This window comes from Pteronotus mesoamericanus, unplaced genomic scaffold (assembly GCF_021234165.1).
Source record: "Pteronotus mesoamericanus isolate MK-2021 breed Mesoamerican mustached bat unplaced genomic scaffold, CSHL_Meso_final scaffold_1066, whole genome shotgun sequence".
Classification (NCBI taxonomy): Eukaryota; Metazoa; Chordata; class Mammalia; order Chiroptera; family Mormoopidae; genus Pteronotus; species Pteronotus mesoamericanus.
The window spans coordinates 2808641-3063107 of record NW_026555299.1 but is presented as its reverse complement, the minus strand read 5'-3'; the positions used below and the strand labels follow the sequence as shown (position 1 = coordinate 3063107).

Genomic DNA, 254467 nt, shown 5'->3' with positions numbered 1-254467 from the left:
AAATGCATGGAGACATAAAGCAGATGAGTAGGTTGTTACCTGGAGGGAAGGTAAAGAAAAGGACAGGAGAAAACTTTTGAAGGATGGTGGATCTATTCTATCATTAAAGAAGTCATGGTTTCACAAGTGTATATGGCACTGGGAAAGCCAGTGTTCGTGCTGCCTGTCACCACCAGAGCCAATAAACAGAGACAGGGATTGATTCTCTGTGGGCGCTTTATCCAGATGGCTGGCGATCTGAGGAGATGGGGGGTTCTGTACCCTAACAGACCATCTTACTTTCCATTTCAAATTGACCCTTTTTATAAGGGGAAGAAAAGGGTAGGTAAGGGGTTTGGAATTTAAGGAAAAGATTAATCAGATAAAAATCTGCAGCATTCTTTCATCTGTTGGCCAGTGATTTCTATCTGTGTCCTAGGCGGCAGACGTCTCTCCCTGGTGTACAATGACTCAGCTACCATCCTGATCACTTGCTGTCCTCCTGGGGCACAAAGGCGGAACTGCTTTTGGACTCCTGGAGTCAGGGGGCGGGGCATACCTTCAGTTCCTGGAACAATAGCTTTTTACATGCATTAATTACTAAGCTTATTGACTCTTACCTAAAACTAGTCCCCTATCATAGGCATATGTGAAAGTCATTAAATTGTATGCTTTGTATATGTAAAGTTAATTTGTCAGTTTTACATCAATCAAGCTGCTAAAATAATCAGAAGACATTATGAGCTTTCTCCAAATACATATTTAAAATTTTGGGACATAAATAAATTCTTAGAAAAATAAAACTTAAAAATTGGCACAAGGAGAATACAATGCAAAATGGTATCCTCTAAAGTTGGGCATGTGGGTCCCACAAAAGAAACTGAATCCAAAGTTTCAGACTTTCCACAGTCGAGAACATCAGGCTCAGACAGCTTTATAGGCAAATTCTACCGAATAGTCAAGTTTCAGATCATTCCAATCCCACACAAAATACTCCAGAGACCAGAACAAAGAAGATAATCCCCAACTCATTTTTATGAGACTAGTAAAACCTTGATAGCCAAGCCAGACACAACATATTGGAAAGGGAAACTATCTCACTCGTGAGCAGAGAAAACTCTGGGCATCATGTTAGCAAACAGAATCTTCTAATGAATAAAAATGACAGCTCACCATGGCACATTCAGGTTATCCCAGGAATGCAAAGTCAGCTTGGCTTTGGGAAGTAGGTTGGTGTAATTCTCCACATCGGACAGGTTAAAGGACAGAGGGTATGTAACAATCTCAACAGATGCTGAAAAAGAGTGTAATAAACTTCAACATTCCTTCATGAAAAAGTCTTGAAAACCTAGGAAGAGAAGACTTTTGTTAGCCTAATAAGTAGTATTTTTTTAGAGCACACATTATAAAGCCTTAGAAATGGTTGAAAACTTTAAAATCAGATATAAGGCCAACATGTCACTTCCAGTTATTTTTGTTTTGAAGGATCCAGCCTGCACGGTAAGAAGAAAATAAGAATAAATAAAAAATTTTAAAGCTTAAAGGATATGAATATTGGAAAGAAAGAAAAAATAATAACTACTTGCAAATGATAGTGGACCACCCAAGGGATTCATGGATACAGTATTAGGATTAATAAAGAATTTAGTAAGGTTGCTGGATACAAAATCGACATAGAAAGATCCATTATGTTTCTATGTTCCAGCACAAACAATTAGAAAATGTAAATAATAAAAAATGATAGTGTTTACAGTAGTTGCCTCATTGGTAGAGTGTGCAGGCTAGTGCCTACCCCCCGCCCCCATCTTTATGTGACGACTAATGAGGTAGGTAAGTACTATCAAGGCCAAGGCGATTAAATTTGTACAAGCCAGTTCCTCCTGCTCCTCCCAAAGGCACTGGGTTAGGCACCTTCTGGGGACCACATGGAGAGACTCAGCTCACATCTTGGCCTCAAGAGCTACAAGAAGGCAGCCATGACCCTCACCCAAATATCTGTCATATCAGGCAGAAAATGACCAGTGCCACAGGAGACAAGGTACCATGGCACCAGAGGATGGAGAGAGGTGTTTTCCATCTGGAAACACTTTACTGAGGGCATCAGAAGTGGGCAGAATTTAGATACTCAGAGAAAAGCGAGAGAAGGAGAGAGCAATGTGGGCAGCGGCTAGAGCTGGGAACGTGGGGAGAGGGAGAGGGAGAGGGAGAGGGCTTCGTGTTGGCTGCAGCCAACTCCCGTGATCTGCCTCCTCCTCCTCCCTGTGCTTGCCCCCGAGCTCCGCCCAGCCCCGGTGGCTCACCCAGAGCCGGTGGCCCTCTGGCCTCTGAGCTGTAGAGAGCGGACTCCTGCCTGTGGAAGGGGATCTCTGCAATGTGTTTACTGCAGGGACCCCAGGTGGCCACGAGCCAGGCCTGAGTACTGACTGGGGACTTGGGAAGGAAGAGGGAAGAAGGCCTGGATGTTTGAACAGCTGGGCTGAATCAGGGGCTGCCATCCCTGTTGGCCTCTCCCCTCCCCTGCTTCCGGGCTCAGGCTCGGATGCCCCTTCCTACCTGGGGGTCTGCCTGTGGAGCAGTCAGTCGCTGGAGCTCTGTGGCGGGAGGGCATTTTATGCCCTGAGACAGCCAAATTCTTGGGGGAAGGTGTGTGCATGTGCTCCCGTGAGTGGGTTTGTGGGTAGGATGTGTGGGCACACAGGCAGAATTCTGCCATGGGGTTCCACAAATGCCTGGGCTGGAGACCCAGCCCCGACCAAACCCAGAGACCCGGAAATCGTCCCAAGTTACAGCTGACTTGGATTCGCGCAAAGGATAGCTTCTGAGCAAAGGACACAGGAGATACTGTGTTTCCTCAAGGAGGGCGGCCAGGGGGGTGGCACTCGGGCCTGGAGCTTGTGGGGGAGCCCCCAGCCCCAGATTCCAATCATCTTTCCCCCCAGGAACGCCAGCCTGAGTCCTTTGCGTGGCTGAACGGCCTTTTACAAGCCACGTCTCCTGGACCTAGTCCCGGCAGCTTTCTTTGCACAGTGCCAGTGCCATCTTGCTCGTCTTCAAGGAGTGTATCCTGAGGACCGGGCATCTGCATGGATGGCCACTCTGCAGCCACCTGCCAGTGAACATGTGCCCTGAGTTCTCTCCCGTGTGACCAGGCCTGGGAGGCACTGACCCCAAGAAGTTTTGTTCAGGTCGTCCGTGTTGCCCACACAAAACCCTTACTCTGAGCATCTCCTGCAGTGACCAGAGTGGCTTTTGCTGAGATACCTCAGATGACACGACATAAGACTCTCCAGGAAATCTCAGAGATGGTCCAGCAGATTCACTTAGACCCTCCCGGGCCTAGAACAAGCAGCGGCGGTGGGCAGTGCCGATTTGGGTGGGCAGGCTCTGAAGGAACCCATACTAAAGCTCAGATCCCAGCCACCCCTCTGCCCAGCTGTGTAACCTCCCTGAGCCTCAATTTTTCCATCTGTAAAAGAGACGTAGTGACTCCTGCCCTCGGGGTTATTGTGAAGATCAGTGAGAATCTTGGTGGTAGGCCCTGGCCTGAGAGCGGGGTTTCCCTGCCTCTGGGCAGATGGCATCCTTGACACTATCTTTCCAGGGCCTTCTAGCTCCATAGCGGCGAGCACCTGCGGTGTGGGCGGGGTGGCTGCAGGGCTGGGGGCAGGGCCTGCGGACCGGGCCTTTCTCCTCCCCTGGACCAAAGTGGGAGGAGGCACCACAGCAAGGAGCCAGCCTGGCTCTCTCCATGCACCTGCCAGAGGCGGCAAGATCTCTGGGAAAGAAAACTGCTTGGAGGCAGTGAAAGAAGAGAGGCAGGATGGCGTTTCCAGCTTAGGTCAAGTTTCTGGCTCCCCTGCCCCCCAAAAACTTAAAAACCGGGCTCTCCTCATTCTATTCCTGCTCTTCACCTTCCCTCCTGCAGACAGACATAATGGCAATGCTCTCTTGTGCCCACTCTGGGCAGGCCCTGGGCACATGAGGTTAAGCTAGGGGGTCCTGGTTCCTTCCTGCCCTCCCTGGGAAGGAGGCCACAGAGGCATGTCACTCTCATCAAGGGACTTGGAGCCTAAAGCCTGTGAGACGATGTCTCCTGCTTGGGACGCTGGGTGAGCAGTGCCAGGCAGGGACCCCTGGCGAAGCTCGGGTCTCTCCCGGGGGCCTTTAAGGCCTTGGAGTCTGTCGTCCTCTCTCCCCGGGAAGCTCTCATTTCTCCTCCCTCCTGCTGACCCAAGAGGGCCCTCCCGGCCAGCTCCTGGTGCTCACAACTTGCCCTGGCGCTTGCCTGTTGCCGGGCCAGTCATTCCTACATCAACATCAGACGGCACGGGGTACTGGCGAGAGCCACCCCACTGAGGTTTGGGCCTCAGCTTGGCCTCTATCCAGCTGTGCAACTTGCGACAAGTTCGTTAGCCTCTCTGAGCCTCAGTTATCTCATCCGCCAAACAGCCATGAAAATGTTAGCTTGTGAACTGAGAGCTAAGGTACAGAGCGAGCCTGACCCAGAAGAGCACTAAGGAAACAGGCCCCATTGTCATTGTCTCAGCTCTCATCCTGGGTGTTGTGGTCCCTGGGGTGCCTGAGGAGCACTGCATTGTGATCACTGAGGACAAGTGTCCTGGGCTGGCCGTGCTGTGGTCCAGGAGACGTTGGGCAGACTGCTGTTCACTTGGCTCATCTCCCAGCTTACGAGGGGCCTTGCAGATCCCCTCTCATGTGGCCGAGGTGCCTGTCCTGTTGGGCCAGCTGGGTGGAAGAGGGGACCTCAGAAGCCCACTCACTGCCACCCCATCCCCGCCCAGCCTGGTTGTCCAGGTGCAGTGCAGGGGACAGAGGAACGAACGGACTAATGTCACTGCATGCCTTCCATGGGCCAAACAAGCGTTTTATCACATGTCCCCCCATTAAACCTATGATGTAACTATTGTCACACCTATTTCACAAATGAAAACTAAGGCTCAGGGTGTTAGGCGAGGGCTCCTCGGCCTCACAGATGGCCCTGCCCTGCCGGTGGCAGAGCTCGGCTCTCGGCACAGCTGGCACCGCAGACCCTGCAGGCACTCGGGGCTCCTCTCCGAAGGGCGCTCCACGCGCAAGGACAGGCTGGGGCGAGTGGCACAGGCCTGGAGCCCGGCTTCAGCATGTCTCCTGTCCTGAAAGGGCCCCCTTACCGCCTGTGCCCCGGTTCCCTCTCGGTCCCTACAAAGTCAGGGCAGGGGCGTGGGCTGTCTCGACAGCTCTGGGTCCTGGGGGTCCCTCTGCTTGGCCAACCCTGGCCGTAGGCTTGCTCGCGGGGGAGCTGGGGGAAGCAGGCTCATCTCCCCGAGCCTCGTTTTCTGCCTGCCGATGGGGATAACAATGATGCTCACCCCTGAGGGCGGCGTGTAGTCAGTGAGATGGTGCCTGTCAAGTCTCAGCCCCCAGAGCAGGGATAGCACTTGTTACACGTTCGCTCATAGTATTTGATTCCCAGATTCTCTTCCTCCCTTCCCAGGTTTCTCTGTGGCCCGGACAGGGCTAGTCTAAGACAGGGAAGGCAAGGGAAGGAGGTGTTGGCAAAGTCGGATCGAACCTGAGCTCCCCAAGTTCAGGCAGTACCCACCCCACCCCTAGCCTCCCCAGAGACCAGACCCCTTCTGGCCTCTTTCCTGTGGGGAGGGAGAGACCAGGTCAGGAGGGGCTGGGCAAAAGGTGGATGCTCTTTGGAAATTACAGAGCTGATGTCCTGTTGGTCCTCCGCTTCCCAACAATGCGTCCATGCTCTGCTGTTGATAATTTTAATAGCACGCTGGTTATAAAACTGGTTTAACGACATTTATTGCTTGCCCATTGTGCATGTGCTGGTGTTGGGTTTTGTGTGTATCTGGGTGGGGGGACCATGGAGACTCAGAGAGTAGGTCCCTACCCTGCTTAAGGAGCTCAAAGGAAGGAGACAGGCACACAATCCTTTCACTCGACGTATCTTCAGGCAGGGCAGAGAATGTGATATGTGTAAAGGGGGTGTAAATAAAGTTTTGTGGGAACAAGGGAAATGATTAACCCTTGCTGAAGTTGATACAGGTGGGGGCAATCTCGGAAGACCTCCTGAGGGGGGCATTTTTGGAAATGCATGTTGGCCAGTGGATAGGATTTCTTCTGGTGGAGAAGATCAGGAGTTCTAGGCTGGGCAGAAGTGAGAGCGAACAGATCAGCCTTGAAGGGTGGGTTGTGTTTAGTAGAATAGAGGATTTATTGGAGGGGGGACATACAGTGAAACCAGAAAAGACATGGCACAACTGATTCCCGAAGTGGAGCCCAGGTGCACTCAGGTCTCCTTCCTGTGCCCATTCCTCCGTCATCACACGGGGATAAGTCACTTCTTCCTGACAGGACTGCTAGGAGGAAAAAGGAGAGAGGCCCCGGCTCCCTGTAAGTACCCATGAGAGCGGGGTCCTTCTAATGCTTCTTTTCTGTCTCCCTGCTTCCTAAGCACAGGCTCAGTTTCCACTGCAGACCCAGCAGAATTGGAGTTTGTTGTTGACTTAACACTCCCTGTAGTGAAAGCTCTGGAACGTGGGGTGCTGCGAGGTCCCGTCAACAAACATTTATTGAGATATCACGGTGTACAGCACACTGGCTCCCTGAGGACCGGCTGTGCCTGGTTCATTGAGAGTTCTCAGTAAGTGGATGGAGAGATGCAGGGATGGAAGGAGGGATGAAGGGAGATGGAGGCAGATGGCGGGGGGGAGTGTAGAGACGGCTGGTTGACTAGATGAAGGATGTAGGGGTGGTGGGAGGTAGAGGGAGAAGGGAGGGATGGAAGGAGGGAGGGGAGGATGAGGAGATGGGGAGAAGAATGGAGAGATAAATGGATGTATGAAGGGATGGTGGAATGGAAGGATGAAGAGATTGAAAGAATAGAGATGGATGGATGGATGAATGGATAGATGGACAGTGGGGTGGAGACATGGGTGAAAAGACAGAGGCCTGGTTATGCTCTAAGGAGCTCACCTTCACCTGTCCCTGAAGCTCCTGGCAGGGTGTATGTGTCTGATTTCTGGTTGATTTCAGGGTATGCATACTTGTTTAATTGAAAGCAATGCATGTGGACATTCTTTGGAAAGTTTTGGGGGTTCTGCAAATGGTAAAACATCCCATTTTAATTCCTCCCGGGTCAGGAGGGGAGATCCTTTGAGGAAGACAAAGAGAAGAGAGGCAGGGAGCTCTGCTGGGGGAAGAGGAGGAGGAGAGGCCAGTTCAATTGTCAGTGTAAACTCCCCGCCCTGGTGGCATATGGGGAACACATGCCCTCCTGCCTCCTGGCAGCAGAGAACCATGACACCAGGAACGCTGGCAGCCCAGGGCACAGAGCGTGCCCAGAGGGCACTGTTGGCAGTGGGCAGGAGGCCTGGAGCCGGGCTCTGGGGTTGGCCCTGAGGGACGGTGGGAAGTTGGGAATAGAGGGGTTCTGTGCTCCTGCCCCCAGGTCTCAAGGAACGGTCCCTCCTCCAGGTCTCCAGCAGGAGCCTGAGGGAAAAGGCCCCCACCTCCCCAGGCCCTCAGAGCCCATCTAGCTCTGAGAAATCAGCATGTGGAAGGAGCCCTGGACTTGGAGTTCACTCTGCCACTCACTCACTGTGGGACTTCAAACACGTGACTCCTTCTGGGCCTCAGTTCCCACATTGTTCCAAAAACCATCCTGTCCACTACAACTAGTCAGTGGTGAGGAGCTGTTACCAGCAGGGAAGAAAAATAAGCACCCTCACCTGGTGCCAGTTCTCGCAGTCTTGAAACTTGCAAAAGAGACACCAGGACCAGCTGAGACCTGCCAGCCAGCTCAGCAGTTTCTCCCTGCCCCGATCCCCAGCTCTGCGAGGTCCCTCCCCGCCAGCAGCTTGGGAGACAGGGGGAGCTGCAGACAGGCAGGGCCCAGCCGGGCTCTCTGGTTTCCTGGATCTGAGAGTTTGTGCTCATTTATTATTTAGCAAATATGTCTTAATCACTGACTAAGGGATGTGTAAAGCACCCCAGAGGGCGGGGTGGAAGTATGTGTCTGTGCGTGTATCTGTGTGGGTGGGGAGGGGGTTCTGGGAGGAATCGGGTAGGGCTCCTGTGCTCCAAAGGGCCTGCCTCCAGCAGGTGTTGCGGGGGAGAGGCTGGCGCATTCACGTCAACGGTGCTGGTAGATGCTCCTGCTATGCACCAGGCCGAGATGTTGCCACCCTGGACTCGTTTTTCTCCACAACACTTGTCAATACCTGACATTCTATATACTTTTCTTATTTTGTTTATTATCTTTATCCATTAGATGCTCCACGAGGACAGGGATTTTTCACTGCTTTTGTTCACTACAAATCCCCAGCATCCAGGATGGTGCCTGGCACAGAGGGGATGCTCCATGAAGGTTTGCTGAATGAATGAATGAATGAGTGACTGAATGAAAGAATGAATGAGCAAACAAATGTAGCACTTCAGCTTTGAACTTGAATACCCCCTAATGTCTCTGTAAAGAGCTGTGTCCTCAATGAAGGAGCGAGTGCAAGGGTTGGAGGTGAACCTTGCCCTGAAGAACGTCAGGGTCCAGGGGCCCGTCAGGAAGGCCTTCAGCTCCATCAAGGATGACAGAGGCCCACCTGGGCAGAGAAGCTGGGGGAGGGGTTCCCAGTCTCCAGGCAGGTTCCCAGACGTGGGAAGTGGCCGCCCTCTGGGCCATGGCCTGTCCTCAGAGTTCCCTCGCCCTGGACCTGGGTCCCAAATGGTGGGACAACATGGGAAGGCTGTGTGCCCTGTGCCCCTGGGCCTCCTTGTGCTTCTGTAGCCCCTGTGCTTCTGGCTGCCCAGCGCTTGCCTTGCCCCCATTCCCACAGACTGCCGTGCTGTGGGTCTTCCCGTTTTTTGAGGGCAGGGACCAGGGCTGACGGGTCATCACTTCGCCAGCCCCTAGCACAGAGTCCTGTCATAGGGACCCAGTGGATGTTGGAGGTGTGAGTGCAGGAGGAATAAGTGCCTCCCACCCCCACCCCCCACTAGAATGGCAGCCGCGCATCAGCCCCCTCGTCTGGGCTCACTGTCTGCCTCCTGCATCTTGGCCACTCACTCACTTGCTCGCTTGATGGGCAGCCTCCAGGAAGCTCTCAGAGACCCATCTGCGAGCACAGACCCTGCATCTCCTCCCGTCCCTTTTGCCTCCCCATCCCCAGGATTGCTCTCAGGCCCTCTCCCTTTACCTCCCATTAAAATAAACATTCATTTACCAGGATTTCCTCACGGTGCCTCCCCTTCCCAGGGCAGCCTCAACCCTGGCTTCCTGCCTCTGGGTTTCCTCTTAATTGTCCTTTTCCTTTTACTTGCTGGGGAGGGGGATAGGGGAGGGGGAGAAATACAGCTGGGCTAGCCCAGCTGTTTCCCCAGCCAGCAGCCTGGAGCTGCTTCGGAAACTAGGTGACAGCTAGCTCCCCCCACCCCCACCTCCCCCAGCGCCCCCCAGCCGGGTGAGGATTAAGTTAACAGGCTGCCAAATGTTCCTGGGCCCTGGGCCGCCTTCCTCCCTGCAGCCGGAGGGGTGGCGAGAACAGGAGAACAGGGGCATTTGGCCCAGTCCAGCGAGGGCTTGACACATTGCAGAGCAGGGATCCTTGGGATTCCTCCCAGCTGTGCCCCACCCCCATCCCTGCCCTCAATCTTGTTTCTGCTGCAGCTTCAGTCCCCAGTGCTGCTCTGCTGTGTGACCTGGGCAGACCTTCTAACATCTCTGGCCTCCCGTTTTACCTTCTGGAATTGGGGGGATAACAAGGCTGAGAGCATGTTGAATTTCCACCGCTGGTAAAGTCCCTTTGGACTCTGAGGTCCATCCATCAGTCCCTGCGTTCCTCACTGGTTCATTTAGCAAATGTTTTCTGGGCCTCAGAATGGGCCAGGCCAGGCGTTGGGGACACAGGGATGCACAAAGCACAGAAACACACACACGCATGAAGAGACAAAGAGGATTCAGCATGACCAGGGCTCCTGACAGAAGGGACGCAGTGGGCTGTGGGCCCAGAGCGGGGTGTCTGCTCCTGGTGTTGGGAGATCAGGGGAAACTGAAATCTGAGAGACAGGCAGCAGTAGCCAGTTGGAGAAAGTCCTCATCAGACCCCAACTGCCCTGCCCTGTGGGCAGAGCTGCTCACGCAGCTTCTCCCTGGAGGCCTGGGCTTTCCGGTCCTCGTCTTGCCTGATGAACTGCCCCTGTTACAACCATCCATCAGCTTCACTGGGGTCTTGAGGGCCCTGCTGCCTTGTATTAGTCAGGGTTCTCCAGAGAAACAGACCTAATAGGAGATAACTTTGTAAAAATAATATATATGTTTATTATAAAAATTAATTACAGAATATGGACCTGTAAAAATGTAAAAAAAAACCAAAACCACCTCAAATCCCATGACCCAGATGCACTGTTATCACCATCTGATCAATACAATTCCAGATGTTGCTTTATATACACATAAGGATAGAAGGATAATAGATAATAGAAAAGAATACAGCTGTGTACTAAAGTAATATGGGATAACAAAGATCCTATTTTAAAATAAAAAGCGCTGCACTTAATTTCACCTGACTTCAACAATAAAAGAATAATAATTCGGGGTGGGGGGAAGGAGGTGACCTAAGTAACTTTAAAACTCAGTTTTGACTGGATACGTGGAGCTGAGGAGGAAACACGGCACACAGGCCCTGTGGTCTCGTTAGTGTGTTTCTCGGGGGGCCAGCTTAGCCATCCTAAGAGTTAATACTCTACATGCATAATACTTTACATGTATACTAGGGCAGAACAATATAAGTATACACATTCTAGATTATTAGAGACAGATTTTTCCCTGACTAAGAAAGAAGTTACAAAGAGTAAGGGAGGAGGCTAGAATGAAGGCTGTAATGAAGGATCACAGCCAAAATGCCAGTATGAAATTGTTTATTAGAATATATACACAGGTAGATGCAAAAATAAATAGTTACATGTATATGTATGTATTTCCTAGTTCTGTCTGCTGAGAAGACCTAGAAACAGTGACACCCCAGGAACAACAAGCACACCAAGCGCCCAGGTTTTGATCTCTAAGTACCATTCTCCAACAAAAAACAAACAAACAAACAAAACCAGGACTCCCTGGGGAAATGGCCGATTCAAGGGCGGAGGGCTGAAACAGAGAAAATGTGAGTCTGGAGCCTTTTGTGCCAGAAAGTAAGAAAGTGCTGACAAAAGAAAAGGATGTCGAAGGAAACAGGAGGTGTACAACATCATAAGTTAGCAGGGAATTGCAAATTAAAACAACAAGGTGATATCACTACACACCTATTGGGTGGCTAAAGTCTTAAACACTGGCAACACCAAACTGACAGGCGGTAGAGCAGTGGGAACTCTCATTCATTGCTGGTGGGAATGCAAACATTGCAACCAGTTTGTAAGACAATTTGGCAGTTTCCTACCAAGTTAAAGATAGTCTTACCATAGGATCCAGCAGTTTGTGCTCTTAGACATTCACTCAATTTATTTGAAAACTACATCCATACAAACACCTGCACATAAATGTTATAGAAGCTTTATTCATACTTGCCAAAATGTGGAAACAACCAAGATGTTCCAATAGGTGAACAGGTAAGTGAATGGGTAAACAAACCATGGAATATTATTCAGCAACAAAAGGAAATGAATGACCAAGCCTGGAGGAGACATTCAGAAACTTTAAATACATGTTGCTTAGTCAAAGAAGCCAATCTGAAAAGGCTACGTACTATATGATTCCAATTATATGACATCCGGGGAGAGGCAAACGATGAAGACAATAAAAATATCAGCGGTGGCCAGGGCTTAGTTGGAGAAAGGGATGAATAGTTGGAGCACAGGGGATTTTTAGGGCAGTGAAACTTTTCTGTATGAAACAGTAATGATGGATACATGTCATTATACATTTGTCAAAGCCCGTAGAATATACAACACAAAGAGTAGAACTCTAATGTAAACTATTGTCTTTAGTTAATAGTAAATAATGTGTTGATATTGTCTTATCAGCTGTGACAAAGGTACCACACTAATGCAGGATGTTAATAATAAAAGAAACTGTGTGTTTGGGGGTGGTGACAGAGTATAGGGAACTCTCTGTACTTTCTGCTCAATTGTTCTGTAAACTTAAAACTGCTCTAAAATATGAAATTTATTAAGTGAGAGAGAGAGAGAGAGAGAGAGAGAGAGCGAGACTCGACCCAACCTGATACAGCTCCCAGTGGCCAAGGCTGGAATAATTTGAGCAATAAAATAGACCATAGAGTTCGTTATAACCCAAAGAATAAAATAAATATTCATAAGTCTGTATTGAAATAAACAAATAATTGACTAAACAAATAAATGAAGGAGAGGGGAAGAGTCTTCCTTACAGAAAACTCCCATAAAAAAATGTAGACGGAATGAGGCCAATAGAAAATCACCATGAGAACACGAGAGCAATGATCACGGCAGGCAAGATCCCCGAGGAATGTCCCCAGAGTGTCTCTCCTAAAATATTTATTAATTAATTACTGTGGTGGTTTTAATATATGTCCACACATTCTTTCATTCTGCTCTCTCTAGAAGTGAGAGGACAAACTGCTCTCCTGTTGAGTCAGGGCTGGACTCAGCAACTCAGTTCTGTCCAATAGGGTGGAAGGGGGAAAACGGCTTCTTGTCACAGAGAAACCTGGCAGACCCCACCTCAACCAAGTGCTCAAGGTCAATGTCACCAGTGGTAAGCCATGTTGATATCGTACGTGCCCTGATAGGATATGAGAAGGGCATTTTTACTTTGTGGGCATCCTTCTTCAGAGTCTATGTATAGTCTCAGTCTAGTCATGAGAAAATACCAGAGAAACTCAACTTGAGGGACAATCTACAAAATACCTGACCAGGACTCCTCAAAAGTATCCAGGTCATAAAAGACAAGGAAAGACTGAGAAACTGTCACAGATTAGAGGGGACTAAGGAAACCTGGCAACTAAATGTTACGTGCTATCCTGGATTAGATCATGAAACAGAAAAAGATTAATGGGATGACTGGTGAAATCTTAATATAGCTAATAGTATTCTACCAATGTTAGTGTTTTAGTTTAGGCAAATGTGGCATGGTTATGTAAGATGTTGACCTCAGGAGACATTAGGGAATGGGTACATGGGGAACATTTTGCAACTTTTTTGTAAATCTAAAATTACTTCTAAATAAAAACCTTAAATATGAATTGGTAAATTGATGTCCTTGCCAGTGTGGCTCAGTTGGTTGGGCGTCATCCTGCAAGGCACAAGGTCACCAGTTTGGTTCCCAGTAGGGGCACATGCCTGTGTTGTGGTTCAGTCCCCTGTCGGCCTGTATTTGAGAGGGAGCCTATTGGTGTTTCTGTCTTACATGGATGTTTCTACTTCTCTTTCTTCCTACCTTCCTCTCTCTCTATAATTAGATAAGTAAAATCTTAAAAAGTAAATAAAGTGGTAAACTGAAGGAGAAGAAATTGCTTAATTTTAGATAAAAATGGTTTTTTTTGTTTTTTACCACAATTGATAATAGTTTCCATCAGTCCCTTTAAAACTAAGAAACATAATTGTGTAAAATATTAATTAGGAGATTGGAATAATTGTTATTTTTAAAATGATGTATTCCAAGTATATCCCAAATATCTTATATTTTCTGTGAAAAATGAGAAAATTAACACATTTACATTTCTTGCTCCCATCTTGCCTCCGTCTTCCAATTCTTGTTAGTCATATTATTATTTTATTGTTGATGTTTACAACATTTGTATTGTGTTCTACACTTTTAAGAGAATTTTATTTCTTTACTAAAATGGATTAGTTGTTTATCACCAATATGTTTACCCTGGCTTCTCCATTCTGAACTCTGTATTTTGATAAATCCCTTTGTTGACGAGAGTTCCTTGCCCAATAGTTTGCGTGTTTCAAAAAGAGACTAAGAGGCACTCATTCCCTAAATTCCTGGATGCTTGGGAATTTCTGTGGCCTTTCTGTTTGAAGGAAACATACCTGGGTTTAAATTCCTTGGGTCACAATTTCTATCTCTCAGGACCTTCTAGGTGTTGCCCACTGACCGTGGCACAGCACAATTGGGAGAGCTGTGTGCAGCCAGCCTGCTTTCCCCGTTCATGTGACTCTAGGCTTTTGTCTGGATGCACATACGATTCTGTCTTTATCTTCAAAGTTCAGTATCTCTGTTAGCATATTACACTTGATGTTGATGGTCCTGAATCAGTTTTGTATCTCCACATTCAAATCTTTATTTGGGGAAAGTTTTTTTTCCCCATTACGTGTAAATATTTTTCATCATTGTTCCATTTGTTTTATTTAGTTGTTATGTCTTTGGTCTATCTTCCACATCATTTAGTCTTTCCTGTAACTCTTTGTTATGGGCTGAGTTGTGACCCCCAAAAAGCTCTATTGAAGTCCACACCTCAGAATGTGACTTTATTGAGAGATAGGATTGTTTTGCAGGTGAAATTAGTTAAGGTGAGGTTCTACTGGATTAAAATGGGCTCTGTGTCCTTCTAAGAAGAAGAGAGACACAGAAACACAGAAGAATGGCCCGCGAGGGTGAAGACAGACATTGGAGTGTTGCAGCTGCACACCGAGGACAACCAGCCCTCCCCAGAAGCTCAGAGTGCGCAGGGGAACAGGCTCTCCCTGGGAGCCTCAGAGGGCGCTCACGCTGCCAACACCTGGATTTCAGACTTCTGGTCTCCAGAACTGTAAGAGGATAAAATTCTGTTGTGTTCAACCACTCAGTGTGTGGTATCTTGTTACAGCATCCCTAGGAAACTAATACGCTATATTTATGTGTTTGTTTTATGAAAATTAATAAGGGAAACCTCAACTAAAATTGGAGCTGGGAAGGCCTGTAGAGGAAGCTCCCACGCCCTACCACTCCGCGTCAATCACACTAAAGGAATACATTAGTAGTGACCCCAGCAGGAAGAGGTATACTTGGCACTCCCAAACTGGAGGTGCAGCTACTTACTACTGCAACAGGAGGAAGAGTTTTCTCTTGCCCAGCAACAAGCCCAGCCTATCGAAACTCTGCAGCTCAGCCGATGAGAAGCCATCATCACCTGACCTCTTACTTTCCTCCAATGAACTTCCATTTTCCTCTGGTTGATTACTTCCTGGTCCCACCTTTCTTTCTGCAAAAGCTTTCTGTTGTGTCTACCCCTCAGAGTACCTCTTCTGAGCGCTAAGTGAGATGCTGCCCAACTGTGACTTGTTTAATGAAGCCAATTAGATCTTCAAATGGACTCAGTTAAGTTTTATTAACAGTTAGTTCCTTTCCATTTATTTTGGTGAGTTTTTCTCCAGGTGTTTGCTATGCACCTTTCTCTGTTTTGTGTCTCTATTTATTGAGTTTTTCTTCTTTTCAATGTGTCTTTTCATTTCTAAATGTCTTTATTTGTCGCTTTCATTTCTTTTGTGAGCACTGCCAATTCTCTCCTGTCTGTTAGTTTGCAAGTGTCTTTAAGGGACACTTGACATCTCCTAGCTCATCCAGAGAGGTCAGGCTGCCTGCAGTCTCTGAGTCCGCAGAGAGCTGTGTGCTTGAACTTGCCCTCCGATTTTGTTTGTTTAATAATTCCTCTTGTGATGTAAGTTCTTTTGTCTTTTACTCACGTTTCTCACCTTCATTTCCTCTTTTTTCCTTTGTGTGTTTTCAGTTCCATGATGTTCCTTTGTGATTATCATTCATCTTGGAAAAGGCCAGCCATTTCTTGAAAGCTGAAGTTGAAAGGCACAGAGTAGGTAATCTTGGGTCAGGGGCGGGACGGGAGTGGGGGGGGGGGCGCGGGAGTGATTAGGGTTTGTGCTCTCCAACGGTCTTACTAAATCCTTCATTTTCTACCTCGCCATCCCTTGCGCCCCCACCCCAGTTTCAGCCCTAAGGCCTAAGGTTTCCCAGATGCTCTCCAAACACCTCTAGGCTGCAGGGCTCCACTGTGGGAATGTGCAGTTTCTCTACCTCATCTAACCATCTCCCCAGAGCTGGCAGCTGTTGGGTGCTGGGCAGGGAGCTAGCGAGTCAGCAAGCTCCCGCCCCACCCCTGCACTGCTCTGTGGCATTGAACTGGGTCTGGTCGGAGATGAGCCTGATGCCTCTGTGGCCTAAACTTGGCCCAGATTCTCTCATCCACTGGGCAAGCCTCTCGAATGTGCTTTCTGGAGGGATACCCAGTTCCTCCTCAGGGCTTTGTCTCCTCTCTTAGTCAAGGTCCTATTTTATAGCATTTAGCAGGTATATTTTCTAGTTTAATAGAAGATGGAGGTCTTGCTCTTTTTTTTTTCCTCTCTCTTCCAGATTCATTATTTTCAGCGGGCTTTGGTTTCAAGGAGCAAAGTAAATAGGACTTTAATCTGCCATTTAAAATTCCTGACTTCATGGAAAACCCTTGGCTCCTAGGATCTGAAATATATGCCTAATTTTCCTCCTGTCTTGCAGACGACCCCTTGGCCTCCCTTACTCTATCTTTCTCTGTCAGGTCATGAAATGTAGACAGAATGGAGGTGACTTGCTGAAGGCCACACAGATGAGAAGGGGAGGAACCAGGATTCTGACCCCAGGCACTGTGGCTCCACCCCTAAGAAGGGGAGTTTTGGGGCAAGAGTTACTTTCCACTGGGTGCTGCCTCACCTACAGATCCCAAGCAGCCGCTGTGCCATCCGTGCTCACTTCTCAGGCCAGAGCCCCAGAAATAATAACCAGGGGCTTGTGCGGTGGAGAGGGGCTTGTCCCAATCCTTCCCTCAGCCTCAGGGCCTGGGGGGAAGGGGTCTGTCTGCCTCCAGGAATCCCGGATATGGACTCACCTGGGGTATTACAGGGTTTGCTGTGAAACGAATATCTCTGTTTCCCAAAATAAACAAGCCCTTGGGAAAATGTCCCCAGCCCGGATCCCTCTCAGAGGTGTCAGGGAGTCCTGACCTTTCTATCTGGTGTCAGCACTCAGCCAAGGAGGCGAACTGGGGCCCAGCGGCAGTGAGGGTGGGAACAAACCCCAGAGCCTGGGACCTGCATCTGAGCCCGACTCTGCTGTTGGTGGCTATGGGGCACCCTGGCAACCTCTGCCCTCTCGTGCCTCTGTGTCTCCCTTTGTCCAATGGGTGGGGTGGCCTGAAGGATCCCTGGGTTTCTGCCAATGTAGATCCTCCAGGATTCCGGGCCCCCCTCCCAGGGCTGCCTGGGGGCTCACCCTGCTCCCCATTCCCACTGTAACCCAGCTTGAGCAGCTGGGCGGGGATTATTCCCAGGCTTCGGCAGGGTGTTTCTGAGAAGGGCCTTCAGGACCTAAGGCCAGGGCCCACTGGGCATTTGTTTCCGACACCCCTGGGTCACCGGGACTGTTCATTCTTCCTCGCTAGTGGAAGAGACTCAGGGCTTCTCTTCCCCAAGGAGTAACTTTAGGGTCAGTGAACTGGGAGCTGCAAAGACTCTGAGGGAGCCTCTTCAGCCCAGGGTGCATTTCTGGCCCAGCACTTGGTCCTTCGGAGGCTCCAAAGGCAGCCTCTGCTTACTCCAGGGACAGACCTCGGCTTGGTCTTAGGGGCAGCCAGTGGGAGGCTAAGTTGAGGCTTGGGCTGTGGGCAAAGTCTTGGGCGACAAGCAGACCTTGAGTCTTATCTCCAGTCACTAAAATCTTTTGATCTTTTTGGCACTCTCTTGCCTCCCTTCTTCTATCCTTACTGATGAAAGGGGAGGATAGCTTTTCATCCATTCATCCCTCCATCCATTCCTCACCTGTTCATTCAGCCATCCCTCCGCTACTCTGTACATCCCTCACTCAAAAAGCCATAGGTTTAACAGTAACAGCAACAATACCATGAACAATAATGGCCACTATTTATTGAAGCAAACTGTGTCAGGGGCTGTGTTAATCCCTTTTTTTTTTTTTTTTTGCATTATCTCCTTTACCTCTCCCTATCATGGACCCTTCTCACGGAGCATTTGGTTTTTTTATAATAAAGGCAAAAATAATAATAATCTATCTCTTTCTAGTGGGTCTCATGTTACAGTTGGGGAACTGAGATAAATAATCACTGAAATACTTCCCTGCGGATACAAATCTGAAGAAGATACTGTTTCTCTAGCTTCCTGTGCTCACCATGGAGTGAAGGAGACTGATCTTTGAAAATACAGGATATCCTGCCCCGGCTGGTGTGGCTCAGTGGATTGACTGTCAGCCTGTGAACCAAAGAGTTGCCATTCCCAGTCGGGGCACATGCCTGGGTTGCAGGCCAGGTCCCCGGGCAGTGGGTGGGGTGGCGCATGAAAAGCAACCACATATTGATGTTTCTCTCCCTCTCTTTCTCCCTCCCTTTCCCTCTCTCTAAAAATAAATAAATAAAATCTTTTAAAAAATAAAAAATACAGGGTATCCTTGAAGTCTAGAGGCATAGGTAATATGTGTTTATTTCACAGACCGAAGATGTCCTTGACAGCATTATATATCTATATCTGTACAGTAGAAATGCAAAGTACTAGATGCTCCAACAGGACTTAAATAAATGTCTGCACAGGCACGGCAAGAGGAGAAGGGTATGGGGAGGGGAGAGGGAGAGTGGGAGGGCTTCACGGCAGAGGCAATGTCTGACTTGAGGATGGTGTCGCTGGGCAGAGAATGGCTTTGCAAGTAGAAGGCACATCAAGTGTCAGGGCATGGAAGCATGAATTGAGAAGACCTGGAGGCTTTTAGTGTTTGGAGCTGAGGAATCATGTGGGAACCTGGACGGTATGAGGTTTTCAAGAGAGGCCACCCTAAGCGGCGGGGTCGGTAGAATGACATGGTCTCAGAAATAAATGCCCCAGTGCTGCATGGCTGACATGCTATGTTTTTGAAAGTCTATTCATTATTATCCTATTTTATGCTATTAAGTGTATATATGTTTATAGAAAAAAAAAACTGGGGAGATATTCTAGAATCTCAGCAATGGAGGCTTCTGGGTGGTGGAGTTTGGGATGGTTTTTATTTTCCTCTCTGTACTTTCCTCATCATGACCGTGGTGGAAGGGACCTGGGCTGGTGGTCACGACACCTGGCTTGTGGTCTCCTTTTGGCCCCTGACTTGCTAGAGACCTCAGGCAAGTCTCCTCCCCCTCTGGCTCTCTGCCCCCTCATATGTAGAACGAAAACTGTCCCAGTGCACTTCAAGATCCTGTCTGGACTGGCTGCTGTCAGATTGGGGGACTGGAAACGTGTTCTTGGAGATCCTTGCATCCTATGAAATTTTTCAGAAAGTATTTGCCTGCTTTCATTTTACTGAGACATGCTAAGAAATGAGCTTATACACATAACATACTAAGAATGTCTGGTACACAGCAAACCCCCCTTAGAGGTGAGCTGTCTTCAGGAAGGAAAGTGCTGTTGCCATTTACCGAGACAACGCCTGTTTTCCGCGGCGCTCATTTACAACGAAAAGACATTTTCCTAGACTAACGCCTTGGTTTCTCAGATCAGGACCTCAGAATTCCCCACGACACATTTTCCCTCATAAAAGGGGGTTACACGTGAGTCAGGTTTGAATAAGAAACACAGGTTCGGAGGCCCCTGAAGAACAGGGAATGCGGGCTCTGGATACCCCTCACCTCTGCTTTCACAGCTTCCCTTCGGCCGGGTGACTTGCTTTTTCCCGAGGTTGGCAGAGCCCTTGGAAACACACGTACCTTTCCGAGGAAAATGAGTCCCTGGAGAGGTCTCCCGGCCCACAGGCTCACTCCAGCACCTGTGTTCTGTAACGTAGCCCTAATTGAAATCACATTAACATTATGATTCCATTACGGGGAACAAGAGGCTGGCTGCAGGAACGCGCCCCATGAGGCCTAATCAGCTGGACTGGATCATTTATAAAGGGCTGTGCATCTGCTTGGAGCTCAGTGTTAAGTAAGGCAGACAGGGGCCTATTCATTATTAACAAGGCTTTATGCGTTTGGCCAGGCAAGAGCGCAAAGCTGGCCGCAAGGGGCGTCTGACAAAGAAGCATTAAAGTGGAACTGCAACCCACCCCCTGACCCCGTCTTGCCCATTGGTAGAACCTGAAATGCCTTCATTCCGCTGGTGGTGACTCCTATTCCCAAAGTCTTGCCTGTGGCAACCCCTCCTACTGATGGGAGTGGTTTAGTAATTTGCCTGAGGTCCCAAAACTAGTGGTAGAGTCAGGATTTGAACCCAGGCAAGTTACACAGTCCATGCCTTGGCAGTTCCCTCCTCTCCTGGGTTGTGCCCTTGACGACTCATGGTTCCAGCAACTTCAGATCCTTGAGGCCGTGATGTAAAGGAAGTGGCTCTGGAAGTCACGGGGAAAAATCAGAACATGTGGTTGGAGGATCGGCTTTGCCATTCATTTATTTCATTCACTGTGCTAAGTGCCAGTCCTGTGCCAGGCCCTATGTTCGGTGCCACAGCTGGAAAAGTAAACGAGAGCTAGTCCCTGCTCCAGAGGAACTCAGAACTACTCGGACGTTCCCCAATCTCTGTGGGAACCCTGTGTACGCAGCGCTGTGTACACGTGATCTTCTTGTCCTTAACTACAGCAAATGGATCCTTAATTATAATGTAATATGTAAGAACTAACAATGGAGATTAATAAACTGTAAGTATTACACTATAATATATAAGTATATAAGACTAAATACTAAATTAATTAAACATGATTGGAGGCAGTATTATTTGTTATTTAGGATCACGGACTCTGGAATCCAACAGACCTCATTCTAATCCTGGATTTGTTGCCTAACTGTTGTGTTGACCCTGCTTATGTAAGTCCCCCTCTGCACCCACCCCTGCCTGTTCCTTCTGCCTTAACTTGTCCTGGGTGTGGGGGGTGAGGTGGAAAGACAAGTAATATTGACATCTTGTAAAAACAAGTGTTGTCTAGTCAGCAAGCATGGCCTGGAGCTGGGAAAGAAAGTGGTGGTCAGTAGAGGGTGGTGACTAAGAGTATAAGTTATGAAGGTTCTGGAAGATTCTGAAGAATGGACCTGGTCCCAAGTCATGGCTCTGTTCTAATGACTGTGTAACCCTGGGCAAGTAACTCTATATTAAGACCCTTAGTTTCCACACCTGTAAAATGGGACAACAGTAACACTTACCTTACAAAGATATCGTGAGGATTAAATGAGATGATGGATGTAAAGCACAGAGCACATGATCTCAGACACAGTAAGGGTTAAAAAAAAATCCCACTTCAACTGTCATTCGTTTTAGAGTATATGCCAGGGTGACAAGGGTGTACTTGGATTTCTACCAGCTGTATGACCTTAGGCAAGTTTTATGATCCATTAGAGCTGGTGAAACGGAAGTGGTAAAGCCAATCCTATAGAATTGAGATGCAATAGCAGATGTGGACATGTTTTGTAAATGGTACCACCATACACGAATGTGAAGTTCTCTTTATTGAGTGCTGATTGTATACCAGACCACACCTCAGATATGGGGCCTGGGGGCAGGCAGGGTCTCCGGTTCTTTGGGGGCGCCCAGTGGGCTGGGGGAGGCATTGTAGCGACTCAGACTGTCCTGTGTGTAGTGTGGGGGGTGAAAACTAGGAAATGCAGGCTCTTGGAGGGGAGAGAGGGTGCCTACTCCTCCTGCCCACAGCATTTTGGAGGCAGTCTATTTACTGGGCATGAGCACAACCTCCTGTGTGTCTTTTTATTCATCCTCCATTTTACCTTGTGTGTGTGTGTGTCTGTGTGCGTGCGCGCACGCATGTGCATGCGTAAACCTTTAACTCCTCTCTTAGCAAATTTCAATTATACAATGTAGTATGATCAACTATAGTCACCACATTTTACATTAGATCCTCCGGCCTTACTTACCATGTAACTGAAAGTTAATACCCTTTTACCAACCTCTCTCTATATCCTACCCCACAGCCCCCAGTAACAACCTTTCTACTCTGTTTCTGTGAGTTTTTGATTCCAAATGTAAGCGGTACCATGCAGCACTTACCTTTGTCTGGCTTATTTCACTTAGCAAAATGCCCTCCAGGTTTATCCATATTGTCACAAATGACAGGATTTCCTTCTCTTTTAAGACTGAATAATATTCCATTGTGATATAACATTTTTTGATCCCTTCATCCATCAATGCACACTTGGATTATTTCTGTATCCTGCTACCATGAATACTGCTGCAATGAATCTGAGAGTGGAGATACCTCTTTGAGATAATGGTTTCATTTCCTTTGGTTGTAAACCCAGAAGGCAAATTGCTAGGTCTATTCTTAACTTTTTGAGAAATGTCCATACGGTTTCCTGTAGTGGCTGCACCAATTTACAGCCCCACCAACAGTGTATAAGTGTTCTCTTTCCTTCACATTCTCGCCAGTATTTGTTATGTCTTGTCTTTTTGATAAAGGGCATCTGAACAGCTGTGAGGTGGTACCTCATTATGGTTCTGATTTGCATTTCCCTGATGAGTACTGATGTTAATCACGTGCCTTCTCTCCACATTCAAGAAGGACAATTTGTTTCCCTTACCTCCAAGGTGCTGAGGACCCTGATCTTGTCAAAGGAATAATTTTTCTTTTTAAGCAAAACCACCCTTTATTATGAGCTCTTTCTACTGTAAGGTCCTAAATCCATTACATGCAACCATAACAGCTATGCTGGGAGGAACGTTACGGATGGAGAAACTGAGGCTCAGAGAGGTGAGATGACTCGTCCCATGGCCTGTGCGTGGAGGCTGTCTGATGCCAAGGCCCCGGCTCATATTCACCAGGCTGAACCGACCAGGCCCCCTCCCCACTCCAAGGAAACATTTCATGACCATGAGAGGCATCTTCCTGCGGCATTTCTTACTCTGATAGTAAGAGAGGAAGGACTGGGATTGGTAGGGGTCCAGCTTACATACTCCCCTCCCCAGTCCAGACCCTACCCTGTAGTAGTAACTTTGGGTTATTTAATCTTTCATTTCATGGAAGATTATCTTCTCATGAAGTAACAACAATAACAACAACAGCTACCATCCACCTGGCGCGTACTGTAGGTCTGACACCATGCGTGCATCATCTCTCCCGACCCTCACGTTTACCTCGCAGGAGGGGGACAGTGAATGTGCATATCTTACAGGTGAGAAAACAAGCTTGGAGAGGCTGAGTGGAGCTAGACTGTGAATCCAGGCCGCCTTCCCCTAGAACTTCAGCTCAGTTTCCCTTAACGTTCACTGAACACTTCTGCAATTACTATGCGTGCCCCAAACTGCACATACTCAGTCCCACTGAATCCTCAAAACATCCCTGCAAAGTAGGTACTACCAACGAGACTCTGCAAAATTAAAGGATTTGCCCAGAAATATGGAATTCAAATGGCAGAGCTGGAGCTTGGACACACTCTTTCTGAGGCCCAAACCATGCTCTCCACCTCTCTTGCCTGAATAGGACAGGCTCCTGGTGACCTTTCTCACGCTGGGCTGGAGAGGAGGGGCTCCTGGGGACAAGGCAAAAGCAGCTCCCCAGGAAAGCCAGAGGCAGGACCTCCTTTCAAAGTGACCCAAAGGGACCAGTGGTCTCTACTGAACTGCTCCTTATTAAAAATAGAGCCCATGAGCCGGCCTGGCTGCCCAGCGGTGGATCTGAGATCAGAAATCATTTCCAGCAAGCCTGGGTCTTTTAAGTTATTTATCCATCTGCATTTTTCATCATTTGCCATTGATTTGCAAGGGCCCTTCCTGAGAGCCCTTCTGGTGCCCGCCTGGCAGGGAGCTAGATGCTCGCCTCCCTCCCCGCTGGGGTTCTCCCCTTTTCCTGTAAGGCAGCCCAGCGCCAGTTGCCCGCTCAGTGGCCTCCCAGCCTGGAGCCTCCATTACCAGAACTGCCTGGGCAGAGGGGCTGTTGTCCCCCTCCTCCCTCCCCACACCTCCCACAATGTGAGGGCTGCGGAAGTTCTGGGACAAGGGGGTCCGAATGCGAATGTGATTCCTACCCTCCTCTCTCACACACGCCTCCTGTCCTGGCAGGTCCACCTCTAAGGATCGCTTCCCCCAGGCTGCCTCATTCTCTTGATTGTGGTGGGCCTTAGGTAACGAGAGACCTGGCAGGAGACCAGATGTCCATGGAGGCTTTGGCTGCATTCCTCTCCAATGACAGCCCCAGTGGGTGGCCCCTGTCCCACACCCCAGTCCTTGCTGGGCTCTCTCCTCTGATGCCTTCAGGCCTCGGGAGCAATGGCTTCCTGCAGCTGCTGGTCCGTGGGTGCCTCAGCACCCAGTGTTAGTTCCCTTTGCCCTGACAACACCTTTATAAAGTCCCTTCATTAAGGCCTCCTCAAAGTCTTAGCTGATATGATTCTTTCCTCCCAGGATCCTGAGTGTAATCCACAGGAACTCCTGGTTCCATGAAACGCAAATCATGGATAGAAATGAAAGCTCTCAGGGTAAGGCTGCCAGGAACCCAGGAGAGGCTCACGTTTGTTCCTGATTAGAGGAATAAACCTTGCACCTTAGGTGGAATGCCATTTTCCTTCTCTTTCTCTTTCTCTTTCTCTCTGATGGATAAACAGAGAGCCTCTATTTTATCTAAACTCTTGACAGCTTCTTAGTCTCAAAAGGTCTGAAGCTGGGTTCGTGCCTCCTGGATGTAAGAGGCAGAGCCCCTGATGGGAGAGAGGGTTGGGGTCACAAAACTCCTCACTGGGGTTGTAGCTTTCCCTGTCTCTGGCCAGGGTATAACTTTAGGCAGCTCTACCACAGACTTCATGGGGTACCTCATTTGGCATGCTTTGTCTGCAAGTGATAGAAAGACCAGTGAAAACAGCTTGGATAGTGAGAAGTGTGTCTCACCTAACAAGATGTCTAGAATGAGTACTGCTGAATTGGCAAATGCAGCAGCTCAAAGGAAGTAGGATTCTCAGTTGGCTTTTCGGCTATCTTCTTGGCTTCTCCTTCATGGTTACAGGATGGCTGCCACAGTTGTAGTTATCACAGCAAGATGTAAAGCAGGAAGGCAAGAGACCCTGGTCAGATAGGTCAGCTACTGTAACAAGACCCAAAATAACAATGGATTAAACAAGATAGAATGGGCTGTCCCTTTACAGCCCAAGGCTAGTTCAGGGTTTACATGGCAATCCAGAAGTATTGGGGACAAAGCTTCTCTATTGTGTTGCTCTTATCTGCAAGGATGGAGATGGTTCATCATTTTGTAAGTAGCCTAGTCATCAGGAAGGAAGAATAGTGGGAGGAGAGGACATGCCCTTCCTCTTACACATACAGCCATAGAAGTTGCTCATGTCTTTTATATCATTGGTTATAACTTGGCAACATGGCCATACCTAGCTGCAAGGGAAGCTGGGCAATGAAGTCTTTGGCTGGATATCCATCTGCACAGCTAAAAACTGTCCCTACATGGAAAAAGGGTAAAACAGATACCTAGGACCACAAGATATCTCTTCACAGACCCTCTCTCACGTCCCCTTTCTGCAACAAGGAAAACCTTTGCGGACACCATCTATTATCACTGTCAGACTCTCCATTACGTCTCTCTGGCCAAGGTTCATGCCAGGCCAGTTCCCTGGCTGCAGGGAAGTCTGACTGGGATGCAGAAAGAACAAGAATGTCTGTTGACTAATCAACTCAAATTGTCTACCAAATGACCCAGCTAAAACCTTGGAAAGCAGCTTTATTCTTGTATTCTTTTTCCTCCTCCTTCTTTCTCAACTCTTGTTCTTCTTGTGGCCAACAGCAGAAACTGGATCTGCTTAGCCAGACCAACATAAAAAAGGCCACATAGGAAGTGCTCAAACCTTGTTTTTATTATTTTACATAACATCATTTGAAGGGAGAGTTCTATGGCTAAAGGAATTTGAAATGACTGAGCTATTAGAAGAGAGAGTCCAGGAGTCTGAAACCCTTGTGCCAACTGGAAAACAGGCCCCTTTTACCTCATGCCTGGGGACAGAGCCCCATGTCAGGGCATGTGACTGGGGGGTGGGTCAGCCTGGTTTCCAGCCCATACCTTGAGTTGGATGCCCTGAGATGCATTCCCTGCTCATCTTTCCGGGCTTTGGTTTCCTATTTGACTGGGTGGAAGTCACACAGTATCCCACTCATTTCTCAGGGTGGTTGTGACTGTTGACGCAGCAGTGATCACATCAGGGGTTTGAACTGGCTCGCTCCTTGTGAGGAGGAGATGGAATTGCGACAATGGCGAGGTGACCAGCTGGGAGTCATGGGTGATGGGAGAGCGGGGGCTGGGGAAGGGGCAAGCAGGAGCCCTGGGAAGATCAGCTGGGAAAAGCTCTTCCTGACCCCAGGGAGCGGGGGCGGGGGGGGTTCATATGCCAGCCTCCACCAGGCCTCACCCCAGGGCTGGCCGGCCTGCATCGATTGACTGGGCCCCAAGAGCCCCACCTGCCGGGTCTTTTAGACGCAGCCTTTGACCTCTCATCTTTATCCGGGCTCCCAGAGAAAAGAGGCGCAGGGAAGGGAAGCAGGGATGTAAAGACTCTTCACCTTCACCAGCTTCAGGGCAGCTTCCGTCCGCCCCCTCTGCGATGTCGTGGAGAGCCCTCCTTCCCTCCTTTACAAGCTGCAGCTTCAGAAGCTGGACATTGCCACCTGGGCACTTTGGAGCTCTCTCTGGGTAGGTGCCTTTGGCAGCCTAGTGAAGGATTTTTCAAACATGCCTGATCCTAAGAATCACCTCAGGTACTTGTCAAAAATACAGCTTCCAGAGCCTTACTTCCCTTGCATTCTGATTTAGTGAATCGAGGTGGGAATCTGCATTTATCAGCGCCTCAAACTATGTGATGGACGCTGAAGTTGGAGAGTCACATAGCCATAGAGATTAAGGGGGTGGGTCATGGATCCCTTCTGACCTGGGTTAGATGCTGTGTGACCTTGGGCCAATGACCTGACCTCTCTGGTTCCATCTGAGACACAATGGGGATGACACAGTCTCTACCTAAGAGGATCCTTGTGAAGCATGAGACCAAGCTGGGAAAGCTGGTGAGTGGGTGAGCTTCAGCAGATTGATGTATTTATTATTTTTGTTATTACTAGTAGTATCATAACTAGCCCCTGCCTGCACACTAGCACATTGTGTTGCTTAAGTAAAAGAGGCAGGGGTATATAGGGCACCTGTACCAGCTTCTAGTCCCTCATTTTGTCCCCTCCCAGGGCCTCAGATGAGAGCTCAGCCCTGTCAGCCCTTAAGGCCTGTTAATGTCATTAGCTCTCCGGCCACAACCCCGTCCTGCCACACTCAACACCTCCCCTCCCCCGAGCCCCATCAGGCAGCCCGCCTGTTTCTGCCATCAGTGCTGCCCCGCACGCTGCCCCCTTTGGGGTGGGAGGAGTCAGTTCCGCTTCAGGTGGTGAGTGGAGAGCTGCCGCAGGCCCCTGGCCCCGGGCTGGGGCGGGGAGAAAGGGCCGGGGCAGAAAGGAGGGGGTGAGTCGGGGCTCCCTCTTTGGGTACAGGGCCAGCCACTGAGTCCCAAACTCTCGCCTGAGCTGTGTGGAGGTTGTGAGGAGGTTGCCTGAGTGGGGAACAAGGTAGGGGGATATGAGAAGTCCCCCATAAGCCTCCTGAAGGAGTGGGGTCCCCCATCCAGAGACTAGATGTCTTTGAGGCTCCCTGCACGTGCCTGCAAAGGAGTCTCCGGCTGCTCTCTCACTTCTGATAGGATTCCTGAAACCGGGAGAAGGATGGCTGAGTGCGTCCTGACCCTGATGCTGGGACCTGTTCAGCCTCCCTGGCCTCGGCTTCCTCGTCTGTAAAATGGGGTCACAGAGCCTCCCGGCCAATTCCTGTAAGGATGAATGACAACACTGTACGATGGCAGACAGTAGGCACTCTGCTCATGTGGTGCCTCCTCTTCATACTTGCACCATGCAAACCACATGAATGGAAAACAAACACGAAATGGACTCATCGCCCCTCCACCGACTAATAGCCTCCTTTTCCTTGACCCTTTGGTCCTTGTCCCTACTAGGATATAATGCTTACAGAATGCCATTTTGTCTAGAACCAGTGTTGCAGCCCAGACTTTTTTTTCCTACTTAATCTCATAAAATCATAAAATGTTTTCTATCCAACCACCTTATTTCATGTATTTCATTCAACTCAATAAAAACTCTTTGTGCATGAGGTCCTGGGTTACCATCTTTAAGAACCTTGACTCGTTAAACTTGATAACTTCTTAGGAGGTGAGTACCTTTATTGTTCCCATTTTAAGGTGAGAAAAGCAGGAGCAAAAGAATTAAAGAGATTGCCCAAGGCTCCCATAGTGGATGGTGGAGGGGGAACTCGAACCCAGAACCTGGGACTGACTGAGGCCAAAGCCTTGGTCTCAGCCTCCCACCCTGCCCTCATCAGAGCAGGCGTGGTTCCCTCCCCCAACTCGGGACCTCTCAGTGCTTTAAAGAGCTTTAAGACTTGATTTTTAAAAGCTACATGTTTTGCCTTTGAGATAGTCCTGATCTCTCCATGGCTCTAAGTTCATAGCTGGGCTGATTTTTGTCGTTGTGGTTGGTACCATTATGACTTTAATGATTCAGAACTGCCCCCAAGGTCTGGATCTCTTCCCTGTGTTGGGGATAGGCCCTTGAGTTCAGAATTTCCATGGCAGGTGAAAGATCAGTATGAGGTGAACTCTCTGCTCCCACCCTGCCCCAGTCCTGTGGAAGTCACGAGCCCTCTCCTGGGAGAGCAGAGAAAAGGGGAATCAGAACTCTCACGAGTCCATAAACCACGCTTCCTGCCATGCTGTTAGGATGAAGACAAGGCAGAGGGCACAGAGGCTTGCTCATCTGAGTCCTCAGGCTCCCCTCCTCCTACAGGACAGGGGCCAAGAACATGAGCAGAGCCTGGCTGCCTGGGTTCAAATCCCAGCTTTGCCACTTGCTAGCTATGTGACCTCAAGCAAGTCATTTAGCCTTGCCATGCCTTAGTCTCCCCATCTGTAAAATAAAGATTATAGCAGAGCTTCTCCCACAAAATTATCGCAAGGATTGGGTTCACGGCCAGTAAGACCTTAGTGCTCTATTAGTGTTTGCCACGACTCGTGGTGTGGTCCAAGGACATTGCCTGCTGAAGCTGAACAGCCCTTGGGTCGGCTGTCTCCGTTCAGGAGCAGAGGCTCCGCACGTCTGACTGAGAAGAGCTGCTACGGGTCCATGTGCTTCGCAGAAGTCCTCGGGCCGCCTGGAGGCTGCTCTGGCTTCGACGACATCTCACCATCCATCCCTGTTTCTGGCTCTGGATCCGACCTTGACCAAAGCCCAGGGAGTTGGGCCGCCCACTTCCTTAATGTGAGGCTCTGATTTTCTTTCCCGTTCCCTGTCACCAGCAGCACAGTGGTAAAAAGATGCCTGATTCGGACTCAAGGAGTGGCCTCAGGGCAGACTTCCCAAGGCGCCTGTTGGTCTTTCCTTTCCACATGCGGAGTTTAAGCACCCATGACAGAGAGCTCCTCCTGATTCTGACCCCCATGCGCTTCCCTTTCACCTCACTCACAGCCCTCCCCAGACTGTGCTCGCTGGAAAGACCAGATTGCCACATCTTGCTTTTCTTGTCTCTATACCTCTTCTTATTCTTGGAACTCCCTTCTACTTTTGTGCATTTGACCCAGTGCCTGCTCGTCCTTCCAGACGTGCTCAGCTCAGGTATCGCCTCCTTCTGCAAACCTCGCCTCAATTCTACTGAGAAGAGATAGGTCCCAGATAGGCTCAGGATTCTGTTGATTGCCAGTGACAGAAATACAGACCAAACCGAATGAAGCAGTAAAGAGAATCTTTGCTCATGGGAATGTCGGTATGGCACGGCACGTAGGAAGTGTCAACATGTAAGTCTTCAGGCATGGCTGGATCCAAGGGTCATAATTGTGTTCTTTGCACTCTCTTCTCGCCATGTGTCACTTCTGTTTTCCTCTGGGTCGGGGAGTATTACCCTGAGGCTGGAGAGCCTCTGCCAGTTTTAGGTGGACCCCTTTTGCAGCTTCCCTTTTCTGAGTTAGGTTACAGAGTTTTTGGTTGGTTTGTTTCCCTGTGTTAGACCTTGGGTCACAGAATTAGATTAATCATCATCCTTCTTGCATGACACCCTCTTGTTCATAATTGGTTTTCCTAAAATAAACACTCAAGACCTGATCACCCCACAGAAACATCAGAACATTTACCAAAACTTGCATCTATCTGCTGGCTCCTCCCTTGTTCCTCCTGTCAGCCTTCTCCTCTGAGGAAGCAACATTCCTCAACTCTTGCTCAGGTCACATGATCATCTCTAAACCCTTCACCGTGGCCTGGGGGACAGAATGCGCTGATAGGCCAGATCTGGATCATGTGACCACACCTGGGCTTTAGGAACTGAGGGCAGAGCGAGCCCCACGCAATGCATGGACAGAGTGAGGGATGATGGGTGGTTTCCTAAAGATGAACCAAGGGAACCGATGCCACCGGATGCCGCAGACCCTGACACCTTTGGGAATCCAGCCCCCATTCCGCCATGCGTTAGCTGAGTCCTCCTGGGCCGAGCCCTCAGCTTTTCTCTGGCTCAGCTTCCTCATCTGTACTTGCTGCTTCTTAAGGCTGTTGTGGGGATTGAACAAGTTCCCTGTGAAGTGCTTTGAATAATATCAAGATATGGGGAAGGGCTTCATAAGCGTTAGCTGGGACTAAAACTGCTTGGTTATTAGCTTTCGCCTTTTACAGTTAATTCTAGTTACAGTACTAAAATAGAATGTCAGTGCTCTTGGACCTCACCAATATAAAAATAAAATCACTCAGCCAGCACACATTAGGGAATAGTCACTAATTTCCTCACTTTTCACGGAGGGTCATCAGTAGATATTGCCTACCACAGAGAAATGAAGAAAAACAGAAGGCAAACTTGGGATGTTTGGGAAAATAGAGAATTCTCTTTTTTAAAATCCTTTTTAACCATGTATTCCTTCCATGAGAAGAAAAAAAATTAACAACAAAATGTAAAGCCAAATAAAGAAAGATGTATCCACAAAATGAATAGCAGTCGCTCTGCATGTGCCACCTTGGAAATGGTTCTCAACACGTTATTTAGTACAGAACAAATCATAGCATAAGAGAGTCGATACGGTTTGGATTTGTAAGGGAAAAAAATGAGTGGATTGGGTATTCACGTGTGGAGAAGGGCACATGCTGAATTATTGGCAGTACCAGCTTACCGCTGGTTAGTAAGAAAGAATACATGGAAAAGAGAATCCACATTCCTATACCAGTTGGAGTTCTTTCGACAGCAAGTATTCCCTGTAAAGAGGAAATATGTAAATGAAATAAATTTGAAGCTCATGTGATGATTTTTATTCCCAGCAGGAAGGAGGGACCCAGAAGCATGGTCCCCACCTTTCCCCTCACTTCTGACCAGGCCTGGGGGGGACGGACTTCCCACCCACATCCTGGGACTGTTGCAAAGGCCCCAGAAGGTGGGACAGTGGCCCTGATCCAACGCCGGCAGGGCCTTCCAACCCAGGTGGCCTCTGCTCAGGGGCCCCAAAGGGAGGGCTAAAGTTAGCCTGACCAGTTTCCTGACCCAGCAAAGAGCTGGCTGCTGGGATCAAGGAAGCTTTGCGCTTAGCTGCCCCACAGAAGGTTCTGGAACTGGAAGCAGATAGGCTCGGGCTGGCCCCAACAGGAGGTCACCTGCGGGTGGTTATATAGGGGCCATGTGAGGATGGTAGTGTGAGGGGAACAGGGGAGCCTCCTCTCCCATGTCTCCAGACATTCCCTCATTCACCCATCAAGTGCGCATTAAGCCCCTAACGATAATGTCTGAGGTCTTACAACTCCACCAGTGTTCTGCAACACTGGTTCTCAACCCAACCCTCTCCCACCTTTTTTTTTTTTTAATTAAAAATATGTAATATCCTCTTTAATACTCTGGAATGAACCCATTTATTTTACAGACGGGGAGACTAAGGCATGGCAAGGCTGAATAACTTTCCCACACACATAATTTTTTAAAATATCCACACAAAATGCCCCAACTGTGATATAAGGGAGCACTAAAAAGAACCTCGTGTAAAATAAAATCTTTCTGTACACGTATGTGCTCAGGCCCAGCTGCTCCAGGAGACATAATGAAGTTGTCGGGAGCATGTGGCCGCTGCGGAACCATCATGAAGGTGACAGCTACAGACACAGAAAAACACGGGGCGCCGAGTGGAGACCAACAGCGTCACCATTCAGAATTGTATGCAACTCTTGGCATGTCCTGAATGAAACTAAATATAGACTTCTCTTGCTTTTGTCTTTAGTTCCATCCCTGGAAAATTCAGTGTATATCCAAACTGTGCAAAAATGCTGTATATTTATACAGAGAGCTGAGTTAAGGTCTAGACTCATAATTATAAACATCTCTTCTTCCCTACATGATGTCCAACAGGACACAGGAGAGTCATGCGGATAATGGGTCAATCCTCACTGGTCAATACTGTCCCACGCTTTGTCATCACCTGCCTTCCTCAGCCCACTGCTTGCTAGCAAAAAGTGGTGCTCCCCACCTGCCCCTGGCTTAGTGACAAAATGTCCCCGTCTGTTTCCAAAACACCCCTGGGTGCAGCGCCACCCAGTTAAATACATTATTTAATCATCTCAACAAGCCGACATAATAGGCACTAATATTATCCCCATTTTACAGATGAGGAAACGAAACTGAGAGCACCTAGGTAGGAGTGGCTGAGCCACGACCCTCTCCTGAGGTTATTTCAAGTCCACCCAGTTGGCTACACTGCCTTGCCTCCTGTCCATTAGTCCTGGGCTGGTATCAGGGACCCAAATACGAAAAAGGCCTCCCACCTGCGGAGAGCAACACCGAGACCCCTCCTGACACAGCATGGTGAGAACACAGAGAGAGAAGTGTGTAAAGTGCTGTGGACATGCAACAGACAGGCCATCGCAGGTAATGAAGGTGGAGGAGCAATGGGGAACAGCATTCTGGGTAGGAGGAACAGAATGAGGAAAGGCATAGAGGACAGGGGAGCATAATACGCTTTTTGCAAGAAGCAGAGTGGTGGCAGGGACATAGGCCAGGGCAAGCAGACGTGATGTCATGGGGAAGCATACGGGAGGCCCAGGGAGATGATGTGGTTTCAGTAGAGTAGGCAATGGGGAGCCATGGGAGGTCTTAGAGCAGGGCAGCCACATGAGAGTGTTTGTTGTAGAACAATCCCTAGGAGCAGGGAAGATATGAACTGGAGCGGGGGGATCAGTGAGGAGGTGTCTCAACAGTCCAGGCTGGGGATGGAACTGGGAACTCGAGGACAGAACCATTTCAGAGGCAGAATTCTCAGCCCAGTGGTAGAGGGGCAGTGGGGCCCGGTGAGCAGCAACGTCTGGTGACTTGGGTAAGCAGGTCAAAGCCAGAGGAGAAACAAGTTCAAGCTGAACCACAGCCTCAACCGGGATGCCTTGATTCCGACCTCTTTCTCCCCACAGCAGCTCTCCAGCTGCCACTCCCTCTGCCCTGAACAGCCTCCTCGGTTTTCACGTGGCCGGGGCTGTTGCATGTCTCCCCTTGAGAGAGGCGGCCCGACCACCCTGTCTGGAGCAGCCATCCCTGCTATTCGTTCCTGTTCTCGTGCTCTGCTAGTTCCCCCGGTAACATGAGTCCTAGTTGGTAATCGTTACTGTTGTTGACCTCCTTGTCTTCCGTTCCCCATGAGAGCGCGAGGATCTTCTGTATCTCCAGGACCTAGCAATGTGCCTGGCGTGTAGTAGGTGCTTGAAAATGTTTGTTGAATGAATAAATGAGATCCAGATGTCCACCACGGGAGAAATACCCAGGAACACTCAGACATATCCCTGCTGCCGGAGAGCCACCATTTGGACTCTGTCCTTTGATGTCACTCCTGCTCTCTCCTCACCTCAGGATCCTCCACTAGGAACGGTGTATCAGTCTCTTAGTGGAAGCCTGGGGTGGGTGGGGCTGGGGGGTCTCTGTGGACCTTTCCCTCACTTGCTGCAAGAGGACAGTGGGAGGAGCTCCCTCCATCCCTGCTGTGTGTGTTGTGGGGCGGGGAGGGGGAGCCTGGAGTCAGGAGCCTGGGTATTTCCTGGAAACCAGAGGCAGGATGCCAGAAGCCCGCTTTCCCAAGCAGTTCCCAGGCGCAGGGGAATGAGCATTAGACCTGCGCTCGGCAGGCCTGAGGTGCACCTGCTGTCCAGCCGCTGCGCTGCTCAAGGTCCTGCTGCCCAGCTGGCTTCCCTTTTCCTGCCCACAGAGCTCATGAAAGTATTGTCTGCCTTAATAATAAAAGCGAACCACCTTCAGTCATGCCGTGACTTCCATTGTCCCCTTTAATTCTCACACCAATCCTGGGAGATGAGCACCAGCACCAGCTCTATTTCACAGATTGGGAAACTGAGGCTGAGGGCGGTGGTGACTCACCCAAGGATGCAGACTAGGCAGAGGTAAATCACACGCTCTTACTCAGGCAGCGACACGCATAGTCATCACCATCCCAGCCTCGTGTTCGGGCATCGCGTGCCTAGGTGCCTCACATATCTAGACATGGCAGCCTGGCAGAGGGAGCTGGCCAGGCAGGGATCCTGGGGCCCTGAGCAATGCTCCCTACTCTGGAGCCTCTGAGAGCCTTGCCCCCACTCTTACAAGCACTCACGGGAGGGCCTGCCTTTTTCTCCCTATCTCCTTGGGCAGGAAACTCAGCCAGGAGAGAGATAAGGAGAAAAGAAAGGAGGGGGGAGGCCTCTGTGGAGCCAGGGCTGCTACCTCCCACGCTTAAGGGAGAAGAATAGAAGGAAATGGTCAGAGAGAGGCAAGTGTCTGTGTTGGTGGTAGAGGGCGCAGGGGCTTACTGGCTATAAATAACCCTACCTCCAGGGCTCCCAGGAGAGGGACGGAAGGCTGCGAGTGGGGGGCAGTTGTTGCTAGTGTCAGCCTGGGCTTCAGATCAAAGGGCCAACAGAGGGTAATGGCATGACCCGGGACACTCCCCCTTGCCTCCTGCCCGAGGTAGCGGCTCTGACCTTATAGGCGGCCAGGCAGGCTGTACATTCTTACATCTCTCCTGCATTCCTGGACCCGCCCATCTTCCTACCCACTCATTCAGTCATTCCCCCCGCCATTCATTCACCCCTTCCCATCTATCCATCCGCCCACCCTGCCTCCCTCCCTGCCTCGGAGCCTTCCCATTGCGAGTCCTTCTCTCTACAACACTCTCCCTTTCTACTTCACCTTGCTAACTTGTCCTTTAGGAGCTGATTCTCTTGACCTTTTCCTTATGGTGGCAAGACGGCTGTCACACTTCCAGCCTTAGGTTGTTGAAGAAGGCAGGGAAGGCGGGGGTTGGGTATGATTTGGTGAGCCAACCAACGGTGTCTGTCATATGACATTGACTAGCCAGAAAATGACTAGAAAACTCTGGAATGCCTTTTATTTTTATTCCATCCTCCTCTTGTAAAAATCATCTAAGAGCTACCAAGTCCTGTCTATTTTAACTCCATAAAATCCTGCCTGTCTATTCCCTGCCTGTCATCCATTTTGTGTGGCCTTTGTCAGGAGTAGGCCACACAGTAGCCCCCTGAATGGTCTGTCGGGTTCCTGTCAGTTCCGCGTCATCGAGCAAAGGCCACTGAGCCATCCTGCCATGGCAAGAACTGATCTAGGCCCCTGGGATAGTCTCATGAACAAAACAAACAAGGCTTGCTCTCATGGAACTTATATTCTCAGGAGAAGAGAAGCAATAAACAATAAGCATAACAAACGAGGACATTATCCAGATGTGGGACAGTGGTTATACTACCTAAAAACAGAGATCAGGATTAGGGACATCAGGGGTCATGGTACGATTTTAAGTTGAGTGGTTGTTATGGGTTGAATTGTGTCTCCTTAAAAGTTTTCATTTGTTGAAGTCAGCGTCCCCTGATACCTGAGGATGTGGCTTTGCTGTAATGTGCTTAGTCAAAATGAGGTCATACTGATAGGGTGGGTCCCTACTGGGTCCTTGTAAATCAGAGGAAAATTTGAACACAGACATATGTTCAGGGAGAACATCATGTGAAGAAGAAGGCAGGAATCTCCAAGTCGAGGATTACCAAAGATTGCCAGTGTACCAGCAGAAGCTAGAGGAGAGCATGGAACAGATTCTCCCTGCAGCCCTCAGAAGGGACCAGCCCTGGACTCCTGGCCTCTAGAACTGAGACAATAAAGCTTTGTTGTTTAAACCACCAGGTGTGCATCACTTTGTTATGGCAGCCTAGAAAACTAACACCAGAATCGGGTAGGCCTCACCGAGGAGATGGCTTTGAAGGAAGATGTGAAAGCAATGAGGGTACCTGGGGGAAGAGCACCGCAGGCAGAAGGGACAGCCCGTGCAAAGGCCTTGTGGCAAGTACTTGCCTAAAGTGTTTGAATGAAAGCTAAGAGGCCAGTGTGCAGTAAGTGTAGGGTGCAGAGTTGTTGGAGAGGAAATGAAAGAGGTGAGGGGCGAAAGGGCGGATCATGTAGGCACTCAGGCCATTGTGTATAGACTTTCGCTGTTACCCAGCGTGCTGTGGAGCCTTCACGGAGTTTTGAGCTAAACTACAGCATGACCTGCCTTGCATTTTAATGGGATCACTCTGGCTGCTGTGCAAGAAGAGACTTGGGGAGGGGGAGGTAATGGGAGAGGAAAGCAGAAAGTCAGGGACCATTACAATAGCCCGGGATGGTGGTAGTGGAGATGGGGAGAAGGGATTGGATTCCAGGCACATTCTGGAAGTTCAGCTAACAGGATTTCCTGACAGATCAGATGTAGGAGGTGAAAGAGATGAGTCAAGCATGACGTCAGGGTTTTTGGCCTGAGCAACGGGGAGGACGAAGTTGCCATCAACTGGAGAGAGAAGGTTGTGGATCTTCCTGCTTCTTACAGGTTTTAGGAGAAGGCGGGGAGGGTCAAGAGTTCAGTTCTGGACATGTTAACTTTACAAGTTCAAACCTCTGTTCATCTTCCGAACAGCTGTCAGAGTGATAGTTCTTTGAAATGCAAACAAACAAATGATTGAAAAAACAAGCAAAAACCCTAGTTGGCTAAGTCATGAAGTCCCAACTCTTGAGCATGGGTAGGAGGGTCTTTAATAAAACCTGCCCGGGGGTGGGCTGGGCAGAGGAGGGCGAAGGGGGTAAAACTGGGACCACTGTAGTATAACAATAAAACATTTTTAAAAAATCTGCCCGAACACATCTTTCCAGTTCTTTTTCTTCAACCCCTTCTATGTTCCCTTATGCCTCCAGCCTCCAGGGAGCCTCTCACAATTTGTTCATTCATTCATTCATTTATCAACTCAGCATTTGTTTAGCATTCGCTCTGCTGGACATTGAATCAAGCGTCAGGGCTACAGCCCTCATGGAGCTCACTGCTGGCTGCACGAGAATGGCAGTGTTCTCCCCCGCCCTCGTACCTTCGCACCAGCCCTGTCATTTGCCTCAAATCCCAGTCACTCTGTGTCTCCTATCCCCCTATTCATCTTCTACGGCCCAGTCATTACCCTCTCCCCCAGAGCACCGTTTCGATGGCCTAGACTCAGGGAGGTTGGCAGTTCAACCTCTGTCCATATCATCTGTGGGGGCTTCTCAAAGGCAGAGCCCTGTCTTTATTCAGCCCTTTTTCTCCAAATGTTTGAACAAATAAGTACTTGAATGATTGAATGGATGCTAACAAGGATTCAGCAGCTTCGTCTTGGTCTGACCCATACTTGGCTAATGGTGTCCTGGTCACAAACCCAGCTGAGATTAGTTGGCCACAGGTTTAACATCTCTTTTCAAAGGAACTACCAGCAATGTCGTTTTGATAACTGTGCGGCCTCTGAGAGAACGGTGGTGGGTTCTCCAGGCTGAAGTCGTTGGCGAGGAGGAGAGAATTGCTGAGGAGGAGCACAGGAGCCAGACAGGTGTTTCTGGTCCCAGTTAGTCCAAGCCACTAGTGCCAGCCATCCCCTGAGGCCTCCGAGGAGGCCGAGGTAACCATGGCAACGAGGCACTGGAGCCAGGAGTGGAATGGAGCCAGGCCCACAGAGAGGCCTGCAGGTCAGGCTGGGCTCCAGGGCCTCACTATGTGTGTTGGGTGGAGGGACAGGAAGAGATAAGGGGCTACCCAGGGACCAGCGGGCGAACTGGCTGTGGGAAAGGGGGGATGGATAAGGCACAGATTCAGGGTCCTGAGCTGATTAACTGTCCTGGTGCTTCATACAGCACAGGATTCTCTGGACCCCAGCCTCATTCTCTGAGAATGAGGAAAGAAAGGCAAAGTGAGAGTGTGGTGGAGAAAGACACTCGTAAAAGAGAGGCAGAGATGCAGGCCGGGCGGGGGGTGGGGGAGGGAGAGTCGGGGGTCTCTGTAAAGTGCTGACAGAAGACAGAAAAACAATGACACAGAGTCTGAGAGACACACAGAGATGGATGGAGAGGCAAAGGGAAAGCGCTAACACGAGATGTGTAATGAAAAAAAAGGTAAAAGAGATAAAGGGAGAAATAGATACAAAAAGCAAGGAGGCAGGAGACAAACAGGGGCAGAGAGTGAGAATCAATCAGAGGGGAGCACGGCGAGCACGTAGGGGAAAGAGAGGCCAGAGGAGAAGAGACAGACAGACAGAGAAAACAAGAATGGCCAAAGAAAGGGAGAGTCAGGAATAGACAGGCCAGCAGGAAAGGGAGGAAATGGAGGCTTGAAACGTGATCAGGTCAGAGGCAGAGGGGCCAGCGAAGAAGCCCCCAGCCCAGCCCCACGCCGGACTTGAGAGACCCCTGCCAGGGGATGGACCCGGGGACAACCCTCGTCTGCCCCAGGAAAGGTCACCGGGACTCTGTCCCTTGCCTTCCCAGGACAGCAGCTAGGCAGGGTGCCCCCAGGCCCAGGTGCCCATGGGCTGTTCAAAGAGACCCCAGGGAGCAGCTGCGGTGGCTGCAGGAGCAGCAGCAGGTTGGCTGCTGAAAATCTCCCCCGTGGCGGCGGCACCCCCAGGGTCCCCCATATGCCCTGTGCATATGTTTAGCAACCTGCCTCCAGACTAGGAGCTGTGTTTACACCCAGGGCGGATGACAGCCTATTGTTGCCGAAAGAAAGCTGGCAATGTTTTACATTTCAAGGTGGTGTGTTGCCACTTTTCAGGTTGGGATTCCCAGGCAACCTGCAGTCCCTGCTTAATGGAAAAATAAAAGCTACTGTTTTGCCTCCAAGAAATAAATTCTTCACAGATGATGGTGGGACTTAATATACTTTTATTTCCCCTGAAGACAAATGAGAACTATAGAACCCAGTATCTGTTTTTGCTTTGACTGCCAGAACGCTCAGAGCTAAATTGCAATGATTAATGCACTTATAACCAGGTTCTAAACAGAGGATTTTGAACTTGGAGTCCATGGATTCCAAAAACTTTCTAGAGCCCCTGAGGTTGTATGCAAAATTACTGTCTTAGCTTGGGCTGCTAAAACAAAATGCCATAGACTAGGTAGCTTAAACAACAGACATTTACTTCTCACAGTTCTGAAGGCTGGAAAGCACAAGAGCAAGGGGCCAGCAGATTCAGTGCCTGGTGAGGGTCCTCTTTCTGGTTTGCAAAAGGCTGCTTTCTTGCTATATCCTCACATGATGAAGAGAGAAAGACCTGATGTCTCCTCTTCTTACAAGGGCACTAATCTCATTGCGAGGGCTTCACCCTCATGACCTCATCTAAACCTAATCACTTCCCAAAGCCCCACCTCCTAATACCATCACATTGGAGGTTAGGGCTTCAATAAAATTTTTTTGGGGAGGGGAGAACACTCAATCCACAACAATTACCTGTATGAATATTTTTTGGGGGGAGGGGATCATCAGCTTTCTGAAGGTTCTCAAAAATATTCATTACCTTTAAAATGTTTAAAAAAAAAAACAATAACAGACAGTCTGGATTAAATTTACAATATTCTGTTTGTTGGGTCACACCATATTCAATAATCCCCTTTTGTAGAATCTGTTGGTGGTCCCCCAGTGTTCCTGTCCTCTTCCTCTACAGTAACGCAACTGTAGGTATGCACATGGCAGTCCACGTGGACTCTGTTTCCCAACCTTTTCTGCACCTGGACATGGACACTGAGCAAGTGCTGACCAAAAGCCTGAGAGTGGAAGTCATGATGCTAAACCTTGGCCATGCCTTAAGACACTGGGTGGACCTATTTTACATTCTCCTCCCCCTTTCCACTGGCTAGAACCTGGAAATGCCAGGAGTCTATTTTTAAACAACTGTGACTTCAGTGGAAAAGCAACTAGAAGGAACGTAGCAATCTTGGAGCTTTTATGTGAAAGAGAAATACATTTCTATGGTATGTCACTGTATTTGAGGGTCTCTTTGTTACAGCAGCTGAGGTTTCATGCCATCAAATGGCCATCCTTGAGTTCCCGCAGCAAAATCACACATTTGGAACCTTAGTCACCTACTTCCTGGGGATAGTACCATCACGTGAAGGGGTCCCTGCCCCCATTATGACCACCCAGAGGACCTCTGCCCGCAGCTGGACTTGCAAGTCTTGTAGCCCTCCAGCTCTTCCAGCTCTTCCTTTCCCCAGGCATAGTCAGGCACAGCCCACTTGGCCCTCATTCATGTTCCCAGCCTTCTGAGTACCTGGCTTTTCTGGGCTCTGCCCAGTGTCATGGTTGAGGATAGAGCTTTGGGCTCAATGTGCCTCTGGCCAAATCCTGACTCTGTTCTGCGTGGACTTCGTGACCTCAAGAAATACATTTGACCCCTCTGAGCCACAGTCTCCTCATCTTTCAATGGAAGATGATTAATAATACGCACAACACAGAACTGTTGTGAGGATGCCATGAGCAACTATATATGAAGCTCAGAGAGCCCGCGTTAACACCAGTCATTGTTACCACTCTGGTCACTTTACAGCCAGGCCATATACTTGATAGACAGCTGTCCTCCATGGAGCCCCCTCCTCTGACTTCCTCACCCTAAGTGCCCAGGAGCCTCTTTCCCCTAAAAGCCAGTCCACACTCCTTGAATTCTCTAATGCTGCAAAACAAATCACTCCCACAGTTAGCGGCATAAAACAACATCTCACACACAGTTCTCTGGGTCAGTAATTCATGATGTTTGGCTAGGTTGTTTTGGTTTGGAGCGCCTTCTGAATTTGTAGTCAAGATATCAGCTGCAGCTACTGTCATCTTAAGGCTTGACCGAGGCTGGAGGATCTGTTCCAAGATGGCACGCCGACACGGCTGTTGGCTGGAGGCCTCAGTTCCTCACCATGGGGCCCTCTTATCATGGCAGCTAGTTTCCCCAGAGCAAGGAGAGAGGGAGAAAGAGAGAGAACTGGGGTGCTTTCCGTGATCCAGTCCCATAACTCACACACTCTCTTCTGCCACAAGCAAGGTGGAAGATGGAAAGAGATGATATAAAGCAGTGGACGGGGGACAGATCAGGTAGGGCCTGGTGGATCACTGGTAGAACTTCAGCTTTTTCCTTAAGAAGCAATAAGGACAAATGCAGGCCTACCCTTTGATCACCATTCTACTGGGTTCTCAGAGGTCTGTGTCATCGGGGCTGCTCAGTGAGGATCTCCTAGTAGAGGTAAAGGCCCCTCTGGATTGACAGAGAGAAAGGGCCTGGACCACAGTCTCTGGCAAGCCACAGGGCGGCCACGTGTGGAGAGGCAGGGTCCACTGAGCCCTAAGCCCAGGTGCTCCCTGTGCCCCTGGACCACCAGCATTATCTTTGCCCTTCAATTTCTGAGCCTAACAGCAAAAGCTCCCTCCCAGACTTGGGGTTGGCTGAGTCTGCTGTGCATGACTCAGCCAGTGACTCCCTAGGAAACTTTCTTTTAAGAGTAAGAGTACATTACTAAGAATGACACAGGACGATCCAGGCATGAGCAGGTTCCTGAGTGGGGGGTGGGGAGGTAGGGATGGCTAACAGGCAGAGGGACAGAGAACGCAGAGAAGAGAAAGGTGTTTATGGAGATGTAGAAGGTCTGAGCTGAGCAAGGCTCACCTCATCGGACCCAGAGCACTCAGAAAGGACAGAGCCTTGTCCAGGCCATCAGCATGCTACCAGCATAGTTGAAACAAAATCTTCACCTACTGATGTCCAGTGTCTCCCGGTGCTGGGTGTACTCAGAGCTCTTAGGGCTCACCTGTTCCCTTGAGTTCTCATTATTTAATTTTTGGGGACAGTGGTTCTAAGGAACAGGCTGTGGAAAATGGGACACAGATAGTTCAGTGTGCTTTTATCTCTAATAAAGTGTTATTGCTGTCCTTGGCCGGGCCCCTTCTAGGAGGGGTGAAACGTCACCCACTATTCTTATAGGTGGGCCTTGGGGGTCTTTCCTTGTCTTGGAAAGTGTGGAGGGACCGGGGCCACTTCTGTATTCACTGGGCCTCCTTGTATTCAGTAAATCCCGAAGGAGACAGCCTTCCCCGTGGCTTGTGAGTGCCATAAACGCAGGGGCCACATCGGTTGGGTTGACTGTGCTATGCCTAGTGCTTGCCTAGCATAGTTGCTGGCACACAGGCGCTACTTGAAAGTATTGGCAGATGAGCAAAACTTCTGATTTGAGGAATTATGCCCCAGAATGTACACTGTGTCTCTGATAACAGGAACTCCACAACACAGATAATCAGAACAAGATCTTGTTGGCTGGGAAAGATATGCTATTTGATATTTTTCCCTTTCGAGGATTTAATCACCTAATTCTGTTTTGCTAAAGCTAATATTTATTGATTATTTGATTCATTTCTTTAGTCACTAGATACGTAGTGAGCCCCTACCAGTTGCTAGGTGCTGTGAATTCAATCCTGGACAAGGCTCTCCCAAAGAGCCTGGTTCATGCACAGAGTCATAGGCTACTGAGATTTTTTTTTTTTATTTTTTTTAATGTTGCACAGTCCTCTGAGTGGATCCAAGGTCCTATAGCAAAGGCCCGCTTCTTAAAAAAATGGAGCCACTAAGCAAACATTCTTGGGGAGCTTTATGGAGTTAAGCTGTTTATGCTGGGGAAGCATTTCTAAAAATGGCACATGGGGCCTTTTATCCACCTTCTAATTGGCTTCTGCTCTAGTGTAACTGGGGAATAAATAAGGCATAAGCCTGCCTTTAGGTTTATTAGAGGTTTACATATTTGGAATAAAAAGCAAGGAACCAGGAAGGCAGACGTAGAGATGAAAAACCTGGGAAGAAGAGACGCTGGAAGGAGGGAAGCAGACAGCTGGACACAGGGGCCTTGGCCCAGGCCCTGCTGCCGGTCCGTGGATGAACTTGGCTGCTTCCTTACCCACTGTGATCCGGAAGGTTCCTCACCTGCGAGGAAAGTCAGTTGGGAAAATCCCTTTGGATAAGTGAGTTACTCCCCTCTCCCTCTCTGCGGGGAGGCCTTATTCCCTGCCTACCTTCACAAGCTCCCACACGTCCCCCGGTCAGAATGCTAGGCGGAGGCCAGCAGCATCGCTGAGAAAAACAAGAAGTCATAGGAAAGCTCATCCCTGTCCAATGCTTGTTAACAGAAAAATAAGATACGCTCCATATTTTTTTGGTGGAAGGGTCCTGAGGGTCACTTCACATATTGGCACAAGAACTGGCTGTTCCCATTAAATGAGTCAGTCAAAGTGTGCAATTAATTTGAGTAACTGAATCAGCCTCAGTCTGAAAAACAAAACGATGCTTTTAAGCAGTGTGGATGTGTACCAATACACACACATATACACAGCACAGACATGTACCACCACACACTCACACCCTTACAAGCACAGGCATGCAAACACACAAGTATAGACATACATACGTACACATAAGCATGAGCATGTATCATGCACACACACACACAAGCACTGACATGCACCCTTACAGACACACACACATACACATATACACATAAGCACAGACACGTGTGCACTGAAGCAGAGGAACAGTCAGTCATCACAGTCCCTTCCACCTCCAAGGCCTTGTGAGCTCTGGGATGGGAACTAGAATCCCGGAGCACGCGGTAGGGCGTACAGCTGTTTGCTGTTCTCGTTTAGCAGATGGAGAGGCTCACACAACAGGATAGTGCTACCAGAGGCAGCAAGATAAAGCGGTCAAGGACTCAGGTCCAGGAGCCAACTGCCCGAGTTTGAATCCCAGCTCCGCCACTTAGCTGTGCAACATTTGTCAGGTTACTTAGCCATTCTGGACTTTAGTGTTCCCATCTGTGACATGGGGGTAATGACGGCAGTAAATATTCAGAAAGCCCTTAGAAGAGCACCCGGAACACAGCAAGTGCTCTCTGATAGTACTTAAGCAAGGGATCCCGCTTCTAAGGAGCAGGGGAAGGCTCTGGGCTCCTGCTGTTTCTGCACAGAGCGCATCTGTCAATGAGAACCTGAGTAGGGTCCTTTCCTTTGAGCCTGGATGTGTATGTTTGGAATAGGGAGGCTAAGTGCGGGAGTGAAGGGAGAAAGGGTGTCCTAGAGCCCTAGGGCTGCCATAACAAAGTACCATAGACCCGGTGGCTTAAAAGGACAGACCGTTCTTGTCTCATGGTTCTGAAGGCTTGCAGTGTATAATCAAGGTGTCGGCAGGGTCACGCTCCTTCTGAGACTCTGGAATCTTTCCTTGTCTCTTGCTAGCTTCTGATGGTGGCCAAAATCCTTGGCCAAAATCCAAAGCCAAAATCACATTCTTGGCCTTGTAGCTGCATGAGTCCAACCTCTGCCTCCATCGTCACATGGCTTTCTCTTTGTGTGTCTTCTTGTCTTCTCTCTTGTCTGTCTCTGTATCTGAACTTCTTTTCTGAGTAAGGATACCAGCCATATTGGATTAGGGCCCACCCTAATGAACTCATCTTAAATTGATCACCTACAGAGGCACTATTTCCAAATAAGGTCCCATTCACATTTAGTGGGACCATCATTTTTGGGGGAAGCACAATTAAATCCATAACAGTGGGAGAGGGAAGGAAGGTGGTAGGAGGAACAAAGAAAAGGTTGAAGAGAGCCAGGGAGTAGAAGCCAGCCTGTGCTGCCTGGGTGCCAGGAGCCGGGCCTGGGTTGACAGACAGTCCTGGCGCTGTGACAGCAGGTGCAGATCTGTCCTGGAGCCTGGAGATGGCCCAGTATGGATCCAGGTTCCTTAGTCCTGTTCTCTGCAGCCAACTGGCACCCCAGACCAAGAAACAGACATCAAGTTCAATGATCAGGAGGAAGACTAGCATTCTTGTCACCATACCCAATACACCCCAGTGGCTTGAGAACCCTGCACGACTCCTTGGGGGTCACTGAGCTTCAAAGCAGGGACCCCTTCCTGGCTAGAGGGAGCCTGTAGACCAGTCACTGCCTCAAAAGTCACAGCATTGCAGTCAGAACACCTGGAGTTCTTTCTCGCTCTGCTCCCTGTCCTGCCCAATGAGCCACTCTGCCTCTTTGAGTGACTCACTTTACTCATCTACAAAATGGAGACAAAGCTAATAACCACAGTGTTATTGGGAAGAACTTTCCAAGCAGCGTGAGTCAAGATAGAGAACTTGGGCTCTGGAACTTGACTGCCTGAGTGTCAATTCCAACTCCGTCACTCACCAGCCGAGTGAGCAAGGACAGGCAACTTAAACTCTCTGAGCCTCAGTTTCCCCCTCTGTAAAAATGGGACAGTAATAGACCCTTCCTTACAGGATTGTTGAGAGGAATAAATAGAGGCACATTGTTTAGTGAAGTGCTGGAATTTAGTACAAGCTCAAAGTTCTTGGCCGTGGCCTTTGTAGCTTCACGTCCCTCCACGCACACAGTAAGCTGTCAATGCTTCGTGTATCAGGGAGACTTTGTCTGCAGGAAAAGTAGGTGCAGCTGTCTTAAATACTTACTGTGTGCTTCTTGTAAGCACTTTACCTGGGTTATTTCAGTTCACCATCCCAAACCCCAAGAGGTAGTTACTGTCTCCATTTTGCAGAGGAGGGAACTGAGCTGCAGGGAGGTTAAGCGATGAGCTCAGGATCACAGCGGGCTGAGGTTTCAGCCCAGGTCTAATCTGCTCCAGACGAAAGCTGCGACATTCTGATGTTACCCGGAAATTGATCTTAATCACCATTACTCTCACAGCCTGATTGTTAGCAACTCAGATGACAGGTGACCTCTGCTCAGGGTCAGAAGAGCCCTTGGCCATGAACCCACTTCTTGGGCTTTCTGGGGCAACTCCTGGCTGTTGCCTGAGGCCCCTGCTTGACCAATACTGTGTTTCCACCTTTTCAGTTCTTTCCCATTGAGAGCTGTTTGCATCAGAGTGCAGAAAGCCAGGGACAGATGAGGATCCGGGGCTGAGAGCAAAGGTGTGCAGACTAATAGCTAACAGAGGAGAGCTTTTACCCGAGAGCAACTGAGGATCGCAGGGCAGAAAATGAGGCGGGAGTTTTGGTCAAAAGAACAAGGATATGGGGGAAGCAGGACCCAAACTCCCCTAAACTCTGAAGTCGATGTGCTGGCAGAGCTTGGGTAAGTAGCCCTGCCCACTCCCAGCTTAACCTCAGTGATTTCATCTGTAAAATGGGAGAGCTGTTGTACAAGATGGGCCTTAAATTTAAAATCAACTGATGGCATTAATTGTTCCCCATCAATCATTCGAGTAAGGGCCAGGACGCCGCACATTCTTTTCTTACCCAGGTACAAAGCGAGTTCCTGGTCCCCAGTGGTGCCTTCATAAATATTTGTGGCGTGACTGAGTTGTACCGGGGGAAGCCTGAGTTTCAAACCTGTAACGTCAGCAGCCCTCCATAGATGATACAGGGGATTTAAACAAAGACTGACATTTGTTATACCCCTTCTGATAAGACAAAAGCCACTGTCTCAGGCTCTCTTTCTCAGAGCTGGCTAGACCCCCAAGCATGACTGACCCTAATTGTTTTATGAGTCTTTACCCTCAGGGCTAGAAAATTACTGGAAGTGCCCTGAAGGTGCAGAGGCTCCGGGAACTTGCAAAACTGGACACACCAGACCCCAGACATCAGACCACCAATAAACACCCAAAGATGACAACGGAACAAGTTGCAGCCCAACTGAAACATCCCGCTGTGCAACCAGCCCGTTGCCGATAAAAGCTCACAGCCGCGGCCCCTCAGGGTCGGTGCTGGTGCCCGTCTCCCCGCCTGGCCCTTTCCCTCCCTTGGGAAACTAAAATAAAACCTTTCCTCTCTGCACTTTCTTTTAACACCGGTTCTGGCCCCCAAAGCCCTTTTGCAGGCATCACCTCTCTCAATGTTTACAAGCGCCCTTAGGGTAGCGGTTCCCATCTCCTTTTACAGAAGGGGAGAGAGGCTGAGAGAAGTTAGGCCACGTGGTCACAGAGCCAGAATGTTCAACGCCAGGATGGCCCAGGACTCCTGACCTCTTTCTTCCCTGCCCACCCATCTCTTCCTCTCTCCTGAGCATGTGGTCCTACTGGAAGTGAAAACGGAAATGTTTGAGCCTCAGTTTTTTATTTGCTGAGTGACTTTAGGCAGGTCTCTCTGAGCTGCTCTTTCCGTGAAACACGCTTCCCAGCCATCCCTACCTAGCAGAGTTGTTGGGAGGTTTAAGTGAGCTGCTGCTTTGAAGGCCTTCTCACGGTGCCTGGCATATGCAATACCGCTGAAGGTTCAGAGCCTAAAGCACAGAGAGGTGAAGTCATCCCCACAGCCACTCAGCTGGTAAACAAAGGAGCCGGGCTTAGAATGGACGTTTGTCTAACCCGACAACCCGAGCTTCTACCTACATAAGCTCTTCATGAATGGTAGTTTTTAGTATTGTATAATTTACTGAAATACAGAAAATAAAGGTGCTTGATGAAGTTTATCTGGCAGCATCTATTCCCCAGGGACTCTGCTTTCTGGAAAGCCAGGCTACAAGCACCCAGCGGAAGCGGGGCGCTGGGCCCCTCCCAGCATAGCCACCCAGAACCTACCTCTCCTCCTTCAGAGGGTCGGGGAGGGAGGGAGCACCATCCCTCCGTTCCAGCTGCCAGCCAGCAGCATTCCTGGGGAGGGGGAGGGGGACCTTGGCAGGCAGGCCCTTGGGCCGTTTGCTAAAAGCATGCAGAGAGGCTGGCCTGGCCTGTAAGTATCTCTTCGGAGGGAAAAAAAAGAGAGAATGAGGGGGGAATGCCTGCAACTGGTTCAGCCCTTGGAGGGTCAAGACCATATTCTTCAGACCCCCCAAGATGGTTTTAGGATTTGCACATTTATTTTTATGACGATCATTGCAAAGACAAATTCAATCACGCTCAGTTGTAATTTTAATGAAACGTCATTGATGGAGGGACATGATTGCAAATTACATATAAAAAGAGGTAATTCAGAAAAAAATCAGGGAGGCAATGATTAAACATTTAAAATGCAGACTGCCTTGCAAAAGTTAGGTTGTAAGGTCACGATGCCTCTTGGGGAAAAGATCTGGCCCGTCTAGCGTCATGCAACCGTCCGTTCCTGGATCGGGTTCACCTTTATTGAGCATTTACTGTGTGCCAGGGACTGTGCTGAAAGCTTTCTGGGAGATGCTCACAGCCACCCAGTGCCAGAGGTGTAGTTATGCCCCCTATTGTAGATATGCATCGACCAAGGATCAGAGGGTTTGGGTGGCTGGATCAAGGTAGCACATTTAGGAAGGGGCCCCCGACTCTCCTCCCCATTCTGAGTCTGGAGACTCAGAGATGAAGAAGACAGGGCTCACATCCTTGAGAAGCTCACATAAACTTATAAATGATAGAAGCAAGAGGTCATCCTTTCCAGTGACTTTACATTCTTTTTAGGCAAAGGGCACTTTCTTGAAATCACCTGTGAGGCACCATCATACAAAACAGATGAAAAGGTAACCCACGTCTGGCTAAAGCTGGGAGGGACGTTTCCCTCCCTCTCCTCCGTCCTTGGGTGCCTGGAAGCAGGGAATGCCAGCCCAGCTTGAAACCAAATGTCTCATTTCACGGATGGCGCCACTGAGGCCCAGAGAGGGAAGGGAACTGCCAAGGTTGCCAGGACAGGAATGCTGGCCCGTGGACCCCTGGTGGGCGGCTCTTGGCTCTGCATTAGCACCCCCAGGATGCCAGTGTGTGGGTGCTCACGACTGGACTGTCCTGGGGCACAGCACCTGGGCTGCTCAGCACTGGCCACCCCCTGGCAAGTTTGGGGCTTTCAGGCCAATTCAAAGTTTCTTCCAGGTGCCCGAAAAAACAGAGTCTAAGAACCCCTTGGAAGAAAAGGGAGAATTTCTAAAGGAACCATTTCTACCAGACCCCCAAACACCAGGAGAGCTGAAAGGCCCGTGGCCTGGGAGTCACAAGTCCTCAGGTTGATGTCCAGCTCTCTGACTATGACTAGGATCCAGTCTGTACTCCTTCCTCAGTTTCTTTACCTGTAAAATGAGGTGATTGGATTACAATGAACTGTCCAGAAGGCTCATTCCAGAATGGGCAGATGACGGGGGGGCGGGGGCTGGCGCAGCTGGAAACTTGCGGGCCAGGCCACTTCCAGAGTTATGACAACCTAGACTCCAACCAGTCAGCCGTGCGGCCTTGGCTCCCTCCAGAGGCCTACTGACCCTGTTCATGCCCCTGTTCGCTTTCCCAGGCCCTCCCCTCCTCATCCCCTCTCCTCAGTTTCCCAACAGGTCACAACCTTGGTTCCTTTCTTGCTTTTATCAGTGAATAGCAAAAGAGATCCTAGAGGCCATTTGTCCGTGCTTCTCATTGTACAGGTGGAGGCACAGGCCAGAGAAGGGGATGTGACTTCCCCAAGATCACCCTGCATGAGGGAGGCCTGCTCTCTGCAACAGGCATCAGCTTCTCTTGTCCAGGACTAAATTCTTACAGTCCCTAACTTTTGACAAACAGGACTTTTTGCCTAATACACTTAGAGTCATGTTTCCCAATTGTAGGATGTCAGCAGTCTTCAAGGAGACCTCAGGTCATGCATCCATGGTCCTTCAGAACCCTGGCTGATCTCCCCAGGAGTTGGGGGTGGCGCGTCCCTTTCCAGTTCTCTTGCAATCCTTTTGATCACTGTGTGGGAGTCTCGGCTTGTGGCCGTGTCTTTAACACCCTTCTCGCTCTCCGCTAACCTTACTTTTCAGTAGAGAGTGAGCCCCAGCTTAGCACCATCCTTAGGCAGTCGCCTCTTGTTGGAATTTTTTAAAAAGTGTTGTTAGATAGACGTTGTTAGAATTTAATAACACTTTTATTTTCATTGTATTCATTTTTATGGTTACCTTCTATTTATAGTAATGTGATGCTGGTTTTCCATTTATGGGAATGATATAACATTTCTTTGTAAAAACAAGCACATTTAAGTAAAACAATAACACTACAAGAGGTGATTTAAAGAAAGCTGTTAAGCAAATGCTTCTATCTGGCGTGCAGATATGGCCAGAAGCTCGATGGTGGCCAGGGAATGGCTGAGGTCTGGGGAACTCGGACTTGGAACAGGAGCTATATTCCCAGCTGGATGTCTGGGATGTCCGATTGGCCTGTTGGGTCCTCGTCTCCCCCTACTTCCTCCTGCATGTTTCTACCAATCCCCCGACACGCAGAAACTCCATCCCTCCCTCCTGTTGTCTCTGGTCTCCACCTCCCAGGCCCCAGCACCCTCCTGTAAGCTCATGCTATTTTCCTCTTTAAATTTATGTGGCGCCTTGTGTCCAAGGAGGCCCACACAGATAGCCTCTTCCAACAGCATTCCACAAACGCAGGGCCTGTGGGGTTTCTCAGCTCAAAGGGTCAGCCTCTCCCCCAACCCTGTTTTGGCAGCTGAACGGTTGAGTGCAGAGCCTGAGGCCCCTTAGTGTTTTCCCTGTCCTTGTGTTACAGAACTCGCAGTATTAGAGATTTCTTCCCCTTGGGTGAAGCATTGCTCACTCTGGGTCCCTTTAAAAACTGCGGATCCCTTTTTTTGTTTTCTCCCAGCTACATCTCCACTATGTTAGCCCCTCCTCAATTTACCCAGTGACTCAGTAAAATGGCCGAAAGGACTAGACATCCTCGAAGTGGGCAAAGAAAGACAGCAACTTCCTGCCCCTTGAAACTCTGCTCTGTGGCCTGACATCACCAACATTCATATCCAAGACTGGAATAGGTTCAATTCCTATCAGTCACTCACTTCTTAGTGCTAATCAGTTGACCAAGGGCCCTCCTGCAGAGGCTGTGTGTGCCTGAACGTCTAGGGCCACCAAACGCTGGGTAAGAAAGCTTCAGAGAAGGGACTCAAAAAAAAAAAAAAAAAAAAAAAAAAGGTGCTGCCCGGGGAAGAGGAGCAGACAACATGAGCCCTTCTCATCTGGGGTTTAGTAAACACTTTCACTCTGGCTGCCTGCTTTGATCTGCTTGCTTACCCATTTTGTCTGAGGCAAGTGGAGAGGGTAGCTGCTTTACAGAGGAGGTTCAGAGGTTAAATGTCTCGGTGAAGTCATGTGTCAGGGGCCGCGGAGGGGGTGTGAGGCTGTGGCAGAAGTACAAAGATGAAAAGATAGCCCTGAGATTGGAGACACAGATCCGGCCTCTAGCAATCCAGTCCTGAGCATCTGGGCTGGGGTCAGGCCCCTCCCTGCTGCACCCCTCCAGTGGCCTCTGCTGTCTGCCGCAATCTAATAGCAGCCCGGGGAGGGTGGGTATGCTTGGCTTTAGGCAGGTATTCCCAGGGCATCGGGAAGCCAAGCAGGAAGATCCGGATGGAGGGGCCACCCCCGCCACCCCCCGCAGCCCTGCAGTCGGCCCAGGAGGCAGCGTAAAGTTTCCCTGGAATAAGTACTCCAGAGGTCCAGCGTGCCACGCTGCCCACTTCCCCAACGGAAGTGGGCCCATAAGCAGAAGGGGTAGGCAGGCAGGGGGCGAAGGAAGAGGAGGACAGACGTTGGCCCCAGTGCGCCCCAGAGAAAGGCATAGATGCTGAACTGAAGGCAGAGACCAAGGCAGGGAGGAGGCGAGGGGCAGCCCGCGGGAGCAGACATGCCTTCAAGGCGGCCGCCAAGGCAGCAGCGGCGGCGGCGACTGGAGACTGAAGGGGAGGAGGTTTGGGGAGGGGAGGGAGCAAGGGAGAGAGGGAGGGACGGAGCGGTGGTTGGGAGGTGGGGCCGGCGGGCGGGCGGACGGCTGCAGCTGCCGCCGGCATCTCCGGGGCTCCAGGCTGCGGGGCGGACGCAGCGTGGAGCGATCCACACCGGAGCCGCGCGAGGCCGCCCGAGCCCCGGCCCCGAGCCCCGGCCCTGAGCCCCGAGCCCCGAGCCCCGAGCCCCGAGCGAGCGCAGCTGCCGCCTTGCGCCAGCGGGTCGCGGACACGCCGCCGCCAGGAAGGCAGCAGGCGCCCAGCAAGTTGCGAGCGCGCCGATCTGCCCGGGGAAAGTTTCCCCCGCGGCTGGGAGTTGGCGCGGGGTCCGGCCGCTGCAGCTGAAAAGGTAGGGCGTTCCGCACCTTCTTTTTACTCAGTGCGTCCCGCCGCTGCGCCCAGAGACTTAGAGACTCCACGCGCGTTGCCCCGGGGAGACTGTGGGGCTCGGTGGGTGGGGTGGGTTTGGAATTAGGAGAATCCCACGACGGTCTCGGGGAAGCCCTAGAACCAAGTTTTACTTAAACTGGCTTGCGGAGGGGGCAGGGGAGACGTGCTCGCCTCCAATCCTGCTCCGAATCCTCCGAAGGCTGGGGCTTCCCCGCGGACAGGTGCAGCGCCGGTCGGCTCTGAGAGCTCTGGGTGGGTGAGTGGGGGGCGCCAGGAGAATGGCGGAAGGTGGCAGGTGTGGTTACAAGGTGGGGGTCTCGGCGAGTGCTGCGCCCTGAGGGAGGGTGTGTGCACCCCGCCACTCCTTGCGGGGGGTGGGGCAGGTGGGGATTTGGGATTAGGAGCGAAAATCCGGGCTGGGCGGATTTCTGGGCCCAGCCGGGGTACTGAGGGTTTGCCGCCTTCGGGGTCCCTGGCAGCGGGGCGGGGCGGGGCTCCACCCTTTTCTACAGGGGCCCCTGGATCCCCTACACCGTGTGTGCGGTTTGGGAAAGCAGAGATTCTGTGGGGTGCTCGGTGGATCCGAAGCTCGGTTATGTCCAGATTGAGGGGGTGTAGTGGGAGTCCGCTTGGAGGGCTGGCGGGCTCGGGTGGGTTCACGCCGGTTTTGGGGCCGGGCTGGATTGAGCTGAGTTGGATCCCGCCAGGGGGCGCCCTTCTCTGGCCCTTTCACCCACGGCACGGCGAGTCCTGGTTCCTTCGAGACAAACGTACCGACGTCCAGGACAGACAACCCCACACCCTCCAGCACACGGGGGGCCCCGCCCAGAGGAGCACCCTGCCGCGCAGCCGGACTCGGGGAGAGGGTCGAGTGTGAGGCCGGGGTGCCTCAGTTGTAACTGCACCGTGTGCTGGGAAGCTCGGCTGTCTGGGGGTGGTTTTCCTTAGAGAAGGGGATGGTTGGCAGGGTGTCGTGGTGAATAAAAAGTCCCCGCTGGAAAAATAAAAAGGAGACAGACTGTACACTAACAACAAATTCGTGTGGAGAAAATGAATGAGAGAATTAACTTTTTGAGGTTTCTTTGGAGAGAGAAACCCGAACCCCTAAATGCACCCTCTCTGAAGAAGTTGTACCTTTGTTCCCTGAGTCTGGCCAGGCCCCTACCTGCTTGTGGGTGGGTGAGGGTCCTCTGGCATATCCTGTCTCTGCCTATCCACACTCCCCCGGGTCACAGACAAAGGGGGCGGCACAGGGCGGAAAGATGGGGGACCTTAAAGACTTGAGCGAGCAGTCGAGACCCAAGTGGTCATTTCTCAGGAGTCCGGAAGAGACCCCTGTCGCCCAGTCTGTGGTCTACAGGCCACATTCATCTGGTCATTTGCCAGTTATTGGTGGAAACCTGTTATGTGTGCTCTTGTCCTATCTCAGGGACCCTGTGTGTTGAGTCTGTGTGTCCCTGCTGAGGCCTTGGGAAGCAAAGTGGCTGCTGGCATCTGTGAAGAGTGTCTGCTTTGTCATGTGAGGGGCTGTTCTACATTGAAGGGACACTGAAGGGACTGTGGCCTCGTCTTCCTCTCTAATTCCCTCCCTCCTCCCTGCATCCCGAGTTAGTACGAACGGACAAATCAAAGATGGTGGGAGCTTTCAGCTTTCTCTTGGCTTGAAACTGTGCACATTGGGCAGCCTCCCTCCTGTGTCCCCTGCATCCCCTGCACAGGCGATGGAAATGGGGAGGGGGAAGCGGACTGAATGAGAGTTGAGGTTCGTGCTTTCCATGTAGCCCACCCAATGTTTTTGTCGGATGCTAGCAACATGCTGTAGGACAGACGGGCCATAAAGAAAGATCAGCGCGATTTTTATTTTGAGTAGAAGGAGAGGAGAAGCAGAGAGACAGAGGAAAGGGTGGAGGGGCCCTGTCTCTGGATGTGTCTTCAAGACATTCTGTGGGGCCAGAAAACAAAAGGGTTGGTTTTTTTCCCCCGTTTTGTTTTGTTTTTAGTGACTCTTGTTTTTCTGAGGAGGGAAGCCTGCCTGGAACAGCCAGCCCTGCCCTTGGAACCTGGATGCGAGTACAGGGTCCCAGAGGGCTGGCCACTGCTGCGTTCCACCCCGTTCTCTCTGCACTGCCCCCCTTCCCACGTGCCCTGAGGAGGAGAGGGAACTGAGACCCCAGGGCTGCTGACATCCCCGTTTGGACTTAGCATATCACTGCTCTGGGGCAAACTCCGAGATCTCTGATTCAGGAAAGTGTCAAGTCTTGGTCACTCTGTGTCCTTGTTGCCCTGTCCCCAAATACATTCAAATGCCTGATCCTTGACAGTATCTTTACGCAACCTGTGGTTGAAATGGCAGTGCATCATCCAAAGTTCCAGGGCACTTTCTAGCAGCAGTTAGGACACCTTGGATTGATCTAAAAAGTACCTCCCTGCCCTATAAAATACTCCATGTGAGCCTGGAAATAGCTCCGTGAGTTACTGAATGAGAGGTTTTGGTGGTCTGAGGGGTGGGTTGGAGGACAGGGTGCTCCAGGGGGTATCAATCAGAGCAAGAGTTTATGGCAGGGATTTGTAGAAGGGGTCAGGAAGGGAGGAAACATATTCAGGTGTTGATCCCGAAGAGGTGGCATATTCAGAAGCCACCTCTTCGGGATCAACAGTGTGACCTTGGGTAAGTCACTTCCCCACTCATTCTTGAACCTGCTTTCCCAGCCTGTGAAATGAGGGTGCTGGCCCAGGAGGTCTGAGAGGGCTTGGAATTTAAAGTCAGACAAGTCTAACCTTTTAGGGTGCTAGGCAGCCCTGCTGTGCCTCCAGGCCAGTGGCGGGTACCTCTCCAGCCTGTCTTGCCCCGCCCTGCCCCGCCCTACACTGCAAAGTGAACCAGGCTCCCGGCCTCTCTCAGTTTTCGGTAGAGGGGCTCCTGCGGCGCCTGCTGGGAGCCCCGTACCTATCGGAGGGCTCACCGGCTGCTTTTCCCCGATGCTTGTCAGGCGCTCACTCTCTCCTCTTCCTTGGTAGTAGTAGTGAATGTTGGTGGCTGGCCTGTCCCTTTTAGGGACCCCTCTTTCCAGAGAGCTGCTCTTCTGGCCTATTTCATCAGCCGCTGAGAAGAAAATCAGGAACATTTGTTCATGCTCAGCTGGGACACAGCAAAGGGAGGGGCCTTGGAAACCAGCACTTTGGCAACCCCCCTTCCCCCCAGGAGCAGATGATGGGTTGAGCGGGTATTTCTGCAACCTGATGCCATTGAGCAAACCTGCCAGCTTGGGCTCCTCCTGCCGCACAGGCTGGCACCTTGGACCCGCATCAGCACTCTGATCAAGGGAGGGGGAGCAGATAATGAAAACACTTATTAAAATAAGAGAGGGTGAGATGATGAGCCCCCGGTGTTTGCAACTGGCAGAGCAGGTCTTTGATCTTGGCTCTTATCTTAAGGTCCAACGCTTACCCCTTGTCTGCACCTCAGACTGCTGCTTTAATTAGCGGCTCAAACAACTTGGAGATGAGCAGAAACATGTTCGCTGTTGTGTGTGTGTGTGTAAACCCTGAGAGGCAACAGGATGGAGTGGAAAGGACACCGAACCAGGAGTTAGGAAGACTTGGGTCCTAGCCCTAATTCTGTTACCAACGGAGCTGGGCGACCTCGAGTGAGTCACCGCGCCTCTCGGAGCTTCGGTTTCCCTATTTCCGTAGAGGTGGCACTGCGTGGTGGTCAGGCTGCCTGCGTTTGAATGTTGGCTTTCTCCTAGTTATAAGGTCTGCAACCCTAGGCTACTCAACCTCTCGTTTCTCAGTTTCCTGATGTGTAAAGTGGGACTAATAATACCTCATCAGATTGTGCTGAGTAGGCAGTGAGGTGAATCGTATAAAACACTTAGCACAGTGTCTGGCACATGGTAAGTGCTCAGTAGATAGTCATTATCATTGTCATTATTATTATTATTACTGGGAAATGGGGGATTGGCTTTGATCCTTTCCAGCTCTGATGTTCTGGGGCACAGCGTGTGTGTGTATGTGTGTGTGCGCGCTTTGGGGAAGACAGGGGTACATAAAGTAAATTGCTTTTGTTTTCTTCTTTTCTTCCCCTGCTTCCCTGAGGACTTCTGAGTTAAAATCTTGTGAGTATTCTCACGATAGCCCTATCCTCGTGGCAGGAAGCCCAATTTGACGTCACTGAAAATATCCCAGTTTCTGGCACTTGAGGGATGATATTTCATCAGCTCGTATTTGCCCATCCTTTCTCTTCCACCCTTTGTCTCCCACCCTGAACCAGAGTACGAAGACCATATGTGCAGATAATGAATTTAAGCTGATACACAGCCCCCAGATTTACCCAAATAAAAGGCCGTCCTCCTGGAAGACACTTTGGACTTGAAAATATCCTGGCTCCTCTGCTATGTTGCATTATGTCTGGCCGGTCCTGCGTCTCTCTGTGTTCTGACCCGGGGTCTGTTGCAGGGACGTGGGCTGGGCCAGGTCTGCAGTCTGAGGTTCCGGGCTCTGTGTCCTGACTGGGGCGGCCGCCCCTGGCTGTGCCTCTGCCTGGGCCCCCTCCAGCAGGCCTGGCGCTCTGGGCTATCTCAGGGCTGGTCTTCATGGTGACAGCCGCTCGGAGAGGGCGCAGCGTCCGCCAGCAGCTGGATAACGCTTTCTCTCACCTCCACCCTCAAGGTCGGTTCAGAGATTGTCCCCATTTTACAGATGAGAAAGTACGGCTCAGAAAAATCAAGAGAGTAAGCAGTGAGGCTGGGATGTGCTCCTAGGCTGATCTGATTCCCCATCCTGTGCTCTGAAGCACTATGTAATCTTTCCTCTTGTATCAAAACCTCGTGTGAGCCCCAAAGCCCCAGGGAAGATATCCCTGAGATTCAAACAGGCCCTGTTCTTCCTGCTTTTGATCATCTTCCAGGCTCAGAACACTTTACAAGATTCCCTTTTTTCATCCTGCATTGATTGCTGAGCCATCCTGGGGACAATGAGGGCTAGGAGGGTTTTTTGGCAAGACCACTTACAGGAGGGGAATGATCTTATTAAGCAACAAAAGGTTATAATTTAAAGAGAGTGTGTGTTGGAGTCACAGACCTGCATTTGAATCTTATTTCTGCCACTTTCTGGTTATAAGGCTTTGGTTTCCTTATCTGTGCAAATCAGAATAATAGTAACAATGATCCTGTTAAGCTAAGTAACACGAGCTGCCACAGCCCATGACCCCAAACTCTCAGGGCCTTAGCGCTGCCGGTTCCATTCTTGCTGCCATTATTCATCCAGCATGGATCTCTGCTCCACATGGTTACTCAGGGACCCAGGCTGATAGCCACTCCTCCGTCTTTGTAGCTGCACCTTCTGGATCATGTGGCATCTACGGTTACCGCAGAAGGGGAAGAGAGACATGGAAAAGGTACACTTTAACACTGAACTGCTTCATCCAGGAGGTGACACACATCACCTCAGCTCCGGTACATTGGTCAGAACTGTCACCTGGCCCCCAACCAGCTGTAAGGGAGGCTGAGAGTGTAAGGAGACCAGTGGATATTTGCGGAGCACTAACTCCCTGCATTTACGTTTCCTGAATAGAATATTAATTGAGATGATATGCTTAAAGTTTCTAGCATAGACATGGTACATAGTCCTTAAAACATGGAAACTTCTGCCCTGGACCAGTGTGGCTCCGTTGGTTGGGTGTCATCCTGCAAAGGGAAAGGTCACCGGTTCGATTCCTGTCCGGGCACCTGCCTGGGTTGCAGGTTTGGTCCCTGGTCGGGGCACATACAAGAGGCAACTGATCAATGATTTTCTCACATCTGTTTTTCTCCCTCTCCTCCCTTCTGTCCCCTGATTCTAAAAATAAATAAATAAAAATGGAAGCCTCCCTTCCCTAATAATCCCTGATATGTGTCGCTCTTTATAGATCACATACTGCTACAATGAAATGGTCTTTGGGTACATGGGCAGATGATATAGTACCTGTAATACACGGGAGGGAGGGGGTGCTCAGAGAGGTCAAGGGACTGGCATGTGAATGAATACACAGCAAGGGCGCTGAGCCGAGCCCTGACCTTTCACCCATTGCTTCTATGGCCTTCTTTGGCTTAGTGAAATTTGCTGCTCGGAGAACTTCCTCCAGAACCCCCCTTTGCACCTGTCTTCGCCGCCCCTACCCCAATGGTGTGGAGCTTCCATATTCATCTTCGGTGTGTGCAGGGGGCAGGAGGAGAAAGGGCTGGGAAGCGGGGGCTGCAGGAACTCTCTGGAAGCTGGGGGAGAAGCCATAGGCATTGGGGTTCCACATGCACTGCTTTGGGAACTGCTGTACATTGAAGCGTTGGGGTCCCTCCCTAATGACACACAAAGTTACCTGTGTTACCTGTCCCATGATGCAGCCCTGTGCTGGCCCTTGTGGGGTTGGGCAGGGAGGGAGCGGGGACCTGATGAGGCTCTCCAGCCCTGTTTTTCTGTGGACAGTACTATGGCGAGACCTAGTTTGAATCCTGACTTTTCTACTTAGCAGTTGTTTGTCTCTTTGAGCCTCACTGTTCTCCTCTGCAAAATGGGAAGAATATGGGAAAGCTGTAAAGCTAATCAGGTGACTGGCACATAGTAGGTATCAGCATGTGTACCTATCTTTCTTCTCCCTCTTGTGTAAGAAAGAAGACACGCTTTTGGCCAGGGGCCAGTGCCGAGGGGGAGGCTAGAAGCAGCCCAGCACACCCACCCGTGTAACGTCGGACGGGGAGGCACTGGGCTCCCATCCCCCGTGGCTTTGCGCTGAGCTCTCATGTTGAATTAATAAGGCATCTATTTGAAATGGGAGAAGAATTTGGAGTTCTGGCCCTTGGATTTAGGCCCATCTTTTCATGTCTAATTACCGCTGTGGGCTCGGGGCCTGGGGGTGCTGCTGAGAGCGGGCCCCTCCCGTGCTGCTGCCTCTTGGGCTGGGACAGATGGCAGCGCACTTGCTGCCGGCCAAGTGCACCTCGGCCTCCTGGGGGAGCAGCCCCATCGCCACGTGGTGCGTGACATTTAGGGCTCCCCCCAGCAGGGCAGGCCCGGGGTGCTCATCGACTGTGGGTTCTTAGCGCCCAGGGGAATGAGGTCCTTCTCCAGCCAAAACATAAAGACCTCCAGAATAAGGGAGATGAGCTGTCCCCCTGGAAGGACCCCACAGGAATAGCTGGTGGGCTGGAAACCAGAGTGGAAAGGTCTTCTAGGAGAGGATGGTTCTAATGTGACCCACTACCCCCCGGGTATGGTGGACGCTTGTTCCTGGGGACACTGCAGAGGGGGACCTTCCATTGCAGCTGCTACCGAGATGCTAGGGAGGCACTGTTGACACATGGCTTTTTCGAGAATCACTGGAAGGCATACGAACCAATTGAGCTTGTAAGTTGGCCACCACCACAAGGTCCCTGAAACACACTTTGTTCACTCCTGCCCCCAGCCCTCAGCTTCCGCAGCCCTCCCACCGGAAACACACAGGGTAGGGCTTTGGACCTGCCTGGTGCCCCAGGAGGTGGTGTATTGGTTTCCTAGAGCTGCTGTAACAAAGTGCCACAAACTGGGTACTTAACACAACACACATTTATTCTCTCACAGTTCTGGAGGCTAGAAGTCCAAAATAATGTGCTGGCAAGGCTCGAAGGGAAGGTCTTTCCTTGTTCCTCCTTAGCTTGCGGTAGCTATTGGCAGCACTTGGTGTCCCTTGGCTTGTGGACACACCCATCTCTTCCTCTCTCATCACCTGGTATCCCCCTGTGTTTGTCTTTCCTCTTATGAGGACATCAGTCATACTGGACGAGGGCCTAATGATCTCCTCTTTAGTTGATTACATCAGCAAAGACCCTATATCAAATGAGGTCATATTCACAGATACCAGGGGTTAGAACTTGAGCATATCTTTCTAGGGTTCACAATTCAACTCATAACTCAAGATGGGTAGTATTATTGCCCCATTTTACAACCAAGAAAACCACCCCAAACAGGTTGAGTAATTTGCTCAAGTTCCTGTAATTATACAAGTGGTAAATGATTGGTCAGTTAATCCCTGTTCATTTCAGTTTTCTTATCCATAAAGTAGTGATTTATACCCACCTCATGACCTAGCTGTAAGCATGAAAGAAGGTAAATGTCTGCATTCAAAACGGTTTGCCCACAGCTAAACATTTGTCAGCTGCTGTTGTCTGTTGCCTGGAGAGGTGCTGCGTGTTCAGTCTGGGCTCAGGAAACTGCAACGGATATGAATTGTAACCAATCAAAGGTAAAAATGTTTTCTAGAAATAATGATTTGTAACGACTGCATGAAAGGACCATTTACATTCTTTCAACAGGTCTTTCTGGGGCTGCCTGCTATTTCCATCTCCTCTCAAGTTGAGAGTCTCTGGTTGAAATGAATTGTTCTCGCTTGCTGTTTATCCTGGGTTCACCTTTAGCCCTGGAAATCACTGTGACTTTTGCAAGTCGGGCTTCCCTCTCTAGGGGCAGCTGCGTCTGGGCATCTCTGCATGAGGAGGGGGGCTAGGAGGGAACACAGATGGCTCCCCACTTCACAGCCCACAAGCCCGGGGCCCAGGAGGGTTTGAGGGTTCAGGAGCGGAGGCAGAGGGTTCAGACATGCAGCCTCATCTCCGTGCAGCGAAAGCAGAAGAGGCCCCACGCTGCTGAGGATTAAGAGTGGGGCTTCTGAGCATAACAGCCTGGGTTCAAATCCTGGTTCAGCCATGTTTCTTGACCTTTGATGAGTTACTTCTCTGTGCCACCATTTTATCTCACAGAGTTTTATGAAGATAAAATAAGCTTCAAATGCATAAATGTTTCTCTTAGGATTGAATGCTGCACTTCACAACGATTTGATGAATGTTAGACTTATTCTTCTTATTTTATTTATTATCTGTTTTCCTCAATGGAATGAGGGCAGAGACCTGTCTGTTTTGTTTTCCATGGAATCTGCAGGGTGTAGCTCAGTGCCTGTGGTGGAATAGGTGCTCACTTTGTACATGCTGAATGAATGAGTGAATGAATGATTGAATTCTTATTAATAGCTTCTTTGAAATCGCATCCTTCCTTGCTATGTACCAAAGTCTCTTCCCCTTATCTGGGGATACCACTGGGAACTAACCCAGTGGGGAGCCCTAGGGCACCATATAAACTCAGGGAAGGTACTTACATGTGGGAGTGGGGACAGCGCAGGCCTCCCCATGAAGCGAGGTACAAATAGAAGCTTGGAGGATGAGGAGAGGCTGGGGAGGGGAGCCTGGAGGGTCGTGGTCACACAGGAAACAGGCTGTGCGGGGGTCCGGTGAGGAGAGCCGCATTCGCGGTGTGGGGGGTTTTCCCACGACGTACGTGGGAATGGATGGGCACCGCCAGCAGAGGCACTGCCCCACGCTCTGACACGCGGCAGGAAGGCCAGTCCTTCTCCAGGGTTACTACCTAACGGGTGTACCTCACTCGAGGCAGCCCAGATCTATGAAATGCCAGCTGGACGAGAGGGTGCTCATTCAACCTGCAGACAAATGAACTCTCAGTTTCCTGGTGCTCCCTTCCGCCTTAAAAATAAAATTCGGTGTACTGAAGTTCAACTTACACACTCAGTTAGGGAAAACATCCGTTCTGTAACGTGATCATGTTAGCCGCCTGGCAGGAAACCCTTCAGTGGATCCTCTCTTGTGTTCAGAAGCCTTTCCTGAAGCCTCTGCCCCTTCCCATCCAAGCCCGCTCCAGCCCACCTGCCACTTTGCTTCCTTCTCTTGTCCCCAGCCCACACAGGACCACTCTCTATGCTCTCCCCAACATTTCCTGCAATGCTTTTTCCTCCCTCTTTACCTACTTGACTCTTCATCCTTTGGATCCCAGTCCCTGCATCAGCTCCTCCGGGAGGTCCTCCTTGTCTCCTGAGTGGGCCAAATTCCCACCTGTTGACTCCGATTGCTCCATCATCCCCTCCTTCATGGGTGATTATTGACTCGTCTGTGTGATTATTTAATATCCATCTCCTCCACTGTAGCGTAAGTCCCAGAGGGCAGCGATCCTGTCTGTCTTTGCTCATCCCTGTCTCCCAGGTACCTGGCAGGTTCTTAGGAGGCGCCTCTCTTCATTTTCTCCTTTGCAGCCCCGTCCTTTCTGTTCCAAGTTGTTTTGGGTAATAAGCATGGCTACACGTATTGGTCGCTTGCAGTGTGCCACGTGCTCACAAATCTGCCTTAACCAATAGCATGGCTTACAGCCCCAGCTCTACCACCCATCCGCTCCACAGCTTTGGACAAGTCACTCCACCTCTCTGTGCCTCCTTTTCTCATCCATAAAAGGGGACTAGGAATAATGCCAAATTTATTGAGTTGTGAGGATTAAGTAAATGAATCCATGTTAAGTGTATTTTCTTACAGTTTTGGAGGTTAGAAGTTCATGATCAAGGCGCTAGCAGGTCTGGTTTCTCCTGAGGTCTCTCTCCTCAGCCAGCACATGGCTGTTTTCTTGTTGTGTCTGCACGCGTTTGTTCTGTGCACGCTCATCCCTGGTGTCTCCTGGGTGTCTAGATCATCTCTTCTTATAAGACCATCGGTTAGATTAGATTTGGGCCCCCCCTAAAGCCTTATTTTAACTTAATTACCCCTTTAAAGGCCCTATCCCCAAATAGAGTTACATTTCAGAAGTAGTGGGTTAGGGCTTTCACATATGAATTTTGGGGGAAACACAATTCACCCTATGATGCCTTCTAGTTGAGGAAACTGGGGCACAGAGAGGTTAAGCCACTTGCCTAAGGTCACACAGCTGGTGGGCAGATACAAATGCAGGTGATCTGAGCCCCAGAGCCGTTCTCAAGCATTAGATGGTCTGTTTCCCCGGCTCGCTCCTTTGTGGGAAGCCAGGGTCTTCCCCAGTGGAGCCAGTTCGTGTCTTAGCCAGAGTTGGCAGTTAATCAGGATCCAGAGGTCTCCGGGGCCTCTCATGTGGCCCCTTTCCCCCTCCCAGCCCTTAACCTATTTCCCCTTTGCCCCAGAACACTTGCTGGCAGCGCTTGCGGCTGTGGCATGTACCCCGAGATAACTCACGGATGACAGTCCTAATCTTGCCCACGAACTAGCTCGCTTTTATTGTTATTTTCACATTGCTCTCGTGTATCAATAGTCTTTGGAAACAAATGACATCATCCTGTTTATAACATTCTGTTTTTAGTAGTGGCAACAAACTGCTTTTTTTTTTTTTCCTAGATGGGAAATAGGCTAATCCCTTGTTCAGCGGCAGCTACCAAACCTTTGAGGGAACGGGGACCTACCTCCCTGCGCGGCGCGGCGGAGACAGAGGCCACAGTGGGGTGGAAAGGACGTGACAGGATCCCGGGAAGTGAGGGAGGTTACTGATCCCGGAGTTTTCTCCCGCCATAGTGGGCATTTATTTGATTTTCCAGTTCTCAGAAGTTCTTTGAAAAGAATCATGTTTTACTGGTGAAAGGCTTAGGAAGAAAATAATCAGAAAATATGGAAGCAGAACAAAAGCGTATTCAGTGGAAACGAACTCTCCGTCTTCACCCAGTCTCCTTGCCCAGAGACAAACAGCGGTACCAGCTTCCTGTCTCTCTTGAGCTGTTCTCTCAGTAGATGAGCCCACTGTGTAGATAGCGCCCTTCCTTTTATATACCTGGTGATGCTCCATCCCTTCTACTCTGTATCTTGCAAGTTTTCACTTGCTCTGCATTCACACATACACTTCTGTCGTTTTAGTTGCCTGTCTCCAAAAGCAGACTGTGAACAAGGATTTGCATGCAAATAGTTTACACGTGAGGTTGGTCCCAGAGAGGCGAGTGGGCTGGGAGGGGAGGAAAGCCAGCCAAAGGTGCACTAATGAACTGCCCACCTCTGTGGGCAGCCGGGGTTCCTTCTCTCCCACTGGGGGCCCTCCCAGTCATTTGTGGAGTTCACCTCAGGGTTGTCCCAGGGAGTGGTCACCAACTAACTTCCTTCTTTCAGGAGCCTAGGGTTGCTCCTGGGGACAGCGGCATCTGGTTACTTCCAGCCTGCCTTCAGGCAAAGAGACGGAAGCGGGGCTTGAATAGGGGCTACCAGAGTGAAGAGAACTCTTTCTTGAGGCTGTTTGGGGCCTCCAGGGTGGACCATGGGGCGTAGGAGAGGCACAGCTCACTTATCTCTTGCTTAGCACTTCCTTTGGTGATAGATGCCTAGTGTTCCTGCATGGATAGCTATGATGCTTTGTCCGATTCCCCAGCGATGGACTGGAATGCCTTCTCGCACTTGCCTCTTTCCCGATGCTCCACAACCTGTGGCGACCATGTGTGTGCAGTGGCTGGCTGGGTCAATGGCCATCTCCTCTCTCCCACAGTTGCTTGGCCCTCTCCGGCCTCTTTCTGTCCCTGCCCACCCCTGCTTGGTCCTCACAGATGTCACTTGGACCCTTTCGTTTCGTGGGATCCAGGTGCCTTGGCCAGGTGGGGCCTGTGAAAGAACCTTGGGACCCTTTGCAGAGAACTTACGAGAGGGAGGCCAGCAGGTCATGACAGAGGGTGATTCCCACCTTCCTCCTGGGTCGCCTGTTGGCAGATCAAAGGCCTTTCTGTTGTTGTTTTGTTTTCCTTCCCAGTGGCTTCTTGCTGAGGAGGCAGGCTGCCGGGCCAAGGCAAACAGAGCAACCTCCGAGGCCGAGGCCGCGGCCTGCCTGCAGTGCAAGGCTGGGCGAGGTGGCCGCCCGAGTCGGGTGCGCAGGGGCCACAGCTCGGGCCGCGGGTGGGAGAGTGCCTTCCCTTCCCTCCTTTGAGCCAAGAGGCCAGATGGGAACAGTGGGTGCCAACCTCAGAGCCTGATGGGCCCCACAAGGCCTGGAAATGTGGTAAAACCATGGAATTGGAGGAGTTGGGGTGGAGGTGCCAAGAGAGCTGGATTGCAGCCTAGACCCATCCTGTGAATCACTGTCCCCATTGTTCCCCAGCTGATGAGGTGGGAAGAGCACTGGACTGGGAGTCCAGAAAGTCAGAATTTAGAGCCTAGTTCTCTTTGGCTCAAATTAGCTCTCGTTTCTGCTGTGGATTTCTGACTTCTCATCTACACGCTGGGGAGTGAGGCTGCTTGTTCTCTGGGTCTCCTTCTGACTCTGGAATTGCTCCTTAGAGTCTTGACCAGGAACTATGACCAAAAAGCTTTGAATTCCCTGGCGCAGAGTGCTTAGGAAGGCTGAGGAAGCCAAGGCCTGGTTGTTGATGGAAATGGGGGTGCTGTTTAAATAAATTAAGAGCAAAGGAGGAAAATCCATCAGCATTATTTTCAATAGCTGGAATGATACGCATAACATTTCCTCCCTTTCATTTGATAATTTTTCCTTCTTGAAGTAGTTTGAAGAAAGAAAGTGTCCGATGATTTGATGCACAACGAGCTCAAATAAAAATATTCTTTTAAAAAGGTAGTTGGTTGCTATGTAATTGAATTTAAATAATAGGCAATTTTTGTTTCTAAGTAGCCTGACCAGTATTCAAACACTATTCTAACTAGTTGAGAGGTATTCATATGTTTGTGTGAGAGAGTAAAGAAGAAAAGATCTCACTGATAAGAGTCTTTTTGGCAAAACAATAATAATGATAATATATTAAAGTCGTGTGCATAAATTCATGTGTGCTAGTGGGAAATGTATGGAATTAAAATTGAATGCTCTTCTAAAAGGAAGAGATCCAAAGGCGTCTGTAGAGGCCAAATGGCATTTGAATGGGGCTAAGTGAGGATTCTGGTTTCTGAGTCTCACAGACCTGAGTTCAAATTCTGGGTATGCCCCTCACCAGCTGCATAACATTTGGCACATTTTTTATCCTGAGCCTCAGTTTCCGCGTTTGGTAAAAGGGACAGCAAAGGCTGGATCAAGGGTCTGTCCTTGTGCTGGGCATGGAATAATGTACCCTGTTGGTTCTTTTCCAATCCCTTTCTCTCCAGAACACAGCAGACTTTCCACGTGTGTGCTAGACCCATAGGCACTACCTAATTTGATGCCCAATAATCCGATTGTAGTGAGATTTTTTTTTTAAGATTTTATTTATTTATTTTTAGAGGGGAAGGGAGGAAGAAAGAGAGGGAGAGAAACCTCAATGTGTGGTTGCCTCTCACATGCCCCCTACTGGGGACCTGGCCTGCAACCTAGGCATGTGTCCTGACTGGGACTCGAACCAGTAATCCCTGGATTCATAGGCCAGCACTCAGTCCACTGAGCCACACCAGCCAAGGCTGTGGTGAGATTTTTAATCCCCATTTTGTGGAAGGGAAACCTGCTTTGATGAGATTATGGAATTCCGTATATCACCCAGTTGGTGGAGGGGCATATGTGAAGCTGGAAGGGTTTGCCTGAACCACAGAAAGGCCTGGACTTTTCCATCCTCAGGGCTTTTTGCTTCTGAGCCCTGTTGAATGCAGAAAGGGGCTCCTGGTGTTGCTTGGTGTAGGCATTCATTCATTCTTTTTTCTTCCATGTGTACTAGACTTTGCCTGAAAATTTCAGGCCGAGGGTGGTGCACCCAGATAACCATCCAGCCCAACCTTGCATACGGAGATTTTTCTGGGTTTTAAAGCCCCTGAGCATATCCAGGCTGGGCCCTCTTGCCCACTCCTCTCGTCTCCCAAGCTTCTCCCTAGTCTCAGGCCTCCTCAGAGGACACAGAGAGTTTCTTTCTCTTGGTCTCCCCTAGAGGTACCCCTTGGGTGGGTGACTCAGGTGGCCCCCGAGGACAGGGCCTGTCCAGCACCTGGCTAACCCACTTCTCCTGTCATAGAAATTCTCCTTCTGCCAGAGGCCCTTTTTTCCTGGCCCTGGCAGGGCACCTGGCCTCTGCTGCTGCCTGGTGCCCCAGGACTAAACTATGCCTTGGTAGTGGTGATTCCCTAGAAGACATTGTTCTTCGGAGCCCTCCCGTGGGGAGTGGCAGGTGATCTTAGCTCTCTTGTATTCTTGTCTCTTCTGCCAATTAACAAGGGGCTGCGAACAGAGTTAGCACTTTTTCCCCCAAAAAGAATTCAGGAGCTGGTGATGTGTGTATGCGTGTACACAGGTGCGCTGGTATGGGTTCTGCCTGCCTTAAGGTGTCACCAAGGGCTGTGTCTGAAATAAGTGTCGTGTTGAAGGCCACGGATGATTGTATCTATGGGGTGAGGAGCAACAGAGTCAGGTAAAGGCCCATCCTGGCCAGTTCAGTGGGTAATGGGAAGGGAGGATGTAGTGGTTAGAGCTGGGGCCTGGGGTCAGGCCTCGCGGGTGGGTTCTGGCCCTGCCACTTTCTGGCGTATATAACCTCGGACTGGTTAAATCTTCATGCTTCCATTTCCTTCTCTGTGGAACCAGACTGCAGCCGTGCAAGTTGGTGGGAGCCCGAGGTTACTCGGTGCGTGTGGAGGGCTGAGGGCAGCGCCGGAGAGTCCTCTGCGGGGCAGTGTGTGTGCCTCACCAAGAACAAATAGCATGTCCGCGGAAGTTGGGGGAGAAAGGTAAACTAGACCTTGTGGGAAGATGTGCGCAGGAGTTAGGAAGACCCCACGTTTTGAGTTGCACTTGGTTCTTTTTTCTGTTACATCGGTTCCGCCACCTCTAGGAGTAGCCAGAAGTCCCCCAAAGACGGCAGCCATGTTTGGACTCCTGCCTTCCCTTCTGGAAGTGGAGGGGTGTGCTGGGTGCCTTCTTCCATCACGGTGGCAGCCCCAAAGCTCCACAGAATAAAGAGAGTTTGGAGGTGAAGATAAAGCAGTAATGAGAGAGGAAATGCCCTTGTAATACTCTGAGGACCCAATCTTGGGCACATTTTGTTCAAGACGGCCTCAAAGGGCAGATTTGCAGATGTTAGGGGGCTTTTTGTTTGTTTGTTTGTTTGTTTGTTTTAATTTCTAGCATCAGTGAGGGTCGAAGAACAACAAGGAGCCATCTGGCCTGGTTGAAAGGAGAACATGAGATTGCTTAGTTTTCATTTGCAGCAAAATGTACTGGGAGTTTTTTTGCAAATGTTAATAAAGACGGAAAGCTGTAAGACGCGAGAGGCCTCCTGGGTTACTGCTGGAAACACCTTTCCCCCGTTGGAACCCCTCCCTGGGTTTGTGTGTATCATCACTTCGGAAAAGGGCAATTTGCAGAGATGTCAGATCACCAATCTCAGCTGCATTAGGGATAAATCTCTGACTTATAGCCAGGGATCAGCGTGAGAACGCTGTCTTGCCTGCTCTTGGCTGCAGCCAAGAATCCCAGCCTGCAGCCAGCTTGGGCGCTGTCTCCACTCTTTACTACTTAGCGGGGAGGAAGTGAAACAAATGTGATAGATTTGAGATGAATTAGGTAACCATCATATTCCTGCCTTTTCCATTGGTTCCTAATTGGTTGTGAGGGTTCTCATGGGAGAGAAAGAGACCTGGATTCGAAATGGGGAGGTAGGTTCAAGTTCCAGCTTTGCTGTAGCCTTGCTGTGTGACCCTAGGTAAGGCACTGTCCCTCTCTGGGCTTGTTCACTATCTATAAAACTCCCTTGTGGTAAGAATGGAGTGAGGATGAGCAGCAGCTTCCCCCTTTAAGTCAGGTGTGCCTCTCTCCCATTCTGCCTCAGGATCTTTGTTGGTATTTGCATTTGGAACTCAAGACAAAGCGCTGCCCTCTGGGGCTGCCAACCTGCATCAAAGGGAAGGGCTTTGAAGGTGAGTTAGAAAGTGGGTTAGAAAGGCTTTGCAGGTGAGTTAGAAGGGTGTCCTGGTCATGCTAGGGTTCAATCCTGACTCTGCCTAAACTTACTATCTTGGTGACTTTGGGTGAGTTATTTAGTCTCCCTGACTAAACTCCCTGGCAGCATGCCTGATGCTATGGACGCTTGGCAGAGCACAGCTGGCCTGGTGGTGCCCCTCATGCCCACTGGAGGGGTGACTCACTGGTTACTGCGGTACAGCCACCTGGACGCAGTGCTCCTTTTGCTGATGTTGGGGTGGGAATGGAAGTTCTCCGGGGCTCTGGCAGTGCCCTCCTCCCTGGCCCACCTTGTGCACCAGAGCTTGGCTTGCATGGGAGGGCATGGCGTTCCTTTGGCCTCTCAGGACCAGGCGCCAGGCGGGGTGGTGACTGCAGCTCCCAGCAGCTAATCCTGCTGGTCAGGGCACCAGGCACTCCCACACAGGTGGGCATCTGCTTTGCCTTGTGGGGCAGTGGACGCTTGGGAACATGCTGTGTTGCCTCCCGGCTCCTTGGTACCTTCCTTTTCCATTCTGTTCACAGCCCGGAACAGCCCTGTCTCAAAGAGATGGTTCTCAGGCACATGGTGTTTCCACAAGAAGCTTGCTGGTTGGATCTTTGCTGCCTTGCAGGCTTCCTTATCCCAGAAACCACTTGGGTGGGGAGGTGCAAGGACCAAGTGATTTCCTCTCTCCATGCCTCAGTAGTCTTATCTGGAAAATGGGCATTAATCATACCTGGCTCACTGCTGCTGCTGCTCAAGAATCCGAAATATGATTGTGAATATTACTGTTGCTATTGTTACTGGTTATGAGAGACCACCTAGGGGGCCGTTTGAGGTTGACTTTGGTGTAAAGGATGTGGTTTGAAATGGCCTCTTTGTCTTAAAACAATCTGTTTTGATTTATTCAACTGTGGGAATTTGAAAATGGCCCAACTGTTTTTTCTCCCCTTGCTCGCTCTCTCTCCGGCCCTTGGATTTCCTCTCACTCATTCATTGACTCGCTCCCACTTACATCCCTCTTGCTCACTTATCCACCCTCGTGTTTATTCACACTCATCTTCTCACTCAATTTAAGTGCAGGTGGAACTTCAAATGGCCCAAATGTTTTTCCTTCTACCTCAGAGGCCTACGGTCTGTCTTAAATACCTCCACTCAGATGTGTATGCGGTTGGATTCATACTCCAACTCCGCTTCCTCTTTCCATCTCGTCTACCCTGCTCCCACCCCCGCAGAGCCCGAGGGCAGGAGACCTGCGTCTCACTCTGCCTCTTTTACTGACCTGCTCCAGGGCTATGTGACATGGGCCAAATCACTCAGCCTCTCTGGGCCTCAGTTTCCTCCTTTCCAACAGAGGCCAAGCTATCAGTTTACATTTAGAGAGAAGATCACTTTCTTACGCAGGACCTCAGGTGCTCAAGATAAGTTCCTTCCTGCGTCTTATATTCCCTGACTCTGCAAATGAGTGGATCTGATCTAATTAAGCAGACTGTGTGCCAACCTGAAATTACTTTTTAACCTTTCCTGGTACTGAAGAGACATCATTTTATTTTGAGCTAGAAATTAACGTGAGGTCAGGATAATACGGAAAGTTCAAGAGGATGATTCACTCTTGACTTTAGAGAGACACAACATCAGTCTGAGCTGGGCTTATCCCTCTTCCTCCCGCTGTCCCCGGCAGAGGTGACTAGGGAAGCTGGGGCAGCGGTCAGTTTGCCACTGCCAGTGGGGGAGGGCGGGCGGACCTCAGCACAGAGACCCTTATGTTTCCTGTCCCAAATCCACCAAAAGGGTTCATTCCGTTTGTGTCTCCCTCTCACCCTGTCCCGAGGCAGAGAAGCTAGAATTTATTCAGAACACAGCACGTGGGAACACACGGTCCTGTGGACTCCTTGCAGTGACCTACAGGTTAGGTGCTGCTCTCATTCCCGTTTTAGGGGTGGTGATACTGGGACAGGATGAGGCTGAGCGTGTCACACAGTGTATCAGTGACAGAGCTGGGTCTGCAGCTGAGTGGTGGCTTGGGCTAGAGCTAAGCTTCTGACCACCAAATCAGCCTGTCTGCCCCAAGTGGCCCAGCGATGCCGAGACGGAGTGCAGAGAAACAGGATTTGGTGGGTGCCTGAGTTTTACCCCTGCTCTGCTACAAACTCATCACGCACCTTGGGTGAGCGAGTCCCTTACCTTCCCTGGGCCTCTGTAACCTGTGGTGAAATGGAGGAGAGGGGCCAGCGATCCCCAAGCCCCTTCCAGCATGGTGTCGTGTGGTTTTCCGGAGTGTTGGATTTTAGGCAGCGATTAAGAATCAGGCTGCTAGGGTTAAATCCTGCCTTAGGAGCTGTGCGGCCTTGGGCAGGTGACCCAAGCCCTCTGATGCTCAGGTTCTCTATCTGCAAAACGGAGAGACGAACACCTATCACGTGAGGCTGCTGTGTGGACTGAGAGGCAAAGTACGTTACCTGTTACCCAGGACGATGTAGGGGCTCCAGTGAGTGCCAGCTCTTACTGATCCACCTTGGAAGACCCTCTTGCGAGGGATGGGAGCTTGCCAGCTGCCAAGGAGAGCCCATCCCAGAGTTAGAGCGCACTGTGCATGAGTTGCCATGGTGCCTTTGGATAAAAACCATTTGGCCATTAGAGTGCCTTGGGATTTCCCAACCAAGGTACCATCTTGGACATTCCAAAAACAGAAGTGAAAAGGACCGGAGCGATTTAGTCCCATGGCATTCAACTTACCTGGAGCCATAGAAGTCAAAGAAAGTTCAACATGGAACAGCCAATATGAAATATAACGGAGCTTCCACGTTGAAGCAGGATGGGGAGCTTCCCCTCCCTGCCTCCCCCCCACTTTGGCACCCCCTGCAGAGCCCACGGGGAACCCATTTTCAGCATCACAGGCCAAGAAGTGATAGATAATGAAACTGAGATCCCAAAAGGGGCAGAAACTCACCTAAGAATCAGAAGCAGGCACGTTTGCCAAAATCATTTTCATTAGCAGCATCATTTTCCATTTTTACAAGAGGGCTCTCCTGTGTTTCTTTTGACCATGGATCTTAATCACCTGGAGACGTGTCTTTCAATATTGACACTTACTTAGGGGCTGACATTTCTGAATTATTCTCTCTCCTGCCTCCTCACAGCCATAGGTAAAGGCTGGATGGATATTTATTGTTCAATCAAGGAAAATGGAGCTTTTTATTTAGGAGCATTTGAAACACAGTATTTACCCAAGTAATTCTGCCTGAATCTGCAAGTGTTTGGAGACCTAGGAAAGTGTATTTGACCAAAAAAATAAATTGTGACCGGAATGAACCCACGCATGGGGGGGTTTGTAGGGGCCCTCTCTCAAGAGCCTGATTTAAATGAAGCATCTCTCCCCACTTCCCACATTCCTCATCCTGCAGCTCCCCATTTGGGTTTTCAGATCACATGGTATTCCTCCCTCCAAACCTAATTTCTGCCCAGATTTAGCCCACGGTAACCTGCCACATGAAGTGCTTTAGCGATAATCAATAGGCGTGGGTCGCTGGTGAAGGCTCCACGCCTGCTGCATATAAAATACCCTGGTGGCCAAAGCAAGATTGATGCTGGCAAAGCATCCGGAGTGTCAGAGCACCGTCGGTCCCCCTGCCCATTGGGAAGGCAAGGCGCTGTGCCCCAGAGAGGCTTGCTAGCTTGCCCAAGGTCACGCAGTGATTTAGAGGCAGAGCCCTTGGCCTCTCGTGCTCCTAGGCTGGGGCCCTTTCAGACACACCAAACCCTGTCTTTGCTGAAGCCAGTCTGCCCTTTGCTTTAATGATCTAGGTAATAAACCAGCTCTGCAGTGCCTGTGTGGGCAAAGAGAGACATGGAGTGAACTATTAATTCGAGGCTGGCTTTTAGAGTGCATAAACAGGTTTAGCTAGCAGCAGGTGGGGAAGTGTTCTGAGACATTTGCCCAGCACCCTTGTGCCCACGTCCCAATGTGATGGGAGGTTCAAGAATGGAGAAGACCCAGTCCCCGCCTACAAAGTGTGGAAGACACACATGTGAATTCAATTCAAGGCTGGCGAGGCCTGGGCTTGGCGTCCCAGCACGCCGTGTGCTTTGGGAGTGGGTGGGAACAAGGCCTTCTCCAGGCCTGACCCTGGCAGCCCAGCAGATGTGTTTATTTCTTCCTTTTCTTCGTGGGAGGCCAGCGTCTGGCTGGGTGGTTAAGCAGGCAGCCTCGGGGCAGGGCAGCCTGGGGTACAGATTCCCTTCTTACTGCTCAGACCCATGATCTGAGGCTAACTCCTCGTGCTTCTATTTCCTCTGCGGTACAATGGAGACAGCAGTAGTACATTTTCCCGTGGGGTGGCGATGAGACCTCAGTGCGGTAATCCACAGAAAGTGCTTAGCGCCCTGTTCCACAGACAGGATTAGTAAGCAGTTTGCATTAACTAATAATTTAGGGAATTTTTGATGGGGGTGTTTAGATCGAAGGGGATGATTCTCCATTAAAAAAATATTTATCACTTTTTCCCCCAATTATAAAAGGCACATGTGTATGTACGCCAGCTACCAAAAGACACCCATTGGTAACATTTCGCTATATTTCTTTCTAGTTTTTGCTCCCCCCGTGCATTGCGTGTGTGTAATTGGGCATGTACTGTCAAAGTATCACTTTCAAAAAATTGTGAATCCTATGGAGTCTCATCTAAATGTAAAAGGAACATGGGTCAAAGATCGATTTAGCTCATTAGTGTGGGAACCAGCAGGCTGGTAAAGCTGGTTCTCAGGGGAACTGGAGAAACGGTGGTTACGTGGGGAGCGGAGAAAGAACACTGCGGCGGATGGCTGGATGGGGTGCAAGGCAGGCTAATGCCGTCTAGGCAATAAAATCTTAACCTTTGCGGTCCTCTTTGCTACAAGACCGACAGATTCACAGGTAACTTCACTAGGGTTAAAGTTCACATTCTTCTAGAATCCCCTAGATAATTCAGGGCGGGCCTGCTAAACAGTGGTCCAACGTGGTGCACAAAAGACAGGCCTCCCCTTGCCTGATTTTCAGATTTGGGTCGTTTTTCTCAACGCTATCTATATACGCTTTCTGCTCATACACTGGAAAACATGGCACACCTCCCCTTCTACATTTGATATTACATCACATTCATTTTCAAAAGAAAGTTTTGAAGGAGGACCCAGGATTCCCCAAACTGGTGTGACCTGGTCATAAACCTACCTTGACTGAGGTCCCCCCTCCTCTCCTTGGGGTCCCAGGGCAGCCGCACTTGTTTCTGTCACTACTATGTTTATTTTGTAATTGTCAGTTTCCCTGTCTCTCTGTCTAGACTGAGTTTCTTGAAATCAGGGATTTGTTGAGCTGAATTGTTTCCCAGATCCTTCTCTCCCAAGCACCTGATATAATATATAAACACCAAGCACTTTGGAGATGCTTGCTGAGTGAGTGACCGTGGGTGTTAAGAGGAATGGCCTTTGTTAGTTACAAAAGGTGAACCTTGCTGTGAGGAACTAGCAGGCTCCTCCCCTGTGTCCTTCCGTTGAGTTAAAGACACTCCCGACCCCCACGCAGCATCATTTAATGGTGTTTGGAGGGCCCTACATGCATACTCAGTCTAGAAAACCCATCTTGCCTCTTCTCTGTAGGACTCTTAAGACGGAGCTCTCTCAGTTCCTGACTTTTTTTCCTAATCAAGGTCTTAAAGGGGTAAAACTCCTTGGCCACCTCCAGCTGGGGAAGGAGAAGTAGGGCTGGAAGGATTAATTGCTTCACTAGGAATTTTAAAGCTCTCTTGTTCCACGGGTTGGGAAAACCCATCAAAATGCTAATGCCCCTGCGGTCCTACCTCCTGCAGAAGCTTTTCTGCATTAGAATATATTTACATGGACTTGGGGGGGCAGGGCTGGAGAATTACAAAGAATTGGGGTGCCCTTTCCCGTTCCACCACAACCCCGTGGGTTGTAAAGTCTGAATGAATAGCCCCAGGTTGAGGAGGAAAGCCGTGGCTGGCCTGAGGCTTGGCTGTGTCCCTCAGCTCTGGGTGTGAGTTCTCTCCTTTCAGCTCCCTTGCTAGCTGCGGGGTGGCCGGTGCGGAAACATCTCGATTACTATTATGTGGCTTTTTAAGACAGTCATGTGTCACTTAACGACAGGGATACGTTCTGAGAAATGCGTTGTTCGGTGATTTTTGTCATTGTGTGAACATCATAAAGCCCACATACACACACTTACACGGTACAGCCCGCTACACGCCCAGGGAAGGAGGTGTAGCCTACTGCTTCTAGACTGTGAGCCTGTTCAGCATGTGACTGTGCTGAATATTGTAGCCAGTTATAACACAATGTTAGGTGCTTGTCTATCTAAATATAGAAAAGATAGTCAAAATATGATATAAAAGATAACATGATATTACCTGGCTAGGACACTTGCTATGAACGAAGCTTGCAGGGCAGGGCGTGCTCTGTGGGAGCCAGCGAGGGAGCGGTGAGTGGTTGTGAAGGCCTGGGGCATTGCTGCCCACCGCTGCCGACTTCGTAAATGCAGTACACCTAGGCTACAGTCAATTTAGAAAACAACACGGAATTCCATCAAGCATGAGAGAGAGTGATGTGATCAAGAGAAGCGGTAAACACAAGATGTGTGAGGCTGCTGCCAGTGGAACAGGGCACACTGCTTTACAGCAAGCTTTTTGTTTTTAATAAATAGAAGCGTACACTCTAAAATGATGATAAGTATGAGGGGGGACCCTCCCGCCCCAAATACCAGTTATCTTCTGGAGGGTGGGCCCCCGGTAGTACAGGCTTTCTACCCTGGGTGAGTGTTCTAGGATCCCATCTGTATCAGTGTACCCGCTGGTGTTGTTGGGAGAGGCAGCGTTCAGCTTCAGTGAATTTTTTTTGAAAACTCTTTCAACACGTTTGCCCATTTCATGATGCGTGATTTATGAGCACCTGCCCACACCGTGCTGAGTATTCAGCAGTTCTTGACCAAAAACGCCATGACCCCCGTGCCCTACACTCCCTGTGAAACCGGAAAAGTTGGCATTCGTGCTGCCTGTCACCACCAGAACCAATAAGCAGAGACAGGGACTGAACCTTGATGGGCGCTTTGTTCAGATGGCCGGCGATCTGAGAAGACTGGCGGGTTCTAGACCCTAACAGACCGTCTTTCATTTCCTTTCAAGCCAGCCTTTTTATAAGGAGGAAGCGTAGGTAAGGGATTTGGGATTCAGGATAGGGGTTAATCAGGTAAAAACTGCAGTCCGGCAATTTCCCTAACATCCTTCATCCATTGGCCAGTGATTCCCCATCTGGGCCCTGGATCCTGTGTCCTGGGTGGTTTTCTTTATTTGTGTCCTGGGGGGCGGGATTTTCTCCCTGGAACACAATGGCTCGGATCCCACATCGATTGCTTACGGTCTCTTCGGCAGCACAAATGTCGAATTGCTTGTGGTCTCCTGGAGTGGGGTGGTGGCGGGGAGTGAGGGGACGTGCCTTCAGCTCCTGAAACAATAGCTTTTTACATGCATTAACTAGTAAGCTTATTAATAACTATCACCTAAAACTAAAATTTGCCAACACTTGAGTGTTTCCAACACTTGGGTGTTTCCCCCATCACCTAGTCACCCAGTCTTGCCCCAAGCAACTTCTTTCGGTTTCCCCGGATGAAGAAAGTTCTCGAAGGGGGAACCATCTTGCTGCTGTGGAAGAGGTGAAACAAAATACAGAAGCACCAAAAGGCATCAAAATCAAAAAATTCAAAAACCGTTTTGAGCAGTGGGAAGAAAGTGTCAATAGACGTATTGCATCAAATGGAGAGTACTTTGAGGGAAACTGAAGTTTAAACACGTAAGAATAAATATACAATTTTTTATAAATAAACTCCATTTTGGGGGGATTCCCCCCTCGTAGTATAGCAAATACACGACCTAGTAACATAGCCGTCTGTTATCGTGATCAAGTATTACGCACTACACATCGTTGTACATGCTATGCTTTTGTACGACTGACAGCGCAGTAAGTGTGTTACACCAGCAGCACCACGAACACGTGGGGAGTGCGTTCTGCTACGGCTTTACGACAAGTCCAACAGCGATGACCTCAGTAGCAGACGCTCTGATGGCTACTACTAGTGACCTCACTAGGTGATAGCAGTTTTTCTGTTCCATTATAATCTTATGGGACCAACATTGTATGTATGTGGTTTGTTGTTGACCAAGAAATATTGTAGGCAGTGCATGATTGTCCTGCTTCTCTCAGAGGTGGGGGACTCTTGGAAATGCGTCCCTGCGTCTGTAAGGCCGCACAGTGGATCCATGCTGAGTTCAAGATCTGATACACATGGAGGCAGAATTAGTATCTAAGTCAACTCCAGCACCAAGACAGCCTCTGCTTTTCCTGAACCAGGCACCGGAAGCACTGGTTCTTCTCGTAACCTTTGAACCCCAGGTATCTCTGTGCAACAGCCCAGTGGCCTGAGAACCTCTCAGGTTCATCCTTGGGAGGATGAACCTATGGGTTGGCCCAAGGCAGGCTGGGCACAGGTGAAGTGGCTCTGAGGGCTTTGGCTAAAAACAGAATCCTGGCTTCTGGTCGTCAGCCTGATTCCGCTCTGTGACTGGGGATGAGCTACCTGACCTCTGTGACATCGGGCTCCCCCTTCGCTAGAGAGCAGGACACTGGCCCCCTGCTAGAAGAGTTATGTCTTCATGTCTTTTATTTGTTCATTTAGATGACACTGTGGAGGAGGGGGGGCGGGCAGGTCCAGCTCCGCCTTCAGGGACAGGCCCCATAAACCATCAGGTTTCTAGGTGTACTGGGCACCCCTTCCTTCCTTGCAGAGGGAGTGAGCCTTACTTAGCAGACGTTGTGGATAGAGTCACTTGTGTTTCTGTTCCCTTTCTCCACCAACAATGCACCACCATTATTTAGTTACTTAAAAATGCGGCCACTCCCTTTCCTCTTCTGCAAAATGGGAAGGGTGGTAATACTTCCCTTGCAGTGTGGGAGGGAAGAAGAGTGAAGGTCAAGTGTTACCGTGAGCTCCAGGGATGCAGAAGATGGATAGCCCTTATCTTTACCTCTTTCAGGTGACAGGAAGGCGCTTCCAGACAGGACAGAACAGGAGCCAATGCAAGGCAGTGCCCAGTGGTGACAGGCTCCCAGAGGCTGCCCATTGTCCTTCCGGCTCAGCCAAGCATCTTGGCGGTGTCTGTCTCACACGGGTGCTACTGAGGAGGGCACGAGACACCCTGGGTAGCATGTGCTGCCTGCAGAAAAGCCCCAGACCTAACGGGGGGCGGGGAGATGATTACTAATGACAGTTGCACTGGGAATAAACAGCTTCATGTGTTAACTTACGGGGGTGGTCCGTCCCCTCCCCTCTGGCCCTTTCGCCCTCCCCAGGCCACCAAGAGCTAATGGGCTCTGCTTGGGAGTTCCTTGCCTACTGATTCCTTTCCCTTCCTGGCTGTGCCAACACCCACTGGGCTCTGCCCAATTAAATGCGGAGGAGGGGGCAGCTCTCCCTTTATGGAGGAAAAATAAATCCCAATCTTTCTGAGGGTGTCATGGCTCCCATCTCAGCCCCACAGTGACCCCCAGGCACAATTAGCAGGCCCATTCAGGGGCTCATTATGGGGCTGAGTGACAGTGTGGGATGGTGCTGGGGAGACAGTCTCTCCAAGCAGATAAGTGCGGGTGGAGAGAAGATGCAGAGAAGGGATGTGGCTTCATTAAGAGCTGTCCTGGGGATAGTTGAGATGCAGGACCCAGCAGGAACTCCTCCTGAACGCCTTGGCTCCTCTCCCTCTCCCCCACCCACATACCAGCCCCCTGCGTTGCTAATTTAAAACAAAGCAAAACAAAGCCCTGGCTTTGCTTTGGAGCCCTGGACTGCAGAGCTTTTATCTGTCAACAAGCCCGGCATCAGCTGGCAGTGCCTCAGCCTGGATCCTGTGGCTGGGCACTGGTGTGGGGGCAGGGCATGCCACCTCCACGGTCACACTGAGGATGCTGCCCTTCTTGGGGGCATGAGACCAGAGAGTCCTTGTGATCACAGGACTCAGAAGGATGACAATTCCACCTGGGAGCCAGGAAGAGATGTAGAATGGCTAGAGTGGAGAGGAAGAGAGAGGGGGGGTTGTCGAGGAGCTACTCAGGAAAAGGCTCATCATTGGGCTGATCACCTCTCTTCATCCTTTCCTTGCTGCCTCTTCCAGGAAGCCTTCCCAGCTCTCCTCCTCCTCTGAAATCCTACTGACTTGGGATCTAGGCTATCAAGAGACTCTAAACCAGTGGTCTTCAGTGTTATCTGGAAACAATGTATAAAATATCAGAAAGTCCAGCTGTTGTGACTGAAGTGTTAGCATATGTCTGGGGTGTAGACCCCCATCTGTTCTTTGTGTGGGTCCCTGAGGGAGGGAGGGAAGGATCTGAGAACTACAACTTGGAACCACTAATCATGGCCACTACCATTGTTACAGAAAGTAGCAAGCAGATTCCATTCTACATAATTGCTCCTTCCTCTATTTATTGACTGGTTATTTTGTGCCAGGTACTGTGGAAACCACTTACAATTGGTTAGCTCATCTAGTCCCCATCTCAGGCCAGCAAGGTAGGTCTGGAACTGTCCACACTTTGCAGGTGAGTTCAATGTGACTGTGGGGTCTGTGTATATTGCGAGGACCTGAAGGAGATCCTGGAAAGATGCGCAACCAGGGACAAGATAACAAAAGTCCACACGTGTAGGCAAAGGGAGACCAGGGAACCCAGTGAAGCAGGAGAGAGACATGGTACCCCACATTTATGGGCTGTCTTACAGCAAAGGAGAGAGCAGGGTTGGGGGAACAGAGGCGCCCGGCTGGCTGACCAGCCAGGAGACTGTTTACCACAAGGAGACGAGCAATGGTGAGGCTGATCGCAGGCGGGATGGGCAGGGGCCGTGGCTTCGGAGAGTCAGGGATGGGACGACCTGAGAGACCGGAATGGAAGGGAAATAATGACTGGGAAAATCGGGGAGAGTCTTTGATGTGGGTGTCGGTTACACAGGGGTGCTCTGTTTGTGGAAATTCAGTAGGCTGTATACTCATGGTGTTTGCACCGCTGTGTATATATGTTCTATTTTAATTTAAAAGTAGAGTAGGGAACATGAGGGTAGACATTGAAGTCTCTCATCTGGGCCTCGGCCAGGACACCGAAGTGGTTCTCAGAATTTTTCTTATAACTTGAGAGCTGGTTTTCCTTACATAGTGCAGATTTGCTTTGTTTGGAAGAAGAGGAGGAAAAAGATCTGAGTTTTGAGCTGGACTTTTAAAGAATCAGAGGACTTGGCCAATAGTCATCACACTCACTGCCATTGATGAAGTTCTTATTATGTTTCACAGAGTGTAAGTCACACTTTATTTTTTAATATCTTAATGTTTCTAAAAGCAGGATGCATCATACAAAAAGTGACCTGTCGTAATTAATTAACTGGCAGTGTTTTCTTTCTTAGAAGTTCATAAAACATAATCCGGAGTCTTAGATTCAAGAAATAGTATATCCTGTGGCAGGCTCCCGGCTAAGTCCTGTGTACACACATTCCTCAGGTAATCCTCAGAACATCTTATCAGCTGTTGTCAGCTCTGTTTCCCAGAAGGTCACAGAACTGGTTAGGGGTGGACTGGGCATTTCAGCCTGTGCCACTTCAAACCTGGGGGATCCTAATACAAAGCAAGACTGAGTCTGGGACCTGGAGAGTGGTAGCCTCTCCTTCCGAGAGCCCAAGACAAACCAGGTCAACACCGAACACCTCGCCCAGCGCACCACCATACATGGCTACCTCTTGTCACCCGGCACCAGTACCCCTCTTGGCCTTAAACCCTGGGATTCTTTTCTCCCTCCCCAGGGGGCTCTGGGTCCAACGTCTGTAGTGACTTCCCTCCTCCACGAAGATGAGGGGGCTGGAATGAGATCTCAGGGAAAAGGGGGAAGAAATTCCAAGCCCAGCTGGTTTCTTTCACACAAAGCAGATTTGCTTAAATGGGAATTAGGATTAGTGGTGGATTTTGCCCCTCCTGGCAGACTGGTAATAAACTAATCTCCTCTCAGGCTGCAGGAAGGCAGGATTTCTCTGAAGACGGCAGACAGCTTCGGGCTCGGGAGTGCAGAGCCTGGAAAGTAATTTTGTTATTGACGGGCCTACCTGCACCACCTGACATGCAGCCCCCAGCTCCTTCCCCGTGTGGCTGCGGCCTTTAATTTCGTTAATCTGTGACATTCACCCAGGCTGCGTGGCTGACAGGCGTGCTTGACATTAATACATGTTCCTTGAGGTCCCCAGAGCTCATAAAAGCTCATTATCAGTTCTGAGCCTATAAATGTAGTTGCCGGCCCAGGTGGGCCCAAGTTCCTCAGAGATGCCCCCCGGGCAGTGGAGCAGCGGCCATCTGCAGAGCCACGAAATCAACTCCCTTTGTCCAGGGGACTTGTCCTCCCAGGCCAGTGGGAGGTGACCAGAAAAGCCCTTCAGTGGACAGAAGCTTGGATTCCAATTTGCATCCTGGAAGAGGGGCTCCTGCTCCCCTGCTGTGTGAGGGGAAGCACCCCAGCATTTTGGGAGGGCAGCCTGTCCGCGTCTGTTCAGAGGTGGAGCGTGCAGAGCCTCCGCCAAGCCGTTCACTTCCAGGCTTTGGAATTGCATGGGCGTTTCGACACAGGCCTGTGGGGGTCATTGCAAGGGCGGAATGGCAGGAGACAGAAATGCCCCCCATAGCCATGGTGAGGAGGAAAGTGAAGCAAGGTCCACACCTACTGCGGGGCGCTGTGCAGCTGTGAAAAAGGCGCAGGAGGTCTGTGTAGTCTCTCAGTCACGGGCAGTCGTGACACCTCTGATGCGTGGTGGTGGAGATCACCTGTGGGAAGAGCCCATTCGTATAAAGTCACACAGTCTGCCCGTGGGCTTATGTAGGCACATGTTCACACGTATGTGATTGCATAGGATGAGATCTAGAAGATCATGTGCAAAGTCTTTGCGTGGTTCTATCTGTTAAATAGGATGCACGGGTAAGGAAGAGCTTTCCAATTGTAGTTAATGAAAATTGAATGAGAAATATATGTGAATTATCCAGCTATGTAATATGAAAAATAGAGACATTTATTGAAGAAAATACAAGGTACAAGAAGCATTATACATAGGACAATGGCACCTGAGTCCCCTTCCAGGTAGACACCTTGGGACCTCACACAGTTTTCCCAGCGTCTCTTCCATTGTTCAAAACACTTTGTAAAATCCTTTGTTGGAATCGCCATCAACTACCTTGTATTTTCCTGAATCTCATCAATGGTCTGAAATCTCTTCCCTTTCAAAGGTGATTTTAGTTTTGGGGAAAGCCAGAAGTCTCAGGTCGCCAAATCGGAGCTGTAGCGGGGCTAAGTTCAATGTTCTCCGGTGTTCTGCTTGTTGCAGGACGTGGACCACTTTCAACACAGATGCTCGACCATCTGTCGAATGTTTGTGCCACACTTTTTTTGGTGCTGCACGCATTGCATTGTCCCTGAAAGCCTCTGAATCATCCACAGAGGAATGTTTAAGCTTAAAACAAAATGATGCAGATTCATTGCTCTGCTTGCTCAGTCATTTTGAATGTGACAGCCACATAGTACAACAAGCTCACTCAAAGGTGTCTACCACTCCCACTGACTAGTACAGTGAAGGCGTCATTGTTCACTCATGCGCAATCCAGTCCACTCTCCTTGGCTGTCAGGTTACGTCGATATGGTGCAAACTGTTCTCTTTATATTGACAATGGCTGGAGTTTTTCTGGACAAACCTCTTTTATATGTGTGTGTGTGTATACACGTATGTATATATACATAGGTGTGGGATATATATACACATATACATGTGCATATATTATATATATCTTATAAATAACATATAACATATATTTTCACTCTATACATATATATAATGAATTCCTTTGATTAGCCTTAGTCTGGCCCCCAATGCATGGGGTCTCCCAGGCTGACACCACCTGGGTGCACGTGGTGGAGAGAGAGGTACTGTCCTTCGGCCAAGCCCTGTTCCCCATCAGTTGGCAGGGAGCTCTGAGAACGCCTCCTGTGAGTGTGGTGCACTGATGCTGGATCAGTCCAGCAGACCTTGAACTCATTGCTCTCCTGCTTGCACCTCTCCCCTGGGGAGATGGCACTCGCACCAGGGGTGGCTTCCCGGGGACCTGAGTTCCAGTCCTGGTTCTGTCCCTTTTCAGCAGCATGACTCTGGACAAGGTATTTAATTCCTCCTGAGTTCACGGTCCTCATCCCCGAAGTGGGGATACTTTCTCATGGCACTGGGAAGGGTGTCAGGGTTATCACTGCAGTCATTTGAGGCAGCCTGAGACTTGGTCAGGGCTTCCACTGTGCAGCCCGCTCACCGTGGCAGAAGGAGTTGGGGCGGGGGGATCTGGGAACTTGGCCCTCCCCTGTCTGCTGTAAGTTTTGCTTTTGTTTCTCAGCCGTACATGTGAATAACCTGTTCCCCAGGGACTGGCCTAAGCCTTGGCAGGCAGGTACGTGGCAGGGACATGGTGAATTTGATCCTTTTCCTGTGACCTGGGGACTCAGAATGACAGAGAGGGAGCGGGGGAGAGGTTGGACTCTGGCCGTGGCATTCTGGGGCTGCGTTGTTTTTTTCACCACCAAAGATGCCTCCTCTTATTTCTTGTCTCTTCATGGATACCACCAGATCTTCAAAGTTTTGTTCTGCCTAAAGAGCCTGCGTTCATTAGGCAACAATTAATTCTCTTTCCCATTTTCAAAATTACTCAGAAAGCCTTTCTACCGCCTAAGGAAAATGGAGTCCCACGCCAAGTTGATAATATTCTAGCTCGAAGCAAAGAAACTGATGTGATGTTGTGATCAGCATGCTTGATGTCATCACATAGACATTGCACAGGCTCCTGGGCTGACTTTAGAAAACTAAAACTACGTCCTAATCCTTAGGCACTGGGGACGCCGTCCTGGGAGCGTGGGTGGGGCTGGGTGCTTAGTTGTGTCTTTTTGGCCATGGTGGCCCTGTCTGGGGACCGGACCTGCCGAGGTGGTAGGAAGGAGCAGACCCCTCAGGGAGTGGGTGCACGTCTAGACTGAGCTGGCCCCTGGAAACCCCACGCCCCACTAACCCATGCCTTCTTGATATTTATTTCTCTCTCTCCTCCCTTTAGAGTATCTCCTGAAGTCACCATCAGAAAGAGCCCTCAAGAGAATCTGGACACCACTGAAAGGAGAATATACCAGTTGAAAGAGGTATGATTTTGGCACTATGATGGAGTGGCATCTCAACTTGTTCACATAAGAGGGTCTGACCTCCTTCCTCTCCATTCCCTGCCCTCCCAATCCGCCCTTTCTGAGCAAGTGAACTCTCAGCTCTAGCTGGGAATGCAGGGCAGGTGAAGGGCGGCTTTACTCCTGTCCCCGCCCCCAGATGTTTATTCAGGGACAGAGAGCAACCGTGAGGTGCAGGGAGAGAAGGGCTGATCCTCTAGTGGGGTCTCACAAGGCTGGTCGCTCGCTGCCCCTTGGAGGCAGGTCAAGGTTGCTCTTGAGTCCATCCAGGAAGTGAGGGGTGAAGGGATTGGAGGGAGTGAGCCCTTGGGGGAAAACAGAGATCCTGGGGGCTCGTGGAGGGCCTGGCCTCTGTGAGGACCCCTCCCATGCCTCCCCTCCCCCATGGCCACCAGGGTTTTGGGATTGGGGGGAGGAACTACCTTCCTGAAGTGATTCATCCACCTTCTTGTCTCAAGGTGGTTTTGGATAAAGTTCACGTCCCATGATGCAATTAGCGAATGGAAGGGCCCTGGTCAACCTCTGGGGCTCTGGGAGCCTCCTGGGCTGCCCTCGATCCCAGGACGTGTGCAGGTCTGGAGGCCTCATGGAAGGCGCCTCAATGAGGAGCCAGGACATATGTGTCCTGGCCCAGCCCATGCCACCCTTGTGCCGCACGCGTCCTTGTCAGCCATTTTTCTCATTAGGCCTCGTTTTGTTATCTGTAAAGTGGGGCAGCGGTGATTTGAATCTGTTTGAACCCTCATGTCTTCTGTTTCCGAGGTTGCAAGACCCGGGCTGAACTAGAAGGGACAGGCACGGTGGGAGTGCGGGGAGGCGGAGGCGGGGGCGGAGTGGGGGCTCAGCGCAGGCGGTGGAGAGGACATGGAGAGCTCTGAGGCGGCCTGACTGCCAGTCTCGGGCAAAGGATGACTGAGACCCTCAGTGGAACAGCTGTGGGGTCTGAGGTGCCAGTGAAGCTGGGTGGAGGCCCAGCTAATCGGAAAAGGCAGATTAACCAGTGTCGGGGGCTTCTGCATGCCAGGCGCAGTGCGAAGCACACTCCCTGTGTCACCTTGTTTGGTCCTGTCAATGGCCACATGGCCTTGGCACTATTATCGACACCATCTTAGAAAGGAGAGAAGCCGGGCCTTAGAGACGTTCATGACTTACCCAAGGTCTCCCAGCAGTGAGTATCATGACTGAGATTTGCAGCCCTTGCCTGAACGACCCTACACTTGTAATGTATTTTGCTTGCAAGCTCTGTGACTTGAGGCTTAAATTAAAAAAAAAAAATTTTTTTTAAATCTAGAATTTTTTTTAAGCTTTGGGCTTTTTATCAAATATCGGTGAGTCTTGGCTGTCTGATCTCTAAAATGGGAGCATACCAGCGACCCGTGGGGTTGTTTCGGGGAGAAGATGAGACGCAGAAAGCACCCCACACTGTTCTTTCCTACACACCCCCTGCACCTGCCTTCCTGCCCCTAGGGCTGCTGAGAGGGTGGCTGGGGGTCGGGGGTGAACGCACCGGAAAGCACTGCACCAGCGGCCTGATTGCTCTTGCAGTCTTGGCTGCCCCTGGTGCCCGTGGTCGGGAAGCACTCGGCCACTGTGCTAGTCACCGATCTGAGAGCGCCCTGGTCTCCCAGCTCATCCTCTCACTTCCAGACTGTGCCACTGGCTGGCCAGGGTTTTTCCAGGTGGAATCTAAGGCAGGGAGGTCAGCTTCCAGAGACAGATGAAGCAGGGCCAGGCCAAGTGGATAGTGGCAGAGGAGTGGCAAGGCCTGGGACCTGCGGGGGCTTTCTCTCCTCCTCTATTGCACCTGTGCTCTGTAGTTCCTGCACTCGGCCACTGGCCAGCCCGGGCCATAATCTTAATTATAAGCCTCCTGGCAGTTGCCACACTGATCCCCACAGGAAGCTATTGCCTTATCACAGAGCCTGGATCTCGCATAGTTTTCGTAATCAGGAGAAAGCTCTGAAGTGAGTCGGAAAAAGCTTAACTTCCCCAGGACCTTTCTGCTATGGATGTTTCTCTAATCAGGAAGCCATGAGCCTGCGTGAACAAAGGGAAAGAATCTCTTTAAGGACAGAAAAAAGAAGCAAGTGTGCTGTTGTTCCTGGGTTACCTTTAGGAGGGTTGCCGAGGGACCAAAGTGATTTAGCCTTGTCCCTCTTGTTAGCCAGGAAGCAGATCAATGTCGTAGAGTCACAGGAAAAAAAAAGCAAAGACGACCATATGGCCACAGGCAGGCAGGCAGCACAGTTGTGGGAACCGGTGGCTGGGGTTTGGCAGCCAGACTGGTGAGGCCGAGTCCCAGCTCTGCCTTCCCAGTAGCTGTTTGACTCTCTGTCAGGTGCATGATTTCATCTCTCAGAGCCTCAGTTTTTGACAGCAGAATGTACCTCACTGGGTGGCTGTGAGGGCGAGGGAAAGCCAGCAGGCATATCTGTTTGCTTTGAATGATGGCAGTCTCCTGGAATAATGTGGCCTCCCAAGGTGACCCCCTTGAAGAGGCCCAGGCTCTTGAGATGTGAGAACTGGGTGTTTGTGAGTAAACAGTGGGGTTACCTTGGAGACACATACCTCCTTCCATGCCTGGTCTACGAAAGGCTGAGGTTGGTGCCTGGGTTGTGTCAGCTCTCTGTCCTGACACCCTTGGGGTGTGGGGCCACCTTGGGTATGAACAGTTCTTCCTGAGCTTTTACCCCATGGTTTGCACTTGACCGTGATGATCTTTACTGGATCCTCTCTGTAGACAATAGCTGATCTTCTCCACAACTCAAGAGGCAGGTATTCATAACATTTTTATGGGTAAAGACAACTGGGATTCAGAGAAGTTATAAATTACTCTAGGCTTCACCACTAAGAAAGAGCAAGTTTAGGACACAAACACAGGGCTGCTGCCCTAACGATGGTGGTGTTTGCCATAGCACCTTACAGCGCGCATAGTGCTATGGAGGCACCCTGTGTGCACCCAGAGTTGCAGCCCACAGCACAACAGTGGCTTCCTATGGTGCCAATGACAGCACCTGCACTGTGGTTCCCCATGATGTCCATGAGGCACCCATAGGCTCAACATCACCCCATGGCACTCATGGTAGTGCCCCAAGTGTCCACAGATATCCTGCATGCCCACAGTGACATTTCACAGTGCCCATGGCGGCACTCTTCCCATGTTCTCCAGCCAGCCTTGCATGGACTTTGGAGCCCAGGCAGAAAGGTAAGTCCGCAGTATCTTTATCTCCCAGCCAGCCTCTGCAACAGGCTGAGCCAGGAAGTGTAGGCAATATCTAGGAAGCATTGGGATCTTCCTCCAGTTGAGATCTGAACAGCGGGATCTTATTTTAGGTCACTGATCCAGTTCGGGTTAATTTTTCTAGTATATGGTGTGAGGTAGGGGTCCAGCTTTTTTTTTTCCTTTGGCATGTGGTTATCCAGTTGTCTCAGCGCCATTTGTTGAAGGGACTATTCCTTCCCCCATTGACTAGTCTTGGCGCCCTTGTTGAAAATCAGTTGGCCATGGGAATACAGGTTTGTTTCTGGATTCCCAATTCCATTCCATCGGTCAATAATAAATCTTTATACCAGGACCATGTTGTGTAATGTTTGGAGGAACATTAGTATATTTTAAAGGTCCCCAGGTGATTCCAAAGTTGAGCACTAGAGATTTTTAGAGGAGGATGAGTGACTCTTAGGGTGGCCAGTTAAGAGCCTGCTGGATTGACCCAGGGCAGGGCAGGTGGAGGAGATGCAGCCCTGAAGCAAAGCTGCAATCATGATGGTGATGCCATTATGGAGATGAGAGAGGTGAGTGAGGGAGCTGTCCTGATCCTCCCTGATTCCAGGAAGACCTTGGGGATGCCAAAGGTGAGAACAGAGGCCAGTGGTCCAAGTCAGCTTGATTAAACTCCTACCCACACCCAGTATGGTTTGAAGGAAGACCTGGGTCCCAGTCATAGCCCTGCTTCAGTGTGTGACCTGGGCAGATTGCTCCACCTCCCTTAGCACCCTCATTGTCTCTGTAAGGTGGATCAGTGTTCTCTGCTGCTCGTGCAAAAGGTTGGGTGAGGGTCAAATGGGTCAGCTCTACAAAGGCTGAAGGGCTCAAAGGCAACTGAATACCTAGTAGACTCCCCAGCCCAAAGTTCTTGCTAGGTGGTTGTCAGTACCAGCCTAACCGCCTCCTGGGACATGGGGCTCATGGCCTCCCTTGCAGCCTGCGCCACCTTGGGCTGGCTTGAGCTGGCTTGGGCAGGCTCTGCTAGGTCAGGGTGTCTCCTTGTGTTGAACTGACATCTATTTTCTTGTACCCTCCATCTTCTTGCCCCAAATCTGCCATGTGGGGCTGCATCACCCCTTTTCTTCCAGGCTGTTCTCCACGCTCTCCACTCTGCACCTTCCCATCTGCTGGCTGAGAGGTGCGGTCGCCCCCATCCCCCTCTGAGGATGCAGGAGGGAGAGCATAGCTTTGGCATTCAATGAATGTCAGGGCTTTTTGTAGCTAGTTATGAGCCTGGGTGATCACTCAGTTTACTATCCCATTAGGTGACGAGGGTCCTGGTAATTGTAGGTTCGTGGTCAAGACTGAGATGGTGGATGTCAGGCGTGTTGTCTACTGCCTGGGAAGGAGTCAACGTTCCAGAAAATGGTGGATACAATTGCTGTTGTCATCTGAACATCACCCTTCAATTTTCTCTGATTCTGACTGGCAGGGCACAAGCCCTGAGAGGAAGCCCAGGAAGGGGCCGTGGCCCCAGGCCCCATCTGCCTTCCTGGCTTTCCCCTCTCTCTGTCGGGGACATGTATGCCAGCGGACAGGATGACAGGTCCTCACTACCCTGGTTTCCTGCTCACTCAGCCCAACTTCTGCCAGAACATTCTGGCCTCAGGCCAGATGCACGTCCACATGTGACTCATGACAGCTCCCTGGTGCTTTTCTCCCTTCTTTGATACTTTCCATCCCCAAGCTTCTCCTTTTCTTTATCAAGTTGTTTTAAATTTATCCCAGGGCCACTTACCCAGCGGCCTTTATAGGAGGCTAAGTCAGTGGAGGGTCTGCCTCGGAGATGCCCCGTCTCCTGGCACGGCTGGCGGCTGCGAGAGCAAGGCCAGGGGACCCTGTGCTGTGTGCAGTGACCGCTCCTTGCATCATGGAGAGATAATAACTTTTCATTTTCCTCATCTAAACAATGAGCAAATTATTGCTTTTGTGTTTATGCAGCAAAAATGAGCAGAAAGTCCCCTTAAGAGACTTTATTATTGTTTTTTTTAATAATGGCATATATCCACATTGTAAGTCACAGCTGAACTTCCTTCCAAGCAGCCGGGGAGGGCAGAGAGGGAGGGATAGGAGCCCCATTTGCGGATATCACATCAGCACTGGAGAAGGGAACTGACTTGCTCAAGGCCATACAGCTATGCAGTGGGAGATGGGCCTCATCTGTGAGCCTTCTGGACTGGCGGTCACTTTGCCCACCCAGCTGCTGCGTTTTAATGTATAAAAGTGTAAAATAATATACATTAATTAATAGCCCTGAAATAAAGGAGAAAGTCCACATCCACAGGCAGTGCTGCTTAGTTAGCTGTGGTAGCATGTTACCGACCCAGAGCTGCTGGCGTGAGAAGAAATGATCAGTGCCGATCCCCGGGCTTGGGGGTTTGCCAAGGCGTCTCCCTTTCTGGGACCCTGGTAGAGCCGTGTTATGAAAGAAAGACACGGTGGGATTGGGGAAGGAGATTGGGCTCTACACTCGGACAGCTTTTTTAAATTTTTTAATCGACTTATTTTATAGAGCAGTTTTAGACTCATAGCACAATTGAGAGGGAAATGCAGTCATCATATTCTCCCCACCCCCGCGCACATAGGGCCAACCCCACTATTAACATCCACACCGCAGTGGTACATATATTGCAACAGTGAACCTAGACTGACACATCATTATCACCCAAAGCCCATCGTTTACATTATGGCTCACTGTTGGTGGTGTGCCTTCTGTGGGCTTGACAAATGTAGAATGACATGTATCCACCATTAGAGTATCATACGGAATAGCTTCACTGCCCTAAAAATCCTGTGTTCTGCCAATTTATTCTTCCCTCCCTCCTAAGCCCTGGCAACCACTGATCTTTTTACTGCCTTCATAGTTTTGCCTTTTCCAGAATGTCATAGAGTTGGAGTAATGCAATATGTAGCCTTTTGAGATGGCTTCTTTCACTGAGTAATATACATTTAAGTTTCCTCCACATCTTTTCATGACTTAATAACTCTTTTTCCAATTTTTTTTATTGCAGTGAAATATACATAACAAAATTTACTGTCTTAACCTTTTTTAAGTGTCCAGTTCAGTTCAATGTGAATAAACTATATTCACGTTGTTGTGCAACTATCACCACTATTCATCACTAGAACTCTTTTTATCTTGTAAAACCAAAACTCTACACCCATTAAACAATAACTTCCTGTTCTCCTCTTTTCCTAGCTCCTGGCAACCATCAATATACTTTCTGTCTCTATGATTTTTATTACTCTAAGTACCTTATATAAGTGGAATCATACAGTATTTTGTGTTTGATGACTGATTTATTTTGCTTAGCATAATATCCTCAAGGTGCAACCATGCTGTAGCATATGTGAGAATTCCCTTTTTTTTTTTTTAAAGGCTGTGTAACATTCCTGTGTATATATAAACTACATTTTGCTTTTCCATTCATCGTCAATGGACTCTTGGGTTGCTTCATGGTTTAGCTATTGTGAAGAATGCTGCTAAGCTCATTTCTTTTAAACACTGAATAATATTCCATTGTCTAAATGTATTGTACTATAGTTTATTTATCCATTCACCTCCTGAAGGGCATCTGGGCTGCTTCCAAGTTTTGGCAATTATGAATAAAGTTGCTATAAATATCTGTGTGCTGGAGCTTTTTGTGTGGCCATAAGTTTTCAACACATTTGGGTAAATACCAAGAAGCGCGATTGCTGGGTCATATGGTAAAATTATGCCTAATTTTATGAGAAACTGCCAATCTGTCTTCCAGAGGGGCTGCACCATTTTGCCTTCCCACCAGCAATGAATGAGAGTTCCCACTGCTCCACAACCTGTCCAGCATTTAGTGTTGTCTGTGTTTGGGATTTTGGCCATCCAAATAGCTATGGTATCATTATTGTTTTAATTTGCAATTTCCTAATGACACATGATTTTGAGCACATTCTTATATGCTTATTTTCCATCTGTGTATCTTTGGTCAGTTGTCTGTTTAGGTCTTTGGTCATTTTTTAAATAAGTTGTTCATTTATTTATGAGTTTTATGAATTCTTTGTATATTTTGGATAACAGTTCTTTATCTATATATCTTTTGCAAGTATTTCTCCTCTTAACAGTGTCTTTCACAGAGCAGAATTTTAAAACATTTTAATGAAGTTCAGCTTATCAATTATTTTTTTAATGGATTGTGCCTTTGGTGTTGTATCTAAAAAGTTATTGCCATACCAAAAGTCATCTAGATTTTTCTTCTCTGTTGTCTTCCAGGAGTTTGAGAGTTTCGCATTTTACATTTAGGTTTGTGATCCATTTTGAGTTGATAACTGTGAGGTTTGAAAGATCTGAGTCTAAATTCACCCTTTTGCATGTGAATTTTCAGTGGTTCCAGCACAGTTTGTTGAAAAGACTACCCCTTCAGTTTTGTATTACCTTTGCTCCTCTGTCAAAGGTCAGGCGACTCTATGTGTGAAGGTTTTTCTCTGGGCTCTGTTGTGTTTCATTGATCTGTGTAACTATTTTTCACTAGCACCTCACCGCCTTGATTACTGCCGCTTTATAGTAGGTCTTGAAGTCAGGTAGTGACCGTCCTCCAGCTTTGTTCGTCTTCGATATTGTGTTGGCTATTCTGGGTCTTTTGCCTCTCCACATAAGTTTTAGAATTAGTTTGTCGGTATCCCCAAAACAACTTGCTGGGATTTTGATTGAGATTTCATTGAATCTGTAGAACTCATGGGGAAAAACTGACATCTTGACAATATTGAGTCTTCCTATCCCCATGAACATGGAATATCTGCAATTATTTAGTTCTTCTGTAATGTTTTTCATCATAGTTGTGGCTTTCCTCATATAGATCTTATGTATAGTGTGTTACACTTATACCTAAGTATTTTATTTCTTTTGGTGCTAATGGCAATAGCAATTGTGTTTTAAATTCAAATTTCACTTGTTCATTGCTGGTACATAGGGAAACAATAGATTTTTGTATATTAACATTGTATTCTGCAACCTTGCTTTGTTATAAATGTCTATTCATTCCATGAGTTTTTTGTCATTTCTTTCAGATTTTCTAAAGAGATAATCAGGTCATCTGTGAATAAAGAAATTTTTATTTCTTCCTTCCCAATTTATAAAGATAAAACCCTGTTTAAAAAAATAAAAACTTCCTCCTCAATCTGTAATAATTTAAAAAAAAAACTTGGTCTTACTGTTGTGGCTAGGACTCCCAGGACAATGTCGAAAAGCAGAGGTGAGAGGGACGTCCTTGCCTTGTTTCTGATCTTAATGGGAGCGCGTCTAGTTTCCCACCACAAGTATGAAGCCACCTGTATGTTCTTTGCAGATGCTCTTTATCAAGTGGAGGAAATTCCCCTCTATTCCTAGTTTGCCAAGTTGTTAAAATCATGAATGGACGCCGGATTTTGCCAAATGCTTTTTCTGCATCTATTGATAGGATCATGTGATTTTTCTTCATTAGCCTGTTGATGTGATGGGTTACCTTGACTGATTTTTAAATGTTAAACCAGTCTTGGATACCTGGGATAAATTCCTTGGCTCTCGTCTATAGTTCTTTTTATATATTGTTGGATTTGATTTGCTGTTATTTTGTTGAGGATTTTTGTATCTATGTTAATGAGAGATATTGGTCTGTAGTTTTCTTTGTTTGGTATTAGGGTAATGCTGACCTCATAGAATGAGTTATTAAATATTCTTTCTGCTCATGTCTTCTGGAAGAGATATTAGAGAACAGGTATAATTTCTTACTTAGGTGTTTGGTAGAATTCACCAGTAAACCTAAAGGGGCCTGATGCTTTCTGTTTTGAAAGGTTATTAATTACTGATTCAATTTATTTAATAGATACAGTCCTATTCGGATTGTCTGTTTCTTCTTGTGTGAGTTTTGGAAGATTTTGTTTTTCAAGGAATTGATCTATTTTATCTAAGTTAATAATTTATGAGCATAGAATTATTCAGAGTATTCTTTTATTATCTTTTTAATGTTCATGGCAACTATAGTCATGTTCCTTCTTTCATTTCTAATATTTAGTATCTCGTGTCTTCGCTAGCTCTCGCTCTCTCTCTTTACTGAGCATGGTTAGAGGCTTTCTCTATCCATGAAAAGATTGATTTCATCCATCTTTTCAGAGAACTAGCTTTAGGTTTTATTGATTTTCTCTATTGATTCCCTATCCTTTGAAGCCTGTGTTGTAACCATGGATCTGTCACTAAGGAAATGAGAGATCTTGAGGGATAAATCCCTTTCATTCTCTGAGTCTCAGTTTCCATGTCTACAGGAAGGGTGGTGATAATGATACCTGGCCCAAAGTTAGTTGGAGGGCAGGTGTAAAATATGAGTCCACATTCATTGATTTAATATATATTTGTTGACCCCTACTATGTATCAGGTACTGCTCTGCATGCTGGGAATATCAGAGTGAACAAGACAACCAAGTCCCTGTCCTCGTGGAGCTTGTCTTCTAACTGGGGAGGCAGAGACCAAACAAACCAAATGCCAAGTAGTGTTAGGTGCAGGATGGGACAGGGCGTGTGTGACCAGGGGCGTTACTATGTTGGATAGAGGGCACTTGGAAGGCCTTGCTGATCAGATGTCACCCGAGCAGAGACCTGAAGGCAGTGAGGAGCGAGCCTTGACTTCACCTGAGAGAAGAGCCTTCCTGGTGGAGGGAACAGCAGGAGGTAGGACTGTTAGGTGGGCAGGTAGCTGGTGTGTCGAAGTACCAGCCAGGAGACCTGGGTGCTAGGGCGAAGGTGGTGTAGAAGGAGAGGAGACCCAAAGGGAGCTGGCGGCCAGGCTGAAGACTTTATATTTTGATTCTACGTGTAATGGGAAGTCAGTGAGCAAGGACGAAGCAGGATCAAATTTACATTTTACCAAGATCATGCTGGCTGTTGTACGGAGGACAGACTGTACGGGACGGGGAGACTAGAGTGGAGACTCATGTTAGAATCCAGGCAAGAGGTGAGGTGCTTTGGAAGGACAGGAAGGCAGCAGAGGTGCTGAGGAGCCAAAATGTTCCGCATTTATTTTGGAAGTATTGCTGACAGATCCGCAGATGTGTTGGATGGCATGGGAGAGAAAGAACGGAGTCAAGGATGACCATGAGTTTGTGCCTGAAACAGAGGAGCCTGGGTGGGCTAGGCTTTGGTGCAGGGTGAGGGGAACACGCTGAACTGCATTTGGGGGCATTTTAAGTTGAGACATTTATTAACCGCCCCCATGGAGGTGGCAAGAACATGGATGGAGATACGAACCTGGAGTTCCAGTGTGAGGTCAGGGCTGGAGAGAGAGAAATCTGGGAGCCATCAGCTAACAGCATTGCAAACCTGAGACCTCAGTGAGATCCCCGAGCGAGTGAGCATAGATGGAGAAGATGATGGGGAACTGCGGGACCTTGGAGTCCTGTGGAAGGTGCCCACTGGAGGCTATCTGGGGCTACCCGGAGGGCGGCCCATCCAGGTCACCGGGGCAAACAGACGTTATTTCCGCAGTGCTCTGGGAGCTATTGAACTGCATGGAATGAGGAAGAGAATCCAGCTGCAAGAGCAAGCCCTAGGCTTTGCGCCCACCCCAAAGGGGAGCACTGTTCAGCTGCTGGTGCCTGGCATAAAACAGGACAGGTGCGCAGGGCACACCTAGGCATCCGACACCTGGGGAAGACGGTTTCTATATACCTCCTCAACTCAGCAAATTATTTCCAGTAATAATAATGACATAAAATTGATGCCAGTGTTGGCCAGAAAAGAAACACAGACAGCAAACTTTTCTTTTTAGTGAACTTCATAATATAACCATGCCACTCGACAAGCAAACACTACTGCACATAAAAGTGAGGGGTGGAAGTAACGGTTTATACTTTTTAATTATAGTCGTGGATATTTTGGGAAGAAAAAAGTTCCAAAAGATTGAACCCCACAAGGTTTGGAGCATGACTTGAGCAGAGGTGGCCGCAGTGGCAGGAATCCAGTTTCTGTTTCCTGCTCTTACGACCACTGAGCTGTGATGGCTTCGTTCAGGCCTCCTGTTAAGTGCGGGGATACCTAGTGGCGTTGGGGCTGGAGATGTGAACCGGGTGCAGAGAGAACTCCAGTGATTCTGAATCCTTACTCTCGAGATGGAGACAAACGTGTGTAGCAGAATGAGCTCGCGTTGGGGTCTGGCTGTGTAAGTGGGTGTTCTTGGAACTAACTGCCATGTAAACTCGATGTTTATTAAAGGTTAAGCAATAACAATGTATTCACTTGAAGCTAACATATACTTTATTAAAACTCACCAGTGACTACAGCAATTATTAAGAACTTAGAGCAACAAAAGGTTTTTTTAAAAGGCAGAGTATTTTATCACTGATATTGTTTGGAACTGTCAGCCTTTTGTGGGGTTTTTGGTTTGTTTTTTAGTTCTCTGCAGACAGTTCATCCCCTGCGGCCTACAGATTGCTCCCACTGCCCCACCCTTGGCAGGCCAGCAAGGGGGTGTTTCCAAGAGGGTTGTTGCTGGGGGAGGCGGCGGAAGGCGCCCCGAAGACCCTGAGGAGAGACCCTGTGGCTAGTCCTGCAGTGTGACCAGGTAGCCCCCGGGGGGACAGGGGCAGAAGGGCCTTCTAGGAGTCCTGCCTGTGCTCAGGCGGAGGCAGCACACAGCCTGGAGTCCCAGGGGACCCTGAGTTGGTAGGCACTTGGCTGCAGTGCCTGACAGCTCCAGTTATGAGTGCCATCTGTGCCCAGTGTCTAGCATTATGGAGAGTCGGGCACTGAAAGCTTCATCCTCAGGGGGACAACTGGCCCCGCTGGACATGAAGCTGTGCCTGTCCTGGGGTCACATCCAGCCCTGCTCAAGGGGGTGCCACCCTCCCTCCTCTCCCCTTCCCTTTCCCTTTCAGACAGGCAGTCCTTGGAGGTGGCTGTGCTAATGCGGGGCGGGGGGGGAACCCTCATAAATACCAGGAGATAAGGATCCAGGGGTTTTGATTTTTATTCCTGCCCAGACTCCCCGGAGAGCCTTTTCGGTAGGAAATGCCCCTTTGGAGCTGAGATTTTCTCCCAGACTTCAAAGACAGGGTTCTTAGGAACACATTTGTTTAAACTGAACTTGAACCAAGAGGCAGGCATGTCCCCCAGGAGCAGGATGGTGCAGAGCAGGAGCGGGTAGAGTCTGCTTTCTGTCTTGGGGGAAGCTCCCAGGCCTGTTCCGTGTCCTGCAGTGCGTCCTCTTGCTGGGCACTGGCTCTCAGTAAATGCAGAGGACTGGGGACCAGGGGACCTGAGGCCAGGGACTGGGCTTTGTGCTGCCCACTGTCCCAGAAACACCCAGGCCTGTGACCACAGAGGCCGCCCGAGGCACGAGAGGCAGCAAGGAGACCCAGCGTGACAGGGAGTTCCTCCAGCCTGGGAAGGCCCGCGACCCTCAGAGGTCACCTTCCACTTGGAATTTCCCAGCTCATGGCATTTGTACTGACAAGTCCTTTCTTACTCTTTCTCCATCCCTTCCTCCCTCTCCCTCCATTCTCCCTCCCTTCCTTATTTCCTGAGTATCCATTGCGATGCCGAGATTAAAATTTCCCAGTCCTCGACTTCAGTGAGCTCAGCATCTGATAGAACAACCCGATTCACTCAAAGATAAGAAAAGTTGAGAGCTTTGTGTACATGTGTGCGTGTGTACGCTGTGATTGTTAAGACAATAAAACAGCATTACAGAGCTCGGGAAATGGAGGAAGACGAAATCATCAGCCCCCCTCTCAGGACGGGAGGCCTGCTCGTTTCCTGCTTTTGTTCCCTCTCAGGTGCACGTTCACCCGAGTTGCCTCTAGAAAGTTGGAGTGGTTTGACATCCTGCTTTTCTCCGCTCCCCGCCCTGGCTGTGTCACAGCGGCGTGCCGGCTGGGCCAGGGGACCTGCAGCTCATCTCCGCTCTCAGGTGCATGCCTCCTGGAAATGACCCTACAGGCCGCCTAGCTCAGCTGGAACTTTGAACACACAATAAGTAATTTTTTTGCGTCTGTCTCATGCCATATCGGTCCCATGTACTATTTGGGGCATACACTAAAAAAGTATTTGTTGTTGATTTGAAATTTAAACCTAACTGAGCATCCAGTATTTTATTTGACAATTCAGTGTCCGGAGTGTTTATCTGCGTGTGTATAGTCAACGCTGCCGGTATTTTTAGTGACAGAGAAAACTGTCTGACCGATATGTTTTCTTTCCCGTTCTGTGGGGAACACTCTCTGCAACCTGAACCTCTCCTTTCCCTTGATCGTGCCTCCCTGACCTCCACGGCTCTGTGGCTCAGCACTCTCGGAGGTCATGGGGCCGGCTCCTATCGTCGCTTCTAAGCTCACCTCTTCCCCAGCCTCTTTCTGGGAGCTTCCAATGACTGCAAGTATTGGGTTTGCTCCCTGTGGGGGGAGAAGGGGGCGGTGGGAGGTATGAAGTAGCACTCCCTCTTGGGCCCCTCAAGCTGCTTTCTCCAGAGCCCATGAGCACCCTTGGCCGATGGGTCTAAGCGGGGTGCCCTCAGGTCAGAGGGAGCAAAGCTTTGAGGGCATTGGTCCGGGCTGCAAACCCGCAGAGGCTTTCTGCCCCCCCGCCCCCAACACCTTTCTTTCCATCAGTGAACTTACTTTTCATTCTAAGACAGCTTCAGGGTAATAAAAATATAAATCTAAGTGGCAGACAGTAAAAAAAAAAAAAACGGTGATTGACTGGAGACTGGGAAGATAGCGTTGCCTTGTGGTTAAGTGGATTTTCTGTTTAACTGAGGGTTAAGTAGGAGACTCGTTTTGATTCAACCTCTGTTGCTGCAAATCTTTCTAAAATGTATTAGCCTGCTCCCTGGTTTTCCTGAGTGCACCATAATGACCGTAATTGAATCTCTTTGCTGGCGGAGCCTCCTGTGGTGCGTCGGGCGCACTGTTGGAAATGTCAGCCCTCTAGGTGCAGCCAGTTCTCAGGCTTTAGAGCCTGCAGCACAGGCTGTGTGCTTTGCAGTGGTCCTTCGTATTCGCTGCCATCTCCTCATTTCTTCCCAATTCCTCTGGGCTGGGGCTCAGGAAGGAACCATTTTACAGATGTGGAAACTGAGGTCCAGCTGGTGAAGGACTTGCCCCAAGTCGCTCCCTGACCGGTACAGGAGCTGGGCCTGAAGCCGGCAGAGGTGGCGGTGGTGGGCTGGCCCAGATTCCAGTCCTGGCTCTCCCCTGTTGGCTGGAAGACCATTAAGCTCTTTGAGCCTTGGTTTCTTCATCTGTGAATTGGGCATCATGACCTTTCCTTGCAGTGCTGTGCTGATTTTAAGTGAGGTAATGATGTGTGTGGGCTGCCTATAGTGAAAAGAAAAATGGCACACACAGACTCCCCCCAACAAAATCAAGCACACCCTGGTCCTGGGGCCCTGCACCTCTGCGCTTTCCTGCCTTCCCTCCTCCGTACGCTGGTGGTTTTGCATGCAGGCCCCGGATCCAGAATGTCTGGGTTTGAATCCTGGCTCTGTCCCCAACTCCCCGCGCAGCTACATTTCTGGGTCTCAGTTTTCCCATCTATATCATGGGGATGATAATAGTAATGTGCCTCCCGGGATGCCGTGAGGAATAAAAGCAAGAGAGCTCGTCATGGGGCAAGTGTTTGGCAAGGGCTTGCCCCTGTCATCCCAGGACGTGGTTAACCAGGGTTTCCTGGGTGCAGTTCGTACCCTGAGCGTGTGAGCAGGATTGGGCTCAGAGCCTGAGCTCCCTTCCGGTGCCCCAGGGTTTGCACGGTCAGTCTGCAGAGAGAGAAAGACAGCCCCTCTCTTGAGCCTGCTTCTTGCCACTGCCTGGCTGAGGTTGACCCTTCCTAGGGAACTCAGGGAAGGACACCGAGAGGATCCATGGGCCCTGGTCACTGAATGCAAGACTTCTACCCTGACAGAGTCCCCTGCCCAGGGGACGTTGGCCTCAAATAGCCTCTCTGTCTGGGACTGTCTTTGCTCCCTCTCTGTATGGCAAGCGTTTCTAGCGTTTTATGAAGGCATTTGTTTTTTTCCCTATCAGGGGATCTGCTTGGAGCACCAAGGCCTATCTGTGTGTGACCTCTGGACCTTCTAGTGGGTGGTTGTGGTGGGGGAGGGAGGCAGTTTGCCAAGCCAAACCCTGGCCAGCAAGGCCACCTGCCTGGCCTCTGGGCTGCCAGGTCAGCTACTCCTGGGGCCTTGCAGACAGATCTGCTTCAGCTCTGACTTCTTCCAAGCCACCTCCTTGCTCTCCAGGTGACCCGCTTCCAGGCACTCTGGGACTCTTGTGGGTAGGGGGTAGTTACAGCTAAATAAATAGTCACCCAGGCATTTTAGGACAGAAACAGCAGCCTGTGTGCAAAGCCCCAGGGTAGGCTGGTTTATTTATGCCTTTCTTTTTAATGGGAAGGCTGAGAGAATATTTGTGAATATTTACAGGCAAATTACTTCAGGGAGGAAATGAATTCATTCTCTCTCGCTGTTAACAGATCACACTGTGGTTCCTGCCGCCTCTCCCACATCCCACTCTTTTCTTTCTTGCAACTCCTTGAAGTCTACACCAGCTACAGAAGGAGCGGTTGGGTAGAGGTGTCAGTATAATGCACTATGCATTTATTGAGCACCTACTGAATTCCAAGGCCTGGTTCAGGCCCTGGGGATACCAGACCACATCTGCTATCATGGGTCTCCCATTGAAGGGACGTGTGGACGAAGAAGAGCATCACTCTGTTGGAGGAACCCGTTGCTCGGTCTGAGGCCCCAGGTCCTGCTGAGCTAAGGGATGAACGGGCCTGGCCACTGTGGACCTTGTGAAGGCTTCAGGCAGAGGGAGTCTGTCCTGGGGGCCTGCCCCTGAATTGACGGCTGGGTCCTTCTCAGCAGGAGATGCTTCCATTGGCTCTCTTTCCTTCTAGCTTTGCATGTGCCTCCTCCCGTCTCCTCCCCACCCCCACGTTCCCCGGTGGTGGCTGTGTCCTCAATTTACCCCAGGTCATGTGAAGTGAGACCAGCCCTTTACCCTAGGGATTTTGAAATGCGCCCAGGGAGAGAGTCGCCATTTCAGAACTGTCTAGAGCCTCCTCAGACCTGGCTGTCCTCAGATGCCAATAAAAAGCACTGGACCCTTTTTGGCTCCATGGGGGCCCCTCCTTGACTTGCTACAGGAAGGAAGATCTGATCCGCTGGGTCAGATCCAGGGGAGGCCTAATCGAGGGGAGCAACCTTCCAAGGCTGCGGACCTTTGGGATCAGGGCCGTGGCTGACATTTGTCACCCTGAGAGCCGATGGAGCGCACCATTGGGGTCTTTTTAGATACAGACTGCCTTCAATGGCTCCTAATGCACATGCACTTGTTGCACACCATGACTTCACGCTCTCCTTGCACAAGCCTATATCCACATACCTGTGTATACCTGTGCACACCTATGCACATGGCTGCACATACCTACTCACACTCCTGCACACACAGCCCTGCTCCCACATCACCCACACATCGTTCCCTATGCAGACTCCGCCACTCCAAACACACGTCATGTCTACTCCCCCCTACCCCCGTTTCTCTGCCCCCCCTTCCCCCTTTCTCATGCTGCAACTTGATTTTGTATGATCTTGTTTCTCAGCTCAGGATCTACAGAACTCTGGATTATCAGATGCTGAGCCCATCAGGGCTTTGGGAAGAGTGAGAAGATTGAGTCAGGGAGAGATCCTGGACCCAGTGCAAATACCCTCTGAGGCTGTGTGCATTCCCTGACGCCTCCTGTATCATACATTCATTCGTGCATTCGTGCACTCATTCATTCATTCCAGCACATGTCGATAGCAGCGACCCAGGCCGTATCATGGCCGGTGCCCTAATGGAGCTTACCTCCTCACTACAGTCCACCTACTTCCTCATTTTCTTCATGGTTCGCAGTTTGTTAAGGAGAAAATGACATTGGACCTTATACTTTTTTGGAACTAGAAGCTCTGGAATCCGGTTTCTGCCACTTGCTAGCTGTGTGACCTTGGACATGTCATATCATTCCCTGAGCCTCAGTTTTTCTCATCTGTAAAATGGGGGTCATGGTGCCTCTCTCCCAGAAGAGCTCTGGGCCCTGTGGAAAGCACCTATGATCACCTACGTGGGGACTTCTGTCTGTCAACTAAGCCCTCCTAAAAGCACAGGCAAGATGGGGTGAAATAAACTGCCTACGACCTGCCAGCTTTCTGGGGCCAGAACAAGGTGGGGACATTGGTAAATAACGCATTTCTAAGTACTGGTGGGTCTTCGAAACTGTCTGTGGAATACCTACTTTTGAGCCATGGTTTCTTTTTTTCTGTCTCTTTAAGAGAAAGCAATTGAGAAAGGACTTGCTTATCACACATATTAAGGAAATAGGATGCTCTAGAGGTTTCTACAAAGGGCAAGAGGAATAGCCAGAAACTGGTGGCTGAGTTATCAAGTGGCTGCACTGGAGGGCACCGGGCCAGTCTTGTCATCTGTAGAGTAGAGATAGTGAATGAAGCCTGCTGAAGGCTTGGGAAGCCCCCTGGCGTCTGCATGCTGGGCCTTGCTGGAGGGCATCTCCCCATCCCCAGATCCCACTGAGTGGCCCTTCCGCTTCTCACCTGGTCCCCACCCTGTGGAGGGGGGTGCGTGTTTCTTGGGGCAGAGCCAGATGTTGGACCTGCCAAAAGCCTGGGGGACCAAGAGATGGCTGAGTGGCTGTTCTTTTTTTTTCTTTAATTGGTCATTGGAAAATGTGATGGCTAACTTCCAGAGACGCCTCTCTCTCACACACACATACACACGTACACACGACTGTTTGTTAGCTCCTTGAGGGTTGGGACACTATCCTCTCTGCATTTGTTGCTCCGAAGGCTGTAATACGACACAGTAGCATCAACAGATCTTTGTTGGATGATGAATGAATGGAACCTTCCAGTAGTGTGCTCGTGCTTCTGTCTGTCTACCACTTCTCTGGGCGTGTTTGGTACACAGGACTGAGAGCCTTTTAAAATATGGAGGTACATTTTATATACAGAACTCAAGTGTTCTGCACATTTTGACTGGTATACACTCATGGAATCCACACTCCCAGCCAGATAGAGAGTTTTCCATCAGCCCAGAAAGTTCCCATGTGCCCCTCCCAGTCAGTCCTTCTTCATTCTCCAGGGACAACCACTGATCTGCTTTCTGTCACTGTGGATGAGCTTTGCCTCTTCTAGAACATCCCGCAAATGGAATCCTACAGTTGCATTCTCATGTCTGGCTTCCTTTACTCGGTTTAATTTTCCTGAGATTCATCCATGTTGTTGCCTATATAGGTAGCTCACTACTTCTTTTTTTCTTTTCTTCTTCTTTTTTTTTTTTTTGCTGCATAGTATTCCATCGTATTTATAAAAATAATTTGACCATCCATTCACCCTTTGATGGACATTTGGTTGTTTCTAATATGGGGCTACTATATAATCAAGCTACTATGAACATTTGTGTACAAGTCTTTGTGTGAACACATGCTTTCTTTTCTCTTGGGGAAATACCTTGGAGTAAAATGAATGCACCATAGGTTAGGTGTATGTTTAACTTTCAAGAAATGGCTGAGCTGTTTTCTAAGATGGTTATAGCATTTCACACCTCCACCAGCTGTGTATGAGAATTCCACTTCTTCCACAACCTGGTTGACACTTGGTATGGTAGCTTTTTAATCTTCCAAATTCTATCATTGTGTAACATTAACTCATTGTGGTTTTATTTTGTATTTTCCTATTTGGCTAGTGAAGTTGAACTTATTTTTATAGGCTTATTGTCATTTTGAATATCTTCATTTGTGAAATATCCTCTCACATCTTTTGCCCTTTTTTAAAAAAAAATGGATTGTCTATCCTTTTATTATTGAGTTAAAGGATTCTTTAATTTCTGGAAGAAAACATAGGAGAATATCTTCACAACCTTGTAGTAGGCAAAGATCTTTTTAGGTGGGCCATTAAAAATAGTAACCATAAAAGTAAAATGTGAATCATTGGACCTCATCAAAATTTAAAACTTCAGCTCATCAAAGGCACTATTAAGAAAATGAATACAAAGCCTCGGACTGGAATAAGAAAATCACAACACGCGTATCCAGACTATACCACAACATTTCCTGAGGACCTGCCAACGCCAGGCACTTGCCCGACCTGAGGAGGTCCTTCAGATCCCGCTTCCACTGCAGCCAGAGCGCTCTCTGTGGAACAGCCATCTGATCGTGGCCAGCCCCGTCTAGGATACATCCCTTCATACTCCATGTGGCCTCAAGGCTCTGCCTGGCCCCTTACTCTCTGCCACTGTACGTAGCCGCCTTTTCTCTGTCCCCAAGGCTCTCAGCTCTTTCCCCCGGAGTTTCCTTCACACAGGCTGTTCCTATAGACCCCTTTTCCTGGCTGTTACTCAACCATCTCACCTTACCCTTCTGTGTGCCTGGCTGAGGCACACGCACGCGGGAAACTTCCCTGGATACCAGAGGTATAGCTTGTCCCTGTGGTGTGGGCTTTGGTGCGCCGGAAGGGGTCCAGGCCCAGCCTGCATGGTTGGCTCAGGAAGAGAGGCTGAGGTATAATTTAAAGCCCATCCTTTGACTCGGTGCTGGCGCTCACCAGCTGGTGTGGACAGTGGTCATAGTGCTGGGTCCCAGTGGCCCCTCCTGGGCGAGATGTCCCCCTTTTAGCTTCTGGGTATGGGAGGGGCTGGGGAGGCGGTGGGAAGACGCTGGAGCCCAGAGCAACAGTAATTACCAACCAGTACCAACCAGCACAGGGCAGAGTTTGTCCTGGTGTGTATGATGGGCTCTTGGCCCTACGTCAGCTTTCTCTTTCTGGCTCACGGCCTTGCTTTTACCCCATTTTTCTCTAAAGCCTTTTTATTCTCGTCCTTACGACAGTCACATCAACCCATTACCTCTCCGGCAAGATTGCACATTATGAGAATGTGTTCAGGCATTAATGGCCCAGCTCTGCCCCTTAGACCTGTTGAAAACCTTGCTGCAAACTCTCCGGGGACCCTGTGAATCACTTCTCATGTCTGTCTCAGTGTAATGAGGTGCTATGACAATATTCTTTGTCCACTTTCCGTCCCTGTCCCTGGACCGCAGACTCTGTGAAGGCAGTCGCCACTTCTGCCGTGCCTACCGTCGCGTCCGTCCCTGGCACCCAGGGCTGGGCCTGACCCACAAGAATTCCCTAATGAATACGTGACCAATTAGTGAGTTAACGAACAGCCACCTGGCAAGACAGACAACTCGAGGACATGCTCCCATTTTCCCAATTGGGAAACTGAGGCTTCCTGGGATTCAGCGGCTTATTCAGGGTCTCACAGCTGGTAAGAGGCAGAGTTGTGAATGAACAGCAGATCTGGTTTCTAGCTTTTTCTGCCCTAGGACAGCTGCCATCCTTCCTTCTAAGTTTAAAGCCAATAATGTGAGTAGTGAATGCCATAAAAATGTGGAGTGCTGTATAAATAAAAGGTATCATTAAAAATATCTATGGTGAGTTTAATCATCCCTAACCATGGTAATGAGACAAAGCATTATTCTTCATACGGGCAAGGCTAGTGCTAAAATCCAGATGTTTCCTAGGGGCTTGATAAATTTCACGTGTGAATGCTTCTGTTAAACGGGGATGGTTGCAAAACATATTTATAAAATAAATGTAGGGAATGAATTATAACAATGCACTGAGCACATGAGCACCCACCACCGAAAGCCAGAAACACCAAACGCCCTGTGTGCCCTGCCTGAGCCTGTCTTTTCCCATCCTAGGTTTTCCATTTATCCTCCTCCTGCTTCTTTTTTTATGGTTTTTCCACATCCGTTACTTTAATATTTCCTCCTCACATATATATTCATCCAGCAAATGCTTGTAGAGCTTTACTGCCGGGGGTGGAGTTGCCGAGCTCCCAGCCCCAGCCCTGCAGCCCTGCAGCTGTTACAAGGGAAGGAAGATAGAGATTTTGTTTTCTTCCGCACCCCCCTCCCACGAAATTCTCCTGGTGGGATGTGCACCCCGCCCTCCACCAACTCCTGGAGCCAATTTTCCCCCTCAAGTGCCTCGTTTGCGTTTTGGCCCCCACCGCAGCCCACTGTGAGTTTTTCCACAAAATAGTTGTGGCTTTGGCAAGGTGGTTGATACCATTAATAGTGTTCGCTTTGTCTGGAGGTCTGTCCCCGCCTGTTTCTCTCTGTGTGCCTTGGGGCATTGGCCGGACCTGGCAAAGCAGAAGCTGGCTCTAGGGGCCTCTGACCCTTGCCGCCTGCCCAACAGGGGTGCCAGGGCAGCTGTGGCACTTGGATGGCTGCCATCAGGGGGCAGGGGTGGCAGGCAGAGGCCTGGTGGCAGAGGCTTGTGAACACTGGCTATTTAATATTTGCATGACCTTGGGCAAGCCACTTAACTCCTCATATTACCCGTCTGCAGGGTGTGTGCAACAATAGTGCCCGTTGATCCGTGGCTTTGAGGATTAGGCACGCAAAGCCCAGGAAGCGCTCAGCGCTGTGGGAGGGCCCTGCCTAGTTTGCTCTGTTCCGGTGAGACGAGGGCACTAGTGGATGCCGCCCACAGGCCTTCACAGTGTGCGAGTTTGGGGTCTGTAGACCTTCGCACACCCACCGTGCTTCTGTGTTACGTCCCCATGTGACAGATGAGCAGGTTGAGGCTCAGAGAGGATGGAATTTGCTTGTGGCTCCCCCCCCCTGGTAAACGGCGGAGTAGCCTGGTGCCTCCTCTCTGTTCCAGGGGCTGCTCACCGCAGCCCTCCTCACAGGGAGGGGCTCGTGAGCTCGGGGGCTGGGGCGGTGGGATAGGCGGGCAGGGAAAGAGGCTCTGTGGCCCTGTGCTTGGAGGCCGAGGCCAGCGTTGGGTGAAATGCAATGGTATCCTCAGAGTCTCTTCCTGCTGGTGTTTTGGAATCTGTAACTCCTGGGGACAATGGTTAGGGCCCTCCTTCCTGGCCCCCTGGTGGGTGGAAGCTACTGCGGGGTCTGCTGTGGTGTCAGGCCTGAGGTCACTTCCCCTTAACCTGCACTTATATTTTTAACCCTTGCCCTGTTTCCCTCCATCACTGTTTGGGGCAATCTTAAGAATGCAAACCTTTTTTACTGTTGGCCAGAGCAGGGCCTATTTAGGAAGGTGTATCTGCCGCTTTTTTTGGAGGGCCGGGGGGCCATATGGGGAGGGTCTGACAAAGATAGAATGGATTCTGAAGCTAAATGAATTAGGGCAAAAAATTTAACTCTTAGAAAATGACATAAACAACCATTTTTGAGTGCTTCCTATGTGTTAAGTTAATAGGACCTGCATTGACTCAGTTCTCACATCAACCCTACAATGTGTGTGCTTTCAGGATTCCCATTTTGCAGATAAGGAAACTGAGGCTCGGAAAGCAGAGTTTTAGCTCTCACACTGTTCGTGAGGAACACAGGTAGGATCCAAAGCCGACCCTGTTCAATTTTAGAACCAGGAATTCTATCCCCTTTCCTACCTGCGGCCATGGATCGTGAAGGGCTGGCAAAATCCACACAGCAGGACTCCTGTGGCAACCCTCTGTGCTGGCTCTGGACGTCCATTCTCACCTTCTTAGGACAGGAAGGCGCGGTGAGGGAGGCAGTAGCCTAGAGGGTAGAAGCCAGGCTGCCTGTCTTTCTTAGTTTCCCTGTGCCTCAGTTTTCTCATCTGTAAAGTGGAATTAATAACTTGCTCTCTTCTGAGAGTTAAAGGGTATAAAACATTTAGCACCTGGCCAGGCCCTGAGCGAACACTGACTAGACATTGGCAGGTGTGAACATAACCTGTGTGCAGACAAATCCAGGGATCAAGCTGGCCCACCCTCCAGCGGGTTTGGAACACTTACAAGCTGATTGCTCATTGCCCATTCTTCGCTGAGGCTACTCTCTGGAGCCCTCAGGAGTCTCCCAGGCTCACCTAACTCATTACCACGCTGCACGTCTGCCTTAAAGCCCCTGATGGTAGCACAAAAGCAGGCTGTGGACCTACTAGGAGCCTGGCCCAAGCCCAGGTCCATTTCACCGACTCTCTCTGGCGGAGCAGTTACCTTTAATTATCCTCATTTGCAAATGAAGAAAATGTTGAGAAGCCGGAGTGTGTAAATAGGAGCTGGGCCGTGGGGGTTGTTTTCCTTTTCTTACCTCTTCTCTGTAAACAGTTGGCAGGTAGCCGCTCTTGGGAGGGGGGCAGGGGCAGCCGGCATCCCAGGACCCCTGCCCCCGAGACAGCTGCGACTATTAGCATGTGTGCGCAACTTCAGCAGCTCCTGTAACAGCGCTGTTCCCTGGAACTTTCTGTGAGGACTGAAAGGTTCTGTGAGTGCAACAGAGGGACTACCATTTTAATTGTTTCATTTTTGTTTATTTAAATAGCCACCTGTGATTAGTGGCTGCTCTGGTACAAGGTGTAGGTAGGAGGAGAGGTTTCCTGCAAAGGAGTGTGTTTTACAAGAGCTGGTAGCACCTTGCTGGTGGGTTTGTTTCTCTTCTCATACCTGGAGAAAAGCTGACCAGGATTAAGGAGGTCACGTGTCCGAGTTGATCTGACACTAATTCACTGCCTACCACTCCAAGGAGAGGAGAGGGCCAAGTGAAAGAAGAAATCCACACGTCTGGCTACCATCACCTTTCTGCCAACAAGGCTGTGCAGGGCACCTGGGCACGGCCTATGGAGCAAACCACTAGAGCAGTGCAATCATGCCTGGTGGAAGGCTCCCCCCGCTCCAGCTTCCTGTTAAAGCCATGCCTGGCCTCCAGAAAGGGACAAGAACAGCAAAGGAAGAAAGACGTGCCAACTTTCCCTGTGCTGCAACCTTACAGTAACACCTCATGTCAGTCGCTGCTTTTCATTCACCCTGGGAGAAGAGCGTTGCATGAATTCATCAATGACTTCTTTTCACAGTTTACGAATGTTTACGCAAGACAGAGCTGGGATCATCAGCGCAGCTGAGCTTCTCACTTCCCAACAGAAATAAGTCACAAGCGGAGGGTATTTAACAACAAGCCAATGCCAAATCTTGTAGGGCCCTTCCTCCCTTTAAGCAACAGCAGGATTAAATCGCTCAATTCGGAGCATTTTGGAAGGAATATAGCTCTATTTATGTTTATTTCTGCTAAAAAAAAAAAAATAGCTTTCCACAATTTGTCTATTCCTTTGTGAACTTGCTGTGTGGCCTAAGACAAGTTACTTAACCCCTCTGAGCCTCAGCCTCCTACCTGACAAAGGTGGGCAGTGATACCTTGCAGGGGGCTTGTAGGAACCCAGTGGGACAAAACACAGGGCCGGCCTTGGCAAGCAGCAAAGCTCCGTCAGTCCTTCAGAGTGGCTGTGATTGGCTGAGGGAGGCGTCTCTTGAGGAGATTTCAAGCTCGGTGATGCTGATCCAGGAGAAAGCCAGGGGGTGACTGAGCGCCATAAACCCGCAATTGGGGTATGTGTGCAATGGAAAGAACAAAGCGCCCCAGATCAGTAGGAAATGAGTCTTTATTTTTCATAGTCTGTCAGCAGGATGCCGCAAGCATTGGAAAAGGAAGAACGGTATTAGTTCATGTTGAAAATGTAGTCCTGCCCACCTCCTCCCTGTTCTTATCTATGTGGGGCTGTGCATGGTGCTGGGAGCTGGAAGACCCTTCCGGAGCCCTCACCCTGCCCTGGTTCTCCTCTATGAGTGCTTTGCGGACCCCCGTGGGGTGCTGGCTCATACCGTGGAGAGCAGCATCTCACAGCGTTTCTGGGCTGTTAGAAGCACACCCATCATGTGGGTGTCCTCATCCTGTCCCTACATTCAAGATCTCAGGCATCGTGGACTCGTATCCCTTGCTTGGTCACGTGGGCAGCAACTTTACTGCTGGGCTCTCCGTGGCCAGGGAGGAGTCTGGCTGGTGCGTACGTGTATGTTCATGTGTACGTTTGCTCTGGGCTGTAGGAGAGCAAAAAGGGAGATGGGACGGCACATGTCCACGGAAACCTAGAATCTGGTCAAACAGAGCTAGACACCCCAAAAAAGGACACTTGTATTCCCTCTCTGAGGCTCCATGTCCTCATCTCTAAAGAGGGATGGCTAGTAGCCAATTCACAGGGTAGGGAACTGGTTAGTGAAGGCGCAGGGGTACCATGGGTGCCAAAGAAACAGTAGCCACGACAGGATGACCTCCTGATGGTTCCAAAGTCAGCTTCCTATGGTGGCCCCTTTAGGAAGTGGCACTTTTGTGTCTGAGGCAGGAGTTTTCCTTCTGTCAGGGTCCCCCCATGTTTGAGTGGTGTTTCGTGCAGGATCTCTTCTGAGATCCTTCTCCAGGCCCTCAGAAAATGAAGGCCACCCCGGGTCCCGTGGCAGGTCACCCAGCCGCCTGGAGTCCGAAGCCTGGTGTGAGCAGCAGTCTTGTGAATGGTGAGATTCCCTGTGAGCTCTTGCCTGAGGCGGCTCTCTCCCTTCCCTTTTCCCTTTTACCACTGGAGCATTTGACAAGGATGGCAGCTGCACCAGCGGAGAAGGACCCCTGGGCTTGGTCTAACCCCTGGAGTTGCCCTGCCATGGCCAACTCCAGCCCAGGTCTGGGGTGTGAGCAATGGGACCGATCTCATTTGTCCCCTGCTCCTCCCATTTTTGTGTGGAAAGAGGAGGTCTGCCTGAAATGCACCTGCAATAATTTTTATTTAACTTTTTGAACTAATTGGCTTACATGTTTTATTAATAATGGACATGTTGGGTCCCCTAAAAAGGTTGGAGTGCTCCTATCTGGACCCCCAGTGCAGGGAGGCCGGAAGCCCTGGCAGTAATTAAGGAGCTGGAGGGGGCATCTTCCCCGTCTGAATAACTGCTGCCCCGCCTCCCTGTGGGCACTCAGGGTGCTCAGAGGCAACCCAGTCCCCTCTTCTGTGAACCCTCTTCCCCTCCTGGTCTGCACTGCATCCCCAGACACAGGAGAGCCGGTCACAAGGTCTGGGCATCGGCTTTGGAGAGAGGACAGGCTCCGGGAGCACTGTGCAGGGTGTGGCGCTGCCGGAGGGGTTCATCGTCACGGCCATCAGTCAGGCCCCCTGGCTCAGGGCACCCTTTGTCCTCAGCTGTGCAGCCTCGGGCAAGTCATGTACCCAGTGAGCTTCATTCAGTCTGTAGTAGCACATGTATCAATGGACTGTTTCTCAGCTATCAATGAGGGACAGGCATTTTATTCATTCATTCAAAAAGATTTATTGAGCGCAAAGGTTTTTCCTTGTGGACCTTACACTCTTATGGGGGAGACAGACAACTAAACATATAGTTAGTGCAAATTGATTTGTATCTTATGTAAATATTATATATTTAATTGTATGCATATAGTTAAATACACATTTATTAGCTCATGTGTAATATAAATAGCTATATATTTAAGGCAGTGAGAAAGTCAGTGGGTAGTGACAGGGGAAGCTGATAGAGAGGCCGGGGTGACATTTCAGCACAGACTTGAGGAAGTGAGGGAGCAAGCCCAGAGCGTCTGTGACAAAGAGCTTCAGGCAGAGGGAAGGGCAGGCATCAGGGCTCAGCACTGCGGCGGCCGGTGAACCCCCGGCCTCGAGTGGAGTGATGGCGGTGCCAGGGGCGGCAGGGGGGGGGCGCATGGAAGGAGGTGGGGCGGCCGTGAGGGGCCCTTACGGAGGGGTTGCAGGCCTTGCGAGCACTGTGGGGCTTGTCTTGCCGACGCTTGGCACGGAGTCGGTGCTACCTAAGTGCTTTCACTCGCTCACTCGGTGCTCCTTAGCCCTTCCCCAGTGTCAGCCCTGAGTGGGGCTTGCCGATGCGGAGACGGAGACACAGTGCCTGTCCTGGGAGGCTCACCGCGGGCTCTGGCCACCAAGCATGGCTCCCCTATGCCGGGGCTTTGGTGCGGCTGTGGGGGGGTGATGTAGAAACGCTGGGCTCACGGTGCTCCTCTGCGCCCTCTCAGTGGTGGCTGAGGACCAAGGAGGCTTCCCAGACAAGGTGATGCCTCAGCTGCTCTGGGCAGATGAGTGGACCTCTGCAGGGGAAGGAGGCGCCAAGCAGGGTGCACGGATGAATGGAAGGTGACAAGGCCTGGAGGTCTGAGAGCGCATAGCTCTGGGGCAGGGGGGCCTTTCAATGTGGTCGAGAGTGTTGGGTTTGCCGAGGGGACTTGGAAGCCATGATAGCAAGGCCGGGTATGGGAACAGCCACTGTGTGACCCTAAGTCAGGCTGTCCCAGGAGTAGAGCCTGAGAGGAGGTTTCTGTGCAAGCAATTGGTTAGGGATCTGCTCCTAGGGGCCTGGTGAGGGAGTGGGGAAGACAGGGGGGGAAGGGGATCCCCAGGCACAGTCCTGCGGACGGCGGATGCAACTTGACCCCCCAGGGGAGCCCAGAGCTTGTCCTCAACCCAGCTTTCCTCCGGTGCTCACACCTACCAGTCGTTGGCTCAGGGCCCCTGGCAGGGAGGTGGTGGCTGTGAGCACTTCCAGCTCTGCTGGGAGGCAGAGCAGTTCCAGGGGCTCAGCCAGCTGTTGAAGAGTCACAGGAGCAGGTGTTAGGAGCAAACGCACAGGAGGCAGATGCGTGCCGCATCTGTGGGGAGATGGGAGATGGCTAAGTTGTGGTGACTCACCATCCCGGTTTGCCTGGGACCAAGGGGTTTCCTGGGGTGTGGGATTTTGAGTACTGAACCTGGGACAATAGGTCACCTGGGGCACCAGCAGGGGCTCACTGCAGTGACCTTACCTCCTCGAGTCCTAGTTTTCCTCTTCTGTAAAATGGAGATTGAAATAGTGCCAGTTACGTGGGGGTGTAGGTGGATTCATCACAAATAACCCAAGCAGAGCCATTGCTCAGACTTGAAGACACTTGAAGAATGTTCTCTAAGCCGTCCCATCACTTGCTGGGCACAAAAGATGAGAGCCGGCATTTCCAAAGCCAGGGGTTTTCCCATTTCTTTACCTCCCACCACACTATGCCCTCCCACCCCCTCCTCAACCATTTGACAACTGCCCGTGGACTGAGGCCCCAGAGAGGAGGAGGCTGTGTCTTTAAGTGTTCCGAACAGCACTGAAATGTTATGACAGTGCATCTCACAAGGGATGCAGTTTCCACGGCAACCCCACACTAAGATAAGCAAGCCGCCTGTATTTTTTTCTGAAAGGTTCAGGAACAGAGGGGGGAATTAGGCGATCTGTCAGTGGGTGGGACTTGAAAGCAAGCGCCACGTCCATTAATCCTTGAGCTCTGATTGCATTATCCGGGAATGAACGTGCACCATTAGAGGAGGGAGAAGCAGGGCCCCTTCCCCCTGCACCCCATCTTCTGGGCTCATGGCAAGAGGAGGAAAGAGAAGGAGCCATAGTTAACTTTTGTTGGAGAAATTCTGGTCTCTACCAGTCCTACCCTCATGAAGGGTTTCCTAGTACCTGGGGAGTTAAAGCCCAACAGCTGGGGGGTGTGTGTGTGTGTGTGTGTGTGTGTGTGTGTGTGTGTGTGTGTGTGTGTGTAGAGCTCAGGAGCTCAGGATAGGGCTTAGTATTAAAAGTGGCTAGGTTATTGGACAAGCTGTTAACCTGTTGAAGTCTCAGTTTCTTCATCTGTAAAATGGGATATTAACAATAGTACCTGTTTCATGGGGTAGGTGTGAGGATTTAATGAGAAGATGAATGTATGCTCAGTACAATGACTGGAACACAGTAGGTGCTTAAGAAATGGAAGTTATTATCATTTATTATTATTAACGGAATCAGTGGGGGGAAATGGTGACACTTTGGTTGAGGCATGAATGAGAGGTCATAAGTAGCTTTGGGCAGAAATTGGCATTATCTAAGCACACACGCCTAAGAGCTGCTGCCATATCTGCTGTTGGGATGCTCCCGGGGTCTTCCCATCACATGTCAAGTCAGAGTCAAACTCCTCACCGTGGGCAGGCTCCTGCCAGCCTCACCTTCATCAGTTTCCCCCTGCTTCCTCTACCATGGGCAGGCTCCAGCCACGCCAGCCTCCCTGGGGTCCTTCAACAGCCCGGCCAGCGCCAGCGACCAGCTTCACACAGGCTGCTTCTCTGCTGAGACCACTCTTCCTCGCTGGTCTCCTCCAGTGAGAAGTGTTAGACATCGTCCAGCTGATGCTTTGCCTGGTCCCCTAGTCTTGACATTTATGATGCCTGCCCGAGAGCCATTCTGCTGGGGTTCAAATCCCGTGTCCCACTGCCCACCCTAATAAACGTGGACCTGGTGATTCTCTGGACCTCAGCTTCATTATCTGTAAAATAGGTTTAATGAGAATCCTGCCGCTACTCATTGGTTCAAAATGCCAAGCAGCAGAGCAGTGGTACAGCAGGAGACTAAGTAGGAGGCTTCTGCGATAACCCCAGCGGGCCATGGTGGTGGGCACAGGTGTGAGGGTCAGACAGGCGCCGAACTTCCAGTAGGTTTACACCCAGCAACTGTCACCCCCTTACTCCTGCCACTTGTGGTTGTCTAGGTCCCTGGGGCCTGAGACCCTGTTTTGTGCTATCGGAGCAGAATCAGTCTTTACCTTCTAGGATATGATTAGTTTCCAGGTGGTTTGGGGCCTTAGGAGGTGTAGCTGTGGGATGCACCTATTAGGGAGACACATGGGGTCACCTCCATGCCCTGAGCCCCATGCAGACTTGCTCCAAGTGCCTTCGGTGACTCTGGCATGATCTGGGACCAGCTGAATGTAGAGTCGTAGCCCGCAGACACGGCTTCTCTGCCCACCTGCACTGCCCACCGCAAACCGCAAGGCTGTGCGCTGCTGCATATGCACCCGGAAGTCCTTTTGAGTGCCCCCTAACTCCTTGCAGTCGCTTCTCTCGCCCTTGCTGCATCACAGCTGCGTCTCACTCGTTTGTCTCAGTGTCCAGGAGACCCTTTGCCCACGGCCATCAGCTTTTACAGTACAGCCGGCTGAGAACTCCCAGGAGGCCAAGGGGGAGGAGAACATGGAGGCGCCTGGTTCCTGCTAACTTATTTTGACAACTCTAATGTCATTTTAAATGATTTATGCTCACTCTTCAGAGTTCATTGGCAGAGGACCCAGAGGTATGTTTTATGCCATGGAGGAGGCATGGAATAAGAGTTGTTTTCAGCTTTTACGTTTTTTTGCTGATTTGCAGGAAATGGATGTTAAGGTCCTCTGCCACCCCATGGGTTCCTTCCCCATCACCAAAGACGTGGTGTATCTTCACACCACGGAGACAGTAAACAAGAACCCGGCGCTCAGGGCCAGGTGGGTGGGCCGAGCCAGTGTCCCTGTTTCAGGCTGGGCCTGTCCTGTGTGACTTTTATTGCCGGCCCCTCTGGGGTGTGTTCTGCTTACCGTGTCCACAGCAGAATCCGAATGTCAGGGAAGGCAAAATGCTGGTGATGACTCTTTCTCCTCTACTCCCTGCCGTGTGTGTGTGCACAGGGAAATAATGACCAGAAAGAACAGGGACAGCCTCAGTCACTCAGGAACCAGCAAACCCCAGACCTGCTGTTCCCAGGCAAGGACGAGCTCACCCACCCTTCCTCTGTCTGCCCCGTGCGCTCTTGCCCTGGCCGGCAGATTAAAGCAATAACAGGGCATGTGTTAACGTGCATATTCCTGGGTCTGCAAGCATTTTCTCAACCCAACAGCCACTCTTGAGACAATGGCTTGGAGGGTGTGGTCAGGACCGGGCAGGGCAATAGCTGGTGGGCTTCTTATGTTATTGATTTTGAGGGTGCCAAGAAATCCCCCGTCCCCAAGTTGTATCCTCATCTCTTGCAGGTGTCACTGGACCTGAAATTCTACTACTGGATGAGCATTGCTCATGGTATTCTTTCCAGCGTGGGTATTCTGGGAGCTGTTGCTCATTAAAGCCATGAGGAAGTCCCTACTAATGACCACTCATGTCTGATTTCTCACCACCACCTAGCAGGGCAGACAGAGCAAGGCTCACTCTGCCCATTTCACAGATGAGAACCAGAGGCTCCAAGGAGCTGACTGCTTCCAAGGCACAGGACCAGTGAGTTCACAAGCTAGACTGTGGGCCGTTGAGCCTCCGCTGTACCTGAGGAGGGTGGCGGGTTCAGGAATACGGGAGGAGGGGCCGAGGAGCGAGGGGAAGGGCTTCTCGTTTTGGCAGATTAGAAGGTCTATTCATTCCTGCATTCCTCAAAGCCTAACAATGGTGGACTGGTTCTGGAGTAAAAGACTTCTTGGTAACCCCCTGTTTTATGGACTGGCTGTGTGACCTTAGCTAAAATTAGGGGGATGAAACCACCTCTCAGGGTTGACACAGAGGGTTTTAAAGTTACCTCCTGTGTGTAAAAGTGCCTAGCGCAGCGCCTGGCACAATACGTGGTCTCAGCTACAACTTTCCGAGTGGGGCAGACTCCTGGCCGTTTGCCCAGGACCTGGAGCCTGGGCCCAGGGATCATGCTCAGTGATTACAACCCAGTGACTGCCTCCACCATTCTCTCCCGAGCGTTCTCCTTCCCTCATCCTTTCAGCACATACTTTCAGAACATCAAGTACGGATGGGCACAATTCCATGTACTGCGACTAGAACACCCTGCCCGCATGGAGCTTCTTACCTTCCAGGGCAAGGAGAGAGAAAAGAAATGAGGAAACACAGGAAATGTAAAACTTTCCATTGGAGGTCTTGCTGTGAAGGAAACAGGCAGGGAACTGTGGTGGCGACCGGCTGGGATGAGAGGAGTGGCCTGAAGGGGGTGGTCAGGGAGGCCTCGTGGAAGCGGAGGACAGACTCCTAACGGCTGTGCGAAGCCCCTGAGGAAGAGCACTGCAGGCAGAGGAACCAGCATGTGCAAAGGCCCAAGGGAGAGAGGCGCAAGGAACCCAGCATGTGGAGGGTAGTGAGGGGCAAGGTGAATTGTGTGCAGGTGGTGTGGTGAGGAAGGATTGTGGGGGCCTTGCAAGACAGAGCAAAGGGTTTGGTTTTAGTTTAGTGCGAGAGGAAGCAGTTAGGCAGTTTTAGCAAAGGGAGCAGAATGACCTCATTGACCTAATCTGTGGAGAAGTCTGGGGGGCAAGAGTGGAAGCAGGAGATCAGCGAGCAGGGAACGGCCATCGCATCCAGGCCGGAGGTGACGGGGACCGGCCCAGGGCAATAGCAGTGAGAGACGCTACGCAGTGGTTGGATTTGGGATGTATTTTAGGGCAGATCCAGTAGAACTTACTGATGGGTATGACGGGTGATGGACAAGAGGGATGACGAATGACTAATGGAGTTTGGGCCTAAACATCTGGGAGAAGAGTCCTCCCGTTACAAAAGTGGAGGAAGAGTAGGCACACCTGTAATGTCTCCCTGAAGAGACGGAAAGATCCTTAAGGACTGTGTCTCTGCCAGAGTCGTCATTTTATCGCTTGCATGCTTAGGGCAGAGCCTGACACGACGAGGTTCTCAGGGATGGTGTGCGGCGCGCTTGGGTTCATGAGAGGGGGAAGGGCTCCAGAAGACATGGAAGTGTGAGTCATTGAAGGGAAGAATTCATAATACTCCCCTGCCTGAGGTGGGCTAGCATCCAGCCTTCCCCTAACTGGGTTACGTAGAACAGAAACCCTTGGCTCGAAAAGACTGTACAGCAGAGAGCTTGGGAACCGATATGTGTTCTGCCTCCCTTTCTGGAGATGCAAGATACATATTGGGTCCCCAAAAAGGCTCTGATAAGCTTCACACAAAAGATCCTGTTTAATTTGGGTTAAGCCAGTATTTCCCAGGTTCCGGGGATTTATTTATCTATTTATTTTTTTAAAGTTTTTAATTTTCCTGCTGGTCCTCTTATTAACATCTGAACACACTTCCAGATAGGCTCTTCAAGCCACCAGCCCCCCTAGCTGCTCAGTTGCTGGCTGTCACTGAAGAGGGTCAGAGGGGCAGAGTGCCCTCCCACACTTAGCTCTGGGGAAATCTCTCTCTGTGGTTCAGGATTATTCTGAAGACAGTGCCATTATTAGCATCATAATGACAGCCAGCCCTTACTCAGCCCCCCCCGCCCCCCCACCCCGTGCTGGGCCAGGCTCTGTTGTAAGCAGTGTCCATGCATCTTTCACTGAAAGCTCCTAGCAGCCCTGGGACGTGGGCACTGTCATCACCATCGTCACTTTACAGATAAGGAAGGCAAGACTCGGAAGCATTAGATGGCTTGCCCAAGTCACACAGCTGGGAAGTAGCAGAGCCAGGATGTAGTCACATGAAGGTTCCAGAGGACCCGCCCCACCCCCAGCCTAACCACTACTCTGTCCTGCTAGGGGCCAGGGACCCTCCCCCATCTGTCTGGGACTCTGGCCCAGCCACACTGGGGCCCCCAGTTTGGGGTCTGCATTGTTAGCTTGCGTCTGGACTCCCCTGGGCAGCACCTCCCATCACCCCCGCCCTGCCCCAGCCATCCTGGAGCCGATGCTGAGCATCTCAGAAGCGCGTGGAATTGGAGAGTTTTAAACAGGAAACTGGTATAATTTTGGTCAGGAGCTCAGGCAAGAGGGAGAAGCTCTGCCAGGCACAGCCACATCCAAAAGAAATAGAGAGGGAGGGTTTAGGGTTTCAAGTTGTGCATTTAAGGGATATTAAGGCAAATAAAGGACTTTTATTCGACCCTGTCCAGGCTTGGCCATCTCCTGCTTTCCTAGTCTACCATGTCCCTCCCTACTGAATGGAATGGGACGGGGTCCACCAGGGGAACCCAGTGGAGTGCAGCCCCACCCCCTGCCCTGGCCTTTATGACTTGGCATTTGAGCCCCCTCCGCCCCCTCTCCCAGGCTCTGCCCCAACCAGTGTGTCCCCCGCCTCACCCTTCCCTTGGTTTTTGTTCTTGTGGGAGCTCCCCCGAGACTGGGCCACTGTCGGGGGCAGCCGGTGCAGAGAAGACACAATGGAACCCTTGTGAGGCTGTAGACCCCTCCTGCCCCTCCCCAGGGTCCCTGTGGAACATTCCTCAGCCTTGCCCAAGACCTCCCTGAACCTTGTCCCCTGGAAAACCAGACTAAACTGGTCTGGCGGGGAGAAGGATTTTCTTGGTCCCAGGAGCCTGTCCCCTACCCCCACTCCACTGCCCCTGCACATGCGCGCCCACGATCCATCCAAACAACAGTGTCAGCCTCGGACTTAGTGGTTTTACTAGATATCAGCTCATTCTTCCCTCAGGTTTCCCCAACCCATATTCAATTCATTTTGATTCCACAAACATCTGTTAGCCCTTCAAGTGTGAGAGAACAACAATGAACAAGCAATGGCTTCCGGGTGGGGAGGGGGCATTGTGGCGTGGGAAGCAATTAGTGGCCATCGCTGCCAGGCACGTTGTCAGGAGTAGCATCTGTTGAGTGTTTATTAAGTGCTGGCTATGATCTCTGTGATCACAACCACCCCCTGAGGCAGCTGCTAGTATTCTTGCAGGAGGAGAAACTGAGGCAGGAGGCGTGACGCTCCTTGCTCGTGGTTACAGTCAACAAGTGGCAGAGTCAGGATCTGAACCCAGGCAGGCTGCTTTCAGGGCCGCCCACTGCATTTATCAGAATGCTTAATTACCCATCTTCACCACCAGAACAGCCTCTCCCCAGGGCGCATGCTTTAGGGAGCATGAAGCACTTTCCACGCAGCGTGACCACGCAGGTATTAGAGCTCACGGATTCTGCAGATCTGTGACCTTCTCTTTTGACTCAATTGAATCTCACGTAAGCCCGCAGTTCAGCATCACCGCAATGTGCATGCTGTAAATGAGAGCCCAGTTATTGCAGTAGATCGGGGACTGGTCCAGACAAGCCACTATGTCTGTGAGAACTGGCCACCCAATCCCGGGCTTTTCCTGTCTGACCCATGGGTTTGTATTTGTACAGCGTTGGGAACCTTTGCTCAGAGTACATTTGAGACATCTCCTCCGGACGCCTCTTGCTGGGCTGACCTGCAGGGCCCTGGGTGACACCTGTCTGCAGAAGTTTCTGGTCTCCCCACCTGAGCCAGATATCTCCCAGCCCCCTTGTGGTCCCCCCTTCTCTGAGAGGGGGGCTGCCCAGGAGTGGGTGGGAGTGGGCAGGGACTTCTCGGGCAGTTTGTCAGATCATAAATCAGGGCTAATTGCAGAGCTTCCCCTCCCCATAGAGACGCAGTGTCTGCCCGGAAGGCTGTCTCCTGGGAACAGAGACTTCGGGAAGGCCACAATGGCTGTCTGCCACGCAGGGACCCCTCCCTGGCTGCAGGCTGCCCGGGCCTGACCTACAGCCCCAGGCCGCACAGCCAGTCTAGGGCGGTGCCAGAACCAAACCTCGGCTCCTCTGCCCAGCAGCCTGCTGCTTTTTAAACTACACTTGCTTATTCGTTTATTTTAAAATAGCATCAGAATAAGAATGGCAGGACAGCTGCAGCTGAGGGATTGGTACCTGGGGCTTCATTGTGGCATCCTGTTTACTTGTGTGTATGTTAGAAAATTCCCAGAATCATCAGTTGAAGCCATAAACTAAATTTTACCTTCCCTGAACGAAAGTATTAAAATTCTTCTCCACTGTGGGCCCCTGTTGCTTCCTCCACAGAACTGAGGATAACTCACAATTTTGTAAAGATTGGTCTGTTGACGTCTGTCTCAGTGGAGCAAACTCCTGCACCCGTTCTGGTGGCTCAGCTCTGTTGCCTGGTGTATCTGTCTCTGCTCACGCAGAGCGGGCACATAGAAGGCCCCCAGGAAAAGACTGTGCAATAGTGTGTGTGTAGCATCTGGGAAACCTCATCAGCTCTGGGAAGTTGTGGGGCCCAGTGGCAGCAAATGAACAATACCTGCAGGAGTCAGGCACCTCAGGGCAGTGGTTAAGAGTGTGGAAGACAGAGGAAACCATCTAGTTTGAAACCCACCTCCAGTTTCCCCTGCTCAAAGCCCCAATTTCTTACCTGTGAAATGGTAATCATGACAGTTCCGATATCAGCCCATGTCATCCATGCAGGTGTGCCTGGCACATGCCGAGTACTGCTTCTGTGCAGGTGGGTGGTCGTCTTGCTCTATTCAGGTCCCCCAACTACCCACCCAGTGGCCTGGGAGCATCGGTTAATCTCCCTGGACCTTTCCAGCTGCCTTCACGAAGCAGGGCTGTCGGTGCCTTATTTATCTAATGGAAGGAGGAGGCTACCTCTGTGGGTCTTGGGCTTTGGAGAAGCCCTGCTTTCCTCTGCACAGGTTTTATTTCTGGCTTGGATCTGGCTGCAAAGACCCCCCTGTGTTTCCCAAAGTCCCCAGTCCCAGGTCCACCCCTCATCTCTGCGAATAAAGGAGACATTCAGCTCAAGTAGTCCCTGGCCAGGGCAGGAAAGAGGTGCAGGGTGTTGAGTGATCATAGGTTCTGAGCAGGGAATGCCTCCTGAAGATGCGTGCCAGGGGCCACCAGTGCCTGGGACATCTGCTTTGCCCGCTACCTCAGGCACTGGAGTCCAGATTGGAGGCTCGCTCGGTCTCTTTCTGCCACGCGACTTGGGGCCATGCTCACACACCCTGAGAGCTGTTTGGCCCTCTGCAGACCTGATGTGATATGTTTCACGGGTGCAAGGGCCAGCTCTGTGCCAGGGGACAAGGCCCGGGATGCTCTTTTTAGAACTGTGCTCGTTCTAAGCTTGCCAGGGCACGGCGGGCTGCAGAGAACCTGGGGGACCTTCTCTGGTGGCAGCGGGGCTTGCCGAGGGTGCACAGAGCCCTTATGGGCAGTGTCTTGTTCATGAGGACATCTTAGTGCTCACGAGAGATGAGCTCCTATCTTCATTCCTGTTTGATGCCTGAGGAAACTGAGGTACATGAAGATGGAGTCACTGCCCAGGTTACACAGCTACAAAGAGGTAAAATGGGATTGTAACCCAGGCCAGGTGGCCATCTCTAGACTTGAAAAACTTAATGATAATTCATTCTTAGCACCCAGTCAAGTGTTGGACAAAGACAAATCCCCACCGTCCCTTTTCTACTTAAACTCCCTCATCAGGAAGGGGTAGAGCCCCTCCCCAGGTGTAGAAGGCAATAGAGGCGTGTCTGGGAGCCCTGGTGTGGGGCAGACCCCCGGGCATCTTTCCATGAGAGGGAGCAGCAAACACTGTCTCTCTCTCTCAGAGGTGTGTTCAGGGACCCAGAGAGGCAAAGCTGGATGTGGCTGGGTGGGTAGGGAGACAAAGCAGAGGGGTCAGGGTGGGGGCTGCGGGCCTTTGAAGAGTTTGGATTTTATTCTAAGTGCAATTAGAAGCCTTCCAAGGGTTTTAAGCAGAGGAGCTCCGGGTTCTGATTTGCATTTTAAGTAAATCTCTGGCTGCTGCGTGGAGAACGGATTACCAGAGTCGAAGCAGGGGCTGAGAGACCAGCGGCGTAGCGACGGGAGTCCGGGCTGCCCCCCAGGAAGGGCGATGTGGTGTGGGCAGCACACGCGCGCGCGCGCGCGCACGCACGCACGCACACGTCCTTCTGGACTCAAGAACCCAGGGGAGAGGTGGGTGGGGCCTGCAGGTGGGGGGACCCCGGCATCTAGCTGGGAGAGAGAGAACCTCAGTTTGTCCAGACTGGTCCCAAAAATAGTGAGAGAGAAGAGGAAATGGTGAAAGAAAATTATGTGGAGGACTTTACTAGGGAAAGCCTCCCCTGAGTCTCCTCAAACCCGGTGATTTCATTATTGCTGCTGTTCATATTATTTCTAATGTCATTATTTAAACATTAATCAAAAATAAGTAAACAGTATTTTAAATGTTATTACTTTAACATTGGGCTGCGTGGTAAACTGGCAGCCCCCCCCGCCCCCGCCCCCGCCTTGATGGAAGGGGATAGTGGTGGATGGAGGCAGTGTGTGGGGAGAGGACTGTGGAGGTAATTTTGTTCACCTCCCATCAATCCAATACTTGATGTTTTCGAGGCCCTACCAGGCATTAAGAGGTATTCACTCGTCTATATGGCCCTGTTTCTGCCCCCTAGGAGTTTAGCCTCCTAAGAAAATAAAGGGAGTAAGTGCGGACTGGAACACAGAGCAGGGTACGAATAGTGCGAGGAGCAAAATCCACAGAGGGAGTTAAGGCTTCTTAGAGGACAAAGGTGAGGGAGGGGGTGGAGAAAGGCTTTGTTGAGGTGGCCTTAAAGGCCTGGGGCTGGAAGGGGGGCGTTCCAGGTGGTGGGGCAGCATTTGCCAATGCTTTTCTTGGGGAAGCACGGGAGTATATTTTCATCGAAGAAGGAGAAATCCCTTTTGGTTGTATTTCTGGAACCATGTAGAGGAGTAGTGGAATATCGAGTTTGAAAGGTAGTTTGGAGCCGGATTCGAAAAGTTCTTGAATGCTGAATTCAGACTTAATTATTCAATTAAGTCGTGGAGGAGTCTTTAAAGACTTTGGATCAGGCCAGTGGTCTAGGGATGTTGCTCTGAGAGGTGTGTACAGGACGGGCTGAAGAGGTGAGAAGCTAGAACAACTCGTCCGCCGCAGTGGTCCGAGCAGGGGAGATGCAGGCCTGACGTGGGGCGGCGTCACTGGGGTGGAGATAAGGGGGCAGAGGCAGGAGGCCATGGGAGGCTCCACAGGACTTGGAATGAGGAGGATGGGGCGAGAGCAGAAACGATGATGTCTCTGCGATTTTGAGCTGCGGTGCCTGAGATTATTGGGGCTGCTACGAAAAAGGATGGGAATTCAGAGGATTTGGAAAAGAGCTAGTGGAGGGGCCAGAGAGATGATGAATGAACTCAGCTTTGGGCAAAGAACTTATGATTCTTACCACCTCACACTCTGTACATCAGTCCCCTGCCAGCAGTGTTCTCTCAGCACCAGAGGGACTTTCGACCGGCACTTATTAAACCTGGAGAATGAGAATCGAATGTTGTCAGCCCAGAGCCTGCCTGCCTGGTCTTTATCAGATTACATTGTTACTCGTCTTTATTTCTGCTGCTTTGACTCTTTCTGCTTCTAGATGTTGAATTCACTTAGGGCTACAAGCAGGGGCCATATCAGTTCTTTTTTACTTCTGTAGACCCAGAGCACAGTACAGGTGCCTGGCAATTGAAGAGTCCAGTAAGTTTTTGTGGATGGAAGAGAGGGAGCAAGGAAGTGAAGGGCGTAGGAGGAAGGAAAAGAGGGAGGGAGCGGGGAGGAAGGGAGGAAGGGAGGGGAGGCCTTATTCATCTCAGTTCAGCACTGAGCCTAGCCCTCGGAAGCCCGTTAACTAATATTTGTGGACCAGTGTGCAATGGATGAATGATTCTTTGCAGGCTAAGCTTTCAAAGCTCCCTTCTGGTAGTTGTCATGCTTGCAGTGGTATGTTTATCTTTAAGGTCTGGATCTAAATTTTTCTTTCAAGTACAAAGGCATTTACAATCCCCAGCCTAAAACAACAAGTGGACTGCATTTCTGAGGAGGACGGGTGGGCCGGGAGAAGATAGAGGAGAAAGCATGAGAACCTTTCTGCTCTCCGCCCCCCGCCCCCCTTATGATTTCTGGGATGGAGGTTAGAGCTACACAAACAGTGTGGGGTTGTAAGTGGGGTGATCCACGAGCCCAGCCCCCAGCAGCACCGGGGGAGGACTCAGGGAGAAAGCAGTTTATGGGGAACTATTAGAGCTTCTCCTGGTCAGCTGCGTTTAACAGTGAAGCTGCGACCATCCTTGGGGGTTGTTGGAAGTACTTGTCTGACTGACGTCTTGGAAGTGTGAGTGGTTCCTCCTGATCTTGGCAGACTGAGGCAGCCCCGAAATGTCCACCCTGAAGAAACCGTGCTGGTCACCACTTCTCATAAAGGTCGCTCTGTCCGGGGCCTGGGTGGGGCTTCCTGGCAGAACAAAAGCCAGCTCTAATGGGGGCCACAGATGTGCGCATCTGCCCCCAAGCCAGTGAGAACATGCAGACACCTTGCTAATGACAGGTGGCATTTGTGACCAATTTCACAGCTCTTTGTGTGGCACAGGGGTGGGGGCGAAGTTGCTTCCATGGAGGCAAATATCATCTCAGGGATTTTCTTCAATATTCAAGTGAAATTAGGGACGGTTTCGGGGGTGGGGGGTAGGGTCAGGGAGGCCTGCCTTGAGTTCTGGCTGCTGGTTTCTAGAAGTGACTTTTTCTCAGGGTGAAATCAAGACCCCGGCTGTGCGGCCTGAGTCTAGTCCTAGTTATGAGATGAACTAGTTGCAGGACCTCACCTTAGCGGCCTGGTTTCTCTGGGTCTCCCATACTTGTCTTCTTTATTAGAGTCCAAGGGTGGCTGTGACAAACGATCACAAACCGAGTGGCTCAAAACAAAAGAAATGTAATCTCTCGTTTCTGGAAGCTGGAAGTATGAAACCCAGTGCCAGCAAGGGCCACGCGCACCCCTCCCCGCCTCCTCCAGCTCCCAGGGGCTGTTGGCAGCCCTTGCGGCTCCTTGGTCACTCACTGCAGCCTCCGCCTCCGTCTTCACACGGCCGCCTTCCTTCAGAGTGTCGGTCTTTCTGTGTGTGCTCTTCCTTCCATGTGTCTGCTTTTCTGTGGGGCCTCTCCTCTTACAAGGATACAATCATTGGATTTAGTGTCCTCTCTAAACCAGTATAACCTCATCCTAACTATATCTGCAAAGACTCTCTTTCCACATCAGGCCATGTTTTGAGGTCGCGATGGACATGAAACTTGGGGTGGAGGCACTATTCAATCCACTTACCTTGCGCCTTTAAAATGTCATTGTACTTTATGAAGTTCAACATAATGTAGTTCATAAACAAGTATCAGTGCCCGTGGGGTACAGTATGTTGGCTGCAGCCTCCTTCATCACAAGCCCACAGTCGGCTGAACTTGTGCTAGGCCTGTTTGGGGTGCGGGTCCAAGGAGCCAGGGTTTTCCCCTAGAAATGTAGCTGCTTAACTGCAAGGTCTGAGGTGTCTGCATTGACAGCCTCAACCTTGCTCGGCCATCGAAAGAAAATCGTCCAAGGTCTCCTTTTTCTGTCACATCCTTCGCTCTAAAAATCTAACTTGTCTTGGGACTGGAAGAACACTTTCTGATTCCACAAAGTCGCAATCCAACACTTTTTGGAACATTGGCCGAATAACCAAGGATGTTTTGGCAGATCCAAATCAAACAGAACTTTGGGAGGCCCGTTCCTTCACCACTTCCTGTGCGGGGAGGAAGTGTATCAGCAATCAGTGGCCTGTGGCGCGTCCGAGGGTTTTAGCTGGAACTCCCGGGAACCAGGACACTTCTCATTTATATTGTTATGTAGTTACTTGAGTGAGTATTTGATAATGTATATGTAACACATCAAACCTTCCTAGTGATGGTTTCCTAGATAACATCACTTAAGACAAGGTTAAGTTTAAAAACTGAGCAGGTTTTAAGTCATTTGAAAGCACAGGATTCAGTGAAGAATAGTACGGGGTCGGGGGTGGGTCAGGTAATGTGAATGAAGGTGGCATGCAGTGGCTGTGAAGGGGGCAAGCGTGATGAGGGGGTTGTGGTTGCGGACTCTGGTTGCACGGGTTCTGGAGTCTGGCCATTTGTACGTGGGTTTGAATCTCGGCTGCATTGCTTACCGGCCTGGGAACCTCAGTCAGGTCAGTCGGGGCCTTGGAGCATCAGTCTCCCCTTCTGTAAAGTGGGGGTGATGGGAGCGTCTGTGGACAGAGGGGGTCATTCCTGTGGAGTGTGGAGTTCTGGGCACAGAGGGAGAATTGATATAGGCTGAATGTGGCTGTCAAAATGGAGATGGTTCCCGTGGGATCCAACCTGGAAGACAGACCCAGACTCCAGCTTCCCCTCAGAAGGGGGCCCTGTGGGGCTGGCTGGGTTTCAGGGCTCTGAGCTGGAGGGGTCCCCTCGAGTGCTTGAGCCTGGGGAATATCCTGGGAAGCAGCCTCCTGCAAGTTTGAGGCTGGAATGGGGCTAGGAGGAGAGACTGTTTTAGTAGTTCAGGAGGCTTTGGTGTTTTGTTGTTATTGTTGTCGTTGGTTAGTTTTTAAGCCCTTACCATGTGCCAGGTGCTTCCCTTGAGTTACTGCTCCTGCAACAACCCCGTGCGAAAAGTGGTATTATTCCTATTTCACAGATGAGGCCATTGAGGCTCAGAGGAGTGAAGGAACTTAACCAAACTGAAAGAGGTGGAGGGAGGATTAGAAACCTCCACAGTCTTGCTCCATCCAGCGCCTTGCTGCTACCACCCGAGGACTGGTGTCCCTGAACCTGGATCCAGGGAGCAGCTGTAACGATGGACAGACCTGATGCAGGGAAGGAGACAGGAATGGATCAGAAAACCCCGCATCTTTATACGTAGGGGAGGGTCCCCTAGGTAAAGGCATCCCACAAGCTTACACTCTTCACCTGTCTTTCTAGAAAGGAGACACCAGGGTTCATCACCTGATCTTTGACTTTCACATTTTCTTGGCAGCCTAGGAGCCAGTAACATTGTCCAAAGGCACCCTCTAGAGACCACGGGGTGGCGTTGGGGGTGGGCGGGTGAAGGATGCAATCTCATGGGATTAAAAAGCAATTTGAACATGAAATTACTCCCCGGGGCCTGGCAGCTACACAGGGAGAGGGATATAATTGGACATTTCTTGGAAATTGATATCTGCATTTCCCAATGGACCTGGGTTTGTGGACAGTCTTCTGGGTTATGTTTCCCTCACCGTGGTTAGTGGTGACTACTGATTGCCCGTATTCATGCACGGCTCACATTTCTACACGGACTTTCTCTTGACAACAGCCCTGAGTTATTTTGGCATTTGAATCTGTTGAGGTTCACACTACGTGCCTTGCTTGAACTTTGTGCCTTAACTTCTTCCCATGCCTGAACACTGCACAGGCAGAGGCTGCGGTCATAACAAGGGCTGGCGCTGGCCATATATCAATGGCCATGTGTCAGGCCCTGCTGAGCCCTTCATGTGTCCTCAATTATCTCAGCACAGCCCTTTGAGGCAGGTACAGTTAACCTCACTTTACAAATGAACAGAGAGGTTAGGTGACTTGCCCAAGGTCACCCAGCTCGGCTAGGCCAGACGCAGGATTAGAACCAGAGTCTGCCTTCTTAACAAACACTGTGCCCCACTGAGTTGCCTGTGAGTTCCTCTGACACACAACCCAGCACACCCTGAGCAGACATCTATCACTGAGTTTATAATGCTTGAGAGTACTCGTTTATTTTCGTATTTATCTCCACTGCGAGTTCTTTGAAGCTGAGGCATGGGCTTATTCAGTTCTTCCCCAGGACCCAGCAGGGCACTTGGCACATGGAGAATGTTCAATAATGTTGTTTTTGTAACAAAAGGATTTGAATTTGAAGTTCACTTTCAGGGAAATTTACACCAGTGGGTGCCAAGAAGTCAGGAAGAAGCCATTTGCAAAGCAAAAAGCGCTGGTCGTGAGATGAGCTAATGCAAAGGCGGGTCTGCGAATCGGGAGGGGGTTGGAGGGGGTTGGCGCTGGGTGTTTACGTTGAGATGGGCCACACCGCACAGGGTAGCCAGCTCTCCGGAGTGACGGTAACTAGTATGGCAACGTGGCCGTGTGGTTAGGGCAGCCTGGGCTTGAAACCGGGTTCTGCTCTTGATTTTCTATAAACCTCAGCTTCTTCTTCAGTAAAATGGGTTTGTTGTGAGGATTAAACGAGATAGACAGTGAAAAGGGCTCAGAGCAGGAACTCGACCCTCAGTAAATGTTAGCTTAATACATCTCACACTTTCAAAATCTTTTTCCCAAATAGCACCTGCTGGCCCCTCACAGCCTGGCGAGGCCCCGTTCTGTACAGGAGGAAACCGAGGCAGCGAGAACACACAAGTGATCGCTCAGGCCCCAGGGTCAGACGTGGAGAGAGCGAGAGCAGAGCCAGGACTGACTGGCTCACGGGCGCTCTGCCCGCATCACCCTGCTGCCTTTGGATGGCAGAAAGCTTGGCCTTCCCTTAAAAAAAAGAAAAAAGTATTGATGTGAAATCCATGTAATATAAAATCAGTAATTTTGAGTGAACAATTCAGTGGCCTTCAGTTCATTCATGATGTTGCACAGCCGCTTCTCGAGTTCTGAAACATTTTCATCCTTCCGAAGTGAAACCCTCACCCGGGAAGCAGTTTCTCCACGTTCTCCGCTTCCTCCAGTGCCCCTGCGTTCCTTTCTCGATGGGTTTGCCTATTCTGGATATTGCACACAAGTGGCATCATGCAATCTGTAGCCTCTCATACCTGGCTTCTTTTATTCAGCATAATGTTTTAGGGGTTCATTCATGCTGTGGAATGAATCAGCACTCTATTCCTGTTTACGGCTGAATAGCATGCCACCGTATGGATATATCATGATTGGTTTCTCCATCCATCTGTGGATGGACATTTGGGTTGTTTCCATCCTTTGGTTACTGCGAAGAATACTGCTGTGAGCATGTGTGTACATTTACTTGTTTGGGTACCTATTTTCCAATTTTCGGGGTATATATCACTTTTCTTACATTTTAAAGAATAGACAGATGCATCGTTTTTAAATGTTACTAAATCAGCAGGTATTTATTATTAAAGAACTTGTTTAATATCTCTCTCATACCCCAAAACAACAGACTTCTGGTTCTACAAATGTAGTTTAAGTATCTGGACTTCCCTTGTGTGCGCACGCACACGCAAGCTCACACATGTGCCTGCACCTTCTCACTCTGCAGCCACCGCTTGTCGACTGGTGGCTGTCCAACTGAGAGATCGTGTCTCTGTTGATGTGTATTGACATAATCTGATGTTCGGGGTTTTTAACTGCCTCCATTAGGCACTCAGCACCGTTCGAGGGATGTGAGAAAAGAGACAGGGAGAGAAAGGCACATTCTGCAATTAGCCTTGGAAATAGAATCAGAACTACAAGCAGTTAGCCTTCCAGTGATAAACTCCTTGCTGTCATGTGCCATGTTTTATGTCTTTTTGAAAACACTTTCTTTAGCTCCAAGTGTAAAATGTGGGACTCTGCAAATATTTGTTCAGTGAGTTAATCGCAGCACTATTTCGATGTGTTGACAAGCTCCTCAATGGAGACGGCTGCTGTGGGTGAAATAAGGAACCCCCCAAAGGAGAGTAAAGGGCTAGCTCACTTCCCAGGATGACAACTGTCACAGTTAACCCCGTGAAAGGGCAAGGCCAGCAACACCATGTCTGGCCATGGGCCGGTTTCTGCGTGCTGCCCTGGAGGAAATTCCACGCTCAGTGATTAATCAAAACAGGCCTCTTGGATCTTTACCAGGTGGGTGTTCAGACTGGGGTGGGCTTACCCGGGCTAAGAGCATGGACTTTGCAGATCTATAGACCTGGGCTCAAACTCCAGCCTGGCTACTTCCTGGCTGTGTGACCTTGGACAAATGACTTAACCTCTCTGGGCCCCCGTTCCCTCATGAGGCTTCAGGAATCATGAAATGAGCTCGAGCTTGTCATGAGCTCAGCGAGGTGCCCGGAGTGCATCAGGGGCTTAGTTCTGTGATTGCTGTTATTGTGTCCTTCCTTCCTTCCTCCAGGAGATGGACATTTTCTGTTTCTGACATACACACCTACACACACAGCACGCAAAAGGGCACAAATTGTTTATTTTGCTCCGTGAGAGAGAGAAACCCTCGTGTGTGTGTGAGTTAATTACTAAGTGACAGAGCACAGCCGTGACTCTCTATGTGACACGCCAGCGCTAGGCCTGCCCTGTAGACGCCCCACGTACCCTTCACCAGCGGGAGTTGCTGGCCCTCTCTGCTCAGCGCCCCAACTCCCACGGCAGAGCCTCCCAGGCTCTCCTCCTCCAAGGCTCAGATTTTCCCCAGTCCTGCCAAGTCCTCTCCTGGCCTCAGCAGCCCAGCGCTTCCTTTTTCTGCAAGACAAGAGTTCACCCAAGCTGCTTTTAGAGAAAGGACCCCAAGCAGAGAGAGGCCAGCTGAACACCTCTGGGCGGGGACGTGGCCTCGTGTCTGGCCACGACTCGGGGACAGACACAAAGGAAGAGGCTGCACGTAGAGCAGATGCAACCTCGATCCCGGTTTGGCCACCATGACTCCTGTGGGATCATGGGCAACTGACAGGACCTCTCTGAACCTCAGTTTCCACAGGGCAAAGTGGGTATCATAGCACAGGCTTGCATTTGCGGGTTGGGATAATGGACTGAAGTGCCTGGCACCACCCCAGTGTGCAGCGCCCGGCGTCTGTGGGCACAGCGCGAGTAAGTTGGAGACAGGCTTACGTTTCCCAGGTTCAGGACAGGTTGCCAAAGGGCTCTTGAAATTTCCACTTAGCAGGTGCTGCTGGGAGAAAGAGCTCTAAGAACTGGCTTGGCGCCTTCCTTTGCTGTGTGACCTTGAATAAGACACCAGGTCTTGCTGAATGAGACTAAAACGAGTGGTATGACCACTCCCAGCAGCAGAGCCCCAGGTGCATGTGTAGCAAATACACCTCAAGGGTGGTTATTTTATTTTATTGTGTTTTGTGTGCATAAAACATGGCTCTGAGAGGCCTAGGAAGGAGTGTGTGTCCAGAGGACAGTGGCTACTGGCAGACCATCACACCGGGTCAAAATGAGCAGGACAGAGCCCTCCTGGGCCCTCCGGATCCATCGGCCCAGCTCTGAATGCCCGGGAGGCAAGCACACCCAGTCCTGGGGGAAAGTCGGAGCAACTCCCCTGAGATGGGAAGAGAGGAGTCAAGGGCACCGAGACCCTGGGAAAGCGGCCCTTGGAGATCGAGCCTTCAGAGGTTGTCAAACTTTATAAAACTGCAAAACCACTTTTTCAGAGGAAGCCCCAAATAGGAAACAGACAAAAGCAAAGAAGGAGTCCTTAGGCGGTTTAATTCTTCATTGTGTGGTGGAAAATGCCTCATTGTTTGTGGCATGTCAGCAGAGCTCCAGGGTGGAGGGTCCCAGACTTCATTTCCTTTACCAATAAAATTAAAAAAAAAAAAAAAAATCAGGACTGACATCTGCATCTGGTTGACAACCTCTTCCTGTTGCAGAATAAGGACGTTAAGAAAAAGACAGCTACCATCTCCAGCACCACTCTTGCAACAAAGAAAGAAAATTTGTCCCCTCCTCGCCTGAAATAGGAAGGACAGGGCTTTGTGTGGGGGTGATCAGCTTCCTGAAAACTCTGCCTCCTCTTGAGTTCGCTCATTTGCTTATGTAAAACCTACAGCAGACAAGCAGCAGGCGGGAACCCCTTCCAGAGGGTTTCCGCCGCACTTATCCCAGTGCCTCAGTTTACCGATGTGGGAACTGAGGCCCTGAAAACAAGACGCTCGTTCATTGAATGACACTTGGGGAAGGGCCTGCTCTGGTGCCATGCACCGTGCCCGTGGTTATCCTGGGGCTTCGGAGAGAAATTCTGTCCAGGAGGACTGGATCCTCCAGGGATCACTCCTCCATAGCTCACTGAGCCGCTGTAGTAGACCAGCTGGACGGAAAAGCAACTGTGAACAGGGCCTACAAGATAGAGCCCAAAGGGGGTTAAAACCTGATGGGGCAGACAGATAAAAGAAAAATGAAAGAAAGCAGCTAAGTCCGATGATTTTACAGAGTGAGAGTGATACAAAGATGTACAACAGGATAACACGGGAGAGCGACAGTGAGGCATGGTCCGGCGTCCCTCTGAGGAAGTGATATCTGAGTGAGGACAGGAACCATCAGAAGAGCCTGGCCATGCAAAGGACTGGCAGAAGAACATTCCAAATAGAGGACATGGCAAGAGCCAGGGCTTTGAGGTGGAAACGGGGGTAGTGGGTGTAGTGTGAGGGAGCTGCACCAGGAAGGTTCCAGAGGGGCAGCTGGTGGTGGTAGGAGGGGAGATGGGAGGGGCGAGAGCAGGCACAGCGGCTTGATCTGCTGACCCTCGGGGAGAAAGCCCAGGTCTGGGGTGCTCAGCGGGCAGGCAGCTGTGGCTCCCAGAGGCCTCACCCTGGAGGTCTGCCCCCCTGGACTCCAGCCTGTGCCATGGGACGGGCCCTCCCGCGGGGCTCCTGGCCTGACACGTGATCCGGACACCGGGCTGGGTGAACTGAGGCCTGAGAGCATCCTTTCCATCATCATCTCAGTGACTTCTCAACCCATCTCTGGTTTGTCATCCAGGGACCAAAATGAACCTGTCCCCATTCCCAGAAGGTGACTGAGATGAAAGGGGCCAGAGGTTTCATTCTGCAGCACAACTGCTGGCCTGCCCTCGGCCGGGGCTGCTGGACTGGGGCGCCCTCTCAGTGAGGGCGGGCGTCTAGGGGCCTGCCCAGTGGAGGTGGCACCTCCTGCTCTCGGGGGGAGGTATGTAAAGGGGAGTCCAGGTGTTTGTGGACTGAGCGTCTACTTGATGCCCCGAGGATGCCGTGGTGATAAATACATGCGTTAGATAAACCCAGGTCGTGGGGTGGAGCTACTTCAGATCGAGTGGTCAGGGGAGGCTTCTTTTGAGGAGGGGCAGTTGAGAGGCGAGCCGGAGAGCCCACCAGCCATGGGACATTAGGAGGCAGAGGGGCCAACAGGGGAACAACACTGCAGGTTCCAGGGCATAAGGAAGGCTGGGCGGCTGGAGCAGAGAACACTGGGGAGGGAGGATACAGCGGAAAATGGAGGGTCTTGCCGAACTGCACAAGTCAGGGCCTAAGGACACAGGGAAGACCAGTCTCTTCCTCTCCCCAAGGAGGTCCAGAAAACAAAATCCACATCAGTGTAACAAAAGCTGGGGAAGTAAAGAAAGCACCAGAATCTAGACACCTGAGTTACTGCCGTGCCTTCCTGTGTGACCAAGTCTACTGCCCACTCTGGGCTTCTCTGTAAAACAAGACTGGGAAGTCTAGACCAGGAAGATAAGTAAGTTTTCCCATTAGCGCCAGTTCAGACCAGTGACAGTGGCTGCCAGTGCACTGCGCTGAAAGGATGCTGAAGTCCTTTGTGGGCTGATATCATCAAAGAATGCTGAAAGCGATTAGCGATGTCTGCCACGGGGAGAATCAAAAGGCAGTGGCACATGTGCCCCTCATTTGCCATTCCTGGATCACGTGACTGAAGACCACGTTGGACATGTTAGTGCTTCTGTCTGTCTTCAACATCCGTACTTTCCCTTCTGATTCATCAGAATGGAGTGCTGTGTGCACCGCTGGCACAGACTAACGTCAGAGCATAATGATACATGTTACACTGCCTCAGAGCTTACGCCAGGCGCCGGTGCTCATGACCCATGAGGCCCTCGTAGTAACTGTGGGGGTGGGGCTTTAAGTCTTTCCTGCACTCCGGGCGTTGAGGCCCAGAGAACTTATTTCTGGCCATGCAGCCAGCCAGGGGCAGAGCCGGAACCGGAGCCCACCTCACTAAAAACACCACACTCTTCCTGCTGTGACAGCTGCCTTCTCAGGGGAGGTGAGGACCCTGCCCTGCCAGAGAATCACTGGGGACTGAGCGAGAGTCGGCGCTGACTTCTCCTGCCCCTTCCTGCTCCCCTGGAGCCTGCCGTCTCCAGTGAATTCTGCCTCCTGCTCCAAGTGCATGTGGATTTACTGCCAGGATGTGGATCCCAAGCGTCCCGCTGTCCAGGTGCAGGAGGTAGGCTGTCCCAGCAAGAGCCTGGCAGCCCTCCCTTCTGACTGCTATTTGCTTCCCCCATTTCAGCTCAGTCTGTCCCTGCAAGGAAGCGTGAGAGGTCGGTAAAGCAGAGTGCCCAGGCCCAGGTGAGGGAGACCTTTAGGGCAGGGGATCTGTGGTGGGCTGGGCTCCGGTGCAGTGCCCTGGTTAGTGGCCCAGGCAGTTTGATGGGGCTACCCTAGTGAAGGCCCCCTCTTGGGGGAGTGTGAGACCTGAGGGGCAGTTGATGGGGCCTGCTTAGCCCCTGGTGAGCATGCTCATTTGGTGGGTTAGAGCAGTTGCTGAGGGCATGCCCTAGGGGGTGTCTTGGGTTTCAGCCCTGACTTTGCTGCCTGCCAGCATTGTGAGCTCGAGCAGGTCATTTAGTCTGCCTTTCTCATAGTAAAATGGGATATATATTATCACCAAAATAATGGCACATAGCAAAAGACCCCAAATCTCTGTGACTTTAAGCAACATTTATCTTCATGTTCAGGGACTGTGGGCTGGGCTGGTCTGGACTCCAGATGCGATTGGGTTGGAGTCTGCTCCATGGGGACCTTGTCCTTCTTGAACCAGCAGCTGCCAGGGCCTAGGTTCATCTCTGTGCATTTATGCTGGGACAGTGTCTGCTGAGACATGTTCTTCTCACAGCAGTTGACCAGAGCACTCGAGGGCCCTCCTAGGGACATGCAAGAACATCCATACCTTTGCTCTGACATCTCATTGGTCAAAGCCAGCCTTATGGTCGGGCCCAAGGTCAAGGGGTGGGTGGTCACTGGCCATGTGAGGTCATGGCAAGGGTATGGAGGAGTAATTCTATTACAGGGAGGGAAGGCTTGGGACCTAACTCAAAGCTGCCACTGCAGTGCAGAAGGACTCCTATAGCAACCACTGCTCACACTCACAGAGCAATTACCCTGTGCCAGGTGCAATGAAAGTGCATCGGGTGCGACCCCTGTGAGGTGGCCATTCCCCACCCGACTCCACATATGAGAAGCGAGGCCCTGGAAGCTGAAGCTTCACCAGGCCACTTGACCGTGGGTCCAAACCCTTAGCCGCTGTGGTGCAGGCACTTACCCAGTGTGCTTTTGCTTACACACAGCCTGACAGTGGCCCCCAGAGGTACCTGCACTTATTCTTACTTTGTAGGTGGGATGTCTAAGGCCAGAGAGGAGAGTCCCACAGCTAAGCTCACACATCCAGGAAGCTGGCAGGCCTGTCCGCAGACCTCTGATCCTTTCCGTGCTGAGGGCTAAGATCTGTTCTTTTTGGCCTCAAACATTTATCAGGCTAGAAGGGCAGGGAGCATCAGCCTGCAAGTCAGGATGTCCATTTTTTGCCTCTGTTAGGTGGTGATGTGGGCAAGCCCTCGCTGTTTAACTTGGCCCCTGAAGAACTGACAGTGAATGACAGGAAAGCCCATTTCCTCCGGAGCCATGCCAGTGCCACCCTGCCCTTGCAGAGGACGCTATTTCTATACATCCTTCCCTCCTGGACCCTGACCCTGACCTTCCGCTGCCCCCGGCTCTGAGGCCAGGGAGAGCTGGGGCCCCAAGGCCAGAGGATTTCCTGGCTCAGCCCCACCAGCTGGTCAGAGAGCACTCAGCAGGGCCCTCCCTCACTCCAGCTCCTTGCCTGGGCTCTCAGTGTCCCGCTGATCCAGACAGGCTTTGGTGAGGCGTGGCTGGCCCAGTGTCCCATGTTTGTCTCTCTGCTCCTCTCCTCAAAAGCAAGAGGGGAGGCCAGCGCAGGCTTCACTCCTGGCAGAGCTCTTCCCTTTGGCCCTCCCCTCTCCCCGCCTTACCTGCCTCCCACCAATCCCCCAGGGCTCGGAAACACAGTGAAACACAGCAGCCAGCGTCTGCTTCTTATCCTTGCAGGGGGAGGGAGGAGAAATGAAGTTATTTATTGACCTTCTTTCACATGCCAGGCACCATAGAGCAATAGTTATTATATTGATATTATATATAGGTCAAATCATAGCTATAATGTCATATATTTTATAATGTGTCCTGGAATGACCTATAATATCACTAGAAGAACCCCCTGGCTGGGGCTCAAGAGACCTCAGCCTGAGTCTTGGCCCTGTTGCTAAAAGCACATGGCCTGATTTGCCTGGGCCTCAGTCTCCCCATTTGCTAGGCGATCTCTTGCACCACTCCCAAGCCCGGCCTTCCAGAGTCAGGCCCGATAGGCCCCTCTTAAATAAACTCTGTTTGCCTTCACGTGTCTGAACAGGGAAAATCTTCTTAGACTGAGGTTTCATGGATTGTGTAGAATAGTCACTGGTATCTAAGCCATTGATATTTCTGAACCCCCTTCCTTCCCTGTTGGCTTAAGACAGGCGCTTGAGTGTGTTGGGCCCGTCTTGCCAGTGGCAGGAGTCTGGACAAGATAACCCTTCGTCTTCCTTCAGGCTCCTGTTATGCGCTTTTGTGTAGGAATTTGCACCCTGAGGAGCTTCTTAGTGCTAATTAAGGACAGAAGAGGAGCCGGTAATTATAAGGATGGGGTTGGGGTATCCTCACTTCTGTGGGGTGGGGGTGGGGACTGCAGAGACTGTTATATTTAATGCCAACCACAGGGGCCCAGGAAACCTGACTCAGTGTGTGTGTGTGTGTGTGTGTGTGTGTGTGTGTGGCTTTCAAACTGCTAATTGTCGGGGTAAAAATATTTTCACACAGTTTGCTCTCCAGGAGAGTGTTGTTACTGAGCACACTGGCAGCCTCCTTGAAGTCAACCGGCCACAGTCAACATGGAAATCCTAATTAATAGACATTCATGCTGCTCTTGGGCATGGCAGCGGAAGTAATTATCATGATTTAATTGACTTTTCTCCCCTCTGTTATGCACTCCGCTTTTTCCATTTTCTTGATCTGGGAAGGGGTTTTTTTGGGTTTTTTTTAAACCTCTTTTTTTTTTTTTCACTTTTATACAGACTGTCTCTCATGCCAGTGCTCTATTTATCAAATCCTATTACAGTAAATATTGTGACAGCACAAATCCCTATATTACAGAGACATCTAGAGCCTGAGCCAATGGCTTGTTTATTGGGAGCGTATTGGTTTTGTAAAGGTGCAGTCAGACCAGTGAAGGGTCTGACAAGGAGGCAGGGAATTGATTTTCCCAGAGGTTCTGGATTCGGCAAGCTCCTTCAGACTACAGGGGACAGAGGGCTACCTGCGCTAGTGCCACTCATGGGCCATTTCTGTCAAGATACACTCAGGGCTCAAGGAAACCCAAGGGACAAAAAAATGGGGACACCTCTGAGCTCCTAGAGCCAGAAAACCATCAGAAGAAATCTGTCTGTGGTCAGGCTCTCCCAGGATGGCTTATTGCTCTCTCGGCTTTGACTGGCGTGTTCCACTCATTTATCTTGACCTTAACCATCTGCTAAGTGGACGCTGAGACCTCATAGGTGTCAGTTCAGTTCCCCATGCCAACTGGCCAGGCCCTCTGAGCCTCCCTGTTGCAAGTCTGAATGTCTTCCACCCCAGACCATACCTTACACTCTAAAGGTCAAAGAGTTGGCTGCCCTGAACACAGAAGTCCTCTGTGGATCAATCATTCAGCTGTGATCAGTAGGCTGGGGATCATGTGGTCCATTGTCCACTCCTCAGGAGCTGTGGACAAAGCCTTTTGTAGGTAGATGAGACTGTGGGAAGTAGCAACATAGCCCTGGAGAGCTGGACTGCTTGGGTTCAAATCCTGGTTCAGCCACTTACTTGCTCTGCATCCTTGGGCAAATTACTTAAAACTTCTGCCTCTTGATAGTCTCATCTATAAGATGATAGCACCTACTTCATAGGGTTATGAAAGATAAATGACTTCAATCTTGTGACACACCAGATAAGCACTCAATAATATGTTAACTTACTAGTTTGGCCAAGTGGACCTGTGAGGCCACTTGCGATGTCTGATAAGCAAGTAAGAATATCCTAGAGTTACAGACAATGAGGACGCAAGGAGCCGGAGGAGTCACCTAGCTTAACCCTCTCATTGTACACAAGGGGAAACTGAAGGACAGAGAGGGGATGGAGCCTTTTTTAAGGTCAAATGGCTTTGACTAATATGATATTGGACTATTTCGCATGCAGCTAAGCTTAAGACCAAGGCATCCCTTAGGTCCCATTGGGGATTATTGAGTGAGAGCAGTTGGCTTTGAATTAGACATTACAGATAATAAAATAAGGTAGAAGAGAAGATGAACTTGGGATTCTTATTTCTTTTCTTTGTCCCCATATGGGAATTCTGAGTTAGGTTCATAGTGAGGTTTTAACCTTTTAAAGTACATCATCTTCATTGATCATCCTTTCCAGACGATTCCTGTCTGTTGAGTCAGTGAGCAAGATGTCACCAATCAGCTTATTTATTTTATTTTTTCCTCTTTTTTTAAATCGTATTTTTTCTCCATTGCTTGTCAGCTGTTATTTTAGATACTTAGCTTCTCTGAGCCTCAGTTTCCTTCTCAGGGGTAGGGGTTGTTTCTTCTTTACCTCCTCTTCCTCTCCTAGAACGTTGTCTGGCACACTGTAGATGTCCACAGAAATTTCTAGAAATGAGCTGAATGATCCCACGAGATAGTAGCGAGGGTCAGAAGGAGTCAGTTGCATTGACAGGCTATGTGGACAGCTGGGCTCCTGAAAGGTGAGGCCATTAGATACAGGAGCTGAAGTTCCGAGAAGATACTCCAAACCGTGACTGTATTGGAGAAAGGATGACCTTTGCTGGGTCTGTTTCTTACGTTGTTTGCAGAGGGAGGCCATACTGGAGGGGGCTGAGAAGTGAGTGGAAGCTGTAGAAATGGCAGAGACAGGTGCAGAAAACTCCTTTGAGAAGCCTGGCTGAGGAAGGCAGGAGAGACAGGGTCCCTGCTGTGTACAGGGGAGGCAGTGAAGTGATGAAGACAGAGAACATTTACATGTTGATGAGGCGGGGCCAGGTAGAGGAGGTGCTCAGTAAATGTGTCCTGAATTCAACCAACTGCTATCTGAGCTCTCAGCGTTGCCAGGATCTTTCCTAGCATTCTCAAGGATGGTTGTGGATGAGGCAGTTGGTAATAATTGAGAGCCCAAGGCCAGTGTATTGGTCAAGGCAGTACCATGTGCTGTAAGAGCTAAATTCTGGACCTCAGTGGCTTAACACAATGCAAATGTATTTCTCACTCAGCAACAGTTCAGTGAAAGTGGGGGCAGCTTTCTACACCCCTAGTTCCTTCCCTCTTCAATATGTGGCTTCTAAGGTCACCATGGAAGGAGAAAGAAAAAGTAGATAGAGCTCATCCACTATCTCATCACATTGGCCTCGAGGAACTCACATCACTCCCACTCGCATTGGTGGAAACATATCACATGGTTACATATGTGCAAAGGAGGCTGGGAAATGTAGTTCCTGGCTGGGCAGCCCCTTCCCAGCCTCAACTCTTCACTCTGGAAGGGGAGGGAGCATGAGTGCTAGGGGGGCAGCCAACCTCCTCTGCACTGGAATTACAACCCCTTTCAGTAGCAGAGGAGCACTTCCCAGCAGCTTGAGGAGACACATGTCAGACCCCAAATGAAGATGGAGACCCTGCTCCTGAGTGCTATGGAGAGAGAAGTCATTCACCTGAGCTGCCATTTTCCCAGATGCATAATATCAAGTCTTGCTGGACCAAGTTTAGAAGATTAAAAGAGCAGGGTTGGCACGAGCAGGTGGAGCTGAGTTTGAGCACTCGCTCTTTCACCCACTAGCTGTACGACATTGGGCAGCTTTCTGATCTTCCTGAGTCTTTGTTAAAGCTCTCCCTGAGTTGCCGTGAAGATCAGTTTAGTAAATGTGAGCTGTTGCCTTTAGGATCTGCATGGGCTCTCCTTTGATTACATCATCAGAAATGAAAGGTCTTGACTCTGGTTTAAGACCAAGATGAGTAGAGTTGATACTGCTGCAAGATATTTTGTCTTCCGCACTTCACATCACTCTCGGAGACAGACAAGCTCATTTGAGTCAAATAGCAGGAGGAGGGAGAGGAAGAGAGGGAGAAAGAAGCTGCCCACTTGGAGTTGGGTTTTTCTGTCCCATTCCCACAGGGAGACAGGATCCGTGGGGCTTATTTCTCCTAAGAACAGATACCGGAGCTCTGCTCTGTGGCAGAGCTGCCGTGAATCAGGTAAAGCGCAGGGCTTGGTACTGGCCACCCACCCCCCAGCACCTGCGCTCACAGACCCTTGCTGGTTTTGCTTTGGGTTTTTTTTATTGTGCTGTTAATGTTGAGATAATTATTCCACTTCAGGAGAGTCCTCCCTCATTGTTAAGACCTGCCTCGCAGTCACAGTTGGGGCTTGGGAGCGCAGGCCTTTGAGTTGGAGTCTGCCAAGTTCGCAGAAGTCTCCTGGCTCCAGGGGCTTCTGCATCTCTCCTCCCAGGCTTTCCCACTCTGCTGGGGAGGGGTGGGCTGATGCCTCTTGTTCCACGCCCCTCCTAACTGACATTGTTTAGCATTCCAAGTTGCTGGTCCTGGGCACTTATTTAGCATGGTAATTTGTTGCTTTCCCTCTCTTTGGGGGCCTCTGATTACCAGTCGTCTGGGTTGGGGGCAGGGAGAAGGGATGTGGTGGCCTCAAAGTCTCTCAGGAAATGAAGCTCTGAGGGGGAGGGTACCTGGGAAAGATCTGAAAGGAATGTTTCCCCAGGAGAGGAATGGCTATCCTGCTCTACCTTGCATCTTGGGGCATTTAGGGCCACTCTGTGACCTGCAAACAAAGCTGGGCCCTTGGCCTGGGGCTCTGGGAAGCCAGGCTGGACAATGGGAGGAAGGAGAAAGCATGGAGATAAAGTCCAGGGCCCAGGGCCCAGGGGTCTGTGCCCGGGATTCCTGAGGCCGGCTCCTCAAACCCCAGCCCGGAGGAGGCTGCAGTATAAACATGGGCTGGGTTTCCTGCACTCACAGGGCCTGTGCCCGTTTTTTTTTATTGTGCTGTTATTGTTGAGATAATTATTCCGTTTCAGGAGAGGCTTGTGCAAGGACAGACATGTCTGATGCTTCCACAGGGACACTGCTATCATCCATTCATTCATGCCACAGACATTTATTGGCTTTGCTTTGTTTGGTGCGGGGAATATACAAAAACTTCCGCCCACCCTGCTTTTCAACAAACTCTTCTCTAGTCCTGGACACAGATACCAAATTGATTCCCACAGTTCAGTGTGACCAGAAAAACAGTAGTAGTAGCGTGTGCAAGGTTTAGAAGCGGAGTTAAGGATGGAGAGATTGACTGCCTTTTGGGGATTGGTCAGGGCCCAGGGCTGGGAGGCCAGATGTGTTCTAGATGCCCCCTGAATATCAAAAGTGGGCAAAGAGTTCCCTGTGTTTTTCTTAAAAAAAAAAAAAATCTCTATTGACTCATAAGCAAAGGACTCATAGAAAGCCATCGGCCGAGGTGGGGGCAGGGGGACTGTCATTTATCCAGCACCTTCCAGGTGCTAGAGACTGTTGTTTCTAGATTTTACAGATTATCCCAGTGGTCCTTTGATCCTCAGGACAGCCTACGAGGTAGGGCTGACTTTTATCCCCATTTTACCGAGGAGGGGACTGAGGCCCATCCTGGTTAAGAAACAGGCCCCGTTCACATCACTGGGAAGTGGGCAGCTGGGTGGGAGCCCAGGTCTGCGTGCCTACCGTGCTCTCGTGCTTCTCCTTGGGCCCCGCCGCCTTTTGTAACCCTTGCCCTCCTTGGGTCCGGCCCTGCTGCGGGCGCTCAGGCACCAGGCTGAACCCCTCCCAGAACAAGTCAGGCCTTGCCTGACTTGATGTGTTCAAGTGGAATCCCCTCCTGTGGGGGGCCTCCTGACGGATTTGAGCGCAGGAGAGGACGCAGGGTCTGGCTGTCTTGTTTAAGGCCTCTGGATCAGCAGTGGAGCCTGACAGACAGGTGTCAGGGAGGGTGGTCTGATTCTCCACATCGCCTGGGGCCCATGTGCTTTTACAAAGTGGTTTCATGGAGTCTCCGACTTCCCCAGTTTACACAACAGAGAGCCCGCTGGGCTTTTTTTTTCTATTAGTATGTTAAGCTGGGTACTTGTTCGCACATCTTGTAGCACATGGCACTTGGGGCTAGGGAGCCTCGGAAACTCACGAGTGTGCCCTCGCTCTGCCTCCCTGGCTCCGGGGTCTTGCACTAGGGGCTTCACTCCTTCTCAGCCTCCATGTCCATCCTTAGCAGAACAAGGATAAAGTCTACCTTAACGGGCCACCAAAGACGGTGTGGGATAGGGGCTAGAAAACCCTTTTTGCACCACAAAATTAGGAAGATAAAGTAGAAAAAAGGGCTTTCCTGGAACAGGGAGAGCCGAAACACAGTTTGTATCCGCCAGTTCATGAGCAGGCATTTTCAGGTTGTCCACGCATGCACTGCCTGTGGCATCACCTGTGTTAGCCTCCAAGCGTGCGGTGTGCGGGCCCCTGTGCCAAGGGCTTCACATTGTCACACCTGCTCTCACAGTCTACAGGTGAGGAAACTGCACAGGGTGATTAAGCAACTTGTCCAAGGCCACACAGCTAGTAGGCTGTAGAGCCAGGATTTGAAACCCCAAAGCCAGGGTTCTTCATGCCACACATCTGCCCCTTCCTGTTTGTGTGGGCTGTCGCTAGACACGTGCAGGTGTTTTCATCCTGAGCGGAGCCTGAAGTGGCCATAGTGCAAGGAATTGCTCTGGGAGTTTAAGGGAAAGGGCCTGGTTTTATTCTCTGGATAATGTCACTTGTCCTGCATGCATTTTTTCCCGCTCCCTAACCTTTAGGCACGGTGCCCAGCTGGCCAGAGCCTTACCTGGTTGGGAGGTTCTCTTTGCCACAGGTGAGGATGCTTGGATTCTTGGGTGCCTCCCATTGTGGCTGGGCCCGGAGCCTTTAGTTGTCAGGGGCCCTGCCTGGGTGACTGGCCCCTCTGGGCTGGGCTGGAGCCATGAGTGGAGCCAGCCAGCTCTGCCACTATAGTCCTGTCCCGGGTCTCTGCTCACACGTAATGTTTCCAGCGGGCTTCATGGTTTCCCAGACTGGCTCCTATAATCTGACCTCGGGTCCATCCTGGGACCCCCAGGCTCGGGGGCTGCTTTTTCAGGTTCCTGATTGCCCATAACACATAATAGGCATCCCAGTGTGGGAAGCCCAGAGATAGACCAAGACCATTGCCAAAAGATCTGAGGGCTCAGGGGGGGCCTCATCCTTGGAGGCCTCATGTCTTGAATGGCTTCTGATGACAAACTCATGTTGGGGGTCAGAGGTGGGACAGAACTGGAGACAGAAGGAAGGCTTGGTACCTGAGAACCAGCCCTGAGCTCTGCCCTGAGACTGAAGCCATGTGACTCTGGAAGTCCCTTACCTCCCCCTGAGCCTCAGTCTCCTCATCGTGAAATGGAGAGATGGGTGGGACAATTGAATTAGCTCTACCGTATTTTGCCTTGTATAATACGCTTCTGTGTATCCTGCGCCCCCACGTTTTTGGCCCAAACTTTCAGGGAAAAAAATCTTTCGTTGTAATTCAAGTTTTTACTTCTTTATATTTAGATACTTGTTTTTTTGTATTATAAAGGAAATTTAGCATTTATTTTTTAACATACTATGGTACAAGAAATTTTATGTGACAATTATAAAACACAAGAACTGATACGAGGTATTTCAGGTACTGCCCATGTATAATTCACATCCTTATCTTTCCCTCAAAAATTTAGGCAAAAAAAGTGTGCATTATACATGGCAAAATACAGGTAAATGTCTCTGCCTTCTTTGCTTTGAATCCCTAGGGGGTCGAGGAATGGGGCTCCTTGAAGAAAAGTAACAGGGGAAGAACTGAGGCAAAGACAGGAAACAGCAAGGAATAAGAATTGATGATGCATCAGTTTACTCTGCTGTCTGTCCCCGCCTCTGTCACCTGGCTATTATGCCAGCATCTAGAAAGAATGGGTTCCTGGTAGCCTGGCTCTCTTCCATCCCATCCTGGACCCTCCCCTCAGCTTGTGTCCCACTCCATTCTGTCCCAATTTCTGCACCTCCTTCCTAGGTCATCGCTTCCCCTTCTTCCTCGCCGCCCCTGCCCGCCTTGAGTCTTGACTCTGCATGTCTGTGCTGGAACAAAGGAGCAGGTTCAGCTTTGCCATCTTTGTTCATCTTTATCACTCTCTCAGCCTGAACTCAGGCTAAAATTATCCACCTTTCAAAACACAGTCTATTTGACTGCGTTCGGTTTAGAATATCACCCAAGAGACCCTTTCCCACGTTTTGAAGCACTACAAGGGGTAACTTTCAGGTTAGGAGACTCCCGTGTGTGCTTGAGAGAGGGTACATGAGGTACACCTTGAAACAGGTGCACAAGAAAAGGACAGAGTGCAATCCTACCAAAGAAGACAACAAAGAGGTGGGAGTCTCACGATCGCCTGCCATGGGCTGCCCAGGGGGGCCTTTGGCAATTCTCCCGATTTCTTGGGGACCCAGGTTCCACAGCTGTCAAGGTATGAGGATGTTCTCAAAGCAGTCGCAGGGCTGATGTCTTCGTGGGTACATCCACAATGCCATGCTGAGGCGGGGCCCGGGAAAGCCTGGCTAAATTCAGTAGACAAACATGAGTTCACTTCCCTAGGGGAAGGATCCCTGAATTTCTGGGAAACTACAGACCCGCATACCCAATGTCTAGGTTTCCCACCGTCTCCTTACTGACTTCTCAGCTTCCCACCCCCTCCATCCAGTTCCCTTTCCGCAGCCTGGCCACAGTGAACGGAGCCTCAATTTACCTGGGTCCAAAGCCATTACCAGGGAGCCCTCCTCAGCTCTCTCCTTCACCCCCACCCCCGCATCCAGCCGCCACCGGGTCCTGTTCTGTCTGCCTCCTGAATAGCTCTGAATCCACCCCTTCTCCCTGTAACCGCCCCCATGGAAGCCACCATGATCTCCTACTTGGACAACTGGTCTCCCCAGCTCCTCCCAGGCCCCTCCCACGAACCCAGTCTCTCTAGGCCATTTTTTAAGGTATGTTTATATTTTGATCTATAGGGTTTTTTTTTGAGCAGTTTCACATTTACAAAAAATTTGATTGGAAAGCACTGAATACCCAAATAACTTCTCTGCTAGCACACCCAATTTCCCCGATTATTTACATCTTCTATTATTGTGGAACATTTATTACAATTGATGCGCCAGTACTGATACATTATTACTAATTAAAGTTATTAGTTTACTTTAGGTTTCACTCTTTGTGTCCTTCATTCTGTGGGTTTTGAAAATGTAAACTGACTATGTCCATTATTACTGTTTAGTACCGAATAGTTTCACTGGCCTGAAAAGACCCTGTGCTCTGCCTGTTCACCCCTCCCGTACCCTCTGACCCTTTGTAGCCATTGCTCTCTTTACTGTCTCCATCATTTTGCCTTTTCCAGAATGTTGTATAGTTGGAGTTATATAGGATGTAGTCTTTTCTGACTGGTTTCTTTGACTAAGCAACATGCACTTAAGCTTCCTGCCTATCTCTTTGTGGCTTGATAATTCATTTCTTTTTATGGCTGAATAACATTCCATTGTGTGAACGACCAGTTTGTTTATTCTATCTGTGTGTTGTGTTGGAGAATATCTTGGTTGATTCTAGTTTTTTGGTAATAATGATCATGAAGAAGCTGCTATAGATGTTCATGTGCAGGTTTTTGTGTAGACACAAGTTTTTGACTCATTTAGGTAAATACCAAGGAACATGATTGCTGGATCATACAGTAAGAGTATATTTAGTTTTGATTGCTGGGTCATACAGTAAGAGTATATTTAGTTTTGTAAGAACCGACAAACTGTCTCCAAAGTGATTGCATTTCTACCCTCAATGAATGAGAGTCCCTATAGCTCCACATCCTTGCCAGCATTTGGTATTACCGGTTTTTTGGATTTTGATTAAGTTTGAAATTTTTGGATTTTAATAGGTTTGCCGCAGCATCTTATTGCTGTTTTTACAGCCCAGACATTTTGAAAAAGGAGGTTTGGATTAACCATACCTCTCCCAGCATTCTGTGCTCCCGCTGCTCTTAGGAAAAAAATCCCCACTCCCTGATGGTCCGCCTCTGCCCCTCGCCAGGTCGCATCGCCCCCCTTCCCCTTGCCCTCCCTGCACCATCCTCAGCAGCCTCATTTCAGCTCCAAGGACAGTGCCAGCCCTGACTTGCCCTGGGGCCACCCACAGGCTGACCCCTCTGCTTAGAGCCCTGTTCAGCCCTCTCGGCACCCGGCAGCTCCCTCTCATTCTTCAGCGTTCAGCTCAGATACGCCTCCTTTTTCTTTTCCCTCATTCTACAGAATTTATCGCTTTCATGGCATGTATTTCAAACTGGATTCATAGAGGCATTTGCCGGGTTATGTATTTAAAATAGCCTGTGAGCGCCATGGGGGCAGGGGCCATGTCAGTTTCTTCATCCTCACATCCCTGTGTGTGGCGCTGCACCTGGATCAAGGCGTTTCGCAGTATGTATTTGCCCATTAGAGAATGAATGGTTGGGTCAGTTTAGCTGGACAGGAAAGGGAAGGAAGAATATTTACGGAGTGTCAATTAGGTACCAGCTATAGTCTGGCCACATGCATGTTCGTTATCTTCTTTGATTTTAGGAGGGGAGATCGTCTGTACAGGTGAGAAAACTAAGGAACAGGGGGCTTAGAGCGGAGATCACTCAGATTCCTACAGGGGCCAGGCAGCTAACACAAATAAGGGAGCAGGTTAAGTGACACACAAAAGAATCTGCAGCCCAGGCTTGATGATAACGAGCGTTTATGCAAGACTTTATTGCCTGGGAGACATCAGGGGGTGGTGGGAACCGTGGTAAACTGTAATACATATCTCACCTAAAGGGAAAAGCCACTTTCAGCTCTAGTATTTTCATATCTTCTGAAATTAAAAAAAAAAAAGAAGTTGAAAACTCAGGTTTTTAAAAGTGATATTTCCTAATAGTTAAATATTGCCAACTCACTCACAATTTTAAAAGGAATTTAAAATGTCACTGTGCTGTTGCTGTGTCAGGCCACCAGTCGCTGGCTTCAACCCTGACTTAGAGGACGGAAAGCAGAAAAGCGGGGGAGGTCTTGTGAGAATCCCCATCTGTCCCGCCCCGTCAGACCTGCTGGAAGGCTGTCTCCTACCTTTCTGCTGATGAAAAGATAATGTGCGCTCAGGGCTCTGGACTCACACAGAAGATGTGGTCCAAAGGAAAGATGTCAGGACTTCGTGGTGCACCAGAGTTAACAAGTATTGTTACATCTCTTTATCCCTTGTTTTCAAGGTCCTTGACCCGAGACGTGGCTTTGAAACAAGCAGGCCCACCGATTCAGACTTGGACCTCATTATGCTTATTTACATATCCCATCAACCACTTCTTGGTCCTGTTGGAAAAGTGTGGGTAGTCAGAGGGTCTGGGTCATTCATTTCCTCACCCACTCATTCACAAATGTACATTGAGGTCCACTGCGCACTGGGTAATGTTCTCTGAGCTGGGGAAACGGTGATTAAAGTCTCTGTCCTCATTGGGCTTGACTTCAGGGAGTGCCTGGAGGGGTGGGGAGCTGCCTATACTTTCTGGTCCGGGAAGTCTTCTTGGAGGAAGTGGCATTTGAGCGGAGACCAGAATGAAATGAGGGAGTGAGCTGAATGAAGATTGAGGATAAGAGATTCTAAGCAGAGAGGAGCCAGACAACCTGCGGTGGAGGAGCTTGGGGTGTTCAAGGCCATTGATCCAAGAGGGCAGCGGAGGAGGAAAGTGGAAAGAAACAGCCGCTCTCCATCCTGAGGTTGGTGGATGCCAGCCACCCCGCAGGGAGGCAGAGCCAGGATCAGAGACGCCAACCTGTGGAGCAGAGAAGGTGCTCGCACCTCTGGCCTAAATGTGGACACTGGGTTTAATACACGCCTCACCTGGGCCTTGATTCTTTTCCTTCTTAAAATTGACCCTCTGGGTCTGCAATCTGGGGACATGCAGAGTAATAGACACTGCCCCTACCCCCCGCCATTCCTAATCATCGGCAATTAAGTGCTCACTCCCATCTAGAAGTGGAGGCTGCTTTGCCGGGACCCCACCCAGGGAGAGCCCACCGGTAAATAACAGGCAGGTAGGCAAGGCTTCCCTTTGAAAAGGGATTTATGGCGGCAGCCAGGAGGTCATTAATTACTGCTGCCCCCCCTGCCCAGCCGCGTGCAGCCCAGGGATCAGCTATGTTTCTGAGGCTTAGCCCAGGCAGGAACCCCGAGATTGCCAGGAGCAAAGGGGGGGGCTTTTTATAACTCTTTTCTCTCCCTGCCAAAAGACCCTGGGAAGGCGGGGGTATCGGGACACTGAACATTAGCTCCTTCCCTGCCTGTACATCAGGCTCCAGGGGTTTCTTCTCCAGGGAGGGAAGCAGCAGCCCCGGAGGAGGTCCAGCAGTTGGGGTTCAAATCACACCGTGTGTGTCTGGATTGGCAAATAATGACTCCTTTTTTTTTTTCTGCTCTGATGAAACCCAAAGCCCCACAAGGAGTTTTCACCCATCGTCCTTCACTACATGCACCTCTCCAGTGCTCTTTCCTCCCTTTCCTCATGTCTCCAAGGAGTTGAGAGTCAATGGAGAGGTCAGGCATGCAAGCTTGGTGTCAGGCGGGTGAGGGTTCAAATCCCACGTAGCTGCTTACTCATTCTGTAACTGGGGCATGTTGCTGAACTTCTCTGGCCTCAGTTTCCTCATCTAAAAAATGGGAATAATCACAGCACTCACTTCCATCTCTTCCCCTTCCATGGGGCCTCCTTGTATTTCTCTCTGTCTCCCCTGCACATCTTCTCCCAGATCCAAAGCCCTCTGCAGTCTTCTCCTCCCACCCAGCCTGCCTCCCTCTCTGTGCTCCTCTCGCCCCATTCCCTGGAGTCTCATCCCAAGGCGTCTCTCTCTGCCAACTCTTCATCACCACCACCACCTACCTGCCTTCTCTCTGCCCCCTTCATCTTGCCTAATTGCTTCCTGGAGCCCGGGCTGGCACCCCCAGAGAACAAGCATGCAATAGGAAGTCGAGTGGTGGGGGTGGGGGACGGTAACAAAGTGGTGGGAGCGGGGGAGATGTTTAGGGGCTATTTGGGGCTCAGGGCATGTTGGCTGGAGGGCAGGGTGAGCCAGTGACTGCCTGTGTAGGGAGGCCAACGTGAGCATGATTTGTTGATTTCTGGGGCCTGGAGCTGACTCCTGTCCTCCCAGGGACCCTCCCTGTCCTGTGTGCATGCTTGCTCCCAGGTGCCAACTCACTGGGTGGCCGTTCTCAGCCCCTGTAGAGCAGTGACTGGAGCGCACAGCCAGGGCCTCTCCAGCGTGCACGGCCACCCCGGGTGAACCTGGCCTTTGCTCTCTCCACAGGACGCAAAGGTGCTACCTTCTCCACGTCCTTCACAGGGAGAAAACCCGGAGCTACTTGAGGCTCAGTTTACCCATCTATAAAATGGGGCTGGTAATGATGGAGAAGTCACTTCTGAGATCTTAGGGAGACTGCTTACAGAGGGTGTCCCGCAGTCCCTGGCACACGGGAGGGCTCCTAAGGACTCGCCAGTGCTGTGACCTGGAAGTGAGGGTGGGGGAGGCAGACTTGAGTATCCTTGGCCATTTCCCCTGGGCAGGCGTCTCTCTCCTGCTTTAGGCAGAGTTGGTATTATAATAGGTAGATGTCCTAAGACATCAAAAGATGAAGCAACATTTGCACAGGGCTTTGGAAGGAATAAAATCCTTTTCATAGGTGATCTCCCTCAATGCTCCTAACAGCCCTGGGGGGAGCAAATTACCCATCTCATTTTGCATGGGAGAAGACTGAAGTTCAAAGACGCGAAACGACCATGCCCCTGAGGGCAGCCAGCTGTGAGTGGGGTGGAGCAGGCTTCCAGGCCAGGGCGGGCTGGCTCCAGAAGGTGCTCTTTCCGCTGCTTGGCCGCCTCCCGAGGGGCAGGCACAGACTTCGATGGGCAAAGCCACCTCGGGCTCTGTTTCAGTTTCAACATCAGCGCAGCAACATGCTGCTTGACAGTGTGCAGAGCATACCATGTTGATTATCCTGCTTGCTCATGACACAGCTTGCAGTTCGGGCAGGAGACTGTAGCCCCACTGTGCAGATGAGAAAAGCAGAGCCCGGAGAAGTGGGTCCAGGCAGCATGACCGTCTTTCTGCAGATGGAGTGATGAGGCCAGGAGTGGCCGACTGATTTTTACTAAGTCAGAGAGGAAGAGTGAGCAGGACAAGGGGCCTCCCGAGGCAAGCCAGGTGACAAGAAAGTGAAGAAAATGGCTAAAACGAGCACAAGCGCCCCGAATTCCAGCATTAGGGCGCGGGAATCATTCTCTAGGGCTGGTAGGCCTTAGAGACGGTTTGATCCAAACTGTTCTCTAGTCTAGTAATTTTTTAGAATCCTATTTAGGAATGACATATATATATAGTAAAGAGCATCCATCTCTAGTGCACAGAGCAGTGATTTTTTTATATACTGAGTAACCACCATCCAGATCAAAATATAGAACATTCCCGTTCCCGTCCACCAGCCCAGAAGGCTCTGTGCCCCAGCCCAGTCAATATTCTCCTTTCCCCCATCCCCCGCCACCCCCGCTGACTGTTCTGGCTTCTGTCGCCATCAAGCTGTTCTCGTATTTTGAGCTTCATATCAATGGAATCATGCAGCATGAACTCCCCCAAGGCTGGCTTCTTTAGCTCAATAATAATGATTTTATGACCCATTCATGTTGTTGCGTATAGCAGTAGTCTGTTCTTTTTTATTGCTGGGTAATATTCCATGGTTTGAATATGTGTGACAATTTACCATCCTTCGATGGCTGGACGTTGGGTTGTTTCCCATTTTGGGTGCTTATGAATGAAGCTGCAGCGCACATCCTGTTTCCTGTCCTTTCATGGGCATATGCAGGCATTGCTCTTGAGAGTGTAACTGGGACTGGAAATGCCCAGCTGCCACAGTGTAAGGCAAAGGTTTAGCTTTAGTAGACACTAAACACATCCGATGGAATGGTTGTGCCAATTGGTCGGTCTGGACAGTTGTGCGTGAAAGTTCTAGTTGCTCTGGCTGCTAACTCATACTTGGTATCATCCGTCTGTTCAGTTTTTGTCAACTGTTGGCTCTGTAGTGATGCTCTATTGTGGTTTTCATTTGCATTTCCCTGGTGAGTGATGATGCTGAGCACCTTTTCATGTGTTTATTGGCTATTCAGAGTCTTCTTTTGGGAAGTGTCCCCTTTTGGCACAGTTTCAAACTCCGTTGATTTTTTTGTTTTCTTACTGATTTGTAGTTCTTTTTACATACTGGATTTGAGTCTTTTGTCATTCATCGATATTGCAAATACTTTTCCCAGTCTATCGTTTGCTTTTTCACTTGTTTTAATTATGGCCAAGGATAGATAGTTTGGAAGGAAAGAGAATGACCATTTCTCAAGAGCTTCCTCATGCTGGGCCTGGTGCTTGTCATGTGTGACTACCTCCTTGCCTAATGCTCACTGCCCCTCAGTGCGTTGGGCCCCGTCTCTCCACACCCCCTCACCACCTGATGATAAGGGATTTAAGGACCTCACCCAAGATCTCAAAGTTGGCAAGCAGGTGGGCTGGGTGTTTCTAGTCCCAATGCTCCCTCTTCTGCTTTGAGTGTCAGTGGGAGAGGAGGTTCCCGGTCTCCTGCTCCCTGCCCCCTTAGCCACCATCAACAGCCCCAGAGGCGCATGATCAGGGAAGCTTCCGTCTCTTTGCCTTCCCTGGAGTGAGAGCTTCCTAATTATCTGCCTTGTTTTGTTTGAAGTGAATTTCTTGGCGTCATCAACTACATTCCATTGCCGACTCAGAAGAGCTTCCAAAAGTATATTGAAAAGGTTGGCACTGTCTGGTGTTTGGGATTCTTCTTAATGCCAATACCTTGCATGTATATAATTCCTTTGATTTATAGAGTGCTTTCCTGATGGTTGTCTTACTGCATATTCATTAGCTTAAGTCAGTGAAGTAAGCAGGGCAACAATTATTAGAGGGATCATGTCCTATAGATTTTTACCAAGTCTGACCCAGTACTGGGCAGTGGAACGCAATCGAATGAGTCCTGTGCTTAGGTATTTGAACTTCAGTAAGACTTATGTCCGAGTTCAATGTCCAATGGAAGGGTGCAGTAATAGAGATTCATTTGCCATTCAGTGAGTTTTTACTACATGGCAGGCACCATGATCAGTGGACATTGCAGAGAACAAACCAGAAAACCAGACACAGCCCCCATGGAACTGGCAGAGATGGAGAAATTGCAGTGGGAGCATAGCATGTTGCCCCGGGAGAGGTGGGAAGCTTCACATAGGAGGCAATGTGTGAACTGGGTCTTGAAGAATGAATAGGAGCTCATTAGGCAGAGAAGAGCAGGGTATGGCATTCCAAACCAGAGAACCGCATGGACCAAAGCCCAACTCTGGGACTTACCCAAGGCCACCTGTCCAGGAAACGGGTGCGTCTTCTGCTCCTCATCCCTGTGTTCTTCCACCCTCTGTGCTGCCTCACTTGACGCTCCCCAGGGCGCACCGACCATGGAGAAATGAGTGCAGCCTGTGGCATTTCCACCCAGTGGCTAAGCCATCACCGACGCCAGACCCAGGGGCAGTTGGCCAAGGCTGCACTGGCTGTTCTGGGTATGTCTTGTCTAACAACCGGAGTCCATTATCAGCTTAGTCTGTGACTGTCGCAGACTCCTACTGGCCTTCCTGGGCCTCAGCTACTGCATCTGTGCAGCGGGAATGTTAATAACAATAATAGTTGCATTGACGGAACCCTTACTTTGTGCCAGGCACTGTGCCCAGCGCTTCGCACATAGCATCTCCTTTAATCTCCACAACAGCCCTGTGAGGGGTGGGTCTCCTTTTTATCCCACTTTGCAGATGGCAAAACTGAGGCTCCGAGGGGTTACACAACTTGTCCAGCGTTTCACAGAGTCAAGAAGTGGCAGAATCCAAATCACTTCCAGCTCTGAAGCTGTTGGTCTTCCTGTTCATACCTCTGTCCCCGCCCCCAACATACATCTCAGGTGTTCAATGGGTATCTGCTTCCTGAACGTCCATGTCCCTGGGATTTGGGGGTAGGTCTGTGACTTCACAATGGAGAGCACATGGCTGGGGCCCATCTACCGAGAGGCCAGAACTTCTGATTTTTCCGGACCTGCGGAATCTGGCAGTGGAGGTGCGTCATACAGCAAAATACCACAACTCAGCGGGGGCTTGGCTGGTCCAAGGAGCCCCAGACAGTCCACAGAAGCAGTCGGCCCTGGGTGTGCGTGGGCTTACACCGCTGAGGGGAAATGGAGTTGCATTTACTATAAACTGTGAACCAAGGCAAGCTTCCTGCCCAGCAGGACAACAGGTAGGAAGGTGCCCCCTTGTCAGGGGATTTTGTCTCCGCTTCCATTCTGCAAGCATTTGAGGAGCTCTGCTGGGAGCCGGCCTGTGCCGGGCAAGCAGAGCGGAGTCAGCGGGTCCCAGCCCTGGCCCGTTAACAACCACCATTAATTGAGCGCTTACTGCATGCCGAGCACAGAGCTCTGCAGACATGGATATCATTTAACCCTCAGAAGGATGCTGCGAGTGTGGTTACTCCCTCAGGCTGGGGGGCAGAGGAAAGCCCTGTGCAGAGCCGACTCTGGCCTGAGGCAGAGGGGGAGCTCACTGTGTGTGTGCAGGGGAGTGGGCGCAGGGCTGTGGGCTCCGAGGTGGAGAGAACACTGAGGAGATCAAGGGACAGGGTAGCTTTTAACCAAGGCTCTTGAAGAGGGCTAGGGTTGTTACAGAAGAAGTGGGGAGAGTAGGCCTTCTCAGCGGAGACATCAGCAGAGGCAAAGGCTTAGAGATGGGAAGGCGCAGAGCAGGCAACAGAGGACAGTGACCGAGGGCACGCCCTGCAGTCAGCAAGGCCGAGGGCGAATCTGGGCTCCCTCCTTTACGCGTGCTTCGCCCCTCAGTGAGCTACATGGCCGCCCTGCCAGCTCCTCTGCGCTTTTTTTAAAATATGAAGGTGAAATGCACATAATGTTAACTTAGCCATTTTAAAGTGGACACTGCAATGGCATTTAGTGCATTCACAGTGTTGCACAATCACCACTTCTATCTAATTCCAGGACATTTTTATTGCCTTATAGAATACCTTATACCTGTTAAGATCCCGCAGCCCTAGCCTCTGGCAACTGCTACTTTGCTTTCTGTCTGTATCAGTGTACCTATTCTAGAGAGTTCATATGAGTGGAATTATACAATATGTGGCCTTCTGTATCTGGCTTCTTTGACTTAGCATCATGTTGTACAGAGTCACTCCTGTTACAGTATGTATTACCGTGTTGTGCATTGTTGTGCGTTCCTTTTTCTGGTTGAGTAATATTCCATTGTATGGATCCCTCACATTTCTCTGTCTACCCATTCAAAGGCAGATGGGCATTTGGTCTCTATCCACCTTTTGGCTTCTGTGAATAGTGCTGCTGTGATTCTGCGTGTGCAGTAATCTGTCGAGTCCCAGTCTCCAGTTATTTGGGGTCTGTGCCTAGGGGTGGAATTGCAGGGGGTCCTATGGCAGTGCTATATAGAACTTGTTGAGGGTCCATCACTTCTTTGAACCTCAGTTTCTACATTTGTAGAATGGGTAACAACAATAGCTACCTCATGCGGGGTGGATGGGAAAGGGTTCAAGGATTAAGTGAAGTGTAATGCCCAGGGTAGCGAAGGCTCCAGGGACTTTAGGGAGAGGCTGGTTGAACTGATGGTTGTAGGAAGGAAAGATGAGGGGACAGGGGCCCCCGTGCCTGGCTGGACTCAGCTCTGCCCCTGAGCAGCGCTGCTTTCTGTAAGGCATGGGGCAGAGGGAGCAGGAGGCTGGTGCCCTGAGAACTGGGCCACCTTCCTGCATTTGGATCCAATGAGACCGGCTCCCCGGCCCCACTGGGCAGCCCTTCCCCTCAGTGAAGCCCCCAGCGACTGCCATTGTAGTTGTCCCCATTTGCTGCTTGCCCCTCTCTCTGTCCACCTGTAGGAGCCTACCAGGGAGCTGTTCAGGCTTGGCAAGCAGCAGGGGTTCCGAAACCAAATTAACAGGTAAAAATTCGCATTCTCTGCCTGGTACTCACCTGGCTGAGCTGCAAAGTCTGTGACTAACAGGACTTGGGAGGTGCAGAGGAGCCTGCATCGGTGCGGGGAGAGCCCCAGGCTTCTGATGTGGGCACAGGCCGGAATGGCACCGGGGGGCAGTCAGTGGCGAATCCCGCCGCCGTTCTTTCAAGTTCGCCTTCCCCGGTCTGTGGTCTGAGCCCCCTGGCCCAGGAGTTGCAGGGGGTGGCAGAGAGGGACAGCTAGCTTTGTCCAAGGATGACCCTAACAGCTGAGCTTCCCCCAGCCCTGTCTCTGCGGCTGTATTCAGGTCCCCTTTGGTAGCGGGAGGCAGGTGCTGGAGCCCAGTGGTCCGGCAGAACTGAGCTCCCATCAAGTGTGACCTTGCAGGAGTTGCCGGAACCTTGGGCAAATTATAATCTCTCTGCGCCTCAGCTTCCTCATCTATAAAAAGGGAGATAATAAACCTCTTGGCTGGGTTTTTATTGATACTCAGTGAGGTCAAGAGGGAAAGCGAGTTGTCATAAGCTCTTAATATTAGGTGGGGGGATGGCCATGGTCATGGTTTTGGTCAGTCCAAGCCTGAGGTTTGACTCCTGCTGTGCATTGAGGCTCGTGATGCCAGGACCCGTGTCTGTCTCCTTTACGAGCCCCCTGTGTCTTTGGTCGGGTCTCCTAATGGCAGAACCTGAGCTGAGATGGTTGTACAAGTGAAATACTGAGCAACCATGGAGTCCAAGGACAGCCTTGCCTCAGCCAGATCCCACAATTAGCTCTGAAGCGCGAAGGGCTTCGTGGAGTTTGTGCCCAGCATATTCTGTCAGGGCTACAGCTATCCTTGGGGTGGGGACAGGGGTATGTGGCCTCCCAGGCATCTCTGGAAGGCAAGGCTCCAAATAGCCAGGAGCCAGCGGTCCCCCCAGAGAAGGTGCAGGTGGAGCCTTGAGCAGCCAGCATCGCTGAGGTTGGGGGAGGGGAGCGCCATCCAGGAAAGGGGGGCAGCGTGCAGCGCCTGTATGCCCCCGCTAATCCCTTACTTCAGAATCAAGAAGAAAACACCGAGTGCGACCCATGATAGACCTAGGTGTGAAGTCCTTTTCTGCCACGTACTGGAATCATTGGCTCCCAGGGTCTCCATTTAACAATCCCTCCCGCATAGGGTCCATGTGAAGATGCGTGAGATGCGCCGTGGACAGTAGCTCCATTGGGCCTGGCACACAGTTGGCCCGCAGCACCTGTTGGGTGGGTGGAGTCAGGCTTCCTGCTCCCACCATCTGCATCTGTGTGGAGACCATCCCAGGACGCGGTCTCTCCTGTCTGGCCTGACCCTGGTGAGCTCCTTCCCTCTCGCAGGTGGGAGATGGATTGTGTGATCCCAAACAGCCCCTGTCCCCAGGGCTGAGACTGAGGAGAAGGCCAATGTCCTTGGCTCCCTTCTTCCAGGAATGAGAAACAGCCAGAGCCGTTAGCACTGGGGTCAGCAAAGGCTTGGGATTTCCCCACAGGTGTCTGTCCCAAGTGACTGACTTATTCCCATTGTTACTTTGTTAGGTTACATGAATACAGTCTGCTTGTAAAAAAATGACACATTGCAGGTGAGATTTTAATTCCCAATGCCAGGCTCCTTTCTCCACTGTTTGTCCAGAGGACTGATGTCGTTAAAAAACAAAACCGAGTAAATTTAAAGGCCCAATTCATGAATTGGGCAGTATCCCATTGAGCACATAGACAGGAGCTCCCAGAACTCATGCAAAATGGAGGGCTTTTATAGGCAGAAGGGGGTGGGAAAAGGAAATTTATAGCAATGAATGCTTAGTTCCAGGCTTAAATCACCCTCCTTTGTGGGTGCTGACCAAGAAATTCCAGACTGACCAATTAAGATTACATTCCTAGGAGACCCTGAAACTGTAATTAGGTTAGGCATTAAGCCTTGGTTTGCTGACATGGGCTTAGCACAAGTGACTCCATTTTGGGCCTGTCATCTCTTTTTTTAACGACGTCAACGCTTCAGAGCAGTGTCTGAATGTGGCTGGGATGTGGTGGGGAAAGTCCCCCTTCAAGGCCGAGGCTGCCAGGGGTCCCGGTGAGGGCCAGGATGAAGGTAAGCCACTTCCCAGGGTCCCTGCCTGGCTGAGGTTAGCACTGAGGGTAGAGTGAGCTTGCTGGCAAGGGTTTCCCCAGGATGTGAATGGAGCTCTAATTGAAATGCTAATAATAGCTTGCACTTACTGAGGCTTACTCAGAGCAGACAATGTGCTGGGCAAGCTCCTGTGTCTTCTCATTTTACTCTGCAAATGAAAAGCGTCATGATCCTTATTTTACAGATGAGAAAACTGAGGCTCAGAGAGGTAGGTACCCAGATGTCCAAAGTCACGTAGTGGTGGGCATTTAAGTTCAGCCTCAGCCACCACTGAGGTGAGGTGCAGGGGACCCCAAGTCTTGCCCCGGTCGGCATCCAGCTGGTTTTCTCCCAAGCACAGGTCGTTTCATCCCTGGAACTCGGGGTCTTCGGATTCGTTCTCATCCTCACCTCTACCCAAGGCGGGGACTGAGCCCCTTCCTTTCACTCGAGGGTTGAAGGTTGTGGAATACCTCTGACTCGTTTTAAAGAAGAGAAAGTAGAAGCCCCGAGAGGGCACATGACCTTACCAGGGCACAGGGCAAAGCTGTCCCAGGGCTGTGGACAAAAGTTTCCCGCCTCTTGGTCAGCATTCTCAGCCATTTGACCTTATCGTTTTAATCCAACACAAACTTTGCCGTATGTGCTTGCATGCGTGCCTGTGTGTAAGGGCGGGAGGGAGTGTGCATCTGCGTGTGAGTGAAGAGCCAAAACCTGGTGGGGGGCAGGGGCACGGCGGCCCATGGGGAGAGGAAGGAAGTTCCTGTCCTCTGCTGTCTTCATGGACAGTCCACGTGCGGGCCAGCGGAGGAATGGCCCCAGCCCGGCCACCTCGGAATAACGGCTGTATCCGATCTTACCTGGAGGGGTCCTGCTTCCTCTTCTGCATCTGGGCCAGCCTGAAACCTTTGCCACCCAGAGGCTGGTGGCCCGAGCACTTGCCCTGTGGCTGAGCAGGAGCTTTATGTTAAGTATCAGGCAAGAGAAACAGAACCAATGCTCCCTGGAAAGCTTTGTATCAGCGTCCCCAGAGAGGACTTCAGAGTTCCAAAGATCAAGGCGTGAACTCCAGAGAAGGAAAACCCAGGACCTGGATGGTCCCCATTGCCCTCCATGAATTTCCTCTGGCTCCCTCTCAGCCCAAGCCTCCGTCTCAGCGCCGTGGCCCACCGCCTCCCCCTCCTCTCAAGCCTCTGCTGGAGCACAGCTGTGTGCTGCGTCCCACGCCGGTCATGCACGTTGAGGCGCCTGTCCTGTGCATTCTGCTTGGAATGCCTTTCCTCCTCTTCTCCACCACCCTCCCAGGGGGCCTCCTCATTCAGGCGCCACCTCCCTTTCTTCAACGTGCTGTTACCCATTCGTGTAGCACCTAAGTGTGACAGGCAATTGGTGGCATTGGGGATATAGCAGGGACTGGTTTAGAACATTCCCCAGCCTCTGCCCTCTCCCAGCTATTTGTAAACTTGGCCTCACTGAAGACATTGGCGCAGGCCCTCTGCCCTCCGCTGGCCACTTATACAGTGGGCTCCCAATGAGTGTTTGAATGAATGAATGCAAGAATGAATGCAAAACAAATAAATATTACTGTATTGCCTTCTATTGTAATGTTTTTGCAGGGACATCTCTACCCATTGGTCTAGTGCTGTATGCCATGTTCTGCTTTAGACATCAAGTTTCTACGTTCCCATGGTTTATTATTTTTATTAATAATAACAAAATAGATACCATTGATCTGGCCCTTCCCATATGGCAGGTGTTGATCAAAGTGTACATTGCACTCTCACAATAATCCTGTGAGGTTATTTTACAGGTAAAAACTAAGGCTCAGACAAATTAAGGCATTGCACGAAGTTGCCCCTAGTCAGAGGTAGCAATGGGACCCCAACACCAGTGGCCTGACCGCAGAGCCCAACATCTTATGGAGTGATTGAATAAATGGTTCATGCTATTTGATGTCTTGGTAACGGAAAGAGTCAATTCATACTCAAAAGTAGCTGCCCCAGCACTGCTTGTGCGAATGTGTACACAGCGTGCACAAACACACACACCCTCTGCTCTGCTCTCAGTGTGTGTTCTCTGTGCTGGAGTCGATCACCACGTCCCTTACATGTGCCTCTCAATCAGATCACACATCCGAGGGTCCTTATATGGTCTCTTTGCTTAGTCAGGTATGTAGCCGCTGTGTCCTAAAAGATTGATTGTAAATGCACCTGGATTTAGAAGACACTTGTCGGGGGAAGTGGGAGGAAACCAAGATGATTGGGAAGTGAACAGTGAAGGATAAACCCTAAGTTCCAGGATGAACCCCAAGTCTGTGGAGATATGCAGGCTTATAAAACTCTCGGGGACATCCAGCTTGGTGGGCATGGATGCCTCTAAAATCTCCTCTAAAATCTAGCAAGATGCTCAGTTGTTCATTCATCCACTATCCAAAACTTAAGCACCGAAGCTTTAAGCAACACGTGTGGAATTTGGGGCGGTAGTGATCTTCCAAAGCCTAAAACACCAGGGTGGGAGGTCCTTGCTGCATGGGCAGTGGGGAGCTACAGAAGGTTGTTGAGCAGCAGAGTGGCATGGGCCAAGCCACACTCCCGGAGATCTGCCTCCCCGCCTAGTGGAAGATGAGGGCAGAGGACAGGCAGCAGGAAAGATTGTGTGGAGGCTTGGATTAGGGAAGATGGCGAATGTGGCAGGTCGAGGGGAGGGGCCCAGGTAAGGAGAGGTTTGCCAGGTAGATGTGACTGAACTGTTGGGGGAGGGGAGGGAAGAGAGAGTGGAATCCAAAAACCTGAACATTTGGGAGACTCTGTGATTGGAAGGATTCCTGGATGGGCCATTTCTGGGTAGATAATAATAGTTGTAAAAGGTATTACTGAAGCCTTCCGCTGTGTCATGCACTGTGCTGAGGACTTTATGCATTCTCTCACGTTAAATACAAGAACTGACTGTCATCTCTGTTTTATACCTGGGGAAACTGAAGCACGGTTAACTTGACTTCGAACACGCAGCCAGTAACTGGTGGAGTTAGGCTTCAAACCCAGGCAGCTGCTGGGGCTCCACAGTGTAACCCCTTCCTCTCCATGAGTGGCCTGCAGGAGGCCGGCTTTGTTTCTGGAAAGGACCTGCTTTTCCAGGCTGGAGAGCTGAGAGGAAAGGGCAGGGCAATTTAGGGTTCACATTGAAACCTACATGAGTGCAGAAGCAGCAGCTCGGGGAGAAGTCCGGCGGCCTGCCTGGGCTCCCCGTTCTGGGTGGCAGGGATATCAGCCCAGAAGATTAATGAGAAGGCTGGGGAGGGAGGAGAGGAAGGAAGAAAAATTGCTGCCCATTATACCTGTCCTTTGGCAAGGCCTGGTAATTAGCAAACCCTCAACAGTAAAATATTTCGTTTTGGTGTAATTGCAAAGTAATTATGTGGTATGGGTTGTGTATTAATCGTGTTGATTAATAACACTCAGGTAGTAATTAAACATCTGCTTCATAATCGTGTGCAGGCTGAAGCTGAACATACATGCACTCACACACACGTGCCTGTGCCACATGCAAGGCTCCTTGGTTGCTGTGGTGCTCGTTCGTGTGTGTGTGTGTGTGTGTGTGTGTGTGTGTGTGTGCAGGAGAAACAGCAAGAGCAAGTCTGGCTGAGTTGAGAGCCTCCCTTCCCCACCATACATCGAGGCCTTTCTGTCCCCACCCTGTCCTGGGACACAGGAAGGACATGACCTGGCCCTGGGGCTGTGACAGCCTAAAGCCTCTCCCAGAACAACCGCACCCCTGTCTCCTTCCCAGCTGAGCTGCCTGGCTCTGTGGGTTGGCATGGGGGTTCAAGGGCTCCTCCATGCATGGCAATATGCTAGAGTGTCTTAGAACTCGCTGTGGCGTTAGACCCTTGGCTTCTACGGTCCTTTCTGGGGCAGGTTCAGTTTTTCTAGCAGCTGAGAGAGAAAGCCGTTGTAGCAGCCACCTGCGCTGAGGCTCCTGTAATACCCTGGAGGCCTGGATTTAATGATCTCATCCCAGAGGCTGCAGGGACCAGAGCGGGACTCAGCCGTGGGAGCCAGGAGCCCCGGTTCTACTTTGGATCCTACCCGACTTGCTCATGTTGGTCAAGTTGCTCTCCTTCTCTGTCCCGCAGGTTCCAGGTCTATCAAACAAAGAAAACTGAGTGAGTTTAGAGGCCTCCAAGGGCCTTTCCAGATCTACTAGACTCGGATTCTAATTTGGTTTGTACTAATTAGGAATCGGAGACAATTTAAATTCAATACATCCGATCCTTAGTGAGTAAACAATCAGAAATAATTCCTTCCTTTATGACTTCTCAAAGACTCACTCATGAGCAATGAGAACCCAAGCTAAAATCAATAGCTTTTATTTCTCAGACAGAGAAATTGCAGAATCCCCGAGCTGCTGGGCATGGCAATTCATTCTTGTATTTTAAATTTTTATGTTTATGTTTATGGGCTGCCATTAGGTAATATGGATATATCCTGAAGGTTGATTTTTTACATTAACTTAACTCATTTTACTTATTAGTTCACATTTATAGCTTGGGTTTTAATAAGCGCACAGTGCAGAAGTCATAAAACAGTCCTTGTTTTAGCCATATTTTAAAATCCAGACTCTTCTCTGAGTCATCCCCAGTTTATTTGCTCGTAACTTGTTCCGCCTGTGACTTGAGGCCCAGCGTTGCCAATTCCAGCCAGTCATTTGACCTTGAGCTTCAGTGTACCTCATTTGTAATCAGAAAGGGCACCGCTGATTAATAAAAGCAATAGATGCTTACATTTTTAAGAAAGCAAGCATCCAACAATCGCTTACTGTGTTCAAAGTGCTCCTCATATATTATCTGTTCGAATCCTACATCCCGATGGAGTGGCTTTATTTATTTATTTTTTCACTTTTAGGGACGGAAACTGAGGCCCAGAGAGGTTAAATGACCTGTCTGAGGCCACACAGTTGGTGGCGGTGGCAGGGCTGGGATACAAACTCAGCACACCTAAGCCCAGTCACCATCTTTCCTCCTGCACCTGTCTCTCCCCATCATCCACTTAGCTCTCCATTGGGCCTTTACTCTTCACCATGACCATAGGCCCTTCCTACCTCCCTTTCATTCTCCCGTCTTCTGTTTCCATTTGCCCAGGCCCCCTCCAGCTTCTTCTCTGCCCAGAGACTACCTCTGCTCTGTGACCTTCAGCAGCTCCCCATTGCCTGCGCATGAAGTCTGTCATCCTTAGCCTGGCATTCAAGGACTTGAACCATCCAACCCCTGCCTCCCCTTCCTGTCTCATTTCTTGCTCTACCCCAATAGGCAGCCTTGGCTCATGGTACTGAATACCCACCCCGCAGTGGGGTACCTCCATATCTTTGCTCTTCCTGGTCCCTTTGCCCACAGTGCCCTCCTCTCCTTTCTTTACATTCAAATCTGCCCCCTCCTCCAGGAAGCCTTCCCTGGGGCTCAAGAAGGAAGGGGCCCTTCTCTCCTCTGAATGCAGAACCAGGTGATCAGCCCTCCTTAGCCTCCTTGAACTATGAAAACAAAGTCATTGCCTTCGCTTCTCTGTAACAGCGAGCTCCTTTGAAGGCGCACTCTGTGCCTCCCTCATCCCCAGCACCTTCCGAGTCCCAGGTGCACAGCAGATGTTCGGTTAATGCTCACCAAAACGAGCGAATGCTCTTGTTGCTGTGATCTACAGGATGCGGAACTCCTGGGTCTTCTCTGTGGCGTCAGGGCCAGCCCGGTGCCAGCTTGGGGAGGCACTTTGTTCGCGTTTTATCAACGTGCAGTGTAAAGCGCTGACCACAGGACTTTTCCATCTCATTTCCCGCTCTGCCTGAGGCCCCTACTTGGGTGTCTCTGTACCTTTGCTCACCCTGGCCCCCTGCCCACAGCACCCTCCTCTCATCTCCAGATCCTCTACCTCAGGAAGCCTTAAGGTGCCTGCTGAGGTCACCAGCGCTGTTGTCATAAGGAAATCAGAGGAGGAGGAGCCTTACTTTGGCATCTCTGCCTGTGAGTTATTGGAGCCCTGGGTTTGAGACCTGACCCCGAGAGGCAGAATAGGGGCTGGTGGTGGGTCCAACGCCCGCTTTCACAGGTGGAGAAACCAAGGCCCCAAGAAGAAGAGGACATGCCTGGGTGCTCACAAGCTAGTTGGGCTTGGGGCTGGCACCCAGGACTTCTGTCTGAGGGTCCATGGAGTTCTCCTACTGTCGCCTCCTGGGAATGAAGGTCCTCCATCCACAGCCGTGGGCCTGTTAATAGGGTGGGTGGCCTGATTCTCTTAGTAGGGTTGAGGCGTCATGGACTGGGGTGTAAATGAAAGAAGGAGGATGGGGGTCCCCTAGGTGAGCCCCTTCACCAAGTGTGCGTGGGGAGGGGGCCCGGAGAGGCTGGCTCGCACACGTCACTGGGCGGGGCTGGAGCAGGGCCGCAGGCAGCCATGCTTAGTGTGCTGCTCACACGGTCTTCATGGTCACCTCTTTCCTGCAGTCACTTATTTATTTCTTTATCATACCCTTTTGGAAAAAGCGGAGAATGCCACCCCTCCTAGGGATTTGTCCCACCCCTCTCCCGTTCTCACACGCTGGGTGTGCTGGCTGCTGTCTGGCGTGACATTAGCGTTCACCAGCATGCAGAGTGCTAATGACATTTGCATTTTGCTGGCTGGTGAAAGGTGGGCTGGAGTTTGGGGTCCCGTGGACAGGCGGGGAGTTTGCAGCCCAGAGGGAGAAGCAGACATGCTCGGGGGGCCCACGCTGGTCTATGAGAGGCAGAGAAGGGGGTAAAGCTGGGATCAGAGGAAATAAATCACGGTGGGATTGAGAGATTTTTGTCTGAAGATGTGCCAAGGACAAAAAGCAACTCCCAGTCCAGTGCTCCACCTCCCCGACAGGCACTCACAGTATCCTCTCCTGCGTTGCCTCCCTGACATTTATTGAGCGCTCGCTGTGTGCCAAATGCTCTGCCGTGGGCTTCAGACTTTGAAAGTCATTTTAACTCCCTGCAGTTTTTAAAGAGAGATGCTGTCATTATCCCTGTTTTACAGACCAGGAGACTGATGCCCTGAGAGGACACCTGAGTGTTCTAGGCCCCACTTCTGGGAAGAGGTTGCCCCTTGGCATGTGACGAGATCCACCTGCCTCCAAAGGCCATCCTCTGACCACTGTGGGCGGTGCCTCCCACGCCTCGTCCGGCCTGAACACAGCCAGGAAGCCATTCTCTGCTCTGGCCCATCCCAGCATCCCCCGACAGGCATGCGCAGACCCCGGCCGTGTGGCCTTGCCTGCCCTGGGGGCTGCAAGGCCGACAACTACAAAGGAGGGAGAAACCCTAGAGAGAGCACCCGCCATGACTCAGAGGAGACCCCAGGTTCAGGCCTCACTCGGCCACCAAATTGCTGTGTGACTTTGGACAAGTCCCTGCCCCTCTCTGGATGTCTTTCTCCTCATTGGTAAAATGAAGCCGTTGGTCTGGCTCCATGGAGCATTCCGAGAATGCTTTAGTACATGAGAAAGGAGCTTTCCTCCAAAGTACTTGAACTCTCCCGGAGTTTCCGCCCACTCACTCAGACATGTAAAATTGTTTTATATCAAAGTAAACCATGAACATTTGTCGGGTATCCCCACTCTGCAAAGAGCACTGTGCTAGACACAGTGGGCGTGACGCTTACGTATTTTTTGGGACGTACACACACAGGCATGTGCATACCTTTGCATCTTAGAATTGTCTGGCTTACCAATCTAGACACATAACCCCAGGCTTCTGCATCTTTGCCTTCTTGGGGTCCAGAGAGCATTTCAAATAAAAACAAGAGACCTCAGGCAGCACAGGCAGGAAGATCTCCGCCAACGAGGCAGTCACGGCTGGCTCTGTTGGTCTCTGACAGGTGGGCATCTCCTGGACAGCCCTGAGCTTGCAGTGGCAAGAGCCTCTGACATCATCGTCAAAGCAACTTGAACCCTTGGAATTTGGCTTCTAGAGACGCAGTCCTTTCCCAGACGCCAGCCACTCAGGTAAGGGAGTTCAGGCTTGTTTAGTGTGGGGCGTTATGCCGCTTTTGTTGTTGTTATGCCTGGTAGTAACCACCAGGAGGGCACCCTATCATATATATCTCAGTGCCCTGTTTTAGTCCCTTCATTAGCAGGAGGGCCCAGTGGCTAAGGCTGTAAAGTCCAAGAGGCGGGGTTCAAATCCTGGAATCGCCAATTATTAGGAGTGTGGCCTTGAGCCCTTTCTGTGTCTCAGCTTCCTCATGAGTCAGCCAAGGAAGCAACAGCACCCACCTTTTGGGTATGGAGTAAAGATAAAATAAGGCAATACATGGAAAAGGCTTAGAACAGGATGAACACACAGTAAGCTCAGAACCATGTAAACATTAGCTGTTACTAATAGTATGCCTGCCCCTGTGACAATTTGAAATTAGTTTATTCTCATGCTGATGGAGTAGAGTTCACATTCATGCTAGAATGTGGACTTCGAGAAGGCAGGGGTCTGTCTTCCTTAGTTGAACCCCCAGATCCCAGCAGAGTAAACTGGCCATTATTTGTTGAATGAATATGCACATGCAAAGATGCTTTACCTACTGATGTTATGCAAGATCCTCACAACAGTCCTTGACGTTCCTTGCATTAGTTGGAAAATGGGTTCGGTTGTGTGTGACAAAAATCCAAAATTATGGTTCCTTAAACAAAAGAGCAGTTGCTTCTTTCCTAAGTAAAGTTCTGAGCTAAGGGGATTCTTCTCTATGAAAACATTAGAGGCCACGTTCCTTTGTCCTGTGACTCCCCCATCTCTCATCTACATGACCCACGATGACCCAAGGCAGTCTCTCCTTTCTGCTCAGCAGGAGGGGGAAGCCAGAAAAGGAGAGGGTACCCGGCCCTCTAAGATAATGCACACATCACTTCCATCCGTGTCCCATTGGCCAGAATGTAAATATATGAAACACCTGGTCACAGGGAAGGCTGGAAATTAGTCTTTATTCTGGGTGGCCATTTGCCCTAGTACAATTCTATTTCAGTGGAAGAAGAGGAAAATGGATTTGGGGGACCCCCACCTTGCCAGATAAGATAGTTTACCCCCCCTTTTCTTTCTATCCTCTCTTCCTTCTTCCACTCCCTGCCAACCAGTGATCTTTTTACAACTGCCAAGCTGTCTTCCACAGCAGTTGTACCATTTTGCATTCCCACCAGCAGTGAGTAAGAGTTCCTGTTCCTCCACATCCTTATCAGGAATCGGTGCTATCAAATTTGTGGACTTTTGTCCTTCTGTTAGGTATGTAGTGGCATGATCTTCCTTTTTAAGTTGAAGATTATGAAACTTAGAGAGGGCAACTTGCCTAAGGTGGTACAGCAGGTGAGAGATCCAGGAACTTTTCTGGGCTTGCTTGACAGCTGCGCTCAAAGCCCTCCTACTGTACCCCGCAGCCTCTACCCATGACAGGTTTCTCTGAGACAGGAACCAATGCCCTGGGGTGACTCTCTGTCCCTGAGCTCAGGAGTGGCTGGATTCCAGAGCCTCATTCATTGTTTAGTACCTGTCTTTCCCGGCAGGACTGAAGGTCAATGAGGCAGGACAATGGCGGGAGGGGGACAGAGTGAGTGGATATGAGAGCCAAGTTGGGAGAGATCTCACTAGATCAGCCAAAATACAGCCCTAGGAGGGGTCAGGCAGCTGGGAAGGCTGGGGCACAGGAGAGCCCAGCAGGCTGCTGGCCTGTACCTGGTCCTTGGGTCCGAGGGGAAGACTGGAGGTGCTGCCCAGGTCAACAAGAGCCAATGACAGCCCAGAAGTGAAGGCTGGTGGCAGGGGAGACCCAGTGATAAGAAGCAGGCAAAGGCAGACCTGAGATCAGATGCTGCATGAGTTAGGAGTCAATATTCAACTCAGACTTGATTAAGCAAGACAGGCAATTTGTTAGCTTTTTACATATTGGCAATTTGAAGTCTGTTTATTGGTACCCAGGGCAGAGCTGCATCCAGGGCTTGCACGATGCTCCTGTCGGTGCCCTCTGCCTTTCCTGCTTGTGGGCTTCGGTCCTTGGCAGGCACTCCCTGTGTGGCCGTGCAGCGGTGACCAGCAGCTGCGGACTGACATCCAGCTCACTGCAAAATCCAGGGGAAGGAGAGCTGCTTTTTCTCAGGAGTTACAACAAAAGTCCCAAAGTTGAAGCTTATTGGCTGGTCTTGGGTCACATGACCATCTGTGACCAGTCGCTGACACCACGAGAGAATATGCCGATTGGTCAGACTAGGTCATTGTTGGATGAGGGGCGGTGATGGTGTGTGTGCTGTGGGTGGGGGGAGTGGGCCTGAAAGCACCAGAGGGCTGATAGCCCAAACGGAACACAAACCAGGTGTTATTTTCAGAAGGAGGAGGAAGGAATGCTGGACAGACAAAACAACAGATGCTCCCTCTGGGTGCCCGAGCAGGAGGTGGGGAACAGGGAGCAAGCAGGAGGGCCCCCTTGTCCCAAACAGGCCCTTCCTGTGGCTTATAGCACCCAGGGGGCCTTCTGACAGGTACGCCTGTGTCGATGGATCTGGAACCTGAAAACCTGGTTTGCATGTCCACTCACATTATCACACATACATGCCCACAAACACACACGATGTAGCTGCAGGTGGGGCTTCACTTTTCCAAAGGATTGTCCCCTGAAGTCCTGCCCATACTGAGTCCCTGCTCCCTAGCAGCTACCCTGCTATCTTAGCCTCACCATATCTGGCTGCCTTGAGTTCCCCTCCCCTTACTTGCTTGAAGGACCATTTCTTTCTCACCCCCATTCCCACCCCACTCCCGCTTCCTCAGGGCTGGGGAAAGTTTCTTGAGCTACTTTAGCATCTTTTTGCCCTCAGTGGCCTTCTAGAAGACCAAACCTATGACAGTCCCCTTTCCAGAGGAGCAGCCACGGCCCTCCCCTCAGCCACCACCTTCCCGAGGCCTCTGAGATGGCGGAGGAGAGGGAGGAGGCAGTCACTGCCCGAGCAGCAGCCCCACCCCTGAGGGGCCCCAGGGGCCTGTTCGGGGTTCCAGGGCACAGGCAGGCGCAGCGCCTGGCAGCCCCAGCTGACGTCCACCGTGGCAGCTCTGTTATGCATTTAGGGTGTGGTGTATGATTTCATTTGAAAAAAGATCCCTCTGCAGAAAAAAAGATGGAAAACCACAGCGTATGCTCCTGCCTCCCGGGCAATGTGGCCGAGTGCTTTTTAAGATACATCCTTTGCTTGATTTTGGTCAACCACAAACCTCCTGGCCCTTCCTTGGTCTCTCTCTCTCTCTCTCTCAGCCTCTCTTGCCTGTGGATTCTGCAGCTCTGACTCACCAGGCAGACAACTCAGCGTTCAGCATCACCCTGCCTTATATGGTGCGCTCAGTGCTCGTGGGGCAATGAGTATTCATTCATTTGTTTCTTCAGCCAGTGGCTGTTCAGTTTTTATTTTGTGCCAGGCACTGTTTCATTTGCTGGGGATTGAGAGGGAGCACGGCTGGAAGGTCCCCATCCTCAGGGGCCCCCGCCTTCTCTGGGAGAGCCGCCGAGAGCAGGACCTTCCTCTGTGTGTCTTGCCCATAGGCCCTTGTACAGTGTCTTCAGTGCTGAACCACAGTCGGACTTGGTGGATGTTTTTTAAAGCCCCCCTCTTTGACTGGTGCTGCAGAGATTGCCACTAGACCACGGTGGTCCCTTCTAGACCACTAGAATGACTTGGTCCTCACTCTCTAGGACTTAGAGTTTTAAATGCAGCTTGTGATGGGTGCTGGAGAAGGAGGGAAGGCTACAGTTACAGATCTGGATGCAAACCTGGGGATGTGCATAAATAAGCAAAAAGATGTGGCCGACTTGTGCTCCCATTCTCCGTTCATTCCGCAGCGTTTCACAGATCGGCGCTGAGAGGCCCCTAGAGGGCTCCTGACTTGCTGGCGGCAGGGGCAGACAGGAGAGTACATCCTTGTCATTTAAGCGGGGGGATGAGAGAGTCCAGAGTAGAACTGCAAAGGAAGTCTTGGGGGTTCCGGGACCAAACGTAGAAGCCATTTCTGGGTGATGATGGTGGTGGGAGATCAGGGAATGCAGTGCCTTTTAGCTGGGCTTTGAAACTAGGCGGGACATGGGACAGGCAAGGATGCTGGGAAGGGCAACTTGGGAGGAAGAAACAATGAGAACAATGGCCTGGAGCTGGGACTGGGGCTTGGCCTGCCTGGGGCTTGGAAGCCTGCCTGGCAAGAACGGAGATAAACACTGTCAGCTTCTTCCCTGCAGGCCTCCAGGCTTGACCACGCAGGCCGGCAGCCATCTTCAGGTTTGCCTTAAGGGACAGCCTGGGTTTGGAGTTGAGTAGTTCTTCCATATTCCTTTTTCCCCTTAATCCCCAGGAAAGGGAATTTTGGAGGAACCCCTTAGAAGAAATGGTGCTGCACAGGGGCCGGGAGTAATTAATGCTCCCATATCCGAAGTTCTTTATAGAACTTAGAAACCACATCCACTTACAGCTTCACAAGCCACAAGCCTCAAGGCCCACCCTGGGCTGGAAGTCAGAGGGCTTGGGTTTTTGTCCCAGACCTGCTACTGATGGCCTCAGCCTCCCTGTCCAGTAGTTTGTCATTTGTAAAAGAAGGGGCAAGACCCTTTCCAGCTTTAAACTTTATTCCAAGTCAGACCTGGGCTCAGATCCCAGCTCTGCTAGTAGCACGACCTTGGCTCTCTGAGCCTCCGTCTTCTCCTCTAGGAATTGGAGGTAATAATACTACACACCTCACAGGCCTGATGTGACTAGTAAGATTAGATGAGTTGCAACGCTTAGTAGCGCGTCTGCCAGAAGGTCGGTACTTAGTGGTGGCACTGATGCTAATGGCGTCTTGTTTATAGTTCCAACTCTCCAACGGTGGGGGGAATCCTCACAGAGTCGTAGGTCGACGGGTACCTGTAGGGCAGCCTACGTCCATGTCCCTGAAAATGCGGTGATGGGGCTGGAGAGTTGTACCCCTCCCAACTCCTGATGGGGGTAGAGCTGCCCACCGCAAAATCACATTTATTCATTCATTCGCCAGGTATCTATTGAGCACTTTTTTGTGCCTGGTCCTCTGAGGGGCACGTGGGAGCCCGTTGAGGGGACACCCACGGTGCCTGCTCTCAGCAGCTCAGGCTGCACTTTGAGGCCCCTCCTGCCCTCCAGCTGGCCCCACTGCCACCACGGGCCACAGCGCCTCATGCCACGCAGCAGTGCGCTCAGGTCTGCAGGCTGGAGCCCTGGGGAGAAATCCCGCCCCTGCCTCAGATGGTCCCTGGAGCTTTGCATAGCCCCTCTCTTTCCGTCTTAGGGCTGAGATTCCAGTGAAATACTGGAGAATCCACCACGCTGAACTGGTCTGGCCTTGTACCTGGACAGACTGAAGAGATGGATTGAATTTCCTGGGTTAGCACCATGCAAATTAAGCTATTTTGAAGAGGAAGAATGGCTTGCCACTGGGCCTGGATTATCGGGCTCTGTTTCCTTCTCATCTCCTTTAATTAATGCCCGTTTGGATCCTGAATTGCAAGGAGTTTTGGATATTTCCGGAGGACACAAAACCTGCAGACTAGAAGGTGCTAAGGGGTCCAGTCAGCCTTGGGCCCACCTGGTTCTTTCCTGGTGGCTGCGAACATCTCGTCCTCTGCGTTGGCCAGCATCCAGCACAGAGCTGGGCATACGGGGGCTGCAGTCAGTGGTTGGTGAATGGGTGGACAGATGGCTGGATTACAATGGGTTTCCTGTAACACATGCTTTCCTAGCCTCAGCCTAAGCCTCCAAGGTGGTTGGAGGCACAAGGCTGTGGGTTTATTTTCCAGTGACAATTTGATTTTGGCTTCTGTGCAGCATCAGAAGTTTTCAAGTCGTGGAGTGGACGCACAACAAATGGCTCTGAGCTTGTCAATTTCTCATTTCAGTTGCAGGAGACAGTGTGGCGTGTGCCCTGATCTAAGGATAAGATCTTGCTGTCAGACACGAGAAATTCAGACCCCAGCTCCAAGTCTGGGTGACCTTGGGCATGTTATTTAGTCTCTCTTATATTCTATTTTCTCATCTAGAAAATGATAGCACTAATAGCAGCCAACTCATAAGGGCTCTGATGAGCATTAGATTAAATAATGGGTGTTAAAACAAGGAGCAGAGCTCTGAGCACGTGGTAAACACTCAAGAAAGGATGATGATGGTATATTTAATGACCCCCTTAAGCTATTTGTTGAACAAACGTCTCTCTTCCAGACATATTTTTGCAGGCTGCCTTGCATTTTTAAAACAAAAATTATTTTTAAGGTTGTTATTACAGAAGTAAAACATGCTCCTTAAAAATTCAAATGATCCAGAAGGATTTAAATTAAAAAGCAAGTGCAGCCCTCCTACCCCCTGCCCCCACGGCCAGCTCTCATTCCCTTTCCCCAGCAACATTCCCAAGTCTGGAGCTTTTCTCCTTTTTTTCTTCTTCCTAAGGGAAGGGGACAGGTACGCAGTTAGGAAGGGACTGTGACCAGGTAGCTTTTATGTTGAATTGCCATCCAGGCCAAAAGTCCTGAAGCTGGTGCCGTGGTGGTCCCATTGGCTCCAGGATAGCCTGCGTCCTAGAGGCCTGGGGAATGGTGTGAGGCGTGCCACCTTAGGACCAGGCCTGGAGGGACAGGCTCACAGACACCAAGTCTGGCCACATGCCTGGGCCCCTTCTTCTGTCAGAGCTCCAGGGCTCAGTTCAGCCCAAGCTGCCATGTTTCTGGCAGGGCCATCACTTACTTCCACACCTGTGCCCTCTGCTGCCGCACTGCCCGCCCCCGCCCCCTCGGGAAGAGGCCAGGGCCTACCTAGCACACAGCCCAGGCCCAGTGCATCGCGGGTGCTCTGATGGGCTTGGGGTGGGTTTGCGTTCTACCAACACTAGGATGCAAAATGTGCCATCTGCTTATATTTCTCTAGATCTGACTTGCCCTATTGCTGAGCCCTCTCTGCCCATTTGAAGGACATTCATCCCCAGTAACATTGGGGTGGGAGGGGTCTTGCCCCCAGGATTGCTTATGAGGTCCCACAATCTGGGCTTTGCCAAGCTCTCCAGGGCACTGTGATGCAAGCTCATGTTTGGCATCCCTGAGGGCAACAGGCAGGTGGCAGGAGGTCTAATGTGCCATGATGCTGTGGCACATAGAAGGGGTGCCGGGGCCATGCTGGGGAAGGGGGAGGTGCTGGGGGTTATGAAGGATTTAGAGGAGCACAAAGAAATCGGTGTGTGACTTGGAGTGAGGGGGAGATTCCTGGCAGTGGGATCAGCACATGCAAAGTCCCTGGGGCAGGAGAGAGCGGAAGCGTCCCGAGCTACACTGGTGCCGCAGGGGTAGAGTGAGAAGGGGCACGAGGAAGCCTTGAAAGGGGTTTATGCAGAGGAGGTGGGAAGATTCTGGTGCTGGGCAGGTGGTGGGGAGGATGGAGCTTGAGGCTCCTGCATCACAGCCGGTAACAGGCTGTCTTTCGTAGGGCAGGGCTGAACCAAGAGAGAATGGGGAGAAGGAGGCAGGGTGGGGCTGGGATGCCCTGGCTCCTGAAACAAACATTCCCCGCAAGGGAGCTGAGCCAAGTGGGTTCGGGAGCCCAGGGGGCCATCGCTGTCCCTCCCTGTCTCAGTGCCCCGGAAGCTATTCTGCAGCTGTCCTGCACTGTAACCAGTGTCTGCATGCACACCTTCCTCCCCAAGTCTCCAGGTACTGCCTCTGGGGTGGAAGAGACTAGATACCACCTGCCCATCTGGGCTCTTGACCTGGAGTGGAGGCGCCAAGAAAGGGGAGAGCAAATCTGGACCCTGTGAGTGTGGGGTTAGGTGGAATTTGGGAGGGGGCCGAGGGAGCCCGGGTGGATGGATGATGGTGTGGGTCGGGAGGGCCCCTGGCATCCCCACCTCATTGCTGGCTTGGGAGCCCCTTGGAGAGGGGGTAGCTGGGGAAGTCCCTATCTCAGAGCAGTCCAGCCCGCTCCTCAGAGGCTCAGCTTCCCTCGCCCTCTTCCCAGGGCCAGGCAGGCACAGAAATACAGCTGGGGCCTCTCCCAAGCCTGGGGTTCTTGTTTGGGAAGGGGCCTCCTATGAGCTCATCCTGTGGTGAGTCCAGGGCTGAGAGGAGGGAACTTGCAAACCACAGCCAGGATGCTGAGCCCTTGGGGAGGCCAGCACTGGGGAGAGGGAGTGTGGGGTGCCCATCAGGGTGGAGGCGGGGCAGGTATGAAACAGGCCACTGGCTAGAGGGCTAGGTTGGGCCCCATTTGACTGGCTGGGCAGCTGCTTTGTGTTGGCAGTTCCTGTTTCTTCTGCACCCACTCCTGGGGCTAGTTTAGGCTAAAGTTTGGGTGCTTGGTGCCCTGTGATGGCAGCACTGGCCTAGCCCATGTGCATTCAAGTATCACACTAGCCACGAGCAGCAGTCAGCGTTGATTTGCGGTGAGCACTCAGAGCAGCTGTGGTTCCCACTGAGGAGGTGCCAGCTAGGCCCTTCCCACTAGGTCCCTTCCCTCAGGAGGGGCCATGCCTTTCTGCTTTGAGTGTAGATTTAACTCCTGTGGAAAATAATCAGCAAGGATTTGTGGCCTCACAGACTAACTGGACTGGGAGGGCTTTGAAAGTCAACTGTTTTCAGTCTTGAGAGGTTATTATTGAGCCTCTGCTTATATACCGCTAGCGACAGGGAGCTCACTACCAACTAAGAGCAATGTTCAGATCGCCTGCTTTGCACAGGCCCTGGGTACCCCTGCCACCTACTATGTGGCCTCAGGCAAGTGACTTACCTTCCAGAGCTCTGGTCTCCTTTTGTCTAAAGTAGATTTGACAAATACCTACCTTTTCTTTGTGGAGAAGTTTAAACCAGACATCTTTACAACCATGAGCAATTTAAATCTCACCCCAGTGCATAGCTCTGGAGCCCAGACAGGTCTTCTCCACAGATCTCCATGTTTCACGGCCAATCACATCACCAGGATAAATGCCTGCCCCTTCCTGGCACATAGTGGCTGCTCAGTAATAGATTGGTTTCCTTGCCTCCTCCCTCAAGCAGGAACGCCCCCCCCACCCCAACCCAGCCCGTGCCTTGGAGACCAGGCCAGACCAAGTCCATGTCTTTTATCCTCACCCTGTACCACAGAGGCCCTGAGCTGCCACCCAGCCCTGCCCCCCAGCCCCGCCCCCCAGAGCGGAGCCCCAACTTCCTGCAGGCCCCTCCCTCATGCCTCACCCCCTCCAGTCTCCTCACCCTTCTGCAGAACCCGCCTCCTCACATCGCCCGGGCTTTGCCTCGGGTGTTTAAAGAGATTGACTGGTGGGTTTGTTTCCTTTCCTCACATCTTACGGGGCAAGAAATAACAAGAAAGTGCCAGTGTAAAACCCCAGGTAGAGTAGGAGTCGTGGAGACCAACGGTGACCACAGGTCAGCCTGCCACTGCCACCGCAGGGTGTGGCCGTCACCCGCAACCACAGCCTCGTCCCCTCTGGACTCCTACTTTGTTAGTGATTGTGCTGTTTTGGTGGTGTGTTTGGTTTTGGGTTTGTTTTTTTTTTTAACACCTTTAAGGATGTAGAATTTATGCACCATAAAATTTGCTTGTTTTATGGGTATGATTCAATGATTTATAGTAAATTTATGCGCAACCATCACTATAATCTACTTTTAGAATATTTCCATTACCCCCAAAAGAAATCTGGTACCTATTTGTCATCAGTTCCTGTTCCCACCCCCAGCCTTAGGCAACCACCAATCTATTCTCTGTCTCTATAGATTTCGCTTTTTCTGGATATTTCATGTGAATGGATCACCATGTGTGGAGTCCTGTTTTTTATACCCTGGTGGAGGCGGGGAGACTGTGTTCACTCAGTGATATGCCCATCTTCCCACAGACAGCCAAGGCCAAGTCGTGTGTTTTCTTAAGAGTTGGAAAAACTCGTAGAGACACTGAGTGCAGTCTTCAGTGCCAGAAGTAAATGCCAGATTGTACCCAGTCCCACACTAGGACCCTCTGACATCTGCTTTCATACACACAGTGTCAGGCAGCCCACTTTCCCCAGGAGACTAAAGGAAATTCCTGTGTCCTGATCACATGCTGAGTGCCAGGATCGCTGATGTCATTTGATCTCTGGTTCCATCCTCTGAGATGAAATCATTTTACAGCTGAGGACACTGCAGCTCTGAGGGGTTGAAGCGCTCACCCGAAGTTCACACAGGTAGGAAGTGGGGGAAGCTAGGATTTAACCCAGGAAACCCATCTTTTAACACCCACACCACATTTCCAGTCCTCCCACAAGATGGGGGATACTTATCTTTGTGTGGGAATGAACTCTGACTTTCTGTAACTTCCATCTGTTGTGTCTAGTTTGGTTGACAAAACCCACACAGACATCCAACCTGGACATGGGAGATGGGAAAAGGAGGGAGTCATGGAAGACTTCTTGGAGGAGGTGATGTCTGAGTTGGGTCTCTAAAGATGAACAGAAATTCACAGACAGAGCCCATATGGAAGAGTTTGCAGGGACTCTCTCATTTACCAACCCTTTTAATATTTCACAGCTGCTTGAGACTGAAGAGAGCTGTCGAGAATATCTATTCTTGCTGTTCATTCTCCCCTAAATGTGATCAGTAGGTGGTGGTCCAGCAGCAGTGCTTGAATACTTCCAGGGACAGGGAGCTTACCACCTTACCTGGGAACCCATTTCATTGTGGAGCAGCTCTTACTGTAGGCTGGGCTGCAGATAGCCTCCCTGTAGCCACAACCAACTTGTACACAACCAACTACACAGGATATGGCTGGTCCCTCTCCTTACCCTCAGCCTTCAGGACACTGAGCACAGCAGACAGGCCCTAGAGGCAGCTGACAGTCTTGGCCAACACACTCCCAGTTCTTCCATCCATTCTCTTTGGTGTAGACTGTGCATGCTACTCAGGCCTGGACACCTGCCTCTGCCATGCCCAGCCTATGTCCGTGGACTTGCGGGCAGTTTCAAGTAGTGGTTAAGAGCACGGACTTGGGGGCCAATGCCTAGTTTACATGCCAGCTCTGCCACTCACCAGGTGTGACCTTGGACAGGTGTGTCCCTTACACGCACTGTTCATGTGTTAAATGGGATTAAGAATAGTACTACACTTAGCCTGCTTGGGCTGCCATAACTAAAGATCACAGGCTTAGGGGGCTGAAACAACACAGGGTTACTTTCTGACAGTTCTAGAGTCAAAAAGTCCATGATCAAAGTGCTGGAAAATTTGATTTTCCTGGCTTTTGCAGACCACCACCTTCTCACTGTGTCCTCACGTGGTCTTTTCTCTCTGTGCACAGAGAGAGAGATCTCTGGTATCTCTTCCTCTTCCTGTAGGGACACCAGTCCTATTAAATGAGAGCCCTGCCTTTATGACCTCGTTTTGTCTTAATTGCCTCCCTAACGGCCGTATCTCCAAATACAGTCACGTTGGGGGTCAGGGCTTCAGCGTATGACCTTTGGGGGACACAGTTCAGTCCATAGCATGCACCAACCTTATCGGCTGGTGTCTCTGAGATTGAGTAAACGGGTGGAAAGTATCAAGAGCCACACCCAGCACGTGGTCAGAGGTACATTAGTGTGCACTCTTACTGCAGCAGTCAGTGTTAAATTTGGGGGAGCGGGGGAGGAATCCCCCTTCCATCCTTGCTGCAAGTCTAGACCCTGTGAGTGAAAGCCAAATGAGCACACACAATTAATAATAGCAGATACTTACATTAGGCCATGAGAAATAAGGTGATTCTAGCATTTGTGACAACATGGGTGGACCTTGAGGTCATTATGCTAAGTGAAATAAACCAGACAGAGAAAGGCAGATCCTGTGTGATCTCACTTACATGTAGAATCTAGAAGAGGCTAAGTTGTGGAAACCGAATGCATAGGGTTGGGGCAGGGGGAGTGAGGAGATGCTGGTCGAAGGGGACACACTTCTTGTTATGAGAGGAGTAAGTTCTGGGCATCCAATGTACAGCACGGTGACTGCAGTTAAAAATACCATGTGTTTTACGTGAAGGTTGCGGAGACAGTAGAATAAAATGTTCTCACCGCACACGCACACACACATGCACACGGATGCACACACAAAACAGTTAAAATAAATAAATAACAGCAGATGATTATGTTGTACATACTATATGTCAGGCTCCTTCCTAAATGCTTTATACAGCTTACTGTATTTAAGCCTCACACCAGCTTTATGAGATAGTCTTAGTATCTCAGATGTTGCAGATGAGGACCTTGAGGCACAGGGAGGTAGACTGACTTACCGAAGGTCACACAGCTATCAAGTGTCTAGTAAGTTAATAGCATACAGTTATTTATTCAAGTGATATTCATTAAGGGCCATCTGCCCATGCTGGGCACCATGCCCCTGACTTTGAGTTCATTCTGGTGGAGGAGACAGGCCTGTGGCCAGGCAGTAGCAGCCCTGTGTGCTGAGTACTCCAATGGGGCAAATCCAGGGAGCTGTCACGGAGCTCGTGACACCCAGCAAGGCCTGGGGAGACAAGGGAGGGCTTCCTGGAGGAAGAAGTGGTTAAGCCGAGGTCAGGAAGAAGGTGGGAAAACAGCTGAATGAGGAGTGAGAGAGCGTGTAGTAGGGCTGTTGGAGGATTTATCAGCTGAAAACTTGAACTCTTAAGACATTCCGCAGGCCTCCAGCATCACGGGGGTTCTCCATTGTTCTGAGATCCTGGGGCAGCCTAGCACCCGTGGCAGCCAGGGGTTCTCTGTTTGGTTTTTATGGTGGTCCCCAAGGGACCCGTGTCTTGGACACTATGGGAGCGCAGAGATATGGACACCCCCGGGCGAACCGTAGCGGCTTCTGAGGGTTCCAGACCTTTTGGACCCTAGGGATTTCGTGACAGCCCCAGAGACTACATGGCAGCTCCAGAGTCCCATAGTCCTGTTTTTTATGGCTGCAGAAAGAAGACTATGCAAATTCATAGCAGACAAGCCCCTCGATGGGGAAAAGGAGCCAGCGTAGAAGAGCACTGGATCCGGAGGCGCATTTGCAAGGCTTACGCAGTAGGAAAGTCCGAGGAGAAGTGGCTGGAAGCCTCCTCCCTCTTAGGTCTGCGGAGTCAATGAGCCTGGACTCCTTAGGGTTTATCTCATTCTGGAAAGCAGAAAATTAGCCACTTCAGGGAGGCCTGCGGGAGCGCTGTCCTGACTTGCAGGCCTGTGACTTGAAGAGGACTGAAGCTGCGCCCGTTGCCTGGATACGAAGCACCAACCCTCAGAGCCCCCTGAGCAGGTGCAGCGCACGGGCTGGGGTTGCTGCTGTCCACGAGGGGGCTAATATGCCTCCCTCACAGACCTCCTGGGGCTCACAAGAGCTGGGCCTTCCACGTGGCATAGCTGGGTTCATGCCAGCCCCACGGCTCCAGGCCAGCCGGGTGACTCGTCTGGACCTCAGGTCCTGCACTTGCAGAATGGGGATGGCGCTACCCGCTGTTGCACGATGTGGTGAGGGAAGGGTTGAGGTGTTCGGTGGGGTCGGGGAGAGCCCTGTATGAAAGTGTGGGAACACATTCCCACTCTACATGGGAGCTCTCACTCCCGGGCAAACTCCATACCACGGAGCCCCGATTTCCGCATCTGTACGAAGGGGATGGGCCTAGCGCAGTGGAGGATGCACGGTGGCTTCTCAACAAATGCTAGTTTCACCCCCAACTCCCACACGCTCAACCAGAGATGGCAGCCAGGCACCCTGGGCATGGGGAAGAGGGCGGTCCTCAAGAGACAGGGTCCATCTAGCCCCATAATTGTCAGGATTTTTGTGCCTTTATCTCTGAGTGAACCTCCCTTTCTATCCTGGGAAGAACCAACGCGATAGCTTGGCGACCTTGGGTAGGCACTGTGCTAAGAGTTTTACATTTATGATCTCAGTCGACCCTGCAACACTATGAGAGTACTGTGGTGACCCCATTTTACAGACAAGCAAACTGAGGCACAGAGAAGGCAATTAAGTTGTCCCAGGTCACAGGACTAGAACAGAGCGCAAATTCATACCCAGGTCTGTCTTGACTGCAAAACCTGGACATTAATCACCTCTCTTCACAAGTATCCTTCTAGAAATTCCCAGGAGACAAAGAGGAAAATGGTGAGGTGGGAACCAGCTGGAGAGCTGGTTAGACGCTTGGCACCTGGGTGGGAGTCCATCGGTTGTCCTTCCAGGGTACGTCTGGCCTAACTGGTACTTCCCAGTTGGCAGCTGGGTGGAGAGGACATGAGAAGGAGAGGGTAGGCCAGGGCTGGGTTTGACCCAGGGTGGCCTGTTGGACCGTTTGAGGATCCCTCCCCCTCAACAGCATGGACACCGCCCTTCCAGTGGCCCTTTTTTTAGAGAATCTGGGGAGTGGGAGGTGGGAAGTGTTGGGGCTTCCGGTCTGAACAAGAATCATTCTGCTCACACGTCGAAGGAAGAGGCAGGAGGGAAGCCAACCTGGTAACTGGGAGGGGTGGGCGGGGCAGGATTCATTTTGCCACCCCCACTGCAGTTAGCTTTGCCCTGAGGCAGGGGTGGCAGGCCCCAGGCAGAACTGGGACCCCTGGAGCCAGCCCCTGTGCCCCAGCCTTCCTTCGCCCTCGTGGGGCTCCCAGCGCGGCGTGTGTCTGGAAAGCGGACAGTCAGCCCAGAGCCATCCGCTTTGATGCTACTGCCAAATACCAGACCACTTATTAGGCTTTTCCAGAAAGCTCACGTCCCCAAGCAGGGCTCCGGGCCTGCAATTAGGAAAGTAGCGAAGGGCTTAACTTTCTCTGGCTGTGGGCTTTTCGGTGGGAAAAATAATCTTGGTTTGGAGAGTAAGATAATATTTACTCTCAAACAATATACTCTCTGGCTAGGAGCAAGTCTGGGCCTTGGGGCTTCGGGGTAGGAGCTGCCAGGGGATCTGCCAACTCCTGCCTGGTCTCCCAGGAAGTCTCACCTCCCCCCGGCCCTCAGCCAGGCTGGTTCCACAGCTCAGTTCACTACAGCACTTCTTCCCATTATGAAAATGGAAATGAGAAGCCATAACATTCAGTGTGTTATTGTCAGTGGAGCACTTGGCCTGAGCGATGAGCTCATCCAATCCGTATAGCTGTCTTGGGAGTTGAGCTTATGACCTCAAATAGATCCAGACTCAAGTCCCAGCTCAGTAGCCTCTAGCTCTTGACCTTGGGGAAGTGGTTTCATTTCCTGTGAGCCTCAATTTTTCACCTGTGAAATGGGAGTGAGGAGAGCTGCCTTGCGTGTGTGACGAAGGTGAGCCATGCTGCACATAAAGCACCCTGGCTCCCAGTAGTGCCTACTAAATGGTAGGTTGTTTCACTGAAAGATAAGGCTCAGATACGTGAAACAGCAGTTATTCAGTGGCAAAGCTGAGATTCAGACCCAGGGTGAGGTGGCCCTGTGTGACCCAAGCCTCCAAGGGACCAGCCAGGGTGGGGCCCAGGGCAGGAGCTGGGTGGGCAGGGAAGCCCTGCCTGGCCCTCAAAGGCATGGCCGTTCAGACACAGCCTTGAGCTCCAGAGAGGAAGGGAAGGTCCCAGTGCCTCTGTCCCCACTCCCCTTTGTGGAAAAACAACCAGGCCATTCTTGTCCCATGCACAGTGATTTGTACCCCTGGAGGCTGGGAGAAGAGCACTCTGGCTCATCCCGGGGAGAACAAAGACGGAGGTCAAAGCTGTCGGCAGCAGGGCAGGCTGTAGCTATGGAGAAGGAAGGGGGAGTTGAGAGTCAAGCCGGGTGTGTATGTGCCAAATCCCCACTCCCCCCCAACCCTGCCCCACACACACAGTGTGAAAGGAGCCCTTCTGGGTTCTAGTGCAGACTTCATCCCTGGGGACCCTGCTGTGAGGCCTGGGGAGGCCCTGCCTCTCTCCAGGCCTTGTCTGCCCGTCTCCAAAATGAGGGCATTGGAACTAAAGCGAAGGGGCCACTGCTGAGGCTGGAGAAATCAGGGAAGGCGTCATGGCTGAGGAGACGTCAGGCTGGGCTGTGAAGGGTGAACAGAGGTTCTCAAGGCGGACAAAGGGAGAAAAGGTATTGCAAGCCCAGGTTGTAGCAACTGAAAAGACCTGGCAGCTCCAGCATGTGGGGCTTAAATGGTCCTTTCACAATGATTTGTTTCAGTCACATCAGTAATATATGTTCTTTGTTAAAAAAAAAAAATAGAAATCACCTGGGTATAAAGAATAAAAAAGTCACACACAGTCTGTTAGTTACTATTGAGTACAATATCAGTCCTTTTTAATACGATGAAGAAAGTGTTCTTTAAGCTCCCTAATATATAGAGCATCTCAGATACTGGGCAGACAGGAGAGAACAAAGAACTGTCTTCTGGAAGTGGAGCCAGGCCCGAGTCCTAGACAGGCGGACAGCAAGCATTTCCTGGGGGTGGGGCAGACGCACGGGCAGACGCTGGGGGAAGGGGACAGCGATGGGACTGCCAGGGCTGAGGAAGGGAGACCGAGCGGAGGGTCTGCATGAATGGGGCTTCTGGGAAGTCCCTGCGCCTGTCATCTGGTAGAAGTGGCCATCCTGCCGCCGAGCAGCTGAGGGGGCCCCGTAATGGCTTAACTGTGGCTTCCTAAGATATCTGGCTGCAGCGTACGGCAGGCTGGGGAAGGGGCCTAATGACACCGTGAAGTCACTGCTGTGATCTTGGCAGCTCTTCGGAGCTGACTTTAAAATATGGTTCATCTTAATGGGCAGGGCCCAAGAGGGAGGGAGAGTGGGCTGGCGCAGGGGGCGTGGCCCAGGTCTGGTGGCCTGAACCAGCAGCAGTGCGTCAGCCTCAGCACAGAGGGGACTGTCCACTCCTCGAACTCCAGGCCCTCGGCCCAGTTGGGGGTCTCTTTCTGAGGTAAATCCACATCCTCCTTCGGCTCCTGCCTTGAACCAGCCCCTAACACAGCACGTTTTCCCCGGAGGTCTCACCCAAGCCCTTCTCACCCTAATGAGGCAGTGGAAGCAGCCGGCGAGGGAGCCCCAGCACTGCCATCTCCGCCGGACTGTCATCCTGGTCATCTGGGGTCCCCAGGGGAATGCCAGTGCCTGGAGGGCTGGAAGCGTGTGAAGGTCATAGTGACCACCTGACCCGTTATCACCTCAGCTATGAGAACAGGATGGGGCGTCCCATTTCCTTCATGGCCCTTGTGAAGTCTGTTAATAGTAATTATGAAGTTACTGGGAATTCCCAGTCCTCCTAATTAGTGTTAATAGGGGCTGGGTGAGTTAGTCATGGGAAAATAGATGCCTTTGTGCTCTCCAAATTAGACCACTGCGTTCCGCCTTGAGATGCGATACAGCCGCGTTCCCGTCTCGCCTCCCTCCTCATGGCCTGCAGCCCTGCACCGCGCACATGCCCACCGACCACGCTATTCCCTGGGCGCGCACACATCCACAAACACACATGCGCATACGCACACCCCCAGAAGCACAACAGACTTCAAGTCTTTGTATCCTGGATTAAGACATCATTTTGCAAAGCAAGCACCAAAACCAAACAGCATTTCAGCCACATTCCCAGTTCCCTTTGGCAATATCATTAGCAGACCTCCTCCCCCCATCCCCTCCCACCCCACCCCAGAGACCCCGTGCACCCGCCTCCCCAAATTAGATTGTATTAACAAACCCCTACGTGTTCCAGTTGGCGTGGTGAATGAGCCTGGCTGGGTGAGCAGGGCAATAACGCCCTCCTCTTCCCGCTAACAGGCTGGGGCTCACTTCCCCAGGAGGGAATGAGCCGAGCCCCCTCCCCTTCCCCCGACGGAATAATGAGCTCTGGAGTCTCCACCAAGCCTGCGGAAGCTCCCCGCCATCTGCGCCTGTGGCCATCCTGGAGGAGGTTTCCTCCGGAGCAAGCAGGAGGGAGGGGGTCAAACTCACATTTATTGTGCAGTGCGGGCTCTTGGGCCTGTGCTAGGAACTTCTGCCGAGGCGGGTGCTTTTCCATCTGAGTTGTGAGTCCCCACAGGGCCTGGGGCTTCTCGCTGAACCAGGGGGTACACAACATCTCAGGATGTGTCCTAGTTGATCACTGGTTCTTGAAGATTTGGAAGATAATACCTTATTTTTACATTCAAACAATTGTAGACATATTTTGAAGTAAAACACAAAAAATCAATCAATCAATCAATAAAATATGTACAGTATAGGAGAGGCACAGGCAAGTTTGCTCCTTTCTTCCCTGGGCTGGGTCCCCAGATGTTCAGGAGCTGATAGGATCCCTTCCGGAAGTACTGCGGGAACTAAGTGTGTGAGGTTCTAAGTCATAGCATAATGCTGTGTGTTGTTGGACAAGGCACTACACCTCTCTGATCTTCCGATTCCCTGAAGGACAGGATGGTAATGGTGATAACACCCTCCCAGGGCCAGCTTCACAGGTATGCAACCTGGGCTGTCACACAGGGCCCCGCGCATGGAAGGGCCACACACTTGGTTTAATTATCTGCTGTTGCCGGCTTGAAATTCTTAATAACTTTTAGGTAAGAGGTTCCCTCATTTTTACTGGGATCTGCAAATTATGTAGATGACACTGCATCTTTCAATAAAGTTTTAGCAAGTTTTCAATCAGAAATGTGTGAAAGAGACCCACACAGATACTCATTCCTCCCTCCCTCCCTTCTTTTCTTCCTTCCCAAGCATCCATTGAATACTGTGGCAGGCGCTGTATTAGATGCTGGGATTCATCAATGAACGAGACAAAGTTGCTGCTCCCCTGCATTCAAGGGGAGAGGAGACAAGATAAATAACAGGAAGAAAACATTGTTGGAGATGTGTCAACAACAAGGAGATAGACAGTAACTGGGAAAATGGAGGGGCTGTGGTAGACTCGTAGGGGGTGGAGGTAGGGGAGTCAGGGAAGGTCTTCTTGAGGAATTTGATCGGAGGCCTGAATGAAAGAGGGAATATGCCATGTGGAATCTCTAAAGGAAAAGAGGGTCCCAGACAGCAGAACCAGCATGTGCAAAGGGCCTGAGGTAGGAATGCGCTTATAGCACATGGAAAACACCGGTGTGGCTCAGCTGGCTAGAGTCGGGTGAGAGAGGAGGAGTGGTCAGAGGTGAGCTCAGTGGGGTGGGCTGGGGGCTTGTCATCTGTTGCAAGGGTGTGGCAGGAGTAAATGACAGGAGGTAGAGGACTTCTTCAACCAGAGCTGGATGCCGGCAGTCCCCCTTGGATAGTTGCCTGGAGGCCAGAACATCAGGGCGAGAAGGATGGGGGTATCCCATCATCCTCTGCAAACTCAAGGACAAGTGGCAGCCTCAGGGTTAGGCCCTCTGCCTACCTTTCTGGAGCTTCCAGGTCCTGGGCCTCTGAGGCTCCATCTCAGGCAAGCTGTGCGATCCAGAGGCTGACCCCAAAGGCACCCCAGGCAGTGGCTGTGCCCCAAGCTCCCCAGGTGGCCAATGCGATGTGGCCTCCTTCACAAGTCTTGTGCCCTTGTCCCCTTCTTCCAAACAAACTCCAAGATGCGGGGCATGAATGCGAGGAGGTGGGACAGCCCAGTCAGTGGGGCTGGAAGCTGCCCTGTGCTTGTGGCCAAACAGAGACCCTCACTCCCTGCCGGAGGCCCAAGTGCCGAGCACCACGGCTTCTCCTCTTCTAAGCCATGTAACCTGGGGGCGGATGTCACCGCCCTGAAACCCCACCTCCTCATCTGTAAATGGGGAGATTCTGAGTGATGCTGTGAGGATTAAATGAGAGCGCAGATGAAGCCCCTGGAACGTCTCCCGAACATGGGAGATTATTAACTTCTTGAGACCACTTGGGTGTAGAGGCCCAGCCTGAGGGTCCCCTCTGAGCCACAGGACCTGGCCCCAGAGCCGCTGAGGAGTGAGCTGTGGAGTGAGCACAACGGAACCTTAAGATCGACTCCCCCCCCCCACGATGCTGATGACCTCAGAATCTGTGGTGTGATGGGGGCAGGTCCTTGGAGCCATCATCTCTATAACGAAGGGGTCGTACTTGAGGGCCTTGGTGCCCCTCAAGCCTTGACGTTCTCGAGGTGGGAAAGCGATGGGTTCCTCCCTGAGAGCCTGCCCATCAGGATAGCACCACTCCACCCTGGGTGGGGGCAGCAGGGCCCCTGATTCACCCTGTGGCCCTAGAGGGCCGCCCTGAAAAGGGACTAGCCTGCAGGCCTGGGTCTCCTGGTGTCGCAGGTGGGAGAGGGATAGTGTTAGGCACTTGTTAGGAGCCCAGACTGCCTGCCGGCCCTGCCACGTCTGGCTGACAGTGACTTAACTTCTTTGAGCCTCAGTTTTCACAATTAAAAATGAAGGTAATAATAGCATCTAGCACACACAGTTGTGGGAGTCGGTGAGAGCCGAGGCTGGCACGCGCAGCTCTGTAAAGTGCACCAAGTTCTGGTGAGCCACCTCCGCAGCTTCCTCCCAGGCCCTGGCTCCCCGCCCCAGCCTCCCTGCGAACCTCTGCCGCTGCTGCCGCTGAAGGCCATTCTGCCCGGGGGTCCTCCCGGAGCAGCTGGGCAGCAGTAACCTGGTGATAAGAACAAGGCATTCTGGGAAGAAAGGATTTCTTGGAGCTCACTGATAAAGCCAAACAAAGGATCCTTAAATCCATATTTCAGAGGGAAACATGCCCCTAAACTGGTGTGCTGTAACTGAAAAGTAGCAGAGAACCAGGCAAAAGCCTGGGGCTTTGGAATTCCCACAGGGCAGCTCTGGTCCTGACTTGGCTGCTCCCAAGTCCTTCCGGGCTTAATCCTAGTCTCCTCGTCTCTGAACCAAGGATATCAATACTTCTCAAGGTTGTAGGAAGGCTTCAATGAGATATATGTGAAAGTGTGTATCCCACCCCCCAGAACCCACACGCAAGCTGATGTTCACTGAGCCTGCGCTGTTGTAAGCGCGCCCATCGCCCGTAGCCCATAGCCCGTAGCCCGTTCACCCCCACTGACCAGGGAGCACCGCCTGCCCTAGGGCACACAGCTAGGAGAGGGCTGATACCTTCGGTCCCGTCAGTACCTTAGGTAGTGGGATCCAGGGTCTCTCTCAGGTACCTCTCTTACTGGAACACCTTGGAAAGTCCAATTCGATGTCACTACAGGTGACTTTTTTCCCACAGAACCTCTTCTCCCACAACACTTGCTATTCAGAATCACACCCTGGAAGGGAGAGTCATTTACATTAGCCTCGCTGCTTAGGTCTGCCTGGATGTGACCCAGATCTGCGCAAGTGGCCAGGGCCCTGGTGGCTCTGAAGTCACCTTACAGGGGCTCAGAGATGCTTGCACGAGGTCACAGCACCTAGGGATGGGGTCTGACTGGAGCTCAGGATGGCCTTGTTCTAAAGCCTGCTCCGTACACCCGCCCCTCCCCCAGCGCATGTCCCTGGAAATCCCGACTTTGCCCCATGAACTTGCTGAGTCTTTCCCTTAATTAATTACTGGGCAGCCAGGGGGAAATGAAACACCTGCCAGGCTCTTCCCTTTCCCAGCAAGGAGGCTCCCCAGGACCCCTGTTCTCAGCAGGGCCCCGACAGTCCTGGAGTTGCCTTGGGCAAACCGGCTTTGTACAGCCGTTCGCACACGCAGAGCCTCTAAATTAAATGTGACCACTGCCTGCTGTGGGTCATAGTCCCAGGGCAGGGATTTATGCCCAGGCGTCTGAATGAGGCGTGCTTTAACAGCTGACGTTAGCAGGTAGCCTTCCACCTCTCCAGGAAACGGTCGGAGAGCGTGTGTGAGCGCGCGCGTGCGCGCGTGCGTACGCGTGCACACACATGCACATGTGGGCGTCCAGAGAGGGGAAGGAGAGCGGACGGAGGCAGAGAGACGAGACTCTGAAATGGAGAGGGACGACCTGGTATACAAGGCCCCAGGCAGAGAGAGGGGGACTTGGTCCAGCCCCAAAGCTAGCTGGCTGCTCGTGTATCCTAAACTTGAACCTGGATCCCCAGACCCAAGGGCATTGCATTTTGTTACATTTTACTTCCTCCGGAGCGGAGGGCAGGTACCAGTCTGACTGATTGGGGCCTGGCCCGAAGCTTCCTTCCTTAGCCCTCTTGTCGGCAGCCCCTACCTGGCCACACAGGGGACACCAAGGTGACTGGCACCATTGCTGGCTGTGCTCTGCAGGGCAGCTTAAGTGCATGGGAGGGGCGCGTGGGCTTCACTGCTGTGCTCAGACGTAGCCCTCGCGCGAACCCGGAGATCCGAGGAGCCACCTGCCCTCTGCCCCCAGAGTTCTCAGGGTTTCTGCGGGGCCTTCTTAACTCCCCGCCCCTTTATTCCACGGATGTTTCTTAGATGTGGATGCTACAGATGGAGCTGTAATTGCATTTTTAAATGCTGAGGTCTGCTCATCGCACATTCAGACAACCATTTCCATTACTAAAAGGACAACACCTGAATTCTTTCCACCCATGAATGGAGCCAATGATGCCCAAACGCCTGCTCAGCTTTGGCACTGGGAGCCAGGAAACGGTGGCTCAGGGTCGAGGGTGGACGAGCAGAAGCTCTGGCTGGCTTCCAGGTGATGCTGTGGTCTCATTGGACGTTCGCGCGATCTGTGCGGTCACAGGGTAACACTGAGACTCAGAGGCCACGGCCACACCGGTAGCAAGTGGGAAGACAATTGCACCTCGTTACTCTGGCGCTTTTGGTCACTCTGCTTGATGCCTCCCCAGTGAAGCTCAGGGAGGGTGAGGTGAGGAACTTGCTCAACATCAGACGACTGGTTAGTGGCAGAGCAAGGACTAGACCCTGAGCCCCCGATTCCTACTATTACACTCTTCCAGGGGTTTTCCTGATCTGGAAGTCCATGGTTTGACCCACAAACTCTGGGACGTCTTCGACATCCTCTGAGCCCAGATGCCGCAACTAACTGCCTAGGTTCAAATTCCAGCTTAATAGCTGCGTGACTCTGGGCAAGTTACTTTACTTCACTGTGCTTTGTTTTCCTTGTCTGTAAAATGAGCATAATAATTGGACCCAGTTTACATATTGTTGTGAAAGTTGAGTTAATAGACCCAAAGTGCCTAGAACTGTACCTGGCACACAGTAAGCCCTCTAAGCGTTAACTCTTATCACGGCAAACATCACCATCCTCCTCCCCTCCCAGATCCTGCCACACGGTCCACCAGCCTCCCTGCCCCTTGTTAATTGCTCTTGGACCTCAGCAGAACAGAGAAGAGGGCTTCCCAGGCACAACTGGCTAATCAAAGGGCACGTCCTTGGCTTATACGATGCTCTGCATCGGACGTCAGTCATCTCTCATCCGTGAGAGCCTCAGAGAAGGGACCAAGGCCTGCAGCAGGCAGGCCGGAAAGGGCTGCCCACACACACTGCCACGTGCCAGACTTGGCGATGGCCATGGCCGAAGGGTCTGCCTTTTCCGGCCTCCAGCACCCCTTGTGCAGCAGAGCCCTGCTCTCAAGTTCTTGGCAAAGGATGCAATCCAAGGTGGCTTCTTCCTGAGACCTGACAGGGCAGTGGGGTCAGGCCCTGGCCCTAGCAGGTGACCAGCTCCAGCTCCCCTGGTTCCTTCAGCTCTGCCCTGTGCTGTTCAGATCCTTGCGTGCCCCATGTGGAGCTCTTAGCCTGGCCTCACCAGCTCCCACGAGGCACGGACAGAGCTCCCCTTCCTACAGTTTGAGTTGCAAAGCCTTGCACCCAGGATTTTTGATTGCTGAGGGCACCGCCCATCATCCCCAAGGGCCTCCTCTGACTCCCATGACAACCCTGTTCTATCTTTATCCCTGTGTTTGCAGTGAAGCCGGTGAGACTCAGAGGGGTGCCGGGACTTGGCAGAAGCTGCACAGCCTGAACACAGGGCTGGGACCCAGCCGTCTGCATACTCCCTTCTGTAGTCGCTCTCATTCTTCGCCCCCGGCACAACGGGGGGGCGGAGGGGGACGACGCATTCACTTCTAATCCTCTACGTTAGCCCAAGGAGAGTCCCTAAATATTCCTTGAGGTCAGGGATTTGCAAACTTTTTTGTAAATAAAGTTGTATTGGCTCACAGCCATGTCCATTCATTTATGTGCAGTCTGTGGCTGCTTTCTGGAAGAAAGCAGAGCTGAGTCGTCATGGCAGAAACCATATAGCTACAAAGCCTAAAATACGTTTACTATCTAGCCCATAATGGAAAAGGAGTTCCCAACCCTCCTGTAGATGAGGGCTTGGCACATCCTCTCATGTCCCCTTCAAGTTCGCGTCCCTTCCCTTGGCTCCTCCACTCCTGCCCACTGCCCCCAGCCCAAGGGAAGGGCAAGGGTGGGGCGGGGGAGGGGAGACGTCCATTCCATTGTACAGATGCAGAAACCACGAAGCTTTATTTCTTCATATTATTATTTATTATTATTTTGTCAAAAGGCAATCAAAATCTTCTCAAGCTCAGTAAGACCCATACTCGCTCATCCCTGAGGCCCCTGGCGGGATCGCCAGCATCCTTCCTGGCTGGAGTAATGCCGTCTGGTGGGATTGTGGGATCGCTGAGCCGGCCCCTGTGGAGTGATGGAGCGGCTCCTTGTTCCCCTTTGTCCGAGGCCCAGACCTGTCTCCATCTAAGCCCAGGCTTTTCCCTGCCCCGACCCCTGACCCACACCTTCCTTTAGGGATCCTAGAAGCAGCTGGGATCACGTTTTATGGGGAGGAAATAAAACAGGGCTCTCTGACTCCTTCCTGTCCATCTACTCAAGCCCCAGCCTCTGCTTTTCCCTTTGATTAATTTTCTCACAGACTTTTCTCAAAGCCAGGTGGAGCACTCTGTCACGGTGCCTCCGCTTTTCTGTTGTTTGCCCTCCATAACTTGAGCTTTAAATACCTGTAGTCATTCCTCCCTAATTCGGACCAGGTGGCCAGAATCAATTGCTGTTGCCCTGGAAAGACCTGGTGTCACTGATATTTATTGCCAAGCAAATGTAACCATGAACATGAGGTTGTGGGGTGGAGGGGGCACTTGGTTTCTGCTCCAGTGACAGTCCCTGGGCTCTGGGGGTTTCATGGGGAGCCCTTACCATTCTGCCCTCCACATAGGAAACCTACTGTCTCTGGTGGGGAAGCTTCAGGAGGACTCAGGAACACCCCGCTCTGAGAGGCCACCCATCCATGCCACACGGAAGCATCACGCAGGCAGGAGGGAAGTGAGTCAGGACCAGTGAAGTCCTCTCACTAAACACAGACAGGCTGAGGTCCAAGGAAGTTCATTGCCCAGAGGAACGGACAAAGTGAAATTGATAAGATATTGACAGCAACCAGGCATTACTGAAGGAGCCCGAAAATCAGCAGCAAAAACAGGGGACAGCAACTGGGATGACGCCCACCTCATACAGCAGCTGTGCCATCTCAGGCAAGTTGCTTAACTTCTCTGCGCCTCACTCCCCATAAATATAATCATCTCTGCCCTGCTTGCCTTGCTGGATCACTGTGAGGATCAAGCAAGAGCATAAAAATAAAAGGGCTTTGGGAGCTGTAAAGCCTCAGAGTATTGATGGAAAGAGTTGCATTGTAATGTAAAGCAGAAGGCGCTTCCCTTGAGGTTGTACCTGTGTGCGTGGCTGTATCGGTCTGGGTTTATATTCATATATGTCTGTGTATATCTGTACATTGTCCGTGTGCACGGATCTGTCTGTCTGTCTGTGTGCATCTGCATAGCAGTGGCTGTATTGCTCTCAGTACGGGTTTTTCTGTGTGGGTCTTGTGTACAGAGCAAGTAACTGAAGCCAGACCTTGAGGTGACTCATCTTTATAGCTATTTGCTGGAAGAATTTCCTCTTGCCACCCTGTCCAACTCGGGAGGACATGCACAAAGCACTGGGGTAAAAAAGACTTTAAATTTGATCGGTTGATTGATTATTTGTTGTTGTTGTTAACACCTTTCTAAATTTGGGCTGCGAAGAGCTGGAGGAAGAGCTCCTGCTCAGGGCAACGGCTCTGTGGACTGCGGGGCCGACTCCAGGCACCCGGCTCGCTGTGCCTCCGGTGCGCGGCTTCCCGTTTTGGGGCTTCGGTTTCCACATCGGGACGTGGGGTAACAGAGCCGACCTCACAAGGCCGCTGTGAGGGTTCAGTGGATTAGCCCTTAGCCCAGCGTCTGGCCTGCAGAAAGGAATTCCTACATGCTAGCCATTATTGTTAGTAGCTACAGGCGTTGTTTCTGGCACTGACTCCTGATGTAGCAGAAAGAACACTGACTTTGGGGCCACAACACCTTGGGTTCATGTTTGCTATTCAATGTCCGTGTGGTCTTGGGCAAGTCACTTCACCCCCCTAATCCCAGTTTTCTCATCCTGTATGATCTGATCTTACAGGATAAGTGTAGCAACAGAAGCCAGGAGCCCTGGGCACCCTCTTCTGCATGGTGGGGACGTGGGGTGGGGGCTGCTCTGGCAGGAGTTTCCAGGCTCCCCCCACCCCCTCACCCCAGCTCAGACCTGTGACCTTTCCCACCCAGTTCCCAGGCCCCCTTAATACCCATGAAGCCATTAAATATTTAAATCCAGGCTGTGTAGCAGCCAAGTCTCCCCAGCAACAACTCTGAATATTTTGGGATAGACCACCAAGTTTTTCAAAGGGCCTCTTGCAGCTCCAGGCTGAGAGCGCGCTTGCTTGCCGGAAGGGCAGGCTGGGGCTCCCGCTCTACACTGAGGCCTAGATACGCGGTTGTCTGTGGGAAACAGGCACAGGGCTCGTGGCTGAGAGATGGCAGTCTTCGCCCGAAGCTTTCAGAATCTGGACTCGACCCCAGGACTCATGTGTGCCAGTTCCTTCTCTTTACCACTTGCTCGTGCCCCGTGGGCACGTTGTTTAATAGCCTGTCAGCCAGCAGCTTCCAAGCACTTAGCGGCAGTGTGCCTTCTGGGGTCTGACCCCCAGTGCTGGGCCACCATGGAAGCTTACTCACGGTCTCTGAGCCTCAGTAACCTGAGGATTATTAACCCTTTGCAGATGGTACTGGAGCCATGTTCAGCATGGTTCCTGGCATGCGTGAAGCAGGAGCAGGGACTATATTGATAATATTCTGTCCAGTACCCCCTTATGCCCTGAGGGGACTCAGAGGAAGTGGGAGACACAGCCCTAGCCACCAAATGCTTCTATCTGGTGGGGAAGGTTTGACAGCAATGACGCATTCAGAGGACACATCCCTGCCCCCTCTGCAGTCCTGGGAGGCTGAGTCGGCCTCCTTTCCTGTATCCCTGATGCCCGTGCCATCTCCTAGAACCCGAGCATCCTCACCACAACTCCGGAGGGCCTCCCGGGCGTGCCTGCCTGCATCTGTCTTCCCTGGGCGCTGGAAGCCCCGCCGTTGTACTTGGAGTGTCCGCTTGTGTCTGTCTTACACCTGCCTTTCCCCAGGTCCCCAGGTCGGCAGTCAGGGAAGCTTCCCTTCAGGGCTCGGCAGGGGCAAAGGACAGCACAGGGTCAGCCTCAGGAGGCGGGAGGGTGTCCTCCCTCACCCTCCTGGTCCCTTCCAGCCCTGGAACTCAGCCCCTCCTCCTGCTTCAGCTACGCTTCACGGTTTGGCCCCGCACCAGGCTTGGACTTGTTCTGAGACCAGTTCCTGTTCCGGACACACACAGTGACCTTTCACCCTTCTTGCTCATGCCCACGTTTAAACTGCCAAGGTTGCCCTGCCTTCAGCACCTAGATCATGGCAAGTAAAGTCCCTGCGAGAAGATGCAGAACCTTCATTCCCAGGGGCCTTTGCAATGGGGCCGTCTCAGTTCAAAGGCAGGAACACAGACTCATTGCCTGTGTCTGGGATGAGCACCTTCTGTGGCTCGAGTCCAGCCCAGGTCCCTGTGGGGGACGGGAGCCATGGACAGTGGTCACTTTGGGGATCAGCAGACCCAAAGTCCCTGAGGCCACACCTCTGAAAGACAGCCAGCGCAGAAAGATGAGGAATCCTGCTTTGTCGAAGCAGTTCTTCCAATCTACTGTGTTCCTTCAGGCCAGGGATTTCATTTCTCTGAGCCTCTGTTTCCTCACTTGTAAAGCAGCAGTGCCCGGCTCCTGGGGTGGTTGGGAAGATTTGATGAGGTAACATATGTAAAGTGCTTTCAGACGTCAAAATAAATTAAGGCGGCAGTCTTCAGTGATCCCCTTGAGCGGTGAGACACGCAGCAGGCTTAAAGTCAGGAGCTCCCGGTTCCAGCCCTGCTGTGTGACTTTGGACAAGACCCTGCTACTCTCTGGGCCTCAGCATCCCCAGTGCGAGGAGGGCATTGGAGTTACCTCTTACTAAGGCACTTTCTTCTTTGATGACTGTCCGATAGAAGTCAGCCTTGGGAGTTCTGGGTGGGGTAGAGGAAAGGGCCTGTGGCAGGGGCCGAGGGCCCACGTACCGGCTCAGTTCACAGACCGGAAACATGTCCTTCCCAGACACTGCGATGCTGTCTGCCCACTGGATGTTCAGAATTCAGTGAGTCTGGGGAGCAGAGGAGGCTGTCATTGAGGATCCCATTGCATCCAAAAAGGCAGGTTGCCTGGTACCATTAACCCTCAAGATGCCGCTCCCAGGAGCCTAATTAGACGTTATCCCCCACTCAGCTGTGTCCACGTCCCCCTTGTTTGCGCCACTGCCAGGCACGCCAGGATGTAGGGCCAGTTGCTTCTTTACCGGACCGTCTGTCTCCGGGATGAGGCCCCGCGCTGGAGGGTGAGGCTAGACGCAGGCACAGCCAGAGACCGACTAGTCCTCCCCGCTCATCCTTGAACCTGATGGCAAGAATCATTGTCTTCCCCATCCTGATGAAGGAAAACACGGGTCTTAGAGTCAGGCTGACCTGGGAGTCAGTTGTGGCTCTGAGACCTTTCTAGCTCGTTGGAGACTCACCCCGTATTTTGCTGTGTATAATGTGCACTTTTTGCCCAGATTTTTGAGGGGAAAACAAGAATGCAAATTATACATGGGAATTAGTACTAAAACGTGGGTGCATGTTATACACAGCAAAATACAGTAGTTTCCTCATCTGTAAAAGGGAACAAAGATAATATCTATTTTGCAGAACTTTTTGGAGGATCAAGTAAGATAGTCACAGGTGACCGCCCATGGCACAATGCGTTATCATTGGGGCCCAGTGAATGTTGGTCCTGCCCTAACCTCCCCACACATGGGCTCCCCAGCTTCCAGTCTCCCCCTTGGGTGCTTGTTTCTCTCTCTCGCTGGGCATGGCCAGAGCACTTGGTCGATGTGGCTGTTAAGAGTCCTCTCCAAGTACCAGGTTACTGATTCTCACTGGACCTGAGTGAGTCCTTGGCCTCCATGCCTTGGACCAAGCCCAGGGCTGGCACTAGTAGGTGTCTTGCACACACAGGAAGGAAGGAACTGGACGTGCAGCTGCTAACGTGCTTTCACCTACGTCGTCTTCACGTCTCTCAGTGACCCTGGGAGTTAGATTGAGAATCCCCATGGCACGGATGAGGAAACGTAGGCTCCGAAGCTGGAGAGAGTGACCCAGGTCTCATAGCTTGTCAGGGCAGACCCCGTGCTGGTTGGAGCCCAGGATTTTGGAGGCGAGGCCGTTCCTGCACCACAGCGCCCTCACCTGGCAGGGGCGCATGCAGCACATTTCTCACTCAACAGCAGTCCAGACGTTCATTTGATACATTTGCTTCCTCTGACAGGGGCTTCTCCCATCGCTCATGCCCACCTGCCTCCTTTTCTCTGTCTCCAAAAAGCATACCCAGGGGCTGGGGGCAGTGAAAGTAAAAGGAATGATTTATGAACTGAGCTGTTCTTCTTAATCAGAGAACCCCTCCGGGGCCCGCTTCGTGCAGATGGGATTGAGGCGCCATCTGGGGCAGTGGGAGGGGCAAGATTAATAAAGCTGTCTGGCCCTTGCAGGGGCCGGCGGCGGAGAACCCTGAGGCGCTGCGTGACCTCGCCCGTCTCTGCCCCTCTCCGGGCCCCGGGGCTCCCATCTGTCGAGGGATGGCGGGATCGGGTCATCCCCCAGAGACCACTCACTAGCTGGCACGAGGGAGGACACTAGCTGGCTCCCTGGGACTCTGCTTTTCTGCCTGATTCAGGGCAGAGCAGCACGGGGCTGGAGACTTTCGGGACCGAGGCAGGACACTCGCTCTTTCTGGTGTCCTCTCCCTGGTACCACATCCGTGGACCGGTGTTTTATCAGGAGCTCTGCTTTGGAGTCCAGCAAACTTGGGCCTGAATCATGGCCTTGTCTCACTAACCCTGTGAATAAAGTCAGGCCAGTTCATGACAGTCTCTGAGCCTCAGTTTCCTCGTCTGTAAAATGAGATAATGCGCCCACCTCCTCGGTGAGAGTTATAAAAGAGAATACAGGAGAAATTCTCAGCATAGTCTGGTACATGCTAACTGTTATTTTAGCTTCAGTTATCATAAAACCAAATTCAAGAATTAACTTGAATTTGGGGCCATTTAATGGAAAGATGCTTCTCTTCATCCTGAATAAGCCATATGTCCATGGTTCTCTCCCATGCTCACCTCCATTGATAACGGGTGAATGTGGTATGAGCACCCACTTATTTTCAATATATGATGATGCTAGTCACAACAGCCATCCATGGCAACTGTGTTTTATAAGCTACCAAGTGTGTCCATATTGCGTCACTTCATTTTACGTGTTTTGCCTCCTGAATTCCTATAACCACCTTTAGATTCAAAACTGAGCATCACGGTTTTCAGAGGAGAACCTAGCATCTCAGGGAGGTTAGCGACTTTCTAAAGGTCCCAAGGGGTGTGGCCAAGGCCGGTGCTATCCAGGCTGTGCATAAGCAGCGGTGATGGCGTAAGCGCAGACTTACCTGAACGGGAAGGAGGAGTCTGAACCAGCACCTGAGACCCATCAACCCTCCCCTGCCCCCTACTGTAGCCCAAGCTCCCCCCGGCCTCAGATTTTCCCTGGCACTTGTCCTCTAGCCTAGTGTTTGAGCGGGACCTGGCTGTGGAGTTCCCGGCAAGTGTGGTAGAACAGGACTCTCCGCCTGGGCTGAAACCACACTTTCATTGCCACCACTGGGAGCTGACTCTCTGAAGGGCCCTTCTGGCAAATCCTTACGCGAAGCTAAGGAACCATTTCCAACACCAAATTCCTCTCTCTGGCGGGGGTGAGGGGGCAGGGTTCCTGAGGAGGAGGTTTGATGAACAGGGCCCTGCTAGCATCAAGGTGACATCCAGGTGTGCGGGCCCCCCACGCCCATCGCCTCCTCCAGTTTGTCGGCCACATGCCATAAGGCAGCATAGATGAAGCCGTGCCAGGACTTGCAAGTCTTTTGAAGATGTGGTTTCCTGTGCAGCCCCAGCAAGGGCACCTAGAGCTGCCATCTGGGCAGAGGCAGGCACCCCATGCAGGCCTCCCTGTACGGAGGGGCCCGGATGCTGCAGGCTTTTCATTAGCCCCAATGGGCCCCGATTAGCAAGGCATTTGCCCGGAGTTTGTGTCTGGAGGGTGGGTTTTCATAAACAGCTTCGTGGATGTGGCTGTTCTTTAATGACTTCCTACAGTAATTGAATATTTTCTCTTATAGGACAAGCTGGGCCAATAAAAGAAATATATAGCAGCCCCTCTGACCAGGAGACTCCGTCCTGCTTACGCCTGAAGAACTGCCCAGGTGACACGTTAGCAGTTGCTTCCCCCTCACTCTGCGCCCCTGTGCCCCACCCCGACACAGCTGCCCCTCTCCCTCAATTCTGTCTCTGTCTGTCCCTCCTCATATCATTTCTTGCTGTCCCTCTCTTTACCTGTCTTGCTCCATCTCCACCCCACTTTCTGACTTGTCCTTGTCTATTCCTCTCATTTGCTGACTCTCTTTTGTCCTCTATCTCTATTTGCTCTTTTCCCACCATCCCTCCTCCCTCCCTCCCTCCCTCCCTTCCTGTGTATTAATTCAGGACCTACCCTATGTCAGCAGTACCCTAGTCACAAGGAACATGGCAGTGAACAAATCAGGTCCATGCCTTTATGAAGCGTACATCCTAACAGACGAACACGTGCGCTGCCAAATTGAATAAGTAAAACATCGAGTTTGCAGTGTTTCCATGGGCACTGGCCTGAGCTTCAAGAAACGAGGTGCCAGCTTCCTTCAGATCCCTCGCTGACTGGTTTTGCAATGTGGCCAAACCCCCTTTCCCTTCCGCAGCCTCAGTTTTCTCATTTCCAAAGTGAGGGTGTTGGGCCAGATCAGTGCTGCCCTGACTTCCTATGACCACAAACTTCTTTCACTGAAGTGCTGATGACGTAAGTTACAGGAGGGCTGGGCCCTAAATCAGCACCCGTACCGACAGTGGCGTCAAACTAAAGTTTCCCGTAAATCCCCTTAAAGCTCTTAAACACCTGGTTTTGTTACACAAGAACCAATCGGTTGCATCTCGGGGGAAAGCATCCGTCTGTAAGCCCAGAACCTTCACTTGCCCAGGGGCGGGGACACTGTGACAGGTAGAGGAGCCTTGAGACCATGAGGTCCAGAGCAGCGAGTGCAGGGCTCCCACCCCTGCTCACCCTGGGACCGACGCCCACGTGGAAGGGCAGCTGGGGCACAGCGCTGAACTGCCCACCTGCACGCTTTCCACCTCACCTGGGGAGCTGAAGTCACACGAAGCCGAGTTCGCCTATGATGCTGACTCCGGCATTTCATCCCTCTGAGCCCCAAGATTCAGAGAATTTATCCACCAAACAACCCTGCCTTTTTACTAAGTCACTTATTAAGTTCAAGTTTCTCCTTGGTTTTTCTTACTGCAAAGTCATACATACCTGGTGACCAGAGCTTCTGAACAACTCAATAAACAGGGTCCCCCACCCTGGGGTGGTTTAATTGCTCTAAAACCCAAGACACTTTGTCTGGCTAGTAGTAAGGAGATGATTACTGAGATATTTGATGTCCTGAAAATAGCTTTAGGATATGGTTACTCTCTGGGAACCCAGTTTGAAAACCATTTCACACACATTCTCCCCACTCAGAAATCCTCTGCACCAGAGTCCTCACCTCTCCTGCCACAGAACTGCAGCTAACGGGTGTCCAGAAGGGCAGGTAGAGGAGCCGCTCGGGGCTGGGCAGCAGGCAGGAAAGAAGGAACAGAGCCACTGCCTGTCAGGCAGGGCATGAAGAGCTCTGCACATACTATCATTTAATCCTCAGTTCGCTCAGTTTGCCAGGGAGGTCGGCACTCCTGGCCGCATTCTTCAGACACTAATGCAAAGGCCCAGAGAGGTTACGTGATTTGTCCTAGGAGGTGGGGGAGCCAGGTCTGGTCTGACTCTGTGGCCCCCACCCACACTGATACTCTCCCTGCGGGGTCCCTGGGGGCTCCCTGGAAAGGGAGAACCTCAGTGGGCCTTTCACCTCTGGTCCCAGGGAGGGCATGCCATTTCCATGTCACTGAGGGACCCCCAGTCTCCTTCATAAGTGCCTTTTGAACATCTTTCTTGAGAAAAAACCAAGACCTTGAACTTCATGGTCTCAGGCATCTTCTCAGCTCACTTTCCAGAGATTGTCTATGTTCCCGTCCCCTTAAGAAGTAAATGAAGGAAGTGTGTAGTGATGCTAACTTCCAAAAGGCTCTGGGTGGGCGGAGCTAAGAGCCAGATCCACGTAAGGGTTGGAGAGTCCATGTGTCTGTCACTCTTGTCTGGCCAATTGGCTGTAGATGCGTGTCCCCGTGATGAGAAGCCCTTTGTGGGGGGTGGGGCAGGCAGGCCTGGGTCTTTTGACCATCCTGACAATAGATCATGGCTCAAGAGACTCTTTCCTCTGGACCTTGGGGAATAAATTGGTAATAGGAGGTGTGAAGACAGGCCTGAATTTTGGAAAATGGATGAATGGGGCAAGGAATTAGCATTCACTAAAAATGGTGAGTAAGAGTTGTGGCTCCAGATTAAGACAGACGTAGGTTCAAATCCTGCCTTAGGCATTTCCGCGCAGTGTGACCCCAGATAAGTGATTCCACCCGCCTGAGACTGATTTCTCTTACCTGAAAAATGGAGCCTCATTTCTCTCACCTGAAAAATGACATTACCTATATTTTGGAGCTTAAAGAGGACGGAGATAATGCATGTTTCTTGGGTATATCTCCAAGAGCTCAGGGTATGCAAGCTGTCGCTAGCTGTTGCTGTTATTAGCTACCACGTGCCAAGCCTTGTGCTCAGTATTTTCCGTGCATTATCAGGAAGGATTATTTTTATACTAGTTTTAAAGACAAGGAAACTCAGGTGCATGCAGCTGCCCCAGACCCCCAGCTGAGCCTGCCAGATCTGGGGTTTGGTCCATGGTCAGGCACACAGCCCTCTTTCTCATTGCCCACCATGCCCTGGAGCTGAAACCCAGTTCCCGTCTCCATCCACCTCCCCGCTCACATCATCGGTTTTTCCGCCTGCCTCACTGTCGAGGTTGTCGGAGGCTCTTCCCGGGAGACACGTCTCCTTTTATTGCGTTTGTCTGGGAGTCCAGCACTCCACAGCTTCCCATTCAATGGAATCTCTAATGAATGTGGGACATAATAAATATAGGTAGTCTGTTTATGAGCCGACATATTTATTATGCCCCTTAATTGCTCAATTGCTAGAGCCCACTGAAAACTGGATCCTACTTTGGGGAGCAGCTTTGCCTGGGTGGACAGAGTGGAGGGACTCCAGAGCCCGGCCTCTTGCAGACTGCTCGGCATCTCACCGGGGAGGACCCTTCTGTCCCCCAAAGGCCTGTGCACGGCTGAGCCTGGCAGAGGAAGAGCCTGGGTTTGGGGATGGGGGTCAAGATGTTTAACACCTGTTGGGTACTGGCATGGGCCGAGCAGAAGAGATGCCAGCTAGACAGCAGACGAGCCGGTCCCCGCGGTCCCCACCGGGTCCCAGCTCTCCCGCTGGCTGCCAGCAGGACGGGGCCTGGAACAAGGGCAAGGGTAGGTCCTCCTGGCCTCACCTGTCTTCCCCCCTGGGCTGTCACGAAGGAAGTGTGGAAACATTGAATTTCAAATGCAAACGTGCCTTGTGCACCCTGAGGCCTGACTCATAATAGCAGATGCTTTCTGCTTCTCCCAGGGATGGGGAAGGGCTGCATCTCATTGGCTTCAAGCCCCAGTGCCTGGCTTGCAGTTGATACACAATAAATGTTGGCTGAATGGAGTCATATTCAGTGAGTCATTAGGCTCCAGAGGGAGGTGTCATGCTGGAGGCAGTCAGGGCGTAGGGAGGGACTGGCCCCGGGAGCAGGTCTTGGGCCCCCAGCTAGGGGCCCCCACCTCTTTTTCCTGCGACACGCCTCCTTGCTGGGCATTCCTGCAGGCTGGAGGGAGTGTATGGTGGTGGGAAGCCTGTCAGGCCCAGCTCCTGATCCCGACTGCTGGCCTTGGCGAGCCTCTCAAGGCTCTGAGTCTCAGTTGCTCATCTACCGAATGGAAGGCCCACCTCAGCAATCAAGCGATGTCATCATGTAGCAGCGTGGAGCCCTTGCCACGTGCAGGGTGTCACGCTAAGCATGGTACTGCATTATTTCAGTTCATCCTTACGACATGCCTTGGGAGGAAGCTTCTGTTTTTAATTTCAATTTTTTAAGTTAGAACAGGATTCAGAGAGGTCGAGTAATTTGCCCAAGACCACAATGAATGGTAGACAAATGAATGGTAGGCATGAGCTTGAACTCAGCATGCTGGTTCCCCAGCTCTCACCCCTCGCTTTGGCTCCACAGGGCAAAGTGCTTCCCTCTTCCCCCTCCCACTACAAAGGCAGGCAGGGACCGTCCCCCGGGCATGGAGGGGTCAGGGGACCAGAGGCTGTCTCTGGGTGGCGTCCTCCAGTGAGAGGACTAAAGAGCCTTGCTGTTTTGTAGGGAGAGCATCATGGAAGGCGACTGTCTGAGCTGCATGAAGTACCTGATGTTTGTTTTCAATTTCTTCATATTTGTAAGTATTCCTGGAACATGCCTGGGGCCCCCTAGGCCTCTGCTGAGCGGGCAGAACTGACTGCTGCTTGAAAATAGTCACAACGGGCCGAGTCCCAGAGGTGGGAACAGGGCCCAGAGCCAGGAGCAGATGTACCTGCCCCGCCAGGATTGTCTGGGTGGGAGGCCCCCAGCAGTGCCCACCTCACCCAAAGGGCCCTCCGTCCAAGGAGGGACATTTCTGACAGACCCAGGATGGTCCTGCTCCTCTGAAAAAGCGTGGAGGCCTCCGTCCCCGCCACTGTCTTGGGACCTGACCCCTGGTGGGGACTGGGGGAAAAGAGGAGACAGGAGTGAGCAGGGGGCAGCAGGGGGCCCCCCACCTAGCCCTGACCCCCAGAGCATTACAGACGGCAGGGCTGGAGGGGAGCCTGAGGGAATTAGAAACCTCTCTGGAGCTTGGAGACCTGGTTCAAAGCCAAGCTTTGCATCTTACCAGCTACGTGATTTGAAACACACTTCACCTCTCTGAACCTCAGTGTCTTCATCCCTGCAAGACCTACCTCAACAGGTGTTTTTTCTTTTTAATTAAGCAAGATTAGCGAATGCTTGCACCATGTCGGCACCCTGTCGCTGAGCTCCATCCCCACCCCACCTATGGATTCTGCCCGTGAGGGACAGAGCCCTGAGTGCTTAGGGGGCCAGCCCAGTGTCCTGCAGCACAGGCTCCGAGGGCCAGAGCACATGGTCTTTTGCAGGAGAGAGCCACACTCCTGTCACCTTGAGTCCCTGAAGGCTTTCCTGACCCCACCTGAGTCTTTGACCTTGGTGCATCCAAGACCTGGATGAATACACGTCCACTAACATCCTCCAGGGTGGGGTCACTGTGAAGAAGAGGCCCCTTTCTGGTCAAGACGGACTCTGTCTCTCTCCATCTATTTTCTATACGTCTCAGCAGCTGTGTCCTGCATTCCCACCACCCCCTCCCTGGGCCCATAATTCTGAAGAGCAGGGAGCCAGACAGACTTGAATTCTAGACCCAACTTCCAAGCTAGTGACCTTGGGCAAGCCCCAGTGTCCCCGCCTGAAACAGGCTGGGCCACCTGGGCGGCTCAGTCTGTGTACAAGCCCTTCTTGCAGCAGAATGCAGCGCGCAGTTGTTGAACCCTAAAACCTCCAACAGCCACGGGGAGGGACACGGGCCCCACTGGAGGTTGGTAGGAAGACCAGTGACAGAGGGCACCATGGCAGCCTTTTGTCATTGGCCATCTCTGTTGGTTTTCCCTTTCTCTCTCCCCCGCTGCCTGGTCCCTTGGGTCTCTCTACCCAACCCCTGCCCCAACTATACCTAAAATATGATCTTTTGCCCCAAACTATGCATCTCTTCGCAGCTCACAGTCCCTCTCAGCCAAGCCAGAGCTCAGCAGTTTGCCCTTAGCCGCCATCTGTCATTCCTCCCACCACACTGGGATTCCAAACACTTTACAGCCTTCAAAATCCAGTGATGCCAGACTGGCTCTCCTGCCGCTGATCGGCTTCCAGGGCTTGCCTGTGCCCGGGACAAATGGAGTAGCTATTTATCGAAACCTGCTCAGTACATTCACATCCATCCTGCCCTTTCTTCCTCAAGGGACACCTTGGGAGGTGGGAATTTGTATCTTTTTTTAACCACAAGGAAGCTAAGAAGTTCAGAGAGGTTAAGCCCCTTACCCAAGGTCACACAGCTGATAAGCACCACAGCTCTTTCTCTGGTCTGCGCCACCTGCCTCCCAGATGAGTAAGGCAGGGAGGGACGGGTCCTGCAGATGGAGACTTTCGAGGTGCGGATTTGAGAGTGGGGCACCCAACCTGACTGAGGGCTCCTGCTGGGGACAGATGGGATGGCTTTTGTCTGCCTTCCTGTCCTTAGCAGGGCGCGGGCACAGTGTCGGTGTCAGTGCCTGTTCATGGAGATCGGGAAGCCAGGGACTCAGCCCCCATGTGACCTTCAGCAGGTCGTTGGCCCCCTCTGGGGTTCAGTGTGGGATCCAAGGGTTGGACTAGGCCACCTCATCGTCCTGCAACTCTGATGTGTAGGGAAAATTTGAAAGTGGCCAATAAACTCCACACGATATGGTTCCCCGCGGGCCAAGGCGGGACCTGGGTCGGAAGCTGGGTTGAGAGGGTGCGGGTCGCTCTTAAGGTCAGTAAGTGGGAAGACCCGAAGCAGTGACAGGCCACGCTGGGACACCGGCTCCTGCAGCACAGGGAGTCCCCACCCAGCTCACTGGGCTCACCGCCTCTGCGGGGACCTTGCTCGGGGGACGTGTGTACGGAGGGTCTAATATCTCACCTCCGTGTCTGCCTGTCTCTTCTCCTCCCTCCTATCTGGGCCTGCGAACAGCTGGGTGGGGCCTGTCTGCTGGGCCTCGGCATCTGGGTCATGGTGGACCCCACAGGCTTCCGAGAGATCGTGGCTGCCAACCCCTTGCTCATCACGGGCGCCTACATCCTCCTGGCCATGGGGGGCCTGCTCTTTCTGCTCGGCTTCCTGGGCTGCTGCGGGGCCATCCGGGAGAACAAGTGTCTGCTGCTGTTTGTGAGTACCGCCACCCCCACCCCACCCGGGGGGCGGGAGGTGGAGGCCCTGGGCCTGCACTGCGGGGGACTCAGGCTGAGGTCTGAGCCGAGGCGGGAGGGCCACTGACCTCTCCCATTTGAACTCGCAGCCCCAGCTCCCGGAGCCTGCTCTGCATGCCAGGCCCAAGCCTGCCGCATGGGCAAGCTGCCCTGTGTGGAGCGCGGCCGTGGCCTCTGGGCGTGTACAGCCAGGCTTCCCCACGACACGGTCAGCCGAGGATGGTGGCCATGACGCCTTTCTACTTGCCTGCTTTTAAGAACTCAGATCTATAATTCCTTGGAGAAACAGCTAAGATAGCAGTTGTATAAATCATTCACCTTTTGCTTTTCCAGTTCTAAAACAGAAATGATACAATCTCTGAAGGTCCTTTATTCAGTAAATAAATAGTCCTTGAACTGATACTATAGGCCTCATAGCTCACTACGTGCTGAAGATGCATCGGGGGCCAGGAGTGGCTGTCTTCTCCCTCCCGGACAGGCAGACCTGTTTGAGCATGTGCCCGGATCTGTCCCCTAACTAAGGATATGACTCCCATCTAGTATCTTAACTTCTCTGAGCCTCAGTGTCTTTGCTTGTTAAGCAGGGAGCCGACCAGCTCAGCAGTAGTTAGGAGCCAAGCAAGATAAGAGGTAGATGTCCTGTTTCTCTGGTCTGTTGTATTCCCGTGAACTGTGGTCCGTTGGGCTTCTGCTGACCTTCTTGGCCCTGGTGGATGGGTCTTCTTCCCCTGCAGGGTCCTGTGGGCTCCCAGAGCTGGGAGAACTTGTGAATTGAGCCTAGAACTGCTTTGGGTTAAATGGGTTAAGTTAAAAACAACCCTGCAAAGAGAAGCGTGTGTGTGGACGGGTGAGAGGGTGGGTGGGGAGCTAAGCAACAGGAAGATCTGGGCTGCTCATCAGCAGGACTTCCTTGTAAGGCTTCTGCCTGCTCCTGCCTGTGAGCCAGCACGCAGCGCTTTGGGAGGCAGGGAGCCAGCACAGTGCCTCCTCCCAAGATTAGAACACACCGCATAGTCCCGGGTTCGTGTCACAGTGAGCTGCCGCACATCACAGAGAGCAATGAAATCAGCTGTGAAATGTGTAACTCGGAGCCTTGGGTCTCTGGCCCTCTGCAGCTGCAAACTTTTCATTGGGAAACAAAGAAACCTACGGGCGCCCCCTGGTGGAAAGCTCTCTACCGTGTCAGATGGTGCAGGGGAAGAAATCTGGGTTGGGGAGCCCCAAGGGACTTTAAAAGGAGAGGAGTATGGCTTCCCAGGACACACTGAACCTCTCCTCCCACTTCGAGCCCCCCACACCTCAACCCCCAGCGCTCATCCATTGTTAATGGGCTCATCTCTGAAGCCAAGACAGGAAGCCAGGCTGGGACTCTGGGCTGGGGAGGCAGTGAGCTAAGTGGCTCCCTCTGAGCCTGCCAGCTGGACGAGGACATCGTTCTCCTCGATATCAGGAGACCGAGGCCCAGGATGAGGCTCACCCCGAGTCCCCCTAGAGAGAGAGTCCAGTCCTGGCTGCGGCCACGTCCAGCCCACCGAACCTTCCAGGAGCCCCTTCCCACCCCTCTCTGTTGCTGCCTTTTTCCTCTCTTCAGTCTCATCTCTCCATTGCTCCTTTATTTGCTTGCTCTTTGTCTCTCTGTCTCTCTCTCTCTCTCTGCCTTTCTCCTGACCTCTTGGTTTCTATGCCCGCTGCCTTTCCCCACCCCTCTCCTGAATGCCCCTCTCCTCTGTGCAGTCTCCCTGCCTCTTTCTCTTCACTTCCCCTGTGTTCCTTCCCCTCCCCTCTCCTCCTCATCCTTTCTGATGCCCAGCACAGACAAGCTCGAGGTCACGGTGCAGGTCAAAGGTGGGGGATCCCTGGACCCAGGCTTCCTCTCTCTCATACCAGGGCTGGCCCAGAACTCAAGTGGTTCAAAATTCACCTGAAATTATGTGTAAAATATCACATCAGGGCCTGTGTGGGTGTGCCTGCACATGTGGGCTGTGTGTGTGTGTGCGTGTGTATATCGTGTGCACATGCCTGTTTCCGGAGAGTTTTCAAAAAGACCCATGACCTAAAAAATAAGAAGAACCACTTCCTCTTCTAAGCTGGCCCTGGCCGTGTGGGGGTTCCAGTGGAAGAGGGGCACCGTGTCTCACCCCTGGTAGATGCTGGGGTCCTCAGGGAAGCCTGAGACCACTTCCTCAGCCTGCCGGGAGGGAGGGAAGGCTTGTCCTGAGAGGGGCCAAGAAGGAGCACTTTAGCCTCCTCAGGGACCCGGCTCAAGGCCTGCAGGAGAAGGGGTCTGGGGGTGGAAGGTAACTGAGCCTCCCCTCCTCCTCCTCCTCCGAGGCGAACACCCACAGGGTCCCGTGACCCTTAGCCCAGGGACAATGAGCCTAATGACCGCATCACCTAATGACCGATTTTTCTGAAGATACATTTTTCAGACACTCCTGTTGATCAATTTCACAGCATTTTCACATACAACAGGAGAACTTAAGCCTATTATTGACACTTTGTGGCATCCCTTTTTCCTGGTTGCTCACCTCTGCTGTCCAAGGAATTTTTTTGGCCCAGTTATTTGACTCACATTGTTAAAAACATTTTGTAAAAAAGGCATGCTAAATTGGAAGTGAGAACGGCAAAAAGAGATGAGTATATTTAAAAGAGATCAATGAGCTGAATGGCACATGAAATATGTAAATTTGGTAAATATTTATTAGAAATGAGGGCTGAAAGCAGATGTGCCTGTAGGCAGATGGGTTAGAAGAGTCTGGAAATGCTCACCAGTAGGCAAAATAGCAGTTGCCGCCCCTTTGTTAATTTTCCCATCCTATGCAAAGTGTTGTAAATTTGATGCTCAGGAATTACTGGCAAATGTGCCCACGGGCAGATGGATTAAGGTTAGATGAATGCAAGGCAAACAAACCAGGGGAGAGGCCCAGATTAGGGGAAGTCCCAGGAAGTACCCGGACAAGGCCTGTGGCTGGGGCCAGGGGCCGCCCCTCCAAACGACCAGTTAAGCAGAAGGAAATAATTTCAGGCTGGAGAAGGCGAGCAGGCAGAAGGGGCGCGGCTGGGATGTTGGAACCACAGCCTGGCACTTTCCTTCAGGTGACTGACTCACACTCACACACACTCAAGTCACCAGGAGCAATGGCAAGGCAGCCTGCAGACCTCCTTCCTCTGGCCAACTTCTCCGCCAACGAGTTACCGGATTCATTCTTTAATTTCATCTCATGAATTTCATTTCTTGAATCATGGTGCTCCGCTCAATGTGCACTCCATGAGGCTGTATCTGCCTGGTGTGTGTTTGTTTGCCAGTCCCCAGCACAGTGCCTGGCACAGAGCAGGTGCTCTGTAACCGGCCCTGGAATGAAAGAACAGAGAGAAGGCTGTCAGAGATGTGGGTAACAGCGTTGGCTCTGGAGTCAGAAAAGCCTGGTTCTGACCCCTGCACTGCCACTTCCTGGCTGTGTGGCCTGCGGCTGGTTACTTAACCTCTCTGAACCTCAGATTCCTTCTGCGCAAAATGACGGTAATAATACCTCCTTCCCATATGTTGCTTTGCTCTGTTCCTGGCACATGCAAACACTTGATAAATAGGAAACTAAAGGACCTGGGGTGGATCCACAAGAGACTTGACTCTGCAGGCCATTGGGAATTAGTACAACCCGGAGGCTCGTGTGGGTTTCAGGGTGACTTGGTGTTAAAAGGCCATGTTCTGGAATCAGAGTTCCCATTTCTCCCAGGTGTACCGCCTACCTGCTGTGCCCAGCTCCCTCGCTCAGGCTCCCAATTTTTGCATCCGTAAAATGGGGGTGTTGATAATAAAGCAGCGGCTTCTCCAGGCTGCCAGGAGGGTACAGTGAAACGATCCGTGAGACCCACAGCGCCTAAGTGGTGAGCACTCAGTAGACGGCAGCACTTGTCTTCAGGAAGGCCGCACTTCCCCTTGGTTCAGAGCCCCCGTCTCAGCAGCCCCTGCACCGCACCAGCCCTGCGCGCGGGGCTCCGCCTGCACCGTTCGTTCGCTGCAGCTGTGCCGAGTCAGCCTGGATGGCGCACACGCTGGCGGAGTGGTGAGCACGCGGAGTGCGTGAGGCTGGAGCTCGGTCTCATCCATAGTTTATAACTGTCTAAGCCACGTCGATCAATAGTGAGAGCCAGCTGAATCATGTCACCGAGGATGGAGACCTTTTCTGGGGCTGCTCTTTGCCAGCCTGAGCACTGCCAGCAACTCCACTGAGCGGGGCACAGGGCAGGGAACGGCTTGCGTGGAAACAACCCGAAGACCATCCATCACTAGCCAAACGGAAGTGCCAAGGGCCTCCGTCACTGTCGGGGGAAGAGAGGCCACGGAAGCGGAGAGCACGTGGCTCCGCGCAAGGGCGAACCCAGGCGTGGGGGAGAGGCCACAGGGGTGTCGGAATGGCCTGCAGGTGTCCCGGCCAGCGGCCCAGGACGCACTGTCACAGTCCCCTCTGGCCGGGGAACTCTGCCCAATCCCGAGCTCAGCCCGAGGTCAGAGCGGACCCCCGCAAGGCTGGCCTGTCAGAAGCAGACCCCTAGTGAAAGTCCGGCAGAATTGCGGACGGGTTGTCCTGAGCCGCGCTCTTCAGCAGAGACAAGGCAGCGTGGCGCCCTGAAAGGACTTGGGGTAGGGCGGAGGGATGGGCTCTGAGGGTTCGGGGCTGCCCTCTTTTGGAGTGGCGGTTTCCTTCCCCGGCCTGTTTTGTCCACTGCAGAGACGGGGACCAAGTGCCAGGCCCCAGTGCTGAAGGACCCTCTCTGAGGCCCGAGCCCACACCGGCGCAGCTTCAGCCTGGCGGGACTCCTGGGGCCAGAGGCGACCGTTCGGGATGAGGAGTGACAGGCCCACACTTTGTGCTGGCTGACCTGTTTAAGCCAGGGGTGGTTCTTGAGTATGGACGTTTAAAAGAAACAAAACAAGGCCATTGGACAGGAAGGCCATTTGGAGGGACCTCGGGACGGACCTCTATCGGGGCAGCTGCTGTTCATGCTGAGAAGTCAGGGAGGGAACATGACTGGGCTCTTCCTGAGATGAGGGTAAAGTGACAGAAACTTTCCTCTGACCGGAAGAAACCGGATCCAGGAGAGACACCGAGGGTGTCAGTGGAGCCAGGCGCCGGGGGCTCGCGGAGCAGCTGGCACTTGAGCTGGCTTCTGCGCTCCTAGTCTTGTAAGAGCCTTGACGACCAGCTTAGCTCGGCCTCTCTTGTGACATGCAGAACACTGTCACATCCAGTATTTCGTTATTCCCCACGTGACCCTGGAAGTGGCTGTTACATCCTCATTTTATTGACAAGGAAAGGGAAGCTAGAAGGGGTTTCAGTGGTTGTCCCAAGTCACACAAAGCAAGGCAAGGCGGACACTAAGCCCAGGACCCTTTGCTTCCTTCTAGGCTGGGCACATCCCGTGGAGCCCAGTGGCTCTGGGGACCATGACCCAAGGGAGCAGGTCTGGGCGCAGCTGGCCACGGTGGCTGGAAGGTCTGTAAGAATCTAGCTCTGTGTGCCCTGGGGATTCACTCCTCTGCTGGTGGTCTCAGGTGGGTGACAACTCTGCGACTGCCACAGATTGTACCTGCCAAAGGCACCAGCGGTGCTAAGTAATGAAGGCACAGCCATTTCCTCTTTCTTCTGCCAACAGCTCTCACCCAAAACTGTGCCCATGCCAACAAGGGCCTGAGAGGTAGTGGACAGGAAGGCCGTGATGGCGAGTCAGTCGCCGCTGGCATCACTCATTCATCGGATAGCCACGAACCGGCCAATGTCTGCGCCCTCGGGCATGGGGAAAGGCTTGCTGAGTTACAGCCTCCGTGCTTACGTTAGGGACCCTGTGGGGACTCAGCAGCTGCGATGAGGACGTCTCTGGTGATGTGGGGGAGCAGGGACAGGCTCCTCAACAGGGGAGCAGCTGAGGCTAAACCTGGTCTGGAAAACAAGGTGCTGGTGGGTGTGGAAGGGAGCGGCCTTGCCGGCAGAGGTGGCCCCGAGGCGAGGGTCATCGTGGGGGACTCGGGGAGCATCAGGAAATGCAGTGGCGGGGGAGAGGGGGCTCTGTTAGATTTGACACTCCCAGCCCCTGGGTTTCCACATTTTGATAGGCACACCACCTTCCCCCCAAACTTGCTCTGTTATTGCGGCTGAAGATCAGTATCACCCTCCACCTCCCATGCAGAGGAGAAGCTGCAGCAGGGAGGCGGCCCTGCGGCCGGCGGGGTGGGGAAAGCCAGGGATCCCACAGCTTGGACAGTTGACATCCATCACCTTCCAGGTCTGCCAGGCAGGGTTGCTCAGCTGGAACACTGCACAAGGGGCCTCAGCTAAGCGGTGCCAGTTGCACGGAAGGCTTGTTTGTTTGTTACTTTTTCCATATTTGCCTCACAACCATGTTGACCCCCAAGATGGATGGCTGGTATGCACATTATGAAAAATGTCTGGGTTATGGCAATGAAGTTGCTTAGTTTTACAGAGTCGGTACGTTGCATCAGTTGTATGACAGGCAGAAGGGGGCTTCCGTGAGCAGTGTCCCCTTTGCCTCCCACCCTCAGGACTCATGAGCCCGCCCCTTCTCTTTGCAGTTCTTCCTGTTCATCCTGGTCATCTTCTTGGCGGAGCTTTCGGCGGCCATCCTGGCCTTTATCTTCAGGGAAAATGTACGTACTGGGCCCCATGCACACTGGCTCCCTGCCTCCAGCAAGGGATCAGTGGCCACCATGCCCGCCTGTCCCGTCCTCAGAGGGTCTCACAGAGTCACCAGCCTCCCATCCAGTACTTTCAGCCCAAAGTGTGACCCAGCGAGCCTCTTCCTTATAAGGGCTTTTCCAGAAGATTAGCATCAGGGGGCCCTTAAGGGTTTCACTCCTCCAACATCTAGTACAATCATACATCTGCTTCTGGAATCTTCCATTCCACACCTCGCCAGGCAATTGACAGTCTAAGGATAGTCAGGGAAGCTGTCCCCTGGGCTCTGGCATGTGTGACAAGCAGCTGAGGCCCTGGCCAGCATCCAGTTTGGGCCACTTGTCCCCACAGGCCATCTCATTCCAGGGGCTCCGGCCATCTGGATCACCAGCCCCCTCCTGAGTCTGGGAGAGCCAGGCACCAGCCAAAGGCGGCCTCGAAACAAAGCAGTGGGATGGTGAGGGGGCAGGAGGCACAAGCTGGCCCTGGGTGGTGAGCAGAAGAGCTGTCGCTGCCCAGAGGGACCCCCCCTGCAGGGCACCACCCAGCTCCCCACCCTCTCATCACAGCAAGAGGAGGGTGGTGAGACCTCTGGAGAATATTTGGAGTGTAGGAGTGGCTTCCAGGGACATCTCTGGACACTAGATGTGCAAAGACTACCTGCTCCTTACCGTGGTTTCTCCAGGGCATCCACTTAGCTCTGTCTGAGGCTCAGCTCGGGGTGGAGGGGGTGGCGTGAGGGCAAGCCCCCCGCCTTGTGTTAGCCCTCCGCCTGAGAAGAGCCGCGGGGCAGAGCGAGGTGCCCAGCATGCCCTGGCCTCGGGGTTGCCCAGGGCTGTGTGTAAACTTTTCACGCGAGTGCTCCCATGATGGGGGCAGGCCACAGGCCTTGAGGTGGGGTTGAGGGACCTGCCCCAAGCTTAGGAACATGCCAGGAACCTGGCACCAGGGCCCTGAGGCCTCCTTCCCTTCCCCCAAAGCTGTCAGGTGGAGAGGTCAGGGAAGGGGAGGGGCAGCACCAAGCTGCCAGGCGGGGGTCTCAGCCCACCGTCTCCCTCTGCCCCCAGCTCACCCGTGAATTCTTCACCAAGGAGCTCACCAAGCATTATCAGGGCAACAACGACACAGATGTCTTCTCTGCCACCTGGAACTCGGTCATGATCACGGTGAGTGACGTCCCCCAACACCCAGGGATGCCAGGAGCGCTCAGAGCCCAGTGTTGCAAACGCCCGGCCTCCAGAGCGCCCTCTGCTCAGGTGCCAGTGATCGACCCGGGCACTGGCCCCCAAGCCCAGACCCGCCCCAGAGTCACATCCACGCAGCGTCCCGCAACCACGGCCCCTCGATCACAGTCCACACTCCGAATGAAACCTGTTTGCCCTCCCTGACTTGAGCTCTCAAGCAGTTGTCGTCATCAGTGGTAGCAAATCGTAGCGACTGTTTGCTGAGTGCCAAGTGCCTGATGAGGTAGAAATTGTTACCACCGCCCCCATTTTACCGATGAGGACACTGCAGGCTCAGAGAAGCTGAGTCACTTGCCCCAGGTCACACAGGTGGAGCGGGGGGCAGCCAGACCCCATCCGGGCCTCAACCCCCTTCCATCATGCTTCCTCACTGCAGCCTTTAGAGAGGCTGTCTGTCCTCCTCTGTCCCACAGGGCCAGCTCCCGCCCACCAGACTCTCCCCTTTGCTCTCCTCCTAGTTTGGCTGCTGCGGGGTCAATGGACCTGAGGACTTCAAGTTTGCATCGGTGTTTCGACTCCTGACTCTGGATAGTGACGAGGTGCCCGAGGCCTGCTGCCGGAGAGAGCCCCAGACTCGGGACGGGATCCTGCTGAGCAGGGAGGAGTGCCTCCTGGGAAGGGACTTGTTCCTGAACAAGCAGGTACAGGCCCTGCTCCCCCAGGCAGGGGGCCGTGGTGGCCGGAGCTGGGTGGGCGGCAGTGTCGTCCCGGAGGGCCTGAAGGCCCCCTGGGATCCCATGGGACTGTTGGCCGTGATGTGGGACTGAATAGAGGCTAATGAAGCTCCATCCAGGCTCCTGAGGTCCAATCAAAAGGGGAAGCGATGAAGGTGGCACATGGCTCAGAGATGGCACAGGCCAGAGGAGGGGGCACCTTGGCTGGGGGTAAAGGGGGAGTAGTTTTCCAGTGTCCCAGGCAGAGCACTCCTTGAGCTTCTTATAATATAGGTTGGGAGCCAGAACTAGATTCACGCAGCTGGGGGCTCCCTCCTTCATTTTGGGGGCAGCTCACATTTGCCACATTGAACACCTCCCGGCTCCAACGGAGCAAGGTCAGGGAAGCTCCTAGACTTCTTTGCTTCTCTTACAACTCTAGGACTTCATCTCAGTTTCAGAGGGATCCGTATCCCATCCTGTGTGACACGAGGTCCCCCAGTGACCAGCACCCCCCACCTTGGCCCTCAGTGCAGGTGTGAGACCAGAGGGAAGGGGCGAAGGAGGGCGGGCTGAGCCCGTTCCCCACGCCTGTCGCTCGATTAGGTCTTTAATGAGAATCTCACGGGAGAGTCCCAGATGCGAGGGACGCCTCAGTGGCAGGAGACAGACCCTGTTCCTGTGGGGCTCCTGGTTTAGTTAGAGGAAGCAGATGATAAACAAGCAGCAAACAAACCGAAAGTGATCATTTCACATGGCAACAATGACTATGAAGGAAAGAAAACCAGACGACGGCCTAGAAGGGACTGGGGTAGAGGGCTCAAGGCAGGCCTCTCCGAGTCCCATGGGAGGGGACAGTTGAGCTGCAGCCTGACACTGGCCATCTGGTGAGTCTCTTTCCGGCCTCAGCTTTGTCTCACAGACTCCGCACCACCATCCCCTGCACCTTCCCACATCATGTCAAAGGGTACAAAGGCGCCAAGAGCCAAGTTCCTCTGCCCCTCACAGTCCTGCCTCCTGCACAGCGGGAGAGGGACATCAAGAAGGAGACTAGGGCCCTGGGATCAGGTCGCTGCAGAATTGGGAGGGTGGGCCACCATAGGGGTTGGGTCTCTGCCGTGAAGAGAGGCTGCAGGACAGAGAGGCAGTTCCTTGCTGTGATGTGAGCCTGGCCTGGTACGTTAACTGCTATGTCACCACGGCCAGGACACATTCTCTGGACCCCAGATCCCCTATACAATGGCAGAGACTGCTGGTTATCCCCATACTCCTTTCACCCCTTCCTTCTTGGAATGAAGGGCTTTATAAGGCCCCTGACCACCAGGTGAAGCTGCCCTTCCCAGCCTCCCTTGAAACTAGGCCATGTGACCAACTTTCGGCCGAAGGGAGGTAAGCAGATGTGATTTGTGCAACTGAGTCATATCCTTAAGAGAAAGCGCTGTGCCCGCCCATCTCCTTTCCTCCTGGCTGGAATGCAGCTGTGGTGACAGCCAGACCTGACCTTGCAGAGGAGGGTAGCCCTCCAGGATGTCAGAGGATCAAGAAAGAAGGAGACAAGGCCACTGACAACTCCACAGACCAGAGTTGCCACTACAGCTCGGGATTTGAGATGAAAGATAAACGAACTTCTAAGTTGTTGGAGCTGCTGTTAGGAATGTCTGATGCGCATAGCGAAACCTGTGTCCTAAGGCCACTTGTGGATTGTTCTGGGAGGCTTTTCATGGGCCCTGGTCCTTTAGGGCCTCATCCCGACATGCTTCTCATTTCTGATTCAAACTCAGTCCTGATGCCTCCTGCCATCTCCTGGGTATGGCTTTTATGTTGGGAGCTCATCAGCGAGGCCCCTGCAGAGCTATTTAGTTCTTCAGGATGACTCTTCCCCTGTTCCTTGGGAGGGTTACCAAGATTGGCTTCTGGGACTCCGTTTCTGAGACACTCACATCCCTCTGAGCATTCTTCCCTTTTAAAAGCCTCTGCCAAGAGACTCTCTGTTTGTATTTTTCTCCAAAACCCACTTCCCTAAAGCCCAGGATGCATTTCCGACTTGGCCTGATATCCTGTCACGGTCTTATCAGCCCCCCCGTAGGCCAGCAACACGTTTGATTGCAAGTAACTGAAATCCCAACTAAAGGGGCTTAAGCAAGTACCTTTGTGTTTCACACATGGCAAGGATTCTAGAAGATAGTGGCTTCTCACATTGTATGAGTGGCTCTGATGTGTCAGTCAAGGCTTTGCCATGTCAGCCCAGGCCTGGTGTCTGTGATCTTTGGGGTCTTTTCCTTGTGTTTACCACTTCTGGTGGCAAAATGGCTGCCATGTCTCCAGGTGCCGCCATCCATAGTCTCCATTTGTCCAGGTGATCTTGAGTCTTTGCTGTTTCTCTGCTTTATCCTCACTGTCCTCACCTGCTTCGTAGTGGCGTGTGAGTGTGGGTGCTGCTGTGACTCTTCTTGAAACAAAGTGCTACACCCTCATCCTCCTAGAAAGGGAAAAGCAATGCAGCAAGAGAGCAAGAGCAGCACGTGCAAAGGCCCTGGGGTGGGAGGGAGCACAGTGTGTTCCAGGCACCAAGGGAAGGCCAGCAGGGCTGGAGCACAGTGAATAGGACAAGACTAGCTCAAGGCGAGAGTATCAGCAGGGCCCCACCGTGCAGGGCCAGCAGGCTCATGGTGAGGAGGCTGGGAGAGCAGTGGAAACCCATACCCAGTTCTGCCTGGGGAATGGGGGGGCCTGGCCATGACGGCGTTCTGGCTGCTCAGGGATCGGGGTGGGCCTGAGTGGGCAGGAGGTTTTACGCTATTCTCCAGCAAAGTTCCTGACAGGGTGGAGGCCCCCAAAGTGTTGGTGGCATCGCCCCGCCCATTCCCCCTGCCCTCCCTGCTCCCTGCGAGAGCTCTCAGTATCTCAGGCCTCCATTGGCCAGCCCGGTCAGCTCGGTTCAGTCCAGGGACCCAAAGGGTACCAGAGCCAGATACATGGAAGACGGGTAGTTAAGGCCCCAGGCACACCACCCTCAGCAGAGGGAGCACACAGGCATGTCTTCCCTCTGCTGGACAAGTTCCCTGGTGCAAGGCACGTCAAAGTCAACGTCAGGCCCTGGAAGGATTTACTGTTTCTCCCGTGCCGTGTGTGTGTGTGTGTGTGTGTGTGTGTGTGTGTGTGTGTAGAGAGAGAGACCCGGAAACACAGGGACCGATCCCCCACACACAACTCTGCGCTCAGACACTTACCACCAGCCAGGATGTGCTTAGAGGGGCTCAGAGAGGCTGGGCGGCCCTGCAGGGACTGGAGCCGTGCTCCACGCCTACGATGCTGCCTGGGCTTTAGGGCCCATGCCAGTTCCCCGGCTTCACCCCCAGGGTGACCCCAGACTGTCCCTCGGTCTGCGGCTTTACCCCGTCCTCTCCCCCAGGGCTGTTACACGGTGATCCTCAACGCCTGCGAAACCTACGTCTACCTTGCCGGAGCCCTCGCCATCGGGGTGCTGGCCATTGAGGTGAGTGAAGGCCTGGCCTCTGCGGTTCCCCAGGAGCAGGGCACACATGGGGTCTGGGGCAGACTGCCCGTGGCCTGCAACCCCCAGCCCCCCCTTCTCCACGTCCTTAACTCGGGACCCTTGGGTCCCCCACGGCGGACACTCTGGGGTGGTGAGCCCAGCCAAGCCTGCCTGCTGCCTGAGTCGGGGGACTCCGGACATGCCTGAGCGAGTCTCTGGGCAGTGAGGGTGGTGGGTCCTGAGAGTCACTCCCCTATCTTCCTCCCACTCCTGTCTTTACTCCTCTCCCACCCCATCCCCCATTCCCCCTGGTCCCCGAACCCCACCCAAGGTCTACAGAACTCTGGAACAAAGGAGCAAAACAGCTGCCTTGAGGGGGTGCTGGTGTGTGCTTCTAGGTCAGGCCCTTCTGTGTTCAGGGCTTGTGCAGCCTGGTTAACCTCACAAGGGCTTTCCTAGCCCCTTGTCCCTGGAGGGCCCCCCGGCTCGTAAGAAAGGTAGCTGCCGACCCTCGCAGACACCAACAGGGGGCGCTTCAGCCACAGGGTGGAGCTCCCCCTCTCCCCATCTCAATCCGGCTGCTCAGGGAGGTTAGAGGGGCGGCGCTGCCCAAGCCCAGTCACCTCCGGGCCTTCAGGGAAAGGGTGCCGGGCAGCCTCGCAGGGCTGCCGCCCACCTGGCACCATAACCACGGTGCCCTTACCGTGCCCTACAGCCGCGCTTACAGCAGTCTATGGAGGCTGCTGGGGATGGGGGAGGGGGAAAGGTCGTTTATTCATTCCCTCCTTCAGCTACTCCTCAAGCATAGATTGAGCCCCTACTGTGTGCCGGGACTGTTCAAAGCGAACCCGTCCTCTCTGGGGAGGTAACAGTGAAGAAACAGATAAACCTGCACTGGGCTTGGGGAAATTTCAGACACGCGTCCGGGGCAGGAAGGATGTAGGCTTTTAGTGTCCAGGTCCCCGGCCCCTGTGGGAGGCAGAACCCTGCTCCAGACAGTGACCTTTCCCATAGTCGCCAGCCACTGTCCCTCCTAGAGATTTCTCCAAGAGCCTGTGGTCTGGAGACCGTTCCTTGTGCTGCTTGGATGAAGAGCTTTGGCCCTGGGGGCGTCAGGCAGCCTGGGCTGAGGGGCGTGGCCAAGTCTGTGCCCGCCCCACCGCCCCGCCCCCGGCCTTTCGTGCTTGTACTCCTGCTCTGGGAAGGGCTGTGTCTTCCCTGCCGGTTAGTAACAATCCTGCCGGTTAGTAACACCACAGGCACCGTTACATCGCTAGATCATCACCTTCCACTTCAGTCTCACGCGCTTCCTGTGCACTAGGAGGAGGAGGGTGCGGGTTAGGAGCGTGGGCTCTGGCGTCAGGAAGCCTGGACTCGAGCCTTAGCTCCCCCACTTGCTGCTGTGTGACTTTAGGCAGGTGCCACGGCCTCCCTGTGCCTCACTTCCTGGTCTGCGAGGTTTCTGAGCAAACACTTAGAACTGTGCCTGGCATGCAGTGAATTCTGGAGACACTTTCAGGTCCAGAGACGGGAAGTGTTCAGCCCGGGGTCGCCGCTGGCGAGTAAGGAAGGTGGATTTGAGCTCACGTCTCTGGGTTTCCGAAGCCCACTTCCCTCCCCAGCTGCACGGCGTAAAGGGGACCCGTGGCTTGGGGGGTATCAGGAGTGTGCCAAGAGGGATGGGCAGCCCCTTCCCTGCTGCAGGGCGGGCGGCGGTAAGGGAGCTGTGGGCCCAGACTAACTAGCCAACTCCCACTTTCTGTGCAGCTTTTCGCCATGATCTTCGCCATGTGCCTCTTCCGAGGCATCCAGTAGAGGGCGTGGCCTGAAGACTCACCCCGCCCACCAACTGCCCCGCACCCAATGCTCTCCCCTTCCCCGACACCCTTCCCCCCTTAATCCCGGGGGAGGAGGTGAGGCCACTGTGGGTGGCCAGGAGAAGGGGCAAGGGGAAATAGCTATTTTTTTAACAAAACAAAATGACAAAACTATGGACTGATGTACTCAGCCTGGATTCTGGGGTGCGGGCCGTGGGCTCTCTGCGTCCGGGATGCAGTCTGCACCAGAGACCAAAGGAACACCAGTCCCAGGTCCCCTCCTCGGCCCAGCGGGACTCTGGCAGCCCTGGGCCTGGGTCGTCTCACAGCTTCAGAACCCGGTGCCAAGAAAGGGAGGACTTAGGCAACAAGAAGGCAAAAGGCAAACCTCGGAGAGAGGTCCCCACAGCCCAGGGGCCCCAAGGAGCCTTGGTCACCACGTCCTTGAGAACTCAGCACCTACTCACAATCCTGGGTCCTGCGGTCGGTGGAATTGCCCCTGCTCTTGCTCAGGCTGAGGGTGGGCTGGGGACACTGGATCCAAGAATGGCCCAGCCGGTGGGGTCCTTGCTTTCCCCAGCTGTTGGACTAAATAATCTGGAAGGCCCAGAGTCTCACCCACAGTCACGCCGCACATGCATGACATCCTGAACAAGCACTGGGTTGTCTCCAGGCTGCCTGACACTCCGTCCAGCAGATCTGCTGCTCACACCCCTCCCTGGCCTTGGCAGCGTGGTCTCCCCAGGAGGGGAGGGCAGGCAGGCCAGGAATGGTCTCTTCCCAGTTCCACAGCTAAGAAAATTCCAGACTGTCCCCCCTGCCCTCCCTCCCACCTCCTCACACTTCTCAGCCCCCAGGAGCACACGTACACGCACCAGGGTCCCTTTTCCATGCTACCCATCTCCCCTTGTAAGCCCATCCCCTTCCCTGTTCTCCACCAACTCCCTGGCTCCCAGGGCCGGAAGGAGCCCCCACCCCCGAGATCACCTGGTTCTCTCCTCCCCTAGAACTGTGGCCTGGATATCTTCTGTAAGACCACTGCCGAGATCTCCACCCTCTTCTTGCACACCTCTGGGGACGGGGAGTTTACTACCTCCCAGGACAGCACTCTGCCTCTGGGCTGCTGGCCTGAGCATCAGCTTAATATACAGGAGAGACTTCTGTTTTTCCATGGTTCCATCCAAGGCGTAGCCCTTGCTCCTTAAGTGTTAAGGCTGCCTGTTGTCTCCAGGCTAAAGAACTCCAGGGCATCTCATAATTTCTGCCGTGCCATGGACTCCTGTCTCTTCACCATCCATAGCACATTCCTGAGGGCTCCCTGCAGGCTCAGGCAGGAAGAGGTTTTCCCACAGACTGACACCCACACGGCACCCACAAATCAGCCCCTCATCACACAGACCTCAAATTCCAGACCAGCGCTGGCACCTGGATTGCAAGACGCCTCAACCCTGACGGTCTGGGAGGTCTTGATTTGGGGGAGGGATGGGCTGGCGGAGGCTGTGCAGGGGATCCGAGGCTTGGGCTGGGCCCAGGGGGAGAGGCAGTGCAATCCATTAGTGATGTCTGCCAGGCACCTGGAGCTTGATTAGTGCTGTCTGCCACAGGTGTGGGAGAGGGAGGGGTGGTACCGTGCCTGACCTGCTCTTCTCCGTCTCTTCAGGGCCCAGGCCATGGCCTTGTGGCAGCTTCCCATCTCCCCTCCTGCTTTCCAGCCACTCCTGGGGAGAGCAGTGGCCCAGAGCCCAGCGCTGCCCTGCTCTGCCACCTGCCTTCTCCTGAGGTGCAGCCAGAGCTCTGTGCCTGCTGTAAAGATTGGGATAGACCTCCCATTTCTCCCTTTCCACCTCCCACCGTCCTTCTGTCCCCACCAACTGGGTCTTTCCAAGTTTCCTGGAACAGCCTGCCCTGGTGACTCCGTGATGCCACAAGCTCCCTAGAAACTGGGCATCCCGGGATCCAAGGGGCCCGCAGCTGGCACCCCAGCCCAGCCTGAGGAGGGCCTGCCCTTCAAGATCCACCAGCTTCTTGGAACAGTCAACTGGCTGGTCTGAGGTTGAGCGGGGGAGAAGAGGTCAAATTGGGCAGCTGTGTGGCAGGAGCCCAGGGCGGTGCAGGAAAACCTGGGGTCTGGGAGGTAAGGAGCACAGGCCTGGCACGGCAACACCGCTCCTCCAGCCTCTTCCCCTGCACCTGTTCAGGGCCCCACAGTGGTTTGAGGGGAAGGTCACGGGGAACCATCCGGCTGAGCGGCTCACGCACAGACGTGAGGCTCTTTCGTCAAGGGCTTTCCAGAAAGGTAGCAAAGAATACTGAACCTGACCCCCTCCCTCCCATCCCCTGGGCACACTCTGAGGCTGGAAAGGGAAAGCAGGACACTTGCTCAGGCAGGTAGCTATTTGCAAGGCTGCCAGTGGCTGTTCTGAGGCACGGGGCAAGGCTGGGTGGGGCATGGAAAAAGAAAGCCCTGCCCCAACCCAAGGAGCCCGCTTGGCCTCATCTCGGCTGGGCTGGGCTGGTCCAGGTAGAGCCCACACGCTATTGCTGGGGGCGGGTGTCGGCTGAGGGGGTGGAGCGGCGGGCAGGAATGCCTCTGCAGCTTCTTACGACCGACCGGACAGCAGGGCGAGGGCCAAGGAAGACCTCACACTGAATTGGGTACCCACCCTGTTCCTGCTCCAAAACCAGTGCCTCTGGGGGAAAGGAGACATCTTGGGGGCTAGGGCCCATGCCCAGCCTCCCTTGCCCCTCTCCTACCCATGCGTGTGGGGCCCCAGCAGGATCCCCCAAACTGGATGCAGCCCCAGCACCCCAAGAAGCCCCCTCTTCCCCTCCCCCATGGGCCCGATGTTGAAAGTCTATTTTGAAAACTGTAAATGTTCCTTGCAGTAGATAGCAGAGCTAATTTATCATGTTTATTTCCCGTGAGTCCCCCTTTTTATATTATATATCAAGAGTTTTTGTAATATAAAACAGGACACCCACACTGATGGTTTTGCACTGGTTTTTGTGACTGTTTCTTACAAAAAGAAAAAGGAACGAAGAATAAATAGTGGCCGTGAGGAAAAGTGGTCTTGATTTGGGGGAGGGATGGGCTGGGGCAGGAGCTTGGCAAGTCCTGGCCAGGTTCTGGTGGCAGAGGGGACCTGGGAGGGCATTCTGGGTCTTCTCAAACCTTTTGGATGGGAGCTGGGCCCACACCTGGCCTTCCTCACTGGCTTTGTGGCTTCCTTTGTCACTGTTCCCTCCCTACCACCACCCTGCCCCCAGCGCACATCTGCCTGCCAGAGCCCCTCCCTCCAGGCCTCACTGGATGTCTAACCCATCAGGGAATTTTGTGAACGCTTCCCTGCGCCACGGCCTGGGCAGCGCCATCCCCATGGGCCCTCGCTGCTCCCCGGCTGAGCAAGCCGGCCTGGCCAGCTCGGCCCGGCAGAGGCCCAGCACAGCCCCAGCACAGCCCAAGCCTCCCCTTCCTGGCCGCCTCCAAGGGGTCTACCTGCCCCGCCCCGCTGCTATCATCCGCCACCCATGTGGGGACTAGCCAGGCTTTAAAGGGCGTGGGTCAGATGGAGGACGTGGCCTTGGTTGTGGGGGCACCACCCACCGGCCACCACCACCACTTCCCCAAGTCAGCGGTGGCCTCCCAGCCTGGCCAGGGCTCTGCCTGGGGACAGGCACAAACTTCAGCGGCAAGAGATGGGTGCCAGGAAAGAGCAGGCCCTCAGGTTCCCCTCCGCACGACCATGGCCACCAGCAGCATAGCCTTAGACACCTGGCCCACTGGGCCTCTCTCCTCAGCTGAGCTGGACACCAGGCAGGTGGCTGCAGGGACAGCCGGGCACAGGGGAGGCCAGTGTGAGGGTCCCAGACACAGGCCCACCCGGCAGTAGCCAGAGCTGGGCTGCACCGAAGGACCGCCCGTCTTGGCCCCCAAACACACTGTATTCCAAGTGGGGGGGTGGGACTGGGGCCTGGGCTGCTTCTCTCCACTCCTGTCCCCAGAACACAGGGGCTGCCGTCCTGGTGACCACGCGTGTCTCTTGGAGGGAGGGAGAGCATGGAGAGGGAAGAGGGGGTACCGGGGGGGCACACAGGCCGCTGGGTCTGCAGGGGGTCTTCAGCTCCGAGGGAGCCAGGTGTCAGCCTTCTCCAGGGTGTCTGGGAGGGGGTGGCGGGGGGGAGAAGAGGTGGCCTCCTGAAATATTTCCATTTCCCCTGCTGAGTTAGAAGGACACCCAGTCCTGTCCCACCAGACCCTGGGGCCAAGGCAAGGGCAGGCGAGCATCAGACCCTGGAAGGCATGGCCGAGGGACAAAGAAATGCAATGCTTTTCTTTCTTCCTCATCTCCCAATCCCGTCACTTGCAGGTGGCCCCCATCTGGGGTTACCTGTGTGTCCATGTCAGGGCCAGCCCGCGGGGGAGGCCACTGGTCGAGCTCCGGACCCAGGCCAGTTGGGGGAAGGGGGCTCCCAGGGGCCTCCAGGAGCTGGGGTGAAGGCAGGGCAGCCTCGAGCGAAGCCCCAGGAGAGTCCAGGGGGGCCGGGTCAGGCTCAGCTGCGCATGACCCACCTGACCGGAGGGCTGAAAGGCAAGTGCCAGCTCAGAGACGGCCGCCTCTGCCCGCTGGCCGGCAGCTGGGCCGTGGGGAGGGCAGGTGTGTGAGTCCGGAGGTGGAGAAAGGCCCCCACACACATGGGGAGGGCCACAACAAGGAGTAGAGACAGAAGGTCAAATTCTTGGGTTTTCCAGGCATAGACAGAAGCCAAGTTTAGCTGCTTGGGCACTAGATTGGCTGGGAGTGAAGGGGAAGGTCAAGGAGGCGGCCCACAGCCTCTCTCAAAGACAGAAGAGCCTGCGGGCAGAAGGGGCAGGGGCCGCGCCTCAGTCCGCTCGCCCGTGATGCAGGCTCTTCAGTCACACTGTCCAGGGATCCACAGGCCCAGAGGCCCAGGGGAAGGAGGCGTCACTGTGTGGGGCGAAGAGCAGGGGGCAGAGGCCCAGTGCTTCCCCAGACCTGAGAGCCCAGATCGCAGTGCTCGGGAAGGGCCCAGGACGAAAGGGCGGCGGCCATGCCTCTCTGCCCGGGGCAGGGCAGGGTCCTTCCTGCCTTCCGTGGACCAAAGGGAAACCGAGGCCCAGGGCTGCCCTGCCCCATGGGGGCCCCAGCCCAGTGGTCCGCTAGACTTTCTTGGGTTTTCGGCCAACTTGGTAATAGTAGTAAATGCTGATGGCAACAAAGAGGAGGCGGCTGGCCAGGAGCAGCAGGATCCCCAGGGACATGAGGCCCGTCTCAGCCAGTGTGGCAGTGACCACTGCGGGAGAAAGGCCAGGAAGGAACAGGGGTCAGAGCAGGGATGTGCTCCCTCCCCCCGCCCTGGGACGGCCTGTGACCCAGGAGCCCTGCAGTCCTGCCAGCCGTCCGACCCCACAGGCATGTCTGTTCTGATGACCCCCATGTGGCAGGAACTGGGCGGGGGGGCGTGTGGGCACAACCGCTGTGTGCGGTCACGCCTGCGCTGGGATGTGGGAGGCGGCAGGTGTGCATGTGTGGGGGCACCTGTGCCAATGCCTGTGTGTGAGTTTAGAAGATACAGACACATGTCAGGTGTGTGAGCACAGGAGTGCAGGCACACGGCTTAACACAGCCACTTGGGTCCCTCCCCCTGAGACAGGTTTCCATCGCTTTCTAGAAGCCCAAGTGCAAGGGCCGGAAGGCGAGGGCAAAGCTGCTCGCCTGCACCCCGCCTTTAGCCTCCCCTCGCCGCCCACCTCAGGACGCACCCAAGAACTGGACCCCGAAGTAACAGGCCTCGGTGAGCAGAGTCCATCGAATGATGACCTTCTCGGCCGTGTAGAGGGCATTCCACATGATCAGGGAGATGCCTGGTGGGGACAAAGAGGGGGTTGGGGCAGGACAGCCTGGCCCACCTGCTCCTTTGGGGCAGGGGCGAGGGGCCTGGGCCCGGTCCCTTTGGCCCTACATGGCAAGGGAGCCAGGATCCTGTATACTGACGTCAGCCCCCACACACTTCCTCAACTTAAAACTCACCTGTCCCTCCCCTGTCCCATTCCCTCCAGGCTCAACTCTGCTGTCAGCCAATAAGTTTGTTCCCACTCATGCAATGTCTCACACCCCATGGGACACCGGGCAAGTCACATCCCCTGATTGGGACTCTGTCTTTTCACCTGTAAAACAGGAGACCTGAGATCCAGGTATCCTGCCCCTGTCAGGTTCTGTTCTGGTTCTGGGTTGATGGGAGTCTATGAGTTAATGGGTTACCTGGTCCTACAATCACATTTCCTTTTCAAATGGACTCCTGGAGACAGGAAACCTGAGCCCACTGAGGAATCTCACTAAGGAATTCCCCAGGGGGAGAAAGGCAGACCGTATTTCCAGTGGAGGAACCACCTCCTTAGCCTCTCCAGGCCAAGCTTACTCCAGCTCTGCTGGCTCCCAATGCCAGATATGTACGCAGTTTATTTCAACAAACCTAACCCCATAACCCTAGCTCTCCAGCTGTGTGGGTGAAGGGCTTGAACCCGTCCCAATCTCCACCACCCCCGGCCCCAGAGGCACTGGAGCTGGCCCATGAGGGCTGAGTGGACGTGCGATCAGCGCAGGGCTGGGAAACTGCTGCCAAGGCAGGGGGGTGGGGCATCAGGAGGTGTGGCTGGATGTGGGGGAGGCAGGTGTGTGAAGGCCAACTGGACCCACCCCACAGTGACCCTGACTGCCAGGTGGCAGAGCTGGGGCTTTAATACCAAGGCAATGGGCTGCCATAGAATGTTCTTGGAGACAAGGAACACCATCTATACTAGGTTTTTAAAGCTGTTATTCAGCTCCCTAACAGGCATTGTGTGTGACTCAGATTGAAGAGGAAACAGAAGTGGTTCAAATGAGAGGCCCAAGGGCGTGAGGGGTTTTTCAGACAGTGTTGACTTTGCCTGCCTCTCCAGGCTGTGAGGCCTCATTCAGCTCTGAACCCCAGCGCCCAGGTGGTGCATTACACTCAGCAAGCGCGTGTCCCCAGGGATAGCCCAGACAGAGCTCCAATCCACTGGGTGCATTCTACCAGTGGCCACAAGATGGCAGCATGCACCCAACAAAGAGAGATAGCTAGGGGTGTTATCTGGGGCAGGAGCCCATGCACAGAGGAAGGCTCCCCACGTTCCCCTCAACCCCGGTTGGTCCCCCAGCTGCCCATCACCTCCCCAGAGTCTTCCCCAGCAATACTCACTGAGGAGGGCACCCCCGTAGAGGCGAATGGGGGTCTTGCTGGTCACCTGGGCTCCATCAAAGACCGCATCATACAGCTGGTCAGGGAAGGCAAGGGCCTGAGGACAGCAAATGGGAGGCTTAAGGTGGGGGTCACTGTGAAACCCCCCTGGACATCTCCCTTCCCCCAGGAACAGGGCCAGGGTTCCTGGGGCAGTCCAGGATCAGGACCTCGACTGCCCCCACTCCTCCAATGCAAGACCGAAGGCGCTGGGGTTGCCAGGGCCAGGAGCAGGCCCGGGGTCAGGGATCCAGGGTGCTCCAGGACACAGGTAGAATGAGCATCAGGAGCCAGGACATGGAGGCAGCCAGCGAGTTTGGACAGATGGCCTCAGCATGGTGGCCATCCTGGTGGGGAGAGGCAACAGGGACCCCAGAGCAGAAGAGCCCCTAGTAGAGGCTCGGGGCCCCTGGGGGCGGGGGGCGGGCTTACCATGATGGCAATGCCGGAGAAGAGCACAGCAGAGACAAACTGCCAGACCCTGGGGGGCAGCAAACAGGAAGGTCACCGCCAGGTCCCTAGCTGCCACCCCCAGGCCCCAAGGGACCCTCCCCTCTCCAGCCAAGATGCCCAGGGAAGGGTTGGTTTGGGGAGAGGGAATGAGAAGAGATGGAATCAAGAGCAAGACCAGAAGCAAGACCAGAAGCAAGACCTTACACAGCCCCTCCCCATAACCCTGCTCCCACAACCCCGCTCCCCACCAAACTCACTTGTAATGCTCACCTCAGTCCCAAAGGCTCCCGGACAGCAAACTTGATTTCATTGCCCAAGACCTGGCTGATCTGTAGACACAGAGGGGTCAGAGGCAACCAAGGGAAGGCAGCGTTCAGCACAGCCAGCCCACTGAACCCCCAGGCTCCCACCCTTGGTTGGCATCCTCCGGTGCCCACCTGGGTACCTCTGCTTAGCCAAATGGCCACCCAGGCTGGAAGGGTCACACTGAGGCCACGCCCTCACCGCCTCCCTGACACCAGGGCTTAAGGGAAGCGGAAAATACAGTGGCCGAGAATGAAAGCTCAGGGGACTGCCAGATGTGGGCTGAAAGCCTGGCTCTGCCACTTACCGGTGTGGCCTTCGGCAAGAAACCTAACCTCTCTGAGCCTCAGTTTCCTCATCTATAAAATGGGTTGAGACTATCTGCATCTCCCAGGGCTAGCCAGATCAAATAATGCTTATAAAAACTATGGTACAATAACAGGCACATAATAAGCACTCAGTTAATTCTAACGATCTGTTTTCATTTTTGTTTTTATTCCCGGCATCTCCGTTAAGTTTCTAGAAAACTCAGCTACATCCTGGGGCCCCTGCAGCTATGTGGGTCTCAGCTACTCTTCTCCCAAATGATGGGCCGGCCCAGCCCCCGCCATCCCCCACCTGGCACCGGTGCTGCAAGGCAGACCCCAGGCGCAGCCCACCTTAGAGCGGTGCACCTCCCCATCGTCGTCCTCCCCGCCCACACCGAGGATCTTGCGGGTCTTCAGGCGGCTCACGAGGTCCGTCTGGCTGTGCTTCTTCATGAGAGGGGGGGGCTGTTTGGCCGCCATCTTGTCCTGGGGCCCGGCCTCCTCCTCAGGAGGGCTGTAGGGAGACACCGGCCTTGAGGCCATGGGTCGGGCGCAGCTCCGGGACCTCTGAGGGCGGCCAGCCCCTCTGCCTGGGGCAGCAGGCGGATCCCAGGGCGAGGAACCTGAGGGCCCGGGCTCAGCGCCCAGCTGCCTAACCACCCGGCAGTGACAGAGAAGGGGCCTTTTTCTGACCTCAGCTTCCTCATTTGTGAAATACACGGTGCGGGTGCTCCTAAGGCCCCTCCAGTTCAACCAGCCCGTCTGGCCAAAGTGGACGTGGAACACCCCAGGTGACTGGGCTGGATGAATGGAGCTTACAGACGGCCCTGGAGGACAGGGCCCAGGACAAGCGTGGGGACTGAGAGCACACCTAGCGGTTCCCGGGGGATGCGGTAAGCAGGGGCTTGAGGCTGGCAGGCAAACGAGGTTTGGAAGAAGGAAGGTTGAGCCCAAGCAGGGGTTCCTGAGCGATTGGGCGCCAGGCTCTCCACCGACCTTCTGCCCACACAACCCCTGCGGCCCCGCAAGCCCTCTCCCTCCCTCCTTCATGTCCCCCAAACAACCTCCTTCAGACCCACCAGGACTGAAGGAAGGGGGCGGGGCTGGCCAGACCCCGCTGAGCCAGAGGACGGATGGCCAGGGGTGCAGGCAGGGCTTTGGACAGCCCAGATCTGTCCCCTCCCTCCTGTCAGCACCCACCACCAGCCTCTACCCCTCCCCCGTGTCTGCCCACGACTCCACAGCCACCAATCCTGGGCCACCCCACCAGCTCCACCTTGGGCCAGGTCTTAAGCACCTACTGTGTGTCAGGCACCGTGCTGGACAATGGGGACGCAGAGATGAGTTGAATGTCCGGTCCCGCCTTCAATCAGCACGAAACCTACGCAAAAGAGACAGGACCGTAAACCACGATGAAACTAAGGCTTGCAGAACCTGACCCCGGGGGCGGGGGAGGCAGCAGGCTCCACCACTCATGGCTGCTCGGCCCTGCAAGATGGGTGCTGTTTACACCCATTGCTCAGACGAGGAAACCAAGTTCATCGAGGTTCAACAGAGACAGGTAAAATAACAGTGGGTGCCTCCTGTATCCGCCCTCTCATTCCCACCACAGCCACCCTCTTGGAAAGCAGGAAGACCCCCCTCATTTACAGACGAGGCTCAGGGGTCACCAGTCCTCAGGCGAGCATCTGAGCTGGACTTGCAAGACCTCCCTGGCCAGGCCTCAGACCCAGGCCTCAGTGCTGTGTGACCCCAGGCGAGTCTCGCTCTCTGGGGCTGCCAAGGCAAAGTGCAGAAATGTCCCCAAGTCACCTCCAGTTTTCCAGCCCCCCAGTGCCATAAAGCAAAATAAAGCACCCAGAAAATAAACATCAGAATAGAGAATCACCCTGTGGGGTGTTTGGATAATGAGGCTTTAGACTTAGAGACACTAGGCAGGAGGTATACCAGCTAGAATCTGGAAATAAGGGCAAAGTCAGTACGGGAGGTCTTCAGTGGGTTCGATGTCAGGCCTGCTGCCCCTCCTGAGCTCCCTAACCCAGCCGCACATCTGTCAAATGGGGGCAGCCATGCTTTCCCCTCCCCCGCACACACCGCGGGGCATGGGAGGCGGCTGGTGGTGACCCGAAGGCAGCTCAAAGCCCGACGCCCAGAGGTGGGGAGCCAGTCAGCCCCGCTGAGGCAGCCAGGGTTTAATCTAACTGCTCCTTGAGGACCTAGGGGCTGTCACGACACCTCAGCCACTTGCCACCACCTTCCTGTGAATCCAGCTAGAAGCTGTTATCAGCCTGGCGTCCCTCCTGCTGCTTGAGGTGGGGGCCCGAGAGCCACCGCACAGTAGTATTCCACGGGACGGACACACCAGTGTCATTATCCAGCCACTTCCCGAGGAACAACTGGTTTGATTCCCGAGTTTGATGACTGTGAACATCCATATACAGGCTTTTGTGCAACCACACGTTTTCATTTCTCCAAGGGAAATACCCAGGAGTGGGATGGTACTGAGTTACATGGTAACTCTACGCTGCACTCTGGGAGAAAGTGCCAAACTGTGTTCCACCGCGGTGACCCATGTGCGGTCCCCGACAATGCACGGGCGTTCTAGAACTCCACATCCTCCCCAGCACCACGTATGGTCAGTCTTCCAACAGGTCCCCCTGGCTTTTCAGCCCTCCCTCCCAAGCTGGCCGTGCTGCCTGACTCCATCCTCATTTCCCTGAGCCTCAGTTTTCCCCATCTGTGAAATGGAACTGTACTTCCCACCTCCTTGAGATTCAGCGGCAAAAAGAGAAGCTTGGTCAGAGCACACAGCGCAGCACCTGCCCACTTAAATGAAGCCATCGCGTTCAGTGAGGATGTGCTGCAAGCCAGGTACAGGGTGGTAGGACGGGGCCCCTACCCTTACGTAGCTCACAACCCAAGTGGGGAGGGGGTGCTGATCTGTCAGCCATCAATCAGAGCCAGTCACTTCCCTCCCCCATGAGCCCCAGTGTTCTCTTCTGTGAAATGGAAACCTTTACTCTTCCCCTACGACTGGGCAAAGGAAAAACAAAATAACAGACAGGAAGTGTGTTATAAAGTGCCAGCTAACTGCAAGGCGAACTGCAGGGGACCCAGCCGTTAAGAGCTTAACCGCTGAAGTTATACCCCCAGTATAAACCTCGGGTCCACCGCCTTTTAGCTGTGTGCTCAAGGGCAGGCCACTCAGTCTCTCTGTGCCTCAGTCTCCCCATCTGCAGTTGGGAAAATAAAAGGTCCTACCTTAAAGGGGTGTTATGAGAATAAAAGACACCCCTTTGTCACAAGCACGGGGCAATGAGCCTGGCCCCTGGAAAGAGGTCTGTAGAGATGGGCACTTAGACACTTTGGCCCCCCCCCCCCCCCCATGCAGCAGTGGCTCTGGGAAGGGAGCTGGGGCATATCTGGAGAAGGGCCTAACTAGCGTTTCCTACTATCTCCACCCCATTGGGCACAGCCCCGGGACCTCAGTCCTGTGGTATAAGGCTGACTGTCAAGCCATAGCCCCCAAGGCCTGGGCTGTGTCAGTGACCCCAGCTCGGAGGATCAGCTGCCTTCCTGTGCCCAGTGACCTCTCAGCGGTCAGCCCCCCTCTACAGCACAGGTCTGAACCATAAGTCAAAGGCTGTGAGGTGTGGCAGCGCCCACCTGCCGGGGCTGGGTACAGAAAGGGACTCCATCTGACGTTGGCATCATTAGTAGGAGGGACCAGCTTCACCCACAGGCACTGCCGTCAGGTACCTGGGCTGGTAGGACGCACTGCAGCCACCCCCCAGAGCCCAGCCGCAGCCCCGAGCTCGCCACCAACCTAGAAGGGGCCCTGAGGCCTCCCAGGGAGAATGAAATCTTGAATTTGATCTCCAGGAAGTGGATCCCTGGCACCTGCCTCTGCACAGTTAACTGCTCGAGCACTGAGTTCTGCCCCTTCTTCATGTGCAGGGCTGGGCCCAGCCTCGGGAGCACAGGTAAGCAGCGCAAACTGTACACCCGCCAGCCTCTAAACATGCCCCGTTCCCAGGGCAACCCCCGCCCCCCACCTCAGATCTGCCATTGCCCTTTCCTCCCCTTCAAGGCCACTCTGTGAGCTTCTTTTCAGCTTGGCCCCTTTTAACCTAAAAGAGGACAGAGGGTGCCTCCCTCCACTCCTCCTCCTGCACTCTGGCTGGACACTGGCTTTGGGGCAGTCAGATCTGGGTTTGAATCCGGTTCCGCTCTTACCAGCTGCAGGCTTTGGGCCTCAGTTTCAGCTCCTGAGAAACGGAGGCAATGAGAACGCCCACCCTGCAGAGGTACTGGAGGGTGATAAGGCGAGGGGGTGAGGGCAGCGCGCACAGCAAAGCGCCTGCGGGGGGCAGGCCTGGCCCGGCTCCTTCTACCTCCCTTTCTTCATCCATTCCGCCGAGCACAGTGGAAAAAGCCTGCCCCGCAGGGCTGTCACGCTTCCTTTCCCCGATCTAGATGCTGCCTTCTGAAGGGCCGTAGGACGGCTGCCCTCGGCCCACACGCTCACTTGGGGGACCTGCTGAGCAAGAAGGAGAATGTGGCATGCAGTGCCCCCCGACAAGCCTTGAGTTCATGACCCTCTCTGCATTCTGCCCCCGGCCAGCTGCTTTGACCTCAATTCTCAATAAAGCTGGCAAACCGCTGTCCTTTTAATAGTTGTCCCCACTTCCGAACAACAGCCCAGCCAGGAAACCCTCCCTGCCCTCCAACCCCTACCCCACCCCCACGTTCGCTGTTCTTCAAGCCGCTGCATGGCCCTCGTCCAGGGGCCTTCCCCGGGCATTGCCTCCTCCCGGGGACTCGCGGGGCTCAGTGAAGGTGGCCACTGCCACTTCCTGCGCACAACTCCTAGTCATGTCACGGGCCGCTGGCCTCTGGGAGACTTAGTGATCTGCAGGCAGGGCTGTTGTGCCCAACTGAGAGTCTCCCTGCTGGGCCCTGGCACACAGGAGGCACTTTGTCAGCACAGGCCAATGAGACAGGCTAAGGGAAGCAGGTCTCGCTACCCACCCAGAACACGTGGGAACACATTCAGTTGCCCATGGGGGGCTCTCTGCTCCAAACACACAGGGCAGAAACCTGAGGCCCAGAGGGGACAGGAGCTGCCCCAGGCCACACATGAGCTGGTGGCAGAGGAAGGCAGGAAAGGGGCTTTGCAGTCAGGCAGGGCTGGGTTTGAATTTGGCCTCCGGCTACTGGGAAAGGGCCTTGGGCAAGGGGTTCAGAGGGTGCTGAAGACTCCAGGGGAGGGTGCAAACGCTCTCGGCAGAGGGCCTGGTAAATGGGGTGCCCAGGACATGGTGGGGTTAGAGGACAGGGTGAGAATTCGGGGTGAAACCTCACCCCCCGCTCCATGGCAGCACTAGAGGGGGGTGCCAAGGGGTGGGTGTCAACAGGGCCTGGGACAGTTCCTGGCACATGAGCTCAACAAACAGTTGTGTCACATTAATGAGTAGGGGGAGGGGTTGAGAGGCCTCTGCTGGCTAAGGTCTGACTCCTTGCAACCCATGACTCCCCCTCCACCCAACCCCTTCCTTGTGTGCTGACATCTGAGGCTAGGTAGGAACACCCCCAAAGAGCTCTCAGGGGCAGCAAGACAGAGGGGCCTGGGCAGGGCAGGGGCCAAGCAAAGCCCCCGCCCCCTCCTGCCACACACACACACCCTGAACCAGGCAGGAAGAGAGAGCTCAGCGGATGATGGGGGTGGGGGGGCGGCAGGGTGGGTGTGCGCATAATGATAAGTAAACCTGCACAATCAAACCTCAGTGCTTTATCTTAATTACGCTGTGACCTCAGGAAAGTTTCTTCGCCTCGCTGAGCCTCTGCTTCCTCCCCTATGAAACCACACACTACTGTGTTGGCTTCCTGGGTTGTGACGAGGCACACAGAAAAGGCAGGGGGCGGGGCAGCCGACAGGAGCCAGGTAAAGGGCGGCAATCAGTAAGGTCACGGGGCAGATGCCCAGGCTCTGCTCCTGCAGCGGAGCAGACAGGCCGGGAGACATGTCTCCCGTCCCGGAGGACCTCTCCCAACCCCCATAGCTTCTCCAGGAAGCCTGGTTTCCATAGAAACGGGTGGACTGCAGAGCTGTCCGTGTCATAGAACCTGGCAGGGGGAGGAGGAAGGGGAGAGGAAGGGGCCCGGGGCCCAGAACACCCACCAGCTTCTAAGCCACCTCACGACTCAAGGGGGAGTCACTGTTGCTAAATGTCACAGCTAAGAACCACTTCCTTTTCAAACAAGACCCTCGCTAGAGGAGCAACACACCTGTCCCTCCCCATGTGACAAGGAGAGCCGTCCCCGGGGCTATCGCCTTGGGGCTGGAGGTGGGGGACAAGCGCTTCTGGGCCAGGAATCCCCTGTCAGCCCCACCAGAGCCCTATGAGATGCCGCCCATTTTACAGATGAGGAAACTATGGCCAAAGTGTCACCTGGGCTAAGTGGCAGAGCTAGAATTCCAACCACATTAGCTGTGCTGTAAGTGGACATCCTGAGAGGAGTTGGGGTGCCTGTGTGCATGGGTGGAAGGGACTGGCTGGTGAGCCTGACCTCCAAAAAGGACTCAGCTCTAAACTATCTTCCCCATCTGAAAAGTCCCTGGCGAGCTGCCAGCCTCCACACCCCTCCCTGGGGTCCAGCCTCCCTCGGGTTAAAGCACTGGGACTCCAGCAGGACCTGGGAAAGGCCGCAGGGAGACCCATTGTTCTGTTATCACATTCCTGCAAAATAGCTGGAAATGGGGTCTGGGATGGGGCCGTGCCAGGGGGCGGGGGGGGGCAGCGAGGGTGCCTCGGGGCCCTGGCCAGAGAGCAGGGGAGGCAGGGGCCAGGGCCCACACCATCCACCTGTGGTCGCTTGCGGGGGCAGCCCGCCACCCCCTTGGACAAAATGGGGTTTAAGGACCCCCCAGCCCACAACCCACTACCTGGGCCCCGGGCAGTAAATCTGGGACAGCGGGCGGGAAGGACCTGTGCTCACATTAGGCTGTGCATTACTAGCCTGGTGCTTTGGGCAGATGGCCCTCTCCATTCCTTTATTATAAATGGGGGCAACAAGGTCCGACTTACTAGGCTGTGGGTGGGTTAGAGCTAAACCAAGAAGCTACACGACACAAGGGAGGCTGGATGGACACAGCCACACACCGACTCCGTGGCCTCTGGGCGCAGGTTCTGGGGGGAGCCTTAGGGCTCACTGGCTAAGGGACGCCGAGGCCAAGCCGCCTGTGGCAAGGCTTCCTCGCTGCGTGTCCCCAGAGAGCGTGATTACTCTAAAGGCTGGGCCGCCTTAGTCAGCCTCGTCTCTCCAGGAGCCGGTGAGCCAGCGCCAGGTGGGGCTGCATCGCCCATCTCTGTCACGTCGCACCCCCACCGTGGGCTCAGTGTCCACGCGGCTGCAACAGGCGGGCGAGGATGACAACACAGAACCGGCAGGGAGTGAGCGCGATGCGAATCCTGCGGTAGCAACAAGCCCTGTTCCCAGGACAAAGCTCTGTAGTCAAGAAAGGGATTCCACGCCCCATTTGCAGGAACCTCCAGGAACACAGGAGCTGCGAGCTGGCAGCTGATGGCAGCTGACGTTCGAGCTGGGAGGCTGGTGGGGGAGACCTGAGTCATCGGCCAACGAACAAGTCGGCTGAGGCCACCGGCAGATTCGGCCCCAGGACCAGACTCCGGGACTCAGTTTCCTCACCTAAAAAAGTAGGCATGTGGTGCCTGGGGCCCCTCCTGGCTGTCACATTCACGGTTTGGCTTCCCAGCCCTGCTGTCCACTAGCCGCACGCCCGCTGCCCGCAGGGCCCTGGCTCCGCTGCCCGGTCCCCAGGTCCCCCCACCGCTCTCGTTGCCTCCGTCTCTCAACTAGTTCTCTTCCTTTTGAAGGTGCCTAATTTCCAGAAAAGCAGAAGGAAGCCTAAACTTTCATCTCAAACAAATATCTCCAAAGCTTCAGGGACACAAAATAAACACTGCCTGCTGTGTTTACAGGGGGAGAGCAGGGCAGGGCAGGGGGCCGGGAGGGGGGACATCCCTGGGGACCTTGACCAGGGGTCTGAGGCTGCTGCTGTGTACAAGGGAGGCAGGGGCGTCCAGCCATCCGTCACCACTTGGAAGTCACCAAGAGGGTTTTCCTCGTCCCTGCTGTCACTCCCACAGGGCAGACTGCATGGAGAATTCCTGTCCTTTTCAGGCCAGGAATGGGCCAGTCTCCCCCTTGGCCCAGTGATCATGTCAGGGCCCTCAAAGGCAGCCGGTGCTTCCGGATCCCATGGGCCTATGGCCATCGGGACAGCCTGGCTTCCGGATCCCGTGCAGCCAGAGCTCTCGTGAGAAGGCAGTGGACACATCCTCCTCTCCTCCTGCCCCTCGCCCCCCCCACCACCACTGGAGCTACTCAGGAACTGGGCGGGGGGAGGGGAGAGGGGAGTTTCCTTGAAGGGATGCTGCACCATTTCGAGTCAACTTTTACAGAGGCAAACGCCTTCTGGTGGGTTCGCGGACACAGGCATAAGAGTTCCTATACTTTTCCCAGGATGCTGACAGTCCAGAACCACAGTCCAGGACTGCCCATCACCCCCAGAGTCTGGGGCTCTGGCCTAGTGGTTAAAGGAGAAGGTCACAACTAAAAGGCCTGTGCTTACCGCTTGTGAGCTGCATGGCCTTGGGCCAGTGACGCCACTCTCCGCGCCTCAGTTTTTTCATCTGTCAGATGGGTGTAATAATAACACCTACTTCCCCCCAATGGAAAGATGCACAAAAATCACCTAGAAAAGTACCTATTTTGTAGTGAACGCTCAGTAACAATGTCGCTGTTGTTATTTTCACACTAGGAGACTCGATTCTTTGTTCCAGCTTCCCCGATGACCATACCAGCTTCAAAACAGGTACTCTCCCAGGGGCGACATTATAATTAACTACAGAGTGGGGGACTTAAAAAAGGGGGTGGCCACAGGAAAGAAATGGGAGAGAGAACCAGGGTCACTCTGGGTCAGCAGAAAGATGCTGCCCTGGGTGCCGTGACAACAGATGGGCAGGGACTGGCAACAGGTCGCAGAGATATGGAGCCCTTGTGGTGCTAAGCCTGGGTGGCTCCCCTCCATGTCCCTGGCCCTGGGAGGGGCCCAGCCAGGGCTGTGGATGAATGGTCGAGACGCAGGGTGAAGGGAAAGCATTGTGGGCCACAGTCACAACGTCAGCTCCCCACCTGCAGCTGCCCCCACTCCGGGCTGCGTGTCCTGGAGTGACATATATGCAGTTGCTGGGTGTCACTTCCCTCATCTGTGGAATGGGGAGACTCCAGCCAGGCCTCCCATGTCTTCCATGTCTTCCTCACTCCACCCCAGCCGCCCTGGCTCTGAACCGATCCTCCCACACAGCAGGCACATGCCAGCCTCGCGGCCTTGGCACAGGTTCTTCTCAGCAAGACCTTCACTTCCCAAAGATATCCCCACAGCTCACTCCCTCAAAGCCTTACCTCAAAAAGTCACCTCCTCAGGGAGGCCTCCCTGACCACCCTATTTAAAATGGCAATCCCACCCCTGGCCTCAACACTCAACTTTTCCTCCTTACCTCCCAATACACTATATCATTTGCTTATTGATTTAATTAGGTATTTGCCCCTCCCCCCTAAGTGTCAGCTCCATGAGGACAAAAATCTTCACTTTGTTCCCAGCTGTCTCCCAGCGTGTGGCACAGTGCTCATTGAATCATTTTTGGTGTGCAACTCACATTTTGTTCAATGAGTGAAAGTAAAGAACCATCCAGGGATGTGTGGAATATAATTGCACTTCCCTTCCTACACCTACATGCACACCCCCCAGAGGGGTAGACTGGTTCTCGAACAGAGGATGTGGGGGTAGCTAAGATCTCGAGGGGAGGGGAGGCAGAGGAACATGGGCTTGGAGAAGCTTGAGAGCAGAGCCCTGCAGAGAACACCCTTAAGCAGTGGACCCCAGCAGGTGTTGACAGCCAGATACCGTTAACGGCTTTGGGCCTCAGCTCTCTGCTCCAAATTTGGAAGGACGATTATGCTGATAGCATGTGGTCCGAAAAGGAGAGGCCAGGGCAGCTGGCTTCCAGGATACTGGGGACAGACGGTACCTCAGGGACCAGACCACCCATTTTTCAGATGGGATCACAGAGGCCTGGAGAATACGCAGTACCTTATTTCCTAACAACCCAACAAGAAAAAGCTTTCCTCCTTGTCTGTGTGGAGCTTCGGCTAAGGTGTCAACAGTGCCCCCTCCTGTCTCTCCAATAGCAGCTCCCACCTCCAGTGTCCCTGGGATTTGAAGGCTGCAGGATCAGAGGGTTGTGGCCCTCTCTCCACAGGCCACCGGGGGCGGGAGGTCCAAGGGGCCGCACAGTTGGGGTGGGCATCCCTGGGACCTTCCTCTCGCTGGACCGAACCACCAGGAAAAGTTTGAAGGAAATCAACCAGGAAGTGCGGGACGGCGAGGCGGCCTTGGCTTTGGAGAAACCTCGAGGTATTCGGCCTCTGCCCCCTTCTTGCCCCCGCCCCGAAGGCTCCCGCGGAGAAATCCACTAGCCAGGGGCGGCAAGGAGGCGGCGGGAGCCCGGCACTGGTTGGGGACGTGGAGAGCGCCGGACCCTGCTGAGAGCCCCGGGGATGGGCGCGGCGTTCTGGCGGTTTCTCTACTGACCCCCAGGGTGGGTGCGAGTATTTTGCCAACGGCCGGAGACCCAGCCCACCCTGCGCCAAGCCAATGGCCCCACACTGCCCCCTTCCTGCAAAGCGCGCGACTTAGGGGAGAGTGGAGGCGTCCGTCTCCACCTGTGCCCTACCCCGCCCCCAATAACTGGGGCTTAACGGGGGAGGGAGGGTCCGTTTCTGCCAGCTCACCCCCACCCCTAGCCTTGAGACTGGGGTCTTTCCAGCCTTGCTCCTCCTCCCTCCTATGTGTCCTTTATCTCCCAGCTCCCGTCACTCACCCACTTTCTAAGACTCCAAGCAGGGAGCTCCGGGCTGTTGGGTGCCCCCGGGTCCTCTGTCCCAGTACCCCCACCCCCAGGACCCACTGAACCAGAAGGTCGCGCCAGACTTGTGGGCAGCAAGAGCTCTGCCACCTCCTTCCGCGGCCCTGCGGGGGTGAAGAGGAAAGGACAGGGGACTCGCAAGTTTTTGCCGCGCACTCCCAGGACTCGGGAACAATGGCAGGGGTGGGGATCGAGGGCACGGATGGAGGGGGAGGGGACAGAGAACTGAGCGCCGGGTCAGAGTCAGACCCTAGCGAGAGAAAAACTGCTTTTCGTTCCCTTTCTCTCTTGCTCGGAAGCAGAGAGCGCGAGCCCGGGAGGGGGAGGCCGAGGGCGAAATAAACAGCCCGAGAGGGAGAAGACGGCGGAGAGACAAAGCCGGGGAGAGGGAAACCGAGTCAAAGGAGGGCAGCGAGCCGAGAGCGCAAAGAAGAGAAGGAACAGAGGGGTTGCCGAATGGCGCCTTGGAGAGCCAGGGGGGAGATCCCTGGGGCCCCCTGCTGAATCCGCTGGAGCTAAAAGGTTCTGGGGCGTCCGGCTCGCGCGCAAAGGGTCCTTACTATCCCCAGCGGTCCATGCCTCAGCAGGAGCACGGCTGAGCTGCGCTGCGCAGGCACCGGCCGGCTGGCGGCGGGAGGGGAAAGTGCGAGGCTCCGAAGCGGTGGTGGGGAGCAGAACTTACGTTCCTAGCGCATGCTGGCGCTGGCTGCGCGGAGCTGGCGTGCACGGGGACCTCGGGACCTCGGGCGCTCACATCACGCCTACCGCGCCGAGCAGGGCAGGGTAGGGCAGGGACGGGCTGGACTGCGCGCGGCACCCTGCGCGGCTGGGGTTTGCCCGAGTCTAGCGGCCCGCGCTGGTCCCTCCTCTCGGTGCCGCGCTGAAGCCAATGGCGCGCCGTCCCCTCCCACGCTCCGGGCTGCCTCGCCCCCAGGGTGGCCGCCGGGGCGGGAGGGAGAGAGGGGTTGTGGGGGACTGGGCTCCGGGCTCCCCAGCTGAGGCTTTCCTGAAAACCGCCGGCGGGGGGCGCGCTCATGCCCTGAGAGAAGGCGTTTGGGGATCAAAATCGAGGGCCCCTGCCGCCCAAGATGACTTTCTTGGCAAGTTCTGAAGATTGTGCCTCTTTTGTGAGACTATCAACACCCCCATAAGTTGGCAAACCACACTGTCTTAAATACCGGGTATTCCCTGGAGCCTAGGCTAGCATCTAAAATGGAAGGGACTGCTTGGCTGGTAGATATTCGAGTGTGTAGTAACACAGTTAAAATGGTCACTGCTGAGAGCCGAACAGTGCCAGGCACCTGTGCTCAAGGAGTTACAAGTATTAATTCATTAATTCTCACAACCACCTATGAGGTCAGGATGATCAACCCCATTTTACAGATGGCTGTCATTAATGTTTGATTTCATTTAACCTTCTGGCTTCCTGCCTAGGTCCACCCTTCTCTTTCCCTGCTTGAGGTGACTTTACCAAATAATATGACACCACACCCATGCACCTTCATCTGCCGCCTGGCCTTAGCTATACTGCTGTAAACTGCACTGTTGGGGACTGGGAACTATCTGGGCTCCTTTTCTGTGGCGGGGGTGGGGGGCGGGGGGTAGGATGCACAGTTGTCAAACTGTAGGGACAGGGTGGGGACCAGTAAGAATGGGTCTGAGGGTCCTCGAAGCTCTCGGGGAGCCTTTGAGCCTGAAGAACCAGGTTCCTGTAAACAACACCCCTCCTCCCAGATTCTGGACTCATTTCAACCTCCTGTGACCAGTAATAGGCTCAACTCAACTCCCAACACCCTGCACCCTCCTTCTTAGAAAACACCTGCATCTCTTCATCTTGTCTGGTGGTCACAAATGGGAGTAGGAGGTAGGGGGAAGAGGAAGGCAAGGTTGATGGCCTGCTCCATGTCACAAGACAAGTAAATGGGACAGAGAGAGGTGCCCCAGGCGTCCAGTAGGTGGGCATTTTGACTCCAGATCTGAGTTCTTTCTGCACTAGTTCCTTAAAGATTAATCCAGCAGTTCCGGAACCAGACTGCTAGGTTCAAATCCAGGCCTAGCCTTGGTGACTGGGTGGCCTTTGAGCCACACGGATAGGAGCAGATGACACAGCTCACAATAACAGACAAAGTGCTTGGGGGGCCAGAGTCGAAGGAAGACATTATTCATTGCCATCACCACCCCCAGCATCCACTTTCCCTAAAAGCGCCCATTAGAAGCTCGTGTTCTCTTCCTTCCTACACTTTTCTAAAGTGATGTGCATCTAGTTCAGGAACTCCTTAGGCTGCCTGCCATTCTGCCCTTAACTTTTCTGAGTTACCCCATCTTTACATTGAGCATTAAGAAATACTCCTTGCTGGGCTATTGTGTGGATTAAAACTGGCATTCCTTCAGTACGCCCCAGATCTAAGCAAGAATAGGATCATGGTGCACAGTAATGATGAGCTGTCGTCGTTATTTATGAAGCGGGAGAAAGAGCATGAACGGAGAGGGTGTGAGAAGGAGGTTAGGACCCTGGCTCTGCTCCTAACTGGCTATGGGACCCTCTGCAGCAGCTGCAACATAAAACACAAAAACACCTGCCTCTCAGATCCTGGGAGAATCAAGTGAGGCCGATTAGACGATAAAGGTTTGTAACCTGGAAAGGCTGATTCTGTTATTATCATTATTATTGTGATTCTCATTATTGTGAAATGCTTCCCTCAAAGGGGCACAGAAGGAGGACGGAGCAGAAAGGTCCGTTGGGGGAGGGTCGCTTCCCTCCATTCTCCACAAGAGCAGGGAGCAGCTGGGCTTCCATCTGCCCTGTAAGGGCGGCCACACCTTTGTGCCCAAGTGTGAGTGGGTGTGCCTGTGCAGGTGGCTGCTGGAAGATGGCAGGGGCACAAGGAATGTCAGTGTCTGTGGCCAGAGATCATTTATGTGGACTGTGAGTTCCCCCCAGGAAGAATATAAATGCCATTGGATTTCTAAGATGCTGGCAGTGGGCCTAGTTTTGGCACCTGGGAGGGGGGAGGAGAGAGGCTGGGGAGGGGGCTGGGCCTGGTCTTAGGGTTAGGGCCCCGGGGATAGGTCTCAGCAGCAGTTCCTTCCATGGGGGTGGGGGGCACAAACCAGAAGAGGATTTTGTCAGCTGCCCTTGCAGTTGGAGCTGCTGGACCTGGGTTCATATCCTAGTTAGAGGACGACAGGCCGGCGCTTTCATTTCTCAGAGCCTCAGTTTCCTGGGGGTATTAGCAGGGCCTAACTCCTGGAGCTTATTGGGAGTTTAACCAAATGAATGCATGCACACCAGGGAACAGACACATAGTGAATTATTGCTGCTGATATTATTAACAGGCAGCCCAGAAGGAGGAAGGGAGGGGCCTCAGCAGGTACTCGTGCTTTGGAAACTGTAAAAGTTAGCTCTGGGGTTGTCAGGCTGAGATAGCCAAAGCGGCCACAGGGAGCCACGTTTGGGTCCTGGACAAAAGGGCCACTGTCCCAGGGAGTAAGGCAAAGGGGCTGGGTTTTCATCACTCCTGCCCATTCCCCTTCCTGGTGCCCCTCACTTCCTGTAGATCTTCCTTCCCTGGCAGCCGGGTGGTCAGACCGCTGGGGCTGTCCTCTCCACCTGGTGGTCCCAGGCTGAGTAAAGCTTTGGGGACTGGGAGAAGCAGCTGGGAGCTCAGGAACCCTGAGGCAACCTCCTCCCCTCCACCCCACTGCCCCCAGGCTCCTCACTCCTGTGGATGGTTCTCGCGTTGCTGCTGTGGCTACTCCAGGACCCTGGAATGTCAAACACCTCCTCACCTAGGGCAGAGACACCAGGATGGGCTGGAAACCATGAGGTTCAGCCTTTCCCAGAGGAAGGATGTGAGGGCTTAGAGCCAGAGGACCTCAGGGAGCCCTGTTCTGCATCCAATGGGGCCAAGCTCAAGTGGGCAGGTAAGAGCAGGACTTGGGAGTGAGGCCATCAGGGAGTGAGGGTCAAAGTGCTAGTCCTCCCTAACTAGCTCTGTGATCTTAGGCATGTTTCTCAGCCTCTCTGAGCCTCAGTTTCTTCATCTGTCAAATAGGAAGAGGGAAATTGGGTACTGGGAAGATAGTACATGTAAAGTCGTGCTTACATATAAGTCCTGAGCTCAGGGCCTGGCTCACAGTAAGGGCTCAACAAATATTCACTGACTCAATGAACGAACATGTGGAAGTGGTAGTGAGGGGGGGTGGAGGGGGTGATGTGGGTTCTGCAGGAAAGCCATCCCCCACCAGCTGGGGGTGGAGAGCGCTCGTCTGAGGACCTTGTCTCCTAGGCCCTGGACATCCATGGCTCTGAGCTGGTGTGAAGGGGGCAGCTTCCAAAACTTGGGACAGGATGGAGTATGGATTATTCCTTGCGGGCACAGTGGACACTTCAGCAAGCCAAACAAGAGCTTCGGGCTCTGTCTAGATTAAGAGTGCTGCACGTCAGATGTGCCAACAGATTCTAATTCATAAAATCACTTTGGAGCAGTGGTTCTCAAAGTGTGCTTGCAGGGCATGTGTTAGAAACTCAAAATCTCAGTCTCACTTCAGACCGCAGGATAGGAAACTCCCGGGGGAGGGAGTAGCTGGAGCAGCAGTCTGCATTTCCCCACACCCTCCAGGAGATTCTTATAGGAGCTCAAGTCTGAGAACCCTTGCTTTAGAGTTTGCAAAGTAGATTCCTAGTTGTAAACGGACACTTAAGTCTTATTCAGGCCGTCCTGCAGTTAAGGGTAATGAGGGTCGCTTTGCCAGACGGCATCATGGAAGTGGAAGCGATGCGTCCGGGACCCACAGCTTTGGGTTCTGGAGTATTTTTGTTTGCGATCTTAAGATCAGACTGCTGACTGTGGTGGGGGAGGGGAGGGCTCTGAGCTGAAGGGCCGTGGAGGGGGAGGGGCAGGCTCCCACCCGGGAGAGGCGGCTGGCGTGTTTGTTTATTATTCCCTCAGAGGTGCCCCAACCCTAATCTACATAAGCAAAGCCCAGCTTGGCACCTTTGAGTGATCGGTTTATTAATACTCGCGGGCCGCTGCCGAGGCGGATTGCAATAACAAAGGCGGCTACGCCGCCACGCACGGAGGAATCATTATGTAATTGCTCCGAGGAGGCGCGGAGGGCCCAGGCGCCAGAAGTCCTGAGCGCACTTGGCCGCGCGCTCGTGGCGGGCTAGGGAGGCGGGCAGGCTGCCCTTCTGGGCGCTGGGGCTCCGGGCGCGGCGGCGGGTGGAAGGAGCCCCTGCCCAGGAATCCTCACCTCTTTCAGAGCCCCGCGCCCTCCTCCCACGCCCAGGAGCAAAGAGGCCGCCAGAGGCCCAGCGAGGGCTTCCGCTCCCCTACTCACCACCTCCCCTCCTTGCCCCACCCTCACTCTGATTTGGGGGAGAGTGAAAGAAAAGCACAACACTTTGGGCAACTTCCGGGGGCAAGGCAAGTGGCTTGCATATCAAACTCAGGGCAACCTCTGTGAATCTGAGGCCCGGAAAGGGCTGGGTTCCTACACTAAGAATTCCAGTCCTTCCCGAGCCCGGGATTTTTACCTCATTCTCCCCAAGCAGTCTTCCCAACCACCATGGGTTAGCTGTTGACTCAGTTTCCCCGTAGGGGGTCCGGGTGACAGGATGGAAAGTACTGTGTGCGTTAGGGGCGCAGGCAGCACTGCAGCTGGGACACAGGTGTGCCCTGAGCAGATGGTGTCAAGGACACAGCCGTGGCTGTTTGTGTTGGGGTGGGGGGAGGGGAGGTGCCAGCACACCAGGCCCTGCCCCCACACACCCCACCTGCCCCCACTCAGTCCCCAGTGCCCAGGGGGGCCCTGGGCCGGAGCGCCCTTCTCCCAGCCACCAGGCGGGCTCATCTCTGGGAAGCCTTTCCAGCACTCCCTCCCCCAACCCCACCCCACACACCAGGAAGCCTTCAAGTCTGTCTCCTCCAGCTCTGGGAGCACCTGGTGACAGCACCTGACACACTGCGTTAGAGGAGCTATTGTTATGTGTCTGCCTCTGTTAGGCCACGTGCCCCGTGTCTGACTCATCCTCACGGAGCTGCCCTGTCCCTTACTTAGCGAAGGGCCTGGCGCACAGGAGGCCTCTTCCAGCACTGGGTAAATTTGAGGTGAAGGGTGGAGACTTCACATGGATTTCATGCTTGGTGGCAGTCTTCAGACCCCACAGACCTGGCAGTGGCTCTGCCAATTCCTAGCTCTGTGGCCTTGGCAATTTTTGTAGCCTCCCGGGCCTCTGTTTCCCCCATTATTAAACAGGGATGATGCAAGCCCAGTCTCATGATGCTAGTTAATGTTTATTGAGCACTTACTATACGCTGAGCTCTGCAGCCCAGCCCTGATGAGGTACCTATTGTTATTATCTCCATTTTGTAGATAAGTCACTCTCCCGAATCACCAGCTGATGAGGGGCAGAGCCTGAATTCAAACCCTGATCTCTCCGTCGCCTGTGTTTCCAATCTCCCTTTCCCAGGATTATTCTGACAATCAGATGAGAAGTAGTTAAGGCTGCCATCCAGCACCTTCTCAATAATGCCCCTGCCCCTCCATGGTGAGGCTCCCAGGGCAGCTCTCCTTTTGCCCTTCAGCCTTCCCCCCACCCCTATGACCCTGGGGCATTCTGGGAGCCCTCCTGTGGAGGTGGGGCTGAAGGAGGGGGTTGCAGGAAGTATTCTGGTTTCTGAGTATAAATAATTGTTTCATATCCTTATATCAAGGGAAGGGCATAGTGTGCATGTGCCAAACCAAGCATGTGGAGCTGCAGCTCCCTGCATTTTGCCAATTGTTAAAATGTGTTTTCAGCCCAAAGCAGTAAACAGAGGCCCACTCTGCCTGGCCGCTCCCACAGTCCCGGAGTCAGGAAGGATATTGGCCCCAGCCAGGCCTACAGAAAGGGTAGGTGTCGGCAGGGGCTCTGAAGCAGGGACACAGTTCTCGTGAGTTTCCCCTGGGCCCTGAGAACTTGAGAAGACTCTTCATCTCTCTCAGCCTCAGTTTACACAGCTGAAAATGGGCCCGTAACTAGTGCCCTGACAGGGGAGGAAAGTGCTTTGTACTCATGAATATTATGACGGTTGTTATTAATAGCAGAGCAGTAAGAGTACCCAATTCCATCTTGTCCCTTCTGTGCCTCTTCAACTCCGCTGCCTCCATCTACCCTAATGCGCTGACTATCCCTAACCCAAGCCACTATCCTCTCTCTCTGGGCTGCTGTCTTCCTTCCTAACTGGTCCCGCAGCTCTTAACTTTTCCTCCTCCAGGTATCTCTCCACATAGCAGTCCAAGAGAGCTTTGAAAAAGCTGATCAGAGATTATGAAACACGCCTTTCCCTGTTACTTAGAATAAAATCCGGAATAAAAAGCCACCGTAGCTAGCATGGGCCTGCATTCTCTGGTCCCCTCCTCTCAGTCCCTTCGGTCCAGCCACACCACATCCACCTCCCTTAGCACATGCTGTTCCCTCTACCTGGAATGCTCTTCCCCTCAGGCCTTCACTGCCTTTCCCTCACCACTGGTGTCAGCTGAATGGTCACCTTGGAGAGTCTTCCCAGGCCACACAAAATCACATTCTCTCACCTGCTTCACCCTACCTCACTGGCCTTATAGCATGTGTTACCTTAGATGTGTCACCATCTAAGATTTCCTTTAAATTAAAATTTTTTTCATTTATTGATTTTAAAGAGAGAGAGAGAAAGGGAAGAGGAGAGAGAGAAACATCACTTTGTTGTCCTAGTTATTTATGCATTCATTGATCATTTCTTCTGTGTGCCCAGACTGGGGTTCGAACCCACAACCTCGGTGCCTCGGGACAACACTCCAACAAACTGATCTAGCCAGCCAGGGCTTCCTTTAAATTTTTAAATTTACCTGTTTATTTTATCCGCTTCTGAAATATACCCTTCTTGAGGATACAAACTTCATTTGTCTCACTCACCGTTGTATCCCCAGCACCTTCCTCTGTTCATATTACATAAACTGAGAGGGAGGGAGGGAGGGAGGGAGAGAGAATATTTACTACTAATACATGGCCTTGGAAGCAGAGCGCAGGCCTTTCTGCTGTCCCAGGAGGACCTGCCCGTGTGGCAGCAGCAGCAGCCTGGGGGAAAGGCCAGCACAGCTCTCCCACATCATTCGGCAAGATTTTTACGTTGTTCCTGCTAAAACAAGCGAGGAAGGCATGCCTGCCTGCATACACACGTATACATGCACAGGAAATGAGTGACGAGTGGAACCCACTGCTGCTTCAGAGAAGCTTGTAATCTGCTGGAGGAGACAGACGTCTGAGCAGACGCTTCTCCCAGCTGCACCCTTGTGCAACCCTCTGTCCTGCGTCTGGCCCTGTCCTGCGTGCTGTGCCCTCTTCTGGGACCTTCTTCCCCCACCAGGCCGCCCGCACGGCTGAAGACTGCTGTTTCTCTGATTGCAGCTCATTCACTCTGGAAAGCTTTCAAGACCCCGCACCTGCACCCCGTGCACCCTAAACCAGAGTCGGACCCCTCGGTAGTGGATTTGACAGCCAGGTTCTGAGTACTCAGGGCTGGCTGAGAACCACTTCCAGGCAGAACCAGGCCAGGTTCCCTGCTGCATCTTTGTGCCCAGCGCAGTGCCGGCACCTGGTAGGTGTCTGAAAAGCGTGGGAAAGACGTAGGGGTGCGGGGGAGGCTCAGAGCAGAAGTGGCCTCAGCTGCCCCCTCCTCCACACTCTGCGGCCCACGCATTAACCCCTGGGGCCCAAGAAGCCTAGTTAGAGCCTCCCGTGGGTGCATCTACCCTCTGAACCACCCCCCACTCACCTGCTGTCGCCTCTGTCCTCACTCCTACTTTCCCAGCCCCCGCCATGATCCAGGGCAGCCTGGGAGAGGGCGAGAAGCCCTGCCACCCTGGCCTCTGTCCTCTGCCCGGCCCTCCCACCCTTCCATCTTTCTTTTCTTTCTGCTTTGTTTCATACTCAATCCCCTCCCCCAGCCTGGTGAATGCAAACTGAAAAGAAAAGGAAAAAAAAAAAAAAGGCCCACACAGCAGAGTCAACGTGAAAAATAATCAATTTAAGGAGTAATCACTGCTGTAATGATTGTCGAAGTCCTGAGTCACTGCAGAAAATCAGGCTGAGGCTCTGGGGCTCCCAAGCTCCCTGGCTCCCTGAGTTGTAACGTAGGGGTTGTTTTCATGCCCAGGACTTCAGCGTCTCTATCTGTAAAGTGGAGGGAATAAATACCAGCCCCAGGGAACTGACAGAGTGTCGCCTAAACCTCTTGATTCCCCCTGGGGCTGCAATCTGAGGTTAAGGTAGCATGCATAGCCTGGGACATGTTTTCCCAGCAGGGGGACCAGTGAGAGGAATGGGGGGGTGCTTTCCCAGAGGGGCTTGCAGCCTAGGAGGCTGGGGAAAGGCTCCCATAGAAGCCTTAACTGAGCAAGGAAGGATGAATGGGAGCCACGCAAAGTGCTAGAGCGATGGAAAGCCTTAGCAGGAGCTAGAGATGTCATCTGGTCCCACACTCTTGTCTTACAGATGGGGAAACTGAGGCCCAAGAGGGCTGGGGGGAATTGTTCAAAGCCACCCACCCATTAGCGGCAGAGCCCAAATGAGGATGCAGGTGCCTGGACTTCTGTTCCAGTGCTCTTTCTGTTGATGTCAAACTAGTTCATAGTGACAGTAAGGACAGTGTGTTGAGTGCACATCACTGGCCAGGCTCTGTGTTAAATGCTTTGTGTGGGTGTGTGTGTGCTATTTCCTCCCACCTTTAGATAATCCTGTTAGGCAGTATTAGAATATTGGCCCTGTTTTACCTTGGTAAGATTCGGAGGGGTTAAGTGACTTATTCAAAGGCACACAGCACAGCTTTCTTAGCCCCTGAAGTCCCTCCTGGCTTCTCCATTCTCCAGCACCATCTAACTAACACCAGTGGTCCCGAGAGGAGGGAGCGCAGCTCTGGGCTTTGTCCCTGGTGGGCTGCCCCTCTCTGCCGGCTCTCTCCTCTCTAAAGAGGGATGGGGTCAGAGGGAGCCTGGGCTTCCTCCGCAACCGCAGCCGGAGGGGGAGCAGATGGTCAAGGAGATAAGAAGCATGCGTTTCAAGCCCCCATCACCAACCGTCAGCCTTGTCAGGGCCCTCTGAGATGCCAGGCACCCCTGGTGAGTGCGCTCCAGCTTCTGGGGGAGAAAACTGGGTGGAAATGAGAGAGATTGGATGAGAACAGGTCCAGGTAAGAGGGCAGCTCTGGGGGTCCAGCCAGCCCCTCATGTGGACCCCACATTTCTGGGGCGCCTGAGCTCTGAGAAGTGGGGTTATTGCTCAGGCACCACATGAGAAGGGCCACCAAAAAAATGAGGGAATGTGGTTTTAAAGGGTTTAGTGCAAAAAAACCTCATCAAAGTACTATTGTCATCCTGGGATTTCCTTACAGTTATTTTAGAGTTTAGTGTTGTTTTTATGCAGGATTGCACTGGGGTAAGTGGAGTTACCATCTTCTTTTCAGGTTGTGGGGCCTTTGAGTGTTATAACTGGGAAGGTGGAGGCATGGTGGCAGTATATGGCCACCCCTGCTCTCCCCTGGGGACCTGGCAGGGGGTTGTTGCCCAGAAGCCATTAACTATGAAGCCAGAGGTATTCAGTACCAGGCCTGGCTTTGGACAGACTTTACTATGTGCAATTTACTTGGTGGAACTGTGTGCTTTGGGGACTTCAACACGTTCACCCTTGAAATGGGAAAGGTCAGTCCCATCTTGCCTGTGTCACAAATGCTTAACTGCCATTCGGGCTAGAACTAAACAGAGACTGCAACCAGGATGGCAACGCCTATGAGGCCTTCTAGAAATTGCCTGCACAGTTCATCAAGAATGCAGATTAATAGGGCCCTGTCCAGACCTCCTGGGTCAGAATCTGTGAGGGTGGAGCCCTGGCATCTGCATTCCTAACAAACCCCGCCCCGCAGCCCTGTGCAGTCTGGGATCTCAGCTGTGTGGCCGTGAACCCCCTTCAGAAGCCAGAGACTTGGGGTCCAGTCTGGCTGATCCTCTGAGGAGCTGTGTGGGCCCAGGGGGCTAGCCTGGTGGCATCTGAGGTTGTGGCCTCAAGGTGCCTCTCTGAATGGTCAGGGGTGGGGCTGGCTGGGCGATGAGAGGCAGAGAGGGCCTCAGGCCTGGCAGCAGAGGCCCCGTGAAATCCGGTGCTGACCACGCCTGTAAAAGAAGGGCAGACTCCGCCGCCCCCAAACCCAGCTGGGCCTCAAGGCTCCTGAGCTGTGTGGAGATCCAGCAGGTGGGCCATCTGCTGGGGCCTGGGCCTGGGAAGGGGGGTAGACGCAGGCACAGTGCTGAATGGCCTCTCTGTTGGGGCCCAGGCAGAAAGACAGATGGCCTGGGGGCCGTTGGTGGGGGAGGGGGCAGACGGAGGCCAGGTCTGCCTCCTTCGCCTGCCAAGTCACAAAGTCCTCTCTTCCTGGGAGAGGAGGCCTCCCCCCCCCCACCCCCCGGAGCCATTCATGGTAACAGCGGCTGGGGAGAAGCAGCTTCAAGGGGTTTTAGCAGGCCCAACAGCAAGCGGCCAGCGGCCTGAGAAGCGGCCTGACACCTTCAGCCTCAGCTAGAACAAGAAGGGGGTGCCCAGTGGGGCAGAGAGGGGCTCTCAGGCCCCATCAGGCCAAGGGAGCTTGGAGTTCACTTCGTCTAAATATGTCCCACCAGTTGCACTGATGGGGAAACGGTGGCCTGGGAAGGGGCCGAGGTCTCACTCCACATCACCCAGCAAGTCAGCGACAGAGCTGGGACCGCAGCCCTGGTGGCCTGATTCAGGGTTTGAGGCTCTTTCTATTACACCTGCTTCCCTCTAACAGCCTCCTCCCTCCCCTGCAAAGAGGCTGCCTGGGACCTGGCCCCGCCCACCCCCCTGTGACTTGGCTCCTGCCCCACCTTCTGCAAGTCCTTCAAGGCCCAAAGCAAGTCCCCGCCTTTTAGGAACCCTCCAGCTCCTCTACAGAGCCCACCATCCGCAATGTGAGGACCGTCCACTGTTGACTCTGGGTTGTCAAGGCCAATCATGTCATTATAACTGAGACCCAGGAGGGAAGGACACTTAGAAATGGTCCCCAGCACCTCCTACCCCAGCTATTCTCCTGTGCTTCCATTTTCTTTAAAATAATATTTAAAAGAGCTTCATTAAAAGGAGAATATCAAGGAACCTGGTAACACAAGGGTCCCTCTGAGGGTATTTTCTCCTGCTTTTTCTCAAAGGTGTCCTAGAGGATCAGATTTCGTTTCTCTTCAGAAGCAGGCAGGGAGCAGGAGGGGGCGGGGCGTGCGGCAAGGGGGCGGTGCCAGGGGAGGAGCCACACCTGCGAACAACGGGGTGAGGCTGGTGATTGTTTCTGCCCTGTGTGTCCCTTACCACAGGGTGATCAGGTCTGCAAAATGCCTCACAACTGCTGTTGGTCCTGACCGGAAGGGGCCTGAGGGGACAGGTCTGGGGAGTCAGGGGAGGAGGGGAGGTGGCCCCTTGTACAGGAGAGATCAGGTATGAATCCAGGCCTCAAGTGTGAGCTTAGATCAGTTTCTGAGCCTCATCGGGGCCTTCTTGACTGGTCTGTGGGGGCATCCCAGAAGGGTCCCCAAGAGGGGCGGATGAACGCAAACACCAGTACCCAGAGAGGGTGAGGTCAGGCCCTTGCCCCTCACAGAGGCCCAGCCCAGGTGACAGCACCCCTGCCCCAATAACCACACACGTCACAGTGCACCTCAGTTCACTTAGCCAAGAGAACCCCGGTTCGCCCCTTCACCCGTGTTCCTGGCAGGACTCTGTCCTGGCCTGGCTGTGTGTCTTTAGGTACAGCCCCACCCCTCTCTGACGCTCAAGGTTCCCAGCCCTCAGAGGAGTGGAGTTGGACACCTCGCTCTTCGAACCCTCTTCTGACCCTGGGAGGCCACTCCAGGCTTCCCCTGAACACGTGGGACAGGGCCTGCCTGGTGTAAAGAAGGCCGGAGGGGTCCGAGGCGAGCGAGGGAGCGAGGAGGCCAGGTCCTGATACCCAGGAGCTTCTAGCAGTGACCAAGAGACAAGCCCAGTCCAGGAAAACATTTGTAGATGCTCTAAGACCTGATTCATTCCTTCCATTATTCATTTATTTATTGAGAGCCTATAATATACCAGGAACATCCCGGACTCTGGGCACACAGCAGTGAAAGACGCCGACGTGCCTGCTCTCTGGTGGTCCACAAGCTGTCACCTAGTGGGGGAGATGGTGGTGTCCATGAGCAGATTTATATAGAGACCAAATGTGATCGATGCCTTATGGGTCATAAAAGAGCCCCGAGAGAGAGAATAACGGGGGAAGGCTGACCCTGGCCTTTCTGGGAGTGACGTTAGAACCAGGACCTGGAGGATGGAGAGGGAGCCGCCCCATGTCATACTGGGTGGAGGCGTGAGACCAGGGCCAAGGAGCTCCAAGAGGCCTTCATGGCTGATGCAGTGCGGGGCAGGCGTGGGGGCGGGTGCTGGCGCACATGGGGTTCGAGAAGCAGCCAGACCCACGGAATGTAAGGGTGGGGTAGCGACCTGTCGCATCCGCATTTCCCACATTTTCACCAGCTCCTCTGACTACCATTTGCAATAGTGATTGATTAGGAAGGGAGGGGGGCGGTGCAGAACCTGACACAGGGGGTCTCCTAAAGGGGGTTGGTTCTATGTCCATTTTGTCCTCCTCGAAAAAGAAAAAGAGTTAAGCTGTACCAGTATTTCTAGTTGACACTTAACATCCATTGTCACTCCAGGAAGAGTGGCACTGGGGCCACACAGGGAAGCTGGCCAGAGGGTCCTTTTCCTTCCTTCCAGCATTTTGAAGGATTTTTCTTTTCATGTGAGAATAGTTCTGCAGGTTTATAGATAATGATACCCTTCCACTGATTTTTCACCAAGTGGACAAAGGACTTGAAAAGAAACGAGAAAAAGAAGTAAAAAACAGTGAACGTAACACAAACCCTGGAACCCAGAGCTGGGCACAGGGTGGGCCTTCCCTCCTCCTGGTGTCGCAGTGACAGCCACAGGCGAGGAAAAGACGATGGCCACGGAGATGGGTCAAACAAGGACGTGGCCCCCGAACTTCAAACGCAAGTGAGAAGACCCTTTGCAGTAAGAGTTTATATCCACGATTAATTCTAATGAGCCTAACCCTAAGTATCGATTTTTGCTTTGAGAGCTTAGCTAATGATAGCATAAAGCCATTTGCAATTATTAAAACATTTAAAAAGACTTTTATTTTAATCTAATTTTTCATTTATTTCTCTGCATGTTCAGTAACAGTCATAATATATTAGTGCAGTAGTGCATGACCATTGTTTATAAATGCATAAATACACTGAGTATGTGTGATCACTTTTTTTTTGCTGGGTTCAAGGGCAGGAGCAAACTTGGTAGAGCACCCTGGGCTGCGTGTAAGGAGCCCAGGACTGGGCCGCCGGGGCTGTGCTGGTTTCCTACAGGAGGTGACTCTCCAGGTGGTGCCAAGGCCTCCAGCCTGCCAGGCCTCTTTGGGGGGAGGGGACCCTCTCCTGGGAACCCCCAGGTTCCTATCAGCACCACACCATCTGTCTTGCTCCTTCCATGACAACGACTAGCGACTAAACACTTCCCCCAGCCCAGGCTGTTGTCTGGGAGGCATTTTTTTTAACTCCCCAAGTGAACCAGGAGTTCATTCCCTTAAAGGGTAAACGGCCGATCCTGGCAAGGCCTCCCGATTATTTATTCCCTGGCCAGTAATAGAAGAGAACACACCTCCTGGCTGGAGAGGGGCGTTTCTGCGCCTGCACTCGAAGCCCTGGAGGCTGGAGGCCTGGAGCCCGCCCCACGCCAGGTTTCCCACCAGCTACTTCTGTACTTCTCTGGCCCGTCCTTATTGGGCACATCGTTTCTGGGTGCTGCTTTTTACAGCATCCTGGAAAGGTGCAGCAATGCCGACTGTGTGTGCGGAGGGTCTCTTGCATGCCAGCCTCGGGCCCTCTACTTCATGTGTGGGACAGAAGCTCCCTCCCATGGAGCCCAGCATCGGGCCAAGATGTCTCCCCAGCTCTCCCATTGCCCTGGGGTTTAAGATCCTCTGCTGGCGCTGTGCTGTCGCCATCTACACCCGTCCCACCCCAGGCTGTACAGCCCAGCCGCCCCTGGGAAGACTGGCTGGCTGCCTGTCACTTAGCTGGGCAAGGTCTTCAGCCCCGAGGCGCTCGAATTCTCCAGCTGGAGGTGCGGAGCAACAGGTTTTTGTCATCTAGTTCCTCCCAACTCTCCTTTTCCCAAAAAGGTCTTTACAAACCCAGAGGTCCTCGGATGCCCCCAGATGCCCTAAATTGGACCATCCGGCTGCCTCCCCATAGATCCCTGTCACGACAATCCCGCCGGAAAACTCCCCAGAGCATGTTCCCACTCCTGTTCCCAGGCAGCAGTTTTCCATGAGTTGACATCACTGCACATTTATTAATAAAATGAACAAAGTAACCAAAGGCTTTGGCAGCTCCTGACATTTGCCAGAGGCTCTCTGTATGCACCAAAGCGCCCTGGAGAGGAAGCCTGTGGGAATATGTCCCTGGCCATTGGAGGACCCATCCACAAGGGCTGATGGGACCCACTGCTGTCTTGGCTCAGGCTCGCTTTTGGGAGAGGAAGCCATGACCAAGGTGGAGTAGCCCACACATGGCTGCTGAGAGCGCCTCGCCCGGGAGAGCCCTGCAGTGCACACCTTGGAGAGGGGGCCGGCGAGAACCCCTCAGTCCCCAGGAGCTGTAGAGAGTGCGCCAGTGCCCTCCCACCAGGGGAAGCACTCTTTGTGCTAATAAGGCTGGTTTAGCATCTTTCCTCAACATTCAAATCCTGCCTCTGCCCCTTACTGGCTGTGGGGCTTTGCCAAATTACCTAAACTAGCTCCCCAGTTCTAAATAATCCAGGCTGCTGCACTCACTGCAAACACTTCATCGGGCCCCTCCTGGAATAGGACCATTGTTCCTACTGCTCAGGGCCATTGCGAAGATTAAACTGATGAATGAATACAAATAATACCAAAACCACTAAGACTGCTGCTGTTTTAACTCATTTAATCCTCACAAAACCCTATGAGGTAGGCACATTATTAAACCCATTTCACAGATGAAAAGACCGAAGTTCAGAGTATTAAATAATTTGCCTGAGACTGTACAAATAGTAGTGGCTGGGATCCACATAACCTGCTTGGCACAGTGCCTAGAACGTAACTACTCATTAATTGATAGTTTGTTTAAAAGAAAAAAAAAAAAGATGGGGGTGGAGCGAAGGTCTGCTGCTCAGTCTTCGGGAAAGGAGTGTTATCCCTGCCCTGCCACCCAGAGCTTTCTCTCCTATCCCTGGTCAACCCAGCCAAAGGATTTCCTTGCCGAAGTGCCCCGCTGTCCAGATCCGTAGCCAGAGCTGGCTGCCTCTGCCCCATTACCTGCACCTTCGGGCCCCGAGGAGAATCTCAGGAGCTGCAGCCAGCATGATCCCCCAGGTGCACCCACTCAGCCCCTGACCGTTTGCCCTGACGCCTGTGGCGCTCTCTCACCAGTGGGAGAGGGAAAATGCTTTCTCCTTTCTCAGCTCACACCTGTGCATTCAAGTTCACAAGTGGTGCTTTTCTTAGACCAGTGCGTCACTTATGTTAGAAGAGTAAATTTGACAGGAGGGAGAACTTCAGGGGGAAGGCAGGAATGTGTGTGTTAGGCCAGGCACTGGGATGTCATTCTGTAAAGGAAGGATAATAATGGCATCTGCTTCCTAGTGTGTTTTTGTGAAGAGTAAATTAAAAAAAAAAAAAGTGTAAAGGGCTATGCATAGTGCCTAGAATATAGGAAGCCCTTAATAAGGGACGGATAATGATTATGATAAGGATGAAAATATCATTAACTCCATTGATGAGATAAAACTTCAGCTGATGACTTACAGATTGTTTGAGACCTGGAACCAGTTGTATATTTTTAAAAAATGTTCCCTGTGGGCACTTGGCTAGAACAGGGGTGAGGAGAAGAAAAGGTGGGAAGTTGATACAGAGGCTAGGGCCATTGTCAGGGAGGGTGGCACAGCCTGTGATCCGAAGACCCTTCCCTTCTGTCTACAGAAACTCCTCCCTCCCTGTCCCCATGGGGGGAGGGGCAGGACTGTACTGCAGACCGCACCCTAACTACGGGTGATTAGGCTCAGGCTGGACATGTGACCCAGTCTGGGCCAATTAGTTCTCTCTCCCAAACATTTGGATTTGAAGGAAAGGAGAGGGAAGGACACAGCCAGTTGGTCTCTCTGCATGGCTGGGCTGGAGCCAGAAGAGTGGACACAGTTGCTCAGGGTAGCCATGGCCTCTGAGGAATGGGAGGCTGTGTTTGGCAAAGAGACAGAGGAACAAAGCCAGCTGGCAGGGAGGAAAGGAGACGAGGAGAGAGCGATGAGCCTGACAGCTCCCTGCCCAGCCCGAGTCTCCCCAGGGCTGGCCC

General features: G+C 52.2%; 2 protein-coding genes across 6 annotated transcripts; one reads left to right on the top strand and one right to left on the bottom strand.

Moving 5' to 3' along the window:
* The first annotated feature begins 52127 nt into the window (after positions 1–52127).
* Positions 52128–220185, top strand: TSPAN18 (tetraspanin 18). 2 transcript variants are annotated; one of them, XM_054587116.1, is made up of 11 exons: positions 52128–52316; positions 84221–84302; positions 165168–165294; positions 196771–196854; positions 201061–201133; positions 203495–203689; positions 210320–210394; positions 211490–211588; positions 212125–212307; positions 215732–215815; positions 217583–220185. In XM_054587116.1, the coding sequence occupies exons 5-11, from the start codon at positions 201071–201073 to the stop codon at positions 217628–217630; spliced, it is 747 nt and encodes a 248-aa protein (XP_054443091.1). In that variant the 5' UTR covers positions 52128–52316; positions 84221–84302; positions 165168–165294; positions 196771–196854; positions 201061–201070; the 3' UTR covers positions 217631–220185. The 2 variants fall into 2 exon arrangements, with proteins under 2 accessions (XP_054443091.1, XP_054443092.1); XM_054587117.1 differs by lacking the exon at positions 165168–165294.
* Positions 220186–222197: 2012 nt separating this feature from the next.
* On the bottom strand, positions 222198–237843 carry TP53I11 (tumor protein p53 inducible protein 11). Of its 4 annotated transcripts, none has more exons than XM_054587113.1 (8): positions 237669–237843; positions 227272–227355; positions 226326–226488; positions 225634–225692; positions 225343–225391; positions 224872–224968; positions 223415–223516; positions 222198–222945 (listed from the first exon to the last, which is right to left on the bottom strand). In XM_054587113.1, exons 3-8 carry the CDS (start codon positions 226452–226454, stop codon positions 222812–222814), a joined length of 570 nt encoding a protein of 189 aa, XP_054443088.1. In that variant the 5' UTR covers positions 226455–226488; positions 227272–227355; positions 237669–237843; the 3' UTR covers positions 222198–222811. The 4 variants fall into 4 exon arrangements, with proteins under 4 accessions (XP_054443088.1, XP_054443087.1, XP_054443089.1 ...); XM_054587112.1 differs by having other exon boundaries at positions 227276–227355; XM_054587114.1 differs by lacking the exon at positions 237669–237843 and adding an exon at positions 236942–237081 and having other exon boundaries at positions 227276–227355.
* Positions 237844–254467: the final 16624 nt, after the last annotated feature.

What these genes read in the sequence shown, in the direction of transcription:
- TP53I11 (XM_054587113.1), bottom strand. Translation starts at nt 226,454, where the DNA reads ATGGCGGCCAAACAGCCCCCCCCTCTCATGAAGAAGCACAGCCAGACG. An exon ending in CGGGAGCCTTTGGGACTGAG is followed by an intron (nt 225,392 to 225,633) that starts GTGAGCATTACA and finishes GCTGCCCCCCAG; the next exon opens with GGTCTGGCAGTTTGTCTCTG. An exon ending in TCTCCGGCATTGCCATCATG is followed by an intron (nt 224,969 to 225,342) that starts GTAAGCCCGCCC and finishes TGCTGTCCTCAG; the next exon opens with GCCCTTGCCTTCCCTGACCA.
- TSPAN18 (XM_054587117.1), top strand. Translation starts at nt 201,071, where the DNA reads ATGGAAGGCGACTGTCTGAGCTGCATGAAGTACCTGATGTTTGTTTTC. An exon ending in ACAAGTGTCTGCTGCTGTTT is followed by an intron (nt 203,690 to 210,319) that starts GTGAGTACCGCC and finishes TTCTCTTTGCAG; the next exon opens with TTCTTCCTGTTCATCCTGGT. An exon ending in CCTTTATCTTCAGGGAAAAT is followed by an intron (nt 210,395 to 211,489) that starts GTACGTACTGGG and finishes CTCTGCCCCCAG; the next exon opens with CTCACCCGTGAATTCTTCAC.